The sequence below is a fragment of the Kogia breviceps genome, chromosome 17 (assembly GCF_026419965.1).
Source record: "Kogia breviceps isolate mKogBre1 chromosome 17, mKogBre1 haplotype 1, whole genome shotgun sequence".
NCBI lineage: Eukaryota > Metazoa > Chordata > Mammalia > Artiodactyla > Physeteridae > Kogia > Kogia breviceps.
In genome coordinates, this window is record NC_081326.1 from 4,404,457 (window position 1) to 4,692,814 (window position 288,358).

The 288,358-nt window shown below is 41.9% G+C and overlaps 1 protein-coding gene, 1 long non-coding RNA gene and 1 other non-coding gene across 4 annotated transcripts; 2 read left to right on the plus strand and 1 right to left on the minus strand.

Annotated features, from left to right (window-relative positions):
* Positions 1 to 16,582: 16,582 nt before the first annotated feature.
* Positions 16,583 to 188,543, plus strand: LOC136792862 (uncharacterized). Its single transcript, XR_010837397.1, has 3 exons — positions 16,583 to 16,613; positions 30,983 to 31,041; positions 188,493 to 188,543. It is a non-coding gene; the product is annotated as an uncharacterized lncRNA (long non-coding RNA).
* Positions 151,649 to 151,751, plus strand: LOC131744291 (U6 spliceosomal RNA). The gene has a single exon (XR_009332080.1). It is a non-coding gene; the product is annotated as a U6 spliceosomal RNA (small nuclear RNA).
* Positions 188,544 to 193,446: 4,903 nt separating the features above from the next.
* On the minus strand, positions 193,447 to 226,387 carry BPNT2 (3'(2'), 5'-bisphosphate nucleotidase 2). 2 transcript variants are annotated; one of them, XM_059043393.2, is made up of 5 exons: positions 225,717 to 226,387; positions 212,112 to 212,274; positions 210,932 to 211,027; positions 201,260 to 201,421; positions 193,447 to 199,742 (listed from the first exon to the last, which is right to left on the minus strand). In XM_059043393.2, exons 1-5 carry the CDS (start codon positions 226,101 to 226,103, stop codon positions 199,471 to 199,473), a joined length of 1,080 nt encoding a protein of 359 aa, XP_058899376.1. In that variant the 5' UTR covers positions 226,104 to 226,387; the 3' UTR covers positions 193,447 to 199,470. The 2 variants fall into 2 exon arrangements, with proteins under 2 accessions (XP_058899376.1, XP_066873965.1); XM_067017864.1 differs by lacking the exon at positions 201,260 to 201,421 and having other exon boundaries at positions 225,717 to 226,361.
* Positions 226,388 to 288,358: the final 61,971 nt, after the last annotated feature.

Sequence of the window (288,358 nt, forward strand, 5' to 3'; positions counted from 1 at the left end):
GCTAAGGATGCAGGAACGCTATCAGCCCCTCTCTGGGAACCTCACTTTATACGAAGCACAGCGGTCAGGGCTTCCCGCGGGCTAACTCCACCAGTTTTCACCCAACTCCTACATGAATACAGACACTTTGCAAATGAGGAAACTGTCTGGGATCAGAGAAGGTAAATAACCTTACCGGCGCGACACATCGGGAATGGAAGAGAAGCAGAGGAGACGGTACGCATTTCCTGAAAGGCTGGAGGACAGTGCAATGGCTGTGGGCTGACTTCACATCGCAGAGTTTTGTTCTTAGGAGAAGAGTGGAAGTCACTGTAGCATCTCTGTGCTGTTGCTGCAGATAAGCCGTCTGGCTTCTGCACATGAAAGAGTTCTGCCCCTGGGTTTTTTAATAAATGATAATGAAAACTGATGGATTGGCTGGACTCCCATGAAAGTCTTGTGCTTATCAACCGGGGACAAGGCCAAGCTTTCACAAATCCCTGCCCATCTCAGACCCCTGTTCTCAGAGCCCAGACACCTAGGGAGATAACTCCAAGGACTGAAGCACACCGAGTCCTTTCCTGGGCAACAGTTGCATATTGTTTTGCTGCATTTCCGTTGCTTCAGAGCTCCGGGGGCTGAGTTCTGAGTACCTCAAATCCATTTTACAGCTGAAGGTCCTCCATTGGGCCGTTCTAGTTGGGGGAGGCCGAGAGCTAAACCCCGAAGTGAACTCCGCCAAGTCCAGCTTTGTCTAAATCCTATCCAAACAAGGAGTTGAAAATTCCAGTTCAGTCGCTGCCCCCCATCTCCCCACCTTCTTCGTTTTGCTCTCAGAGGACTTTGTAACAGGTGGCACATTTGCTTTTTGGCCAGATTCCTTGTAACTCAGAACCAGTTGACTTCAGTCCGATGAATGTGTGTGATGTCCACAGCCAGGGGTGTCCGAATCCACAGGAGCAAATGACCGCACCTCAAAAGATACCCCGGAAGGGGAAGGGTTAGTGTCAGACACTCGGGTGTGAGTCGATGGCAAAAGTCACACGTCAGGTTCCACAAAAGTGACCTTGGCTGAAGGCCGTTGGCCCCAAGCTTCTGGAACCGACGGGGTTTGCCTCTCTCGCTGATTAAACCCTTCTTCCTTCCGAAAATCCTTCAGCTTTTGTTTATCTGGAGATTTCAGAGACAGATCTTTCCTTCCCAAAATCACGTCTGAGGTCCGCAGAGTCGGTACGAGAGGAAGCTTTGCGGTAACGGTTACAGTCGACCCTCACCGTGGACCACCAGGTCAGGGATGTCCATCCTCATGATCGCCCAGAGAATTCAGATGATACACACGCAGGGCACAAGGAACTGACGGTTGCCAACGATAGGTCACTGAGGAGGAGCCAGCATCCGGGGGAGTCAGACCATTTCTGGAATTGACGATTACAAGGTGGAGTGGAGCAAATTTGCCATTTTGACAGCTTAAAAATGGTCAACGGGCAGTGCCACGTGGTTGGATCCCGTTCTACAGTATCTCCCCCACCTTTCCATCCTCCGGACGAAAGAGTGACCAACCATCCCGACGTGCGTGGGACAGTCCCAGTTTTAGCCCCGAAAGCCCACTTCTAGGGAGACCCTTCTGTTTTGAGCAACCCAGGGGCGCTGGTCACCCCGCTGGGTGAGCAGAATCTGACCCGGCTCGTCATAAAGCCTTTGGGGCTCATCGACTCTCGCTTGAGGGGGAACCGCTGTAAGATGGACGTCCACTTGCTGGCTGGACTGCTTGCTGGGCGGGCGCTGGCCGAGCCCGTTGGTCACAGCCAGGTGAGCTCTCTGAAGGGGGGACCAGGCAAGAAGGTTGGCTGCTGCTGAGCCCCACAGCCGACGGTGCTGGGTGCTCACAGGCGCTGATCTTGCCTTAGGCTTCTCTCCCTGTGGGTTCTGCTCTTACGAACGGCTTTCTCTTGGGGTTACTGGTACGCAATGTTTTGCTTAAAAAGAACACTCGTCGGAACAATCAAACGATTCTTGCAAAGACAGCCGGGCACCTCCTGATTTGATCAGCTGTTATCCTCCGCCCGGGATGCGCTGTGGGCCCCAGTGGATGTGAGAAGCCAGGGCACACACGGGGGGCGGCTTTGTGGGAAGCCCATTGAGCTTCAAGATTTAGGGAATTTTTCTCCGTTACAAAAGCAGACTCACAAAGAGGTAGGGTAGAACATTTTAATGAGCGTTAAACATAAAACATGCAGAATGAGCCATTTTGAAGTTACTTCAGGCTCTACCCCTAGGCTCTCAGCATAAAGTTTGAGGGCACAGGACCAGACTCAAGTCCTAAACCACGGGAACCTGCTTTTACGTATCATTCACTTATCCCCGGAAATTGGTTTCATCCTAACATTCTGTTTTTTTTTTCATGTGGGTCACCAAGAATGTGGAATCCATTTTGTGGAGACAAGCAATTTTTTAATATAATTATCTTTTAAAAAATATTTATTTATTTAATTTATTTATGGCTGCATTGGGTCTTCGTTGCTGTGTGCGGGCTTTCTCTACTTGCGGCGAGCGGGGGCTGCTCTCCGTTGCGGTGCACGGGCTTCTCGTTGGGTGGCTTCTCTTGCTGCGGAGCACGGGCTCTAGGTGCGCGGGCTGCAGTAGTTGTGGCACACGGGCTGCGGTAGTTGTGGCTCGCGGGCTTAGTTGCTCCACGGCATGTGGGATCTTCGCGGACCAGGGCTCGAACTCGTGTCCCCTGCATTGGCAGGCGGATTCTTAACCACTGAGCCACCAGGGAAGCCGAGACAAGCACCTTTCAATCCAAAAGTATGGGGCACTGTGAGTGATCAGACAAAATGATCACAATTCTCTGAATAGATTTTGGACACCAGCTTTTGAAAGTCTAGTAGAGGCTTGAATTCAGCTCTTTTTTATACTTTTTAGTCTGGTCTGGTTTAGTGTAGTTTGGTCTCTAACTTTATGTAAGTTGTCATTGTAATAAAATTCTCCCTAAACAACTAGAACACTTGGTTGATTTCAAATGACTAATTATTGTTATTATTATGTGAAAGCATGAGGGATGTTCTGTCTTAAAAATAAGGCATGGCAAAAAAATCATTGCCATGGTTTTCAATTCACATTGGATGGCTCCCAGTGGTTAAGAAGCAGGTGAGCACAAGATAGAAATCACTTGTTAAAAAGAGGCTATTTTTGTCCTTATCTTGGCTTCATCTGGTAGAAAATATTATCTAGGGCTGCGTGTTAGCAGTTGAGTAGAAATTAGGAGTTGGGCTTCATTTCAGTTACCAGTTCGGCTGGCCAAGCCATTAGCCTGGCATTTTGAAGCTTGAGGGTCAGAGATTACAGCTATTTTGCCCATAAGGACAGTGTGGCTTCCAAGTCCGAAATGATGAAGATTCTGTGATATCGACCGGGCGTGGCAGAGGGGCAGGTACCTGCCTCCTCTCAGCTGCCTGAGTCTTTGGGAGGATGTCGTTTAAATGGATTTATGCTTTTAAACGTCTTCGATTGTTTTGATGAGGTGGCCTTGGCAAATAGGTTTTTGTTTGTTTCTTTTCTTCCCCTGGGTAAAGATTTTTATAGTCTTTGAATCCTTCAGTTTTGTGATCGCTGTCTTTGTCAGGAGAGAGAAAGTTGATAGATAATATGTACCCTTAACATTTTCTCCATTCTAAGCTGGCATTTTGCTGTACTTCTGTGTTTTGTATTGAGTTTTAAGTGACAGTGCCATTATGTAAGTTAGTAAGTGTTCAACAAAGATCAAGAAGTAAGTTAGATTCAAACTCACCAAGACAGAATTGTTATTTGAAATTCAAGTTGTGGATATTTTCCTTTGATTTTTATGGATTTTTGCCATTTGTAAACACGCAACATTTCAATACTCATCTCCTCAGTAAGAGGTGATAAAGCATATGAAACGTTTCAGCAACCCAGGGGGCTGTATTTCTCTCTTTTTTTTTTAAAAAAAGGGGGTGTTTTATTTATAGGTAATCAAAGGAGATTCCCTATTATCACAGAGAAGTATGGATAGATGATCAAATCTTTTGAGTATGAACTCGGAAGGAATCCTGAGGCAGTCCGCTGGTATAGAGTTGTATATTTGAGAAAGAAAAATGTAAAAGAGAATTACTTCTAATTAGAAAAGTTACCACTTACCCAACAAAAAAGAGATCAGAGTCGTCCAAGATCATTGCACACTTGAGTTTCTATTATTTTGCCCATAAATCCGGGGAATTAGACGAAATTGAAACAAGTGAGAAAAGCAGAGGAAGTGGATTGGAACGGGGACCATACGTGCTATCCTGTGGCTGCGGCAGGAGGGTGTGTTTCTGAAGACCTCCACCAGAAGCTGCTGGAATTCCTCACATCAGATTGAGAGAAGAGAAAACTGCTCCAGAGTCTGAGAGAATCTGGCTTTGAATCTGGCCTCTGCTATTTGCGAATTATGTGAATTTGGGCAACTTAACTTCTTTGAGACTCAGTTACCTCGTCCATAAACTGGGCACGAACAGTACGTACCTTGAAGATGTCCTGGAGAGAATCAAATTGAGTAATACCTGTAACACTCATACGCTGGTTTCTGACACACTTTGGCCTCACAGCCGTCAGGGAATGTCACTGTACAACTACACCAGCTCCTAAGGGGTAAACCCTGACACCAACCCACGGTGCCTCCGGAGGAAATAAAAGGGTCCCCTCCCTCCAAAACCAAGCATTCTCAACTTCTAAACCTTTCTTTATATTACTCGATCTAACAGTCATTTATAACTGATATTTGAGAGAGGTAATTAAAATATGTCAAAATCTTAAATGATCTTGGTGTTAAAACAAACAAACCAATAGTGACAGTAATAAAAATGTAAAAGGTGAGCACTCGCCTTTGGTTAACTCTGGTGAACTTTACGGGGTGTTAGAGGGATAGGGCTTTAGTATTAATCATTATTAATTATTCTGCGTACTAGTCTTGTTTCCTTCAGGAGAGAGAAACCAGGTAGAAATTCGAACAGGGAACGTCTAAGGTAAAGAATAGTAACTGTAACAAGGGATTGGGGTGTGAGATACGCAAGCAAGGAGGAAAGAGAACTGTAAAGGATATAGGAGCAGCCACTACCTCCCAGGCCCGCAATGCACACCCCGGAAGGGCTGAGACCCAGACCTCACCGGGGAGGGCACAGCCCTGGCTGACAGGTCACTGCGGTGCGGGCACTGGCGGAACTTGCTGGAAATCCGTCCTCTGGACCTCGCCCCAAATCTTTCCTCTAGGAAAGCGGTGCTGCAGAAAGCTGTGGAGGGGGGGGGGGCGGGGCATCTCCCCGGGGGCACTGAGCCGGGGCCACAAAACTGCTACTGGGTGCAGCTCGGACTGCGCTGCAGGAGCTGGGGGCTACGGGGGCTGCCTGCGGCGCAGGAGCCTGAGGAAGCAGGAAGCAAAAGCCTCCTGTGCTGTTTCCCCGGTGGCCTTCACTGACAAAGCTTAACAGCACACCGGTCGGCAAAGCTGGACTATTTCAGCGGCTCAGAACCATTTTCACAGAACAGGCCAGAAGGGTGAATTTGGAGCTGAGGGCCAGTGAAGGGAGAACTTCACCATCAGAGAAACAGCTTTCCAGGAAGACAGATGAGACACATGCAAAGGAGAGAAAAAGTGATACGAAGCACGGGAGAGCTTAGCCCTTCCTCCTTACAGAGAGCCTGCACCGTCTTGGTTTTTCTGGGTATTGGCTTTCCTTGTGGACCGGGGGTGTGAAGTTCGAACGGAGGGCCATCCGTTGTAAGAAACAACTTCATGACACTGGGTTATGGCTATAAAAACATTGGCGTCATTATTCGTCGTGCTCCGGCGTGCATTCAGATGAGAAGTCTGCGGGGTTTGCTCTCTGGTTTCACCCCTCTTGTGCAGCTGGTGGGATTCGGAGGAGGCTTCAAAGAAAAAAATTAATGCAGGGTGGCGACTGAAAAAGGAAACGTAAGTGAGACTAACACAAACATTGATAATATGGATATACTTCTTCTGGTAGAACATAAATTTTGCCCTAAGCTTTCTTTCCAGCGGCATTATGAATCAATCAGCGTTTGATGGACTGACTGCCAACAAGGACAATTATTAACTAAGGCGAATCAATGGGGAAACGATGCCTGGACTAGTATGTCTGCACATGGCCCATGTGTTTGAATTTAGTAAAATAAACTCCAAAGAGATGAAAGTTTCTAAAGTCACTTAGGCTTTACTGTTTCTTTTTTCCTACTTTCCTTCCTGTTTGTTTCTCTAATAATTGGTTACTTATTTTTTAAAAACAGATTTTATTAGATGTCTAAGGAATTAAATCTGACTGAACTAATTCTATCTATGATAAAAGGCAAAAATCATCATTGAAAGAGAGGGGAAATTAAAAAAAAAAAGAAACTCGGAAAGATTACCTTTGTGCTTATGTTTATTTGATTTGTTCAAGTCTGATGAGGGGACACAAACGTCTTGTAGGCAGTGTCTACATCGAGGTGCTTTGAATTTCTCCGGGTTTTTCATACAGCATTTCTTCTCTCTCCACTTAAGATCCATCTAGTTTCTCATGGGCAGAAATTATGTATTCTCTGCTCAAAACAAAAACAAAAACACCTTGCAAAATCGGCTTAAGTCGTCTACGCTTTACTATATAGATAGCAGGGAACCCTAACTGGCAGGACAGTTCAGTGTGGCAGAACTGAATCTTGTGCCTATGAAAGAATCTAATAGAGTAATTAACAAAATGTATGTTTAGTAGCTTCTTAACCCCTTTGCTGCCATGAGTTGTTTAGGGTTGCAGAGCATGTCACATGTGCCACTAACACCTGTGCTTCCTATTCTATCATGTTGATTATTTTTATTAGTTATTAAACAAATCGATTCTCTTTTTTAAAAAGAAAGGAACTTACAACGTAAGTCAATAATTTTTCTAGATGCTTCTCAATGGCCCAGCCCCGTGTCCCTTTAACTCCTGGGGTCTGGATGAAGTTTCCCTGTTCAATGAGTTTGTGCTTCATGGGAAAGACTTAAGGGAGTTGGAGCAAGAGTCTGTCAAACAAATATAAATTCCTAATTAGGCAGAATGAAAATGCCCAGAATATTTTGTCGTCACAGCCATTCCCAAAGTGTTGTTAAAGTTACATGGGGAGAGCTTACTCTGGCATTTGTGATCAAGCTCGGCGGGTGCACAAGCCCCCGGAGTCTAGGATGATGCTTTCCGAGCGTATATGCAAATACTTGTACTGAAATCAAGAGACAAATACAAAATGTCAATTAATTCTAAAAGAAATTGTCATTCAGATGGTCTGTTAGAAAAACGAAAGCAGCATTGTTCCTCTCCAAGAAGAAGGCTGAAAAGATAATTAGACATCGGTAGAATACCAAAACATTACTGGGGAAAAGAAACGGCAGAGCATGGGCTTCCCTGGTGGCGCAGTGGTTGCGAGTCCGCCTGCCGATGCAGGGGATACGTGTTTGTGCCCCGGTCCGGGAAGATCCCACATGCCGCGGAGCGGCTGGGCCCGTGAGCCGTGGCCGCTGCGCCTGCGCGTCCGGAGCCTGTGCTCCGCAACGGGAGAGGCCACAACAGTGAGAGGCCCGCGTACCGCAAAAAAAAAAAAAAAAAAAAAAAAGAAAGGGCAGAGCAGCTTATGAAATGCACAGAAATAAAAGTCGGCACAGAGACCTAGACCCTCAACAGTTCTGAGTGGTAAGATGGGTACTAATGTGGACGAACTTGGGAGTTAGGTTAAGTTTCATGCAGTTCCAGGATATTCCTTGGAATTATGCAAAGAATCAGAAAGTGTCACATTGCATATTTCCTTTTGTATTTATAATGGGCAACAAAATGCATTTTGCTAACAGTATGCCTAAATCAATTTGCATGTTTTAAAAGGCCAAATTCAAGGGCACAATTTAACATAAATTGCATGTTAGTGGTTTTGTCGCTCCCCTTAACAGCCACGAGTCAGACCCAAATAAAAGACACAGGAGCTAGAAAAGCAGATCAAAACTCCAGCTTTCTGGCTTATCAAAGCCGGATGGGAGAAAGGGGCTTGTACTCATTCCTCCTCTTTGAACAGATTCCGTGCCAATATTGCCCCTGTCCCCCGCTTCCAGGGTCGGAGACGGTGCATCCTCCGGAAGCTCGAGGCTCCTGGAGGGGATGCCCGCCCCGAGCGAGCGCTCCAGCATCTTCCAAGGGCGGGCGGAGGGGCAGGTGCTGCCCCCTAGCGGACGGCCCCCCGGGACGCGGGCGGCAACCCCGATGGACTGTCGTCTGTGGATGCTCCTGTTTAATTTTCATTCTGTTTGGCTCCGAAAAATGCTCCGTGTGATCCAGAGAAAATGGGAGTTCGTTTCTTGCACTTTAAACTGCTTTCTTTTTTTGTTTTTACAAAAACTTCCTCAAAAAGCCGTTATTTTTTTGTAATTTTAGAAGTTTATTTTTTTATACAGCAGGTTCTTATTAGTTATCCATTTTATACATATCAGTGTCTACACATCAATCCCAATCTCCCAAATCATCCCACCCCCCCATCACTTTCCCCCCTCGATGTCCATACCTTTGTTCTCTACATCTGTGTCTCTATTTCTGCCCTGCAAGCCGGTTCATCTGTACCATTTTTCTAGGTTCCACATATAAGCGTAAATATACGATATTTGTTTTTCTCTTTCTGACTTACTTCACTCTGTATGACAGTCTCTAGATGCATCCACGTCTCTACAAATGACCCAATTTCGTTCCTTTTTCATGGCTGAGTAATATTCCATTGTATATATGTACCACATCTTTATCCAGTCGTCTGTCAATGGGCATTTAGGTTGCTTCTATGTCCTGGCTACTGTAAATAGTGCTGTAAACTGCTTTCTTACTTCGGATTGAGCAAATTCCTTCTTCCCTTGAAACGAAGACTCACTGGTTGCCAGGTTAAACTCATTTTTACTTAGCCAAAATAAGTTAAAATAAGATAAAATAAAATATTAAATAAAATACGGTAAAATACAAGTTAAAAATTTTTGTTCATTCTTACCAGAGTTTTAAGATATACATATATATATATATATATATATATATATATATATATATATATATATATAAAAATACAGCAGGCCGGGCCTCTGTATTTTCTTGCACTGATTAAAATGAAATTTGAGTGACTAATTTAGATCAAAGCAAGAGTCAGAGCTAAGCTGGTTGGGAGCACAGATCCTGGGGCACAGACATGGGTGCTTCCTGTCCAAAACGCAGGCCTTAGCACCTCTCCTGCCATATTGGAGGGTCTAATGAGATCGTGAACTTACCCTGGTCGTTGAAGTGCTAACATTAATCCTTATTAAGCTGCATGTGTGCACAGTCTGTATGAAAAGTAGAGTTTGATTTTATAAGAGTTATAGCTGAAAAAGAAGGATTATGTAAACCATTTAGAAAGATATACTTCCTAACAGTACTACCGTCAGAAGTAATGCATCTGTACCTTCTTTACTTTCTTATATTCTGATTTGGTTTGTGGCTGCTCTGTATCCGTTTTTTCCTTATGTGGCTGCCTTGAAGCCTCATGAGATGTCTGGGACTTTGTTCTGGAATCTTGTCTTCACTCTACGCGACCGTGAGGGCCTGCTGTTAATTTAAGGGCATCAAGTTCTCCCTTCCATGCATAACAGAAAGTAACATCCTAACAACCCCCAAATCTGGTATTACTAACTCAGATTCTTTTGGTTCTGTAATCATTTAAAGCTATTTTTTCTTTTAGAAATGTATTTAACAAACGCTAAGGAGTACTTCCTAAGCGCCAGACACTTCCCCGAGGACTTCATAAGTACGAATTCATTATAACGTCTCTACGAGTAGATTCTATATTTTATCTAATTTTTATGTAAAACAGAAACCAAGGCAGAGAGAGACCGTATAGGCTTGCCGCATATTCCACGGTTCGTCATTCGTAGAAGCAGGATTCCAAGCCAGGGAATCTGGCCCCAGCCCTGTGGTTTTAACAACTCTCGGTGACGCTCATTAAATCATCTTTGGGTCTAATACGGCCGAGGAAGGGAGTTCTAGGCTTAATTAGATGGAGATTGAAGAATTTAAGAATTCTGAAAAAACGTTCAAGCAACGGTTGTGATGTCATCATTGTCCACGGCAATCACAGAAAAGGTGACCCAGGAAGATGGCACATTTTGGACGGTGGTTTTGGTTTGGTTTGGCTCGTAGCACAGAGGAAATGCGAGAGTTCTGAGCACAGAAAACGAGGAAGAGCCAGGAACTGGAGGAGAAAACGGCGTGTTTGCAAAATGTCAGCGCTGGAGCTGCAGAGCAGGAGTTGGTTGGGCTTAGGTTTCAGTGTGCAGTTTCTCATCTTTGCTGAGAGAGAAGTGCAGGGGAAATCGTGTGAGGTGAGAACACGAGGCTGGTGGAGGACTGAACGTTAGAAAAGGTGGGATTGGAGGACGAGGGGCTTTGCTGCCGCCTCTTCTTGTCTGGGATTCGCTACCCCATCTCTCCTGGGCTTTTGAACTTTCTAAGTCGAGAGGTGTTTGTGTCTCAGAGTTATACTTCTGGAGGCAGCGGACACACACTAGAGATGAAATGTCACCATCAGAGTTGCGAGTGACCCCGAAGGAGATGATGCTGGGATCACCGAGCCAGCCACTCTGTGAACACGGCCTTCATCGTTGAGCTCTGGGATAAAGCGGACGCATGCTAACGGCAGTAGAGAGCCACCTGGGCCAGGTGAAGTGTCACGAAGGGACACTATGCTTAGCAGTGTCGGTAGCATAAGGCCCACCCTAGCTGCGAGGTGATGTGGGTTCCTGACACCTCCCCCGCATAGCTGTGGAACTCTGAGCAAGGTAATCAAACCCTCTGCGCACCCACGCCCTCATCAGAAAAATGCAGAAAACACCCAAATGATGGCGCTTGTGAGGTGTCCAGTCCAACCCCTGGTGCGTGGTAGGTGCTTAACTATTTGGCGAATGAATAGGGGGAACTAAAAAAATATTTGTTGTGCACTGGAAAAAAGTTAAAGACTCAAAAGGACCTCCTTATACTAAGAAAAGGACCTCCTTATACTAAGAATTTGTAAAAACACAAGAGAGTAGAGAATAGTCTATCAAACTCTATTTCCACTACCCAGAAATGGTGATACTGCACGGTTGGCAAAGATGCTTCATTCTTTGAATAAGAGAAAATCAACCATTGAGGCTTTCAATGTTATGCTGGGATCCAGGGAATGTACAAGGACTGTAGAGCCTCATTCTCTGGGCAGGTAGCACAGGCAGAGAGATAAGAGGGAGAAACCTTTCTTTGTAGCCAGTGAAAAGGTATTTCAGAGTGGAGCAAACATTGGCTCCAAACCTCCTTATCCAGAGGCATTTCGTCTGAGGACAGAAACAGACTCGTTTCTGCCCTTGGGGTGTCTCTGTGCCTGCGGTATTTGAGGAACTGTGGAGAGGCTGACTCTCCAGAGAAGCAGATAGAGATGGTTCCAAAGGGAAACTGTCTGTGAACTACTGAGTAGAGAGCTTAACCAAGGCGATTGTAGGGGAGGAAACGCTGTCCTCTACCCTTCCAAGTTCTGTTGGCTGGTCTAGTAATGAGACTGACACGAGACAGATTCATAGGAGAAAAACAGGTTTAATTTTGTATGTATGAAGTCCCCATAGGTATAGGGACCTAAGTAGTGACTAAAGGGGGCTGTTCATGTATCTTTTTTAGACAAAGAATCGATTCTTTGTGAAGGTTTGACGAATTAAAGGGGTTTCTGCTTGGGATAGCAAGTTAACGAGGAAGTAATGAAGTTTGTTTACACATCTTTCTCAGCCTCAAATTCCTTGTCCCTGGGGGTAAGGATGCCGTCCGTCTTCCCAGCACAGGGAGGCTACCTTCCCATGGGAGCTTTGTTTCCTGCCTCCAGGGGAACAAAGGAGGGTCAGGGTGCTCTTCACGGACTGGCCCTTTCTTGTGTAACTTTAATTCAAAATAATCAATATGCCACCTTGGCACATTTTGGGGCCGCCTTCCCCAAGCCTCATAACAGCACTGTGGGGTAGTCCTCAAATGAATGGTTAGGGAGGACCTAGGAAAGGAAAGATCGATTGCTAGGACTCAGCAAAGTCTTCTAGGGAAAAAATCCTTCCAGAACCAGCGTTGGGATGTAATTTTGGACTGGTACTCCAGGGCAGTTCTATAGCTGTGTTTAAGTGAGGACTTGATGTGTCCCCGTTGATATCTTTGTTGACAAGGCGATAACTATAGCTATAGACAGGGTGATGATGCAGTCAGACTGGTGCCGCCAGCCGCGGCGGGTCCTCGAAGTGCAGCAACGATCGACGAGACGGGGTAGGGAACTGAACGCACCAAGGTATGGGATCAGAAGGACACAGACAACTGATGGTTGCAAGGCAAGTTTAATAACAAAGCGTAGCCGTATATATACCGCTAAAGCAGGGAATTTGCTTAGTCACGCCTTATCGGCATCAGCTGGTTGATTGGCTTCTCGGCTTAGTCACGCCTTATCGGCATCAGCTGGTTGATTGGCTGCTCGGCTTAGTCACGCCTTATCAGCATCAGCTGGTTGATTGGCTTCTCGGCTTCTCCCTCAAAAGCACCCATTTCCCCTCCAGGGTTGCTTTTCCTAGCTTTAGGGAACAACCAGGGACTCCCAGTAACTGAGCAGGTCCCTGGAGCGATTTGGCCAAAGGCCATCTCCTTTTTTACGTTCATCCCATAAAGTCCAGGATGCAGACCAAAGAGAGTACAGTCGGGCCCTGAGGCTTATGAGGGTCTTAATGGCGCCTTCCTCAGAGGGCAGTGCTCGCCACATTTTCCCCTTCTTTTATTTTTTAAAGCTTGATAATGCAATTTCAACCCATACACCTCCTGACGAAGAGCAGCGAGACGGCCAACAACAAAGCGTAATAAACAAGGTAAGGCAATTAACATCAACAATACACTTGACCCCACGGTAATCAATCCTGTGAGTCCATTTTGAAACCAATGCATTGGGTTTAACCACTGAAGCTGATCCAAGAGTCCTTGAATTAATTGTTGGGGCCCGTCTTCTTGTAGATGAGCTTCTTGAATTGCTTGTATTTCCGCATTAAGTTTTTGTATGTCCAAACTAATGTGTCCATCAGTCCATACACTTAAAAAGTGCATTTTTACTTTGTTCCAATCCCAGTCAGTTTCATTATAAGCGTGTTGAGTCACACAAATCCAAGTATATTTAGCATGGCAAATCAAACGCATTTTCAATTTTAAAGCCATAATTTGGTCTCCTAAACCTATGAGAGCATTTTTTAACTCATCAACCTCAGTTTTTAGTTGAGTATCAATATGACTTTGTAATGCTAATGCAATACTGGTATTTTTAGACAATTGATTAACATAACGTGCTTGTTGTACAGTTTTACTTAATGCTAAACTGGCGGTAGCGGCTGTGGCTGTTAAAGCGGCTAAGGCTAATATGCTACATATTAATATTCCAATGAATCGTTTAGGTCTTTTTAAAGCTTCAGATAATTCTAGACAAGCTTGCATGCTAGTACTATGATACCATGGTTCAGAAATATTTACAGGCAGCATTACATAGGAAGGTTGTTTTAACATCATAACAGAAAAAGTTCCTTTCATAGGCAGAATGCAAGTACTAAAAATACAATTCTGACAAGTTATATTATATCCTAAGGAACCAGAAGTAAACTCAATCTGTAAATCTCCTATTAGCAAGGCATATGAGGGTGTAACACAAGTAATAACCGGTTGATAAGAATAAGACAATGCAAACTTACCAAAATCCCAATGCTTATAAAAAACCAAACTATTATCAGTAACAGAAACTGAAGAAATTAGAATGGTACCATTATTATAATTTGGGGTGCACCAGATTTGAGAATTCAAAATCAGACTGGGGAAAATCAGAAGGAATAAAGGAGGGAAACTTCAAACTTGTAACAGCTTTAACTACCTTTAAACTATGGCCGGCCAGTAAAGTCCCTACCGAGATTCAGATGTCCCTCTCGTCCGGTCCCTGCTCGGGCGCCACTTGCCACCAGCCGTGGCGGGTCCTCGAAGTGTAGCAACAATCGACGAGAGGGTGTAGGGAACTGAACGCACCAAGGTGTGGGATCAGAAAGGCACAGACAACTGATGGTTGCAAGGCAAGTTTAATAACAAAGCATAGCCATATATATACCCCTAAAGCAGGGAATTTGCTTAGTCACGCCTTATCGGCATCAGCTGGTTGATTGGCTTCTCGGCTTCTCCCTCAAAAGCACCCATTTCCCCTCCAGGGTTGCTTTTCCTAGCTTTAGGGAACAACCAGAGACTCCCAGTAACTGAGCAGGTCCCTGGAGCGATTTGGCCAAAGGCCATCTCCTTTTTTAGGTTCATCCCATAAAGTCCAGGATGCAGACCAAGGAGAGTACAATCGGGCCCTGAGGCTTATGAGGGTCTTAATGGCGCCTTCCTCAGAGGGCAATGCTCGCCAGAGACTGGTAAGAAGGTGGTTGCACAACATTTGTATGAAATGCCGAATAACGGTTGCTGACAGCGTGGAGAGAAGGTGCTCCTGGGATGCCCTGGCTCAGTGGCAGTGACCAGGGTATATTTAATAATGGGATGGCTCTTCAGAGATGACATAAAGGTCATTCATGGACTTTCAACATTTAACATTTAGACACTTCTCTACAATTCCATGTTTCTTTCTGGAGGACTTGTTGATTGAGTCTAACAAATGTCACTTTGTAAATGTTAATGTTCACTCCATGAAAGGAAAATGGTAAATCTCTCATATTCACTCATGAAGTCTCTATTGTAGCTGTAACACACTTAGAATTATCTTAAAAGTAAGAATGAAACTCATCCTTTTGTTAAAGCTTCAACTATTCAGGGCTAGTAGTTCATCCATCTTTTATACCTGGATCTCCTCCTTCACTGCATGCCCCTGTTTAATAAATTAAGTTGCAAAAAATGGAATTATGGGTGGCTTTGAGGGATAAACACATCTTTTTTGATTGGTTGTGGTCCTTCATTCATTTAGCAAACTGTAAAATCTCCTTTCGTTTGGGTAGCTGAGTCTTCAGGAATTGAATCGTCATTGATCCGGGCTAATTACAGGAACCGCATATCTTTTGCCAGTGGTTGGTCTAAGGATGTGCATGGGACCCAGTTCTAGCCAATGAGCTCAAACAGGAATTTTGTCGGGAGTTCTGGGAAAGATTCCTCTCCTTGATAGAGAGAGATGGGGGCAGGGAGCTGCCCCCTTTGGCTTCTTCGCTTCCTCCCTTTGGACACTGCTGTGTGAACACGTGATGTAAGGCAGCAAACCCAAGGACACAAGCCCACATGCTGAGGCTCATGGGATGAAGGGTGAGGAGCCCCGAGTGCCTGCTGGCATCGCTGGGGAGGCTGACCACCCCTGGGGGCTGCCTGCTTCCCGATTGGTATCCAGGCAGCGACGCTGCTATCACCTGTTCTTGCCATCAGTTCTTCCTCGACAGAGCCTAACTGACGATGAGCTGGCCCACATTTTTGGAAGGCCCCAGAATAATTTCTTCCAGCTATGCGGGTACAAGGTTAGAACTCTGCAAGTTCTGAGACCGTGTATCCACTCCCCCCAGAAGTTAATGCTGCCTCTGGGGGCTCCACTGAGAGAGAAAAAAAACACCATCTGGCCATTGAGAGATTGTTTTGTTGATTTGTGCACTGTGTTTGCTTGCACGTGCTATGGGAATTAAATTAATTTGAAAGCTCCCTTTTTAGATGGATGATTTGGAGCTAATATTTAAACCATAAAAAAAGATATATGTGTACTGAAGGGGTAGACGTAAAAATAAATGAGATCTGACATTCTCTTTTAGTGCATTTTTCACTTTTATTCTCCATGCCAGTTGATTTATTATAGCTTTTCAGCCGTGAGCTTATCATACTGCAATCTTCCCTAGGAAAAAGCAATTTGAAGGTTGTGGCTGAAGGCTCTTTGTGACGGCAGGAAATCAAATAGAATCCTGACTTTTATTTAAGATTGTCAACTTGATGAATAGAATAGACTGAAGGTGACTTAAAACAGACAGGACCTGATAAAAATGATCTATTTCTAACAGGTGGAAGGCATGTGGAATGATGGTTAAAATAAAGCATATTTGGTTCCTCTGTTACAGAAATTATGCATTTAGCTTCTTTTGAACATTGAGAATGAGAACAAGCTGAGACCCAGCATCTTCCAAACCAAATTCTTTTAAAATAATGTCCGTTGTGATAAATTTTGAAATCATATACGTAATTCCTCCTTTTTTCTTTGGTAGAAATATTAATTCTTTGACAATTATTTTCCCTTTGTTATTCGAAAAGCATTTTCCTTTTTGGAATCAGTTTTCTCTTTCGGTTTGTTGTGAAATCGTAACCTTGTATGGTTAACCTTGTACTTTGTGATTTTTCTTCAATGCAGTGGTGTGCAGCTCTGAGAGTCACTTACCGAATATGGCTGATTCATCTCGTGTTTGTGGACTGCCCTCTCCGTGCCCTGCAGTGCGGGAGAAAGACCTCAGAGCATCCCACGGACATGCTGTTAGAATCTTGAGACTCTGCTGCAAGTGTTGTGATGGAGCAGTCTGGACCCCGATCTGGCTGAGGGTGAGTAAAGTCTGAACTGAAATCCGAAAGACAAACAAAATCTATGTACCAACACTATTCTCATCCAGCAGTTTTTCCCCTTGGTAATTCGTTCTTGAGTGTATGTGCTGTGTTCAGGAGACCTTCCTCTGCTAGGGAACTGGCCTGAGCCCCGACGATTGAAGAGAGAGCCAATAATATCACAGGGAGGCTTAAAGATAGTATTAAAGACAGCATCCTGAGAAAGGCCCGGAAGAGCCTGAGAAGGAGATCAAATGGCAGGTTCCGAGCAGGAATATCCATAGCTCGTTTCTGTAGCTTTTGGATCCAAGAAAACGAAAATCAAGTGATTAATCTTACATGTGAGTAATTTTATTTAATTTCCATTTTATGTCATTCAATCATTTAGCAACTTGTAGGGCCTCCAAGTGACAACAGTTTGAGAGTTTTACTTGAGGAAGAGCAGGCCCAGCCCTGTACCTGGAATAGTGTCACCATCCAGCCCTGGAAAATGTGCTTCCCAAGGGTGGGGCTGTGGTCTCTTTCATTCAGGGCTCTCGTCCTGCTGCCTGGCGCGGGCCAGGCACGTAGGGGGTCTGCAGTGAACACCCGATGAAGAAGGGAAGGAAGGAGGGGAGGGAGGGAGGAAGAGCTATCAGGTCAAAAGTGAAAGTACACGCGGAGAGCTGTGCCTGCCTTAGGAAGGGTGTGTTCAGCTCTCAGTTTTCCGTTCTTTCTCCCACTCCGTCGCAACTTCTACAGAAAAGCTCAGAGGTGCGTTCTAGAGAACCCCTAAATGTATTAGCTTCCTACCTGAAAAAGTTGTCTGTTTTAAAATAATGTAGTGCTTCATCTTGACAAAATTCCCTTACGAAATTACTCCTATTCCCCTCTACTTGCTAGTCACAGGCTCAGAATTCTCCCCCAAATGATGTACAACTTTCTAAAATATCTTTCAACAAAAAGATAATATTACACATGTAGTCGACCATCGTTAGAAAAGGAATCTTTGAATTGATTAGATAATCGGTACATAGGTTCCGTGGACATCCTTGTGTTTGTACAGAGGGAGACTTCACGCTCAGGAGAAGTTCATGGCTGATGAGATGTGTGATGTGTGGGGTGCCCGAAAGCCCCCTTTTATATTCATTTACATTGTTATGGGTAAGATTCATTACTGGGGGGAAAGACAGCATAGCTTTCAGGTTCTTGTTAAATACAAATTCCCCAGGGCTGAGAGTGGGGCCCGTGACAAGCGCTTAGCAGCCTCTAATACTTTAGTATGAATTAGGGTCCTGTCTGAGCTGAAAGCAACTTGGAGACCGTTTACCACCCGCTCTTCACGTCAGAGATGAGGAACCCACAACCCAGAGGGTGTCAGTCATGGTGCTGATGATGCTGGAGAAGGACCCAAAGGGGACAGCGAACCCCTACATTTTGTTGCTCCTGCACCTGATTCACCCATATTCATCAGGACGCCTGCTGCTTTCACCGTTCCCTGGGCAAGTTCTTATTTACGACGGACTTTCTAGGGGTCTCTACAGACCGTAAGCATGCTTCTCTCTGTTCCCAAGCTCACCAGCGAATACGGAGGAAATGCTTCAATGTGAAGAAATGAACATACCCCTAAGGATGAACCATTTTTCCCTTCTCTCTGGTGAGAACAGCCCGGTGGGGAAAGCCCGTGGGGCTGCTGTGGAAGACCAGGCACCAGGAAGCTGGTCTGTTTCTTTCTATTATTGGTTGTACTCGCTAAATTCCCGTCTCTAATGAGCTGATAGACCTTGATAAATGAACACAAAGTTCATTTATTTCCTTTGCTAGGTTTACATATTTATAGAAAAACAAACCCCTCCAAATCCTGAAAGAATAAAGTCATGCAGCTGCTTCAAATCTTTTAATTATGACAGGAACAACTTTTTAGTTTTAAATCAGTAAAGCTAAGTTAAATGGAAAACTGACAGCACATGCCCGACAAACACGTTTTCTTAAACAGATGCAACGCTTTGGGTCTCAGACACAGCTTTACTAGAGTTTTGAATTCCTAGACTTTGCAAAGACCCTGACCCAAGTAATTTTTTTCAGAAGCATCAGATTTATAGCAAGTTTTAAATGAAAACTAGAGGCTTTTAAAAAGGCAAAAATTATTATTTAGGGATTACACACAAGAGTTTGAGTTCCTTATTGGAGGACACAGGAAAATGTGTTGAATCAGAATCAATACATTTATTTCAACAATGTAATTCTAGTTGCATCCCAAGTTAGTTTACATAAACGGTCTTCAGGAGGAAATACCAAAGTTTGGTGAGATTAAATTGATATAAAATCTATCGCACTCAAACTTTGTTTTAGTTGTTGATAGATTTGAAATTAGGCAAAACGAAAATGAAAGTTTATTTTCTCATGAAAATTGTAGCTGAATGCTACCAAAATGACAAATTTTCCTCCAATGTGAATTGAGGTTAATTCTCTAATTCTTTGAATTTTTTACACGACACAGTGTGTTCTTAACTAAGATAAAGTTAAGAGTCTTTAGAGCTAATAGGGAAATTAGAGTTTAGTCCTGTCTTCTCCTCTTGAAGAACATGCATCTGAGGTTGGTGGCACATCTGGGGTATCCCAGGTAGAGCAGTAGACTCAAATCCCAGGAAGCAGGAGCAAGTTCCACACTCTTCCCTTCGCGGGTGTCCTCCGTGGATGCTGAAGAGAGTTTCTTCTGCACGTTGCCTTTATTTTCAATTTCATTGCCTGATCTGGAAGCCTGAGTCTGAAGTCAGTTTCCTTGAGCTAAAATGAAGGTGCCGGCGGGACCAGACGCCCTTGCAGGCTTTGGGGAGGGTTCGTTTCTTGCCTCTTACGACTCCCATGGGCCGCAGGGCTCCCTGGCTTGTGGCTTCACCTCTTTGTTCTGTCTTCACGTTGCCTTCTCTGGCTGTCTTCTCCTCCATGTGCATGTCTTCTAAATAGACATGTGATTGCACTTGGGACCAAGCTGGCTAGTCCAGGACAATCTCCTCTCAACACCCTTGATTTAATCACATCTTTGGCCACGTCCTTAAGGACATGAACTGTGTCTTGCTCCCGTTGGTTTCTCTTGGGTGGGCCTAGCACAGGGCCTGGCCCACGGTAAATAATAAATGCGATTTTTTATTGAATCGAGTCCATCTGTACTCTGGGAGAAACATATGATGGGATCCTTTCTTATTGCTCATATATCCTATTTTGACTGATTCTTTGGGCAATGCTAGACTTGGCCTGGGTATTTCCTCTTAATCTGAATACATTTGAAAGGTAGAAGAATATGCCATACCAAAAGTAGTTATTTAGGACTGAATAGTTTACTCATTTTAATTCTTTTATCCATTGTTGTGTACTCCTCACATGGATTGCCCCAGCTACTTGCAATATAGTGGCTTTTTCCAAAAAAGACACACAGTGTGTGTGTGTGTGTGTGTGTGTGTATACGGTGTGTGTACATGTGGTACGTGTGTTTGAGTGTGCATAAGAGGCATAGCAAATACATATAGGCTTATAAAATCTTGAATTACATTTCCATTTTTTTCCAATGTGAAGAAGCACCAGGATGAACAGGCTCTGGTAGCTGAGGTCTATTAATCACGCTTGACAGACAGGAAGGACGTGACACTTCCCATGTGAGTTCTTTGAATTGTATTAATTACAGAGTCTTTACTACACTCCAGCATGGTGCACCTGCACTCTGCTGTCTGTTACCCACAACACGTATTCAAGTGTAGCCCCATCAGATGCTTTCTGAGCACCATCTAATTAGACCCATGACATGGTAGCATGTAGGGAAGTTGATCAATGGGAAGAGGTCTAGGATAAAGTACTTTTGTCTAAAGAAGAGTAATATTGTCTACCTGGCTAGAAACATAACTGTGACGGTAGAGATAGAATAAATCAATGATAAAAGTCATCATTGCCTTAGATCTTTTATAATGAACTCAGTATGTTATTTGTTACATTTGTGAGGAGAATGGAAAAACAGGCTGAGAGGAGAAACAGAGTAAACACAGATTTGGGACTGATTTCAGTAGACTGATTTTCTTTTGTACGTGTTTTAAATGTACAGAAACATTAATAAATTATGGCCAAACATCTTGATAAGTTTTCACAAACAGAAAATACCCACCCAACTAGCAACCATATCAAGAAACTGAACATAACCGCATCCCAGAATCCCACCCTCAGCCCCTTTCTGGCCACCAGTCTCACCCACCATATACACTACTTGAATTCTAACCTCAGAAATTTATCTTGAGGCTGGCATTATTTGGGGGGTGGATAAATGCAGGTAATAAAACAAAAATATAAAATAAGTATTCAGACAGCTTAGGACTTACTATCCCCTAAAGAGCAAAAGTAATTTGTGAATTGTGAGTTGGTTTTGGTTTTGATGAAGTGGGGAGACTAGGAGTTGGCCAAGAAGAAAAGAGGTCTATGTAATGGCAGCATAAAATGATTATTTTTAGAGGACGGATTTAAACGTTTGTATTTTGGTTAGTTTGAAGGTCATTTCATAAGTACATATGTGAACTTCTTGGTAAACCATAAATATTTCCAATGTGAAGGTGGCTAGAAACTGTTCATGGTAGGCCTTCCAAAAGTTGGATGGTGTTGATATTTTCTTTGAATAACAGAGAAGTGTGTTAAAGAAGTCCAGGGAGAAAACATTCAGGGGAAGAGTGACCGAGTATATTATTTGAATGCCAATAGTAGTTGACCTACGGAGGTGGGTAGCATCTACTCTCAAAGTATCCGAGCAGTGAGGCCTGGGACCCAGGGTGGGGAGATGAGCCGGCGGGGACTTAACACAGGCGAGAAAGAAGAAGGTTCAGAGAGAGGAAAGTGAACCATGCAACTCTGCATCTTGGAATTAGAGGTTTAATTATCTTGAGAAGCAAGCAGTGATAAATAGTAAAACGTTCAGATAGGAGAGATTCAAAAACTCCTTGCCAGATAGAGTTTCTATGGAAATGGAGTGGTAGGAGTGAGGTGTATACACTCATAGCACATGTATGGGAACCACCTGAACTTGACTAATAAGCATAAAGTTATATGAAGCAACTTAAGTGGGTGCTATATTGCGTGTGTTTGTGTCCTTTTCTTATTCACATAATGATATCCCATTGTTCCTTTTCCTTTAGAGAATATATTCAGTACAACACGATGCTTTGATATACATATACACTGTGGAATAATTACCAAGATCAAGATAATTAACACATCTGTCACCTCATGTAACAATGCTTTTTTTTCATGATGAGAATAGTTAAGACCTAGTCTCAGCAACTTTCAAGTATTTATTCAATACCCTATTATTAACCACAGACACCGTGCTCTACATTAGCTTCTCAGAACTCATACATCTTATAACTGAAAAAGTTTGCATACATCACCCCATACTCACGGCTTTTAAAGAGGTAACTAGCAGCAATCTAATTATACAATTCAATAGCAACACCGAGATTATTTTTGGTAACTAACTGCTCATCTGAAGCATTCTTACATTTATCTTTATATAGTTTATTTAATATGGGTTAGATAAGAGCAGTGTCAGTCAATGCAGTTCTTAAAAGTACAATACACAACGCACTGAAACCACCCCCGTGGTACAAAAGAAATATATCTAAGACGGTTTAGCAAAAGACTCAGTGCTGTCTGATACCTCTGCTTCCTGGGCCTCAGCATCCGGGTAATAAACTTGCTCAGACCTCTCGCCTCCTTAACTGCAGCTGGTGTTTTATTCCTCATCACGGGGGAAGAAGATTAGTGGGGAGAAATACAAGTAGCCTGGTGCATGCTGCTCGCCGCAGAACGCCTGCAAAGTCCACAATCAATAATACGCCAGTCTGTCTTTAACTGATTGTGTTGAAAGCTCCATAAATGTACATGGCTTTTCTTGGCTGTTGTCTGAGCTACATGGGAAGGCGGCAGTGGTTATCAGTGGGGTATCACTGTGTCTACACACATATCCAAAAGAAGGTCATGAGGCCAGACACACTCCCACATGCAGGCTCGCATCTGTGTGTGCTGTGCTCCTTAGAATTAGCGGGAACATGAAACTCATTTAGGCACAAAGAAGAAAAGATCTGGCATAACATGGGTCCATGTCTCAGGACTTGCAATTCTACATCTAAAAATATTACCTTAGCTGTTGACATTTAGCGACCAGGGACAAGTTCAGACAATCCAATATCAAAGTGCATTGGCCTGATTGAAGGCCATGTTGAGCCCGTGAGGATGGACTGGAACCTGGGTTGGTCTCTCAACACCTCTGACTTCCATATTGTAGATTTCCTGCTGGAGAAGAGGGTGCCCTTTCTTGCAGAAATAAACCATGTCCCTGGACCAGGACTTGGAGAAGCTGAGGGAGGCCCCAGGGCAAGGTGGAGATAACGCATACCAGGAAGCTGCCGTTCCAATGAGATGAAAGCATGTGAGCAGCAAAGCACCTGGTGCGCGTGGCTGCTGCTTCCCTCCCATCTTCCAAGTCATGCACACGATGTCTCTTTTATTCCACCCTCATGGGGAAGATACTGGGACGGGAATTCTGGAAAAGAAAGTCTAGTTGAGTTGACGTATCGCAAAGCCACTACAGTCCACCCCTTGTCAACCTGGCACCCTCATACAGTCTTTAATCACACTTAAGATCCAAGTAGTAAAGTCATACTTCCACCTAACCTACTACAGCTCTCTCATGCACAATAGAGAGTATGCTGCTCGTCCCCCCAAGAGAGGATACGGTGCCCCTTTGGGTGATGCTCATTCTTTTAAGTCACCCCCTTTGATGTCCAGTAATACTGAGATATAAAGTCTAACTACTTTTAATGCAACTTATCATCGGTGGTAGGGAAATAGGAGAGGAGATGAAAATATTTTGTTAATATCTACAAGCCAATTAATATTAAAATAAGAAAATGCTCGTAACTGTTAACATTCTCATTTCTGCAACTGGCCATGTGGTCATAGCTGGTACTTACAATGGCCTTCTTCAACTACCCAATCTATACCTCCTTTGTTTTTAGCAAGCTCTGGTCTCATGCCTGTGGGGTAACTCAGAACTTCTTCCTAATGTGTCTGGACCATTAATAGTCCTTCCTGTATTGGACTGATGTAGCTCTTAGCGGGCTTAAATCATAGGATACGGGAACATTAAAGGTGCCCTGCGGGAATCTCCTATATATGTCAGAGCAATACCTGCATGCCAAGTGCCAGAGGTGGCGTTGACTTGCTTCAGCGTGGGAATCACATTTGCAAAAGCATCTGAAATTAGAGTCATTAGCTGATTAAGTTTATGGTAATCACTATCGTTTGTTCAGTTTCATCTTCCCAGGCCCAATAGGTGAACCGAATGGTAAGAATCATTACTCTTGTATTTTGAAGTCCTTGATGGTGTCACTAATCTCTGCAATCCTTTTTGGCATGTGGTATCACTTTTGGTTTATTGAGGTAGGTAGAGTCAGTTCCAGGGGCTTCTAAGTAGTCCTCTCTACCATAATCACCCACATCCACAGGCAAGGAATTCGGGAGGGGTTTAGCTAGACAGTTGTTGGCCAGAATCTTTCATGAGGTAATAAAGATGCTGGCTAGGACTTCAGCCATCCGAAGGCTTGACTGGAGTTGAGGGATCGACTGCCATCAGAATAGTGTGATAACAGTGAAAGGATCAACATAGATTAATTGAATGAAGGGAATTCAGAAAGAGACCTACACGTATATGGTCGAATGATTTTTGACAAATTTGCCAATTCAGTTCTATGGGAAAAATAAATAGTACTGGAACAGCTCTATATCCATATGAAAGAAAAATGAATATCTATCCTTACCTTATCCCACACTCCAAAATCAACTCAAAACGCCTTGTAGACCTGTGTGTACAAGCTAAATCTATAAAACTCAAAGAAATCATGATAATATTTGAAACCCGATAGGTGAGTATTTCTTAGGAATACTCAAAGCATGAGCCCCTAAAGAAAAACTGACAAACTAGATCTTATCAAAATCAAAAACACTTTTCAGAAAAGGAAAAAGCAAGACACAGGATGAGAGGAAATTCTCACATACATGTATCTAACAAAGAACTTGCCTCTAGAATATATACAAAACTGGTAAAACTCAAGAAGTTCAACAACCTTCTAAGAAGTGTAAAAATATTTGAACATAACTTTTACAGAAGATGAAAGCTCATGAAAAAATTTGAACATATTGCTTATCGGGGAAATCTAAATGAGATACCACTACAAACACATTAGAATTGATAAAAACCAAAAAAGTGACAGCTGCTACTCTTGGACACTGGTGGGAATGAAAAAGGCTGCACTTTGAAAATAGTTTGGCGCTTTCATAGAAAGTTAAACATACGCCTATGAAGTGACCCAGCCTTTTCTTGTATTTACTATGTATTTTCTCAAGAGAACTAAGAATATAGGTCCACAGAAAGACTTGCATACAAATGTTTCTCGCAGCTTTCTTAATCTAATATCCCCCAACTGGAAACAATCCGAAAGTCCGTCAGCAGGTGACTGGATTAAACAAAGGTGGTATATCCATGCAATAGAATATGACTCAGAAATAAAGAGAAAGAAATTACATGGAGAAATCTTGAAATCTTTATGCTGAGTGAAAACAGCAGATACAAAATAGAACATACTGTATGATTCCACTTATATAAAATTCTAGAAAATGAAAACTAACTTACAGTGACAAAAAGCAGAAAAGTGGTGGCCTAGTGCCAGGGACTAAGGGAGGGCCCGACTGCAAAGGGGCAGGAGATAAGGTTTGGGGAGACGGAAACGTTCTGTGTCTGATTTTGGCAGTGGTTTCGCGATGTACGCATTTCTCAAAACTCGTGTGTTTATTGTATGTAAATTACACCTCAGTAAAGTTGATATAAAAAAGGGATTAGTAAAAAGGAATCCATTTCCGCATGTTTACCCAAATCCTGTGAATTCCTAAAGATACCACGCTCATCGTCACCACTTTAGAATTCACTGTGTACCTGAAACTTGGTTCCTCATAGAGCCCAGCTGTCCTGTGCCCCAGAGGGAAAAGTATCAACGTAACGAGCATACTGTATTTTTCTTCCATATTTCTTTTTTTTTCTTTTTTTTTTTTTTTTTTTCGGTATGCGGGCCTCTCACTGCTGTGGCCCCTCCCGTTGCGGAGCACAGGCTCCGGACGCGCAGGCCTAGCGGCCATGGCTCACGGGCCCAGCCGCTCCGCGGCACGTGGGATCTTCCCGGACCAGGGCACGAACCCGTGTCCCCTGCATCGGCAGGCGGATTCTCAACCACTGCGCCACCAGGGAAGCCCTCTTCCATATTTCTTACCTATACATCTAGTAAGATCAGAATGTGTGGTGGGTGTATGTGTGTGTGTGTGTGTAATATTCCGTTTCGTTTCTTTCAGCATGCACGTGGGACAATAGTTTTTATGTAGCAGAGAAGGTCTGACAAGTTGGTCAGCTTAGTCTGTGAAAATCAGCCTTTTCTCTGATTCGGGACTGCTTCAGACTGAAGCAGGTAACCTTTGTCATTCTCTGGTCCCCTGCAACTTTTTTATTTCTCACTCCCTTATCATATTGTATGAGGATTATTTATTCTGTGTCTGCCTTTCATCCACTAGAGTTTCATCTCCCTGAGGGCAGGGATTGGGTTTTTCTTTCTTTTTTAAAAAAACCACTGTACTCATGGTCTACCTATGTGCCTGGCACATAGGAACCCTCAATACCTTTCCTGAATAAGTTTCTTGAATGAATACATATATATAAAATGAATCATATGCATATATGTATATGTATTTATATACAGATGTATGTATGCATATATACATATTATATCTAATATACATCTAATCTATATTCTGTTAGTCTGTTTTGTGTAACTGGTGCAACTGCTTTATTTTTATGCAATACAAGTTTCTCTTTTACTAAAGATGTGAATTTTACTTCTTATTAGCGAAGGTAATTACTCTTGCAGCATTATTTTTCCAGAGAAAATTAATTCACTTCCCCTCTTCTGTAATGTTTAGCTTCATGCTTACTTGAATGAGCTTGAAAATCTTTAAGGATTGTCACCGCCTCCTTCAAGTATAGCAGACACCTTTTCATCATTGTACTTTCTGATAATTTGATGTTAGCATAAAATGAAACTGTCAGGAAATCAAAGGACACCGACAATCTTAAAGTTGTCACTGAACAAAACCGATTGCATCTAATTCATCTGTCTTTGGTTCCTGACTTACCAATTAATATTTCAGAATGCATTTTTCATTGAATTATTCAAACAAAGTCCAGTCATGAAAACTTTTAATGTTTATTGTCATATTTAATTCTCCCTAAAACAAAAGTGAATACTGTGTAGATTTTTTTTTGAAGTCAAAGGATCTTCCAGAAAAGTTAACAGCTGTCAAAAATGAATGTTTCTTGCAAAACAGCTATAATTTATAACAGTACCAAAGAAAGTGGTCTCATTTCTTCCCTGAGTTATTTCAAGATATCAGGAATGATAGGTAATAGACAGAATGACAAAGAATCCAATTAAAATCCTAACCTGTTCCAGCTGGTTAAATCCAACGAAATGCACTATTTTCTTTTTCATCTCCATCTAAAAACGCCTATTACCTCACATTATGTTACTGATTCCTTCATGTGATTAAGATTAAATGAAGGATTTTGCTTCACAAAATTATTTTGAAATCTTAGATTAGACTTTGTGATGTTTTACTTTTTATTCTTTATGTAAATCACACATGACAATTTATCAGGGGACTCAAATGACTTTATTTTTTAATTTTTTATTTTTTGCGGTATGCGGGCCTCTCACTGTTGTGGCCTCTCCCGTTGCGGAGCACAGGCTCCGGACGCGCAGGCCCAGCGGCCACGGCTCACGGGCTTAGTTGCTGCGCGGCACGTGGGATCTTCCCGGACCAGGGCACGAACCCGTGTCTCCTGCATCGGCAGGCGGACTCTCAACCACTGCGCCACCAGGGAAGCCCCTCAAATGACTTTAAAAGAAAGCTAACATATCACTTACCTACAATATAAGTAATTTAAATATATATATTATATCTATATTCTATTATAGGGCTAAAACAGTTTTTCCAAATTGCATGAATGTCCTTTCCAATATACCTGCTTTAGATACTCATAGCCAATTGACTATCTGACGTTCAATGCCTTACAGGCGGATTAGACTAAATGTAACTTTTAAGTTCTCCATCACCCTATTGGCTCCCCTCAGGTTGGCTGCCGTCATGTCAGCAAACAACACCATCAATCAGGTTTTTCCAGCCCGAAATCTCCAAGTCGTCTGTGATTCCTCTTTTTGCCTCCTTGCTGTTCCTCCATCACAGCCAAACAGCAGCGAATATCTCACACTGTCTGCTTCCGTTGGCGGCACAGACACCTCCTCAGCCAGGTTGGTGGCTGTTCACCTGGATGCTACTCCTGACTCTTTTGCTGCTTTTGCCTCTCACTTCCCCAAAGCCGTCGTCACGCAGCACCACTTGAAAAAGAAGAGTGAATCGGATCATGTTGCTCTTCCTTCTAAAACCATTTGGTAGACTTCCATGACTCCTCGGAAAAATCCAAACATTTTCCTGGACTACAGCGCCCTGTGTGATTTGGCTTTTACTTACCTGTCCGTGTGCTCTCACATCCTTCACCTTTGCTTAAAGCAGCCTCCAGTCAGCTTCTCAAACGAAAGGCCTTTTTCACCCTTGATCCTTTGCATTTGTTGCTTGCATTGCCTAGAATCCCTTCCTAGGCTCTTTGTATGGCTGGGTCCCTTTCTTGCTTGTAGGTCAGATGAAACAGACGGCAAAGATGAACAGGAGCAGGGGGTGGGGGACAAAGACGATGTGCCAGCCGTCAGGCTAGGACGCAGGAGATAGATATCTCCACCTCCACCTCCACCTCCACCTCCACCTCCACCTCCACCGTCTCCATCTCTGTCTACATCTACATACGTATTTGTATCTATATCTCACCATACTGTTGCTCCATATGCTATTAATTAATGCGAGAATAAAGATCAATATATACATTGTTAAAATATTTTTAGACCACATTTGAAACACAAGTATTTTCATGTTAAATTGGATTAAAACAAAATATTCACTTAACTAGAGAAACGTGAGCCTACTAGCTAATTGAGATTTTTTTGTTTCATCAAGTACAGGACATTAGCTCCTGATGATCTGAAAGTCCAAGGTGAAGTAAAGATCATAGACGGATACTGTGTTCATTCATTCTTTGAACAGATATAGCTATTATAGCTATAATAATATATAATGCTATATATGTTTAGAATACTTGTTTATTTATGAAAAATTCTCAGTAACCTAAGTATGTTAAATTAGTTTTCATACTTAGTTCCCTGGGGATTTTAAAATAAAACATGTGTGCATAAATACTGCATCTTATTTAATTCAAAATAAATTACTGTTATTTGAAAATAAAATACTTGATATTGTGCAATTATTAAATGGAGGTTCAGCAGTGACTGATTTTGAAAGCAAAGTTTAGGGTTTAAAACAATTTGTGTAAATTATATGTCTAAGTGTAGTGAATTTTAAACATTTAATTACCACTTTTAGATAAACTTTGTATAAATTGTTCCAGGGTATTATTAAATTAATTTAATAAGCATCAGTTAGGTGTGTATAAATTGCTTCAGGAAACCTCAATTTGAAATATTACCGGAAATGTTTTCTAAATAAGATTGTAGAACACTGTGTTGATCAAATTATATTCATTAATCTTAGAAGGAAAAGATTATATTCCTGATGTGAATTTCTAAATAATAATTAGAAGAGACTTTATTATGAACTTACTCAGTGTTAAATTATGCATCATTATCAAGCCAAGTTTAGAGATAACTTCAGAAATCTTTTCTTCTCAAGGACACAGGCAGCCATGCTACTGGAGATGGAAGAATAAAGGTAGCTCTATCCCTCTTATCCATGTAGGTGAACTCAGGTTACAGAGAATGAGTGACAAGCGCACTGGAGGTTAAAGCAGGAAGAAGGCAGAGCTGGCAGAGGAGAGTCCTCGGAAGCAGGAGGCTACCTTGTAGAGGGAAACAAACCACTCCTCGTTTGTAATATGAGAATCAGTGGGTATTCTGTGGCTATTGGAGCATTCCTAATCTGGCAAAACATCTGTCTAAAAAGGTAAATGGATAGATTTGCCAGTTTTTCAAGAAGTAGGCGTTTTGTGTGATAGAAGAAAGCAAAAATGTTAATGGCAAATAATCTAGTGGCTTCAGATCTTGTCGGCCAACGGAAGGCTCTGTTTCCACTCAGAGATACATGGGTGTACACGACGGCACATTCTAGAAGTCCAGGAAAACTAGCTTAACGTAAAAATAATCGACAAGTAAGTATCACGGTGAGATCCAATCCAAAGTAATTGAAAGAGAAGCAGCAGAATAGTTCCTTACAGTCAAAATTTTCCAGAAAGTCATGCCCATGAAATCAATCAAAATGAAAGCGTACTGTTCCAAAATGAGCCAAAGATATTCAGAAATGCTCCAAGACTGTGCTCTTTCCATTTGAGGTTTAGGGGACCATCACTAACCCACATCCTATTTTGACCCAGCTAATTCCATATATTCGAGTCTGTCTCTTGAGATACCCTAACCCTATTGCTCTGGAATTTCTCAAGACATTCAGTAGCAAGTAACAGAAATGCCATCCAATGAAATTTCTTTAAGAAAAAGGGAATTTCTTGACTCAGATAACTGAAAAGAAAAACGGGGATGTGGTGGCTTCAGGCATGGTTTGAACCGGAGCTCATGACATCTTGTCAAGATGACAGTTTTTCTATCTTTTGTTCCTACATCCACAGTGTTGGGTATATTATGAGGCCAGCTTTCTACGTAGTGGCAGAGAGGGCCGTGAAGAGCTGTGGTGTTAGTATTTGCCACCTGTTAAACCCCAGATAAATGTGTGTGTCTCTTTCCTCATGACTCTAGTCAACATTCTGGTGATGCTGATAAGCCCAGCTCAGGTCACATAACTTCCCCTGATTCAGTTCCTGGAGACCCAATTGCTACATATATTATCTGATTCACTCACTGTTGGCCAAGCTTAGATCCTCAGCTGTGTGCGGACCCGGGGTGTGGTGCTGTCAGTTTCAACAGGGTTACATGGATGGAGAGTGGAGATGGTTTGGCTTTTAAAAGAGAATGAGAAATGTTATGCCCGGAAGAGGGAGAAAGGGGAAAACACAAAATTTTCCCTATAAGATACCATAATGAAAGAAACATAAGCACATTTTTCACAAAATTTTACAATTTTACAAATTTTACAAGCTCATCACTTTGTAGTTTGGAGAACCTAATGGGATTTTTGTTTCTATACAGATGGTCAACAAAAAAACTGATGAAGAGAAACATAAGACAAGGTGTCAGTCTCCATACCAGTAAGTCCTGTTTCATCAGCACTCTTTTTTTTCCCTTAAATTCAAACTGTTAACGTATTCTTTCTATGTGTGCCCAATACAACACGATTAAATCAGGCAGTCACGTGGTAAACTTGATCAGTTTAGACATGCATTGGACTGCCATATTAACAGAACACTCCTTTTTTTTTTTTTTTAGCTGGAGTTCACTTGCTTATTATTGGATGCAAATTTCTAATTAACTGCCACATTCCTACTTACCTCCCTGCTCTGTACATGTCATTGCATACCTGCATTAGCAATGAATTGTAGGCATCTCGGGAAACTAGTGGCTGAGAAATAAGGGCAAAAACAGGAACTCACCTTACAGGTTCCCATTTCTCTTCTACTTTCTTTGTAAGGCACCCAGTTTATCTTTTAGGCATTTTAATGACAATGGCCAGGTTTAACAGTCCAATAATTTAATTCCCAGGTACACTTGCCCCAACTAATCTATTTAAAAACAAACAGCAAACAAGGACAATATTTTAAGTGTTAGAAGACAATTATAATAATCTGTCTTTCTTGAAATGCATAACCCGAAGTTTAATCCATATCTGAGTTATGGTTAGATGCTAAGATTCCAAGTAATATTTTGGGTTTGGAAAATTACAAACATTTATAGACATTCTGAAATAGCTCACTCGGTTGGCTTAGAATTAGAAATATTTGGGGATGAAACTTCTGGTCATCCTCAAGATACCAAAGAAAACCATTGAGTCATTCAAAGATGGTCTGTGGAGTCACTGAAGCCTAAATGGATTATTTACATAAAATTGTTGTGGAGGTTAATGGAAGCGACCCTGGGTCAGAGTTAGGGAGCAGGGTTTCTAGGCAAAGCTTCACCATCTTACTTGCCTAGAGTTTAATGTTCCTGTGCCCTGATTTGCACATCTAATAAGCAGAGTTATTAAATACTAATTGTCTATATACCTCCTTCCCAGAGAACCCAGGAGGATAAAAGAGATAATATACACAAACACCTCAAAGAGGAGAAATCATGTAACCCAAAGTTGGCCAAGTAGCCTATGGATTCTGAGGTTTACCTTTACTCAAAGTTTTACTTAATGATAAACAAAGATTCTAGGACAGATTATTTTTAATGACATGCCTCTAAAAGTTACCTCACGCTAAATGGCGTAAGGTCCATTTATGGGACATTCACATGTCAGTATAAGCTATTGTTTACCTACTAGTGAAGAAGAAAAAGAAATTTATTCCTCTTTAGAGGAGAAGTTACTGTACACCTCGAGTTAATAGTTTCATATCTGTACCAGCAGCTATTTCTTTATCCCAAAGAAGCAGGGAACCCTTTCTTTTCATCCCTCATCCTGAACATCCTGAAGTGAAGAAACCAGCTCCTTCTCTGACTCCACATTCCCCTACCCCAGCCCTATTCCACTCCACCTTAGACTTTGGATTTATAAACATCATTTAATGATAATGATGGTGATAGACATCATTTCCCCAGATCTTGTGTTTTTAATGCTATGGAAACTGAAACAAATTGAAATTTAGGGATTACTGGGTTTTTTTGTACTAACCTCACTGCATTTTTTTGCTGCATGGGGGAATGAGTTTCATTTCTGAGACAGCTATTCCAGGAAATAACAGATCAGAATACTCTGTCATGGCTATTGATATGCTAGAGGTGTGGACTGTTTGAACAATACCATACACAATTTCTTGCACACACAGGACCATGAGCCTAACAATACGAGAATACACACCCTTCTCAGGAACACACAAACATTAAGTAAAAATGACAATACAATGAGTCTGTGAAGCAAATCACAGCAGATTTTTTAAAAAAACAGTGCCATACTTTGTGGTCTTTTACTATAGAGAAATTTAAATTATTACTCAAGAACCAAAAGGTAAGTAGAAAACTCCATACATATTAAAATTCAAAAAACATAAATCTATATAATTGTAATTGAAAGAAGAAACTGTAATTGAAGTCCAAAACTGTAAACTGAACCTTAAAGGAAATACTTCATAAAGGTGCAAAATGCAGAAAATTTACATTTAAAGGGAAATGTATAGGCTTGAATTTTATTATATTATGATTATTAGTTTGGGGCCATGCCTCGTGGCTTGCAGATCTTAGTTCCCAGACCAGGGAGTGAACGTGGGCTCCTGGGCAGTGAGAGTGCCGAGTGCTAACCACTGGACCACCAGGGAACTCCAGAGGCTTGAAGAAAAGAAAGGAAAAAAAAAAAAAAGGAAAAGAAAATAATCTAATAAACTCAAATAAAGTAGAAGGCGTCAAATAAACATTAAATAGTGAGAATCAGCAAGGCCACACGTTGGTGCAGGCATATCTCGGAGATATTGTGGCTTCCATTCCAGACCAACACAATTTGAAGCAAATATTGCAAGAAATCAAGTCACACAAATTTTTGATTTCATAGCACGTATAAAAGTTATGTTTATATTATACTGTAGCCTATCAAGTGTGCGATAGAATTATGTCTAAAAAAACAATGTACATACCTTCATTAAAAAATACTTGGGAGTTCCCTGGTGGCGCGGTGGTTAAGACTCCACGCCCCCAACGCAAGGGGGTCTGATTCAATCCCTGGTCAGGGAACTAGATCCCACATGCCTGCCGCAACTAAGGGTTCGCATGCCGCAGCTAAGACCTGGTGCAACCAAATAAATAATTAAATAAATAAATATTGTAAAAAATACTCTATTGCTAAAAAATGCTAACCATCATCTGAGCCTTTAGCGAGTCATAATCTTTTGCTGGTGGAGGGTCTTGCCTCGATGTTGGTGGCTGCTGACGGATCAGGATGGTGGGTGCTGAAGTTGGGGTGGCCCTGGCAGTTTCTTAAAATAAGACGACAGTGAAGTTTGCTGCAATGATCGACTCTTCCTTTCATGAAAGATTTTTCTGTAGCCTGCAATGCTATTTGATAGAATTTTTACCCACAGTAGACCTTCTTTCAGAATTGGAGTCAACCCCTCAAACCCTGTGCTGCTTTATCAACTACGTGTCTGTAATGTTCTAAATCCCTGGTTGTATTCCAACAATCTTCACAGCATCTTCACCAGGAGTAGATTCCACTTCAAGACACCACATTCGTTGCTCATCATTCATTATATGAACTCCTCATTTGTTAAGCTTTCATTCTGAGATTATAGTAATTCGGTCACATCTTTGGGCTCCACTTCTAATTCTAGTTCTCTTGCTATTTCCACCACACCTGCAGTTCCTTCCTCCACGGAAGTCTTGAACCCCTCAAAGTCATCCATGAGGATTGGAATCAACCTCTCCCAAACTTCTGTTAATGTTGACAGTTTGACCTTTTCCTGCAAATCATGAATGTCGTGATGGAATCTAGAATGGTGAATCCCTTCCAGAATGTTTTCAATTGACTTTGCCCAGATCCACCAGAGGAATCACTATCTATGGCAGCTATAACCTTACGAAATGTATTTCCTAAATAATAAGACTTGAACTTTGAAATTACTCTTTGATCCATGGGCTGCAGAACGGACATTTGTGTTAGCAGAAGTAAAAAGAATATCAATCTCATTGGACATATTCATCAGAGCTCTTGGTTGACCAGATACATTATCAATAAACAGTAATATATTGAAAAGAATCTTTTTTTTCCCTAAGTAGTAGGTCTTAACAGTGTGCTGAAGATATTCAGTAAAAGCCATACTGTAAACAGATATGCTGTCATCCAGGCTGTGTTGTTCCATTTGTAGAGCACAGGCAGAGTAGATTTAGCATAACTCTTAAGGGTCCTAGGATTTTCAAAATGGTAAATGAGCCTTGGCTTCAGCTTAAAGTCACCAGCTGCATGAGCCCCTAATGAGAGAGACAGCCGGTCCTTTGAAGGTTTGAAGCCAGGCATTGACTTCTCCCCTCTAGCTAAGAAAGTCCTAAATGGCATCTTCCTCCAATCTAAAGCTGTTTCATCTACAATGAAAATCTGTTGCTTAGTGTAACTACTTTCATTATCTTAGCTAGATTTTCTGGATAACTTGCTGCAGCACTTGCTGCTTCACTTTGCACTTTGATGTTACAGAGAGGGCTTCTTTCCTTAAACCTCACGAACCAGCCTCTGCTGGCTCCAGACTTTTTTTCCTGCAGCTTCCTTACCTCTCTCAGCCTTCATAGAATTGAAGAGAGTCAGGCCCTTGCTCTGGATTAGGCTTTAGCTTCAGGGAATGTTGTGGCTGGTTTGATTTTCTACCCGGACCCCTAAAACTTTCTTCATATCTGCAATAAGGCTGTTTTGCTCTCTTATCATTCCTGTGTTCCCTGGAGCAGCACTTTTAATTTCCTTCCAGAACTCTCCCTTTGCACTCATATGTTGGCTAACTGTCTGGTACAAGAGTCCTAGCTTTCAGCCTATCTCAGCCTGGACATGCCTTCTTCACCAAGTGTAATCATTTCTAGGTTTTGATTTAAAGTGAGACATGCGACCCGTCCTTTTCACTTGCAAACCCAGTACGACTCTCTTTTTCAGAGCAAACTCACAGAGGCTGATGGAATATTGTTTAAGTCATGAAAACTCCAGCCTGAAACTAATCTGGAAAGAAATGAATGATTTTTAAAGAAAGCCTTGGGATCTGATTTTACTTTTCCTTTACCAGAAAGCCAGTTCCAGTGGTCTGAGTGGTTAGCGGCCTGGTAAGGGCACCACACAAACATCAGCTTGAAGATCTGTTCAGTGATTTTTTTTTTTTTTTTTTTTTTTTTTTTTTTGTGGTATGCGGGCCTCACTGTTGTGGCCTCTCCCGTTGTGGAGCACAGGCTCCGGACGCTCAGGCTCAGCGGCCATGGCTCACGGGCCCAGCCGCTCCGCGGCATGTGGGATTTTCCCGGACCAGGGCACGAACCCGTGTCCCCTGCATCGGCAGGCGGATTCTCAACCACTGCGCCACCAGGGAAGCCCGGTGTTCAGTGATTTTTATGTGATTTACAGCCAACCCTCCCCGTAGGTCTCAGGCAGATAAATGAGCTCTTACCTGAAGAGTAAACCAATTCCACTTCTGTAGCACTCTGATTGGAAAGAAAGCGAAGTCAGCAGAGGCGTATATGACTGAGCAAATCTCCCCAGTCATTCTATAAAAATGGAACCTGGGACATTTCATTACACCCACCAGTGAAATGGAAAATGCCTCCAGCCCACTGAGATCGAAGTCCCTTACTCTGGACCATGGTAATACTGCATAACATATGCAAGAGTGGAGAAGTGTGTGTGTGTGTGTGTGTGTGAGAGAGAGAGAGAGAGAGAGAGAGAGAGAGAGAGAGAGAGAGAGAGAGAGAGACGGTGGGCGGGGGTGAATGAAGTGGAGGAATAAGGAAGGAAGAAAGTGAAAGGGCTTTTCTAGGCTTGAAATTGTGTGATCAGTAAGTGAATGGAATATTGGTCCCTGGTCCTAGGACTTCCTTCCTACGACCCCTCCTTTGTAGAAAGCTTTGTTATTTCTTATTGGATGATGGGACATATAAAATTCATTTCACGTCTGTTTGCCATTTTCTCTAACTTCATACTCCGGATAAAGAGGACGGGCTTTGGGATTTTGATTTTGTTACCCACAACTGTGTGATCTTTCAGAGATGTGTGTGCCTCACAAGTAGAAGGGTGAGGGTGGTTCCTGACATAGGAGTTTTGAGAGGATGAAGTCAGCTGTGACCAGAAGACCTGCTCGGCTCCATGCCCGCTACACACTCAATAAATGCACCTTCCCTCTTCTTCTGTCTTTTTAAAATTTCGAGCCCGGTCTAGAAAGCTGGCGATATCCTAGAGGTGCGCCAGGCGCGCGTGGGGTTCTGTGTGCTCCGCGCCCTCACTTTGAAGGCTGAGCTGAAGTTGCCCAGGCATCAGTGACGCTGCAGAAAACTCAGCCAGGCGGAGCCACACGGAACGAGAACCCGATTTGCTGTATGAAAAAAACACGTGCCGTGTCTCAGGGTCGGTCACAGGTACGTGTCTCTACTCGCCTCCTGTCCACAAGATCTGCGAATCTGCCTGAGAGGAAATTAAAACAGCTCTTAAAGGAACCCTCCCTCACCCTTGCCCTTTCACGAAGACGTTTCAGTTTGTGTCTTGGGAGACGCTTGCAGCTATCTGATAGAGAGCTGAATTCCATTTTTTCCCTTTATGAAATACTCCCATTTTAATCATTTGTCACAGTTATAATTAATTGCAGCTGTCTTCTAAAATTTGACAATGGCTCTATTTCTCCCCACTTGTTTATTCTGTATAACTCAGGCTGACTATCTTTCAAAGTGGATGAGGAAGAAATTTTTTTCTTTAAAAAGTCCAAAAAGTTGAGGTTCACTTATTCATCTGTGCCTTTGAGTGAAATTAGTTCTGGAAAAAAAAAAAAACATTAGAGAAGGGGATTGTCTCTTACCGTCTTGTTTGTTCAAAGTATTTGGGAATCAGACATTTGTCTGTATTATAGGATTCTGAATTTATACATGGAGATAGATTTTCACAGTAAGTTGAGTATTTCTCCTGGAAAAAAAATTGAAGCAATGATTTTCTAAATAAATTCACTTCCCTCTAATGTGCTCCAAATGAAGAAAATAGCTTAGAACAATAGAAATAGAATATTTGGATGGATTTAACTTAAAAAGATGATGGTCTATCCATCCTTTAACATGCAGCCCAGTATCATGATTTTGATAGTGAGTATGAAATAATCATGCAGAAATCCCATGCCCAAGCTCCCAGATAAGGCAGCCTTTTTTCAAAATTGTTAAAGACATGAACTGTTGTGGATATATTTTTCATGTCTACAGTTCTGACCCTTTGTATTGGACTTAGGACAGATTCCGGAGATAATACAGATCATTGTTTCAGAGGTTTCCTAGAGAAACCTTGTAAAACTTAGCATCGAATGAAATGTGATTTGAAAATAATTTTTTCAAGGGATGTTTTTTAACATCCTTTTCCACAGCAATTTTAAAGCATAGTAATCTGAGACAATATAGGTGCAATTATATCATAAATGATGAGGGACTATGTTTGATGGTGTTGTTATTTTCTGGTTCCATTTATCAGGACATTAGCTTTCAGATAACATCTCTGAGTACAGCTTCAAAGTGATTTACCCTTGCACGTGGCAAAGGCCCGTGACTTGCATTTCCATCTAGCACAGAAGCCCTGGTATGATTATTTTGGGGCAGAGCAAAAATAACATGTAAATCTCTTTTGAAAGTGAGTGGGGCTTAACTGCCAGTGCAGACAACTTAGTTGGAGAACTTAGTCTGTTCTACATCGTTTTCCATACCTCGTGGCTTTGTCTGCGTAGGTGATGGTGGTGTTATATCCACTTGGACACAGTTTCTGAACCACTGTATTTTCCCACCTAACTCTTCTGGATTTAATGTTCTTGTTTATTTAAAAGCCAGACAAACATACAGTCTGCTTGTAAATATCAATAAAAGTTTTTACTAAAATAAATTGATATTCAAGAAATTAAAGTACATGAACCAGAGGGCTTTGGTGAGGCTTGGTGACTGGTGGATGAGATGAACAGAAAGTTTGTTCTGTTGCGTATGGAAACTCATCAACAGAATGGGCAAAATTTACGTTTTAGCTTAGCCTTATCACTGGGGAGTATTTTAAAAGTATATCTTAAAAATAATCTTGAAAGTGTTAAACATTTCCATAAAATTTAACAATAAACAATCAAATTTTGATTCATAATGGCTAACCTGCCAGATATTGATAATTGTTAATGTATACTTCATACCTAATGATTCATCAGGATTATTGTTATTTAGAAAATTGCTACTATTAAAATCCCACCTGTGGAAAGTAGCTTTTTTTAACAGTTGGATTAAGGATATATTTATTTGTGTACTCTCAGTAAATATTTCCACTTAAATATCACTATTTATTAATATTTTGTTACCTCCCATATACCTTATTAGTTGAGTTTTATTTTACAGGTTTTATATCTCAAAAAAGTTTACTACCTTGGAAGAAAAATGACATTTCTTAATCTTGGCATATCCCATGTAGAAATTATCTGATGCCTGAGAATCAAGCCATTTTTATTTGTAAAACATGTCACTTATTGTATTCAATAAAATACAAAATAATTTTACATTTCTAAAATAAAATTTCCCATCCAAATGCACTTATCTCCATTCTTGTCAGGTACAAGCCACTTTTGGAGCATAAACGTTTCTGGTGACTTCCTGTTCTACTCCTTCTGTTTCCATGGAGCAGGTTGTTATATTCAGAAAGGACAGAGAGGACCACCTAGACCACCATCCTTGCTCTGACCCGAGGCAGCTTCACAGTCTCAGTGTCCTGATGCCCGTGTGTGCCTGGTGTCAACTCCATCCATTTGAACACAGTTCATCTTTCGCAGGGTATCATCTTTGAGTTGGCTAGAGTGTGGATGCCTCCCCTCCAATTTACTAGCTACCTTGTATATGTGTCAATTTTCTCTTTTTAACATTTTAGCCTTTGGAAAGTCATGCTGTTAAGGCAATGAAGCATGTCTGGGTGCGTGTAGCTTATCCTCACCTGGACATTTTGCTGTATCTGGTGAGAGTCCAAATGTGTCCTTGGATCACCTCACTTTTGTAACAGAAAATACAAGAATATTCTTCTATCTTCTTCTTTTGTCTTCCTCCCAAGGTCTTGTTGACCTATATACATTTCTGGAACTTATTAATTCTTTTTATTTCTACCACCTACATTAATATCTTTTCCTCCCCCTATTCAGTGGGTCCCCCTCTGAATCCCCCCTTGGGTAGCTGTGCACTCTGGAAGCCACAGGTAGAGAACCACATCGTGTGACTCAGGTGCCACACAGGGTGGGCAGGGCCATGTAGGGAAAGGGTTGGGGCAAGGTGTTGAAAGGAAGAAAGGAGTTCTGGTTGCTAAGCAACCGAGTTCTCAGGTGCCCTCCCACGGGTCATGTGACCAGAAACTGGGAGTAAAGTCGAGCATAATGACAATGATTTATTACTTAAAGCACAAAACAAAAGTGTAGCGTTTCTGGTAAGAAAGAACATGTTTTTCCCTCTGTTCCTTTTTCTGAAACCCAGAGTTATCAAGAAAACAAGAACTCTGAAAATCACATCTTCAATGAGATCGTCTTCAATTGGCTGCAACTCCAAAGTAGAGCTTTTGAAGAATAGCACCAAATACGGGAAAACTTGGACCAAATGGAGAGGAAACACAGAGCCAGTGCATACAGTTCCAGGTTTCAGCTACCATTTGGAGATGGCAGACAGGTCACAGGAAAAGCCGGGAGCATCCTTGGGGAGGCGGGGAGGCAAAGTCCCAGAGGGCAGAGAAGCAGAGGAGGCAATTTTGTAGAAGGAAGAGGAGAAGGCATCTTCTTAACTTCCTGCAGACCAGCATCCTTATAACAAGCGTGTGAAGATATGGTGGGATGGAGGAGGAAGAGCTGCTCACGCTTGCTGCATGTACGGATCTCTCTGTTTGGACTGCAGCACTGGGGCTGCTTAGACTTCCCTGAGTGACGCGCCCCCGCAAAGCGGGCAATGTGACGCTCTTCAAGAGAGACGTACCTAGCCAGAGGATGTGGCAGGCAAAGTGCATTTAGGCGCACAAAAAAATTTTTTTTCAGACCCTCTGTTCACCCACCTCTCCCCTCCGTTCAAATCCCCCATTGCAGGCGCAAATAAATAGCAGGTCCAGAAGGGACGGTCTCAGTTTAAACGTGAGAAGTTAAGTATAAAGGATCCACATGAAAGCTCTGCATGGATATAACCAGAAAAAAATAATCAGGAAGGAGCATAATAAGTGAAAAGTAGACAAAGAATTCACATTAGAAGAATTACTCCAGGAAACAGAAAAAAAAAATTCAGAAAAAAAATACTTTCTCTATATCACTGAATAATTTTAAAGAAATGATAACTGTAAAAACAATCCATTAGCAGTAAGATATGAGATGACATAAAATAAGAAAAGCCCATGTAAAGAGTTGAAAGTAAGCTGGCAGACTTTAAGGAAGAATTGAAATTTAGTAATAAAACAATCACAAAAATCAAAGCTGTGATCAAAGAGGGAAAGAAAAAAGTAGGGCATTGCTGAAAGCAGAATCAGGAACACAGAGGAGAGACTTCAAGACGGTACATAAAAGAAGATGGAAAGGAACAAAAAGATAAAAGTATTTAGAGAAAAGATGAAACACAGAAAACAAAAAACTTCCCATAACAAGAATAGTGTTCCCGAAAATGAGAAGGGAGAACATACTAAAACACATTCAGAGATATAATTGAGGAAAATGTTTCTAAAATACAGAACTAAATCTGTTCACTGAAAGCTGTTCCCAGAAAAACTGCAGATAATAAAATATATTCTCGTAATGTCAGTGAACTTCAGCATCAACACAACACAGTTTCCTGTGGACGTCATGGTAGGAAAAAACCATCTCAATGAGGTAAACCTTGGAGACCACTGACCTTTCCACAGCAGCGGTCATTCCTGGAAGAGAATAGAGCAGTAATAGAAACAGGGCCAAGAAATTGTGGAGCTTATAATCATATAACATAAGGTAGTATTTTTTGTAATTAATTAATTTTATTTTTATTTATTTTTGGCTGTGTTGGGTCTTCATTGCTGTGCGCAGACTTTCTCTAGTTGTGGTGAGCGGGGGCTGCTCTTCATTGCGGTGCGCGGGCTTCGTTGTGGTGGCTTCTCGTTGCGGAGCACGGGCTCTACACGCACAGGCTTCAGTAGTTGTGGCACGTGGGCTCAGTAGTTGTGGCTCACGGGCTCTAGAGAGCAGGCTCAGTAGTTGTGGCGCGCGGGCTTAGTTACTCCGTGGCATGTGGGATCTTCCCGGACCAGGGCTTGAATCTGTGTCCCCTGCATTGGCAGGCGGATTGTTAACCACTGCACCACCAGGGAAGTCCCAGTCTGTATACTCTTATGCAGATGCTTTCAATACTTTAGTCACTAACTGCTTGCCTTTTGATTTCTCCCCTAAACAGGAAGTTCCTTGAGGGTAGGACCCTTACCTTCTCATCTCACTTATACCTTATCCTTAACTGCTTATCCCCATGACATATACAAGTGCCTGGAAAATAAATTGAGTAACTAAAGGAATCTCTTTGCCCTTTACGATTCGCTTCGAGGCTACTTACAATGGAACCTGAAAGTACTTAACTGCCTTTTAGGGTTTTTCTTGGAAATACACAAAAACTATTCATATGGTTAAAGAAAAATAAAAGATGTGTACATAGAATCCAATACAACCCTAGGCTCTTTTGGTTCCTGTTAGCAGGTTAAGGCAGCAGAACTCAATCTGTACAAAACAGTGAACAGGAAGTACTTATGGGCCACTTCCTCCCAAGCCCCAGTAGAAACTTTGTCTACCTTTACTTTCTATTATGTGGTCTCTGTTCTCCAATACCCTGTACTCACTCTGTGACTATTTAAAGACCAAGTATCTGAGTGAAAACACACACCAAAAAATCAGTAAGTAACTGAATATCATGTAGACTTTTTAAAGCTATTTCCTAAATTGGTTTTCTTAGAAAAATTGAACTTCCCAAGGCAGTTCGACTAAAAGTTTAATTAAGAGTTACTCTAAAGCAGTGCCCCTCAAATGGTAGCACGAATAAAAATTATCTGTGACATTTGTTAAACCTCAGATGCTTGGGTTCCTCCCGCAGAGATTTGATTCAATAGATGGTGATGAGGAGAGGGTTTAGACATTTCTGCTTCTATCAACCAGCCCCTGTGCAGGCTGCAAAATCTGAAACTAGGGCTGAGTTTTCTCCATCTTCTTTCATCGAAAAGGGACTCATTTTCATTTCATGTTTCTTATTATGTGGTTCAGTAATTATGTCCAAGAAAAATCCAGCTGTTTAAATCACAACGCATTAGATAAAATTTGGAGGATTTCAAATTCTGGCCAGACCAGTGACTCTTTGCTGTGTGAAATCTCTTGTTTTTCAGCCTTCCCTGAAGTTACTACAGATCAGGGTGGCAGTGTTCCAGTAGTTTGGATTTGTAGTCGGTAGGCTTTTAAAGAAAGCTTCTCTATTTGTACTTAGCACTCTGCTTCATATGCCACCTGCAAAAGCATCTTCAATATCATCATTCTACTCTAAGGGCTTAATGAATAAATAGCACTGCAATTACTTCAAACCTGTTTATTCCCTCTGAAGTACTTTTTTTGATTTTTATCTTTCTTATTTTTCACTCAAATCTCAGAGGGGTTTGGCTGAGACTTTTATAATAAAGGCTTCTATGCTCCCATGTCAGTTCCATTTCCCTGAAAATTTGGAGTTTGCATTGCTCATTATCTCTTTTAGATTGTCACAAAAGGAGTCAAACAATTGAGGGTACATTCAAAGGAGAATCTTGTGGGTGGCTGTTATCCACAGTGACTGAGTAACAAAATTGCCTGGCTCCTGGATGAATGAAGGACCGGGAAAATGGATCGAGGGGAAAGACTTTGACCACAGATGGCCCAAGAAGCAGTTAAGGTATCATGTCCTAAAACCTAATTCATGAGAAATTATTTTCATTTCAAACGAACAGATCAATGCTCTAGAAAAGATGTTCATTCTGTTTATTACTTTCTCTAAAATTATCAGTGTAACCTGGATCTCCATTTCCATAAAGTGTGAAAAGAATAAACCTTATTCAACTAATTTACCTCCACCCATTCTCAATGCAGAATAAAACTGCAGCTTTAGGAACCATTTTGTGTTATTTGAAAACTTCCATTTCCAAGGTCTGTTCAGTTTAAATGCAAATAGCTGCTCAATGTATCAATTTCAGCCTCCGTAGCCGCACTAAATCTAACGCCCGCAGGGAGATGTCAGGAATTCAATTAAAATGTAAAAATTTACAATATCCGTTCCTCCCCTATGTAACATAAATGCAAATATAGAGTTTTCCTTCCTCTTTCACTTGGTTTCTGCCATGAATTTTGCTCTAGTTAAGTTTTTACTTAACAGAGAAAAATAACCAGGCTGCTCGTTACCATCTCTCTATCATTCACCTCTAAAGGTCACTTTTTGAAATTTGTTTTATAAAGAATGGCCAGGACTTCTCCTGTAAACTTTGACAGAGTAGCTTGTTATCTATCAACCTGTCAAACTATCCTGCAGCCCTACCATCAAGAAAAACCATAAATGCTGCATAAAATATAAATTTTTTTAAAACCCCACAGTTATTTGAAGGCATCAGGGGGCAGTCAAGGAAATCGGACCTTGTCGGGCCAAGTCAAAGAAATGCATTGAGGTGATACTTTGCTCTACTTTTCCCTTTGAGACAATTACTCCTAAACAGCATATATCGTGGTGGCTGAGCAGGAAACAGCTCAGCTTTGGGCAGTCAGGGGCTGTGGAAGAAAGTGACGGCAGCCGGGACTCGAGGGACGAGATCCTGAATAAAGTTCAATCACAGAGAAGTTGCTTTTCTCCTTGAGCCAGTCACCAGTTCCTACACCGTGTGGGACAGAAGGACAGAAATGAAGGAGAAAGCAGGCAACAAGAGGGACAGCACAAGGCAGAGCTTTCAGTAGACTCATGGGGCTAACGACAAGAAAGTCTGAGTTTATTTCTTGCCGAGAAGGGGGGGGGTCCCTAAGAATCACTCCGAGATTTCATTAGATACCCTGGAGAAGATATACTTTGGGAATACGTCTCTGAGAGTATTATACATACTCGCTGAGAGACTAGAAATGGAGAAAATGCTTTGGAACCTGTTTTATGAAACCAGTCTTACCGTGACATCAAAATTTAAGGCCATTATAAAAAAATAAAATTATAGATCAATCTTTCTCATAAACATAGGTACAATAATTGTAAACAAAATATTAGCAAATTTATATAAAAAGAAGATAATTACTCAGGAGCAACTTGAAACTATTCCAATTATGAAAAGTTGATTTAGCATTTAAAAATCAATGACTATAATCTACTACATTGCTGGGATAAAGGAGGGAAAAAAACAAACATTTCAGCTAATTTATAAAAAACATTTGATAAAATTTAACATCGTTCATAATGAACACTTTCAAAGACCTGGGACTAGAAAAGAACTGCATTAATAAAGAAGTATTTACAAAAAGATGTACAGAAAATATCATGTTTATTGCTTTTAGATTAAGAACATTTCCTTCAAGATCAGGACTTAGGTTTAAGCCAATGAAGTAAGGCAGAAAAAAAGCTAAATGTTATTAAGATTGGAAAAGAAAGAATAAAACTATTATTTTTCTCAGAAGGTATGATTATTTACGTAGAAAATACAGTCAAATCTACAGATAACTGATAGACTTAATCAGTAAATTTAGCATGGACCATAATGTCCATACACAAAAATCAACAGTATTTCTATGTATTAGCAACATATAAAATAAAATTTTCAAAATGTCTACCATTTATAATAATATCAAAATGAAAATATTTGCAGTAAGTCTGGTGAGAGAGTAAATTGGTCGAATCACTCTGGAGGACAGTTTGGTCCTGTCTGCTACAGTTCACATAGCACATATACCCTTAAACCTGGACTTCTACTCCTATGCAAATACCCCACTGAAACATGTGCAGAAGACATGCATAGTATTACCATTTATGACAGACTTGTGACCTCCAAAGGAAGATTGTTTTCCTGCGCTCTACCAGGGTTAGAAAAGAACGTATTCTCTTTCATACACAATTGACCTAAAATCTTACAGGTAATAGGGCTCAAGTTGTAAAGATGGGTGAAAAAGTAGTAGTGTTTCATGTTTTTCTGTCCTTAAAGATGAATGTTGTTTGCCTAGAAACAAAAAGAAGAATCAATCTCTCTGGAATACATAGTAATCAACATTGAGGGAAAACACCCATTCTTTAGTTTTCAGCCATTTGGTAAGTTTTGTATTTCATACTCTTAAATCTTCAAGAATTTGACCTTCCAAGTCTTCTGTTTCAGTAAAGTGCTCTTTATATTTTTTTCATTTTCTTTGTGGCTTCAAAGACCTAAGGATTCATGGTCCTGGAAACTCTTATCAGTATGGTGATAATATTGAATACCTTTATATGAATGTAGCAGAAATAAGATAAACAGTAAAGAGATATAGTGACCTGTAAAAAAATAATCAGGTAACTTTAAAGGAGACTAAAACACAATGTAAAATCATGATGCATCTATTGGTAATTTATCGCTTCTTTTGTGTTACAAATGAGTATTTGCAAAAATTGTGATGTTTCAAATTTCTAATTTTGTTTTTGTCACTTGTGATAGGTAAACATAATTTCCTATTGGTGGAAGTATAATTTTGTATAAATATTTTACTAATGGGACACGATTGGGCAGGCTTATTGTAAGGGCATTATTATTGTTGTAGCTTCTGCTGCTGCAGTTTTTATTATGATTTGTTTTTTTAAAGACAAATCGTGGTTTTCCTGGTCTTAGAGAGAAAGTTATGGCTGCACTCTGCTTGAATTCTTTCGCAGAGAGCGCGAATGATGATTAAGAAAGCACATCTAGGTCACATTATCTGAGTTACTCTATAATCCTTACCAGCTGATGGGAGCGTCATTTAGGCTGCATTCATATGGGCTGAGGAGATATGAGATGCAGTAAAGAAAGATTCATCCCATTTCATCTGCCAAAGTCTCTGCATAGAAACACAGCCCTTGTCCTGCTTAATGTGTTTCAGCTAATGAGACATTATTTGTCAACTGACTGACTAAACTTCAGAAAAAGAAAATCTTTAGATATCAGCTTATTTAACTTTAGCTATCAGCCTATCTGGATATTACAATTCAAAATAATAACATTATAATGGTTTATATGTTTTCAGCTCATAATGCATTTTTACCTACATGATCTCATTTGACCGTGAGATTCTTAAGAGAAGAGATCAGATTTGTACATTTTTGGCTCCTTGATACATAATACAGTTTCTTTTCTGCCAAAAAATAAACACTATCTTAGATTTCTAAAACTATGGTTTTGCCTGTTTCTGAACCTTAAATAATTGAAATTATATGATAGGTACTCATTTGGGTCTAGCTTTTGTCACTCAATATTATATTTATGAGATTCATCAATGTTGTTCATTTTTATGACTGTATATGAATACACATTTACATATACTTTATACTGGTGACGGGCATTTTGGTTATTAACTATTGTGAATTACGAAGCCATGAACATTTCTATACACGTCTCTTGGTGTACCTGGGAACAAATTTTTGTTGGGTGCATATGCAGGCGACAGGAATTGCTGCGTCATAGGTTGCGTTTGTGTTCAAATCTTGAAAATTGTGCCACGCATTTCCAAAGGTGGTGTACCAATTTATGCCCCCACCAGCAGAGAATCAGAGTTCCCTTTGCTCTGTATCTTTTCTAACCTTTGGCATTGTCAGACTTTTAACTTAAGGTCTTCTGGTTAGCATGTGGAAGCGTCTCACAGAGGTTTTCATTGGAATTTCCCTGATGGCTAATGAGGTTGAGTATCTTTTCATAGGTTTATTGGCATTTGGATATCCTCTTTCATAAAGTGCCTGTTCAAGTCTCCAGCTCACTTTTTCTATTAGGTTTCTGGTCTTTTTCTAATTGATTTGTCATCATAGGTATCTTTTGGATATTAGCCTTGTTGGTTATATGAATTGCAAATAACTCCTTCCATTCGGTACCCTTTTTTTCCACTCTCAGAAAGGTATTTAAAGTCTACTTTGTCTGTTATTAATGTAGCTACCTAATCTTTTTTTGGCTAGTGTTAATATTCTGTATATTTTTTCATTCTTTTATTTTTACCTGTTCCGTAGGCTTATCTTAAACGTGCTTCCTGAAAGCCACAGTACCTATGCTTTAAATATTATCCAGTTCAATGATCTCTGTCTTTCAGTTGGATTACTGAAGCCATTTTGCATAAATGTAAATAGGTCTGCAATTCATCATCCACAATTTATCAACGAAGCAAAATTTTAAAATGCGATGTAAAAAGCAGTGAGTCAAGAGAATACATTAGAAAAGTTTCTCTTGAAAAAAGGAAGTCTTGGAGGAAATGATGATTATGAATGAATGAAGAGGCAAGACAGCATTAAAGAAAGGGAGAAAAGATAAAATCAAGAAAAAGTAGTAGGAGGAAGCAACGTTCTACCGGACATTGTAGAATAAGGACTCTGCCTGTTGGGTACGGAGTGGTAAACAGATGAGGTCAGAGGTGTGGGGATAACATGATGGAGAAAGATGACTATTAGGCTAAGAACTTATATCCATTTAAAAAGACAATGTAGGGGCTTCCCTGGTGGCGCAGTGGTTGAGCGTCCGCCTGCCGATGTGGGAGACACGGGTTCGTGCCCCGGTCCGGGAAGATCCCACGTGCCGCGGAGCAACTGGGCCCGTGAGCCATGGCCGCTGAGTCTGTGCGTCCGGAGCCTGTGCTCCGCAACGGGAGAGGCCACAGCAGTGAGAGGCCCACGTGCTGCAAAATAAATAAATAAATAAATAAATAAATTTTAAAAAAATAAAAATAAAAAGGCAATGTAGAAACACTGAAAATACTTGACACTGTTGTTTGTACCTTTTTTTTTTGTTTCAAAGAGACCAAAGTTCTAGCACCTCACTGGGCCACAACTTTTTTTTAAAATGAGACTACTCAGTATAACATATAAATAGGATACTTGTTTTGATTTTATTTAAAAAAGGAGTCCTTAAAATTTACTGTTCACTCTTGGATTTACTGGCCAAGTAAAAGTTACCTGCAAATTGCTTAGACATCAGAATTTTATAACGCCATGAAAATGTAATTGTAAATGTAAAACTACTATCATACCCTTTTATTCTGCTTATACACTGGTCCTTTAAACTTTTATGTATTCATCTTTTATTACATTTCATAGCTCTCACTTTTGATATTGATTTTTTAATTCTCTTTTATTATTTAAATGCTATTCATAAAATACAAACCAGTCACATTTACTAAGCAGTTGCTGTGCACAGACAGTAGTGGAGTAAAGTCAATTTTATGGCCATCGCTATCTGTCCCAGCCTAATCACAGGCTTTACTCTCTACCCATTACTAACCATTTTGTATCTTTAGAGAGTCCACAGGCTTTCTTCAAGGAAAATGTGTTCTATTTAGGATACTTCTCTCTTGCTCTTGTCATTGCCAGCTGGGTGATATTATGGTTGGCATAGAATCTGAGACTTGGGAGAAGAGGTGGAGATACAGACAGGGATGCGGCCAGCCAGAGTCCAGGATGAGGCACAGAGATGGTAGGACACTCTCCCTGCAAGAATTCCAAACACGTTCTTTTTCGGAATCACCTTGGACCCGCAATGTGGATTCGTATGAAAAATACTAAAAACGAACACGTGGCCGGTACTGAACATTCCAGGCCCTGAAATGTGTACTTGCCGTATATTAATTCATTTACTCTTCATGATAAGCCTATGGGGTCAGGGATTATTATTATTACTGCCCTTGTTTTACAAATGAAGACACTACTACCCAAGATCATAGAGCTGGGGCGAGGCAGAGCCAGCATGGAAACCAGCGATGCAGCTTCGGGGTCTGTTCTTTTCCTGACTGTATCATACTGCCTCTTTGAAAATATTAGGGTCCCGATCACAGTAGATAACCGGGAGGGATTTGTGGGCGTGCGACCCGTGCAGTCACTGAGGACCCTGTGCTTGAGGTTTGATGCTAGGCAGTTTCCATCTTGGAATTCTTAATCATCTTATCTTTGGATTTGTGTCCTGTAAGTGAAGAGAGATGGGATAACGGGGCAGGCTCTGGGGACTAGGAACCTCTCTGTCTCCTGGGATGGGCGCTCCACTACCCGGTCCCCTGAACACTTGCAGTTCTTCCCGCCCGATGGCGGACTGGACACTCAGAGGGCGGGGCCAGACCCTCTGCTCGGAGGCATGGGGGGCGGGCCCTGCTCGCCCTGTGAGTATCTCCTGCCCAATCAGCACAGCCTTAAACAGCGAATAAAAAACATCACGACGGGGCTTCCCTGGTGGCGCAGTGGTTGAGAATCCGCCTTCTGATGCAGGGGACACAGGTTCGTGCCCCAGTCCGGGAGGATCCCACGTGCCGCGGAGCAACTGGGCCCGTTAGCCATGGCCGCTGAGCCTGTGCATCCGGAGCCTGTGCTCCGCAACGGGAGAGGCCACAACAGTGAGAGGCCCGCGTACCACAAAAAACATCACGACGAGGGAAGAGACACCACCAAAGAAGTCTCTGTCCCCCTCTTTCCTGCTTTTGGAATCAGGGGCCTCATTTTCATTTTGCACCGGGCCCGTGAGTTACGTTACGTAGCCAGACACGGTAGATGTTATTTGGTGTGTTGTTTGTTGAGATCACGCTGTCATTTTCTTTACCTTTTGTATCTGAAGCATCATTTAAATACCTTCTTCTGTTTAATATTCAAAACACACAATGCTTTCATAGCTCCTGCATACAATTTATACATTACCGTGGGTGTTGACAGTTTACTGAGCGCTGCTTTGTGTATCAGTTTCCACCTCCTGAGTCCGAGAGTGCTTTGGAGAAAATATCTTCATCCCTTCTTTGCAGAGAAATCAGTGAGTGACTCAGGGTTTCTCAGTGAATAAGTGGCTGAACTGGGACTTGCATGTAGGTGTAGAAATTACAAGAACAGTTGTCTTCCTGTTAAATCGCAGCTCACTTTTAAGAGGACATCTTTTTGGATATCATAGAGGAAGTTTTTGTGCCCAGTATGGGCTGTAGGATTTCCACATTGCTTCTTCAGGAGAGCTACTTATTAAGTACAAGCTTTGCTACCTTGTTTTGTTCACATGGCACTTTGTGCCAGTTTTACAGTGTTTTCAACCAGAATGGAAGAAACAAGTAGCTCAAGGTGGGTAATTAGGGCTGTACTGGGAATTTTGGAGGTGGGTGGAATGTCCTTAAGATGTGAACATCTGGTTGTTGAACTTAGTGAGCAATAAATGATCAAAGCATTGCAAAATACATTCCAAAGCTCCCTTTTATGTGATTTTTGTTTTTAAGAGGACCAGTGATAAGAACATAAAAATAATCTAAAACGTGATTTAGATTTAGGGAGAGGCAGATCTAGTCCACATGATATGCCCCCCCCCGTGTCAATCCATCCTTTTTAGTGTCCATGCGGTATATTGAAATGTCTGCGTAGTGATGGTGTTCGTGATCACAGCTAGGTCTGCAATCCCCTCACCGGACATCTCAACGGTCTTCCTCAGTACATCACCCGGAAGTCATTCAGACTGCGTACCTTGCTTTTCTTTTCACGACGCTGGCTCTTTACTAGTGAGACATACTTAGGAATGCAATTCACTTTCTACCTGTAGCCACCATTAACATAACAAAAAGCCAAATTATAACAAAATGATTATGTCATCGTAATAACAGTGCTGAAGGCAAGTAGTGGGGTAGCTTGATTCCAAAATTATTTCTTTCCTGAATTTGCTATTTATTGCGGACCACATAGAAAAGCTGTTGGGTGCTTTGTATGTTATTTTTCTTTCCAGAAAGCAGTGATACATACTGTCCTGTGTATGGAATAGCTGTGTAAATGGAAAGTGTAGGTCTGTCAGTGGGTGTTTGAACATTACCTTCCTGTTCAGTAGAATTTGGGGCACCGGATTAAAGAACAAAAAAGTTTCATTTTGCCCAAAAAGGAGAGTGGAAGACAGAAGTGTTAAAGAAAATTCTTTGGACTATATAACAAAATGCTCAGAATCTGAACCAACAATCCGTGGATCACAGAGGAAACTTTCAAGCTAAGATTATAAAATATTATTGGAGATCTGGAAGTGGTGACGTAAAACAATTTTTGGCTGGTCCTATAGGAGTCTAGATATTGGAGTAGAAAAGACTGCATTTAGCGAAGAAGTTCTGAGACTTGCCAGTGGGCTCAGCAAGTTTGATTTTGTTGGGTTTTCTCTCTCATTTTATTATAGTTAAGAGATGCTAAAGGCTCTTAGCAAGCAGAGTCAGTGAACGAGGAATCAAGGTAAGCCTGCTGTTCGGTCAAGTAAGCCTGGTTGGTAACAGAAGAGTACTTTGCATAATTAGTTTAATGCCGTTCTGTGGTTCAAGGATTTCCGTGGTCGTGGATTCATACCGGGACCGAGAATGGCACCCCCCCCCCATCTTCTCGCTGCCCTGCCCCACCAGCTGACCGGCTGCCCCTCCGCCAGCCTCCCTCCTCCTGCCAGGTCTCTGCAGCGCTCTCCTGCCCGCTGCTCTAGGGATCCAAGCTCAGTTCTGCGGCCAGGGCCCCGCCGTGAGGTCTGCGCTCATCTCTCTGATTGTACGAGAGGCTCCGAGCTCCTTGAGGAGAAGCAGCGTTAGAACAGAAGAAGGGAGTTTTCTTCCCGTTCCTTCCCTTTGGAAGTAAACTGTCTTGATTGTGATGGACAGCTGAATTTACTCAGAGGTCCAACAAGGCCTCTTCATCTCTCCCACGAATCTCTTCTTGCTCTCCAGGACTCCATTCCTATTATGGGAGTTGGGGTGGATTTAAACTGGCCAGTTTCTTGCAGTCGAAAGCAGTAGCTTCGATTCAAACTGAAACTCCTAGTCAGGAGTGGTTTTCCTCTGTCCAAAAGCTTCCGTCTCCCCGCCTCCTTTCCCAGGAGGGAGCTGGGGCTGTGAAGAAGGACGTGCAGCCCCCCCTGCTTATACTGGAATCTGCTATCCCGTGCGGAGTCCCACCAGGTCACTGGGTGCCCCGCACTGGTGTCCACTGAGGTGTGCCCGCGTTGCCCGGGGTTGGGGTCCAAGCTGGTCCCCGCGGCCGGAGTCTGTGGCTGCTGTGCAGGCCTCTGGTCCTGGGGCTTCCAGCCTCCTGCGGCTCTGAGCCCAGCCCTCCCGCAGGCCATCGGTTTGCCCAGCTCCTCTGCCCCTTCCGCGAGGGCGTATAGGGACTTCTGTGCTCCCTGCAGGGAGTGTCCGGGCCCCGGATTCCGGGTACCTGAATGCATCCTTCCTGCCGCCCCGCTCCCTGCAAACCAGCGAGAGACCCTGAGGCACCGTCGGGTTCCCCAGGTCACCCTGGGGAAGCAGGGCTTGGGCCGCCATTTCTGAGCCCTGCTGGTCTACTGGGGTTTGTTTTCTCAGGTTCCTCATAGAACTCTTGGTCTTGAGGGGGCCATCGGGACTTCCCTCTCCCTGCTTTGTTTCTGGCTGGGGCTGGCCCCCTCCCCCTCCCCTGTCCCTTGCTGCTCCTCCCCCTTTAGGGCAATCAAGGCAGAAGGGAGTCAAGGAAACGAAAGAGACCACCAAGACAGAGGACCTGCTACAGGACATATTTCCAAATGTCTTTTCTTACTTACCCTATTATTTTATTTTTATGCTCCGCTTTTTTGTTGAACCAAGGGCGGAGGGAGAGTGACCTTCACCCTCTGTTTAAGAAGAAACTGGGGAGACCCCTCGGTCTTTCTCTCCATCACAGACAATCTCCCTGACCCACTTACCCAACCAACCCTTTTCCCCTCTACCAACGCCCCAATTACGGTCAACCGCCTTCTCAGATAACAGACCCAAAGAATCCTGCCAAATATATCCCAGCTGAAAATTGTCAGTATTAATCTGAGTTGAGAATATATACAATTATATATAGAATTTATTCCTTAGGCTTCTAAAAAAGTTAAATATAAAAGTGGGCTTAGGGCTTCCCTGGTGGTGCAGTGGTTGAGAATCCGCCTGCCGATGCGGGGGACGCGGGTTCGTGCCCCGGTCCGGGAGGATCCCACGTGCCGCGGAGCGGCTGGGCCCGTGAGCCATGGCCGCTGCGCCTGCGCGTCCGGAGCCTGTGCTCCGCAACGGGAGAGGCCACAACAGTGAGAGGCCCGCATACCGCAAAAAAAAAAAAAGTGGGCTTATTTTTGAAACCCTCTATCAAAAGAAGAGAGCACTTCTGATCACTCGTAATTAAGTCCATACATGATTTTTCTTTTCTCCTGCCTTTCGATTCAGTAGCCTTAGGACTAGGACCTAAAGTCCTTTACAGGAAGTGCCCTGCAGCCTCATGTCCTGATTCAGCGTCCACAGATACTGAACTAGCAACGTCCTGATGGAGACTAAGCTGAAGTTCCTCTGCAAGAAGAAAAATATTCCTCAGAGAAAGTGTGAATGGATCATGTAAATTAAGTAGAGAAAACACTATTTAAAAGTCCAAGAGAACAGGTTGTTTCGTCCTCTGCCCCAGAATCATAATCAATGTACGCACAACTGATATGCCAGTTCTACTCCATCTTGCTCTGGTCTAAAACCGTCCACTAATGAGCTGTTACAGGCGTTGTTGTGGACATTCGCGGCTTCGTTCAGTCTTGGCTGCTGTAACAGTATACCATAGACTGGGTGGCTTAAAAACAATAGAAATGTTAACTTCTCGAAGTTCTGGAGGCTGAAGGACTGAGACACCCAAGTTGGAGGTGAAGGCAGATTTGGTGTCTGGGGAGGGCCTATTTTCTGGTTCATAGAGGGCAGTCTTCCTGCTGTGGCCTCGTAGCGGTGAGAGGGAAGGAGGAGCTCTCTGGGTCTCTGCTATGAGAGCACTAATTCCTGTCTAAGGACTTCACCGTCATGACCTAATCACCTCCCAAAGGCCCCGCCTCCTAATGGCACCGCATTGCAGATTAGGTTCAACATTTGAATTTGGGGGAGACACATTCAGTCTATAAGTATATAGACTGTGGTGGGACGTGCCTGGATCCTAGAGCGGCAGAATTCTCAGTTCAAATCCCTGCTCACCAGGAAGTAGCTGTGTGACCTTTGGTAAATCACTTTATTTCTCTGTGCCTCAATTTCTTTCCTTTTTGTATTTATTGTGGTAAGAATACTTAACATACCCTCTTAATAGATTTTTAAGAGTACAGTACATTTATTGTCATCTGCAGGCACATTGTGGTAATGCAGATCTCTAGAATTCATCCATCTTGCATAACTGAAATTTTATACAAGTCAATTAGCAACTCCCCATTTGCCCCTCTCCCCAGCCCCTGGCAAGCATCATTCTATTTCTTGCTTCTCTTTGACTATTTCAGATACCTCATATAAGTGAAATCACACAGTATTTGTCCTTCTGTGACTGGCCTATTTCACTTAGCATAATGTCCTCAAGGCACATCCATGTTGTAACATATTGCAGGATTTCCGTATTTTTTAAGGCTGACCGATATTCCACTGCATGTATATACTACATTTTCTTTATCCATTCATCCATCAATAGACATTTAGGTTGTTTCCACATCTTGACTATTGTGAATAGAGCTGCAGCGAACATGAGAGTGCTAATATCTCTTTAAGATCCTGATTTCAGTTCTTTTGAATAAACACTCACAAATGAGATTGCTAGATCATATGGTATTTCTATTTTCATGTTTTGAGGAACTTCCATACTGTTTTCCATAGCTGCTGTACCATTTTGCATTCCCATCAACAGTGTACAGGGATTCCAATTTCTCTACATCCTCATCAACACCTGTTTACTTCTGTTATATGTCTTTGATAATAGACATTCTAACAGTTGTGAGGTGACATCTCATTGTAGTTTTGACTTGCCTTTCTTTGATGATTAGTAATGTTGAGCAAATTTTAATATACCAGTTGGCTATTTGTATTTTTTGGAGGGGACAAATCTATTCAAGTCTTTAGCCCATTTTAAGATCCATTTATTATTATTATTATTATTTTGCTATTCAATTGTAGGTGTTTCTTATATAGTTTGGAAAAATTAACCTCTTATCAGATATATTATTTGCAAATATTTCCTCCTGTTTTGTAGATTACCTTTTCACTCTGTTGATTGTTTCATTTGCTGTGCAGAAACTTTTTAGTTTGGTGTAGTCCCACCTGTTTATTTTTGTGTCTATGCTTTTGGTGTCTTATCTATGAAATGATTGCCAAAACCAATGACACGAAACATTTCCCCTATGTTTTCCTCTAGAAGCTTTACGGTTTCAGGTCTTACATTTAAGTCTTTAATCTGTTTTGTGCTGATTTTTGTGTATAGTATAAGTTAAGGATCCAATTTCATTCTTTACATGTGGATATCCAGTTTTCCCAGCCCCATTTGTTGAAGAGACTATCCTTTTCCCATTGTGTATTCTTGGCACCCTTGTTGAAGACAATTAGCCATATATATGTGGATTCATTTCTGAGTTGTCTATTCTGCTCTATCAGTCTATATACCTGTCTTTTTGCAAGTATCATACTGTTTTAATTACTGTAGCTTTGTAATATATTTTGAAATCAGAACGTGTGATGCTTCCAGCTTTGTATTTCTTTTTCAAGATTGTTTTGGCTATTTGGGGTCCTCCACTGTTTCATACGAATTTTAGAATATTTTTTCTATTTCTGTATAAAATGCCATTTGCATTTTGTTAGGGATTGCATTAAACCTGTGATGACCTTGAGGACTATGGACATCTTAACAGTGTAAGTTTTCCAACCTATGAACATGAGATGTCTTTCCATTTATTTGCCTCTTCTTTGATTTCATACATCGGTGTTTTATAGCGTTCAATGTACAAGTCTTTCACTTCCTTAGTTAAGTTTACCCATAATTCTTTTATTCTTTGTGATGCTGTTGTAAATGGGGTTGTCTTCCTAATTTCCTTTTCAGATAGTTTGTTATTAAGGAATTGAGATTGGGCAGCTGCTATGGGTCAAAGGGTGGGGAGGGGTGGGGGAAGGAGGCCACTGGACCAAAGGCGGACTAAGTCAACCACTCAGTTTAATGTAAACCAATTCATTTGCAAACAAATAATTTGACATCATAGTGGTCTTACATCAGTTTTAGGAGCTTCGGTAATGTGATTCCACTCCTAACAGATTAAAGTTTTCTCAATGTGTTGAAAACTTCAGATTTCTGAGTCTGCATGTTGAGAACCACACTTAGACAGTGATAATTTCCACCAAGACAGTGTGTTATGTGTTACTTGAGTTGCAGAGTTTACTGTGAGAGCTTTAAAAATAGTGCAGTTGTTTATATAAAACTTCAAGCTTAAGCATAACTAAAAAAGTGAATTAAAAGAAAAGCCTGTCACACAGTATCTGGGTATTCGAACCATTATCCCCTTAAAATAAATATCAACTCTTCTGTGGTAAATAGAAAGTGAGTGGAGAATTCTAAATTGCCCTGTTGCCAGCAGACTGTTTTCCATTCTTTTGTAATATATGGTGTTTATAACCTTACTTTGTGTTGGTCAATGGGCTACTTAGAAGACTAAGATGGTAGAGTTGTACCTAAAAGGCATCCTAGGAATTGAATATCTGTGTGATGCATCTCCACTGTAACGAAGCCCCCTATATTCTTTTGGAAAATATGAGTTTTTCCAAAAATTGCTACAGCAAGCAATTGAAATAATGCATAGTTCAAAGCATTTTGTAAACTATAAAGCACTAAGCAAATGTAAAGTATTATAGTAAAGCAGGGTATTTTTGTCTTTTTATTTAACATGTTTTTTTAAATCCTGAAAATATAAAGCTATGGGTCCATCATGTCAGAAGAACTCTTGTTTATTTTTGCTCTAACTTAATTTGCACATTTCCTTTCTGTTTAAATACCCAATTCTGTGCCCTCCCCAACACACACACACACACACACACACACACACACACACACACACACACACACCTCCTGAAGGGGCTAATTATGCTACTAAAAGCTTAAAGTCCAAAATGGTTATTTTCAAAATAACTTAAGATTGTTTGGCTACCAATTCCCTTCCATATTCACTAAAGAAAGAGGATACGTTTCTATTTTTCTGAAGTAAACATGAGGATTGGCTATCAGTAACATCTGCAGCAAAATCATGGTTTAACCTAGATTCTGGAGAATTCGAAAAAAATAATTGAACATAAGGTAAGTGCTTTTCATAGAGTGAGCAGAAACACTGGGCACAGCAGTAGCAGGGGCAGTGATTTCACTGCATTCAAATTTTTGACCTTGGAGTTCCCACTTTGCTGAGGGGCAGCTATTTGCACTGTCTACTCTGCAAGCTGACTATAGGAGTAGCCAGATGTAATCATTGCTGTTGTTGAAAATTGCAAGTATTTTGAGATTTGTGATCTTTTTATTTAAACAAAAAGCTTCTTCTGTAGGTGGGAGACCAAATGTTATGTAGCAGATGAAGCTGGATAGGGCAGTTGTTAAAGACTGGCATTGTTTTATGGTGGTTTACAGTTTATTTTAGGTGCATTTACACACATGAGTCTGTGTTTTCATTTGAAGATAAAGGAAATAGGTTTAAACTGTTTATTTAAATGTGTGGTTTTTAAACCTTAACACATAAAATATAGACAGTATTAGTTTTAACTAATTGAGTTATTTCTTAAAATTGATAAACACATATACTTTCTAGCCATGTAAATCTGTATTTTAGTCAACGGGTAAGGAAACCCAGTGGAAAATAAGAACCCTGTTCTGGAAAATCATCCCTGTCTCTTGTACCATCTTTGAATCCCCAAGAAGATACAATATAGTCTAAAGACAATTTATATGTGCTTCAGGGAAGAAAGCATGCAAAGAGATGAAGGCAAAAGCAAACCAAATCAAACAACAGCACAAAGCCAAGAAACTGTAATTTCTTATAGGAAAAAAAAAGACCTTTATTCAAGTCATTATTTCATCTTGATAGTTTTGGAACAAACATTATGTAGAACTTTAATTCTGATTCTAGATAGCAAGATGGGAAGCTGAAAAGGAAAAAAAAAAAAAAATTCCAAAACTAAATATTTCTTTTCTGGAAGCAAATGGAAATCTTCAGTTTTCCAGCTAAACATTCTTGGCAAATGTTCTGAAAGACCCACGGCTACTGAGTATGGTGATAGTTCTTCTGACGCAGGAAGACAGCTCTCATTTGGATAAAATGACTTACCTTACATTTCCATGATCTGATAATCAGTTATGACCTGAATGTTTGCAGAAAGCTAAAACACATTGGACAATAAACTGTGCACTTTCATACAATGAGGTCTATCCTTTGATAAGAGGACTTTTAGGTTCTGTTGCCGGACAAAACCTGCACGTGGAGCTCTCTTCTCCCTCCCTCTGCACTCCTCCCCTTCTTCTCCTTCTTCTGTATTTTCCCCAATCCTTTGTATGTCGTCCAACATCATGTTATTTTTCTTTTTCTTTTAAAATTATTTGAATGAATGGAAACGCATTCCTTCTCTTTCTGAAGCAGATGAAGGGTGGGAAGTGAGAAGAAATTACCTTCCTTTCATTTACTCTTTTTTCTTCTCTTCTCTCTTTGGCTCTCCTGTTTTAACTTAGACCTGTAGTGACTTGGCATTGAAAGCAGAGAGGGGAAAGGGGTACTGAAGGTCCCATTTTCTCAGAGTGCCCTTGTAAATGGTTGCCGTGTGTCTCTGCGCCCAAGTGTCGTGGTAACAGGCACTGCTGATACCCCTGCCTCACGCCTGTTGTCCCCCTGAAGCTGCAGGGCTGGTGCTGCCATGTTGACCACTTTCCACTGCAAGCTGGGAGGGTATTTTCTCCCGCCAAGGGCTCCCTCCACCGGCATCTCAAACAGCCAACCTGGATGGTGGTCATAACGATAAGGGGAGGGAGTAACGCCCGCTGGGAGCCCTCCCCATCCTTGAAGGACTGATTCTGAGGGATGTTCCGTAGGTTTCTGGATGGTCCCCAGTTGACAGAGCCCTAACTGCCCATAATGGTAGCCAACTTGTTCATGCGCACTTTATTGAAATGTCTCTTTCCTTCACGCTTTCCCCACTTCCTTCCTTGTGCTACCTGGGGTCACCTCCTAACTACCTGTCCCCGAGTCCTTCCATGAGGGTCTGCCCTCGGGGGAAACCCAAGTTGAGAAGGTCACTGTACCAATTATCACTGAAGACAGAGGGGCTTGAAAACATCCCATTACAAGCAAAATCCACATTGCACTGACACATATATTTGAATGGGATTTCCTACTACTTTGTCGCATTTAGCTACTGCTTATGGTTACCGGTTTGCCTACAGACATGTTATTTACTTTGGTCCTTAGACGTTAGTAGTGCATGCAATGATGATTTATATTTTATGCATAAATAGGGTCAGAGAGGACACGTCTTGCCTAAAGTAACAGAGAAGATCTGGAAAGAAAATCCAAAATCTTTTTGCTACGTGACCTTATGTGTGAAATGCTATTGTAGAGTTAGGCCACTTGACTTTTATCGTCCAATTTATGGAAAGAGAATTTTACTAATTTTAATTTAATTGTCCCTGTTGTCATTATGTTGGCTTTCTAGTTTAGACCTCCAAAATGGTAATACGTGTCTTTCCTGCCCTTCCCAGTGGGGAGTATAAATGTGCCATTTACCTTCGTAAATTACAGCCCCGGTCCGTGCCTGTGTACATCGAGTGAGTGATGTCATCCAATGGTGGGTGATATGATCCCTGGAAATAGCTCACTAAGTGGGAAACTCTGTTCTGTGGTTGTGTGACGACTCTCTTCTCTCCTGTTCCCAAAGTAGCCTTCTAGGAGAGATGGGATGGGGGTGGATGGGGTGGGAGTTGGAGAGAAGAAGATGAATTATGTTCAGCAAAAGAGCAACTCTTGTGAGATTCATTTCAGATTGCCGTGAAGACTGTCATCTCACAAGAAAGCGTATTCTCATAAGACTTCCTGACCCCCTCTGCAGGATATTAAAGGAAAAATGCCTCCAAGATAAACATTTCATCTCTGAATACAGCATAGCAGTTATCTTACTGAAAAGACTGATTCATCAGGTCTTCAATTCTTAACGCTAAAGCCTCAAGTTAAAACTACCATGAAATTCTCAGTACTTTCCTAAACAATTAGGAGGTAAAATTCGATGTGCAGCTAGGCTGGAAGTGCATAGTTCTTGCATATTCTGTATATGTTAGTGCATATATAATGCTAGGATGTATCCCTTGCTTTACACGCGTGTAAAGCGCAACGAAATACCTTAAGTTTTTATAAAGCACTCCGTTTTAAGGGTAGCTTTAGAAACCTCTGAAAAATAAATGAAGAGAGTCAGTGTTGATAACATTTCCAAAATGGACACAAGTTTTATTCCTAAACCTCCAGCACATTTAACTTCGTCGTTTGATCTAAGTTGCCCTTTGGGTTTTGTAATGAGGAGTCACAATATAAACTGTAAGGAACATGAAAGTAAATATAAAATCTGCTCCAAAAAAGAGCAAAACTTAAATATTAATCTCTTTATTAAGCAGAACTTATCTTATACCCAGAGTCTTGTAAAGGTTTGTTGAAATCGTTCTAGGATAAATTGTTTTTATCTTCCATGGGACTTGGGGGCTACCTATAACTTTTTTTTTAACACAAAATCATTTATTTATGTATTTATTATTTTTAAAAGATTTTTTAGAATTCGGGTATAATTGACATATAACAGTATATTAGTTTTAAGTGTACAACTGAATGCTTCAATATTTGTATATTTGTATACATTGGTTGTATACAATGAATATTGTATATTGTATACAATGTATACTGTATACAATGATTCAATATTTGTATACGTTGCTAAATTATCACCACAATAATTCTAGGTAATGTCCACCACGATATAGAGTTACCAAAAATTTTTTATGTGTTGAGAACTTTTAAGATCTACTCTCTTATCAAATTTCAAATACGCAATACAGTATTATCAACTATAGTCGCCATGCTGTAGTTTACATCCCTAGGACTTAGTTATTTTATGACTAAAATACCTGTACCTTTAATCTCTTACTTTATATCTAGGATATAATCAAATCGGGAATAGCTCCTCTTTCTATTTCTTGGCATTTGATTCCTACAGGATCTTCCTTTATTTTTACATGATTGTGTTTGTGGAAATCAATGAAAAACCACAGTTGCCACTTTTTAAATCTCTGGCTGACTTTTGATATCAACCCATCCTAACAATGTGGCAAGTTGGCACAAACATATACATGATTCAAAGACTTCCACTGACATACACTGGTAAGTGGATCAAACATTTACTTTCAGTTTTACTAATCCAGATAATTGCTTTCTGGATTCAGATAATTAATTTCTAAAATTGATTTCGTGTGACTAGAAGTAATCTTCTTGAAGCAAATGCGAACATGCTGTTTCAACTCTTGTATACGCTTTGGTTGAATGATATAATTTCTTCGAGGTCCAAGTATAGGTTGTGTCAATTCCATTTCAAAGGAGGAGGATTCTAATATCTGAGCTGGGTTGAGAGTTGATTTCATTTTTATATATCCGGCATTTCATTCTGAACTTTAGATGTGGTAATTTTAGGCCTGAACTGACATAAATTTAATCATTAATTGAGAGAAAAATGCTTGGCTAATTTTTAAGGTTATTTTAAAAAAATGTTTCTTGTTTTTTGCACTTGTTTTGGGTTAGGAATATGGAGAAGGTAATATATTGGGACTGGACTTCCTTCATTTAGAAAAAAAGACTAATTTGAAAGAGGTTCTTATTTCTGGGAAACATAAAGTAGAAAGGAATGTTTTAATGGAAAATTTCCAACCTCCTCTTCTTTTAATCCAGAGTCAGGCAACACTTCTAAAAACAAGATCAGATTTGACATGTATAATTGTGCAGGAGAAAGAGAACTGAACTAAACGTGGGCTGGAGACCTAATGAAAGTCAAAGTGGAAAGTGTATCTTCTTCCAGATGAAGAAAATGGAAACTTTACCTTTGTATTGATTATTAATTTAAAAATTAATCAAACACTTTATTTTTGCTGTTTTCTACCACTCAGAAAACTTGAATAAATCTTGTAGGGCTAAGCTGCTTTTAACATATATATGAGAAGAATTATTTGAAAGTTTAAGTTTAACAGATCAGATGAAGGTAAGTTAGTCCGTACAATTTCCTTCTCTCAGTACTCTTTACTAGCTGTGAGTCTTTGGCTTAGCAATGCTTTCGTTCACTTGCAATATTTTCACAGGATCCAATTTTTACTTCTAACCCTACCTGTTTTACTTAAGCTTTGGAAAAATCCCACTTCTGTGTTTGTAACAGATTATTCTTTTAAGAAAGGAAATTTAAAATGTCATCTTCTGACAGGTAGAAAGTCTTGGAACAAAAGAATTAACATTGATTTGCCAGCATGAATGCAAAAGTCTCCAAAGACATCTTCTTTTGAGAAAATATATTTCAATCAAACTGACTGTTCTGCTAAAGTAAGGAGTGAGTCTTTTTATCTTTTATTATATTCTGAGTTTAATTTCTTGGAGCAATCACTGGAGACAAGAAGGCCATCATTTTTGTGATCTAGTATTTGCATGATAATGATGAAACAGCCTTCTTAATATGTAAGGATATGCCTTATACCTCTTAGCTAAATTTTAAAAGAGAGCAAAGCTTTGCATTGCCTGGGGTGTCTGAACCAACTGTGGATTGGGAGCTCTGATTTGAATTTCGTGCCAACGTTGGCACAGACTAACCTAGCCCTATGATGCTGAGCCATAATTTAACTGTTCTGGATCACGGTTTCTTCATCTATGATGAGATTGGGGCCAAGTCCTAATCCTCATGGTGTGTCTGATTTGCAATATCGTCACCTCCGTAATGAGTTTTTCAAAAGTAGGAAAGCCAGTACTTACACAATCCGTGGGCTTTGCTGTCGGATACTTTAGCAGTTTTCAAATGAAGACTTTGAATTCTACATTCAAATCAGATGTGAGAAATATTAGCCATGACTTATCAGACAGTGTTCTTTTTTCCTCTTACTGACTAATCCCTCAGGAAATGAAATTAACATAATAGGATCCAAGTCATCCATAATCTTGAATCCAACAATTGCTTCAGAAAAAATGTACCAGTGGGAGATGTCTGGAGGCAACCAAGATCATGGAAACGATAGAGGCAAAGTCAAAAATAAAGTTTCTTAAACTCTCTATACAGTCATAGGGAAAAGACTAATGATTAGTCCTACATTAAAAATAAAAACTACTGTATGACAAAAGACACCAGAACAAACTTAAAAGATAAAAGACAAACTGGAAGATTTTTGCAATGACCATAACCCTATGAATTAATAGTATATGTGTGTGAATGTATACATACATGCTGCATATAAATCCCTACAGAAAAATGAGTAAAATATATTTGCAAAGTAATTTGAGGGTATAAGATGTAAAAATGCTCATTAAATACATAAAAAATGTTCAACTTTTGGTAACCAAATAACTGTGAATTCATATTTCAGAAAAAATGTCTTTCACCACTTAGATTCACAGATTTTAGAAAGAATGGTAACACTCAGAGTTACTATTGATGTAGAAAAACAAACTCTTGGTGAGACTTGAAATTGGTATGATATTTCCTGAGGTCACTTAGAGAAATTTATTTCTATTTAATATGATAAATTATTTATGTACATTATCAAGTTTTTAAAAGTTATAGGTCATAATGTAGGGTATGACAGGGTATTTGGAGAAAAAGAAAAAGAAAGGAAAAATAGACTCATATTTATTTGCTATAATTGAATAGAAAAATGACTGAAGGCCTGTAAGTCAAAGTGAGGTGACCAATTATCACTAGGTTTTAAAATTATGATTATTTAAAATTTTTTGTGTGTATTTTCCAAAACCAATGTGCATTCTTTGTGAAATAGAGCAAATAAAATAAATATAATAAACTACCCTTAAAATTGAAACTAAGGTTTGTGTTTATACCATTTATCATTTTAATTCCACTTTTCAAAACTTTCATAAGAAAATAATAGGGTACATGGGAAACTTTTTTATGTAATGAAATTTATCACAATGTTATTTAAAATTTAAAAATGGGAAAAACTTAAACGTCCAATGAGGAAAGATTAATAAACTATGTTACTTCTATGCAATGGAATTATTATTCTTATTAATATAAGAAAATATTTCATGGAGTAAGTGGAAGATAGTAAAATCCCAGTTATGAACAACAAAAAGCATTTACACATACATAAAGGGTTAAAAATGAGTGGGTAAGCACACACACAGTTCACAGTGTGTGTGTGTGTGTGTGTGTGTGTGTCTCACGCACAGTCACACACATACACACCTGCCTGCTTTCCTCTAAATACGCATCTATTCCGACAGACCAAAATGTTCACAGTGTTTACATCTACTTGGTGTGGATTATGAATGGTTTTCATTTTCTTTTTTATATGTTTGTATTTTCTAAATTCTCCGCATTAAGTAGTACTTATCACTATTTTAAAACACCCCAGGCCACATTTAAATGCCCTGAATTCCTGATGTAGGCTCAACAGTGTTAAACAAACAAACAAAAAGTATACATTACATAAATTCATTGCTGTTAAATAATAGTTAGTTCCTCTCCTTCCAAGGTCCACAATAAAAACATACCTGCCCTGCTCTGGCTGTTCTTCTTTCACCTTTTCTTTCTCTCTCCCTCCTTCGTCCTCTTAATTTTAGCACAGGCTACAGTTTTTTAACAATTAGGTTTTAGATCCATTTTCATGGAGGGTTAAGCAAATATTTCTCCATAATTATCACCCCACAAAGACTATCCTCACTGAATCGCCAGGTGAAAGGGCTGCTAAGAGTTCCAGGGCTTCTGGGGGCATCTCTCAGAGGTCATAGGGTGGAAAGCTCTACGGTGGAGAGATAGAGTTAAAGCCTTTATTACCTAGTTTATATTCGATTTTTAAAATTGAACATAGATTTAACATCTTTTCAGGAATCATTTCCCACAGATGTGGTGCAAAATTTTCACGAGCGATTATTTTTTTAAGCACTCACTTGTAATAGTACTACCTCTCTTTGTCCGTGGGCTTGGAGTAATGACATTATCTTTCCAGACCCAGTGCCTAGGCCAGAACTGAATAAAAATTGCATTTCAGTGCCACCTAACCATGCAGTGTTATTTTTTTTTTCAACATGTTCTTGAAACACTAGTTATTTTACACAAAGCAAAACATCATTTTTTGAGAAAAGGTTTCATTTTCCAATATAACATTTTACTAGAGTATAACTTTATTACACTAGAACCAAAATGTCATTGTTTCTGGATTGTAATAAATGGAAGACTTTCCACCATTGCTATCTCTAAAACAAACGGCTACTAAAGATACCTTTTTATTAGATAAATCATGCACAAAATTGGAAAATGAGAAAAGAAAAAGAATTACTTAAAGTTTCGCTCCCCCCATTTAAGAACAAGTGGGCATTTGTTCGTTTCCTTCTTTTTCAGACACAATTTCTTTCTGCATTGAGTTTTTAAATCAGAGGTTAATAACACAAATGGTGATTTTTAACAAAATTGCTTCAGAAATTCTAAATATCTTTCTCATTTGTAGCATTCTACGTAAAAGTGTGAATTTAGCACACGACATAGGAAAATAAGCTCATAATTTCCTAAAACAAACAGCTCAATTTAACCAAGCAAGCCATTTTCTAAATAAGTTTAAAGAAGTAAGTTTTAGGTTGACATTTAATACTGGATATTTATACACGCCTAAGCTTGTGATGTTTTATCAGGAATAAACTCAAAAGGCCAAGCTTGGACTTGACATCACCTTTGCACTTTGCATCTGTGGATGTGATATGGATTCTATGCTCACGGAAGGGACTTGTAGGGACCTAGGTAAAGGAAGTATGTAAAGGAAACGCAACTTTTCTTTTCTTACAGTTTTAGATGGCTGTAGCAGAAAGAGGAAGCGATGTTTGTCCTATGGTTAGTATTAAATGAAAAACACACTACATAATTAAATGTGTTAAAAATATCCCACAACAAAGCATGTCTCCCTCTGCTGTCGGACACAGGAGTGATTTTTTTTTTTTTTTTTTTTTTTTTTTTTTTTTGTGGTTTTTGTGGTATGCGGGCCTCTCACTGTTGTGGCCTCTCCCTTTGCGGGGCACAGGCTCCGGATGCGCAGGCTCAGCGGCCATGGCTCACGGGCCCAGCCGCTCCGCGGCACGTGGGATCCTCCCGGACCGGGGCACGAACCCGCTTCCCCTGCATCGTCAGGCGGACTCTCAACCACTGCGCCACCAGGGAAGCCCAGGAGTGATTTTTAATTAGAACAATTAATTAAATTTAATTATTAATTTTAATTAAAAATTTAATTATTTAATTTTAATTAAATTTAATTATTTAATTTTAATTAAAAATTTTAAATTTAATTTAAAAAATTAAAAATTTTAATCTTTTAGATTTTTAATCTTTAGATTTTTAATCTTTCATTTTTAATCTTTCATTTCATATATGTCCCAAATTGTCTGTTATAAATATATTTTACTTTTATAATAGGAAAAGGACGATATTTTGTTTCTCCTATTTCAAATTTTTGTTCAGTTAGAGAAAAACTACTATTTTCCATAGATGATTTTTGTACTTTTTTTAAGTTGTCCTTAGTAATGTATCCAGCTGTTCATTCTGATTGGCTAAATAATTCTCTTTAGGTTCAAGATTGTTTATGGTATCAATTGTGTGTGTGTTTGTCACTATTCAAAAAATTTTTTTTTTTAATTTGGCCATTACTCTGGTAACTTTTAGGTAATAATCTATGTACTATTTCTATCTTTTACAATTTTTTTAAAGTTTTCCCCCTGAATCATGTTTTTTTTAATCCATTTTTTCCTCTTTGAAAGAATCTGTGACTTCATAATCCTGTTAAAATTATAGCACCATGTACATTGAAACTATCCCATAAACTTTCCGTCGGTATTGTTGTCTTACATTGTTGCCTTTAGTTTTGTAAAAACATATTTAGCTGACATGAAATCCTAATATAGACAATGTAAAATTCTCTAAAATATTTTAATATAATAATGTAAATAGTTTTATGTAAAATAATGTAATGTACTAAACTAATAATTACTTTACATAAATTCGTGATTCCTGGGTCCTGCTGACCCAGAGCTCTCTTTTCCAGAACACACTATGGATGCTGCCAGCATCCGGCACCCTTGAGGAACAGTTACTTTCTGCTATGCCTGTGCCCTTGAACTTTCATTGACCAGTTAGTTACCTGTCCAGGTGTGTCGGGCAAGCGACGTCCACTGCCGTGTCCTTGGGATTTCCTTAGAGTTGTACTTATCATGGGAGTTTTATTTTGTCTGGACTGACGGGATATTTCCGAGTATATATTTCATGATGTCTCTGAACCGCAGCAGGCTGAGACAGAGGTGTGGCCTTGACTTCCCTGGCCGCAATCAAAGTTGTCCTTCCTTACTGCCCGACCTCACCGGGGAGACACAGATGGTGAAAGCTACAGAGTCACGTAGACATTTCACGACACAGGAGCCACACCCAAACGCGATAAGCATTTCATGACAACCTGTCAAGGTGACTTTAAAATATTATTGTTATGGTTAAAAGTTTATGCTGTTTATTTAGCAATTCAGAGCTGTGGAAATCTGGCAAGGGGGAGAGAGGCCAGCCATCGGTTATTTAAGAATGGCTTGGCAAGGGGAAATTACAGAGACTGTTGATCTCTAGTGATAAGATCATGCCTTGCATTTGCAGAGTGCTCTATATTTCCCAAAGTATTTTAATATATACCAATTTCATTTTTACTTTACTAAGGGCTGATATTATTTTGATAAACTATGATTACGGGAGCAAGAGAGGTTTTATCCTAAATAAGAGTAAGGACATTGCCTCTTTTGTTTATATTGTATCCTCAGGATCCAGGACAGCTCTTGGCACATGTTACATTTCCCACAGGAATCTGTTGAATGAACGAATGACAGAAAAAGTTAGCCAAGACTGGAATCTCCCCACCTCCAACTCACCCATGGATTCAGAGTCTTGGTTCAGAGGTTTTTTTTTTTTTTTTTAAATACCAATAAACTTATTTTCTAGCATGACAGATTAAACGAACAATAAAAGATATTTAGAAAGAATATTCTGTGTTATGCAAACTTTAATTGAAAAAATGTTCACTGCTATACGTGTGGACTTGGCCATGTGTAGGAATGTGGTTATTAATACCACAAGCGCAAGGTTTCTTAAAAATCTGTTGATGTGCATAGATTCAACGATGTCAATGCAGGTTTATAGAAAACAAAGGGAAATAAAGATTTGGTGGCTGAGGGACATAAAAAGCTAGTTATGAACCCCTATCCACTCACCTACCCACCCCTGAAATAAATCAATGATGAAACAAACAAAAAGTATGTAGAATCTGGACTGACTACTTATCTAGCTTACATTTACCTGATCCTTACCAATCTATCACTGTTTACTTTAAAAAGTCATGAGCAAATATATATGACTAATAAACCCAATGATGCTCTTTAAGACTACACAAATTCAACAACCAAAGAAAGCTTTCTCTGAATATTTGACTCAGAAGAAAAGATGAATAATGTATTTGGAATCAGTAAATGGGAAATCATTTTTCAAGTTGAAGTAGCTATAACCCTGGTAGAATATTGGAGTTGAACAGACCTCGTTATCAGCATAATTCACTTGAAGCTCCTTAGGGCTAAGCCGTGCTCAGCGGTACACTAAGAATTGATTGAGCGATCACAGCCGAAGGAACAGGTGGTACATATCTGGAGACACTGACAAACTCTTCTTGAAAAATCAGCTCTAAAATATCCTATAATTGCCTGTTGCACACAAGACAAAAGGTTTGGCAAAAAACATGGGAAAATAAGAGAATAAATGTTGCAATAAAAATGAATGGATGTGGAACATTTTCCTCTATTTCAGAGCCAACTGTTGTTATAAATTATGAAAGTTCCTTGTTCCTGAAATGAAGGGGTGAGGACTTCATGAATCTCCCCCTTTAACACTTTCCCACTGGTTCTTATAGGTCTTTTTATCATCCTGACAAATAGTAAAAATGAAAGATCTTTTGTGACTTTAATAATAAATTTTTATGAAACTCAGAGAAAAAAACATTTGTTTGAAATGAAGGGAAATGATGATGACAGTCTTTTCATGTTTTTGTGGTACTAAGAAATAGTTTATACATATAAAATGTTTAAAAAAATTTTTTTGAGCATCGTTGATTTACAATGTTGTGTTGGTTTCTGCTGTACAGCAAAATGAATCAGTTATACATATACATAGATACCCTCTTTTTTAGATTCTATTCCCATATAGGTCATTACAGAGTATCAAGAAGAGTTCCCTGTGCTAGACAGTAGGTCCTTATTAGTTATCTTGTGTTTGTTTTTTTTTTTTTTTTTTTTTTTTGCGGTACGCGGGCCTCTCACCGCTGTGGCCTCTCCCGTTGCGGGGCACAGGCTCCGGACGCGCAGGCTCAGCGGCCATGGCTCACGGGCCCAGCAGCTCCGCGGCACGTGGGATCTTCCCGGACCGGGGCACGAACCCGCGTCCCCTGCATCGGCAGGCGGACCCCCAATCACTGTGCCACCAGGGAAGCCCTAGTTATCTATTTTTAAAAAAGAACAAAATGATGTCATTTGCAGCAACATGGATGGACCTAGAGATTGTTGTACTGAGTGAAGTAAGTCAGACAAAAACAAATGATATCATATGATATCACTTATATGTGAAATCTAAAAAATTGATAAAAATGGTTTGTATTTTTTTCTCTTCTTTAGGAAGAAGCTCTTTAGAGCAATAACAATAAAATTATCTTGAACAGAAACACTTCTGCTATTGTTTCTGGTTTAGTTAGACATAAATTTAAAATTAAGCTTGGGCAACTTAAATTTTAAAAAGGTGTTTATTCTCAGTAATTACTTCAATTAGTGACAGAGAGAAACTAGTTAGATTCTGGGTGTAACCCGTGGAAGACACTACCTCCTGTCTCCACAAATGTCTTTTAAAAATAACATTATTTATCAGGGAAAACACATATGATATGCTATTTGAGCCTAAATCTTTTCTCCCTTGGAGTAGTTGAATCTTTTTGTAAAATATGATGTAAATTATGATATGGTAAACTGTATAAATGAGTGTATTCATAAATGTGCATATGACTAAGACTTGAATATAGACTGCTTTTTATATGTCATTAGTTTTCAGTGCTATTATACTCATTCTTTAATTTAAAATATTTGGTAAGTTGCTGCCAATTATTCTTTCAGTATAATCAAATCTTCCTACTTCTTAACATTGCTTATTATCTGTTCCTTACTATCTATTGCTTATCTATGCCTGCCCATCAAATTACCCCCAAATTTAGTGGCTTAAAACAATAAACTTAAAAACAACAACTCACAGTTTCTTATATTCAGAAATGCCAAAGCATCTTAGCGCGGTGGTTTTGGCTCGGGGTCTCTCATGAAGCTGCAGGTAAGATGTTGGCCAGGGCCGCTGTCACCCGTCATCTGGATGCTGACACCTGAGGCGGGAGGTTCTGTTTCCGAGGAAGCTCACCGAGATGACTGTTGGCCAAAGGCCTCAGTTACTTGCTGGCCGTTGGTTGGAGACCTTAGTTTCTTGCCACCATGGTCTCCCCATAGGAGTTCACAGACCTGACCTCTAGCTTCCCCTAGAATGAGGGATCTCAGACCTTTTTTTTTTTAACGCCATCACACCTTCTAAGGATTTTTCTTTCAGTCATTTAACAACCATAATCCAGGATTTCTTTCTTACACTCAATGTCAGTATTATGCTATGCTCACTAAATAAAACTGCTGTCTTCCAGAGCATCAAAATAAAACTTAAAGTTCACTATTGGAGATTAAATAAAGGAAATCTGAGTGTACTTGTCTACCTCTTCTCTTACTCCAAACCTATTAAAAATAGAAACACTATCTCTAAAAAGGAAGAGAAACGTATGGTTCTGAAAAAGAAGCAAAGGTCTCATAGGTGGACCAGTAATTAGGAGAAAAATGTTCTCAAATTATAGGTCTTTTTATCATCCTGACAAATAGTAAAAGTGAAAGATCTTTTGTGACTTTAATAATAAATTTTTATGAAACTCAAAGAAAAAAACATTTCTGCTTGAAATGAGGTGACAAGTTAGCATGTTGTGACTTTTTAACAATTTAAGGTAAACAAAAAGATTTTTCAAATCAATTTAGATTTCTGGCTTGAAAATTATGTTTCTTATGAGGAAAAAATATAACACAAGTTTTGCTTAGATCAACCACTGGAGATTTCCATCTCTATTGTCTGTTTCCAAAGTCATCCTTAGAGCAGAGAGAACTTAGTTCTGGCCACTACTAATCATTTCCGAAAGAGAACTGAAAACCTGCGGGCAACTCACATACAGCTGGCGTTTTAATTCAAAGCCAGATGGGTTTGAAGGCACATCTAGACATGTCTGTGTGGGCCGCCCAGATGCATATTTGCCCATGGGACCGAAGAGCATCCCAAGAGAAAACTCAGAGTGTCAGGAAGGGGTCAGGCTCAATGAACCTAAGCCTATTCAAATGCTTTCAGTAATGGGAGGGGAGGGAGAACTTCTGAATTTGTCTGGTGTCTGTCAGCTGGATTTGTCTCCCAAACCTCAGAAGACTGGATCCTCTGGAAAACAAGCAAGCAAAGATGGTAGGAACAGTGTCAGTGAAATCTCTACAGCGGCCCTTTCTCCATTAAGGACACTGCTGTGAGAGGGTCCGAGCATCTCAGGCCCTGCACGTGGCAATAGCTGGGACCCAGCAGAATCATGGGACCCTCAGAAGCAGCATCAGCGCCAGAGGGGGAGCAAACACTTTGTGAACGTACGTGCAGCACCTCTGTGAATTCCAGGAAATACTGGGGGTCACTGTGCATCAATTTGAGAGCATTTTGGCTGATGGGGTAAAATCAGTTAGATTACTGCTTTTATGGGACCCACATAAAAGCAGCCTTCACATCCTCTACCCAACACACTAAAGCAACAAGAAAAGAATAATATGCCTGTCGACACCACACACACACACACACACACGACACACGCACACCCATCAGACTATGTATTACACTTTTGCGGTTTTGCATCTCTTAAGACTTGCCTTGAGAATCGTTTAATCCACTTAGGGAGAAAGTTAAAGATTGGAAAAGAGTATGGCATCTTCCCTGGAGTCTGCACCACTTCACATATACACACCCTTCGCCACAATGCTCTGCTGGAAACGAGAAAAATGTCTTCCTTTTACAAGCACCACAGAGTACAAATAATTCAACAGGAAAGCCTAAAGTACTTGTAATAGAGCTTTTATTCCATACTGAATTTCATCACTGAATTCAGTAGCAAGGGGTGAAATTTACAGCTGTACTTTCTTATAAGCACTGTCGTAGGTAAAGCCAAAGAACCACTGCTGGCAGTTGGATGGAATCAATATTCAGTGAATGGCTATTTGGAGTAGCAGAGGGCCTGAGATACAGGTGAACAACTTAGGGACCGGGGAATGGCATCTCTGGTTATGGCTGATATTATTATTGAACAAGAGTCATGTTCTCATTCTAGCTTCCAACAGTGGTTCTCTTTGGGCCTTCTGTAAAGGGCCGGTGTGTGCTAATGACTTAGCAAAGGTACAAACATTTCTGAGAATTGCATTGGGTTCTGAAGTAGGTGTCGCACCTGGTATGATAGTCAAGATCTACCATCTCATCTGTCATCAGTGTCTGTGACCCAGACAGGATTGTACCAACCAGTTATAAGTAAAAGATTACCAAGGAGAAAGAAATGTGGCCAGTAATTGAGAGCGGTGCTTGTCAAACTGCAATGTGCACAGATGTCAGCTGGAGGGATTTGTTAAAAGGCAGACGCTGACATAGTAAGTCTGGAGTTGGGCCTAAGAATTTGCTTTTCTAGCAAGTTGATGCTGATCGCTGTTCAAGACAATAGTCTAAGACAGAGTCTGGGATCTAGATAAAGTGGTACCTCGCATGCCTATGAAGGGGCTTGAAAATTTTTCTATGGCAGTAAAAAACGACAGAAAAGTTTATGTCAAAAAAATAGCACTACCAATCTAACTTTTGGGGAAGGTGACGTAAAGGTGAGCCTGCACCGTAAAGCATGGTGTTTGATACTACAGGGATAAAACAATTCTAAAATATATTCTCTGTTCTAGAAAGAGACTGCCGCCTCACAAATGACAAAAGACACTGGGCATTCATATTTTATTGTAACCCAAGTGTACCACCAATCTATGGGCTCAAATCACATCAGGGAAAGTTAGCGCTCAAATTTCCTGTCCCCTCTCCACCTCTCCGTCCCTTGTCACTCACTCCTCCACGAGGAAAGAGGTGTGGAAGGAAATGAAACACGTAGTCTGTCTTCTTTTCTCTCTCTCTCTCTCTCTCTCTCTCTCTCTCTCTCTCTCTCTCTCTCACTGTGATTCTCAAAATGTGGACTTTGAACCAGCACTTCAGCACAACTGGGAACTTGTTAGAAATGCAAATTTGGGGACTCATATCACACCTACAGAATCAGAAACTTGGGGACAGGGAATGAAGTCCAGTGACTTGTCATGGATTCTCAAGAAGAGGCTCTCAAACGTTAGAATGTATCAGAATCACTCCACAGTTTCTGCTTCTGGATAAAGAACTGTCTTCAGGAAACAGGATTCTCCAGGACTTCTCCAGGTGGGGTTTTGCTTTCCTTGGGTTTAAAGTTACATAGGGGCAATGACGGCTTATTCTTCCTACAGCAAAAGCAAACTGATGTGTTTATCAGAAAAATTGAATTTTAAGCCACAATAATGCAACTTATCAACATCCACTCAGAAGAATAACAAGACAGGGCTTCCCTGGTGGCGCAGTGGTTCAGAATCCGCCGGCCGATGCAGGGGACACGGGTTCGAGCCCTGGTCCGGGAAGATCCCACGTGCCGTGGAGCAACTGAGCCCGTGCGCCACAACTACTGAGCCTGCGCTCTAGGGCCCACGAGCCACAACTACTGAGCCCACGTGCCACGACGACTGAGCCTGTGCGTCTAGAGCCCGTGCTCCACAACCAGAGAAGCCACCGCAATGAGAAGCCTGCACACTGCAACCAAGAGTAGCGCCCGCTCGCTGCGACTAGAGAGAGCCCGCGCGCAGCAATGAAGACCCAACACAGCCAAAAATAAATAAATAAATCCATAAAAAAATGATAACAAGACATAATTTGTAAGGAAAATTATATAGCTGTTAAGGAGTAAGATCACTCTTTCTGACCTAGCAGTGATTTGTAACCAGGAAGGATAGAGCTGCTTATTTTGAAAAATAACAAAGAACTTTGCACTTCTTTAGGGGAAGGAATTTGTACAGGTAACATTAAATATAAATGCGTGGCCTTGAAGAGACTTTGTTTTCTGAATTTATTCTTCTGTTCTTCAATCAGCTGTGATTCTTTACTTATTATAGAATTAACTACAACCCAAACAGTATCTACTGGGAAGACGGTGAGAAGGAAATCCTGATAAAAATCTCTCTCTCAGGGCCACACCTGTGCAGCGTGAGTAGAGCTCAGAGAATGTGAATTTTGGCACTTTTGCAACAAATGCACCCCCAGAAAATATCTACTCATTTACGCATTCATTTATTTTTTCGTTATATAATTCCAGATACTTTTTTGAGCACCTACTATGTGCCAAGCTCTGAGGTTGTAAACCTGATAATTGATAAGAAATGTGGCTATATATGTGAAAGAACTGTGTCAATCATTTTATCAATCAATCCCACGTGTGTGGGATTGACACAGTGCTTTCACTGTGTCATTCAGTTTCCCCAAGAACCCTATGAAATGGGAGTCTGCCTGCCTTTTGTGGATGGAGAAGCTGAAGGAGGCTTGGCCACATGGGGACCCTTGCGCCATCTTTGAACTCCCTTCTCCTTCACCCCCCAATAACTTCTTATCCCACGCAATCAACTGATTTACCCTTAAGTACAGGTTCCTTTTAGGTAATAGATGATGGATGTGGTTATTCCCGGTTGGTTATTAGGCAACTGTGGTGGGTTGCACGGTGGCTCTGTCCAAAGATATGTCCACCCAGAACCTGGGAATGTGACCGTGTTTGGGAAAAGGGGCTTTGCAGATGCAGTTAAGGATTTCAAGATGAGCTTATTCTGGATTAACCCTGTGGGTCCTAAATCCAATAACAAGTGTCTTTATAAGAAGAGGAGAAGACAGAGGAGGAAAAATCCCAGACGGGAAGGCCACGTGAAGAGGGAAACTGAGATTGGAGTGATGCGGCCACAGCCAAGGAACACCTGAAGCCACCAGAACGTGGAAGAGGCCGGAAGGATTCTCCCCGAGAGCCTTCAGAGGGAGTGTGGTCCTGCGACACCTGGATTTCAGACTCTGGCCTCCAGAGTGTTCAGAAAATAAACTTCTATTATATGAAGCCACGTGTTTGTAGTAATTTATTATGGCAGCTGTAGGAAACAAAGCTAGCAATCCATTTCTGAAATTACTTTACTCCCCTTGACAACTCTATGTCATGTTCTATCATGACAAATGTGTATTTGTCATCTTTCTCTAATTCTTTTTTTCCTTCTTTCTTTAATTCTTAATCTCCTGATAGCAAGGACTTCTTTTTTCCATTGGAACATGTTCTGTTAAAGTCCTTGCCAGGGAAGCATCTTTGAAGAAGAGCTTGAAATAATGGAGAGCATCCAGGGATTCTTAATGTACATGCAATTATCCCCAGAAGAAGCAGAAAAGAGAGAGAGAGAGAGAAGCTTCTTTTTAGTTATCTGAAATTACTTTACATTTGTAATTGGTTTTATTCTACAGCTAACTTTTAAGGTGATTATATACTTTAAGTTAATCATGCCGATTTCTTATAAAAGGACATTTCTGAACGCTTCAGAATGAGTGCAGTGCTCTAATCAGCATTAGTCTTTCCCTGCACTATGGCAGCACCTCCAGAAGGCATTAAGCATCCTGTCATTACCCTGCTCCGGGCAACAGTTCCGTTCCCGCAGCTGTAATGACTGATCCTATGCCTACGCTCAATGGCTTTAATCATGGTGTGTTTCCTTTCAGGCAAGGTTAGCTCCGTGCAAAGCCTCACCAGTGGATTTTCGTAATTGTCTTTTATTCACTATACAATGAAAGAGAAGCAAAATCGAATGTTTTTATTTCCTAAATACCTTATGCACAGTGTATTACACTATATAATTACACATTTATCATCATAAGTGGATGCAGGTTGATATTTTAATTGCATTTTTAGCCAGCCCACTTTGGAAGGACGTATTCGAGGGAAAACAGAAAAGTAAATGTACAACTCGGCACAGTCCTAGCCTCACGCCACTCATATATGCAGTGACTGGACTTTTGAGATCAGTTTGCTGAGAAGGACACAAAAGGCGACAAAGATCTGATGACCCTGGCTCTCAGGAACTGAGGAAAACGGTACGAAAATGATACAGAACAGGCTTTACTATTTTTATCCTAAAACTTTTTTTAAGAAATGGAGCAAAAAGGTTAAATGGGCATGGTGTCCATTTCTAAGTAGAATGGCACGTGGTCGAACAGCCTGAGGGTGGATTCTTGACCACTCATTTAGGTAAAGTTTTATTTGAAATAAAATTAAAAATAAGACTCTCCATTTAGTGTTTACAAAGAGTGTAACTGGTGGAATTTCCTCAAGACTTTAAATGAATGTTTGCTTTTGAGGTGTTTCCCACAGTAACCTCACCAAATTTTTTCTTGCACTTTTAGGAAATTCAGAAGTTTCTTGGGTCTGGTTAAAGAAAAAGTAGGAGAAAAAGTTTTGCTCTTTCATCTCTGCCTGAAACTTCTTAATCAGAGCCACTTAGCTAGCCATAACTTCTGAGTATATTCTCTCATCAGTGTTGCCAAGGCTGTCTTATTACACCCAGATGATAATGAATCATGATTTCTTTCTGTCATCCGGAGTGGGTGAGCGTTGTCTTGGTCAGCTCTCTGTTGAGGTGCCCTCGATAAAATTGTTCAACACCATAAAAGTTACGGTAGTTATTTCTGCAGATGAGGCAGAGCCTCTTTGCCAGATGGCAAGGTGGTACTCATAAGCCAGGGACAGCAATCAATTCTAGGAGCCAAGACACGAGCTCTAAATAGAATCTCTCTTTATATGTGAACACATTATCACTAACACCGAAGCTATCTCTGAGGCAGACAGACAAAAATAAATTCTATTCGACTTTGTGTTTGAATAAGACTATCTGTTGGGTCTTAGCTGGAATTCAGTGTGATTCGGTGTAATAAGTATTAAAAATGATTGTTTTCAGGTGCAGTCTAGCGGGACAGAGAGACATTTTCAAAGCTAAATACCAAGTAGAGTGTGACCAGTGCTTTCACTGGAAAGAAGCTGGACTATAGGGGCCAGGGTGGTGGATAAGATGAATCCCAACTGGATGACTGAGGAAGAGCTTCGTGAAGGAGGTGATGTTGAGTTGAAGCACAAAGGAGTGGCTAGGATTTCAGTAGGAAAAACCAAGGAAAGACACTCCAGACTTCAAAGTTTACCGCCAACAGGCTGATAGATTACAATGAAACCAGGGAAAGAGGTAACGTTTCCCCACGTGGAGAAACACTTGTATTCCTTTGTAACTCAAGGGAGCGTAAAATGTACACAGCCCAGATCGGAGACCCCAAGAATGCCCAAGTTCTGTCCTCAAGTTCCCAAAGTCAGCAGAACTGGGCAAATCTGTAAATCTGTTCCATGAGCTATGTCTCTGATGAAAGAATTCTGCTGGCTCTTTCCTTTTCCTACTATTGCAGTTGTAGTAATCTTTCTACACTGATTCATTATGTGGCTCAACTCTCCAACGATTTGTCACAGAGGGGATGCTGACGTGAGTCAAAACGATCAACGAGCTTGGTAAGGAAAAAAGGACTTTTCCAAATTTAGAACATCATTTTCAGAAGATAGTTGGCATTGTTATTCTAAAATGTCTGCCTTACGGTCCTGTGACAAAGTTGAGGTCATTTTTCTATTTTTATTTATTTATTTTTTTTTAAAATTTTTTTTAACATCTTTATTTGAGTTTAACTGTTTTACAATAGTGTGTTAGTTTCTCTTTTACAACAAAGTGAATCAGTTATACATATACATATGTTCCCATAACTCTTCCCTCTTTTGTCACCCTCCCTCCCACCCTCCCTATCCCACCCCTCTAGGTGGTCACTAAGTACAGAGGTGAACTCCCTGTGCTATGCTGTAGCTTCCCACTAGCTATCTAATTTACATTTGGTAGTGTGTATATGTCCCTGCCACTCTCTCACATCGTCACAGCTTACCCTTCCCCCTCCCCATATCCTCAAGTCCATGCTCTAGTAGGTCTGTGTTTTATTCCCTCCTATTTTTAGAAATGAGCAAATTCTTTGAGAAGGCATCTCATTTTACTTTGTTTATCGGAATGTTATAAAGAATTTTATAATTATTATTTTTAAAATAATAATTGTTTATTATTTAGATAAATAAAAAACGTTATCTGAAGGGGAAAATACCTGTCTATTGAACTCTCTAACGAGATGCTTTGACTTCTCTGCTTGCATCCATCTGTGAAGAGGCGTTGGCTTGAAAGGCAGTTTGGTCTCATAACAGGAGCTTGGGAGCAGGAAACCAGATGTATGGTGTCGTTTCTATCATCATGTGACTTTGGGCAAGAAATAGCGCCTTCTTGTGCCTTGGTTTCTTACCATTCTTGTTCTGAAAAATGGACATTAACCAATATGTATCCCTAGTTATCTCACGTGGGGGAAATGGGACTGAAAGGAGATGAGCGGAGGAGAAAAATTTAGATAAAAATAGTTGGGTTATCGCAACAATTCTTTAGTAAATTCTTGTTAATCTCATGAAGGATTCAAAAGGTTATACAGAGAAGCCTACTAATAAATACATGATTTCACGCTGAGCCGTAGCCTTTGTGATGTGAGATTGATTTTTGATACGTCAAAGGATGAGAAATTTGAGCAAGACGGCCTACAATCACTCTGGCTAGAAATCAGGCTGCCTACAAATTTTACCAGGGGAAATTTACTCAAGGCATTAAGTAAAGGTCAGAAATCAAGTATAATACTCCAAATTTTTTTAAATAAAGGATTGAGATTTAACCAGTGATTATAAATTCTCTCGCTGGTTTATTTCCATTGTTGGTGTCTGAGAACTTTTCTGTGTGGTGATCTCTATCCGTAGGCCACGTCCCCCTGGCACATTTTATTGTGGTGTTCTCCTTTGGACATACAATGGACTCTCTCTTTATTCCTCTCTACTGTCTCGCTCTTTTTTCACTTCTTCTGGATGCTTATACCTGGACAATCTGTACCCTTTAAAAATAATCTTTGTACTGTATAACTGTCATCTTCTGAGTCACCAAGGTGCGTGCACGGGACACTTTGAGAGTGTGTGTTACCTGCTATCGGCAAAGAAAACGGAGCCCAAGAAGAAGTTATACTGCGACTCACGAGGGCGTTAGCCGAGCCCAAACTCCAGAGCACCCCTACCCACACAGAGGGGTGTCACACCGACCTCAGCACACAGCACAAAGTTCTCAAGTCAGTAAGTGATCTCAGAACTCCAGACTCCTCATAGGATTTTGTAGTAATTACAAAGGATGGTAGTTAAGTTTTATGGAAGAACTATGCTAAAACTCCATGAAATGAGAGGAAAAACATCAATAAAGCATGACATTGATGTTGATCAACCTACCATGTATATAAAAGGCATCAATTATTTAGCAGTCATGGTCAAATATTATATTTTGTTCACTGTTAAACAGTGGACTTTCCCCCTCAGTTATGAAATGAAGCCCTTAAGGTCTTAATAATTGGTTTTATTGGCCAGGTAACATAGGGTAATAATGGCTAAATGAGTGACTTCTATATGCCAGATATATAGTAGGGCTAAGATCGTTATACGCTTTATTTCATTCCGTCTGCACAATAACGCCAGAAGCCGTGTACCGCTGTGTTTCCTGTTTCACACATAAGGGCACTGTTAGCTTGTCAGGGCCGCTGGAGCAAAGTACGACAAGCCGCGGGGCTGCAACAGCAGAAATGTATTTTCTCACAGTTCTGGAAGCTGCAAGTCTAAGATCAAGGCGTGGAGGTAGCTCCCTCTGAGGTCGCTCTCCTCGGCTCTCTCTTCTCCCCGTGTACTGACGTGGTCGTCCCTCCATGCCTGTCTGTGTCCCGATCTCCTCCTCTTATAAGGACACCGGTCAAATTGGATTAGGGCCCATGTTAATGACCTCATTTTAACTCAGTTACCTCTTGTAAAGACCTGTTGACACAATTGATTACATTCTGACGTACTGGCGGTTAGGACTTCAACATCTGAACTTTTTTGAGGGGACACAATTCACCCTATAACAGGCACTGAAGGCCAGAAAGGTTTAATAGCCTCCCTAAAATCATACAGCTTGGGTGGGGTCAAAAGTTGTATCAGCCACCATGACTGGGAGTGATGCTATTTCCCTCTACGTTGTGGTCTTGTTTAACAGGCGGAAAATCTACAGGGAGATGTGTAAGAGAAGGTGAGTAGTGAACTGTATATTTTCATAGAGTTTAATAATAACCATGGAGTATCACTGGGGGGCTGGATTGAACTGGTGCCAAGTGGCCAACTTTGGAGCCTACATGCGACCATTAACTGCTGGTCAGATGGATGAGCTTTCAGTCCATCAAGAGCTGCCTGACACCCAGGCAGCATGTGGAACCTCACCCACGCTTGAATATACTTTCTTATTCGTTTATTCCTCAAACGTTCACTGTGCACCTACTTTGCTCTGTCGGACCACAGGGGCTCAAGTGCATACGAGATGGTGTCCCTGCCCTCGTAGCCCTGGGGCACATGGGCAATTCGCACCTTATACGTGATACTGAATTCCCTGAGCATAGTGTGCCAAAGAGAAAGTGAAGCAGGAAAGGGGAATAGAAAGATCTCCACAAGAAACAGGAGATCGGGGACAGTGCTCCAGGCAGAAGAGAGAGAGAGTGAAAGGCCCCCAGGCGCTATAGACCACGCTGCTCCCCTTTCTTGAACAGCAAGAAGGAGGGGCCGGCTGGAGCACAGGAAGCGAGGGGCCTGGCAAGGCGATGCCAAGGAGAAGGCTGGCGGTCAGGGCGGGAAGGGGTTGGGATTTTATTCTAAGCGTCATGTGAGAGCTTTGGGCTGCGTGTGTGCGTGTGCAGGGGGGCGGTATGTGCTCTGATTCCCACCTGGAGAGCGTTATTGTGGGAGTTCTGTGGACTTCGCTGGGGTTGGCATTGGGCAACGTGGAAGCCAGGGGTCCAGTTGGGATCATTTGCTGAATCAATCAAGCAGAATGGTCTACCGCATGAGGGCACATACGTGCAAGACGAGATTACATCCCGGGGCCCTCAGATCTTGAGTTCGAGTTTTGACATGACTATCGACTCCATTTTCTGTGATCCTGAATCAGCTGCTTCTCTACAGAGAGGCCAATGTGCATCATCCAGTAATGAAAATGTTAAAAGACTTTTTCTGCCTTTAGATGTGTGAGCTCTGGCTGTTTGATACGATGTGAGATTCTAGGGTGAGGACCCAGTAGGGGACAGTCAGAATATCATTTGCCTCGAGCTGTTGGTATCAGTGTGATCACTGTACTTGCTCCGAAATGTCACATCCACATCGAGGCAGAGAGAAGCACTTAATGCTGGAATTATGGATGCTCCAGCTAATAGGCTCCCCCCCCACCCCAAAGCAGACTTCCTGTCTGGCTAGAAGCCTGGAGACAAGGCCTGGGCTGACCTGGTCGAGCAGCAACTCCGCTACAATCAATCCCCTGGATCCTGTCTGGCTACCAGGGTGGAAATCACCCTCACTTTCCAGGCAGCCGCAGTGGCTGCCTTTCCTCTGCAACCCAATTCTTTTAAAAGTACAGGGCCAAGTCCCACAGAGCGGGAGCCAGGAAATACTGGCCACCTAAGTTTGTGAGAATCAAGGAGTCACAGATCCAAAGAATGTTGGCTTGTGGTGGCTCGTTGGCTCCGAGCCGCCTGAGAGAGATTCCTGTAAATGGCCTGAATATGTATTTTGTTTCTCACTGCAATAACACGCGAGCACATTGCCTCTGTTCAGAGCTCTCCTGAGTAGGCCGCAATTACGCGCAGTGCAAGGAATCTCTGTACATACACCTTTGTAAATCGGGCTCTCATTGGTGGAAGTTTCTAACACCCCCAAAAGGAGAGGGTATGCTTTTTTGGCATTAGTATTAACCTGAGCCTTTAAGGAACTGTCACAAAGTATGACTTTAGACAAATGAGAACAGTGTAATAGAAAAGTCCAAAGTTTCCATGCAATTCTATATACCAGTCCCTGGACATGAGATTGAAGAAAGTTTCAGATGCTAGTTACCTTTCTGATGGATTAACTCTGAATCAAAAGGAAAACAAAGATATTAGTTACTTTAGAATTAATTCTCATTTCAGAAAGAAATTTATTTGTTGGATTTAGGGCTCAGATTATGTAAAAAGGGGAAAACACCCTGTAGATAACTTATTATATTCAAGGGTGTTATTTCCTTTCCAAAATAAGAACATAATCAATTGCAAAAATTGCTTTGAGAGAGGAATATTCACCATGGGGAAACTTTCATCTGTATCGTATACTAGCAACATTAATTCTTTTTCTTCCTGTTTATTTTTCATAATAACTTTCATAAATTTGTCAGTCTTAAACCACATTTTGTTTAAGAAGGCTTTACTGATTCTGAGTCTGTCTTCTCTGATTTTTTAAAATAAATTGAAACAAATTTAGACATTCACTGTAACCAAGGACATCAATACGTGTCAAAAACGCAGAGGGCTACAGCTTTCTCGAAGGAAGTAGAGGAAATGGTTCTAAAGGGGGATCGGGGGGTGCTGTTTAAATGAACCCAGCTTTCAAGGTGTTACATGCAAATGGGGGAGAATATAAGCAAAGTATATTGAATATTGCCTGTTACGAGTTTAGCAGCGGGGACAGAGGTGAATTGATATCGCAAAGACATATGAGATCGAGTTTGCTAGGTACCTAGAGTTTCCCTCTTTCCTTATTGCACGTCAGCTGCTGTGAAAATGCATTCGTGTTCTCTGAGCACACATCCACATGCGGTGGGTGTATAATTTAGAAACAGGTTAGTGAGAACACAAAGCTAGCCCGAGTCTAAAATATTTACAGATCACTGGCAGCGTGGCCTGTGCACCTGCCAATCGTTGCACGTTCATTCTTCATGGATCTGATGCATCTTCCATTTGTTGGGGGTTTTAGTTCTGTAGAAGAGCTTAAAGGTCTTGTGATGTGTATCCCTTGGTGGGGGGGCCCGGGACCCTGACAGCGAGTCCTTGATCAGGTGATTTCGATTCCAAAACTATCCTGAGTGTGGGAATGACATGTAGCCCACGTCAGGCAACAGCTAGTCATTTCCCAGCGTTTCCCAAACGGTGAGGTCTTTGCCGTGGTGTAGAGGTGTGACTGGGTATTGGAAAGGCAGGTACACACGTATATCTCTACTCAGGTGAGACATTGCTAACCAGTCACTCCCAACATTCTTCTGAGTCCAGATACAGCTTCAGAATCATTCTCAACACAGCTCTCGAGGGACCCACTGCCAACTGTTTAAAGCAGGCATGTCAGATGGAGCCTCCTTAACCTTGGTGTATAGACATGGTCCCAAAGTTTTGAATGAAATCCTAACGGGCAAGGTGACTACGCTGATGGGGGAAGGAGGGGTAGGGGATGGAGAGAGCAGTTCAGAGGAGCCTTCGCTGATGACACAGCCATAACTAAAAGCTGTCAAATGACTAGGTTAAGTCCTTTGGCCTTGGGAGTAAGTTTTTGGATTTCAGAGTAAGTTTTGCAAAATACCAGAAGGCTCCATTCTTTTTTTTTTTTTTTTTTTTTGTACGCGGGCCTCTCACTGTTGTGGCCTCTCCCGTTGCGGAGCACAGGCTCCGGACGCGCAGGCCCAGCAGCCATGGCTCACGGGCCCAGCCGCTCCGCGGCACGTGGGATCCTCCCGGACCGGGGCTCGAACCCGTGTCCCCTGCATCGGCAGGCGGACTCTCAACCACTGCGCCACCAGGGAAGCCCTAGGGCTCCATTCTTGTCTGATATTTTAATCATACAATTTGACTCAGACAGAGAAGTCATGCTGAACAACACTGAGAAGAATGACAGTAAAAATAGTATCACTTCTTAATTACTGAGCGGCTACCTTGTAGTGGGCATAATAGACACTTTTATATATATTATCTCTGATCCACTCCTTAACCCTGCAAAGTGTGCTCAGAGGAGATGAGAAATTAAGCAAGCCTAAGCAGGTAGAAAGTAAGGGAGATGGTCTGCAAGCCCAGTTTTTGTGAGCCCCTAAATCTGTGTTCTTTCTGTTCCATCATGTTGATTTTCACATTTCCGAACAACACAACCCTGGAAGGAACAGCTGATATTTTAGATGACAACCAAGACACAAGTGATGTAGCAATTAGTGAGCTAAGGTTAAATTGAACAACGATCAATTTCAAAATCTTCTAGCACAATGCTTCTCTATGGTTTGGGGAAAGTATGTGGCTTGACCATCTTTCAATTGAAAAAGACGTAAAACTTTTATTTTACTAAGCTCAAAGTGTGCCATTTATCTTAGGTTTTATTACTAGACAGAAACTGTCTAGATTCAAGGAGGTGCTTTCCAAATGGAGTCCGGTGGGGAATCAGGAGACGATGTCCAGGAAGGATTTATCTTGGTACTGAAAGCTCATCCTCTGTGCACCAGTGCCGAGCTGAATCTCAGAGACAGAGTTTTGGGTGAAGTAGAAAAGAATAGCTTTATCGCTTTGCCAGGCAAAGGGGGCACGGTGGGCTTGTGCCTCTCAAAATTGTGTGTCCCAAGCCTGGGGGAATCGGTGACGAGTTTTATAGCAATAGGTCAAGGGTGGGATTGCTGACGAGATTAGAGTGTGTGTAGGGTGTGCGCTCCTCTAATCTAGTCTCAGGTGGTCTCCTGATCTTCTCTGAAGAATGTTTCATCAAATAGTTAGCATCTTCCATTTGTTGGGGGTTTTAGTTCTGTAGAAGAGCTTAAAGGTATTGTTATGTGTATCCCTTGAGGGGAGGGGGACCGGGACCCTGCCCCAAGGCTGCACTATTGTTTCCTGACTGCTCCTCTCTTATCTCCGCATCCCCTCCCTTCCCTGATTAGCAATTGTTTGAATCTGCCCATTGGAACCCAGGGAAGGTCATGGAAGCTGGAGTCCATTCCCTACAAACAAGGAATGGAGGACACGGAGAAGCTTCCTTACACAGAAGCCCCACAGGGTCCTGCTTGGTTTCAATGTTCCCAGGTATTGATAAATGAACCAACAGAGAGAGGTCTCTGTCAGGGCAATCAGTTTTGATAATTTTGTCCAGGTTTTTTTAATGGGAAAGGGAGAAATTGATTTTCTATTAACTAAAAAAGTTTATACTTCTTTATGTATAAAATAGGTGATTTACTCATTGAACTGAACATTATATTTATAATTGTATGTGAAATGTTCTTTCATGTCTGCTTTTCTGTCACTAGAGCTAGAAAGTATTACCCAAACACAAGGAGGATAGGGGTAGTTTACATGGATATTGTTAGAAAGCATTATTCAAAACATACATATGTATTTATCTTTTGATCTTTCATATCTGCAAAATATTTTGTATTTCTTTCTCTCTTCAGTTCTTCTGTTATTCTTCTGAACTAACAACTTCTTGGAAAGCTTATTCAAGGTGTTCGCTTTAAGGGACCATAGGTGATTTGCTAGGCACTATTTGGCTTCCGAATGCTGCCTCTGTGTCGGCCCATTTCAGGTGATTGCCAGGTGGCTGGTCTCAGAGAGGCTGGTGGGGCAATTGGGGCCTTTCTGGTGCTGTTGGAAACCTATTCACTGGAGTACTTTTTTTTTTTTTTTTCCTACTCAAGTATGGTTTCCAAGACAAACTTGCATCTTGCAGTTGTATAAGGGGAAACCTGATTAACCAAGACTATATCCATTTCATTCCCATGATATTTTATTCCCATGATAATTTCATGTTCCTTTTAGACCAGCTGGCTGCCAACCAGTCCATACTTTATCTTTTGCTCTAAATGAAAAAAGGTCAACTGCATTTGGGTACGTTGACTATTGAAATCTTTGCTTTTATGACTTTGAACACAGAAATCCTTCCCTCCTCATTATTCATAATTCAGAGCTAATTTGAAAGGGAAATAAGGGAAAGGAATGGAAATTCAAATATAAGCGCTGCACGTATGGCTTATATTATACTGACAGGTATGTAAAAATTTGGCAACATCACCAAAAGTACCTCCCTTACCCCCCAAATGAAGAGGAAAGTCTTAAATAGAAAATGGTTTTTATCGTCTTCATGGGTATTTTCCAGCTCTTGGAGAATGCTGTAAGCAGGTATCATGGTTTTAGAGACCTGTCTGGCTCACAGTTTTCCACATTCCTGAGAAGTCACACATGCAGCTTTCTGAACTTTATAGATTTTCAGATGAGGCCCGTAGAGCCTAGGTGAAGCCATTTGACTAAGCTTGATGAGCTACACTGGGGAAATAGGGAAGAACAAGTAAAGAGTGTTCTTAAAAGTAGCAACAGAATTTCCCAGGCATCACACAGATGCTCCTAATAGCTTGTTTTCTTATAATTTTTATTATTAAACTTCTGTTCCCTCTAGGCCACTAATGGTGACATTGGAGGTGTCACCAGGCCTCATCCTCTTTCTTTATGGAAACATGACAGAGGATAAATAACATTTAACTACTTTTTAAAAAGCTCCTGCAAACCTTGTCGCCGCAGGGGCTTACCTGCTCTGAAGCATAGGGGTTAATATTTCAAGATAAGCACACGTTTCTCAGCTCTGTCAAATTACATCTATGCTTGCGTTCGGAGAAGGCCATTTGCTAAAGACGCAAGTTTTGTCAAAAGGGGATCTTCTAAGTTGCTTTAGCAAATCAGAAGCCAGGCTTGCATGACATGGACTGCAGGATTCTCAGTAGGTGCGTAGGAGTTTCTGATGTGTGCAGAGAAGATATCCCTATGACAGGAGATTTGAGAACCTGCTGTTTTGTTTTTTTGTTTTTGCGGTACGCGGGCCTCTCACTGCTGTGGCCTCTCCCGTTGCGGAGCACAGGCTCCGGACGCGCAGGCGCAGCGGCCATGGCTCATGGGCCCAGCCGCTCCGCGGCACGTGGGATCTTCCCGGACCGGGGCACGAACCCGTGTCCCCCGCATCGGCAGGCGGACTCTCAACCACCGCGCCACCAGGGCAGCCCGAACCTGCTGTTTTTCATTGCCTGTACACCACGCATCTCTTTATGCATCCAGACTGGTGTAAAGAGAGGTGGGTGTAGTGGGGGGTCTCAGACAACAAATATTTTGCCTGAAGAAATTCTATTTGTTTAAGATATCAAGTCCTGGCTTAGGAGGAATATCGAGGTAGTCATAGAAAAACAAAGAAACTTTTTTTTTTTCACATCTGACTCTGGTTTAACAAACTTCAGACCCAATGCCAAGAAGAAAAGAGCTGGACAAAGGCTTGTCCTTTGTTTATTTTCAAGGTCTGATTTGAGCCTCGTGGTAAGAGGGGAGAGGGATGCAAGCCAACAGAGAGGACGGTATTTCATCAGCAGCGACTTTGTGCAGCCCATGGACTTCTGAGGGTTCATGAATAAGTCTATATATCCTATAGCTCCATATAGGAAACCTCTGAAATTTTATCATGCATGTTTGCGCATTTGGGGAAGAGAGAGAGTCCATTACTTGTGGCAAATTATCAAGTCTATAAGACAAACACAGTTAAGAACCATTTTCCCAGCACTCTCATCCCTTCACCCCAAGCTCAGCCCATCTGTTTCTGACTCTTTAAGCTCATCTCATGTGACAGCTCTGAACGAGAGCCAAGAGCAAAAGACCTGAATCGTGGGAAGAAGGGGTGATGTTTAGCTGGTCTGTAGAGGTCTCTCGAGAGCAAGATCTTTGGAATTATTCCAGATATCCCAGAAGCGTATGAGGTGGAGGTAGAATGCTTAATCTCACCCTGAGCTCACTGGCCAATAGCCCGTCCAAACTGGACATTTGGGGTTGAACTCCTGAGATACTAGAATGATCTCAGGGATCACGGAGCTGGATAACAGACTAAAACAGACACTGTGGTCATTCTGAGTTCTATGGGGAGCTGTAATTATGAATGTTATGGAGACGTAAGTAAAGGTAACAAAGGTATATAGGTTTGAGTGTTTTAACTCAAGACACTGGCTTTCTTGTTCTAGAAATTAATGACACTGAAATAAGCAGTGGAGAGCCACTTGTGTGTTGGGTTTAGAGGTGTTTACTCGCTGTCTTGAGGTTGTGGAGTTCTCTCCAATTTTCCTACCTATGTTTTCCAGGCCCCCAGGCTGAGGATAGGAGCATCATAGCCACTAACTAGTGCTTCTTTGATTGCACTCCCTACCCGCTCTGTAGGAACTCTGGCAAAGTGAGTTGGAAAGTTGCAATATTTGTCTCCCATGAATATTCATTGTAATATTCACTCCCAATGAACACCCGCTGGTTTTCACACCCCTTGTAGCTCCTACCCCACGGTGAGTCTCAGTTGATCCTGTGCATTATTTTAACCCGTAGAACGTAGAGGAAGCGATGCTGGGCCAGTTCCAAACCTGATCCTTCAGAGGCCCCAGCGACTTCTCTTCTTGCTTTTAGGGGGCCCATGAGCTGCAGCTTAAGAAGGCCCGCTGTGGTGCTGGATACCACGTGCGGAGGCCACGAAGAGGGGCTGTTTGAAGAGGGAGAGGCCCTGAGACTCGCAGGGAGAAGGTGAGAGCCTCAGCCATCCCGGCAGCCCTGCCTGAGCCCAAGACACGCGAGTGAAAGCACCCAGTACCGTCCATCCCACCCGTTTCGGACTGCGGGTGTGGGGGCCATACAAGCAGAACCACTACCCCGCTGAGCCCCAATCAATCAGAGGACTGTGACAAATGGAGAAATGGGTGCGTCTTAGGCCACTGACCGTATGTGGTTTGCTATTCATCAATCAATAACGAAACCAGAGCCATCTAGCTGAGTCCCAGGCAGCCCACAGAAACATTAAAAATAATCAGGTGTTCTCAGTTTCAGCCACTAAGTGTTAGGATGGTTTGTTATGCAACAAGAGTTAAGTTGAGCTGAAACCAAAGGTGGTTGGTTCCCTTTGCCCTCTTGTGACCCCTTCCTGGGCTTCTTGGATGTGATGTGTGCTGCCCGCCTGCATCCTCCTCTACTGCTGTGGACACAGATGCCTAAGGTCAAAGGGACTGTGGGCCCGTGGTGCCCTCTGAAGGCACCGTCGATGTCACAGGGGCCCGGAGCTACTGAGACCCAGCAGGCACCTGTGTCCGAGGCTGGGAACTCTGAGAGCCCTATCTGAGTGTCCTTTCCAATGCCGCTAACAGCGCGTGAAGCTGCCATCTTTGCTCCTACACCACTGCCTAAGGCGTGGCTGCCACCAGCACCTATGTTGCAGGACCCTGGTGGTCTCAAAGCTGGTACAAGATTCTGCAGAAACAGCTCCTTCCGCTTTTACCTGGCCTTTGTCTTAAGACTCAGGCACCGGTCCACGGAGTCAGTAGGAGTCAAATCCCCGCCACGTCCTCAGAATCACCTCTGTCCTCAGACTCTCACCTACTGGCCTTGACACTTCCTTAGAGTCAGCTGTTCCCCCAGCTGGCTGGTTGATCGCACGTCACCCGTTCTCCAGCTGTGCCCGGACACCCTTGAGTCTAGAGTGAACATCACCTAAAGGCCAGCCGAGGCCTCTATTGCAGGTAGGTTGCTATTTTAAGGAAGAATTATTTTAAAAGGAGAATTTAAAATAAAATGCCTAAGAGTCCAGATGCGGATGAGAGTTTCCAGAATGCCCTACATTCATGTAATCCATCATCTGAAGTGTTCCCCGATGGTGGCTGGCTGTTTAACGGCCTGTCAGAAGCTAGCTGCCATAGCTGCTGATTCTCCTGTTGAGTGGCTATGAAATCATAGACGCAGCCTGTTGGCCACCTTTGAGGAGGCCCTCACTGGTATTTGGGCAGGAAACACCAGCTGACCTCAGAGCTTAGAGGTGGCTTCCATTAATGGAAGTCATAGCATTAGAATGGATATTTTTTAAAAGATTACAGTAAATCGGACACACTGACCCCATTCTTCAGATAGATTTTTAGGAATTACTCCGGCTCGTGGAAATAACTCTATTACTTCTTCTACCAAACGCATGTGCATGGGAATCCTGGACCTTTAAGGAACATTTCCCATCTTCTCTCTCTCTCTTTCTCTCTCTCTCTCTCCATTTTTTTGGTTCCCAACCTGTTGGCTTCAGCAAATAGGTCTTTTAGAGAAGGTGCCATTCTGACTGAGACAAATAATAAAGTTAAATAATTGGGGTTTTATAAGAAAACTGCCACTTAGTTGAGATATGAAATTAAAGCAATTGTCTCTGTATTTTCTTTGATAGAAATACCAATATATTCTATATGAGTGAATTCACTACCTATATTTTAAATGTATCTATTATATGCCTTCAAAACTAACCATAGACATTAGAGAAATGGATTGCTTCAACACTTGTCATCAAATAAAATTCAATGGAGAAAATGAATGAAAAAGGATGTCATGCCCTCCATTTAACACTGGATTTCTTACAAGGCCGCAATGCAGACAAGCTAATCAGGATTGGTTTTGGGTTTGGGTTTGGGTGGTTTTTTATTTGCCACTGCACATCACATTCAATCAATATTTCACACACACACAGTTTGTCAGGTTATTTAACAATAACAGAATGTCTTTCAGACATCTAAAGGGAGTGGATGAACTGTATTGCTTATTCGTGTCATGCGTAGTTAAGAACATTTTGTTTCTCACGTTTGAGATCTCCCGCATGGTTCCTGTGGCTTCTGTCCCACCTCTTTGCACTGCTGGTCCTCGAGGGACAGGGCGGCCTTTGGGGAACAGGTACCAAGTAGGGAGTCACACAGTCCATCTTCGTCCTCTTTGGGTTCTAACGCTCTCTCTGACTGCATTTTCATGTAAAATGATACCTTCAGGGATCTGTCAGCGCCTCTCGCCCTGTGACTGGGAGATTTTCCTCCACTTTCCTCATGCAGACGCCCCAGCACGGTTCTTCTGAGCTTGAATAAACGGGTCTGTGAGCCCCCAGCAACTTTTTGTGGCTTCTGACCCATACATACTTGTATGAATCACAATCCCACACACATAACCTCATGAATCAGAGAACGACAAACCCCCCAAATCTTAATCTCTTACATCTCTTGCTGCTACTTTCGTAACTTACATAATTAGTCTTTACAGGATATTTTTGTTTAATTTGCTGAATTCCTTTTTTAAAATCTCATTGATCAACACTGCTGCATTCATGTTCAAAATAGACAAAATAATTTGACATTTTTACTTTAAGAAATGTGGTCATGACAAAACGTGTTCATTTTCTCCGCAGAGCCAATCTTCTTTCCGTAATCCAAACAGCAAGCAGCTTTGTCTTTCTGGTTTTATAGAAGAATCCCAACTGTTTCTGATGCGGGCTTCATATTCTAACAATGTTTTCTTTCTGTACTTTGTACTGACTGCACATTTGTTTTTCCCCTCCCTCCCTCCCTCCCTCCCTCCCACCATCCCTCCCCCTGGCCACCCTCCCTTCCTTCTTTGTCCTTTATTGCACAATAGATTTGAAATATCTAAAAATAATGATGGAAAGTACTCAAAAGTGTCACTCCCTGTTTCCTCTTTCCCACATGAAGTTGTTTTAAAAATACCCAAAGAAAAATGTATCGTCCATCCTTAGTTGAGATTTCTCCTTGGGGTGAGGTTACATAAATAATACTAACGGAGTAATAATTCTAGCTTCTAAGTGTAAATGTACACATCTTTTCTCTTCTTGTTTTTCCAGAAGCACCGTTTAACAAGTACAACTCTCCCAAGGTCTGCAGGATGCTTGTGAATTAGACTTTGGAGAATTTTTCCAGCTTCAGTGTCACATATTTTCAGGCTGAAGAAAATATAAAACAAACGGTTTTCATTGGTTTGAAACTGCATCCTGATTCCTAAATAGCTCTTTCCAAAGTTTCCTTGAAAACATTTCTTCTGACCAAACAGTGCTGGAGCCCTTTCTCTCACGTGGGAGCAGAGGATTCCTGAGCTCTGTCCTCATGGACCGGCTCTCCCTCAGGCTCCGCCCGGGCAGTTAGAGCACAAGCCCTGCGATTCTACAGAGACCTGCCTGCTCGGCAGCGTCTGCAACCTCTGGGTTTTAAACGCTTTAGCTCTTTAGCGTTATAATCAGCAATGAGAGTGTCATTGCATTTAGATCTCCTGTGCTGGTGGGATCACGATCTGGCAATTGGTTCAGTTAAGAGAAAACAAAAGCAAACAAACAACTAGTGTCTCTCAGATGTTATAGGAAAGAGGTGGCTTCAACATAATGAAAGTTTATTTTCTGTAACTCAATGACGAGGGAGCTTCCTTTGTCCAAGTTTAATTCCAGTATATGCTTTAACCTCCCCGCCCTGAGATGCCCGAGAGCGTCAGTGCATTGCGTGCAAACACACACACACACACACACACACACACACACACCCGCCAAGGCTAACTGGTGGAGAGGGGAGAGTAAGGTTGAAGGTTAATGCACACCCCAAGAATGACCACATGCGGGCACATTTTGCCAGGAGTTCTTCCGATTTTCGTTGAAGGGAACTAGAAGGAAAATCCAGCAGGCAGGTTTGAGTGTTTTTATAAAACTCAAGTTAGAGATTTTATTATTAGTTTTCTTCGACTGCTATAACAAAGCGCCACAAAGTGGGTGGCTTAAGAAATTTACTGTCTCACAGCTGTGGAGGCCAGAAGTCTGAAAACAAGGCAGGGCTGGTTCTTTCTGGAGGCTTTTCTGGGAGAACCTGTTCCATACTCTCTCCAAGCTCCTAGTGGTTTCTGGCGATCCTTGGCCTTCCCTGGCTTATAGATGGCATCCCTCCAGTCTCTGCCTCTGACTTCTCATGGCGTCCTCCTCTCTGTGTGTGTCTGTGTCCAAATTTCCCTCTTTTTATAGGGAGATCAGTCATATTTGATTTAGAGCCACATTATTCCAGTATGACCTCATCTTAGCCTGATTACACCTGTCAAGACCCTGTTTCCAAATAAGGTTGCATTCACAGGTTCTGGGTAGGTGTGGTTTTTGAGGGGATACTATTCAACTTAGTACAGAGACTGTTTTGTGTTGGGAGATATTGTCATCGTTAAAGACCCACCATCAGCAGGATGCACGGCTCAGGATTCTGTGTGCTGCACCTGGCCTGTCTCACCTGCCATGGTTAAGACAGATGGGTCTTATGCTCAGTTAGTTCCTATTTTAGAAATATACACTGTTAGGACTTCCCTGGTGGAGCAGTGGATAAAGAATCCGCCTGCCAATGCAGGGGACATGGGTTTGATCTCTGGTCCGGGAAGATCCCACATGCCGCGGAACAACTGAGCCCGTGTGCTGCAACAAGGGAGACTATGTGATGCAACTAAGGAGCCCGCCTGTCACAACTAAGACTCAGTGCAACCACATAAATAAATTAATTTTTAAAAAAAGAAATATACACTGTATGTAATTTTAAATGATTGTTTCTTTTAAATGAATATCCTTACCCTTTTTTCGACAGGATTCTATTGCCAGCTTTCAGAAAACAACTGTTATGGGGAAAAAAGCAAGTTCTCCTTTAGCAGCTTAAATTGAGGAAGAAATTCCAGATCTTTATACCTACCAACATTTTTTGCAACTAACTCTGTTAATGTCTACATTTTCCCAGTAGTTCGAACACTACTTTAAAATTTTACGTTTCTAGTGGTTGCCCTAGAGTAGTTTGCAATATACATTTACAGCTACTCCAGGTCCACTTTCAAATAACACTATACTGCTTCATGAGTAGTGTGAATACCTTATAGTAACAAAGTAATTTTAATCTCTCTCTTTTCCCTTGTATCATTGCAGTCATTCATTTCACTTATATAGAGGCATTCATAAGTATATATATATATATATATATATATATATATATATATATATATACACATATACACACATAGCATATATAATCAAATACATTGTTGGTGTTGTTATTTTGAACAAACTGTTATCAGTTAGGTCAGCTAAGAATAGGAAAAATAAAAGTTTTTGTTTACCTTGACTTATTCCTTGACTCTTCCTTTCTTCAAGTAGATCTGAATTTCTGACCTACTTCATTTTCCTTCTCTCTAAAGAATTTTTAGAACATTTCTTGCAAGGTAGATCTACTGGCTATAAATTTCTTCAATGTTTGTTTATCTGAAAAATCTTTATTTTTTTCTTCACTTTTGAAGGATAATTTCAAAAGTACAGAATTCTAGGTTGATGGGGATTTTTTCTCAACACTTTATATATTTTACTCACTCTCTTCTTGCTTGCATGGTTTCTCAGAAGTTGTTGATAATTCTTATCTTTGTTCCTCTTTATGCAAGGCGTTTTTTTCCTCTGGCTTCTTTCAAGATTTTGTTCTTTATCTTTGATTTTCTGCCGTTTGAAAGTGATATCCTTGGGTGTAGTTTTAGCTGCATTTATCCTGCTTGGTGTTCTCTTAGTTTCCTTGCTCTGTGGTTTGGTGTCTGACATTAATTTTGGAAAATTGTCAGTCATTATTGCTTCAAATATTACTTCTGGTTTTTTTTTTTCTCTTTTCTTCTTGAGGTATTCCCATTGTGAGTATGTACACTTTTTATAGTTGTCCTACAGATCTGAGTCCTACCTACTTTGCTGAGATGTCATAGGGAGTCAATGAAATGATGTAGTCAAAGAGCTTAGCACAAGGCCTAGAACATAGCGCATGCCTAAAAAAAAATTAGTGATTACCCTCTGTTCCTCACTAAGATCAAGAGAGCCATCCCCAGGTGGGGCAGGTTGGAGTACAAGGTCAGAAGGGAAGGGTCAGTGCGTGGCTTCGGTCCCCTGAGATGGCTGGACTCAATTAACCTAGAATTCGAGATGAAATTCAGTCAAAACATATTAGTTTACACTTCTATTCATTCATTCAATAAAAATTTATTGAACCAGGCATTGCTCTAGGTGCTTAGTATACATCAGTGAACAAAACAGACAAAGATTCCTGCCCTTAGAGAGTTTCTGTGTTAGCAGAGAAAGATAGACAATAAAGAATTGGCTAAATAAGTGTGGAAATTATCTCATAGGTTAGAAAGTAATAAGTGCTACAAGAATAGGGAAGTGGATCAGTGCAAGGGGACCAAGAATACAGCGGGGAGGGACTGCTTGTAATTGAATAACGTGGTCAGGGTTGGCTTCACTCCCAAGATGATATTTAAATATATGCTTGGATGGGGTGAGGGAAGACAAGGAAACAGCTTGGAAGACGAGCACAGGAAGGCAGGAGAAGCCTCCGAGAACGTAAGGCAGAAGAATGACCGACTATGTGTAGGTCATTGGGAGGAGTTTTGGCTTAAAACTCTGAATGGAATGGAGAGAAGACATTGGAGGGTTGTGAGCAGAGGAGGGACTTGATCTGATTCAAATTTTAAGGCACATACTCTGGCTGCTCTGTTGAGAAGTAAACGTAAAAGAGAAACAGTGGAAGACATTTAGGAAGTGATTACATTAATCCAAGCCTGAGATGGTAGTGGCTGGTGCTGGAGTGCTAGCTCTGGAGATCATAGGGAGTGGTTGGATTCCATATATATTTTGAAAGTAGAATCAGTAGGGTTTCACGAAAGATTCCTGAAAGATTGGATGTGGTGATGAGGGGGAAAAAGGACCCAAGAATGACTTCAAATTTTTTAACCTGAGCTACAGGATACAGTTGAACAAAACGATGAGCTAAAAATGGGAGTGGCCACCGACCGAAGTGGGATTCCACATCAATGATTATGGCCACTAGCAAAACCTCAGCATATTTGCTGAACTTCAGACTTAGCTATGGTCCAAAAAGCATAGTTTTGAATTATGGCAGGTTCAGTGCAGAAGTACTTGGAGGGAAGGAGATGTTGATGTCCTTTTTCTTATTATGAGCAGTCCCATTTTGTTGTGCCATCGTTTGTCACCCTGGTGCCTGGGGTTCAGTAGTGACTATCACAGCAGTCTTCCAGGGGTAATTCTTGGGCGTGTGGTTATCAGTTAGAGGGCAACTGAATTTGTACTGAGTTTCAGTTGAATACCTAGCACTAAAACTGTGGGACCTCTGCATGCTGTAGCTAACAGAAAAACAGAAGTATGAGCAATGATAATAGCAGTTCTTGAATTTATAGTGCTGTATTATAATTTTAAGAGGTAAAGTTATATTTAATTCTGTCTGGATAAGAAAGCAGTACTTTAGCTGTGGATATAACTATGGAAGTGTTTAAGGTAGGGACAAAGCTATTGGATTTCCATAAACTATTAAAGTGATTCCTGAGTTGTTATTCCGTAAGCCACCAAAAAAATGATAATGCATTTTACCAACAGTTTAAACTTTGGTACATTATGGTCCTCAATTTTTTTTTTCTGTTTAAAACTTACTTGTAATTATTTTTCTCCCTTAGACCATAAAAGTTCCTCCCAACAACTCATGGGGAGTTTTCCAGAATTTTCTGCATAGCTTGCCCAGTCCTTGGCCAGTTTTTTAATATCTCTAGATACCGAAGAGTCTCTTTTTGAAGATCACATATACAAAAATGTTCTGCAGGGCAACAAAGATATTCTTATGCAAAATATCAATAATCAGTAAGTTACGATTTATTTATTCACTATACACACACACACACATGCACTGACCACTTAATATAAAACAGATATTGTGCTTGACTCAAAGGATGTCCCCGATCAACTAATAAATAAAATGTCAATAAATAAAGTTTGAAAAATCCAATAATAAAAAAATGGCACAATGGTAACCCAGAATAAGGCATGATCGGGTATTTCTGGAAAACTGGGGAAAGTGATACTGAGGTGAGTCTTCCGTGCAGAATAAGGGATTTCCATACATTTCTGCTGGGAGACGGCACATGGAATAAGCACACGGAAACGGAGGGTAGCATGAGATGCATGGTTTATTTGAAGAATTGAGAAAATGGTATACAACTGAAGGAAAATAAGAGAAGTTCCTAAAAATATAGAGAGTATTATGGGTTGAATTGTATCCCCTAAAAATTCATATTTTGAAGTCCTAACTCCAGTAGCTCAGCAGGTGACCTTATTTGGAAATAGGGTCGTTGCAGATGTGATTAGTTAAGATGAAGCCATTAGGGTGGGGCCCTAACCTCATAAGACTGGCGTCCTTATAAAAAGGCGAATTTTGGACATAAAGACAGACATTCGCACAGGGAGAACGCCAGGGAGAATGTTCAGGAAACTATAGCAGAACACCGTGGACTGGGTGCTTGTAGACAACAGAAATTTATTCCTCGTGATTCTGAAATCTGGTAAGTCCAAGACAAAGGAGCCCACTACATCGTGTCAATAAATATTCTTTCCTACATACATATAAAGCGTGTGAGGGCCACGAGCACAGGGCAAGGTGGGAGAAGCCCTGCAGAGAACAGAGCTTGCTTCGAATTATGAGTCCCTTTGAAACCCGCACAGCTAAGGAAACCCAGGCTTCCTGATGTCCTTCTCTAGGCAGAGATTTGAAAGCAGTAGGGGAAGCCTAAGACTTCAACCTGGAGCTGCCCTGGGCAGGGACTGAGACTGTTTCACCTACTCTGTGTCTGAACAGTTCTGGCACGTGGCTCAGTGCCCAGCAGACACTTGCTGCAGGAGAAAGGGGATTCCATGAGCTACGTGAGGGGCCCCACCTGGTCGTGAAGAGCAGTGGAGATGGATCTCTGAGGGCTGGAAATAAGCTCAGAGAGGGTAATATAGCTGTTTTCTGAACAAGGGAGTTTGTGTTCAGTCTCTGAGAGGGTGGAAGGACTTAAAATGGGATTCAGTTATCTCTCAAGAACTTTCAGAGACTGAAGGAAGAATCTGATTATGAACATCACTTAAAATGGAAAAATAATACTGAAAGATCACTGACAACATATTCCTCTGCAATAGGACAGACAACTGAGAGCATACCCTATGTCTTAGCTCAGGAATAACTAAATCCTTAGATCCCTCTTTTGCTATGATTACAAACAAATTGAGATTCTTTTACTAGAACTGAAGACAAAAGTAATATCCAGAAAAATTCAATTGTATTTTAATTCCTTTTTTTGCAGTACCTTTGGAAAATATGCTAAGTAGTTATTAGGAAAAGGAGAAACCGCCATATTTATTTGACATACTGCTGTATATACAAAGGATACCCTCTCTGAGGCACAGACTAGGACAGTCTTCCTAATGCTTGTGCAAAGTAGGACAGCAGACTTCCCATTGAGGCATTTTATTTTGATGGACAGAGGGTAAAGGACTGGGGGATGTGTCCTCATCTGACACAGTTACACAACCCCTGGACAGTTCTTCTAGTCTTTGTGACAGCCCTGATGGAGTCTGACGCCACTGCACTCAGAGACGGTTTCCTTCATTTTTTGTTTTACATCCCAGTGTATATCGGAGTGCCCCCGTCATGTAGTGAATGCTTGCTAATGAATAATAAAATAATGCCTAAATTCACCAAAAATTCTGCTCCTTTTCTTGAGTTGCAATAATAGCAATGCTCAAAAACCAATTAGATATGTACACGTATAGATAACTGCTTCAAATATATAATATCCTATGAGTGTTGACCACAGGTCAGCCGGGTGGCCATGCCAAGTCATTTAAGTTATCAAATCCTTAGTTTCCTCAACTAATGGGAGAACTGGACAAAAAGACTGTAACTTACTTAAAGCTTCAAAAAGCTCAATGATTACATTCTCTCACTCCAGTTTGGACTTAGATTTGAAAGGATTTTAATCACCCTTCCTTTGTTCCTAATCTCCAGACTCTTTTTCAAGAGGCTCCGAGCACTGGTTTAAGGAAAATGATTTTTCTTTTTGAAGCATTTAGTGAAAAACATTGTGTTCCTTTCTAATTTATGAGAAAACACTTGAGGAGAGAGACTTGCCTTATATGAGTTATGAGACCAGGGTTCAGCCTGTACTTTCTTCCTTAGCTAAAATGAATTCCATTTTCTCCTTTTCAAGCTGAAGTATATCTTCTTTCTTGTATATCAATTTAATCTTTGTCCTTAAAATTAGGACCACCGAGAGAACACTTAGCTTGTCTTGTTCAAGTGCTGGACTAAACGTAAGCGTACATTTTCTTTGACATTCTACTCTACAGGCTTGAGGATGCTGGTTACTGGGAGCCAATAAAACAGCAAATCGTCACATCCCTTTTAGGGATCCATAATTGGGAGCGTTTGTTTTGATTCTCATTTTGCAAAGGACAGTTCCAATTAACTGGCTGACCTTACTTACGGAGGCTTGACATATATACTGAGTATGGTTTCTTATGCTTGACGTATTAGTTATAATCTATGCATGCCGAATCAAAATCTATATGGTAGAGCACAGTGAAAACCAGCTAGTAGTTTGGCTTTTGCTAAACCTTATTTAATATATTCCCACCTGAAAGCTCCGCCACTACCTACCTCCTTCTTGTTCACCAGTGCTTAAAAACTCTGCTTTGCCCATTTTCCCCTAGAAGACTCCAGAATATTGACTATGTCTTACCTGGGGAAGGGTATGATTGCTTTTCTACCTTATTTATTTTTAGTCCTGGAAGTGAATGCATCTCATTGGACAGATTCAAATAACAGATACCTATTAAAAATAGAAAAGGCAAGTCTTCCTTTGGCATCCCATTCCCTCCTCAACCTCTCCTACGGCACGACTGTCAAGTGCAAACTGACAATGGATTCTGTAATTTACATTAAATACACACACACCCCTGACTTGTGTGTCTCTGTTTGTTTTCTCTTCCTGACTATGTGGTTCACCCTACACTGACTTTCTGTAGCTTCTGTTTTTTCTTTAATATTTATACCCTGGAAATCATCCCATGTCAGAAACAGACATCTATCTCATGCTCTTTAATCACAAATATTCTCTGGTATGAATGAATGGATGTATCATAAGAAATATTTTCATTTCTTACTGATAGAAATTTACCATCCCAATATTTACTGTTAAAACATGCCACCATCTTTGGACATATATCTTATATACACACACATATTTTTCTGCTGAATATATTCATTCTTGGTTTTGGAAGTATTAGTATAGCCAAAAGGCTATACTAATTTATGCTCTTATCAATTGTATATTAGAGTATCTTTCTTTGCCCATTTCCTTGCCAACCCTGGATATTATTAACCTTTTAAATATTGTCAATCTAGTGGTGAAAAATACCATTTCACATTTTAAATTGCATTTGAGATTGATAGTGACGTTGCTGGTATTTTCACGTTTATGGGACATTTTTCTTTTCCTTTTGTAAATTACTATACACACACATATATATGAAATGTATTCTTCTAGTTCATTGGCTTTAAATTTTGTTCATGATATCTTTTGAGATATAGGCAGAACTATCAGTCATTTCCAAACTGGGGGATATTTTTTGTCTTATCTGAGAAATTTTTCCTGCTCCTAAATGGTTTTTTAAAGTCAGCTTATATTTTATATTAACTCATTAATTTATCTGGGCTTAATCTTTGAGTCTGGTATGACATAAATATCTAAATTAATTTTTCCCCTAATTTCCCCCAAATTAGTTATTACTAATTTTTTTGAGTAGTTTACCTTTTCTTTACCAATTTAAAATAGCAAATTTATAAAATATTCACATGCACATTTATATGAATGTGTTTCTTCACTTTCTACTGTCTTCCATTGATTTATGATCTATTAAGATAGTCCAAACATTTTAAATTAACATAATTTGATGTATGTTCTTATTTTTTTCAAAATATTCTTTCCAATATTCATAGATTTTTCTCTTCAGATAACTTTAAATCAAGCATATAAAATTCTATTAAGAAAATCCTTTGGGGATTTCGATGGTAGTTAAATAAGACTAATTTGAAAAATGTTTATACGTTACAAAATTGAACAAAAATTATGTAGATTTTAGATTATATATTGTTTTTACATAAATCTTTATATGGTTTTTCATAAAGATCTTATATGTTTCTTCATAAGTTTTTCCTAGGCATCTTATAGTTTTATTTTGTTTTTATTATTAGAAAATAGATTTTTACCACATTTTCATATTGACTGTTACTGACGTAAGGAAAGTTATTGGTTTATCTTAAATACAACAAACAGTAAAATTTTGTAATGGTTTTAATAGGTTTCTAGGTTATTCTTGATAATAATGAGACTCATTGTTTTTTTCTTTTTTCCCCCATTTTTTTTTTTTTTTTTTAAGGCTTGGTACGTTGGCCGTACCTAAGAACTAAGTTAAGAACTAGATGTGCAAGTAGACTATCTTGTTCTGTCCTCAAATGTAATGGTAATGCTTTTGATGTCTGTTCATTAATTATTATCCTTTATATGTTTTGTATAAATATACTTCATCAAATTATAAATTTCTATCAGATGTTGAATGGGTTAACAAAATGCAGTATATCCACGCAATGGAACTGTATTTGTCCATAAAAAGGAATGAAGTACTGATACATGGTACAACTTGGATAAACCCTGGAAAGATTATGCTAAGTGAAAGAAGCCAGTCACCAATGGCCATGTACTTTGTGATTCCATTTTTATGAAACGTTCAGTATAGGCAAATAAATAAGGACAGTTGCCTAGGGCTGGGAGGGGTAGGGGAAGAGGAGTAATGGTTAGTGGGTATGGGGTTTTCTTTGGGCTGATAAAAATGTTCCGAAACTAGATTATGGTGATAGTTGCTCAACTCTGTGAATGTAGTAGAATCCATTAAATTTTACATTGTAAGTGGGTGAATTTTTTTGGTACGTGAGTTTTATCTCTAAGAAGCTCTTCTTCGAAAAGAGGAAAGTGGAAGTGTACAGATGCATGGTGAGGTACATAGCTAAGCAGTTAAAGCAAAGAAGGCATCTTCTAGATGAGAAGACCAGAGTATGTTCTGCAGAGTGATTACGAGTTGGTCTGCTGAGGTGCAGGAAGGATGGGAATGGAGTTTCCGGCAGAGGAAACAACAGGTACAAAACCAGAGACACATGGCAGGTCTAGTGAATGGTGAGCGGGGTGTATGGAGACACGACCTATGGGGTGGTGAGAAGTGAAACTGGAGGGATAAGAAAGGACTAGATCATGAAGGGCTAACGCCATGCTTAGGAATTAGGACTTCATCCAGAAAGCCCTGACGAGATGTTAATTTAATGGTGGAACGGGACTTCCCTGGTGGAGGAGTGGTTAAGAATCCGCCTGCCAATGCAGGGGACATGGGTTCTAAACCTTGGTCCAGGAAGATCCCACAGTCCGCGGAGCAATTAAGCCCCTGTGCCACAACTACTGAGCCCGCGTGCCACAAATACTGCCCCTAGAGCCCATGCACTGCAATAAGAGAAGCCACCACAGTGCGAAGCCCACGCACCACAATGAAGAGTAGCTCCCACTCGCTGCAGCTAGAGAAAGCCCATGCACAGCAATGAAGACCCAACGCTGCCATCAAAAGAAATAAATTAAATAAACAAATTTAAAAAAATAAAGGTGGAAAATAACATGGTTAGATTTTTGTGACGTAGCATAGTCACTTTTGTAGTGGGACTGAAACTGGTATGGACAGGAACAAGGAGGCAGGTGAGAAGGCTGTGTGGTGATCCAGGAGGGGCTTGAATAAGGTCAGAGCCCAAAAGTCTTCAAATGGACAAGAGCTTCCATAGACACTCAGACCTCACTGTTGTCCATGTTAACGCCAATTCTTGACACCTGCAGTTCAACCAAATTGGAAAACTCTTGGTTACATTCAAATACAAAGGGCATAGTTTTGGAGATTCAAGACCTAAAGATTCTACTTCCATATCTGAGGTTCACTGTCCCCCAATTAAGGACATAGAGGTAGTTATCATCCACCACACAAGACAACCCAAGTTAGATGTGTCATCTGAGATAAACTCACTTCCACCAAGAGACTGACCCAGCTAATTACAAACTCATTCCATCACACATACCTAAGCTTCAAATGGAAAGTCAAGTCAAGCTTTGCTGACTCTCAACTGTTTAGTCAAATATTTCAGGTTCTACTGAGTTTTGTCATTATCAAGTGTGGATTTTTATATTCTAACTTTCAAAATATAAAGTGTTATTCTGAAAAGGTTTATTCTGAAGCTATCCAGACACCAATTATAACCTGTATTGACCGTGGCATTGAGCCTAATGAGCCCGTTCTCAAGGATACAGAGGGGACAAAAGGATGACATGCCCAGGGGCCTCGAGAGCCAGATGGATGATTTGATTCTCATTAACTGACTATTTGTGGTGTTTCAAAATAGCTGTTACGCTCATAAGGGGACAAAGTTCTATTGGCGATTGACCCGTCATCATTTTAGTGAAACTACAAGTGGAGAAAAGTGTTATGCCAGCTGAATTAATGCAGCATCTTCCCCTAATTTGTACTTTATCCAATCAGTCATTAATGTGTGTGAGTTAATAAATGCCATGATCCTCACTTTACAGACTAGGTAGTAATAAGTAATTTGTAGAAAATTAGTGATAGGACAAAGACTTCATAATTTTCAATGATAGTGAACTCACTACCATTTTCCTTGGACAGCTCAATTGCTGGCAACATTTGTTACACTCCTCTCTATTCCCTATACCTTGATTTGTTTCTTAGGGTTACTCAAAACTAAATGAAACATTCTTCAAATATTTGGACACAGTTGATGTGTTTTATCTGTTCTTCTCTTCCTTAGGCTACACAACCCCAGGGAGATCTGTCATGTTCTTTGTGACATGATTCACAGATCCCTGCCATCTGCCTTTGGGCGCATCTTTGTTTGCCAATACCCTTCATAAAATGTACGTCTGAGAACTGAACATAATGCAGTAGACAAAATAAAATAAAAATGAGTAATCTCAATTGTAGTATATTTTTCAGCTCAGCTCGAAGCACATCTCTTTTAGTCAATCCCCAGTGGGTTAAAACAGTACTACCCACGTGCTCAATGTCAGGTTAGCAGTGAGTTCTTACTAATTTGTTCAGTTAGTGCCTTACCTTGAAGGGCTGACTCTTTCTGTTTCCCGGGACAGCCGGCATCCTGAGTCATGGCCACAATCCTCATTTGAGTATAGTGCGATTTCTCAAGTAACTCTTCTCAAGCAGAGGTCTGGCCATTCTCAGAAAGCGTTAACAAACTCATAAAGGCCCTTGCAATTATATTTCTTACATGTTGAGTGCAGTCTGACCCATGAGCTCTCGTAATTATCTAAATATTACAGAACAAGGTGTCATTGAAGCATTTATATCACAATGTAAGGTGACCTGAGGACATGCATGACTGTAGGGGCTTTGGTTATAAGAATGAGAAAAAAATCAGAGATATCATATAAAAAGGGAATTAATAACTCTTACGGAGAACAAAGACTCAAAGAAAATTTCACCGACTCCACATTTCCCTAGGTGGTTCAATCTTAGATTCCTTCATGTCCTTGACAATGTCTATCCCAGTACAATAGGTAGATTGGATGGAATTGAAGGAGAGAATCAATTTTATTGATAGGACAAGGTAAATGCTCAATCAATATTTTCTGAATTTAAATTTATGACCAGATCAACCACTTACAGCTACATATATAAATTTTCTTTAGAGTAAGTTCACATAAACCGTGAGGATATGGAAGGAGTACTGGTTGAAATCATGGGCCTTGAATGTGAGGGTCTTGGCTTTATAAACTAATCTGACTATTGTGCATATATATTACCCTACGTCTCTAAGCCTTATATTATCTTTCCGTAAAATGAGGCTAATAAACCTCCCTTATTTAAGTTGCTATGGGGATTAAGTGAGTGAAATGATTTAGCAAAAGAGCCAAAAGCTTGGCAATAGAAAATGTTCAATAAATCATAGTTAATATTATGTGTGATAAATTTGCAAATAGCCAATCTGTTTGGCCATTTGTATTTAGCCTGGAATTCTACAAAAAGTCTCCTATTCTATTCATCAAAAGATGTTTCTCTATGCCCCTGTGCTGTGTTTCATGCTTCTTTGCCTTGTAATGTAGTTTCTTTTTTGTAGGAATAAGGCCTTTTTTATCACTACTGAATCTGAAAAAATGTGAAACCATCTTTTGCTTCTAAAAGCTAGGAAACAGTTCTTATACTGTGATAGAAGCATTTCCGTGCCCATAGTTTGATACACAGTAGGAATCTGTGGGCCCTGATGCACAGCCGGGAGGGACCCACACCATCACAGGTTCTAGCAAGTGCAGCCTAGCATCTGTTTCGTCAAGCCTTGTCAAGGAATAAAGAATTCCATACGGATGGGATACCAAGAAAATGGAGGACTACCTTTCTCAGAGTTCAGAATTCGTTATCTTTCCCCAGGTTCTCATAGCTGGATAATAAATACAGACAGAATCAGAACACTGATTTCTTATAGGAAAAAAAAATTAAAAGAAAAAACCTGTTTGAGTCCTATTTGAAATAAAACATAAGTGAATAATCTCTTAGGATCCTTCCAGCAATGAGCAAAGGAAGGAAGCCTCCAACATGCACGTCAGTGTGAGTTGCTATGATCACACATGGTCTCCCATTCGCTGCAAGAGCAGTTTAACAGCTCTGTTGTTTTACCCCTGCTGTTTTTCACATTAACTAGAAATCTGGTCTTTAGACATTGAACAAGTTGAGGCCACCTAATTTCTTCTATGTTAGTAGAAATTCATGGTTTGGTGAGTCAAAGTTAGCAGAAATTCATGGTTTGGTGAGTCAAGGTTAGCAGAAGAAATGCTTTACACAAATTGGACATGTGAAAACTTGGATGCATTCTTTTTCATTTTAAGGGCTCATTGGAAATATTTCCTAACCCAATGTTCTTACAATAATATTTTTAAAGAATGAATTCCATCTTTGATGAAAAGGACAGTGAATATTTTTCTTACTACTTGCTTAAATTACTTATTAATATTAGACTTTATGAATTTAAATTGTACTTCCTGGTTCTTTATTTCAAAAATAATTATTTTGTTAACAAGCATGTTAGCTTGTTAGTATTTATTTAAAATAAATACTATGTTATTTATGCTAGCATTTATTTAAAATAAATATTATTCAATATGAGTGTACAAAGGCATGCAGAGGAAATTACTATACAAAATACAGAGTATTTAATAAATATAAAAACTAATTTCTTATAAATGAATGTGATTTGTGGGCAAAGTAAAAGAAAAATCATTAAAATACATTAAAAAAATCTACCCTGGGGATTCCGAATCAGATGCAGAAGTTATTACTAATAAATATTAATGCCTATGTACAAATATAAGGATATTGCAAAATCATTGTATCATTTGACTATGCTTTGGGGTATTCTTGCCTTTGTTTTCTTTACTATTTCAAGTCCTAATCATTTCAAAAGGACTGGTTCTTCCGTAAATATAAGTGAAAGTGAAAAGCATCACTTTGTTTTGTAGTTTCAGAAATTCCATTCACTGTCAACAAAGTTAATGACTTCACATAGAATATCCTGTACTCATTCATTCTGCTTTATTAACTCTCATTAGAAAGTGACATGTGAATATGCCAGATGCCTAATACAATTCCTGAGGCTTGCTAGGCACCCAAATATTTTTATAGCAACTAAATACATGGTCATGAGTAAACTTTCTTCTTTCATAAAGACCTAAAATATTAAAGACATAAATGGACTTTTACATCTTCTTTACACAACTTTATAGTTTTGTGAAAGAATAAATTAATTTTTTAACTCATTTAAGTTTATTGCATTTTAGAAGTTTGCAAAACCTATTTGCCTGGCCAGGGAGGGGCTATTGCAATTTGCAAATCTGTTTCCAAGTCTTAGTAGCAATTAAGAATTTTGTTTTTCATGTGCATGCTGAGATGTGGAAAGACAATGATAAAACTCTTGGATTTGCAGAAAAGCAGAATCTTTGAACAGGAAAGGACACACATACATACATAAATATATATATATATATATATATATATATATATATATATATATATATATATATATATATATACACCTTTGCTAACCTGCCAGAAGATCCTGTGCTCTCCTGGCCATGTGTTACCTCCGTATTCGTTGATGCTAGACAAAAAAGGACTGGACTAAGAACAAATCTCAAAGAGGTAAAGATCTGTCAGTCATTTTTCTTCTTGCTTGTTAGACTTTCCTTGCTTGTGATATAAGCCATACAGTTTATTCTAGGGGTGGAAGGATAGTTTAATGTTAGAAAAGCTTCGTTCTTCAACACATTTATATATTAAAGTTGGAAAACATTTCAATGGATCCAGAAGAAGTTTAGGACAACATTCATAACCTATTCATGATTTAAAAATCTCTAAGCAAGAAGGAAATATAAGGAAATTTCCTTAATCTGATAAAAGTTATCTACCAGTAAACATCAGTCCCAGTGGTGACAAATTAGAAACACTCCCTTTAACATTAGGAGCAGGACGATTATGAACTATCAGCTCTAACATGGTGCATTGTACTTGAGGTGTTAGCCTGTGCGGTTCTGACTTAGGGATGAACAAATCTAACAATGGAATGGAATTGTGCCCTGCCGGTGAGTGTGTAAAATGGTGCAGCTGCTACAGAGAACAGTACAACCGTTCCTCAAAAACTTAAACCTAGAGTTAACATATAATCTAGAAGTTCCGCTTCCAGGTATATACCCAAAAGAACTGAAAGCAGGAACTCAAACAGATATTTGTATACCAACATTTACAGCAGCATTAGTCACAAGAGCCAAAAAGTGGAAACAACCCAAATATCCATTGACAGATGAACGAATAAATGAAGTGTGGCCTATACATACAATAGAATATTATACAGCCTTAAAAAGAAATGAAATTCTGACACATGACGCAGCATGGAGGAACCCTGAAGATATTATGCTAAAGTGAAATAAGCCAGCTCCCAAAAGAACAGATATTGTGCGATTCCACTTACATGAGGCACACAGAGTAGTCAAAATCATAGAGACAGAAAACAGAATGGTGGTTGCCAGGGGCCGGGAGAAAGGAATCGGGGGTGGGATCATTGCTTAATGCGTGTAGAGTTTCAATTCGGGAAGATGAAAAAGTTCTGAAGGCTGATGGTGGTGTTGGTTGCACCACGATGTGAATGCACTTAATTCTACTGAACTGTATACCTAAGGGTGGTTAAAATGGTAAATTTTATATTATGTGTATTTTTCTATAATAAAAAATCTTTCGTAGATACAAGTTCCCCAGTGATTTTAACTCACAGCAGTTTCGAGAACTACTGGATTGGAATAAATGGCCTTGACAGTTTAGAATGAATAAATTTGGCACTTTATGCCATCTGCAGCCGCATGAATGGACCTAGAGACTGTCATACTGAGCGAAGTAAGTCAGCAAGGGAAAGACAAATACCATATGATATCACTTATATGCGGAATCTAAAATAGGACACAAATGAACTTATCTGCAAAACAGAAACAGACTCACAGACATAGAGAACAGACTGGTGATTGCCAAGGTGGGAAGGAGGTGGGGTGGGGGATGAACTGGGAGTGTGGGGTGAGCAGATGCAAACTAGTATATATAGAATGGATAAACAATGAGGTCCTACCGTATAGCACAGGGAACTATATTCAATATCTTGTGATAAACCATCATGGAAAAGAATATGAAAAAGAATATATATGTATGTATAACTGAATCACTTTGCTATACAGCAGAAATTAAAACAACATTGTAAGTCAACTATACTTCAATAAAAATAAATACATAAAAATAAATTTCACAGTTTTAGTCTCCTAAAAAGTAGACTTTTATCAGAAAATTTATCTTCAAAAGTCTTTTGTTAGCTAAAAACAAAACATATTTGTATTATTGGATGGGCTCAGAGACCCTTAGGAAGACATACACGTACTAACAGAGGCAAGACAAAAAGGTCTTCAGGCCCCCACCCAGACACACACAAACACACTCTTTGTAACTGAGTACCTCTGGACTAACTACAGAGCACACGTAAGTGATCCTCTCTTGTCAATATGGAAACTGATTGTTTCAAATTAGCCAAACAGCTTCTGCAAGGGGCACCTGGCTGAATTCCCAAACATGAGCTTTAGTATCTTAGTCTTCATAATCTTGAAAATGACATTAGACCCTTCGTCATGACTCAGTGTTTTTATAAAAACCTCCTCTTAAACCTTGAAATTCAAGTTTCATATGACAGTGAAGATGTGGGTCCTGCCTTTCATAAATGTTCTGCTTCTATGGGAGAAACGAACTCAGCTTGACGTCCTGCATCAGGGGAAAGGCACGTGACTTAGCAGAACATGAACCAGATTGGGAGAAAATAGACATGGGTTCTCCTTCTGACTCTGCCATCAGCTTCTGGGTAAACCTGGGCCTGTCACTGAAGCTTCCTTGTCCTTAGTTTTCTCATCTGTCCCAAAAGAGGGTGATGCTAGAGGAGTGTTTCCCAAACTCCCATTGTCTGAGTCTCCATCACCTTTATGACTTTTGCCAGAGATACATTCTACCTGCAGTATTATTGACTTAAAAACTTTCTTTATATTGATCCACTCTGCTTTAGTCTATTTTTAATAAAATTTTAATGGTTTCTGTAAATATATAATCAGTATAATATCTTATAAATAGATAGTGACTGCAAAATACATATTTTCAAGCAGGCAGTGTGAATAAACTCCAGTCAGATTCTCTTGTCTGACAAAAGCTCTGAGCAGAAACCTTTATTTCTCTTGATGAAAAAGAGAAATGACAAATTTCAGAGCTATGTTAAGGACAGGCTAGCACAAGTACAATTTTTCTTTTATCTTATGAGGAAGATTAAAAGAGAATTGCAAAGGGAATTTTCTTTTTTTCTCCCTATGGGAGTCACGTAAGTTTAAAATAGTAGTTCATGTTTCATGCTTTGGGGAACACTATACTGGATAGTGATTAAGGGTTTGTCCAACTCTGATGTTCTATCATCACCCTGTGACTCTGGGTCAGGCGAAAGAAATAGAAGAGAATGAAATATCCTCACAGGACAGGAAGGATCTGCCCTCACCCCATCACCATTACCTATTGTTTATGATTCAAGCAGAGGCAACAAGTTTCGTAATTTAGAAAGAGAGAGATCACGTAGCTATGCAAGAGATACGTTAAGTCTCAGGGCAGAAAAAAAGATTCTGAGAAACAGAATGTATGTTGAGCAGTGGTAAATGGTATATGGAATTAGGCCATCTTCATGGTGGTCTACAGCCGATGCATTGTTCATGAGGCTGGCTGAACGAATACATGTTTTGTGGCTGTCTGAAGTCTCTCTTGTTTAGGAGAAGAGTTACTTTTTCTTTATTTCACACTCTATTGATCTCTCAAAGGTAAGACATCAAAGTCATTCACACAACTAAATGGGCAGCAGTTGCCATCTTACAATATTCTTCAGAGGTTATAAATGTAATGCGCTGGCTATTAAACCTGCCAAATTTCCACTCACCCATCTCTCAGCCCTGTGTCATGCATGGCACTGGAAAAGTCAAGCTTCCTCAGGCTGGTGCTGTTTCGTGTAAAGCCCCTATTCATGCTGTTCGATACTTACTGCCTTCTGGAAACTGCAGCCAGTTTGTAGATCTGCATGAAATAACAAGCTGATTTCTTTATCAGGCACCATCTTAAGGAAATCTCATTATTTACCTTATTTAAACCATAAAATGTATATTGGATTTCAACCTGACCTTTCTTACCTATGAGTAAAACTAAGGCGATATCTGTCATGGAAAGTAATTCTGCCTTTATTAAATGACAATAAACATTGCAACTGTTCAGTTCTCTCATCTGAGGCTCTGGTCTGGATATTGCTCAGGGGAAAAAAAAATCAATCATGTATCTTAAAAATTCTGGGGGAAGACGTGCTATTTTCCAGGTATAATATCTATGTTGTTTAGCATTTTCTGGAAATCAAAATGCTCCAAAACGAGACGGATTTTAGAATTATTTGTTTCAACTTAAAATCTGTACTACCAGAGTGATCCTTCTTTTAGACTTGAATGTCAGCCTCACCTTATTTTGACTCTCAATCGTTTGTTTTCTCAAATGCTAAGTTATGATCTGGTTATATAACATTTCAAATAAAAAAGGCACTGAGTGAAAGGGGTTATAAGGAACTGATGGAGAAATATGAGCTGGAAAAATTAATAAATGGAAGGAAAATAAAAGAGAAATATATTACCCATGGGGGGAAAATCTTAGAGAAAGATATGACTCTATGACTCTCTCTCTCTCTCTCTCTCTCTCTCTCTCTCTCTCTATATATATATATATATATATATATATATATATATATATATATATATATATATATATATACCTGTTTTCTAAAGGGATTAGTGGCTTTTGCTTGAACCACTATTTTAATTGATCACCACTCCACCACACAGCTGGGAGAATGAGTAGTAATAGTGAGAAAGGCTAGGCAGAGAGACCAAGTTATCCATGCATAAGGTCAGTGCTGCTTTCTTTTTTGAACCCAACTCATTCAACTGTTGTAACAATCAAATAGTATAATGTGCATGCAAGTATTTTGTCAACTGTAAATGTGGTATGATTTCTTCTTTTGTTATTATCCCCCAAATTATGGAATTTGGTTCATCTACTAAGCATGGAAAGGACTCCTTTGGTTGTTGAGAGGTAGGCAGCTCGAGCCCTGCAGACAGTCTTAGACCTTAGTTTCTACTTAATTAACAGACCTCCTGTTAAATATGACCCAGGCATCTGCCTTAGATTATCTAGTAAATAGAAAACCTCTGACTCTACCCGTAGCATCCAACAGATGAGACGTGAGGATTACCAGGGGACTTAGGAAATCAGGAGCTTAGAAACACTGGAGTAGGCCATGAAAAGATCTCTAGGAACACAGAAAACAATATTAAGCAGTTATAGCTTATTTTTACTAACTAGAAAATCAAGAAGCTGGAAACAAGTGAGATGCCTCCTCCTCATAACCTTCTTTAAGTGAATCCAAGACATCTATCCCTCAGTGTTTATATCATCTTGACAATGATATACTTATTCATAAGTGTGTTAAATGACATGACCAGTAAATTTCAAATTACCAGAGTAAATTAAAAATGTCCTTTCAGTTATAGTAACTTTGACTCAATTTTCTTTTGTTTTTTTAGATTTACTAATTTATTTTCAAAAATCAGTAAGCATCCCTCACATATCATTGGTGTAATTTAAAATTTTAATGAGTAATGTGTTTTCTTTGGGCACATGTAAATAGTCTGCATAATTTCCAATTAGACTTGAATTTATAATGTTTATGGATGTTTGCAGAATGTAAACTAATTAGCATAGTCACTCAAGTTTTACCAGATTAGAAATGATACCTTCAAAACTTTTTGAGCTTTCATAAAAGTACTCTTTCCTACCTAATTAAAAAAATATCCAAAGATCTATAACTTTCTATATTAGATAATGGGATATTAGACAATTGAGATCAATTCTTCCCTGTAAAACCCATTGAAAAATAGGAATAAAATACCTATTTTAAAATTTTCATAAAAACATTGAATATATGATAAAAGAAGGAATTACAAAAGAGAGGGGGAAAAAAGAAAGTGGAATAAAATAGAATGCAGAGAGATAAAGGTGCACAAAATCTTTAGTCCTGAGGGCATTTCAAATGGGGGTAGGGATTAGTAGAACATTTACCAGCTTAGAGTAGAGCAGGACAGAAAACAGAGTGGACAGGGTAAGAGAAGACTTTCCCTACAGTAATATAAGATCCTAAAATGTTATTTCCCAGGGTTAGGGTGAACCAGATGTGGACAGACCACAGGAATTACAGCCAAGGTCAAATCTATCATTCTCAAGCCTTCAGCTTGGTTGATAGGGGACCAAATCTCCAGGCAAAAAGCAGATACAAATCTTCTCTGGAGAAAAAATATCATCATTTTAAAGCCCAAGTTGTTCCCATAAATTATATTTCAAATATTCTCTTCAAGATAACAATAATAGGGCTTCCCTGGTGGCGCAGTGGTTGAGAGTCCGCCTGCCGATGCAGGCGGCACGGGTTTGTGCCCCGGTCCAGGAGGATCCCACATGCCGTGGAGCGTCTGGGCCCGTAGGCCATGGTCGCTGAGCCTGCGTGTCTGGAGCCTGTGCTCCGCAACGGGAGAGGCCACTACAGTGGGGGGCCCGCGTACCGCAAAAAAAAAAAAAAAAAAAAAGATAACAATAATAAGGCACAAGAGGAAAATCCACGAGTGAGAAAGAGCAGAAACAGAAAAGGACTTGATAATCTTGAAGAATTGAGATTACTAGATTCAGACGGCAAAATACCTATGCTGATTATGTACAAGGAAATAAAACACAAGCTGCAAGATATTTGCCGAGAAAAGAAAGTGATAAAGAGGAACACGATAGATTAGAAAAAGAATAAAGTGGAACTGTTAGAAAAAATTCAAGGGGAAACTTCAGCTTCTGCCCAAGATGTAGTAACAGAGACTGGATTTACCCTCTTACCTTAAACAACAAGAGATGAAATATATTAAAACATTCAGTGGGGGGGTATGTTTAAGAGACTCGACACAGCTGATGAGAGAGTTAGTGAGATGGAAGGTAAGTGTGAATGAACTCTCCAAAGTTCAATAAGGAGACATGAAACGATACGATACAGAAAAGAAGGTAAGACATGTATGTAAGAGAAGGATATGTTTACTCAGAATCCTGGAAGGAGAGTAGAGAGAAAATAAATTACAAGAATTCCTTTTACACTTCTGTCAAAATGAGTTGATCATACTTGTGTGGGGCTATTTCTTGTTTATTTTGTTTCCTTGATCCATGTGTCTTTCCCTCCACCTACATTGTCTTAATTACTGTAACTATATATTTGACCTTTAATCAGGGTCTTCCTACTTCACTCATCTTTTTCAAGATTAGCTTTAGCTATTCTAAGATCTGTTCCTTTCATATAAACTTTATGTTAAACTTATCTGTGACTACAACAAAATCCTTGCTGGATTTTTGAAAGGAATGACACTAAGCCTATAGATCAATTTGAGGAGAATTTACATCTTTACTATGTTGAGTCTTCTTATTCGTGAACATGATGTGTCTCTTCATTTGTTTAGATCTTCTTCGATTTCTTTCATCAGTTCTGTGGTTTTCATCACACAAAACAGTGCATCCTATACATGTTTTATCAGATTTACAACAAAGTATTTCATTTTCTTTGGCGTGATTGTAAATGGTATTAAGTATTAATTTTGGTTTCCACATGTTCATTGTTGTATACAGAAATGCAGTTGATTTTTGTGTGTTGATCTTAAATCCTGCAAACTTGTTAAACTCACTTATCAGTTCTGGAAGTGTTTCTTTAAATGTAGATTCCTTGAAATTTTCTATATAGACAATTGTGCAGTTGGTAAATAGGGTTAGTTTTATTTCTTCCATTCCAATTGGTAGGACTTTACTTTCTTTTTCTTGCCTTACTGTAGTGACTAGGATTTCTAGTATTATTCTGAATAAGAGTGGTGAAAACAGACAACCTTACTTTCTTCTGGCATTAGAGGAAAACATTCACTCTATTATCATTAAGTGTGATGTCAGCTGTAGGTTTTTTGTAGATGTTCTTTATCAAGTTGATGAAGTGCCCTCTATTCCTTTATTAATGAGTGTTTTTATCATTAATGAAAATCGGATTTTGTCAAATGCTTTTTCTATGTCAAATGATACGATCATTTGATTTTTCTTTTTTAGCTTGTTGTTATGGTGTATTACATTGATTGTGGTATGTAATTCTTTTATGCACTGCTGAATGCAATTTGCTAATATTTGTTGAGGATTTTTATATCTAAATTCATGAGAAATATGGATCTGTAGTTTTCTTTTTTGGTGTGAGCTTTGTCAAGTTTTGGTATTGGGATAATAAATACTAGCCTCTAAAATGAGCTGGGAAGTGTTTCGTCCTTTTCTATTTCCTGCCACTCTATTTGTAAGAGATTTTGTAAATTTGGTGTTAATTCTTCATGGGATTGCCAACTAGCCTTTTTTTTTTTTTTTTTTTTTTTTGGTATGTGGGCCTCACACTGTTGTGGCCTCTCCTGTTGCGGAGCACAGGCTCTGGAAGCACAGGCTCAGTGGCCATGGCTCACAGGCCCAGCCTCTCCACGGCATGTGGGATCTTCCTGGATCGGGACATGAACCCGTGTCCCCTGCATTGGCAGGCGGATTCTCAACCACTGAGCCACCAGGGAAGCCCCCAACTAGCCATTTTTGACACTGCTTTTTTCAGTTTCCTGATGATGGATGGATGGATATGGAGGTTTAACTGAACATATTCCTTGCTTACACCAGGGGTGGGGTGTAGAGGGTACCCTAACTTGCACCACCAAATTCAGGAATGTATGTACCCTCAAATGTAGTATCATACAGAATAGTTCCTCTGCCCTCAAAGTCCTCTGTCCCTGCCTGTTCTTTGCTCCCTTCCTCCTAACTCCCAGCAACCAGTGATCTTTTACTGTCTCCATAGTTTTGCCATTACTAGTCTCTAAGAAATTTAAAGACACAGTCTAAGGACTCAAGAAGCACTGCAAAACTGTCACAAAGGGAGTGGTTTAGCTCTTCTCTAAAGCCAGTAGTATCATAGAAAACAGCCCCAGACCTCCATCTTCATCTGTGAAGGACCGTCCATGGACAGGATCTCCATCCACAGAGGTTCAGGCTCTTTCTCCTGCTAAGTGATTCAAATGCCTAGTCTTTAGTTTAATCCCTCTTTTTTTTGGACATCAGAGAAATTGAGTCAGTGAACCAACTCTCTTCTGACACTTGGTGCTCCAAGTCCCCTGAAATGAGATGTTTCATGTCAAAAATGACCTCACAGCCAGCTCCCTCGGAGGCAGGAAGCTTTCAAGGGAAAAGAAAGAGATGTGAGGGAGTCTCAGTTGACTTTCTGTTGACTTTCCAGGAGGGTCAGGCTACGTGCTAGGCTTTCCCGTGGTGCAAGCTCTGTACTGTAGTTCCACACACCGAATTTCTGCTATGAGGCTGCATCCTTGCATCCCGCTGGGCTACGCGCCAGGGTGAAGCGGCCTCTGTGGTCAGGAGCTGTCATAACGCTCCCTGCAGGAACCAGATCAGGGTGTCCTTCACGGCCACCCCAAGGCTGCAGGGCAGCTCTCCTTCTCCGTCTTGGGCAAACTCCCTTTACATCAGCAGCCTTTGGAAGGGAGGCCTTCTCCCCAGGGATCCAATCTTAGACGTCTTCTAAAGCCGGGAATTCGAGACTCTGCCTTCTTCCACTTAGCTTAGCGCTTTTGAGAGCCATCCAAGTTGTGGGGTTCAGTAGTTCACTCCTTTTAATTACTGAGCACTGCTCAATTGTACGGATGTACCAGTTTGTTTATCCATTCCCCGTCGAAGGACGTTTGGGTTGTGTCTGGTTTGAGCAATTATGGATAGAACAGCGATGGACATTCACACACAGGTTTCTGTGTGAACCTGTTTGCATCTCTCTAGGGTAGATACCTACCAGTGGGATTGCTGGGTCCTACGGTGTGCAGGAAAGCGTCACTTCTCCTCCTGTGTTTTTCCTTCACTATTCACACAAAACACTTCACTTCTCAGTCTTCCGGCCACAAAATGTGGCCAGGGGGCTTCCCCCACCAAGCAATTCTGAGACACCAAGCTGAGCATCCTACAATTTAACTCAGTTCCGACATAACCTACCTGAAGATAGTGTCAGATCCCACCAGTTAAGGGCTCAGTCCCACAAGACAGCCTCTCCCCCCATTTCAGATGCCAGCTACAAATCTGGGTTGTTTCCTGTGCTTCTGATTAATGGACTACACACGGGAGGTTCCCAGGGTCCTCTCCTTGGGTTCCATCACTTGGCTAGAGAGGCTCACGGAACTCAGGAAGATTGTTTACTTACTGTTTACTGGTTTATTATGAAAGGATATGATAAAAGGTACAGATAACGACCAGATGGGAGAGAGGCAGAGGGCAAGGTATGTGGGAAGGGGTGTGGACCCTCCAAGCTCACCCTGAGCCCGCCATCCTCCCAGCACCTCCACGAGTTCAACATGGACACTTCCCAAACCCCATAGGACTGGGACTTTTATGGAGGCGTCATTGCATAGCTATGATCAATTACTAACTCCATTTCCAGCCCCTCTTCGCTCTCTGGAGGACGGGAGGTGGGGCTGAAAATTCCACCCTTCTAATCCTGGCATGGCCTTTCTGGTGATCACCTCCTATACAGAAGCCCACCCAGAGTCACCTCATTAGAACAGAAGACACTCCCTTCACCCAGGAAATTGCAAGGTTCTTAGGAGCTCCGTACCGGAAACTGGGGGCAGGGATCAAGATATATATTTCCTATTACGTCACGTAAGGTAACTGTGGGGAGATAGCACAAGGAAGTCCTCTGTGTGATGGAACTGTTCTGCATCCTGATCTAGGTGGTGGTTACACAAATACATAACTCTTTTAAAAGTCACAGAGCTAGACACAAAAGAATCAACTGAACCGTGTGTTAATCTAAAAAATAAAATAAAAGATTTCCCATACTGGCATTAAAAAAAAAATAACAAAGCCAGGAATTTGGAGTTTTTGTCTGTCCTTTCACTCATACAGAGAGCTTCTGGGTAGAAAGAGTACAAACCATTGATGTCTATGCGAATGGCCAACCCAGTGCTCCCAAAAGAAGCTCAAAAACTTTCTGCAGAGAAGGTAGGAGGGCTGCCGGACCAGTTCTGGGTGGGAGGGGAAGGATGTAACCATCTTGACTTTTATGCCTTTCCATCAGAGGTTTATGCCAGGGCTGGATTTGCGTGTGCAGTGCCTGCATCTTTTATTAAATAGGATCATCCCATGTGGGCTGGAGAGAGGTGCTTCCTTACATGTTTGCCAGGAAAGAACAGCTGGCAGCACAGGGCCCTGCTGTTTAATTTAACAAGTATTTCTGGTGTGTGCTGCATTAGTTTCCTGTGGCTATTGTAAGAAAGTAGCACAAACTTGTAAATGGAACTTTATTCTCTCACAATTCTGGAGTCCAGCCATCCAAAATCAGTGTCACTGGGCCACCATCAAGGTGCTGGCAGGACCGTCCGGCCTCCCGAGGCCCCGGGGAAGAGTCCGGCATCCCATGGCTTTTGGCCACATCACTCCAATCTCTGTTTCATGTCACGTGGCCTTTTCCTCTGCAAATCTTTCTCTGCCTCCCCTTTTTTTAAAAAAATTTTTATTGGAGTAGAGTTGCTTTACAATGTTGTGTTAGTTTCCGCTGTGCAGCAAAGTGAATCAGCTATACGTGTACATATATCCCCTCCTTTTTGGATTTCCTTCCCATTTAGGTCATCACAGAGCACTGAGTAGAGTTCCCTGTGCTATACAGTAGGTTCTCATTAGTTATCAATTGATATTTTATACATAGTACTCTATATATGTCAATACCAATCTTCCAATCCATCCCACCTCTCCTTTCTCCCCTTGGCATCTGTACATTTGTTTTCTATGTCTATGTCTCTATTTCTGCTTTGCAGATAGGTTCATCGGTACCATTTTTCTAGATTCCACATATATGTGTTAATATACGATATTTGTTTTTCTCTTCCTAACTTACTTCACTCTGTATGACACTGTCTAGTTCCATCCACGTCTCTGCAAATGGCAGAATTTCATTCTTTTTATGGCTGAGTAATATTACATCGTATATATATACCACATCTTATTCTTATAAAGATGTATCCCATTTAGGGCCTGTCTGGATAATCCAAGATAATCTCTCCATCTCAAGATCATTAATTTAATCACATCTGCAAAGTCCTTTTTTTGGCCAGTTTCTCCTCAAAATGCAAGAGTTTATTTTTCACTCTTGCTTCATTGCTATTGGTCTATTAACAACTGAAATGCAGTTTCATGCCATTTTTCAACTTCACTGAAACCGTATTTGAAGCTTCTTAATGTCTTTTCAAAAGCCCCAAGTTAATATAGCTCTTGTATCGTTTATTGCATCTGAGCAAGAAACCTCTGCACAGAAAAAGGTCAGGCTTTCTCTTTCCCCGAGACTGAACCTTGCTATTAAATCAAATACTTGTCTACATTCGGGACCTGAGCAGAGCCTGCATATACGAGTCGCTATCAGAGCTGGAGCCATGCGTCGCCGGAACACACTGGCAGGGAAATCGATCACCTCGAGAAAGTAATACTGTATGTGGTTGTTAATATATAAACACATATATGAAAGGGAGATAAGTAAAGGAGAGGCACTGTTGCCAGCGGCAGACAGTCCCCGTCTGTTTCTCCGGCCTTCTGACACCGACCGCGAGCCCCCTCCTTCCCCTGCGCCAGGCTCCTTGAGAAGCAAGCTTGTCAGAGCCTCTGCTGGCACCGTCCCGCTGCTCTCGGACAGGCAGAGAGAGGCTGGCTGTAAGTCCCGAGTCGTCATCTCCAAGGCCGTGTCTGGGAACTCTCACCCCTTTTAGTATTTGGCACCATCATTGCCAAGGTCGCTGTTGTGGCCAAACGATCGGGGCTCGCTCGCGTCAGGTACGTGCACGTGGAATGTGCAGTGTCTCTACCAACCCTGATGCCCGGAGGAGCCCTTTACGGGACAGGATGGCCAGCAGCCGGGAAGCAGAAGCTTGAGGCCTGAGAGAGCCTGGCTGCCCCCGCGTGCTCTGACCGATGAGACGGTTTCTTCCTTCAGTCACTTCTGTAAACGTCCTCTTTGAAGTCGGATTCCTTTCACTTTCCTCCAGAAATGACACAGCAGAAGGTACTGCTCACTCCTCATTCCGTTCGTAAATTGAGTGCTTCTGGGAAAATTTTCCATATAAATGTTATCCTTATAAAATAGAAACCAGAGACCCCGTAAACAAGCTACGCACTGCCGCCACCTCGCCGAGGGACCCTAGAGTCATTCACCCTCTCCGGGGAATTGGATTTCTAGGGGTACCTAATTCCGTGCTCTCTAATCACCTGCTTCCTGCTCTAACCACTGGGTTCCAAGTCATGAAGGCAAATGTCCCACCCTTCCCCATACGGTTTCAAGATGCTTAACGTTTGTTATCAGATGCCGCTGGAAATAAGAATGTAGCCTCCATCAGGAAAGTCCGAGTACGGCCGCTGCTGCGCAGGCCCGCCGGCCCTGGCTCCCCGGGGTCTCACCCAGCGCCGCCCTCAGCCTGGCAGCCTCCCGAGCCCTCGCTTCCCTGCACGCGGCTGTGTCCTTTCCGGTGCTTCAGGCCTCGCTGGGCATCCTTTCCTCTAAGTCTTCTTCGACCCCCAACCCAGCGCACGTGGTCCGACCACGAATGCCCCCTGTGCGTCCTCTTAGGGATTATGGTTGAGTGTGTAAGTCGCCTGGAAGTTCCCGAGGGCGGGGACCGGCCCCTGTCCCTCCTCGTGGCTCCGGCGGCGCCCAGCACGGCGCCGGGCTCGCCATAGACTTGTGAACGAAGGGTGGCTGCCAGCGTGTCGCCACACTCCTGCAGCGGGCCGCCGCCGCTCTCGGGCAAAGCCCCGGACCATTCGTCACCAGGAAAAGCCGCCATGAAACATTTCCTTTAAAGAATAGTTATTTGCCCAAAGCCTGGTCCTAATAGCACGAGAGTCCGTTTTCCTTCCATACGTCTCACTCCTGCCCTCTGTGTCATCCGAGATGGTGGACCTCAAGCTAGGAGAGGGGAGGAACATTTTGGAGTCTAGAGCTCTAGTGCTTAAGCTTCTGGAAGCGACTCTGACTTCAGGGATGGGAAAAGGGCCCACCTAGGAAAGCATCCCTCGCTGTTAAATCAGAGGCATGCTGTCCTCTGCAGCAACTACTCTCTCCCTTAAGGATAGTGGCCTCTGCCCTGCGTCTTGGCACCCATAGGGGGGGAGAGGAATTCCAGTCGCACAGTGAGGTGTCTGGTGCCCGGACGCGCCCTTCCTGTCTCTGAAAGCCGTTCACTCACTCCTGCGGTGCCACGGGGGTGATGGACAGCTGGCCTTCTTCTAGGGTTTCAGATCCAGCAGGGAGCCAAGCAAGACGTCTCCGTCCTCGTGGCCCTTACATATGCCAGTGAGGAAAAGACAGGCAGTAATCAAAATAAATGAGAAAGCATGTAATATACTGGGCAGATAAAATGGGTGGGGGAGATGGTCAGGGAGGCCCCAGTAAGAAGGCAACGTCTCAGCAGGAGACCAAAATTGCCGAGGGAGGGAGGGAGAGAGAGAGAGAGCGAGAGAGCCAGGAGGTTGTCTGGGAAAAGCCTTTCTGGCAGAGGCCGAAGCAGGTGCAAAGGCTCTGAGACAGAGCATGCCTAGAACAGTCAGGAATAGCAGGGGCCCCGAGTGGCTGGAAGCAATGAGAGGTGGGTGGGACAATGGCAGTGAGGGCTCGGGTCCTGAAGGCCTTTAGATCGAGGCAGGGACTTTGGCTCTTTTATAAGCGAACGGGGGAGAGCCGCTGGAAAGTTCTGAGCCATCAAGAGTTGCTTTGCGTTTTCATAGGTTAAGTTAAAGTGGGGTATTAACAACAGATTGCGGACCTTGAAGGCAAAGTGGAAAGACAGGTGAGGAGGCTTCTGGGTAATCTGCTGAGACGCACGGCTTGGAGCAGTGGAGATGCTGAGATGTTCGTAGGCTCTGGATGACTCTGGAGGTGGAAGGGACAGAATTTGTGGATAAATTAAGTATGAGATATGAAGAAAGTTGAAGGGTCAAAGATGATTCCAAACTTTTAGACCTGAGCAAGCTAAGCAGCCATTAACTGAGAGGGGCCAAGCGTTACCACAGCGTCAGGTTCTTGGGGGAGTTATGGGTAGAGGACAGGAAGAAGGAAACAAGATGTGGCCACCAGTCTACTAGGCGATCAGGTGAGCAATTGGATACACAAGTGTGGAAAATCCCATATTTCCCCGTCCCGTGGTCAGAACATTCCCGACTCAAGCCGCCGGCGGGCGTGGGCCGCGCCATCCCAATGTGGCGCGTGCATCCCAGCAGGGCAGGCAGGAGGCAAGCTGACATTTTCACAATGACCCTTCACTTCCAGTGGTGAGCCTCAGCCTTTAAAAGATTAAAGAAAGCTTTGCTAAGGTGGCATTAAAATATTCGGAAAAGAAGAATTAGGATGTTGCCGAGAAAGAGACCACTGAGAGCTTGAACGTGAACCCGCATATGCACAGGCACCATCTCAGGGAGGTTCATCACCTGAAGGGGATTCCAATGGAAGAGTCTTCACTCAGTCCCAGAAAACCAAGCAGGCCAGTTCCTGCACAGACCCGAGGCCCCACCTCCTGGTCCGTTTCCTATGCTCTGAGTTTGTGATGTCAACAAACTTTGAAACATATGTTGCCCTGTTTTGCTGTTGTTTTGCTTCCTGCTTTAGAGTCTGCACTTTGGTTTCAAGACAGCATGGATCAGGTGGCTCCGTAATTGCATTTCCCACGCATTTTCCATTAGCTGCACGGAGGCTAGCTGGTCTGCTGGAGCAGAGGAAGCTAATGTGATAATCTTGTGGAAGAGGAGGAGGAAGTCTGGGTAGCCTCAGCTCACCCGTAACCCGAGTCCTCGATATATGGCTACATCAAGGAAAGAAGAAAGTGCTGGCTTCTGTCTGCTGAGTTACTCCCTTCGGAAGTATGGACAAGGGAGAAGTGGCCTCTGGAACGTTGTGAATGGACTGACGGTGGTAGCTCATCCTTAGTAGATATTTCTGAGATTTTTTGGGGGGTGGAGACGTTTGTCATCATTACCCCATCATTTAGAATGCTGGGGTTCTTTTTTAAATTGGAAATTGCTTTTAGGAGATATATGAGTTTTTATTACTGCCAATAGCAAATTAGCACAAACCGAGTGGCTGAAAACAGCTCACATTTATGATCTTACAGCTTTGCAGGTCAGAAGTCCACAATGAGCCTCACTGGGCTAAAATCAGGGGATCAGCAGGGCTGCGTTCAGGGGGGCTCTAGGGGAGAATTCCTGTCCTATGGCTTATGGGTTGATTGTGTACCTCCTGCCCCACCCCCCGCCAAGAAAAAAGAAAATGGTGTGTTGAAGTGCCAACTACCAGTTCCTCAGAATGTGACCTTATTTGGGAACAGAATGTTAGAAGTTGAGGATCAAGTTAAGATGAGGTCACTGGATGGGCCCTAATCCAATACGACTGTGTCCTTATAAAAAGGAAATCTGGATGCAGACACACACACGGGGCGAAGCCACGTGAAGACTGGAGGGACGCTTCCCCAAGCCAGGCCACTCTCGGAAGCAGGAGAGAGGCCTGGGACAGAGCCTTCCCTAGTGCCGTTGCAGGGACATGGCCCTGCCTGCTTCTTTATCTCAGATTTCTGGCCTCCAGAACACCGAGATAATACATTTCTGTCGTTTAAGACTTCCACTGGTGGGGTGCTCTGTCACGGCAGCCCTAGCCCACGACGCATTGATCTCTGCCGGCTCCAGAGGCTGTCCACAGTCCTTGCTTTTCGTCCTTTCCTCTGCGTGCAAAGCCAGAGATGTTGCAGCTCTCTGACCTTTTGTCCATAGTCACACCTCTCTCTGCCCACAGCCAGGAAAGGCTCCCCGGTTTTGAGTCATGTGATTGATTCCCTCTCAAGGCCCTCAACTTAATGCTAGTTGCAAAGACCCCTTTGCCACGTAAGTACCATATGCAGAGGTTCTAGGGGTTAGGGCACGGGCATCTTCGTACGGGGTGGGCCATTATTGTGACTCCCATGGAAGAATATCAGCTTCTGAAGTGTCACGGTGAGATAGATTAGAGCATATTTTTCCTCTGTGGGAGCTTGCTGAAGGTAGAGGTCGAGCGTTTGAGGAACGGGCCAGTGGGGCGTGGATCACAGAGGAAGCTCCAGGAGACACGGCCAGGGCAGAAAAGCACGGCGGAAGGAGCACGTCCAGCTGCGTGGAGAGCTGCCGGGTATATGCAGAGTGAGAACGCGAGTGTTCTGCCAGGTACAGCTGTGTGACTTTGAGGCTGTCATTTATCCTATCTGCCCCTCAGGTTTCTGGTTTGTAACAAAGGATCTCGACTTTGCAGAGCTGTAGCAAGAAGCCAATGAGATCAGAAGAAATGGAGGTTTATGAGGTATGGGTCAAGTTCGGTAAACTGTGAAGTCCTCCAACAGCGATGGTACCATTGCCCCCTGATCCCTAGGGGAAATGGGAGCATCAAAGGAGAGGAGAGGTGCTCAGAGACATACTAACCTCTCCTCTTTCACAATTTTGCTTAGAGCCACTCACGGCATTGAGACCCATTCTAGGAGAAAAGGGAGACGGAGGAGGGGAATTAAACCCTGAACACCCACCATGGGCCATGCCCTATGGGAACTCGTTGCCCCTGTGTTCACATCCACTCTTGACACCAGCCCTCTGCTCTGGCGGTCTCTGCCCATTTATAAGTGAGGAGCGAAGGCTGAAGCTCTGCGTGACAGCACCAGGTTCCCACCCAGCCCACTGGACTCCTAAGCCTCTCCACCTCACCCCATGGATAATCCAGGATAATCTCCCACCTCAAGGGTGGTAGCAAAGTTAGAAGCAAAGGACCCAGAGAACTACCCTTTCCACTAAACACTGACTGTGATCTCGTCTCATAGGAGCCAGAGGTGCGTTTGTTGTGATGTTCATTATTGGGTCTTAAGTGTTTAAAACTAATGTGTAATTCCGTGTAAGTGACAAATTCTCATCGTCAATGTTTCCACAGTGTTCCTACAAGATTAGAGGGCTCAATGTTTTCAGACAGACAAATCTGCCCACAACAAAAAGAACATTCTCTAAAACATTTGCCAAAAACAAAACAAGTTTCAAGGATAATGTGGATAGTCTGATGAACACTTTTTTTTTCCTATTCCTTTCATAATTTAAAGGAAAGTTTTCAGCTCAGGCAAGGCTGTGGAAATGTACCTAATGAAAATTCTGTTGGACCAATTCCATTTTCTTGGTCTGTGGCAAAACAAAGTATTAAATTTAAGTAACAACAGTACATCTTCCTGGCCATATCGTATTTTGCCTTCCTTGAAAAGTAAGGTGATTATTTGCTTATGAAACAATTTATTTCTGCAGTCGATCAGCCATGGTCTGGAAAGCCTTGGATCCTGAACCATCTATTAACCTTTACAAAAGCTTATTTATTTTAGCTGCGACACGGTTATTCTCAATTGCATATTTTTCATGAATAATTCTGGTCTCTAAAGGTTTGGGGATGTCGCCAATGAACAATTTCTTCTTAACTTCTCGGGTTACCTCTGTCTGTGTCCTGAATACCAGCCCGAACGTTCTCTCTTTCTTCTCATTTCATTGCCTGCCTCCCCCTCGCCCCCTGATTCCCCACGTAGAGAAGCTCCTTCTACCAGTCTGCCGAGATCACTTCCAAATGCAGGATGTTTTACTCAGTCTCTCTCTTTAGAGTGTTCCCCCCCCGGGTCCTAATCCCATGGTCACTCATTTTGGAGGGACTCTTCTTTAAAAAGATAACGTTGTCTCTCACTGCTCACATCCAATCCATCAGCAGATCGTCCCGATTTACCATCGAAGTGTTTCTCTAACCCCACCCCCGCTGCATCCCTCCCTCCGCTGCCATCATTTCTCACCTGAACAATTGCAATTGCCCCTTATCTGCCTTGGTTCGTGGCATTGTGATCTTTTCAAATTCATCTCCACTCAGTTCCCAAGGCTATCGTCCAAAGCAGAAATCTGGCTACTATCATTCGGTTGTTAAGTCTCTTTGGTCTACCTGTCACTCACAGAGGAATTCTTTAAACTGTTTGAACCTTAACGGATTCTGTGCAGGAACCTCTTGGGACGGGGAAGAATCAGGGTTTGGGGGCGGCTCCTGGGGGCCGCTGATGCCCCAGCTTCCAGGAAGTCTGTCCTCCTTTACCTTAAAAAGTCCTCTTTTTCTAGTTTGTGACTTGGATCTACGATTTCCTCGAAGATAAATGGTTACACGGCTTGAAACAGCTTGAGATCCTGGCCTAAAGCACATACCCACAGTGGCCCGGAACCTGTCCCACTCTGACTCACTCACCTGCTTTGCCCACTGGTAACACTTATGAAAGTGGTAAAGATTCCCTGGGCATAACTGTGTCATTTTGTGCCTTTCGGTCTTTGTGCTGGTCCCTAGATCCCTGACCTTCCCTCCATCTCTCAGTCCTCCCAGAAGCATCAGCTCAGGTACCTCCTTTTCAGGCAGGCTTACTAAAAGTCCTAAGCCGGGTAAATACTGTTGGTGTTTGCTTCTTCATTTCTGCTTGGTAGCATGCTTTGTAATTTTTGATGGGATACTAGACGTGTCTTAAATTTTGTAAACGCTCTGAAACGTGTTTTATTCCTTCGGAAATGGTTAACTTTTGTTCTGGAAGGAAGATAAAGAGCAAGCAGACTACCTAGTTTTACGTTTGTCTGGGCTGGTCTATTTCTGTGATTTCAACTGAGAGCCTGAGGCGTTTGCTAAGGTCGTTCCATAAACAGACTTTGAACTGCACCGCTGTCTTCCAGCACCTGCAGCTGCTAAAGTATCTGCTCAGCACTTTATAGTCCCAATTGCTACTTTCTGTAGGATTTCTTGTAGTTTTAAACTTAACACTTTAGGAGCTGGCTAACACCTTAGAAGAGACTGTACACAGATTTTGCGGCTCACTTTCCTGGGGTTCCTTCTTTTCCTGGACTTGGCCCATCAAAACCCAGCTTCTCTGACAGTCCAGAATCCAACCTCTCTCTCTTCAGCCTAGTAGGATTGCAAATTCCTGCCCGCGTTTCTCCACTGCCCTGTAAATTAACAAGTACCCTCAAGGGGTGAAAAAAAACAGGATGAATGGAGCTCACTTCCTGTTTACCTTCTCTCAGGGACCATGGCATTTTGAGTCCTGGCTGCCTTGATGGCTCTTGACGCTTTTAGACAGCAATCATAATTTTATCTCTAGTCTATACAATTTTTGTAATTGTTTTCTGTAGGAGGTCTAGCCAGTACAGGCTACTTCATCATGATCAGACAAGGAAGTGTGTATGTTTAGTTTTGGCTTGCATATTATTTACTATATTAATTCACATTAGCATATGAGTTGTTATACATTGTACATATCATATTACCTCTGGTTATAGGCATAAAAGCTGCCATTTGAGTGTACAAACAAAAATGTGAGAAAAAGAGCCCAGGTACTAGAATTAGAAGTCAGTGAGTTCAAGGTTTTTAAAATTGCCCCTTACACAGAGCAGGATGGGCCTCGACACCAAGGTTAGGACTGAGCCAACAGGTGGAAGAGAAACTACCTCAAGCATCTGAATTCATACCAGACTAACACACACACACACACACACACACACACACACACACCCCACTTCTCCAAGGTGGTGAAACTTCTAATTTGTTTACCGCATTCTCATAGTTTATTCGGCCCATTTTTTCCATATTTTATTATTTTTCACAATGACGTTTTTCAGACTTTCAGTTTCCTTTTTACATTGTGGAAAATAGATTTGTATGTACTATTTTAGAAAGACTGCAAATGCTGAGGAAAATTAAGCTAAGTTGTATTTCTTTGCTGTTTGTTTACAAATCTTCACTATTCATCCCTCAGGTATATTATAGTATCTTGACAGCGTTATGTCTTTATAAAATCAAGTGAATTATCATCCAGATAATTAACCAGATAAATCAAGTAAGTTATCAATCCCTCTTATATTACATTATTAAAACTCTGTATCTAGTTTACTTCCCACGACTCCTTTAGAACCTACTGGACCTTTTGAGTTTTATCATAATTGGTGGCTAAGAAACACAGAAAGATGCCTGCCAAGAAGGTCAGTCAGTGCCCAAACCATGAAGGCCAGGACCCTAGACCCATTCCATTCTGGAAAACAAGTATTAATAAAACACACAAAGGAGAAAGTCACACAACACTGATAACTTGCATTATCCCTGTCTGAGGCACAACTGCTAAATTTCTCCATGAAGAGACAAAGCCTCCCTGTCAATGCCCAAGATAAAGGGGCATCATTTACTGTATGTCTTCCCCTTTTCGATATTTTTTCGACTGTACCTTGCAAATAAGATCATAATCTGAGCCACAGTTTTATTGTTGTTGGTTTTATTATCCAGAAGAAAAGAAGACAAGGATTTTGATGATGAAACAAAGGTTATAGAACAATAGTTTAACTATAATGGATTTTTCTGACAATTATCCAACACATCATATAAATTGCAAAACTAACAGCTTTCTTGAGGAGCTGGGAGGAGGGGAAACATGAATCTTAAAAGGTAGAACAGGAGGTTAAGAATCCGCCTGTCAATGCAGGGGACACGGGTTGGAGCCCTGGTCCGGGAAGATCCCGCATGCCACGGAGCAATTAAGCCCATGAGCCACAACTACTGAGCCCACGAGCCACAACTACTGAAGCCGCGCGCCTAGAGCCCGTGCTCCGCAACGAGGAGTAGCCCCCTCTCACTGCAACTAGAGAAAGCCCGCACACAGCAACAAAGACCCAATGCAGCCAAAAATAAATAAATCAAATAAATAAATTTATTTTTTTTTTTTAAGGTAGAAGAAAGTATGGTTTTATACGCAAATGAGAGAAACCTCCAGACCGAGAACATCACTGGAGTGATTAGGCTAGGTCCTTCATAATTTAGGATAAAAAACTGTTTAAGAAAATAATTCAAGCAACTTTATATTCTCATTCTTTGGATGCTCTGGTCTTTTACAAACCCAAGACATGTTAGAGTTGAAGTCTTTTTTCTAAAAAAAAAGAAACAAAAATTTACTCTGTCAGCAGTAGACAACGCCAGTTTAAAAGAAAAGAGAGAGAGAGAGAGAGGAGAACTGGGAAAATCGGATTATGGCAATTATTCATTGTTTGCTTTCGTACTGCTGTGCCTTTCTAAAATTATCGCTGCATCCTTGCTTTCCTTTGTGGTGTCAGATGTGCTGGGGCACCCTGGCGTCTGTTGGCTTCCTCTGAGCCCCCCGCCCCAGACGCACTTCCTGGCCTCTGAGATAATGTGTATCTTCTTCTTGCACCTGGTTTCCATGCAAAAATGAACGTATTCTCCACCCCTGCATGGTTTCTCACCCACCTTTCCTAATTGCAAAGAATAAGAAAACTCACCTAGGCCCTGGCAACTCTTTGGTTTTCCTTCTCTGTATTTTTTCACATGAAAATTAGATGGTTTGCTTTTTTCAAAAAGATTTTGTAAGAGCATGTTTTGCATAAAATGTGCCTTAACTTCCAAATACAGTAATAAATTCTTTACAAATGTGTAACTGTCCTGTTGAGGGAAATACAATATGGAACAAAGGTTTTTACTAAAAAGCTTTGGCAGGAAGGACACGTCCAGAACATCTAACACAGAGCTTCGCACGTAAGATCCCAAGTAGTTGCGAGGATTCCAGGGCACTGCAGTCTAACCAAGTTCGAGCTGTGGCGCTGTGGTCTTGTGGCCCTGCAGGCGCCCCCAGGCTCTGGGAATGGTCATAATGACACCAAAAGAATGTGCTTGTGAATCTTAATAGTAATAGCGATATCATATATTTCGTTTGAGGCTTTTCAATGTAAAAAATTGATTTTTACATATACTTGATATTTTAACTTTCAGAACCAATATACAGCTGTTATCACCATCAAGTATATGATCAAAGGAGCACCACTGGATGCTGGTGAGGCAACCGTGGTCCTGATGCTTAGTGCGGGTCAGGTCCCGTATGAAGCACTTCCATGCAGGGGTTCTGCGCCCTGGCAGCCCCGCAGGAGGGAGGCTCTGGTGTCACATCAGCCTGCAGCCAAGGAAGGAGCTCAAGGACACAGTCCAGACTCACCTGAAGTCACACAGGTGGCAAGTGCACATTTTCCTTCACTTGGTTTCAGTTCCCCAGTGGTGTAGAGGGCAAAGTTGAGGCATCCAATCAGAAAAATTCTGAAATTGAATTTGAATCTCTGTGTCACAACTGTGAACTTTATGGTCCTGAGCAAGTTATGCAAATTCTCTCAACTTCAGTTGTCTGTAAAAATGAAGATGATATAACCTCCTCCCCCTCTCTTTGTGAAGTCTGGGTAAAATTATATCATTCTTTGCATAAATAAATAGGTAAATAAATAAAGTTCTTTGCACAGTGCCTTTTACACATACTAGTAGCTAACGTTTATGGAGACTCTACTACGTACTTTAAAGTCATCTTGTCTTTTAATCTTCATAATCTCCTCAGGAGGCATTCTATCATTGCTCTGAGTTTACAAATATGACCGGCATTTCCCAGACAAGAGCACAGAGAGGAAGTAACTTGCTCACACAGCTTCCACGTGGAGGAGGTCGAGTTTGAATCCTGTTAATTTTCGATGCTACACCACCTCCATTCTGCAGGTCTGTGTGCAGGCTGGTCTGGTGGCCAAGCCCAGCTCTTGCCCTCAGGAGCTGCAAATCCACGGGCAAAGCTCCCTCGGCCAGCTGAAGCTCAGAGAACACCTCTGGAAACAGAAGAAAATGATAGAACCCATCTCAGTAGCAAACGTTCAATAAAAGGCAGGAATCGTTACGGCTGTTACTATTCGACATCTTAAAGTTAAGAGATGCTCCTCCAGGTAGCCCTGCACTGTTTGAAAAATAACTGGAATGAAATGGCACTTTTTACGAATTGGAAACAATCACACATAGTACACAGGTAAACAGTATTCAATCGATTTTTAAGTAGTGGGCGTGGTGATATAATGAAAATTTGCATTAAAAGTTGGCATACCTATCTTGAACTCTTTTATTCAAAGTGATTCTGAAGATATTTTAGGTTAATACATACAAGTAATACACAAGACATATATATAGAGAGAGAGACTCATAAAATATTCAAACAATATAAAAACGCTTGGAGTAAAAGGTAACAGTCTCCTTAAGCCCTCTTCTCTTCAGCCCTTCCCTAGAGACCAGCACTGTTCATCCGAGAGTATATGATTCAACATCATTTGGGGAGAAGTGGAACACTATTCTTTATAGCTGCAAAAGTTTTGCAAGAGAACTTGAAAAATGATTACTGAAGTGCAGCTAGTTAATTTCTCCAGACACTGTGCCGTGAGTTAAAGAAACAGCAGAAGCAGTTAGAGATTCCATCTTTCTGAAGGATGTACAAAATATTTACGTTCAAGTTTCTTATTAAAAGTAATTCCACAAGCACTCAGGAAGGCCTCGCTGCAATTCAAACTTAATCAGTGTTGTCTCCAATGAAATCCTCTTCCAAGTTCCCCAAGTTAGGCCATTTCTCTAACACTAGAGCAAAATGTCAAGGTAAAATCAGCCGAATCGAGGTTGGGGCCACACGTTCTCGTGCTTATCGCCCACACAACCCCGTGAGGATGGGCCCCACAGAGTCGGTAGGGGCTACACTCTGCGCAAAGAGCAGGGTAAGCATGCTGGGCGCCTTAGACGTGGGAAGACACAGAGGCGGCAGGAAGGAATTTTCTGCGCCCCTCGCCTCTTTTTCCTTCCCGTCTCTCGCGAGAAGGGAGTCTTTGGGATACAGAATGCGGAAGGAGTGGCTTTGTTGGCCAATTACGCATTGGAGTTCTGCTACGAGCGGTAAAGCGTCTCAGCAGAAGGACGGCTTCTCCTTGTTCATATTTGGGATCTGCCGTGCTGGAGAATGTAAAGGATGTGCTGAGAATCCATGCCTCCACCTCCACAGTCAAGGCGACCCGAGGACTTTCCAGAGCCCTCTTGGGCTGGAGCTGAGACCCTGGAGGAGAGGGCTGAGCCGTGAAGTGAGGGTAAAAGCCAGCCAAGGTGAGTGGAGGAGGAGAAAGGTGGAGAGACAGGGGACCACCCGAGTTATGCGAGGCATCCCGGGGCGAAGAGAGAAGCCCCCGCTCCATCCTCTGGACTTGGAATACTCGGGGTCAGCTCGTCTTCTCCTGGGAGCAGACCTGGCCTGTGCAAACAGACAAATCTACAGCTGTCTGGACAGATGGTAGCTCTACAAGGATGGTTTATGTTAAACAAAACCCTCGAGACTCACGGAAGATGAACCGTGGTTAAGGTACAGAACCCAATGCTCGGTAAACGGCAAATGCGTGTTCCGCACAAACGTCACTTAAATAGAAACGGCACCCTCGAGTGTGGACACAAATGCGGTCTTTCTCCTCCTGGGGATAGAGTGAGGCCGTTTGCTGAGACCCTGTGTGTGAGAACGAGTTAACCTAGCGAGCCTACCCACGATCCTTTGAAAGACCCACCGGCGAAGCTGGCCCTTGCCTGGGGCCTGGGACCTCGGGTATCAGGGGTGTTGCCGCCATAGTCCCTAAATGACAACAGGAGAGGCGCATTGAGAACCACTGAACTGTTTACCCAAAAGCATGGTTTACGCTGAGCACTCACTTTCCTTCTGGGAGTCCCGATTCGGGTGTCTTCGAAGCAGGGGAGAAGCCATGACGCCAGCCCCCGATGGAAGCCCTGGGCCTGAGTCCCTGATGAGCCTGTCTGGTTGGCAGGGCTTCGCACAAGCCGTCCCACCTCATTTGTGATTGTAGCGCACGTAGAGCAGCCTGTGTGACCCCGCTGGGAGAGGAAGCCGCACCTGGTCTCCCCCCGACTCAACCTCGGCGCATCTCCCTTTGATGCCGTGGCTTTGTATTCTCCCACTGGAATCAGCCTCAGTCGTGATACAACTGTGTGCCGAGTCCCATGGGTGCTGCCTCATCAATAGTCAAACCGGGGATGTGGTTCTGGGGCCGTCGCCCCACAATGACATCAGCGTCCTTGGGAGCCAGTATTACCTCCTGCGAGAACTGGCATTTCGTATAAGAGAAAAAACGTGTCCTGAGCCAGATAGGCCTTGCTTCCTCACCTCCTCCCTCCTAAGAGGGTGCGTCTCCAGCTGTAAGAGGCCCTATGAAGACCGTTTCCCTGGGCGCGACTGGACTAAAGGTGAGCATCTGACCCTGGCTGTGATCATCCAATTTCCTTCCTCCAAATTTGCAGGAGAGCCTCAGAGACAGACTCAGCTATTGAAGGATATCGGAGGATCCGAAGGACCCTTTTCTTTCTGTCTGCCTTCCCTCTGCCTGATCAACTCATTCAGTTTGTGTCTTTTCCTCAGGAAGGTCTTAAGTTCCCCTGCTTCGCAGACCATCTCACCCTGTATTTTCCCTTCTTTATTATTGCTCTCATATCACTGAACTTGCCTTATCAAAATCTCTCTGTCCTCTTGACTGGACGACAGAAAGAGTCCAGGTCCACGTTGTTTGCCCTGTACCTTTAGGTCACATTAGGAGCTAAGTAAATATTTGTGAAACAGATGATCGAAGAACGCCTGACCTCTGGGCCCGTCCTGGGTGAAACTCTTGCAAGGTCTTTTTTGTTACAAGTAAAAATCCCAAGATCGATTCACCTCTGTAGTGAATCTCCATCTGTGCATTTTGGTGTACAGGGATTTTTTTTTTTTTTTAAGGTCAGACTGAAAGTGTAAATCATTTTTCAGAAAAAAAGGGAGCTGCGACCTGGCTCCACGTAGCTTGTAAAATATTTTAGCTGACACTCCTCTAGGTAAACCCACCATTGCGGATTTTCAGCTTTGTGAAGTATAGCTCATAACTTCTGAGAAGTGTGGAAAATCCTATTAGAGAATGAATAGGTCTAACATTGAAAGTGAGAGAGTTAGCTTTCCGTAGGTTTAAGTTCATAAACTAGAGTCTGGAGTTCTCTTACATGCCTCTGATGATTGCAGTGTGGTGGCCATCAGCTGGGGCCAATGAGCCAGGCTCCCTCTTGAAATTCATCATAAAAATAGGTCTAAGTATCTTACTCATAAATAGGAGTGTAGTGTGGTGTCAGGGGCTGGAGACCAGGCAATGCAGGAGCGTGCTTTGACATCAGGGCCTCACCTATTCCCATTAGATGAGTCGTACTTTCAAGTCTCGTGGAAATCCAAAGCCTGGGCTTCCAACTCATCACTCAAAGGAGTGGACCAGCTATATGATCTAAGAGTTTCATTATAAACCTTTAAGCTGTACTTCTGTTTGTACCGTTGTTAGATTGATTATTTTAGCCCCCTTTCACGGCTTCATTTTTTTTCATTGGACGACATTTATTTCTGTTGTGACCAGGCGCTGCTCTGGACACTGGAAATAGAGCCATAAACAAGACGGATGCTTTCTGATCATGAAGAGGCTCGGTCTCTAGTAGAAAAGACAGGAGCAGAAACATGAAAAGAAGGATGAGTTTATGACAAAAATAAAATCGTGTGACGTGAACAAGTTAGGACTTCTAAGATCACGGTTGACAAAACACCAACTCTGTCCTATGTGTGAAGAATTGCAGCAGTCCGTCTCAGTGTCGCTGCGTCCGCCTCTTAATATATTTCTGATGTGGTTTTATGGCTTTTACAGTAACGGAGAACGGCAAATTATGCTTCAGCCGCAGGCAAAATTAAGTTAACTCATGCTGTGATTGTTCATCTTAAGCAGTTGCTTAAATATTAATCGATGGCAAAAAGGGATCAGGGAGCAGAGTCACTGCCAGACTTCAGGGAGAGCGGCCAGTAACTCAGTAGCAATTTACCATCTAATATAATTAAGTTTGATTTTCTACTCTAGAACTCTCACCCAGTAATGCCTTCCTTTGCCACACTTAGTGATTTGTGTCTGAGAAACCCTGTATATCATTTGGGGAGCTTACTGGCTTATTATTTCATTAAATTTATTGACGTAAACTTTCCCCAATAATGAATACAATCGGTTATAATTATGTAGAAGCGTTTCCTACAGAATTTCAAAATTTTAACTCGCATTAATTTACACAATCAGCATGTCAACGATTAGATCATACGATGCTTTATTTTCTCTGAAATAAAATTTTCCTAAGAAGGGAAGGAAGAGACTGACCTGTTAGTTTGTTCTTTATTACAGAATCGTTTCAAACATACCTCCCCAGATTCAAAATCCTTATTTTATTTTCCTTACTCTGTCATGGGAGTAAGAGTAAGAAACAGAGGGGGTCATTTTACCTCCCATCCTTCAGCAAAATATGCTTCACTTTATGCCGGTAAACTTCCCCTTACATGGCTGGACCTGGTCATAATCTTTATAACAGAAGAGTGCAAAAGAGGTGACCCCCCCCATTTCTAAATCACATCTGTCTCCTATAACATTTACCAACCTTGTAACTTGTATCAACACCATTTTCTTTTCTTTTTTTTTTTTTTTAACATCTTTATTGAAGTATAATTGTTTTACAATAGTGTGTTAGTTTTTCCTTTACAACATCAACACCATTTTCTGCTCAAAGCCACCCTACTGTTCCAGTGCGCTTTGGAACTTGGAAATATTTGGGGTACACTTTTCAGAAATTCTCTCCCTAGCGTAAGAACAGAATGCCCACCTTGCAGGTGGAAATATTGGAACTGTCTTTGATTCCTCCCCTCCTTTGCTCTTTAGTCACCATGTCTTATTTCGTCCAGAGCTTTTCTCAGCTGCTTCTCCCCTCCGCTCTCGGTGTTCCTCCTGTTCCCACAGGCTACCCCGCGCCGCCACTGTCTCCTTAGGTACGTGTTGCTTCCGAGCCCCTCATCCTGCCTTCAGTCTGTGTCTCTCCTCGTCACGGCAGCCTGCACGATGGGAGGGAAAGGGAGTGAGGCCGGTAGCAGAGGACGCCCTTCCTTAGAAAGAGTTGAGAACTCAGAGGCAGTTCTTTGAACCGAAATGCAACAATAGATGATCCCTTCACGTGTTCCTGAGCGTGTGGCCCATGAAGCGGCCGTCGATGTCCCATGTCATTCCTTAGTGTCATCTTCACTCTCGGATGCAGAGTTTCAGCAAAACCTAAGACACTGAAGTCTGAAGCACAGAAAGATCCTGCCAAAAGCTCATGCTGCTATCCCCGGGGACAAAACAAAGAAGGCTTGAGAGACCCTTACGGACTCAAGACGAGAGCAATGCAACGTCATTCATTCTACTTCAGGTTGAGCCTAAGTCAACATTCTCATTAAAATTCCTTCTACACCTTTACAATATATGGTGTCCCCAATAATAGAGAGAAATGTGCCTATAATTAATTCTCAAACGACCAGGGGCTGATTATGATCTTTATGGAGTTTTCAGACCAATTTTTCAACCTGTTTTTGTCCATGTCACTATTCGTGCTCGTCTCACACAAAGAGCTGAAGCAGGGAAACGGATGTACATCCCTGAAAGTGTTAATGGGGACAGATATGGAAATCTATCGCTAAATTAATATTTGGAAGACTCTGCAGCTCCAGTTACTCATGTCTCATTAGTTATTTCCATTACTACTGGTAATTAAGCATTGGTTTAAAGTAATAAGTCATAGAATGGTGCTGAAGTAATCACATCATCCTCCTTGACTAGCAGTGTGGTTCTGTGTAACTCATTTTCTACCCACTATTTTCCTGAGATTTTTTTTTTTTTTTTTTTTTTTTGCGGTACCCGGGCCTCTCACTGCCGTGGCCTCTCCCGTTGTGGAGCACAGGCTCCGGACGCGCAGGCTCAGCGGCCACGGCTCACGGGCCCAGCCGCTCCGCGGCACGTGGGATCCTCCCGGACCGGGGCACGAACCCGTGTCTCCTGCATCGGCAGGCGGACTCTCAACCACTGCACCACCGGGGAAGCCCTAGCTTATTCCACTGTTGTTGAACACTCTTCCAGCTGTCACAGAAATGAGTAATATGTAATATATATGAGTTCTATGCCTGGTAAGAAGGCCAAGTACACGGCGTGGGAGGGACTGTGTGGGGAGTTTCATCACGGTCCCTTTCCCAGGCATCCGCAGATAGGACGGAAAAGGCTCTGCCTAACAAGAGCCGCCAGAAGAGGCTGGCTGTGTGGAGTCCTCAGGGAAATTTGCAGAGGTGAAAGGATGCAGCCCAAGTAACCTTTGATAAGATTCGGGGACTGGAATGGAGGTTCACCTAGTAGGTTTCCTCTTAAAGCACGGACTTCTTCTTGGAAATGTAAGCTTCTCTTTGATTCTGCTCTGGCCTGAGATTTTAGTACAATGGGAGTCAAGTCAGAGTCTTTAAAACCAAGCAATTAAAGTTAACAGATCCATCCAAGTACTAACCAGGCCTGCCCCTGCTTAGCTTCAGAGATCGGACGAGATTGGGCTCATTCAGGCTGGACATGGAAGCAGCCTAAATGTCCATCGACGGAGGGGTGGATAGAGAAGATGTGGTCCATAAAAACAGTGGAATATTAGCCATAAAAAAGAATGAAATAATGCCATTTGCAGCAACATGGATGGACCTAGAGATTGTCATACTGAGTGAAGTAAGTCAGACAGAGAAAGAAAAATATCATATTTCTTATATGTGGAATTTTTTAAAAAATGCTGCAAATGAACCTATTTACAAAACAGAAATAGAGCCACAGCTGTAGGAAACAAACTTATGCTTACCAAGGGGAAAAGGGGGTGGGGGAGGGATAAGTTGGGAGAGTGGGGTTGGCATATACGCACTATTACATTTGAAATAGATAATTAATAAGAACCTACTGTCGAGCACAGGGAACTCTACTCAATACTCTGTAATGAACTGTATGGGAATAGAATCTAAAAAAGAGTGGATATGTGTATATGTATAACTGATTCACTTTGCTGTACAGCAGAAACTAATGCAACATTGTAAATCAACTATACTGTGACAAAAATTAATTTAAAAACAAAATATAGATTAAAAAAATAAATTTAACAGATCCAAATAAAAGCACAGGAGTTTAATTTACCCCCCAAAGTGGCATAACTGAAAGATTCCACTTATTTTCTGAGTATTTTGTACAGAGAAAAGAAAGAGAACATCTCAGTGATAAAGGCATAAAGTAAGTCTATTAAGGAAATAACAAGGACAACAAAATTATACCCGGTAGCTAATTTTACAAAAGAACATAAGAAGATCTATGTAGAACATTAATGCTTTAATAAAGTTAAAGCACAAATATAATGAATCTTGATCTATTTAATCCCAACATATTATGATAAAACCAATGCGAAACGGAACAGAGAAGCAAGTCACTTAATAGAAGAAAAAACCCTACCAGATGTTTATCAGCCTTTATTATAAACTAGGGATGAAACCCAAAGACACAATTGTTTTGAATAATAAGGGGATCATCACATCTGTTGCTTTAATATTGCAGCACTGCACAATATTTTATAAATATAATAATTTATGCATTATAAATGTATAATAATATACATTGCATTTAAAAAATTATATTAACTCAAATCAATTTGGCCTAAAATGTTTTCGTTTCTATTAAATTAAAAAGAAAATAAAATATTAATGAGAAGAAATTTATGGTGCTGCAAACCAAGGATATGAATTCCTGCGGTAAAAGATGAGAAAGCCACTTGAAATGAAATCTAAATGATGAGGTTATGGCCTTAGGTTAAAATCTAGCTCCTCCCATTATTCTGTTGTGTTCTGTGTCCCATGTGTATCATGGCCTGTCTAACAGAATTTGTTTCATTTAATATAGTAGCATCCTTTGGAGTATTACTAGAAAGACCTCAATTTCAAAAGAGCTTAAATGTGAATTAAACTGAGTAATAATGAATAGCTGTGAGACATTTCATTTTTCTAATACAAGCATTAGGAATCTTCCAAAAGGAATGGTTTAAAACTCTGAGTGGGTGATGAAGAATTTAGTTCCAGTTGCTTCAGGTGACAACAAGGGGCAGTGCCTACTTGGGCCCCGATGAAGCAATGGGGGTGTGAGAGGTGAAGCAATGGCGGTGTGAGCGGTGAAGCAATGGCGGTGTGAGCGGTGAGGCAATGGGGGTGTGAGAGGTGAAGCAATGGGGGTGTGAGAGGTGAAGCAATGGCGGTGTGAGAGGTGAAGCAATGGCGGTGTGAGAGGTGAAGCAATGGGGGTGTGAGAGGTGAAGCAATGGCGGTGTGAGCGGTGAAGCAATGGCGGTGTGAGCGGTGAGGCAATGGGGGTGTGAGAGGTGAAGCAATGGGGGTGTGAGAGGTGAAGCAATGGCGGTGTGAGCGGTGAAGCAATGGGGGTGTGAGAGGTGAAGCAATGGGGGTGTGAGCGGTGAAGCAATGGGGGTGTGAGAGGTGAAGCAATGGGGGTGTGAGAGGTGAAGCAATGGCGGTGTGAGAGGTGAAGCAATGGCGGTGTGAGAGGTGAGGCAATGGGGGTGTGAGAGGTGAAGCAATGGGGGTGTGAGAGGTGAAGCAATGGCGGTGTGAGCGGTGAGGCAATGGCGGTGTGTGAGGTGAGGCAATGGCGGTGTGAGAGGTGAAGCAATGGGGGTGTGAGAGGTGAAGCAATGGCGGTGTGAGAGGTGAAGCAATGGCGGTGTGAGAGGTGAGGCAATGGGGGTGTGAGAGGTGAGGCAATGGCGGTGTGAGAGGTGAAGCAATGGGGGTGTGAGAGGTGAAGCAATGGCGGTGTGAGAGGTGAAGCAATGGCGGTGTGAGAGGTGAAGCAATGGCGGTGTGAGAGGTGAAGCAATGGCGGTGTGAGAGGTGAGGCAATGGCGGTGTGAGCGGTGAGGCAATGGGGGTGTGAGAGGTGAAGCAATGGGGGTGTGAGAGGTGAAGCAATGGCGGTGTGTGAGGTGAGGCAATGGCGGTGTGAGAGGTGAAGCAATGGGGGTGTGAGAGGTGAAGCAATGGCGGTGTGAGAGGTGAAGCAATGGCGGTGTGAGAGGTGAGGCAATGGGGGTGTGAGAGGTGAGGCAATGGCGGTGTGAGAGGTGAGGCAATGGGGGTGTGAGAGGTGAAGCAATGGCGGTGTGAGAGGTGAGGCAATGGCGGTGTGAGAGGTGAAGCAATGGCGGTGTGAGAGGTGAGGCAATGGCGGTGTGAGAGGTGAAGCAATGGCGGTGCGAGAGGTGAAGCAATGGCGGTGTGAGAGGCTGCATGAGTTAGTTTTCCAGACGGGACTCCTTTGCTGGTTCGAGGTGTCACTGTCTATTTCAAGCCTCGTTTGAAAAGGCCCACTTCTACCAATTTTCCTATCATTACTTCAGTATTTCTGCCCAAAGAGGAAAAAGAATAGAAAAAAATAAAGCTTGAAGAGAGGTATTTTAGATGCATAAGCCTCCACTGCCTAGTGGAGATTTTTGGTAGTATCAGAAGAAATTTGTCTCTTAGCTGAAAGAAATAAATACAGTTTGATTAGCAAAAAAAAAAAAGGCTTATAAGGTTTTGTGCTACCACAGAATGTCAGGAACAGGAACAGAAGTATGGTGGAGAGAATCAAACCGTTTTCTTACTGTGATATTAGCCCTGTGATTTGGGTAAACTACTTGACCCAATGCGTGGTATTCTCTCTCTCTCTCTCTCTTCCTCACCTCTCTCTCTTGCCCTAAAAGACAAGAAAGTGTGGAGAGCTGCAGAACTGTCCACTGAGAGATGGAGTCCTTTCAGAGATGCAGGCAAATTTTCCTTCAATTTTATTATCCCTGGAATTTCTGTATTTATCCTTTTAAAACAGGGGTCTTCAAGCTTTGTGCTCTAAGAAACACATGGGGAGTCTGTTACAGTGCAGATCCCCGGACCAGACTCTCTCGGGGCTTCTGCACTAAAGAGGACCTAGGGTTTGTCGTAGAATCTAGAACTCTGGGTGGTCACACATACGTACATACATTCCTGGGCCTGAAACTCTGCTCACATTTCAGTGCTCACTATACTTCCTCAGGCTCGCCCTGAGCCCTAATACCAGGCTGCAAAGTGGAAAAGTAGAGGGAAATACTCGGATGATCTGAGAAGATAATGAGAGGATTGTTTGGATTTCCAATTTCCAGGCTCAAATAAGTTATGTTGAGGCTATTGTACGAGGTGGCAGCTGTGACCTCAGAGTCACCCTGGGGAATTATTTGAAAAGCATGAATCCTTGGGGAGATCCCAGGACTGGAAGAAAGCACATGTCTACAGTTTTAAGGGGAAAAGCATAGAAATGGAAAGTACAGGTTGATGACTTTAGCATACGTTTAAAATGATAAACAAAACTGTTGTGAGCAGTTAAAGAGAATGTGGAATCAACAGGAATTCATTAAGAAAATTATGCCAAATAATCTTAATTCCTTTTTCTTTTCTAAGTAAAACAAAGGAGGGCTACCCTGGTGGCGCAGTGGTTGGGAGTCCGCCTGCCGATGCAGGGGACGCGGGTTCGTGCCCCGGTCTGGGAAGATCCCACGTGCCGCAAAAAAAAAAAAAAGGGAGGTGGGGAGTAACTTCTATTTATGGCAGAGTAGATGGACAAAAAAACTCTTCCTAGGATACAATGCCTAACAATGCTTAATTTAACTAAAATTTTAAAAATATCCTTTTAAAACTTGGTAGAGCTGAGGGTAAAGGAGGACAAACGATATAAGCCAGAGGCAGGATGGCATATGGTTGGGTAGGGCGGGAACGGTGCTCGTCCGAGGACATCTGCCTGAGTTTGGTGGCCCAACCTGGTCTGTAAGAAGCATCCGTGGGCGGGTACCCAGGCAAAGCCCAGGACATCTGATCAGATCTGCCACGTGCTGCCCTGGGGCTCCGGGGAGAGGTGAAGTCTTTTAATCTCAAGCCAGCAGGTGCGCAATTTGCAACCAGAATCCCAACTACCCGTGTAACCTGAAAGTCCCCAAACTGAAAATCTAATGTAAAGTGGCCCCAGGTTGGTAGCGGCCCCACGTGCTGGCAGAACACATTTCTCATTGGGAGCAATTCTAAACATAAAAGCACAGGAATGCCCAAAGATGGCGATCTAAGAACTCTTAGAAAATGCAACATTGAAAAAGATACATTTAAACCAGGGGTCCCCAACCACCGGCAGTGGAGCGGGCTGCACAGCACGAGGTGAGCAGCGGGTGGGCAAGCAAAGCTTCATCCGCGGCTCCCATCACCCGCATAACCACCTGAACCAGCCCCCACCCCACCCCCATCCGCTGAAAAATTGTCTTCCACAAAACCGGTCCCTGTTGCCAAAAAGTTGGGGACCGCTGGCTTAAAGATCATCGAAAGATTCATATCTGAGAATAAATCCAGCAAAAGATGTTCAAGTCCTTTATGAAAATAAAGTATATACCTTTCTTGAAAGACATTTGAAGACATTTCATTGTCACCGATGGGAAGACTGAATATTGTAAAGATGTTAATTCTCCCCACAATGATAAACTGAATCAAGGAACTTTCCAAGCATAATCTCAGTAGGATTTTGCATGAAACTTGATAAGCTGATTCTATTTTATGGAAAAGCAGGGACCCCCAAATAGCCAACCTATTCTTTCATGGGAAATATAAGGTGGTAGCAGGGGTAGAAATATTTGGCCTTCCAGAAATCAATAACTAGTCATCAAGATAGTGCGATGCTGGTGCATTGATATATAAAGCCAACAGAAGAGAATAGAAAGCCCAGAAATAGATGTGCACATATGTTGAACTTTGATATCTGCAGAGCTGCTGTCACAGTTCACTTAAGAAAGGAAATAGGGCTTCCCTGGTGGCGCAGTGGTGGAGAATCTGCCTGCCAGTGCAGGGGACGCGGGTTCGTGCCCCGGTCCAGGAAGATCCCACATGCTCTTGCGGAGCAACCAAGCCCGTGAGCCACAACTACTGAGCCTGCGTGTCCGGAGCCTGTGCTCCGCAACAAGAGAGGCCGCGATAGTGAGAGGCCCGCGCACCGCGATGAAGAGTGGCCCCCGCTCGCCGCAACTGGAGAAAGCCCTCGCGCAGAAATGAAGACCCAACACAGCCAAACATAAATAAATAAATAAATAATTTTTTTTTTTTAAAGAAAAGAAATAATATTCATTAAATGGTACTGAGGCACTCGGTTATTTATTAAGAGAAAAATTTAAGAGAATCTCTTTATAACCTAGATCTTAGAGGTTTTTAAGAGCCTCTTAAAGGAATTAAGATGTGAATTAATTAAATCTTAATTAATTAAATGAATTTTTATTAAGATTTAAATGTGATTTAAGAATTCTTAAGATTTAAGAATTAAATATGATCTTAATTAAATGTGAATTAAGATCTCTGTTTATTAAAAAAGACACTGCAACAAGAACAGCACACTACAACGCACAAACGGAAAAAAAATGGTATTTTTAAGACATATGATTGTCAAAAGATCAATATCCAGAATGTATGAGGGAGAGAGGGGAGAGGGGCTGGAGATTGAGCTCAATCCCCATTGGCCAATGACTTAATCAATCGTGTCTATGTGATGGAACCTCCATAAAAACTCTCATGGAAGGGCTTCAGAGAGCTTCCAGGTTGGCAAACAAGAATGCATGTCTGTGCCGGGAGGGTGGTGAAGCTGCATAGAGCCTCTGACCCTGACACCAAATTACATCTCAGAGACAGAGTTTTGGGTGAAGTAGAAAAGAATAGCTTTATTGCTTTGCCAGGCTAAGGGGGCCACAGCAGCCTAGCGCCCTCAAAACTGTATGTCCCGAGGAGTTTTACAGTCAAGGAGCAGGGGTGCCGATAAGGATCTGGGTGCAGGGCCTGCCTTCTTTCAATTCAGGGATCATTTGGCCCCAGGTGATGATGGGTGAACTGTGACCTTCTCTGGAGTGAAGAATGCTTCATCAAGTAGTTAACATTCTTCAGTTTGTTGGGGGTTTTAGTTCTGTAGAAGAGCTCAAAGATACTGTGATATGTATCCCTGAGTGGGGGGCGGGGAACGGGGGCCCTGCCCCCAGGCTGCACTATTGTTTCCTGACCGCTCCTCCCTTGTCTCCGCATCCCCTCCCTTCCTGAATTAGCAACTGTTTGAACCTGACTTTTGGAACTCGGGGAAGGGGACACAGAAAGGCTTTTGTGCCAAGGAGCCCCACAGGGCCCTGCTCCGTTTCCGTGGTGCACCCCAAACCTCCACCGGAACAGAGGCTTCTGTGTTCAGGACCTTTGCAGACCTCGCCTGATGTATCTCCTCATCTGGCTTTAAGAAATCCTTTGTAATAAATCAGTAATAGTAAGTAAACTCTTTCCCTGGGTTCTGTGAGCCATTTCAGCCTATTATCAAACCTGATGAGGGGTCACGGGAACCACTGATTTAAGGTCTGGCAGTCAGAAGTCCAGGTGACAGACGGGGCCTTGGGATTAGCATCTGAAGCTGAGGGAGGTCTTGTGGGACTGAGCCCTTACCGTGTGCCATAGGGTCTGTACTAAGTCCAGGTGTTAACGCAAGTTCATGGCCTGATTGATGCACAGTGAGGCCCGACAGACGGAACCATTGGTGTTTGGAGCAGAGAAAGGTTTATCGCAGGACCAGGCAAGGAGACAAGGTGGCTCGTGCCCTAAAAAGCCTCCAGCTCCCCAAAGTGTTTTGGCAAAGCATTTTTTTTTTTTTTTTTTTTGCGGTATGCGGGCCTCTCACTGCCATGGCCTCTCCCGTTGCGGAGCACAGGCTCCGGACGCGCAGGCTCAGCGGCCATGGCTCACGGGCCCAGCCGCTCCGCGGCACGTGGGATCTTCCCGGACCGGGGCACGAACCCGTGTCTCCTGCATCGGCAGGCGGATTCTCAACCACTGCGCCACCAGGGAAGCCCCGGCAAAGCATTTTTAAAAACCAGGTGTGTCAGGGGCGGGGAGAGTCGCAGGGTACCTGATCAGATCCGTGCAAACTTCTCTGATTGGGTGAGGATGCGGGAACAGGGTGATGTCCCAGGGGTTATTACATTTATTTATCCTCAGGCTCCACGAAGCCTGGGGGCTGTGTGCTCAGGGCCGTCAAGTAGTTAACATCCTCCATTTGCTGGGGTGGGGGGGGTTCACATCTGTAAAACAACTCAGGAAATACTATTATTCAGGTACTTCAGAGAGGAGCTAAAGCAGAGGGGAGGGGGGGGGGGCTGTCCCATCCCGGGAAGGCCCCATGGCGTCCTGCTCGGTTACACAGATAGTTAGTGTCATAATCGAACTGTAGGGCACCCAGTTGGTGTCCGCATAGATTTGGAGGATCATTTGGTGTAGAAAACCCTCACACACGGCGCGGGAAGTCGTGAGTGTAGAGAAATAGTGATTTCTGTTAGTGAGCTTTTTATTTATGACATTTCCTAGGAAATGTCAAGTGCTGTTAGCATGGCGACATGTTGGTGGCCATAGACATAGTGCAGATTGATATAATTATACAAAAAGCCTTGATGATCGGGTTTATTTACGGCTGACGGAGCTACAGACCTGAGAGTATTTTTTGCAAGGGCCTGAGTGTTCCCCGGGACTGTGCCCAGGGCCGGAGCTCCGTCTTGTTCACGGCCTGTGCTGGTGTTTCCTTGAGGACTCTCATCACGAGGTGAGAGGTTCCTGGGTTAGGACTGCTTCAGTTTTCTCTCTCAGTGTGTCTTAGAATGTCAGACCCGGCTGATGGAAAGAAAAGTGGAAGAAACTTCAGGAAACGGAGGCCTGAACTCCCAGGAGGTGGGCAGGTTGTTATCATGTATATGCCAGTGACCTGCAAACACTTGAAGTCAGTTACGCAAAGGAGCAAGGAGATTTCTTCTGAATTGCTCCTGAGAAGGTCTCTGCCCATTTCAGGGAGGCAGAGTTTTGCTCATCACGAGAAATAACTGTGCAAAAGTTTGAATTATTCAACTAAAACTGAAGTTGAGGTGACAAGCTCTCTAACAGGTATGTTTCATTCCTGCTGACAGCCCCACTGCCCTTAGTTTTAAACCCGACTTTTATACTCTCTCTTACTTCACAGACTGGGAATTTTCTTGAGTAGAAAAGCAGGGTCCTGTTTATTTGTCATTGTGTTTCTGTAAGTTATCCTAGGTACTCTGAATTAAGTAGGGCTGATGGAAGTGAGTTCAGTTGACCTAAGATGCTGAACTGCTTTGCTCCAGGAGACAATTATCAGTTCTTCCCCTTTTTGTGACAGCACTTATCTTTGGCTTATATCAGTTTTATTCTCATTTCCATTATATCTCGATATTTTCTGATTACAGTGTGGAATTGATATTGAAGATTGATTCAGAACCATGTCTGCTCCATCAACAGAGGTGGAGAAAGTAGATTAGGATTGACAGAAAGACAGTTGCTGCAGAGGTTGGACAAAAGCAAACGCAGTTGCTAGGAAAGAAGGATGGTAGTTTCCAAAAGTCATGCTTTTTATATATTTTTAAAGTCTTTATTGAATTTGTTACAATATTGCTTCTGTTTTACGTTTGGGTTTTGTGGGATCTTAGCTCCCAGATCGGGGATCAAACCCGCACCCCCTGAATTGGAAGGCGAAGTCTTAAACACTGGACCACCAGGGAAGTCCCCATTTCAAATATTAATGTGACCTGTAACTCATATAAATGACTTTGCCAGCTCAGGGTACTAGGATGCCATCACCTCGTACTTCCTCAGATTATCCTTCAAATCCCCTAAATTGTTAGTAGAAAATGGAGAAGCCTTTTTGAGGCCTTTTCTACCCTCAGATGGCACCCAGATTGTAAGAAAGAAACAAGCAAGCAGAAAAACAACCCCGGGGGTTCACAGCTTGCCGGCTGGAGGTCAGCAGGGACAGATGCAATCCTGTCTCTGACACAGGTGTCTGATTCTCTGCAGCTTCTTGCTTCCACGGGGTGTTGCCGTTATCAACTCTTCCTCTGCAGCCTTGCAAAAGCTCGCCCCTGCCCCGATGCCCTGTGGGGTCGAGAATAGTGACCCTCACTTGGATCTTTGTCCACACTCAGGGGCTCAGCATTGTTTCCCCAAACGACCGTACCACACCAGGGTAGCTAGACCCTCGGAACATGGGACTCGGTGGCACCCTATCTGCAGCCAGCCCTCACCCTCAAAGCCTTAAGCCCTGGTCCTGAGCCAGCGTCTTCACCTTAGTTGTCTTCTGCCCTCTTGGTGTCTATCACTAGAGGGCCTTCCTGGTGACCCCAGGACGGTTCCCTGACCTCAGATCTCAGGGAACAGCAGTTAGGGTACAGGTCCCTTCCTTTTCAGAAAGCACCTCCTTCCCTTTGCGTCGCATGGAATATTATCACCCGGGCCACCTTCTTCCAAAGATCCAAAGGCTTCCATTTTGTCTTTCCCCGGGGCCAGGAGGCCCCTTCACCCTACGGTTCCATATCCTAGGGGTCCCAAGAAGCAGTTCTTCAGCCTCCACACGACGTTCGGACCCTGCCTGGTCTGGAACATAACTCCTGGTCCAGGTGCCCCAGTTCGCATCCACCTTGCTTGTGGTAGACAGCTCAGTGTGGCCATAACCCAAATGAACTGGAGCCTTTTAAAATTACGCTGCTCTTGCTTTAACACCAGTGGCTGCTCTAAAAGGACACTCCATATACTCAACTGCAAAAGCATTGAAGAGTTAAGCAGGTGCTAACTGCAGCTCTCTTGAGCAGTGTTCTTACCTCTCACAGCATTCCACACAACTCTGAACATTTCTTTTTTTTTCTAGTCCAAATCCTCTCATTTTATTTTCTTCAAGCTTGAATTTTGAAAATTCAATCCTACAGAAATTTCAGCATGATGTAAACTAAGATACCCGTCATCTAGGTTCACTAATATCTCTTTGTCTCGCTGATCATTTGCTCCAGACATTGCAATAGTTCACATCTAAACACCTCACCATGTATCCTAAGAACAAGGATATCTTCCTAAGAACAAGGATATCTTCCTACGCAACAGCAGAAAACTTGTCTCCCTCAGGAAATTAACATTGATACATGCGAAGTCAGGGAACCATACTGGGGTCACCAGGAAGGCCCTGTAGTAATAGACACATTAATACATTTGACAGCTGTGTTGGTATATATGCTAATATAATCAGTCTGTGTTTATTAGTGTGTATTACAGTAATTACTTTTCTGTTTATTTTTTTCTTCTGATTTAAAGGAAATTAGAATTACAGCATTCGGTAAGCCCGTAAGTGTACACAGGCCTGAAGCTCTCTTTCTCCCTCTCCCCAGGCGTGCTCTTCCCCTCTGATCGCATCTCCAGGCCTACCAGCTCTCCGCTTGAATCCCCCTCCCCTCCCTGCACAGCTCTCCGTGCATCTCCCCGGCCTCTAATATCTTCTTGCAATAGAGACCCTCCTTCCCAGAAAGGGGCCATGGGATGGAGCCTGGAGTTTTCTCTGCCATGACTTTATCATCTGAAATGTGACCCCACAGTCTCTGACAGAGTTTTCTTGCTATTGTCCTTTTCTGTAAATTTCATTTCCTTCAACATTGAAGATTTCATAAGAAGTCAGCTTACTCACAGCAGAAAAGACTCGGTTTTGCTGCGTAGAATACTTCAGTTGAGGCTGCGAATCTGCAAACTATGCTGATTGAGTAGTGAGTTTGTTGACTGACCCTGTGAGTGTTCTTTCTCTACAATGTATAAATGCCCAAGAATATTCTTTTTTTTTTTTTTTGCCACACGGCTTGCGGGATCTTAGTTCCCCAACCAGGGATTGAACCCGGCCCAAGGCAGTGAAAGTGCAGAGTCCTAGCCACTGGACCGCCAGGGAATTCCCCCAAGATGATTCTTTCATTTGTTTGTTTGCTTATTGATTTATTTATGGCTGCGTTGGGTCTTCGTTGCTGCACGCAGGCTTTTTCTAGTTGCGGCGAGCAGGGGCTACTCTTCGTTGCGGGGCGCGGGCTTCTCATTGCGGTGGCTTCTCTTATCGTGGAGCACGGGCTCTAGGCGTGCAGGCTTCAGTAGCTGTGGCTCGTGAGCTCAGTAGTTGTGGCTCGTGGGCCCTAGAGCGCAGGCTCAGTAGTTGTGGTGCATGCACGGGCTTAGTTGCTCCGTGGCACGTGGGATCTTCCTGGACTAGAACTCGAACCCATGTCCCTTGCATTGGCAGGCAGATTCTTAACCACTGCGCCACCAGGGAAGTCCCCCAAGATGATTCTTTACTGACATCCAGGCTCAGCCTGTTTCTTCCAAACTCATCTGAGCTGTCATTTGTTTAGCCCATCTTATGTCCCGGGCCCCCTGCAAAGCACTGTACATCATTTCTTTTCATCTCCACAAAAGCTCCTATCAGAGGGTTACTATTAGCCCCACTGTACAGATAGAGCGGCTGAGCCTCTCAGATGTTTAAGTGACTTGCCCAAGCTCTGCTGTCATAGGAGGTGGGCAGGATTCAGACCAAATCCCTCCGACTCCCATGTTCCAGGGGGGTCTTCAGTCTCGCCTGTGGGTTTGGAGATGAGACAGTAGCTGAGACAAGAGGACAGGGAACCCGGAGGCTCTAATGGGGGCTCCCTCCCCTCCTGCAGAGGGAAGCACAGTGGAGCCTGTATTTTAATCCATTTCTTCATTTCCGGTGCTTTATATACATAAGCAAAAGCAAAAATGCTTTTGCTCAGCCTAATTCTACCTAAACACAATCATTCTGCACTTTATCTCACGCTCTCTGCCGGGGAAGCAGTGTGTTCTGACTCACCTAACATTTACAGAGCAAGTTTTGAGGGCCTAATGAGTGTCTCTGATTGTCAGCTGTAAATATAATCTTTTAGAATGTGGCAACGTTCTAAATTTCTAAAGTTCAAGTTATAAAATGAAAACCTCTTAGATAGGGGGGAAAAAAAGAAAAAGAAAAAACCCTGAAATACAAACAAACCTATGTCCTTTCAATTATTACAAAGCAGCAAAAACAACAACAAGTCATTTCAAATTTTTCCCATGTGTAGCTGAACCCTCAGCCATTCTTTGAGAAACCAGTGTTGTTTTGGAGAACAGATATATTTCTGGATTTGCGGGACTATGTTTGTCAAATTCCCTGTTACCTCTGGAATAAAAGCTAAGGCTACGATGCTTCATTTCTCAAGAAAAAGGAGGACAGCGAGGGGGCTGATTCTTTATTAGGCAGGTGTCCAGGAGCCCTTAGGAAACAGAAGTAAGAAGAGAGAGCATTTCCCTGAGGAACACAGCTCCGGACAGCCACAGGGCTGCAAGTACTAGAAGCACCGGCTATATGGGCACGCGGCACGCGGTGACCGGGGAGAGGCTGTGACCGAGTCCCCTCTCACCGATGGATCACTGGGCCCACTTGGGACCCCTGTGTGTGCGCTGCGGCTCCCACGCTCACTTCAGGGCACTGTGTGCTCTGTCCAGTGGACGGGGTTGAGTCTTAGGCCTCTTAACCTAAGTTCGCGTGTGACCCGAAGTCTGAAACGAATATACATGATCCAAACTGATATAAAGAAATGAATAAATAAATGGGAGAGAGGAGACAGCTCTTCCTTATAGAAAAATTACAAATACCACTCCCCGCTCCAGGAGATGGAGCTACATTCTCTCCCTCCCTACTCCTGCGGGACCGCTAGACATCATGCCCTGTTTCCAAATAATAGAGTATCGAAGGGAAAAAGAGTAACTTTGCAGTAGGAGAACTGCAGACACTCAGCCAAGAGAGGAAGGGTGCCATCACCAGAGATGCCACCTGGATGTCGTGTGCCTCCTGGTGAAAGTGAGAAGAATGGGGCTTCACCTCTACGGTATTTGTTCCCAAACCCATAATCCCAGTCTCACCATGAAGAAAACATCAGATGAACCAGATTGGATCCACAGCCACCCCCTCACAGCGGTTGAGGTCCTGAAAGACTGAGAAAATGTCACAGCCCAGCGAAAACTCAGCAGATGTGTGAACAAAATGTGGTGTCGCCCCCAAGTGGGATCCTGGAAAATCGGGTGAAATCCTGCCGTTTACTTAATCCCGGAGTTCCAATATCAGGTTCTTAGTTTTGCGAAAGTACCATGGCAGCGTCAGATGTTAACAGAGGGAGGAAAACCAGGGGAGGGAGACACAGAAAGTCTGGACTATCTTTGCAACCTGTCTGCAAATCCCAAAGTATTCCAAAATAAAGTTGTTTAAAAAAATTGCTTGGTGTTCACTTCAGCAGCACATATACTGAGATTGGAACGATACATAGAAGATTATCATGGCCCCTGCACAAGGATGACAGATTCATAAAGCAATCCATATTTTTACCCCCCGCCCAAAAAAGAAAGAAAAAAATTTTGCTCCCTAGGAAAAGCGTAGATAATTAGGGCTATATTTTTTGGTATATTCGGTAATCTACTTCAAAATTAGATTCCCCTTCCCCATACTTGACTCATTTTGCAACATGGCATTTTGATGTCTAGAGTTTTCGTTCTTTGTATGCCTTTTAAAGTCAAAATGCTGGGCTTTCCTGGTGGTGCAGTGGTTGGGAGTCCGCCTGCCGATGCAGGGGACGCGGGTTCGTGCCCCGGTCCGGGAGGATCCCACGTGCCACGGAGCGGCTGGGCCCGTGAGCCGTGGCCGCTGCGCCTGCGCGTCCGGAGCCTGTGCTCCGCGACGGGAGAGGCCACGACAGTGAGAGGCCCGCGTACCGCAAAAAAATAAAGTCAAAATGCTTGTTCAGGCAAATAGCTGTTGATAATCTTCAAGCAGCTAAGGTATGTCCAGGCATGAGACTGGAGGGCAAACTTAAAGAGCTGATGGAACTCTTGATTTTAAATCATTTTCATGCATTCTAGTTATGAATAGCTCTCTCCCCAGGGCGACAGCACTGCTGATAAAGGCTAGTGGTCAGAAGACAAGAGCAGAACCCGTTCTGGTCAGAGGACTCCCGCCATCCTTCCAGAGACCCTCACGGGACAAAAGTAGGCTGGAATGACAGGAAGGAGAAGGAAGGAGGGCTGGCAAACCGGGATATGCTCCGGCAAGGATCTCAGTCCTGTCCTGATATGCCTCCCAGCTCACCGTCACCAGCGTCTTGACTCTGATTCCCTGGAGGTCCGTGTCCACCGTGCAGATGGCACAGCCTCTTCCCTTGAGAGCCGCTACTGATGTCCTAGAGGTAGACAGAGCCAGGGCTTCAGCTTCTGCTCCCACAGAGGCTACTGGGCGGGATGGGATTCTGCAGCTGGAGCTAGAGAAACTCTTTCTCCAGAAACAACTGCAAATTTAGCTTCTTGGGCACCGTAACATAGCATTACACATTCTCACACATTCACAAAGTCGTCTGTGTAGGTTTAGGAAAATAAGCACCCTTTGATTGCACTATTTCTCTCGGCAAGTGCATCGCAAATTCTGAACCATCAATTTATAACAGGTGATTTGGAACATTTAGAAGTTGGGAATTGCTTGATCAAATGAAATTATGGGCCTGAGACATTGAAAGGTGAAAGATATAGGCCTTGATAGGAAAATTTAAAATAACTCGGTTTCATAGAGGGAAGATTTAAGATGAAAAGAGAAAAGGAAAATTGGATCAAAATTGGGTGATCCTCGCGAGATTAGCTCTTTGTAATGGTAAATTCTGCAGCGATGCCAGGCAGTGGGTGAGTCTCATGACATTTCAAGGTAAAGAAGTCATTGGGCAGAGCATGTGTTTTTCATAACACAGGACTAAGACATGAAATAATTTGGCACTTGCTTATCATGGTGCCCTCTTTCAAAATGGAAATGTCTATCTTCATTTTCCCTCACGCTTTGCAAAAATGCATTTACACTTTTCATGAAAATTGAATACGTATAACATAAATATCTTCCCAGGGTGAAAGCAGAAGAATTTGAATTACATTGAGTTTTTTCTATAGGCGACTACTGTAAAATAGAGAGTCACATTCACAATCCGATGGCATTCATATATATTTGGGAGTGTTAACAATCTTTACTTCACTTTGCCACGAGAAAGCAACTCACAACTTAGGAAACTTTCTTCATCCGCCAGGTAACTCCTTTTAAATACATATTGAGTTTTATGCTTCTGAACTCTTCTTAATGTCATCAACTGATTAGTACTCTCTGATAAGCTAGAGGATAAAAATATATCACTGTATTACCCAGAGGGGAAATTAAAGGGCAACTTTGATTTCCTGCAAAGAAAATAGGTAACAGCTATTATCTAGGGACTAGGACATACGTCAGAAAGCCTCCCTTGTCACCACTTCTGTTTCAGAGCTGCTTTGGAGTTGGGCGATGATTAAAAAATGGAGAGTCGTGAGGAAGCTGATTTTCTGATCTGCCGTTTCCCCCGAGGTGCAATCGCTGCCTTCTGTACTGGAAAATCATTGTGTTTGCTTTGCTGCCCACAGGCTGTCAGAAGGTCTGTAATGCAGTTATCCCACCAGTGCACCACGGTTGGACCAACATACATAAGAGAGAAAACCTTGCACCTTCTTTTCGCATATGGGAAGGAACGAAATTCTCAAAAGTCCTAAATAAATCTCAGGCGCGCACTTCCGTGTGAGTTTCTTATAGCATCATCTCCAATAGGATTAGGAAATCAGGTGAAAAAAGTCCCTTGTATGTGTCTCTGCCCAGAATCTTGTGATCCACCAGGTAAGCTGCTGACCAATGGATTCTCCTGATATAGGAGTTCCTTTAGCAACTGCTCAGCAAAGTCTTTCAGATCTAGGGTGAAGGAATAAAGTCGGAAGCCTGTTTGGATAGAAGAATCTAATCAGAATGTTCTGACATCATGATGTCTGCTGACATGCATTTGAGGATTGAAATGCCTCAAAATCAGCTCACAATCAGGCTTTTTCAAAATGCTGTATACTCCAAGCTCTCTCCACAATCAACAGATATCCAATTCCCTCTCCTATTTCTTACGAGACCGCAAACAATCCGCTTCCTGCAATCACAACACAGACTACTGACAGGAAAATAAACGGAGAGGACATTTTTGACCTTTACCTTGGTGTTTAGTCTGGGGATTGTGTCTTCCTCCGGGGACACTGAATATATGATCATACGCATATGCATATAATTATTAGTTCACGTCTCAGCGTCAAGGATCCTGGGAATCTTCTGTCAAATTGTGTGTAAATAAAAGTCTTTCTACACACAAGTTCCAATCATTCACCAGATTTTCAAAGAGTCCTTTTATCAAAGAGCAAGGATTATTATTATTATAAGGCACACCTCTCATAGTAATCTGTTTTGTGTTTATGTAAGATTTGGGACACACATGTACACACGCACGTACATATCGTCGTAGGACACGTTAGCACACATACGCCTTAAGTTTAACTGTCAAAGAGAACTGCACAAGTTCAGTGCTCCGGTACTGGTTTCATTCCCGGTAATTCTCTTATTTTCCCCTCTGAAACTTTAGATTTCAAGATTCATTTCAGGTCTGATTAGGGAGCCATAATCCATGGCCATCCCTCAGGAGACACATACAGGGTAGATCAGACAAGAGCCCTCAGGTGTTTGCAATCAGCTAGTTCCCTCTGGAATCTGGGGCGCAGTGCCTGCACTGGGAAGTTGTGGGGATCAGAAGGTAATAATACCCCAGGCCAGGCTGAGACCGTCTAATCAGGAAGAGCAGGAGGGGAGGAGACAGGAAGTTACTGACATGGGAGCGGTGCCTTTGGTCAGGAAGTGCAGCCTGGCCTCCCTCTGTGGCCGTCACGTCTGGTCGCCAGCCAGACCATTCATACCCAGACTGCTGGCAGCCACATAGCAGCCCTGCGGTCTTAACTCTTAACTCTGAGCCCAGTGAAGCCATTTTCTAAAGATACAATGAGAATAGTGATAATCGCTAGGTATGGAATGCCGGCCACAATGATTGTTAATTATTAAGCCCTAGTTATATATCAGGAGTTAGGTTAAATGCTCTAAAAGCACTGTCTTACCTCATGGTTAGACACTGTGCTAGGAATTTATCAAGTGTTATTTCTAAAACTTAGAACAACCCTGTGAGATTATTATCATTGGCCCTATTTTCTAGCTGGGAAAACATAAACGAGGTTTAATAACTTGTTCAAGCTTGTCCATGGCAAATCCAGGATTCACCCTTGGGCTTACAAATCCTAAATTAGTATGTAATCCCCTCATTAGGCTGCACAGTATGTCAAATCTTTCTGTTTCAGGTATGATGGCATCAGGACCTGCAGTTATAAAGCCACAGCTGCAGGCAGACATCTCTGACTAACAGTAATGTTAATGGCAAAAACAACAATAATAGCAACTCTCTCATTTGCTGGACGTCTACTAGGTACCAGTCAGAGGTGATGGTAAACGTTCACATAACCAGCATCTATTCCCCTTTTGTTTCTGATAACAAAACCTCAGAACCCCTTACCTGTCTTCATTCTATTTATTTCAGGGGGGATACATCTGCCCACTGGACTCCTCTCCCAAACTCTGGCCCTGAGCTCCTGACCCGGGCCTAGTCACACAATGTGACGATTGTTCTTCAGGTGGGGCTGTCATGTGAGCAAGTTCAGGCCAATTGAGAGTCGTCCCCAGTATTTTTGCTGGTGCCACCTACAAAAATACCCATGCTGGACAGATAAATTATCCAACCTGGAATTGTATTTCACCGACTTAAAAAATAAAAGGACTTTAAATGTATACTGCCCGCAGATATTTTCTGAGAAAACTGCTAACAGTTGTACCTCTGTGAGAAGAAAAAGTAAACCAGAAAGGCAATGTGGAATAGAAGAAGAGCAATAAAACAGCAGGTACAGCTTTTAAAACATTGAAAAGAAAGAAGGGAAAAGGGACAGGCCAGATTCGGAATCAGGAGGTTGGCTGTGTCTCTGAACCTGAGTTCTTTCATCTAGAAAATGACAGGATTAACATCACAACCTTTCTGACAAACAATTGTAGACAGTTTTCTGTTATTGATTTTTCATTCACTTCATGTTGCTATTTAGATTTCGGATCCTGTTTCTGCTACTTTACTTGAATATTCTCTGCGTAAGATTCTTCTTGTTCCCCCAGCCTGGCTTAGCAAGCATTCACCATTCGATCGTGGCTTGATGGTGATGACAAAGATATTTGTACACACTCACAACCATGCATACGTGCACACTGACGTGTAGCCGTCCATCTCCTTGGCAGGGGCATCCACCCTTCTGGAGTCTATCAATCACGATTGGTTAGGTTTTGCTGGGGTAGCAACCAAATTTCACCAGCGTAAAACCAACGATGTTTATTTCTCACTTGTGCTTTATGTCCACGCAGTGCCCTCCCTGTAGGACCTAAGTTGCTTCCTTAGCCACTACCTTGAAAGGTATTGGTCAGAATCAGAGGAAGAGAGCCATGCAATCCCACATCCTCTCACACGTCATTGGTCAGACAAGTCATATGACCACACCTAACTGCAGGGCAGGAAGGGAACCCTTCCACATGCCTCCAAGGAGAATCAGAAGTGTCTGGGGAAAGCTAATAACTACCACACAGGGCTGAGGTCATTTCTCTTGTCAAATTTTGAACCACATTCTGGACGATCTTGCTTAATTTCCTCCTGGACCTATGTTTTCTACAACAAAGGCTCTTATTTTCCACTTTCCACCTAGTCCACTCTGCCTAGAAACCTTTCGCTTTCATCCTAAAACAATACCAGAGGATGTCAACTCTCTCGGGCAGTCAGGAAACAGACCGTCTCTACCGGAAGTTGGGGCTGTCGCCAGCGAGAAAGATCCTTTTCATTCTTTCACGACTAACCTGTAAATTAGAAAGCAAATGTAAATAATGTTATAATGGAATATTCTGCCCTACTAGATTCTCAATAACCTTTTAGACATTGCAATAAAAAATCCATAAAATGTCATATGAAGGTTACCAGTTATCAATATCAGAACATATGAGCAGGCTTTAATTAAAAAATATTTCTCGGGGCTTCCCTGGTGGCGCAATGGTTGAGAGTCCGCCTGTCGATGCAGGGGACGCGGGTTCGTGCCCCGGTCCGGGAAGATCCCACGTGCCGCGGAGCGGCTGGGCCCGTGAGCCGTGGCCGCCGGGCCTGCGCGTCCGGAGCCTGTGCTCCCCAACGGGAGAGGCCACAGCGGTGAGAGGCCCGGGTACCGCAAAAAAATATATGTATATATTTCTCATCTTACCAGTGAAATGCAAAAATGAAATTTATATTTTAGACCTCCTTAACTCATCCTGCTTTATTTCTAAGTATTAGCTAAGATATGCATAAATATGTATGGTTTATTTGTTTGTGGTTTGTTGCTTGTTAGAGTGTCTGTACTACGGATTTAGAGCCACGTATAAATCTGATTATAAACCCTGGTTCTGCTCGTTTATAACAAAGTTACCTTTGTAACTTACAAGGCCGCACCGACCCTCATTTTCTTCACTTAGACAGCTGGGGTAATTATACTCTCCTAGGGGGGGTTGAGAGGATTAAATGAAGCAATGTTTGTGTATAAAATGCCTGGCAAAGTGTCTGGCTCAAGACACAGTAAATACTAGGACTTCCTCTCAAACCTTCCATTGTGCTTAAGTAAGTCTGTGCTGCCCTGTTCAGATTTCATCCTGAAATAGGATAGCTAAAATGTGCCTTTCTTCTTCCCACTAATCATAGAGAATAATGAGTAATTAGGGAATGTAAGAGCAGAATAAATAAAATTCCTGAAGAGACTTGGTTTGCAGAATGGCAGTAATTCAGTCCAGAGATTAATTCTTGTGCATTCCCTATGATGATTATCTCTAGAATCCTTTAACTGCATCTCCCCAGAAATCCACACAAATGGCAACCCACAGGAAGGTCCAGCTCACGAGTCAGGGATGGGTATCACCTACTCAGATTTCCCCGTCCTTTCTGTATAAGACGTGACCAAGCACCCAGAACTCACAGGAAGAAACACCTGGTGTTCATCTCCCCATAGCCACTGACTTTTCCTAGGCCTCGTTCTTTTCTCTTTCTCACACAAAGTTCATATTCGTTCAGTCTTCCCCTCTCTACTTCATCTCTTTCTCTATCTCTCTGTCTCTTCTGATGACCTCCCCCTTTTCCCTTGTCTCTCTCTTATTGGATCTATTTCCCGAGTTTTCTCTCCTGCCATTTATCATTTGGTAACGTGTCGCTCACTTACACGACTTCGTCACCTAATTGCCACTCTTCCTTCAATATCCCATTCGTTATCTACTGGGAGTAGCAGGACTTGCCTGAACATTTAAATTCCTACGATCCCAGAATCAGCAGCCACCCTTTGTTCTCTGTGTGACCTCCTATACAACAGCCTTAGATGCTCATCTTTGCCGGAACCCACGAATGGGGAGAAATTTCTTTCTTGAGGATGCTCTTCATGGCATCGTCAGGGAGCTCTGATATTTGGAAAGATCTTCCTTCTATTTGCACTAAGTTTACGTCCCTGTTATTTCTTTTGACTGGCCTCGGCGTGTTATAGTAGAGGTTTCTCCCTCACGATACTCTTCTAAATATGTGAAAATACCAGTTATATCTCAAGTCTCCTTCTGCTGTAGAAAGACATTCTCAACTTTTTATGTCTCACTTTGACCCATGATTATAACCTGTAGGTATAGATGGGATGCTCTTCCTGGGCCCTGGATCTTGGTCTAAACTTCATGCTCTGCTTCCCCAAGTCATGGGCAGAAAGGATGTTTTTACGTGCATCTGTCTTCCAGGGAACGTAAAATGGTTTCAGAATAAGATAACTCAAGCCCACTTCTCTCCGTCTGGTTCCCCAAAGATGCAGCAGCATCCTATGAAACAAGGAATATACAAATGAACAATGGCCAGGCCATATATAGAAATAGAACTGTATCCCCAAATCTTTAGCAACCCGTTTAGGAAACCAACCCAATAGCTATAACAACAAGGCCATGGAGTCAGCCTCCTATCTGCAATTCAGACTCGTAGGAAGTCAGACCACCATATCTAGGAACAACCCAGGAAGCCAAACAATCACCCCTATAAAACTGGCCCCAAATGGCCAAGACTTGATTAATAATTGATACCTTTCATAATTGTTGTTCCTACTTCTAACTTGGGACCAAGAGGAAAAAGCCAAATATGCACCCTAAACCAATCATATAGGATGCCTCACTTCTAAGTTAGTTCCCTACAACTTCCAACTGGGGCAGACCTGAAGCCTTCCTTTCTTTCCACTATAGAGCTTTCCCTCTCCTCTGCCTGCCTTTGAGAAGAAAGAGAGAGGGTGGTTGACTCCCTTGTGAAGGCAAGCTCTGAATAAATAAGCTTTGCTTGTTCTCAGTTGGTTGGTTTTTGTTTATTTCCGCAGGTAGGAGTTTAATGGAAAAAAGTACTGATTTTTCCATGGGAGAAATATAGTTTTTACATGGGGAAACACAGCAGAGATAAAAATAATCTTCTAATTAACGCTGATGAGCATATGAGGGTTTATCTGGAAAGGACACTAGGTTCTTTAGCTGCAAGTCTGACTTTCTCTGCTTTGATACGAATCCCCACTTCAAGTCTTTGTATTCGGTTTCAGGCATCCTTGCCTGTTTCTTGAATCTCCATCTAAACTTAGGCCATGGTGAAGAGACATTACAGAGCAAAGCAAACAAGGGAAAATATTCTTCTCTGCTTTATTTTATAAAATGATTCCCTCACCCCATTTTATCCCCAAATATTACTGTTATTAATGTGCCAAGAAAAATCTACATCAGTTCAATTTCCAGCTAAATGAGAAAGGACATTGTGAACTAGTTATTTAATCAACTCTCTCCAACTTTTGGAAGGTCAGTAAAAGCTCTTTTTCTTCCTGGTAATTCCTTCTGTATAAATTTATCTTCACCAATGATGACCTGACATTACAAGTGAAAGTCGGTTTTATGTTCCTCATCTTGACTCCCAGCGAGTCGCTGCGAGTCGAGAAAAACAGGGCAGGGTGGCTGGGACAGGGCATTAAAGGCGTGGAGAAGAGAACAATTTTTAATCATTTTCAGACAGAAACCTGGATGCTGTGCATGTGGGAAATAGGAGGGAATGATGGCGGGAAGTTGTGGAGAGGCTTTTTCAAGGGTTGCAGAGGTGGGCAAGGTGGAGGTGGAGACGCTTGCCTTCACTCGCTGGGAAATTTATAGGACACAGAGCATCAGTGTAGGTGGATTCTAGGGACTCATGTCGTAAGGTTCCCCAACATCCGTCTGAAAACAAATAAACAATAAAGTTGAACCTCATTTTTAACGGCATTTAAAAAACCATTGGCATTTAGATCATCGTTTTAAAGACACGACTTGCAGAAAATGTGTTGACATCAAGAATATCATCAGCCGCTGAGTCGTTCTCTGCCTTTTGATGGTTGCCTCCCCGACTGAGCAAAGAGCATCTGGGAGCCGTGGCAGTGACAGATAAAGAGCATGCATTGTTTGTTGACAACAGTGATCCAACTTATTTTTCAGATGCGTAGGCAGAAAGCGATTAAGTGACTTACCAAGTTTTCATAAAATCAGCCAGAGACAGAATAAGCAAGAGAGAGAGCTCAGATGTGATATGGTCGGAGCCGGCTTCATATTTCCTAGGCTACACCATCTATGTGACAGCAGATAACAGCATCAGTCAGAAGAGGACTATTAAATATTTTTAAATTTAAAAGGAAACTATCACAAATGGATCTTTGCAGCAGAAATGAATTAAAATTATTAAAATAGGATGGCTTTTAGCCTTCCACAGACTAAAACTGTAGCTGACAGCTGTGTGTTGATAGACTTCTCTATTTGATTTTTGGTGACTTAATGGAATAAAGTCATGATTTCAGTCCCAACGCTATCCAGAAAAGATAATTCGAGAAGATGAATATTCAGATAATTGCAAGGCTGAAGTGTGGCATGATTAAATCCCCGTAAGACTAAACAAAGAGTTATAAATACAGCTGGGCAACATTTTGTTAATACCAGTTGCAAGTACCCATCAGATGCCTCATTGGAACAAGGGACCTACATACAGTGTCTGGGTTCCAGCTTCAGAGAATGCACACAAGGAAGTCTCCCAGCATACTCCCGGATCAGCTGCGCGGCCACTCACCTTGCCAGGTAACAAGCAATTGACAGATATAAGGAAATGCATCACCGACAGAAAGGTAACCAAAATTCGGTGAAAAAAAAAAAAAGGGACACGTGGCGGCTAGAGAGCTCCTGTTCCGTTTTCCTCTCAGTGTCTGTATGCACGAGAAGCCTTAAGAACCTTGGACGTCAGTCACCCTTTGAACTTTAGACTGTAAATCTCCACATAAGACAGATGTCCTTAATGCCTTGTGTTCACAAGTGCATCTCTAGCAAGCGTGGGAACATCTCGAACCTCAATGTATCCTGGATTTAACTTCTGGGAGACAAAACTGAGATGTGATTATTGAGAAGGAATTTAATTAATCACATCCCGTCCTTTTCGAAGAAAGACTATACACATGCCAAGAAACTAGCTGGTTCGAGACAGTAGCCCACAGATTCCGTCCAGGCACAGGACAGGGGAGAAGATGCCCTCCCATGTCAACGTGGGGATCCTAAACTGCCCCCCTGCAAGGGCTCAGCAGGCACGTTCGAGCCAGGCCAGCACCAAGCAGAGGACTGAAGTATGTTTTCTCCTGTACGAGGCAGGTCGGGGCAACCATCCACTTCCCTTGATAACAGTAATTCTCATTGGAAATCAATACGTTACAGGCTGGTGAGCTTTATTAGTATGAACTAGCACCTCTTAATCAGTTCATTGGTGGAACGATGACAAATATATTCTTCCGGCTATGATGTTAAGGGCAAACTTTGGGCAGAGTTGAACTCACTAAGTTAAGAGCCCCCTCTTGGGGGGATATGGAAACCCCCCAGGGGACCCCACTCCACTGCAAGTGCCACTAGGCTCTGTGTCAGATGCCAGCAGCAGCTGTTCTTAAAGTTCGATGGAGAATTGAGTGTAAAGAAATAAAGAGGAAAGATTTGCACTGGTTAGGGAGCATTAGAGGAAACTCATAAATGAGACACAAGACTATCAGAAAAATTCAGATTTTCAAAGTTCTCAAGTTCTTTCACGCAGGTAGTCATTTCGACTCCAGGGCATACTTGACCTCAGCCCTTCCGAATCTAGATGATAAAGAAAGGTCACTTTGCAAACAATCATTTGCTATACAAATATTAGTTATCCTCATGGATTTTGTAAAAAAAGAGTTTCTTTACTGGCTTCTGCGTGTTATTCTGAAGCTTCAGGTAGTTGTTAGAACGTGGTTTTGTACTAGAATATTCTACATTAATAATTTGTGGTTTTAAAATTTTGATTCTATACTTTTCATTATTATAACCTACAAATTATTATAGATTAACTTATTTTCCCCTTATCGAATAAGTTTTTTAATTACCTTTTTACATAATTGGGTGAAAAACATCAGAGTACAGATCTTAGAACAACAGGCTGCCTACCCACAAAAATGTCCTCATCTGTGTGGTGAATTCAGCCTCATTAACTTGTATTTTGTTTTAGTCTCAGCTTCAACCTTGTCATTTCTAGTTTCTCGGAGTTTAATCAGACCCCCCTGGATACTGATACCCTTAAAGGACAGATCAGAGGTTCCGATGCCTTCGAATATGTCCTAAATAAATAGATAAGCAAGGTCTCTTGCGAATGCTGTGCTCAGAGCTTTACTGAACAGGCTGCGAAGATAAAAACCCAGGTAATTAAGGAGCAAGATTCGAAGCCACGTTCTGCAGATCCCAGAGATGGTGAATAATGCAAGCGAGGCCAAAGTGGAGGCAGATCTACAAAGAGTCCGAAGAAGATGGAAATACCTGAGTGCTTCTCCTCTGTCGAGCTCTCTTTTGGACCAACGCCGGCCACTTTTCTCTTCCTTAACAGTACTTTGAACTTGAACCTGGAGGAAGTGGGCGGTGAATGTGGCTTCCACCTTAGAAGACACAGCAGTTCCCAGCTCTTCCCTGTGCTCCAGCCGCCTCTTCCTGTGGCCAAGGCTCCTGGAGAGGAGGTACCACCCACTGTGCCACTGGGTCTGTGGAAAAGGTATAAGGCAGGCCCTTTGTGAAAAGGCCCGAGCTAGCCAGAATGGGCTCGTAAACAGGGAATGTATCAGTCAGTCTGTTGGTCTTTTGCTTAGTAAGTTAAAAAGTTCTTTGGAAGGTACCACATCATAGCACAGGGACAAGTATTGGATTTGATTCTAATACCTCGTAAGAGCCACTGGTTGGTTGGTTGGTTTAATATTTACTTATTTATTTGTCTGTGCCAGGCCTTTTTATTTTTCTTAATAAATTTATTTGTTTATTTATTTTTGGCTGCATTAAGTCTTCGTTGCTGCGCGTGGGCTTGCTCTAGTTGCGGCGAGCGGGGGCTACTCTTCGTGGCGGTGCGCGGGCTTCTCATTGCGGTGGCTTCTCTTGTTGCGGAGCACGGGCTCTAGGTGCGCAGGCTTCCGTAGTTGTGGCATGCGGCCTCAGTAGTTGTGGCTCGCGGGCTCTAGAGAGCGGGCTCAGTAGTCGTGGCGCACGGGCTCAGTTGCTGCGTGGCATGTGGGATCTTCCCGGACCAGGGCTGGAACCCGTGTCCCTGCATTGGCAGGTAGATTCTTAACCACTGCGCCACCAGGCAAGTCCCTGCACCAGGTCTTTATTTCAGCATGCTGGATCTTCGTTGCAGCATGAGGGATCCTTAGTTGTGGCATGCAAACTCTTAGTTGAGTCATGTGGGATCTAGTTCCCTGACCGGGGATCGAACCCAGGCCTCCTGCATTGGGAGGGTGGAGTCGAAGCCACTGGACCACCAAGGAAGTCCTGAGCCAGTGGTCTTACGTAAATGCCTTTACTTCCCTGATCTCTAATTTACTTACCAACAACCTAGCTTTAATATCTAGCTCACAATTGATTTGAGAAGTCAGTCAAATTTTATATGTAAATCATTAACATAATACCTGACTTCTGTTAGTCCTTCAATCAATGTTACCTTTTATCATCACCCGCGGGATGCAAAAATTTATTATATTAAATTTACTAAACTTACTATAATTAATTCCATCCATCATCCCTGCCACCCTCAGTTTCAATAACAAAGTGTGTCCTCTGTGATTCAGAATCCTTCTGTCCCTGGACTGTTTTTTGTTATTAGCGCTGAGACTTACTTGCTTGATCTCTATTCTGAGCGAGACCTTACTTCGCATGGGCCTCCACAAGAGGCATCGTTTTTCATCCAATGAATTCATTATTATGAATTCATTACTCAGTACATACCTACTACATGCCAGGCCCTGTGCTGGGCTCTATGGCCGTTTCACGGTTCAACCAAGGGCAGCCTGCCCTTCAGATTGCCATCCGCAAGTTATTGTCACCACTGTCACCGTCATCATAGCGTAAGTGAAATGGTATAATTCCTAGGTGGTACCCTTTGTCTTAAACCTGTTGGCATTTAGGTAGAGTTTTCTTCCGTAATATTTTTTATGATTACATTTATATCTGTGGTGAATAACATTTTATCAATGAGTCTAGGATCACAGAAAACCATAATGGGAAAGCAAGTGCTATTTTATACTCTGAGGCTGCAGCAAATATTGGTTAAAATGTGCTTCTTCAGACTATCACCAAAATAGATTTTTTTATGGCTAAGTTGAGATAAAACATCAGAAAATGCTAGTACTAGAGGCAGAAAGTCGCAAGTAGGAGCAAATTCAGAATTTGAATTTCACTAATTCAGAAATTGGTTATTATTATTATTTTTTTTTAATTATTATTATTTTTTTTTTTGCGGTACGTGGGCCTCTCACTGTTGTGGCCTCTCCCATTGCGGAGCACAGGCTCCGGACACGCAGGCTCAGCGGCCATGGCTCACGGGCCCAGCTGCTCCGCGGCACGTGGGATCTTCCCGGACCAGGGCACGAACCCGTGTCTCCTGCATCGGCAGGCGGATTCTCAACCACTGCGCCACCAGGGAAGCCCCAGAAATTGGTTATTATTGTAGGAACCACAGACAGGTATCTCAGGATTCAGTGAACAATTTGGTGGGTGGGAATACAGAGAAGTAATATGCAAATAGTGTATATGCTCTGTCATTGTTGGGTTCATTCTTGCTCTGGACGCCCCTCAGAATTCTCCCTTCCTTTCTCAGTAAAGATAAAAAGTTCCCCACTATTCATGATAGTCAAGGGCTCAGCTCTGAATGTAACAGAATAGAGCGACGTGTAGAAAACATCACTATCCCTGGCCCCTGACTCTAGTTCAGAACTCTGCCCCTGGGTCTGCAACATGGCCAAGTGTGGGATGCCGAGTCATTAAAATAAGTAAAATTATGTATTCGGAGTGTTCAGTTGCTTCAAAACATGTAGTAATCCAAAGGTAGGACTCAATAGCACTGCTACTTAGGGGCAGAGTGCCAAAGAAGAGAACCTGAGAGATGATGGTGGAATTCTACTTTTATGATTTTATGAGCCCTTCCTGTTCTCCTCCTATGCACTATCATTTACTAGTGACATCTTAAAATACAGTGGCCGGAACTGAACAGAACTGAACACCAGTGTGGTGATGTGGTCTCTCTCACGTGTGGAACAGCACAGGCTTTGGAGTCAGATAGAATCCGGGTTTGAATCCAGGCTCCCCTGTTTAAAGCTGAGTGACTTTGGTCAAGTTTGATGTCTGAGCTTCAGTTTCTTTATCTGTTTAAAAAAAGGTAATAAATACTGTGAAATACTACTGTAAAAATAACGAATGTATAGATACATTAAGTGTATACCCCAGGTTTTTTAAAACTATAGATTTTTTTTATTATGTTCTTGGTGTTTTTATTTAAATTACTTATCTACTGAATGACGAAGGACCAAATACAACGCCGTTTGGCACTCTCACGTTAACAATGAATATTCAGGCAACATTTTAAGTATGTTGTTTAATTACTACTATTCCAACCTGACTTTATTATCATGCACCTTACCCATGTAGATAATACGGTAAATTTTTAAAAAGAATGTTTGAGAGTTTAAGCCCTTGAGTCAGATACGTCAGGTTCAAATTCCAGCTCTATCACCAGCTGTGAGATGTTGGGGAATGTGTTGAAATGGTTCAGGGCTCAGGCGTCTCATGGATAAGATGGCCATACCAACAGTAGCAGCCTGGGACCCACTGGATACTCAATATGTATTAGGTATTCTTCATAAATACCTTTCGACATTAAAATATTCTTGGTTTATACCACACTGCATGTCGATAGTTAATTTGGCATGAATGCTGGCTCCTAGAGCTCGTATTCTTTTCAAAATGGTCCTGAGCTATTTACATTTTGAGTACATTCATTACTTCAGCCTAGCGACCCTTAACTAATGCATCCATAAAGTTGTTTAATAATCACTTCCCATTGCTATTTATAATCCTATCCATATTGAAGCCTAGCTCACAAACTTTCATGATGACACATTACCCGATTTTATTTATTCTGTGCTTCCAGAATGGGATCTACACATTCTCCAACACCCACCCCTGCCGTGCATTATACTTATTTGGGTGGGAGTCTCTTCACAGCCTCCGAATTCGAACACAAGCTCATGGAAATAGACGTTATGCCATTCATTTTAATACCTCAATCTTGCCCTGCTTATCATAGTGTCCTGAATAAATTTATTGAACAACTGAAGAAGTGAATGATGTTCTAGAATTTTGTTGAGTTATCTAAAGTATGAGAACTGATCTAGAATTTTTGATTTCTTGTCCTTCTCAGCATTTTTCCAAAGTTTCGACTCATTCTGGATTGCCTACTTGAGTCTATTTTTAAGAATATTTTATGCCATATTTAGTATTTCATTTTTCTTTTCACTTTTGGTTAGGTAATGTTTCCTCCTACTTTTGTATTTTAAATCTAAGATCAGCTGAGAGCTTCCTGTGCAGCTAAATGTGAATTTCTTTGGCTGCCTATACCTTTTCTTCCCAATGGGGAACATTTGTGATTGTATAGTTTCATTTTTTAAACTTTACATTCCTCGTAGATGATATTTTCTGCTGAGTCTATGCCTGGGAAATGTGAGCTGAGCTATGTTTTGTGCTCTTTGGGAGACACCAGTTAGGGGTCACACCACTACATTATACACCCCTAGAAAGAGAAGTCTTCCTAGGGAAAGCAGCCTCTGGGCTTAAGGCAAGCCTGAGAGGGTGAGAATCGAGGGTCACCTGTGAGTGTGGGTGTCACTTGCTCTCGGCTCCCCTGACCTTCTGACTGTGAGAGGATTCCACACCACAGGAAGCTGGAACCACCCTCCCAGAACCTTGGGATGGACCTAAGTTTGCTGTCTGCTTCCCCAGCCTATCCCTCTCCCTCCCCGGCTCTGTCTCTCCGCATCATTGTCCATGTCAGTCTCCTCCGTCGACTCTCTTCTCTCTCTGTTTCTGTCCCTGTTTCTGTTCTTTTCTTTCTTGACTGTTTAATATCCATACTTTTATTTCTATAGTCCTTTAAATAATATTTTTTTCTGACTCTTTTTACTTTTGTATTTCCTTTCGGACTCTCTAGCCATGGAACTACGCCAGCCTTTTTATGAACTTCTGAAAAATCTGTTTTCCTAAAGTCTAGAGCGCAGGTCTGATGGAGCCCACGGCTTCCTTTTTTCATCCTGTTATGAATTCCAGGATGGCTTGATTTCTCCCAAGGTTCATATAACTTTTGCTCCAACAGTAAGCTCTTTCTTGTTGGTTAGAGTTAAGTACAGAATAGCAATTTTCCTTGCTACTTCCTCTCCCGCTACCAGACGGAATTGTCAATAAAGAGTCGGATGTTCTGCTTTCCGCAGAATGTTTTTTTTTTTTAAAACATCTTTATTGGAGTATAACTGTTTTACGATAGTGTGTTACTTTCTCCTTTACAACAAAGTGAATCAGTTATACATATACATATGTCCCCATATCTCTTCCCTCTTGAGTCACCCTCCGTCCCACCCTCCCTATCCCATCCCTCTAGGTGGACACAAAGCACAGAGCTGATCTCCCCGTGCTATGCGGCTGCTTCCCGCTAGCTATCTATTTACATTTGGTAGTGTATATATGTCCCTGCCACTCTCTCACTTCGTCCCAGCTTACCCTTCCCCCTCCCCATATCCTCAGGTCCATGCTCTAGTAGGGCTGTGTTTTATTCCCGTCCTACCACTAATCTCTTCATGACATTTTTTTTTTCTTAGATTCCATATATGTGTTAGCATACGGTATTTGTTTTTCTCCTTCTGACTTGCTTCACTCTGTATGACAGACTCCAGGTCTATCCACCTCACTACAAATAACTCAGTTTCGTTTCTTTTTATGGCTGAGTAATATTCCCCGCAGAATGTTTTGAGAGTTGAAACCCTCCGCACAGTTACATGTTCCCTCTCAGCCAGTTTACGTTCTCCAGTAAGAGCCATCCTCCATCCTCGATACCTCCTACCTGGCCAGGAAATCTGTTTTATACAATCATAATAGTATCGCTTGTTTCTCTTCCTTTTGTCCTCACCTGAATGTCTTCTACCATTCCTTACCTCCATGACATTTTATATGTTATACGTATTTTTGGAGAAACATGATTAGCCCATTCCATTGGAGCTGTTTCTTTGGAATGAAATTTACCCTCTAGTTGTCCTATTTCAGTCATGAATTTCATGCCGTCCATCCAGTTTCTGGTTGTAAATTACTTGCCAGAAGCCATGTGATATTCATCTTTGTAAAATACAGAGCCTAGAAGAGTCCTGAAATATACCCAACATGAATTCATTAAGCTGAATTGATACTTGTTTTAAAGTTACAGGTTTATTTGACTTTCGCCCAGGCACTGTGCATAGATATATAAACACTTGAAGCCTTAAATTAATTCCACATCTCCTGATTTCTCCTGAAAATGACCTCATATTTTTTTCACAAGTTCTCCCTATGTGTTATTTTTCATGATACATGACATTAGAATTTTGTTGGTGTTTTTCTTCCTGGCTTCTTGTTTTAATTTGAAGAACTTTTGATTGGCCATTGATAGATTATTATTGAGAAGCATCAGTGAGCCTGGAACTACATTAAGTAGTTTACATATATTATTTTACATTTTTACAACAACCTTACCAAACAGGTATTAGGAAATTAATTTTATACCTTAGAGTATATGCATGAGAATATTGGGACTCAAGTTAAACGACATTCCAACCAACATAGCTACTAAATAAAAGAACGGTTAGAATTAAGTCTGACTGGTTCCAAAGCTTGTGTATTTCTTCTTCTAGAACTGTCCACTCTACCCAGCTAGTTAGTCAGACAGATACTTGGCATTATTTTAGGATACACTGAGGTGACATAACTTTCTCAGCTTGACTACACAGATGAACAAAACCAGCATGAAGGTCAGCTCTTGGTTCTGCAATGGGATATTCAAATAATGACTAAAAGTACGGTTTTAGTTTTGAAATACTATTTTGGGAAAAACCATGGCTGCCAGCAGGAACACCACAGTGGCTTTAAGAACAACACGCCTAGCTACACACTTTGTCTTTGCAGTGGAAGACAGAGGGACCAGATACAAAAGCAGAAGGCAGCTCACCTCATCCTCTTCCCTGTCCCAGGAAGAGGGTAAGAGAGAACGATTCATTCCTCTCTTGACTATGTTGACCTTGCCTGGACCGTAGTTGCAGGGCCATTGACACCAGGAATAGTCTCAGTCTACTACTCAAGCATGCAAGAAAGATATTTTTTGTTATTTTTATATAATTCAACCTACATATTATTTTGACCTCCTCCTAATCTGCAGGAGTGACAAAAACAGTATCGTAGTTATTTTCAGAATTCTGATCGCGTTTTCACCCTTCTCTTAGGCGTGGGTCTGAGTTTCTGGGATATAAATAGTGCTGACATTGGGAATGGGCAGCCTTATGGTCTATCTCCTCCTCCCTGTCTTTCAGCCACATCAGCCCCTGTGACATGTCCGTCTCCCATCTGGTCCTCTGTCGGCAGTGACAGCACAGAAAGCCCCACGGAATCCTTTGGGGTAGAGATCTCCGGGATAACTTTTGCTACTCTTGGCTACTTGTGATTTACTCTGTTGCTCACATACCATGCTTCAGGAAACTGCCAGGCTTCCTAGAAACATTATGCAACCGCTTCTCCTCTGGGATCTTGTTATTTCCCCAGGACCATACCTGGGGAAATAACAGGGGATCATACTACTTATTCAAGTTAGTAGCTTACAATCTAGGAAGGACATATATTAAAAAGTTGCTAACATGTGTTGACTCTTAATAAGTTCTAAGAGCTTTCCATGTATTAACTCATTTGATTCTTAAAATAATCCTCAAAGGATGATGCTAGGAAAAGACACTGTACCATTTTTTAAGTGAGGAAACTGAGACAAAAGGAAGTGAAGTAACCCAGGCAAATCTCAGAATTCAGAGTCAGAATTCAGACTCTTCAGCCGTTATGATGCATGGTCAGAATGGGGTGGTATAAAATAGGAAAGAGTTAATTCCAAGTAGAGCAAGAGGCTGAGGGACAGTGAGGAAAATCCTTCATAGGATAAGAAGCCCTCGAGTGCATTCTTGAAAGACAAGTGTGTGAGTATTCCACAGGCTAGCACCATAACATCTGAGAAAGAAATCACTGTTTTAGTTCTCAGAACTTTGGTCTAAGCAATATTTTTGAGCAGTACAGCTGGAAAAAAGGAAAGGCCAAGCAGTAGGAGACAGATCCCAATTCAATTGACCGCTGACTGCTCTGTGTGTCTGCATGAGTCACAGACTCTTTGGTAAATGAAAACGTTCTAGAAGATTAATGCGTCTGGCTGCAGTGAGAGTGAGTCAGGAGCTAGATGTCTAATAATCTCCTTCACTAGAGTTTAAATAATATCAGGGGAAGGATGAGAAGGGGGAAGTTACTCAGGCAAATGTGACATGAGATGGGGACAGTCACATTAACTCATCCTAAGGACTGGAAAAGTCCAAAGAGAGAACAGTTTGCAAAGTCATTTCATTAGACTTTATTAGTTCACTAGCCTTCTCTCCAACATCAGCAGGCGTGGGCTTTGGCTCTATAGAGCACAATGAAGACTGAAGTACCATTTGGACAGGATTCAATTATTCATTCAGTTCCACAAATTTTTCCCCTGACAATGTTACCAGCACCTAGATATGTGGAAATTGTGGCGCACAAAAGAAGTTAATGTGAAGGAACACCAACACAGGAGATATTCAACCCGTTTCCTCCTCCATCGATCATCCCATCAATCTTTCCCCAACATTGTAGTTTTAAGGAAGTCTCCTAGTCTTTCCTTCCATCTCCTCCAAAACAGCTGCCGTCTCATTCTTAATACCCTGCTGTTGGCTATTACTGAAGGGTACCAGGGACCTTCAAACCACCGGCTGGGACGGCCGCTCTCAGTCAGGGCTCACTGGACTCTATCTCTTCAACTTCTATCCTTGTTCTATTCCATTCTTCTGTCCTCTAGCTTTCTGTCTCCTCAAATTCAAGGTATCCCCTCAGGAGATGGTCCCTGATCTTCACTCTAAAGCAGCCCTCAAGCTCTGTCCCAAGGCTGCATCGTGGCTTTTATGAGCTCCGGGCACTTTTGCCTCTGTGGTCCCTTCCCCCATACAAGTATACTTAAACATTATACTTTACAACTTCATTGGTATAAAGACAAATATAAACCGTTGTCTTTGACCTAAAAGTTGTTTTCCTTCTGATTTTAAAATAAATGGGGAATTCCCTGGCGGTCCAGTGGTTAGGACTCCGCGCTTTCACTGCCAAGGGCGTGGGTTCAATCCCTAGTCGGGGAGCTAAGATCTCACAAGCCAAAAAAATAAAATAAAATAAGATAAATGAAAGTACTAGGTGGTCAGTCTCAGGACGTCAGGGAGCCCATTACCTCATTCACTGCTGTATTCCCAGCATGAGGAAGAATGCCTGGTGCATCAGTCATATACTTGAGCCAAGGGAATGTTTTAGAAAGAAATGTAGCTATCAGAGTAGGGAAAGGAAAGACAAGAGACAGCAGAGACTGATTGGGAGGCTAGTGCGTTTGTACCAGCAAGACTTACGGAAGGTCTAGGCCAGGGTAGTGGCCAAGTGGGGGTGAAGCAGATGATCCTGGAGAGGCAGGAGCAGGGCCCAAGTTGGATCTGCTGTAACGCAGAAGGAGAATCTGAAGATGATGTCTGTCGCCTAAAATAATATATTCACAACCTAGAAGCTGTGATTTCTTCGGTGGGAATTTTTAGGACTTCAAGCCCAGGAGGTAGCAACTCAAGTAACCCTGGGAAAACTGCTCTGAGGAGGTGAGGGGTGGGGGGGAGCTAAGATATGTAAGAGTTTTGCGACAAAGCGCAGGTAGTAGGAACAAAAGGCAACTGTTAATAAAAGAAAACCAGGTATCTCAAGTTAAGGAATTGAGCGCTCTTCTCTGTATGGGAAGATGCAAGCGTCTGGGCTCACTGAAATGGTTCCTTTGACATGCATCTCAGCTGTCTGGGGCCAGTATCCTGTGTTTTCACATCCTGAGTTTCCGTAGGGCTCACCTAGGGAGAGGCTGCAGTCTGATGGCTGCTAGCTGGCAGGTGTTCTTTGTGAGTTCCCTGAGGCTCAACAGCTCACCAAGGAGGTGACTGCGATGGCTGATGGCCGTGACATCCTTTGTTTCCTGATGTGGCAGAGGCAACGTTCCATTTCTCACCTGCATTCTTTTTCACACTACTCTTTCTCCCGAGAAGGCCACCCCCGTCTCCCAATACACATGCATCTGAATGCATCACCTGAGCACAAAGCACTAGCAGGTAGCCGGTCCACCTTGACTCTGTGCCCCCTCTGGTACTCCTTGGGCAGTATATGAAGGAGAACATGAGTAGATGTTTCTTCAGTTGAACTGAAAATGAACTAAAGGAAAGTGTACATAAAGGGTATCATATTTTACGTCAAAAGATGACAATTTTAACTTCAGAACAGTAAAAGCAATAACCAAACAGCAGCAGTCAATTCAGGTACATCTACTTAGCTCAGTATAATTCTAAGCTTTACAACCTTTTAGCATGACAAACTCGCAAAGCTCATTTCAAGCTGGCTGAATGTTTCCATTTCAGAGTTTTAGTCTAATCAAGCAGAGTAAATTAATCAGAAACATCTGCCTTGTCTCAAGAAATGCCTTGATCACTAAACCAGCCTTAATGAGACAAGCAACTAATTATATTATCCCTCTAATACAAGACAAGGAAAGGTTAGGGTAAAGGAGGAATAATGTGCTTTCATGTAAGAAAACACAGATAACGTGCAATGATAATTCAACAATCTAAGGATTTAGAGATGACCTTTGTAATAAAAGGTGTTCCTCTTTTTGTTCAACTTGAGTTTTTCTTATTTTATAAAAAAAAAAAAGCCCTTATGTTTAGCAAGCAGTAAAGGGGGGGAGGGATAAATTGGGAGATTGGAATTGACATATACACACTACTACATATAAGATAGAAAGAACCTACCGTATAGCACAGGGAACTCTACTCGATACCCTGTAATGACCTAAATAGAATAGAATCTAAAAGAGAGTGGATATATTTATATGTATAACCGATTCACTTTGCTGTTCAGCAGAAACACAGCATTGTAAATCAACTGTACTCCAATAAAAATGAATTAAAACAAAAATAAAGCCAGCTTTTTCAGTAGAAATTTTGTATAGATCAAGCAACTTAAACTATGAAAATGGAACTAACAGTAATCACACCTCCCAGAGAAAATCACTGTTTACATTTTGTTTTAGAGATTTCCAGTCCTGGTTTTTCTTTGTCCTGTGTGTGTGTGTGTGTGTGTGTGTGTGTGTGTGTGTGTGTAAGGTCATATATTTTTCTGTGTATAATAAAATTTCGATCGTAATGCACATAATATTTTTAACTTCTTTATTTTTTGACAATATGCCGCACACATGTTCCCATGTCATTAAGTATTCTTGTGTAACATTTTTAATAGCTTAGTTATCCACTTCATTATTGTGCTAGACTCAGAACGTTTTGTCCTTCACAGTTGTAAATAGTGCTTTGAAAGGAGCCTTACACTTACTTTTATATGGACACTATTCTTTTATTCCATTAATGTACATTCCCCTGTGTGGAATTTCAAGACCAGAGACATACAAGATATTAAGTCTTTTAATAAGTACGGTTAAACTCTTCTCAAGATCTTTTTATAAAAGTACATTGATCTTGACATTCCGTGGGTAGGTCTGCATTCTCACAATCTTATGCATAATGAACAACAACATACTTTACAGGTAAGGCTGAGTTATTTAATATGCTACTCATCATTTGCTTTTTTCTTTTGTGAACTTGTTTGCATATCATTTGAACACTTTTCAACTGGGAATATTTTTCTTTTCCTCTTTGATGTGAAGAGCTTTTCATATTCTTCTTATCATGAAATGCTTCAAATGTTAAGGCAAGTTCGTGCGGACCGTGCACAGCGAGCCAGCCAAACGGAAACGTCGGAGTTTGGATCAGAGAAAGGTCTATTGCAGGGCAATAGTCTTGCATAAGACTCAGGCCTTTACAGTGGCGCATGCCCTGAAAGCCTAGAGCTCCCTGAAGGGTTTCCGCAAAGCATTCTTGAAAGCCAGGTGAGGGGAGTCACAGGGTAAGTGATCAACTTGTGCACGATTCTGATTGGCTGATGGTGAGGCCACAGGGTGGTGTCACGGAGGTTAACTGATAAGTCCTTAGGCTCCAGGAGCCCTGGGGCTATGTGCTGAGGGTCCTCAAGCAGTTAACATCTTGGTGGGGGGTTTTCAGGTCTGCAAAACAACTCAGGAAATGTGCATCAAATACTATTATTCAGGTACTTCAGAGAGGAGCTACAGCAGAGGGCATGGGGTAGGCCTTCCCTGGGAAGGCCCAGGGGTCCTGCCGGGTTACACAAATAAAGCATAAAGACTAATATATAACACCTTTAAATCTACCATCTAGCTCTATTAAATCTCGAGAATTCAGAATACTTACTCCAGTCTTCTTGTTTTGCAAGCTATACAATACGTTACCCGGTAACGTCAAGCCCTTGTTTACCTCCAGTCTGAGATACAAATGTCTTCCCGCCTGAAGGGAGTCATGTTCTTGGACCCAAGTGCTTTTGGTACTAATACCACAGTTGTAGGTATTTATATACTTATAAATTATAAGGTTTAGACGGATGACATATAAATGTACAATCGTTAAAGGATTGAGTCATTAGTGTGTATGTAAGATCTTGCATCTATATTTGTAAGTGGAATTGTCTTATACAAATCTTTTCGTATGCTTTCATCTTCTGGTTTGGGTATGAGGCTAATACTAACCTCATAATTAACTCGGCTGTGGTTCCTCCCCTTTTCTCTATAAAGTATTTTATTTAAGAAATGGATTATCTGTTCTTTGAAGCTCTGACAAAAATGGACCTATAGCACTGTCTTTGTTTTATCTGTAGCTCTATCTGTCCACCATTCCAAATATTATTTATCCTTTTTCTCTCTTTTACCTGATAATAGAAGTTCTTCCAGTTTATCTGGTATATTATCTTTTTATCTGTCCTGTGTGTTACAAATATCTTTTTCTAATTTGTCACTCATGCATCAATTTTGTTTATGGTGCTTTGTCATATAGAAGAATTTTTTAATTTATATCTTTCTTTGTATTTGTTTATTTTTAAACTTTTATATAGTCTCTAGCACTGTTTATTTAAACATTTAGTATTCATAAATATTTTTTTAAAGTTAGTTCATATTGGAAACTACAGATCTCCAAAAAAAAAAAATAACTTTTTCCCAGGGTGTTACCAGTATTCCAACATTATTTACTGAATTTTTACTCCACTAATTTGAAAAGCCATTTTATTATTTCCTAAATTCTATTTATGTTTGACTCAACATCTATCTGAATTCATAGATCTGTCCTACTGCTTTATTATTTTATATTTTATAATGTTTTCATATGAGTGAAAGGAAAATGACCCCCTGCCCTATTTTCTTCTTTTTTTAAAATCGCGTGGTCTTTTTTTCAGACTCACCTCATAATCATTTTTATATTCCAAACAACTTTTTAGAACTTAATCTAATTTGCATCAAATATATTGACTAAAAAGGTATTCAAAGTAATGTTTTTACAATATTAAGTTTTCACGTTCAGGAAAGTAATGTCTTTTTCATTCTTTCGGATTTTCTCTTTTACGTTTGTTAATAAGGTTTCGTTGCTTTTTTCATAAATATCTTTTAAGTTTTCTGTTAAATGTATCCATATATAGTTATTTGATATTTTCCCAACTATTGGAAATGTAATTGTTTCTTTTGTTTACTGGTTTGTTTGTTTTCACTCATTTTCATACATGGTCCAAGTACTTGTTTTCTTTAAGGAAAATTTTAAGCAATTGCAAGTAATTATGGACATATATTCTCACCTGATTCAATTACTTGAAATTGATCTTTTATCTCACATTGCCAAAATTCAGCCATGGCAATTTTTTATTTTCAGGTGATTTTGTGACTTTACTAAGTGGGTCTTGGGGTGCCTGCTGAGCTTGGCCCTTGGCTGGGGGGATGTCCCATCCTTTTTCAGCCACCCAGTTCAAATCTAGCTTCTTATTCACTTCTGCTGTGTGCCCAGGACTATGCCTAATGGTTCCATGTCTGTAGTCATCTTATCCTAACAATAGTCCTGTGAGGCTGGAAACATTTTTATCACTCTTAGGAGCGCAATCTCCGGTTCAGGAGGGGTAACAGTGTCAGACCGATCTTCTTGTCACATGAAATAATTTGGCAACTTCATCCATTGCTTTAAAGAACCAACAGAAAACATAAAGCGTATCTTGAGTTCTTACATGGGGGTAAGCCTAGCTTAATGCAGCAGATTTAGTACCATGAGAAACTCGGGAATTTGAAGTTAGTGAATTTAGAGAATTAAATTTAGAGAATTTAAAGTTAGAGTGGGTGCTCAGAAAATATGCAGCACAAATATTGCCACTGAACGTCAATTAAAAAATTTTAAAATGTAGCTCCAGCCCATTAAGAAGAGGTCTTTTAGTAATTTCTGAACAACCGGCATTCTGTTCCCAATTATACTACCAGCTTATTGAATAAATAAGCATTAAAGTCTGTTTGTCTTCAATAAGCACTAGTCTTATGTTCATACATGGCAAATTACACTTGTGTATTCTCTTTTTTCTCCAACTCTAATTGCTGGGTGAATGTGATTTGAATCTATTTTTTTAAGAACACTGCTTCATGTGTATCATATTTTAATGAGAGTCACTAGAGCCTGACCTTTAAGGGCTTGAAGAACTGATCATTCTTTTAGAGAGAGTAAAGGTAAAATGACAAATCCATGAACATGGAAGAAATTGAGTTAGGGAGGGTTATTTAATTTTTTAATCAATTCCATATCTAAAAATATTATTAATGAAATTTTGAAACAGTAAAAAAAAAACTGGAGCACATAGAAGAATAGGGTCAGCCTACATAATTTATTTTGGGGGGCAGGGGTGGAGGGTGGAGGCAGCTCTCCAGCTTTGAAAAAGAAAGTTTTATTGTTCTTTCCTTGTCAGGTTCTCTTTTTATTCTTAATTTTTATTGGAGTGTAGTTGCTTTACAATGTTGTATTAGTTTCTGCTGTGCAGCAAAGTGAATCACTTATACGTATACATACATACATCCCCTCTTTTTTAGATTTCCTTCCCATTGAGGTCACCACAGAGCATTGAGTAGATTTCCCTGTGCTCTACAGTAGGTTCTCCTTAGTTACCTATTTTATACATAGCAGTGTATATATGTCAATCCCAATCTCACAATTCACGCCACGCCCCCTTTCCCCTTGGTAACCATAAGTTTGTTCTCTACATCTGTGACTCTATTTGAAAAAGAAAGTTTTGTCTACTCAGCTGTTTATACCCGCCATGTCTGTCACTATGAAGAAGGAAATGAACATCACTGAGCACCTCTGTGTACCAGAGCCTTTCAACACGTCTTTCCTCACTAGGTCTTTAGGATCTGACACTCGCATACCCTGCTCTTGGTGGGGGAGAAGAAGAGGGAAATGGGATACCTTTATGGTCCTGACAGCCAATCAGTCTAAAACAGAGGATGGGGCAGTGGATATAGATAACCTCTACTCTGTGTCCAGCAGTCATGGCCCCTTTTCAGACCCTATAGAACCGTATAGGGTCTTTGTTCAAACACAGCTATGCTGGACACGACAGAGAGAAGCCAAGCCCTGAGAGGTGAGCCCTGCATTGAAGCCAGGGGCAGGCTGAGCTCACGTGGGGAGCCTGCGGACCACCCCACGCAAAGCCCCGAGCTGTGGGGACTCATAACATCACCCAAGAGCAGACACTGCCAAGGTCTGGGCCACACACAGTAGCCTTTCCATGTTCACCTTCCACAGCTGGTAACCACTCTGAAGGCGTCTTTTGGGAGGGAGCCAAGGAGAGGGGGGAGGTCTGGGAGGGGAGGTAGAGCCCCAGAGAGCTGCCCACACTTCCTGGGTTTCCCTGGGCTCCCAGGGATGCAGGATGAGGCATGAGGCGTTGTTCTAAATGCTTCCCACCAGCCTGAGGCAGTGGGGAAGGTGGCTGGAATCTGACAGTTAGAAACTCATCCGAGAGATATTTGTATACAAGCCAAGTCCCCGAAGCAGAAGCCACCGATCTGGGAGTCCCAGGCAGGGTCCAGGTACGGGGCACAGCAGAGCCAGGGAAAGTCAGCACACAGTGTGAGCCAGGCATGTGGCAGAGCTCAGAGAGAGACCAGCGACCTTCCCCGAGGGGGCTGGACAGGCCAGAGGCCAGGGGTCCTCCCTTAACCCTGGGTCCCCCACTAAAGGGTGGGGAAGAGGCGAGGGAGACTTTGGACTTAACTGGGTATTCATCCAAGAGACGCCCAGTTTAAACCAGAAGTGACTGAGTTATGTCGAAGTGGCAAGATTTGTCGTCCAAGAAATGGAAGCTTCTGGGTTAGATTAAGTTCAGCCACAAAAAAACAACAAAAGTTTTATGTTTGCCCCGATAGGTTTTAGTCTATGAAATCATACTTCACTGTATCAGATAAGAAAGCTCTTTCCTTAGTAAAGCAGGTTTTGGTGGCCTTTCTATCTCATCAAAACCATACAGCAAGCCTCAACTATTTCCTTTATTTCCTCATTCAAGATATTTCTTGAGCAGGGACTTCCCTGGTGGTCCAGTGGTTAAGAATCCTCACTCCCAATGCAGGGGGCCCGGGTTCAATCCCTGGTTGGGGAAAATATATCCCACATGCTGCAACTAAGAGTTCACATGCCACAACTAAGAAGCCCGAGTGCCGGAACAAAGACCCAGTGCAGCCAAAATAAATAAATATTTTTTAAAAAAATGTCTTGAGCAGCTAATAAGTGTCATAGTTGGTGTCCTCAAGGGGCTCAGTGAAGTGAGATTAGCAGAAGATTAAATAGAGGACAGTGATAGCTCCCACAGAAGAGGGTACGATTTGAGCACAAAGGAAAGGGTAGTTAAACCCTTACTAGCTAAAAGAATAAAGCAGTAGGACAGATCTATGAGTTCAGATAGATAGAGTCAAGCAAAAATAGAATTTAGGGATTAATAAACCAGCTTTTCAAATTAGTGGAGTAAAAATGCAATAATTAATGTTGGAACACTGGTAACACATTTCGGAAAAGTTATTGGAGATCCCTAGTTTCCAATATAAACTAGAAATTTAAAAATCTTTGTGTATATTAAACGTTTAAACAATACAAGTATGTATTGTACAGTACGGGGAATATAGCCAATATTTTGTAATAACTGTAAATGGAGGGTAACCTTCAAAAATTGTATAAAAAATTAAAACAATTAAAAAATTAAAAAGAAAAAAATACATTTGTAGTATCAAAATAAGTCAAAGAAAATATATAAACAAATAGTACTAGAGAATATATGAACACTTAAAAATGAACAAATATAAACAAAGATATAAATTTTAAAATTCTTCTTGTATAAGAAAGAGTAGCATAAACAAAATTGATACTTGAGTGACAAATTCGAAAATAATCTTTGTAACATACAGGACAGACAAAAGGATAATATCCCAAATAAACTGGAAGAACTTCTATTATCAAGGAAAAGAGAGAAAAACGATAAATACTATTTCAAATGATGGACAGATACAGCTGTAGGTAAGACGGAGACAATGTTACAGGTCCATTGTCGTCAAACCTTCGCAGAACAGAGAACCCATTTCTTAATCAAAAATTTTTATAGAGAAAACGGGAGGAAGGGGAAGAGAAAGAAGGCAGCTGGCCGTTAGCCAGCCAATGGAAGAGCAGTGGGGTCCCATTTCCAAAGGAAGAACGAGCGTTTGCAGTACTGAGAGGCGGCAAAGGAGCCCCCGAGGCTGGGGTGGAGAGTGCGGAGACGGATGACAGAGGCAGGTCGGGGTCCAGGAAGCAAAGACGGAGTGTGCAGTCTTAGGAGATGCAGACTCCAGGTAGACGGGTGAGAAAACCAAACACTGGGCAGTGCCGAGAAGGAAGTGAGTGGTAGCCTTCCTTACACCCCGCTCCGTCGGGTCCCCGCTGCTGGGCAGGAAGCGTCCCCTTTGCAGCAAGCAGCGCCGCCTCCAACGTGCACTCGCCGCCCTGCCCTTCACCTCTCTGGGCATAAGTTCTTTGCAGATAGATCTTGCTCTCCTGTTTTCTCCCCCGCAAGCCCTGGAAATGGCCTTTTTAAGGAACATTTAGTTGATTACAATTTATATTGAAAAAATTATGCAGGGGTGTGTGTGTGTGTGTGTGTGTGTTTTATTTGGTGGTATTTTTGTTTTCTGTTTTTTGTTTTGTCTAGTGTTCAGCGTTAAAAGATTTCAACCTACTTCTTAGCCTTGGAGGGGGTTTGAGACTCTAAAGTTTTGCCTTGCTCATTCTTTATAGAGTAGGGAAAAGACCCCACATATTGGGAACACAGTGGATAGAAATGTCTGGTTTCTAAAATAGAGATGAGTTGGAAAATTGTCAAAAGTGCTGGTGGAAAGTTTGAACTGTTCTCGCATCTCGTAAACAAACACTTACGAACCGTGGCGTGTGTGCTTCAAGGTGCTTGGAGACTCGTAGCATGTTTGGAGTTTTCCCTTCGCATCTCTTTCCCTTGAGAAATACACAGTATTAGCCAAAGGGAAAGCAGACTGGACCAGATGAGGGTTAAAGAGAAGAGCAAACATTCTCAATGCACTCAGAGTAGGGAAGAGGTAGTTGACGGAGAGACGGAAGGTAGCCCGCCTGGTTTGGCCCAAAATCCAAATAAAAATGCAACCTAGCTTCTCGTAAGTATGGCAGAAGCCACATTTATTTCTGAGAATCCTCTAAATCAGAATTTGAAATAACTCTAGCTCACAGGGCTGTACCTTTGTACTTTCCGTGAAATAAGAACTTACAGAGCAATCTAAAAATGTAAACAAGGGTAATGCTTAAAGCTTGAAACAATTTTAGGGAATTTAGAAAACCGCTTTATGTGCATATTTTGCTCCTGAACACCAAATATCCTCATAAATTACCCACATATTAACGTATTCACTTACACAGAGGTCCCCCTATCCACCCACACGCCAGCATCTCCACAGGGTGCACGTCATGGATTTCAAAGGACTAAAATTTCTTAAGTTTCCAAAATCAATTTTTTCCCCTCATCACACTGAGGGCGGCCAAACTTCACTCTGCAAAGAATTTGCAGTTGGGGCCACAGAGAGAAAATGGGTATCAGGTGAGTAGGTGAAAAAGTGCACAGCTCCCCAGAGACTCACCTGTGTGCGGGCGTCAGAGACACGCCAACCACAGGACGGCACGTGAGAGGTTTTTAAAAAATGAACGCAACCCAGAGGTAAGCTGTTCTGGTCGTTGCAAATAGTACTTGTTTACTCTGTCAACTCTTTTGAACTTGTGCTAAATAATAGTACTTTCCCAAGCTGTCAGTCTTTTGGCGATTCATTAAATGTCACCACCGGAAGGGATTGTGGGATTATCTGGTCTGAGTGTCCTCCAGTCCATTGGTAGTGGGTAGAAGGTTGCACCTCCAAAGCTCCGTCCATGCCCATGTCCCCAGAAACTGTGAGCATTTCCTGGATATGGTAAAAGAGTGACTATTACCCTCTGTGGTCCAAAATATGTGATTAAGGATTTTGAGAGGGGTCTATCCCGGGTCACCAGAGGGGCCCCTAAATTTCGTGACAAGGTCCTTACAAGAGGGAGGCAGAGGACGTCTTCCTGGACGCAGGAGGAGGCGGTCATGTGAGAGCACAAAGCAGAGGCTGCAGTGGTTCAGACACAAAAGCCAAGGAAAGCCAGCCGCCGCCGGAAGGTGGAAGAGGAGCGTCCGAGGGGCCGTGGCCCTGACGACACCTTCCTTTTGGACTTCTGGCTTCCAGAACCGTGGGAGAACACGTGTGTTGTTCTGAGTCACACAGCTCGTGGTCCTTCGTTGCAGCAGCCCTGCGAAACTAACACAATGTCCCCGCTCACGGGGGAGAAGACGAAGACCCAGGGAGGACGGCCGCCTCAAGCCAACAAGCACCAGAGACAGAGGCAGAGTTGAAAGCAGCCTCCCTCCTCACCTGGAGCTCCAGGTGGGCACGGACGCCACCCCAGTGCCCTCTCGGCCGCTGTCCTACCCGATCTGTCTACCACGTTGGACACCGTTGCTCTTCTCCTCCTCCGTTCTTGGATCTCATGGCACCGATACCTCCGATTTCTCTCCTTCCTCCGACCTCGTTGCGTGTCTGTTGTTACTGTTTTGCATTTGCCTGTTTTGTTTCCCTGTCCACCTTATACGGCTCACCCCAAAGGTCGGGCTCTCAGCCGCCTCCCCCACCCCGAGCGCTTCCCTGGGGGCCGCCCCCGGTCCCACGGTTGCAAGGACCTGCTGTAACTCTTCGCTGTGTTGTCGCAGCCTTGACTTCCGGGTTCAGATGTGAACCCCCCAGCTAATGGAAGAGGTTAACTCTTGCGGACCGTGACCACACAGCCCCCAGGCCGCCTGGAGCCTAAGGACTGATCATCTGAACCCCTGAGACCTCACCATCAGCCCATCAGAGAACTGTGCACGAACGGATCACATACCCTGTGACCCCTCCTCCCTCACCCGGCATTTGAAAGGGCTTTAAGGAAACCTTTCAGGGAGCTCGGGGTTTCCTGGGCATGAGCTACCCTCGCGTGGCCCTGCAATGCACATTCCCCGGCTCCAAACCCTGGCGCCCCTCTCCGTGTGGCCTCACGGTGCGTCAGGCGCACGGCCTTGCGTTCACAGCTGCAGCATTAACCTGGAAGCAGCGTCTTCGTGGCGTCCCAGCTCGGCAGCGGCGTTTATGGGTCCGGAGCTCAGAAGCTGAGTCAGGGCTGGACTAATGACCCCGGGAAGGAAATTTACCTGCTGACAACCGCACACGCCCCGTAGGGCCCTCGGGCGGCATAGCACCTCCTGACTTTGTCTCTGCGATTGCTCTTGTGGGCTGCGTCTGTGCTTTCACCCTTGCTGCAGGGCTGAGGGTGCCTTGCCCCCAGCCCCATATCCTGAGGCCAGTTCAGGCGGTGTGGTGAGTCCCACCTGGGTTAACACACCCCTCACCCCACAGGGCATCATCACGGCAACTCGGGGACTAGCATCTGCTGGAAAAGCCCTCCTCGTGTCCAACCTTCCAGCCTTAAAGAAGGAGAGGAATGAGATGCAGGACGAACTCAAGTCGTCCTTTAACATTTAGCCATTTCCGTGTGCCGTGAGGCCACCCAGCTGAAGGACGGAATACTGACCCTGCACGCGTGTGTGTCTTACAGAATTTCAAATCATCACACTTTTGCCTCATTTTCCACACGAGAACACAGACGAATAAGATTTTGTCAGTTTGCACAGAGACAAATTAGAAGAATGTCCCAAACTGCATGCCTTCAAAGGCTAACCTCACAACACCAAGTAAAAAATAAAAATAAGTCCTGTCACCTTCTGGAACAGCTGGTGTTCTAGGTACAGGCTCAAATGATCTGAATGGTCTCCAAAATGGTTCTTCAAGATAATGTTTTTCTTTGTAAAGTGATTCAGACAGTCTTCTGCTTTAGCTCTTTGGATACAGCATTCATCCAAATCAGTTTTCTTCCCTCAAAGGCTTCTTGTCTTTTCTCTTCCCCTGCCTACTCTATATTCTGCTAGAAGCCGTGGTCATCGTGACATCCTGGACTGGAGTTAAGTTAATCAGCGCCCCCCCGGGAATGCATCACCTCCACCCGCTTAACTACCCACTCCTGCAAGGCTTGTAGGGCCAGATGAAAAGAGATGAGCAGTTTCCTTTAACAACAGAGCTTACTCAAAACAGGATTCTTCAAATGAACTTTTAAGTTAGGAGGTTATACCTGCGGAATTTCAACCAGCAGCAGAGGTTTATTACATTCTGTTATTTTCAATTCTAACTCCAGGGTTTTGAAATTCACCCCTAAACTCAAAGCAGCGCTTTTCTGGTTGAGCACAGACAGCGGTGCTCTGCTGCCCCCGTGTGGCGAAGTTCGGTATTTCACCCCCAAAGAAACCAGATTTATAGCCAAAACAAAAGGAGGAAGCACTGCCAAGAGGCTTTTTTTTTTTTTTAAATTACCCATATCTTGATTTTCTTTTACGAACAAAAGGCTAGAGGCAAAAAGCCAACAGCTATTTTATAATATGCTTATAGAATTTTTTTTTTTAGTTCTAAATTTTCAAAAGCCTTCTAAATTTCAAAAGACTTCTACAACTGTAGAAATAGAGAAGATTATTTAAGGTTGCTTTTTAGTTCATGCAACACTGACGTGGGAAGCAACAAGAGATATAATTAAAATAATAATATCTGTGTGATTAAAGTGAAGTTCCTATTCATGAGAAAAAGATGTACGCAGCCTGCAGAAAATTGAAGTTTAGATAAGATCCTGGGTGGAGGGACAGCGTCACCTCCCTGGGAAGTCTTTGTCTGGAGCCCCTGAGGCCGAGGGTGGATGCTCTAACCTGAGGCTCAGGCGTTGTGGCTGGAACAGCACTTATGGCGGGGACCCAGGGAGAACCACGCAGAGATAGACCCTCTTCTGGAACCTCGCTCCTCTGAGCGTGTTTCCTGCACCAGGAGTCCCCCGGGAGCTTCTGGGAAGCGCTGTGTCTCAGCCGCACCCCGGCCCCTGAAGAGCCAGGGCCTGCGTTTTAACAGCATCCCGGGGGAGTTCATGCACGTTAATGTTTGAGACCCGCGGGGCCAGAACAACTGAAATGACCAAGACCCGCCAACGGGGAGGGAGGTGTGGTAGTCAGAGGGGCGACCTAGGGGACGACGTGAGCCCCAGACTAGAGGCAGGGGCCCGAAGGCAGGTGGCAGCTTGCGTCGGTTTCTTAGGGACAATGTGGTGACTTCGTGCCTTGTTTAACGGGATACTCAACAACGGTAGAGGTAGAGAAATGTGTTCCAGGACGTAGGTTAAGCTACCGAAGCAACGCTTAAACTTTATATGCGAAATATCCTTAGAGTGTGTGAACATGCAGATTCATGTGCCCCAAGGCTTACTTCTGAATCGGGGGGTCTACTGTAGGTCCCCGAATCTACCTCTTAAACTGTGATTTCTGGGTGGTTCTGAGGCAAGGGGTACAGGGATATCATTCAAGGGAAAACTTGCCAATGAAGGATTGGGAAGGATGTTGGCTTTAATCTGTTTTATACATTGAGTTTACATATGGTAAGATACTATTTGCACAAAAGGTCCTGCAGGTCAGAGATGTTGAAAACAGACTCAGCTCCTGCCGGGCTCAGCCCAGGACCCGGAATTCCACAGGGCAGCGCTTGTCTTTCCCAACAAGTTGGGGGAAGGGGCAGGAACACTTGACAGTTGAAGGACACTGCAGATCTGAGCGTTTGCTGCGGCCTCCTGTCCACAGACGCGCTCACGTCGGGCTTTCGCAAAGAGGAACACTCACTACTATTTTTCTAACATTCAATCTCTCATTTTAAATTAACTGATATTCATCTAAATATGCTAGTATGACTTACCCACAAAAAAATACAGCAAAGTCCATTCATTTAATAAATAGGCGATCTCAGAGCATTTAATAAACACTAATTGAAAACATAACCTTTCCAAAAGTCAAACGCGTCAGACGCTCTTAAATAATTGTAATTCCTTAAAAAGCAAACAAAACACTCATTAAGTATTACAAAAGTTTTAAAAAATGCTTTAGTTGCACTGAAAATGCTACTATCATGGATTTAAAGTACTTCCTCATGATGTCTATTCCATTTCATCTCTTTAGTCTATCTCTTCCCAGGTGTATTATTGAGTCACACTGTCTACCCCCCAAATTTCTATGTCCTAACCCGCAGTCTCTCATCGTGTAACCTTGTCTGGAAATAAGGTCTTTGTCGGTATAATTCGTTATGCTGAGGTCAGAGTGGTGAAGGGTGGACCCCTAACCCAATATGACTGATGTCCTTATAAAGGGGGAAATTTGGACACACAGAGAGAGAACACCATTTGGAGATGAAGGCAGAGATCAGTGATGTACTACAAACCAAGGAAGGCCGAAGTTTGCCAGAAAACACCAGGAACTAGGGAGAACCATAGAATAGAGCCCTTTTCACAGCCGTTGGGAGAAAGCAACCCCGATGACACATTGGTTTTGGAACTCTGCTCCAGAACTGGGAGACAGTACATTTCTGTTATGAAGACACCCAGTCTGTGGTACTTTGTTACAGCAGCCAAAGCCAACTAATGTAGGTGTAATTTTACTCACTTTAACCAGAGAAGTCAGGGCAAAGACTCAGACCAGCCAGGGCTGTGGGTACAGGTTGGCCTGTGATGCCTGAGGCCAGGAAACTGAACAAGATACTTATTTCTAAGCAACAGAGGATAAGGGGAACCTCCCTGGAATTTTTGGTCCTAGATGTGAAACAACTTTATGATCCTAAAAATTGCTGATGCAGAAGTCAAGGATGTTAAATAAACAAATTCATCACCAGGTTTTTAAAAATGCTTTTTTTACTTGCTCACTATAATAGAGAATTCTTAGGATTAGACCATTTTTTAAAAAATATCATTTCTAAATGTTAGTACTCTGAAAGCACAGAAGCTTTTTATTTTATTTTTATTTTTAAAATTTAGTTATTTATTTATTTTTATTTTTGGCTGTTTGGGGGTCTTCGTTGCTGCGTGCGGGCTTCCTCTAGTTGCAGCGAGCAGGGGCTACTCTTCGTTGCGGTGCGCGGGCTTCTCATTGCGGTGGCTTCTCTGGTGCAGCACGGGCTCTAGGGGCGCAGGCTTCAGTAGTTGTGGCACGTGGGCTCCGTAGTTGTGGCTCACGGGCTCTACAGCGCCGGTGCAGTAGTCGCGGCGCACGGGCTTAGTTGCTCCGCGGCGTGTGGGATCTTCCCGGACCAGGGCTCGAACCCGTGTCCCCTGCACTGGCAGGCGGATTCTTCCCAGGCCGCCAGGGAAGCCCCCAGAAGCTTTTTAAATACCAAGGGCTCCCAGTAGGGGGCAGGCCATCTGCTCCTCACACTACCAGAGTAGTGATGGCTTTAGCCCGGACTCTGGAAATCTACCGAAGACGAAGGATCAGGGAGCTGGATAGGGATATGAGTTTTAAGCATCAAAACAGGGTGCAGTCCAATCTGTGGCCCACCTGCCCCTCCCCGACCCAACACCCCCCAGAAAAGCAAGGTGCCGGGAAGAGTGGCCAGCTGGGCTTCCGGCAATGGAGGAGGTGCCTGTGGCTGCCGACCTCCATCTTGCTGAGACCCGGGCCTCCGATCAGGACACAACAGTGAGAAACCCGAGGACACGACAGTTGTCAGCGCCCTTGACAGCCAGGCACTGACCTGGGAAGGGTCCCCTCACCCCATTCTCGCAGATAAATCTTGTTGATTGGAATTTTTTTTTTTTTTTTTGGTCGATCTTATTTCCCGGACCAGGGGTCGAACCCATGCCCCCTGCAGTGGAAGTGCAGTCTTAACCCCTGGACCTCCAGGGAAGTCCTTATTGACTGGATTTTAGTAGCTATGGTTTCCTCTGCCCAACCCCCTTCCTTCTTTTCTTCACAGATCCTGTCTTGCGCCTTGGAGAGGAGAGTTTGGGACACGTGAGGACATATGACCCAACCAAATCAATCACATTTCTTTCCAGGACTTTCTGTACGGTGAGTGTGGAAGATTGTTCCATGCATGTGGGCACTGTTGGAAGATGTGGGTCAGGGCTCCCCATTTTGTGGAGAAAGAAGGTCTATCAAAGGAGAGAAGGAAATAGCACACCAGCAGAGAGGAAGAGGAGGGGAAGGAGAGAGGGAGGGAGAAAGAGAGAGAGAGAGAGAGAGATGACCACATCATTTCAACAACTGACCTTCTCAGCCCTAACCTTCTTTCTTGGGCCCTTGAACCGATGAATTGTTTCCTGTTCAGGTGAATGGGAGTTAATTTCTGTCTCTAGAAAGCAAGAGAGTCCTGTCTAATAAATACAGCATGGAGTAAAAGCCTTCGGATCAGACAGCCATAAACAGGGGCTCAGAGAGGAGATGCGCCTCCTTAGGGGCCGTGTGACTGTTCTAAGATCCTCCCATATTTTATCTCATTTCATCCTCACGACAGCCCCTTGGTTGGTACTTTGCCCCAAATCACGCAGCTAATAAGCAAAGGGGTATTCAAATGCAGGCACTGCTGCACCCGAGTTCTGGGGGCGAACTTTCATACTCATCACCCTTCCCTCTGGAGATTCCTAACTCCTGTCTCTGACTTGCCTCGATGGTCAACTATTCTTGAACATTTGCATTAAACACAGACCACTGGTTTAGTACATCCACCCTGTCACTCTCCAGGAGTCCAGGGCTGTCACTACTGGAAATTCACCTCTTGCTGTTAGTGTAGTATCCTTTTGTTGTCTGACAGACCTTCCCATTTTCAATGTTTCCTCTTGTTGATGTATTTAATCCTCTGAGGTTTCCAAGACTATTTGGCTTGCGGTCCAAAACAACTGTTTGAAGAATGTCTTATCTCTTCCCCAGAGAATAAAGAGTGTATTGGAGAAAGGTCCTTTGTCCTCCTGTCCCATGGCACGCCACTGCTTACCTACCGAGAGCAGCTTTGGGAAAAACTCTATCCACTATTGAAAACATTTTCCATGACAATGTTCTCTTTGAAAAATTAGGTCTGGTCCTCTGCCAGTTGGAGATTGGATGTAACCAAAGATCTTAATCCAGCTCGAGAACTAAATTCACTGAAAACAGAAAAACTTTCAAATGTGAGCTGTTTGCATTCCTGCTGTGAAATAAGAGGTGACCCAGGACATATCTGGGAAGATCTCCCGTCAGAGCTGTGGAAATCTTGTTTCACAATCGGAAATCTGGTTTGGGAAAGAAACCACTCTGCTCTCTGTTCAACAAGATGTGATCCATTGTTTCCTGATGTTCTCATGTTAATCCCCAAGGCATGATTGGCGGGCAAACAGCACTGGCTGGGAGGAGGGCCCAGAAGTTCTAGAGAGTAGATGGGGGGGACCACGTGAGGTACTGGCCTCCACCAGTGAATTCACTGTGAATCATGTTTCCTCTTCATTTGCTCCAAGCTTCAAACTCTTCCAGCAAGACAAATTCATATTTGTGCAAGTGGCAAAAAATAAAAAATCAGATGTGACCTCTGAAATGTCATGTGGTCACAGGATCACCCCTCTTTCAGGAAAACTTGAATCCATGTTGAAGCACTCTGGAAACTCTGAAATGATGTTCTTGATAAGAGCCACCCAAAAGACTTAAAAGGGAGGAAGAAAATAGTCCTTGCCGTTTTAAAAATGGTTCTGTGCTTTCACAATACTCAAATCCTAGAAGTCTTTTTAAAAATAATGGTCTACATCCCAATTTTTAAATTAGGATGTAGAGTTCTCTATTATTTACTTATATGAACAAATACAAAGCCTTTAAAAAAAATCCAATTATGAAGGGTGGTGGTGGTGTGATGAATTGGAGATTGGGATTGACATATATACACTCATATGTATAAAATGGATAACTAATAAGAACCTGCTGTATAAAAAAATAAAATAAAATAAAATTCAGGGCTTCCCTGGTGGCGCAGTGGTTGAGAATCCGCCTGACGATGCAGGGGATACGGGTTCGTGCCCCAATCCGGGAAGATCCCACATGCCGCGGAGCGGCTGGGCCCGTGAGCCATGGCCGCTGAGCCTGCGCATCTGGAGCCTGTGCCCCGCAACGGGAGAGGCCACAACAGTGAGAGGCCCGCATACCACAAAAAAAAAAAATAAATAAAATAAAATAAAATTCAAAAATTCAAAAAAAAAAAGAAGGTAAGAGGACTTCCCTGGTGGCGCAGTGGTTAAGAATACACCTACCAATGCAGGCGACACGGGTTCGAGCCCTGGTCTGGGAAGATTCCACATGCCGCGGAGCAACTAAGCCCGTGCGCCAGAGCTACTAATCCCACGTGCCACAGCTACTGAAGCCCATGTGCCTAGAGCCCGTGCTCCGCAATTAGAGAAAGCCCTTGTGCAGCAACGAAGGCCCGACACGGCCTAAAATAAATCAATAAATTTATTTTTAAAAAAATCCAATTAGGAATTTGCTTATCTAATGTCTTTGACTTCTGTATCAGCTGTTTCTACGAACATAAATCTCCAAAGTGCAAAAACATATTACATTGAGTTTCATGTCCATGACCAATAAATTCCTGGAGGCGTCCTTTATTATCTGTTGCTTAGGAATTAATGTGTTTTCAGTTGGAGAGATAACTTTGTGGCTTTTTTTGTGGATAATGTCCACCTGTGGAGAGACTAGTCACCTGGCTTCGTTTCAGTTTCATATGGCAGCCATGCGTTGCGGAGAGAGGAAAGTCCTCTGAATATTTTCTCCCTGACATCTGGCATCCCCTACAGGTGTATATGTCTTAACTCAGAATTCCCTGTCCACCTGTAAGGCACGTACTTCTCCTGCCCACAGTCTCCAGATCCCCTTGTCGACACGCTACCGAACAGGGGAGTCGGGCATGATCGTACGGCACTATTCGAGTCAAACGTTTGGGGCCACAATGTCTCAAGAACTTCAAGTGCGTCGTGGAAGATCAGGAATCCCAAGGCCTGGAAAGGTGACATGCAAGCCCTCCATATGTGAGCACTGGCCCAGGACCTAGGGCTGAGTTGCTGATGGCTACAGTGGAAACCTCGGAAGACAAGCATCGGATTCAATCCCACACATTCAATTCATTTCTATTTTGGCGGCAGTGATAGTAGCGCTAAGAATAGCCTCACAAACTCTAAGTCCGTCAGGGGAGAAAGCTGTGCAATTAGAACCTTCATAAATACTCGTGGCCCACTGAGTACTGAAATATTAATTCAGAATACGAATGTGCGTACATACACAACTGTCACAAGTAGATGTTTTTCCATGAGGAGAGGAAGGGCTTGCACTACAGAGTTTTAATGTAAAACCAAATTAAAACCCAAATATGCATCAGCTGAGGAATGGATAACAAAAGTGTGGCATAGCCATACAATGGCATATTATTCAGTCATAAGAAGGAATGAATTACTGATACATCCACCGCATGGATAGAGCTTGAAAACATTATGCTAAGTGAAAAAAAGCTAATCGCAACAGACTGCGAATTGTATGATCTCATTTATATGAAATGTTCAGAATAGGCAAATCGACAGAGATTAACAAATCGGTGCCATTGCCTCGAGCTGAGAGAGCTGGGGGTTGAAGGGACAATGGGGGAAGAACCACTAGAGGGTTTCTTTGGGGGGCGATGGTAATGTCTTACAGGCCATTGTATTGATGGTTGTACGACTCTGTGCATATACTGAAATCCACTGCCTTATGTACTCGAAATGGGCGGCCTGTATGGCATGCAAATAGTAGCTCAATGAAGCTGTTGTATTAAAGAGAAAAAAAGATGACCTAGGGGTTTATATTTAACCTGGACTCCAAACCGGTGCTTCTCAGATGTGAGCAGGCATATCCGCAGGAAACACAGATTGCTGGACCGCTCCACCACCACTGCTTCTGACGCGTACCTGCGTTCCCAGCGGGTCCTGACGCCCCGCTCGGCCACCAGTGCCCTAAAACAGCAAACTTGTGAGGCCAGAGAAGCGCCTGCCACAGACACGTCCCCACCTCCTGTTTCTACACGGCCCTGAATGAGGAGAGGCTCACATCTGAGGGGATAAGAGAACTTGCAGAGCATCAGCAAAATCACATAATACTGCAGGTGCACTAAAACCCATCCAGTCACATAGATACGATGGAATACTACCCAGCCATAAAAAGAAACGAAATTGAGTTATTTGTAGTGAGGGGGATGGACCTAGAGTCTGTCATACAGAGGGAAGTAAGTCAGAAAGAGAAAAACACATACCATATGCTGACACATATATATGGAATCTAAAAAAAAAAAATCGTTCTGAAGAACCTAGGGGCAGGACAGGAATAAAGACGCAGACGTAGAGAATGGACTTGAGGACACGGGGAGGGGGAAAGGTAAGCTGGGACGAAGTGAGAGAGTGGCATGGACATATACACACTACCAAATGTAAAATAGATAGCTAGTGGGAAGCAGCAGCATAGCACAGGGAGATCAGCTCGGTGCTCTGTGACCACCTAGAGGGGTGGGAGGGAGATGCAAGAAGGAGATATGGGGACATATGTATATGTATAGCTGATCCACTTTGTTATACAGCAGAAACTAACACACCATTGTAAAGCAATTATACTCCAATAAAGATGTTAAAATAAAAGCAGAAGCATTCAGAGACAGAAAGCAGTATAGTTGTTACCAGGAGCGGGAATGGGGAGTGACTGTCCAAAGGGCACAGGGTTTCTGTTTGGGCTGAACAGGTTCTTCAACTGGATAGTGGTGACATCTGCACAACACTGTGAATGTAAATGCCACCCAACTGTACACTTAAAACTGGTTGAAATGGTAAACGTGTTACGTATATTTCATCATAGCAAAATTTTTATTTTTAAGGGAAAAAAAGTAGATGCAGCACACCATCTTTCAGACATGACCAATTTATTCAGAAAATTCAAATTTCAGTTTGGCAAAGTATATCCAGGGGCAGAGTTTGGGATGGTCATTTCGTCGGAGGCAACCACATTTTCTAGAGCTATTTGGCCATGGGGTAGTATCTGAAGGAAAGAAAACAAAACTTTAAAAAATAATTTAGGGTGTGTGGGTGATAAAACAAATATTTTTAGAGGAGACCAGCTTACACAACTGAGGCATGAGAAATGCTGATGCTAGTAGAAACCCTTTATTCCATTTACTTCAACAGACATTAAGCACCTCATTTGTTCCAGACGCTGGGGTAGCTGCCGAGGCTGAGGTGGAAGTACAAAGATCACCAAGAAATCACCCTTGTCCTTAAGAAGTTTACAACAGCACAAGTAGAAGTGAGGGCTACAGGTGAGGTGCCAAAAAGCCTGCTCGAAAACCTGGAGGGAGGAGAGTTTACCTTTACTTCTCAGTAGAGGCTGAAGTGGGGACCCTCTTAAATTAGGTGGTGTGGGTGAGGCAGGGGATAGCATGCCGAGCAAAGAAAGCTGGTGTCTAAGCATGTCTTGGCAACAGGAAATGGTCTAGTTCCTCCACAGCCTTCAGTGTGTGAGAGGCGAAGGGGTATTCAAAGGTATTTAGTTTTATTTTAATCCCTCTCATCGTTAGCCCATTATAAGAGATTGACTAGGAAGTGAAAAATGATTAAAAAAACAAAAACACCACATCCAAGTTTGAAGAGGCAGGGACATAGACGGGAAATACCATTTCATAGTGTTAGTGTAAACTCAACTGCTTGTGTGTATCCATTTAGTAGCTTAAGTAAAACCATCAAAAAAGGAAAAAAACCCACTGGTAGCACCACAGTTCATCATGGCAGGACAGTGTCTCCTGTTAGACTATCAAGCTAGTTCCGGCTACTGCCCAGGGTGGATGCAACGGCACAGTGGAAATTGAAGTCCATATTTTACACACAAATTAAAGTCTATAAACATTTCCAACTTAACTGAACATAGATGACGGAGAGGGCTTAGAAGAGATAATTTGGGGAGACTGATGAACTCTTTGCAGGCTGATCTAAAGATGATTTGGGGTGCTGTATATCTCCTAGTTTAAAAAAATACAGGATGAACAAGTCTGAATAATAGTTTACTATATGTATAACATACACCTCAAAAAGAATTCTAATGCAACATACTACTAATCAAACATCACAGTTTCTGCTTTTGCAATTTACACAAATTACCTGAACTTTAATACTTTAGGAAACTCTTACAAACACAGCACACAAGTTGTAATATAATTCATCATCCTTAACTTCTGAAAGTTTGGGTTATATTATTTTATCTTAAAGGAAAACTAATATTTATAAATCTCATTTTCCCACAGAAGTAATTCATCACTCATTTTAAAAAATAATTTTTAAAAAAGAAGCTTCCCTGTAAGCCTTTATCAATGGTAAATTGGAATGCAAACACCTGCCAGGCTTTGAGGAAATAAAAATAAACAACTTATTATGACCAGCACCTCATAAAACCAAAACCTTTTGAAGTACAAAGTTCAGTTCTTCTTGCCCTCTTAGTAAATGCTAATCCGAACCCTCCCCGATCTAGGAACCATTCTGGTTTATGTCACATACATTTTTTTTTTTTTGTGGTACCGCAGGCCTCTCACCGCTATGGTCTCTCCCGCCACGGAGCACAGGCTCCGGACGCGCAGGCTCAGCGGCCATGGCTCACGGGCCCAGCCGCTCCGTGGCATGTGGGATCTTCCCGGACCGGGGCACGAACCCGTGTCCCCTGCATCGGCAGGCGGACTCTCAACCACTGCGCCACCAGGGAAGCCCCATACAGTATTTTTTAACATTAAGAAATTCTTGACATGATACCATAAATAGCTGTTAGAACCAAAGTGACTCAGAGTACTAGAATAGATATAATAGTACACTGAAATAGTTTAAAATTAAAAAAAAAAATCTATCATGGTCTTATTAGTTCAAATTAAACACCAAAGGATGAAGTATCATTTCAGACCTATATACATCAAGATGCCAGTTCTTATAAAAATGCACTTTAGTTGTATATGCAAAAATAATTTTATATTAATTTTATTTAACTTTAATGAATTTTCCCCAACTCTAACATTAAAAACATTAAAAGAACTTAAATTTTAATGGCAAAAGTTCCTGTTTTCCCCATCTATTAAAAAAAGTTTTGTTTTCCCTTATTAACATACAATGCCCTGTTGTTAAAGGCACAACTTTTTTTAGGATAAAAATGAAACCATAGGTTTATTTTACACAACAGTTACAAGGCAGACTTTTGTAGGCATATGCTGAAAATAATTAAATAAGTCTTAAATTCAACCAAGATCTAAACTGAAAAATCACTGCTTCTATCCACAGTCAACACATAGCCAAGGTAAGTAGTTGCAACCAGATTCCAAACAGTTCCTGTTTTAAACCTGCCAGAGCTTGTCTCCAGAAGGCCATTTGCAAGCTGTTATCAAGGAGAGGCAAGCGGGTATTTTCTTTTCTGAGGCATAGGGGGTGGCACTCCAGCTTTCTTTACTTACGTTGAAGCTATGAGAGACAGCTGTCACCTTCAAAGCCCGAGTAAAATCCAACTTTTGAATTAAACACCTGAGACAGGGCAGATGCTCGCTTGGCGTCCTGCCTTGGCTACCCTTCCCCTGGGCTTTCTTCTTCCCTGGTCTTTTCTTAGCCACTGACCCTTCCACTGCCTCGGACTCAATATGCACAATATTCAAAGGAAGCGCCCAGAAACCAGGAAGAATTTGCACAATTACTACTTAAAATACACAGACCAAGACACTTGTTACTTCATTATATAGCCATAAACAATTCAATATTTAGAATCAAAGAAAAACTCTAAAATTGGGAAAAGGGGACAATTGAATAACAAAGACAAACATGACCCATCTTGTAGGCTCTGATACTCTCAACTGAAATAGGGATACAATATGAAAACTAATAGAGAAAGCAAGTTTTCTCCAGCAGGCATAGCCAGCCAACTCTTGTATTTTCTGCATTTTCGTTCTTTGAAGGATGGGTCAGAAGAAACGCTCTGTAAAGACAGAGGACTTGGGTTATACTTGACAGTTACTTTGTGGTTCTGAAGGTGATTTTCCTTTACTTTTTGAGGAGTCTTTGAAAAGTAACAGTCAGCTAGGACTCTGCCAGGACTACTCTGTTGGAACTTTACTAGAGTCTCCGTTCTGTCCTAAGATTTCAGCAACCAATCGTGGAGATGTAGGTCTACGAGAGAATTTGGGGATTAAGTGCTGGGGAAGAGTGAGAAACAGAAATAAAGGAACATTAATCAACAGGCTAGGGTGATAGGGAACAATGCAGAGACACAGAGGGGCTGAGGAAGGGGACAGTTGATGGATCCTGAGGTTATCAATGTCAAGATGAGGGAAAGGGAGACAAGGAATTGGGGAGGTGAGGATCACTAAAAGTAAACATTTTAGAAATAATTGTATTTATGTCATTCATTTTTTTTTTTTTTTTTTTTGCGGTACACGGGCCTCTCACTGTTGTGGCCTCTCCCGTTGCGGATGGAGCACAGGCTCCGGACGCGCAGGCTCAGCGGCCACGGCTCACGGGCCCAGCCGCTCCGCGGCACATGGGATCTTCCCGGACCGGGGCACGAACCCATGTCCCATGCACTGGCAGGTGGACTTTCAACCACTGCGCCACCAGGGAAGCCCCATTCTTGGGAGATATTATCTGTCTCACTTAATCATGAAGGTGTTTTCCTGGTATGTCCTGGCACAATAACGTCTTACGTAAATAGATATAAATACTGTTCTTTGTACTTACATTAGTTCTATAATGTATACTGACTTTTAGAAACAAAATGTTTTAAAATGAAATTTTTATAAAAGCACTTAAAAATCATTAGTACTATACTATACCCAACAAATCACAAAAATAATGCCTTTAACTGTCGGCCAATATCTTCATTTTTGCACACAACAAAGCCCTTCACAAAGTCATTATCTACATGTGGTTTAATAAAATGAAAAATAAAACCAAAGCACCATGCTTGCTAATATGAACTAGTCCCACTTCCTAATATGCTAGTCCCTCTTCCCTAAGTTTGACACATTACAGTGAAAACAAATGCTTGTACCACAGGTCTCTGGAAACATCCCTCCTGAGAAAAAGGATTTCCTCATCTCGTCGCAAAAAAGGATGCAGTCTCTAATATTCTGCTCAGAACTCCTAAGTCCTGTTTAAAAATCAAGTGTTCGAACTACCAAAACTTTGAATGAATTTTCAGGAACAAAACCCTACCTCTCAAGGCCCTTTACCCTACCAGATTGGTGACCAGTTGCCAGAGACCAGGTGGTAATGTGTGTATCACACTAGGTCCAGTTCCCCAATGAGGAATGAGGACCCTGGACGTGTAATTTGCAAACCTAAAGCTGTAAGCACATTCCGTCAGGTGAGGATGCCCATCTTTTGGTCAACTTTACCTCCAAGATAGGAAAATAGATGGAAAGTTGATTTAGGGTTAAAAAATTTAAAGAGAAGAAGAAAGCGAGAGAGAAAGAGAGAGAGAGAGAAAGGAAGAAAGTTATAAAGAAAAGAAACCATGAAACCATAAGAAATCCCTATCCTTGTCAGTGCGTTACGGAATAAAACCATAGCAAAGTCACGTGAAATAATGCTACTGTTTACCTGAAATTTCCAGCTATCACACTGAGAGAAATCAGACATCCCAATGAAAGACATCCTACAAAGCAAGGTTCAAATTACAGTGACACAGTGAATATGTCACAACCTTTCTTCCAACCGATTCTGCACACTTGAATAGGAAAAAAATTCAACAAAAAGTAACTTCAATCTTCATTTTTTTAATCTGAAGGGAAGATAAAAGTATCTCAAAAGTTAATACTTTGTTTGGTTAGGTTAGATCCATTTATTAATGGTAAAACTAACCACGGCAAAAGCAACCTTAACTTATTCTTGATAATGAGAGAATCTCTATATACAAACCTGGCAAATTTTTCAAAAAGTACTATAACAAGGCTTTTGAAAATAATAAAAGCTAGCTCCATTCACGTACTGTCAAATAACTTTCAGTTAATAAGAGGATCATTTATATTTTTATAATGCCTTATACAGCATATTTTATCCCTAATGAGAAAATATACCAAATCCTAATGCTAACCCTGAAATCTTAATCCAAACCTTACAAGTTAAAGACTAAATGCTGGTCAAGAGGGAAAGGATGGAACCATGCACTGTCCATAGGGCAACTGAAAATTACCAGCAAGATGGCAGGAATGTAGGTACAAACACACTTCTCTTTATAAAAACAACACACACACACACACACACACACACACACAGAAATTACAGTTACAACGCAACCATCATATACCTATATTCGCTACTAGCTGGTGAACCTGTTATTAAAATTTCAAAGAAAAAAAACAGTTTAAGCTTTTTCTATTTTAATCCATAAGAAATATTCGGTAAGCGATAGAGAATTTGTTGCATATTAATGAATTTGTAGCTTCTTGTGCTTTCCATCTGAACTAGGGGTAAAAACCCCCAATTATTTTATTTTCAATGAGATAAAATTGTAAAGTAATATTAAACACCTACACAAATCAATCCTTTCTTCAGCCCAATTCTATATGAAAGTACTAACAAACAGTGAAGATTCATGATATTGTGTGAAAATGGTGACTCATAACAATGTAGACTCGACTATAGATTTTAATTCACAAATATATATATATGCGCCTCGTGTATGACAACTGTACGAAAATAGTCTCAAAAATAAAGACAATACTTGAGACAGGAAGCAACCCGTTCTCCCTGATCTTGCATCCTATTACAGGGAAAATAAGTCTCTGATGCTTCATAAATACTTTAAGAAGTTCGGGATGGCCTTAAGCACGCAGTCTCCACCGACGCTGTGAAGCCTCCAGCGTTTCAGGCCGACCGTTTAGCTCTGGAGGAGCTGTGACCTGTAACCAGCATGGCTTATTTATGTCCTGTCTTCTCTAGACTGGGGAGTCTTCTGACCAGAGCTTGGTGGTTCATTCTGACGCTGGCGAGGAGCCCTCCTTCAACGCCGTCGGAACCCGTGTAGCTGATTTCCTCCCCACTCAGCGTGGTCATGTGCCCCCCAAGGGCTTTTAAGATGGCGTTGCCAGCACATATGTCCCACTTTTTGATATACGTCACATGGATATATAGATCAGCTTTTTCTTGACTCTTATCAGGCACATCCAAGAGTGCTAAAACTTTATAACCTACAAGATAAACGCAGAGTTAGGTTACCGTCTGAAAGCGTTGAGGAACGGAGCTTACTGTTTTGAGTACATTGTTAAAATAACAGCACAGGGTGTGCAGGAGCTCTCTGTACTATCTTTGCAACTGCTAAGTCTAAACTTATTTTTACAAATAGTTTTTTTTAAAGTAATAGTGCAGACATTAAACCCAAATGAGCAAAAAAAAAAAAAAAATACTGCAAAGTAATTTATTAAGCTGTTCTCAAGTATAAACAAATATATGCCTATAATTTTAAAAATTTAAATCTACTCTGTGCTTGTCTTCTATGGGGTGATACCTTCAACATGAATCGTTTCCTATGGACTATTACACTAAAGCTAAACACCCACAGGTTTCCCTCGAGTCTCCAGGAAGGCTGGATTTGAAAGAAGAAAGCACAAAATAATGCTACTATCTTAAGTCATTTTTGTAATGAGGCAGAATTTTCAAAATAAAATAATAAAATAAAACAAACCCAGAAGAAACTGGGTCTAAAATCTAGTTTATCCCATTCCTACTGGGCATTTTGGATATCACGTTTCCTAACCAAACTGAGAGCCTGTAAGAAAACAATAAAGCCATGTTAAGAAAGACACGTACAGGTCATCAGTAAACTAAAACTATTAGGCTTAAAGGTTAAATGCACTACTTTTCCCTTTATTACTTTGCTGAAAAGGTTTTCAAACACAAATGTTTCTGACTATAATTTGCTATTTGTTTGAATTAAAACACTTCTGTCATATTAAACAACACTCAAAACAAGGGTGGGCAAATGACCCATGAGCTAAATCTGGGCCTTGGCCTGCTTTTGTACAGCCCTCAAGCTATAGATTTTTTTTTTTTTTTTGTATTTTTAAAGCGTGGTTAAAAAAAAAATCAAATAATAGTATGCAAAAGAGATCATATGTGACTCACAAAGCCTAAAATATTTACTATCGGGCCTTTCAGAAAAAGTCAGCCGACCCTGAGCTAGAGCTCATAGGGAGTGCAAGAATACAGACTCCACATTAAGCTGGATGGGCACTAGACTCTGTGGCTCCTCCCCGACACGAAAGCTGAGGAGCTCAGGGGCGTTAACAGTGACCACGGGTTTAGCCATATGCTAATAACACTTCCGATGATTCCTGGCATCCTGCTGCTAAATAGCGCGTTGTGATGTGCTGTACCTTTCTTTCTCTCCTTGCTATTCTTACAGTTAAACTAGTAGCACAATTATTTCACAATCAGATCATATATATAACCACCATCAACGTCAGAAATATGCTTTTGTAGTATTCGAGGAACAGAAATCACCATTGTGAGACTGTCTCTACCAAGGAGGCACTTGTGACTGAAATCCCACTCCCGAGATTACCAAGTAGGAGACCACGCCTGTCTTGAAAGCCCACTGTTCATTCTCACTTTCTTCCCAAGCATGGGACTGCCAAATCTGCCTCCTGACATGGCCTTGGCTACCCAGGGAACACTGCACAGGCACCGCAGGGGAGTAGGCACATACCAGCACCACCCGCCGGGATGATTGTAGTCTGGTTTCCGAAAGTCTGAAGAGCAACCTGCTTGACCATTCCTGAATGTGAGCGAGACACAACGATCCTCGGGGCCTTCTCATTGTAAGAAGTGCGGGCTTTCACATTTGACCCACGGTCTACCATCGCCCAAGCTGGAAAGAAAATTTAATAGCCAGTAATGGCACTGAAGCTGTTTAAAACCAGAACTCAAAGTACCAAGAGTGACTGAAAAAAATCTTCTTCCAAAGAATTACTCATACTTTTTTTCCAAAACAGGAAGCTTTTGTTTTCTGAGTACAAGAGTAATATGTTTATTTTTTTACAATAGTCACATATTAAGACAAAACTAAAAGAGGCTATGCAATCCTGCCCAACCAGAAACAGTGACTATTAACTCCTTGGTTCAAGGAAGTCCAGGCTCCAGAGCTCCCTGTAGGGTAGCTGCCAAGTCTTCACTGGGACCATGCTGCAACTCAACTTCTCCTACTTCCTTCCCTCCCTTCCATACATCTGATCCCAAGAGCACTCTCTAGTAAATACCCTGCACTCTAACCTCCACCTCGAAGTCTGATTCCTGGGCAACACAAGCTGTGGCAGCCTATGGCATAATTCAAACTGTAGAAGCGGCTTTCCTACTATACTACCTTTTTGTCTGATACAGTCACGGATTCAATTATTTGTATATTGGCTCAATTTCCTAATGAGCTTTATAAATATAAAACAGTCGAAGAGGTGAGTGAGTTAGGTTTACATATCTGCCACATCAGAAAGTATAAAAAGAAAAAGCACTAGATTTCAAAGTAGACCAGAAATTTTTAAGAAGGTGAAGAGATTACAGAGATGGCTTGAAATGTTTTTCTTGGTTTGGAAGTTTTCTTTACTGACTACTAAACTATACAAGAAAACGAACTTACTCAGAAATATCCCAATGAGATTACTGTTCTAGCAGTCACTCACTGTGAGATAAAATATAGTCCACCCCAGCTAGCAAGGTAGGCAGCTACATTACCACTTACTCCTGGCTACAGAAAAAAATTCAAAAAATGAACGGAGTCTAGGTTTCTGAGTTCCCCAAGCTGATGGCAGTCTCTCAGATTCTTCTCACACATCTTTCCAAAACCACACACAGCAACAAAGAGAACAAAAACAGAGTTAAGTAATACCTAAAGAATAAGTAGGAGACAGAGGAGAGCTATAAACACAAATTTATCAGAAAAAAGGGCAGTAAATACCAAAGATCAGCAGGGTAAGTACCGTAGCTGACCCTGTATAGGGAATATGGCAGGAGCTTCACGGAAGTGCCAAGCCGTCAGCGGTGGCAAACTCAGACAGCAATAGTCAGAATCTCTCCCCAGAAGGAAAGGTCCCATCTAAAATGAGAACTACGGAAAGGAGGCCTGAGACTTGGTAATAAAGCAGTGAGTAAAGGAGGCTTGGAGAAGACACGAAAACAAAAGTGGAGTCTCAAGAGCAAACTGGATGAAGTACAATATCTTTTAGGACGTTTCTCTAAGACAGACAATTTGGATGACGGCAAAGAGGACTAAAAAGAAGGAAGGGGTTGAAGGTAAGGGCCCTATTGAAACAAGAAAGGGTCAAACAAGAAAGAAAAAATGTGAAAACAAACAAACAAAAAGATGGCTACTAATAAAGACCATGCCTTCCTCACACTAACACTACAGAAAGCTCGTGAACTGAGAATTACCCAAACCTCTGTCCCGCTACCACCCTTCCCCCAATTCCACAGAAACTGGATCAAACAGAAATAAGAAATACAGAACTGCTATGTCTATTGAAAAAGAAGAAGACATAAGGAATGACGATTAAAACATTTCAGGCTACTTGAAAATTTCTACAAAGCAGAGTTAAGACTATAATGCAACACTGCAACACAGTTAAAAATAAACAAGCAACAAAAAAAATAAAAAGAATGCTATGGAACAAATAAAAAAGAACAAATCAGAAGAGATAAATAAACAATAGGAAGATACGAAATGGGAACTCATATAACACAGGAAAGAAACTGAAGAAAAAAAAAAAAGGACAAAATCATTAAAGGCTTAGTACTAAATCACAGGATACACAAGGGACCACAGAATTGCCCAAAAGCATAGAAAGCAGTAAGAAAAACAAAAAAATAAATGAAACAAGTAAACACATAAAAGGGACCAGAGTAAGTGATCCACATGGAAGCCAATGAAAGAAGAGTCAGCATACATACATTAGGAGTCCATGAAACAGAAAAACAAAATGATGAAACAGAACTAATCTTTAAAATTATGATTCAAGGGCTTCCCTGGTGGCGCAGTGGTTGGGGGTCCGCCTGCCGATGCAGAGGACACGGGTTCGTGCCCCGGTCTGGGGGGATCCCACGTGCCGCGGAGCGGCTGGGCCCGTGAGCCATGGCCGCTGAGCCTGCACGTCCGGAGCCTGTGCTGCGCAACGGGAGAGGCCACGGCAGTGAGAGGCCCGAGTACCGCAAAAAAAAAAAAAAAAAAATTATGATTCAAGAAAATGTCCTTGAAATAAAGAGAACCTAAATGTCCACATTGAGACATAATATGGAGATGACTGCCCAGAATGCCAACTCTGAATCTGAGATAAGTCATAGTTCTTTCATGAGACTCTAAAGATAACATTCTTTGGCATTCCAGGCAAAAAGACCAAGCTACTTACAAAGAACAGAAAATCAGGTTATAAGCCTTTTTGTCAAGATTCAACACATGCCTACACAGATGTCACACCAGTTCAAGAGTTTATACCATTGAACCAAGAAAAAATGGTGTATCGTGGGTTGAATAATGTCCTACCAAAGTTCAGGTCTACCCTGAGCCGTCAGAATGTGACCTCATTTGGAAATAGGGTCTTTGCAGATGTAAAGCTGAGGTCATAGTGGATTGGAGTGGACCCTAAATTTAATGACTGGTATCCTTATAAGAAGAGGAAATGCAGAAATACAAAGAGAATGTGAAGAAGGAGACATGAATTGGAGGGAAGTGTCTACAAACCAAGGCACGCCAAGGCACGCCCGGAGCCACCAGAAGCTGGAAGAGGCAAGGAAGGGCTCTTTGCTACTCTATTTGCTCTTGAGCGTGACACTGGCAACCACGTGATACCAGACTTCTGGCCTCCAGAAATATGAGAATACAGTTCTATTGTTTTAAGCCACCCAGTCTGTGGAAATTTGTTGTAACTGCCCTAGGAAACAAATACAGTTTTAAAATACATATATTTTATAACTGGCCAAGTGGTCTTTCCAAGTACCAACACTAGAGAAGAAGCCTTCCCCATCTAAGAACTCAGGTAATTTGGCACTTGTGAGCTAGCTCTTCTAAAGTAATCTATTAGAGGACAGGCTTTATCCAACCAAAGGATGACTGAGGAACTCTCAGCAGAAGTACTGCTGGTAAGCACTGAATAAGTGTAACTGTGGATTTAAGAGAAAGACAAAGATAGGAAAAAGGTGTAGAAATGTTACCTCATAGTTGATTACTGAGAGTTGAAGGACACCATTTAAATCTGAAGATTTGAAGAGTGGAGTAGAAAGATAAACATCAAAAAAATATGACTGACTAAAATGGGATAGTTGGTCAAGAAGGCTAAACTAAGCTAATTTAATTGCTGCTGCTAGGAGAGAACCAATAAGTAATACCTGAAGAAGGTGACTATATAGTGGTATTTCAAGAGAAAAGTATACATTAAAGTGTTAGTAAAAAATGCAACAACAGAAGAACAAATTAAACTTAAAAAATAATAACTGTAGTCTGAATCACACGGAATATATAAAAATCCAGGAGATAAGGATATTAAAGAGAGAGAGAGAGAATGCCTACTCTTGCCCCAGAATAACATCTGTTTGCACTGGAGGTGGTTTTCACCCTAACCCTAACTTGAAAATTGGTAAAGGAAAAGAGTACGGTGTCTTTGAGTAGAAACCATGTTTCACGGTAAATAAATAACCCCAAGTTGATGGAGAACTTTCTCTACAGAACTTCAGCTAACATATGTAGAAAAAAACAACAGAATTGAAAATCCCATTTTACATCTTAAATAGATCTTGAAACGATTATATGGAAGGTTTAGTGGAATCCTGATTTCAAATGTTGCCAAAATCTCTCTCTAGATTACCTGCTGATAGCCAGAGAATCACCATAATTTTATACCTGAGAAGCCTGGTCACGAACACCTTAACCATCTTATTAACATCATGAATAGCGAGATGAGACATATGTAACGTAATGTGATGCAGTAGGAAGTACATGAAGAGTACCTAAAATGTGTTCTTGAGAAAAATCTTTAACCTTAATCCAATCAAGCCTCCAGATCTGTTACATTTTATAAGAAAAAGAAGATGAAAAATAAACAACAGCTTGGGAAAATAATCAGAATAATCCAAAAGGCAGGACATTCTATGACAAGGGACCTGATCTCCTCAACAAGTCAATGTCTGGAGATAAAGGGGACTGGGGGCTGTCCTAGGATCTAGATCAGAAGAATTTAACATAGCAACTTACCAACCAAAAGAAATGCTTGTCCTTGACTGGAGTTTGGTCTGAGTTAACAGGTTGTAAAATCCAATTTAGGAACAATTGGGGGAAATGTGACTATCGGATCAATTATGGAATAATTCTTAATTTTATTATTATATTAATAGTACTGTTCTTGTTTAGAAACATGTTTTTAGACATGCATATTGAAATATACAGCAGTAAAATGTCATGATCCTTGTAATTTTCTCTAAAGTACATAGGCAAATAAATAAATAAATGAATAAATAAATAAAAGCAAATATATAAAAATGTTATCAACTGTTAAATCTGGATGGAGTACATGAAAATTCATTATAATTGGTTTTTTGAATTATTCATAATAAAAGTAAAATAAGAAATGAGAAGCAAAAAAATCCTCTAAATTCTTTTTAGAGATGATCAAAAAAGTTTTATTAAGAAGTGAATTTACAATGCAGTATCTCTAGAGGTCAGTATTGTGTAAGAGAATAAAGACTATACCTCAGTAGATAGTACCAGAGTAATTTTAGATAAGAATTACAAATTTAATATTAAAAATATATATTTCAGATCACATAAACTCAAGACATTCAGTCATAACATTTAAATGGACAAAATTATTTCAAGCCCCTTAAAAAAATACAGTAGGTGCTTAAATAAATATAAATGATTGACGTCGATGTTAAGGTAGTAGTGATAAGCTAAAATAGCAGCCAACAGAATATGTTTAGTCTGTCTATAAGACATGCTAACAAAAAGTCCAGTAGGAAATAAAAAGTGGTTGGTACTTTTCTACACATACTTCAGACATTATAACTTATTTTGAATAGCTACAAATTTCCACTGAGTGGATATACTACACCTACTTATATATTACTTCATTAAAATATGTACTATTCAAGTATCCCTTGCTTTTAAGTATTTCACTCAGTGAATTAATTCTAATTAAGTCTGATAAGAATTTTGATCAGCTTTGTTCTAACTGTTGCCAGCAACAATAATATCTAGCTCCCATTATAGTCAAGTGTAGCTAAATTCTGGTAAATACACAATACTTGACATTTTGTACTCTGCTAACATCAATATACAATCTGGATGTGAAAACAATAGTCCCAAAGAGGGCACAAGCCAAACAAACCTCCCATCCAGGAATGGAAGGTCAACCCACACCTAATTAAGGGCATACTGATTCTTTTGGAATGTTTGCTGACTAGCAAGCACCTTATGTCCCTAAGGACATAAGGGGGGATATTATATATTCTGATGGAATAAAGGTTTTTAAAAATGGAGGTTTTATTATGGCCATTCTCCCTCCTAACATGAACAGATGTGGAGACCAGGACCTATCGGCCTCTGACATCAACCTTCTCTGCATTTTCTCTATCCCAGTTCTAATTCTCTTTGGGCAGCAGGCTCTGTTGGCAGCTAAGAGTGCCACGTGACATTTGGCCAATGAGATGAAGCGGAGGGCTTCAAGTCAGTCTTTCCAGATAGAAAGAATATCTAAGATAGATCTTTTGTCCCTCTTGTTTGCCCTTTCTTCCTGCCTAGAATAGAGCCATGGTAACCGGAATCACCCATTTTTGTGAGCATGCAAACAAAATGCCACCTTCTAAGAAAAGAAAGCAAAAAGAGAGGAGTCAGGCATTTAAGAGAATCAGAAAGCCACTGAATCACTCCTACCCTGTGGCTGTCTTAATTAGGTGAGAAAAATAAAGCCCTTACTTGTTTAACCACTGCAACCACGATTTATTTTATACGCAGCTAAAGGCAGTTCTAACAGAAACAGGCATGAGGGACGTTGTCAGAAGAATGAGAGAGGATCTCAAAGACTTAAAGCCCTGTACATAACCTTTATGTGCCTGTTTTCTCTTTTTTATTAAAAGCAAGTCACCTATTTCCTATTTTATATTCTTTCCAGAGTTACTTTGAGACTGAAATGAATTTATGTCAATACACTTAACTAACTGTGAAAATACTAAACAAATGTAAGATACTAAAATAAGGAGTGGTTAGCTCTTACAGTAACATTTTAAACTGTATGGTTCTCTCGATGAGAGCTGCTAAGGCCCTTTTCTCATCTACAAAAACGACAACATTTTTCTTTGTCACCCAGAGTTATCGAAAAGTTCAAATGAGATAACATAAATGTGTAAACACTATACACATGTTAGGAATCATGGAGTTATAATTACAAAAGTGGTGTGATATACCATTTGCATGAAATTCCTGGGGCTGACTCCTCTACTTTAGCTGGATGATCTTGAGGAACACATCAAATTTCTGAGTCTCATTTTCTCACCTGTAAGTGCGATGCTAGTAGTAACCGTGTCCCTCCCTCAAGAGCCGGACGACGTGTAGCAGTACTGCCACATCACACACTCCAGCACCCACTCTCCCTGTGCTCCCTGAGGAACAGAGCCCCTGAATTTCAGCTTGGATGGCCACTGAAAATAAAGACTACATTTCTTCGCCTCCCTTGTGGCTGGATTCCAGCTATGCTTTGATCAATGGATGTGAGCGGAAGCGATGTGTACAACTTACAGGCCAAACCCTTAGTGGGAAACATCTTCCGCGTCTGCCTTCTAGCCCTCTCCGCTGCTGGAAAGTGGATGAAGCAGTGAGCCATCCTCAGTCATGCAGATGAGGGCAACTAACTTTAGTACAGCAAAACAGCAAGAGAATTTGTGTGAGAATTTGGTACCAGGGAGCTGCCATGGTCTGCTTACATACAGGCTGCTGGAGAAGAGAGAAATAAACTGTTTTGTTCCATCTCCTGTATTTTGGTGCAGATTATTACACAGCTTCAACTAGAAGTCTACCCTGTATAATAACTAATTTGGTAAGGATTAAATGAAATATGTGAAAGCCATCCGTAAACCGTCAAGCAATTATATAATTAAAGGCACAGCACCACAGTAACGGCATGGAGCTTTTGTAGCTCATCAAGCTGTCAACTGAAAAGAACGACCTGAATTATGAAAAGGAGTTAAAAGGTCAGATAACACAAAGCAGATTTCGTTTTGAAATGCAGAGCCAATCCTCGTATATATGTTTAGCCTATCTCTGAGCGGCTAGAATTCGGGTACAAGGTTATACTGCAAAGCAAATAATCTAGAGTAATAAAAAATTAACTTTGTCTCTGTTTCTCTCCACTTGGCAGACAGCATTTTTATGCAGTGTCAGCCACACCGATGAGACACGACGGATGAGGCTGGAGTAAACGATAGAACTATACGGATGCCCGATGCGTTAAGTTTCCTAGGGCTGCCAGAACACATGACCACAACCTGGTGGCTGACAGTGAGAGAAATTTATTTCCTCACAGTCTGGAGGCCAGCAAGTCCAAAATCACGATGGTGGCAGGGTTTTGTTCCTTCTGGAAGCTCGAAGGGAGGGTCCGCTCTGTGCCTCTCTCCCAGCTTCTGGCGGTTGCCAGCAGTCTTTGGTGTCCCTCGGCTTACACGCGTCACTCCAGGCCCTGCCTCCTATCACGTCATCTTAACCCGGTATGTCTGCGTGCTCTCGTTGGTTTAAGGGCCCACCCTAATGCAGGATGAGCTCATGTTGATATTTACCTTAATTACACCTGCCAGGACCTTATTTCCAAAAAAGCTCACCTTCTGAAGTTCTGGGTTGTTATGAGTTGAACTGTTTTCCCCCAAAAGATATGCTGAAATCCTGACCCCCAGTACATCAGAATCTGCCTCTATTTGAAAACAGGATCATAAGTTACTAGCAGATGTACTTAGTTAAGATGAAGTCATGCTGGAGTAGGGTAGGCTCTTAATCTACCATGACTGGTGTCTTCATAAGACACGGCACAGACACACAGGGAGACACAACACACACCGATGACAGAGGCAGAGACTGTATTTACACCAAGAAACGCTGGGGATTGCTAGCAAACTACCAGAAGCTAAGAGAAAGATATGGAAGGATTTTTCCCTGTAGGTTTCAGAGAGTATGGCTCTGCCCACACCTTGATTTTGGACTTCTAGCCTCCAAAACTGTGACAGACTATATATCTGCTGTTTAAATACACACTGTTTATGGGATTTTTAATGGCAGCTCTAGAATACTAATACAGGGATGGATGTGAATTTGAGGGAGACATTATTCAGCCTACTATAACTGGCCATCAGGGCTGCTGTCAGTACTGGCAAAGGAGATACTGTCCCCATCAAGAACTTCATCATCTTAGAGAACACTGGAGTCAAAAGGGCCACAATCCTAGCCTCAAGGTTTTGATGGGAGTCACCAACTAAAAGTATGAGGATTCCCTTCAGACTGTTAGCAATACTGCTTATACCACGGATTGTTTCCCTCCACTTCACCACCCTGAAAATTCACGGTGTCATCGTGGACTTGTAACCCAGAGTGCGCGCTGGTGCACTGATACCTGGAAGGCCATGACCAGCGTCTCTGGCAAACGGCAGATCCATTAGCTCGACAAGGCTTTGGGCAAGGTCGTTCCTGAGCTGAACGGCCAGCTCTCTGGCACGGCCTTCCATATTCCCCCTCCCAACACGACTGTCATGGATCTGACCTGCCCCCTGCAGGAAGCTAACAAACATCACTGCATCAAGAAGGTGGGGAAGCAAGGGTCTAAAGGAGCTCAGAAGGGTGTCCAGGCCTACAGAGGGACTGGCCTGATTATTAAGACCTTCACGGTGACACCACCCAAGTGTAATGCTGAGACGGGCACTGCCCCTAACCACCACAATGTCAAGCTCATTTCCTGATACGACAACAGGCTGGGCTAAGTCCGCTTCACGGTGGATCTCAGAATGTACACAGAATCCAACGTGTCAGAGCCCTGGGCCCTTATCCCCAGCAACAGCGTGACAGAGCAGAGAGGCGCTCAGCCGCTGGGGAGTCCACGCCCACTTGTAGACCCTGACACACTCAGAACCGTTTCTCTTCGTTTAACACAGTTTCTGTTCTCTAGACAAGGTTTAGAAAGCTCTGCTTTGTCATGTATTATTAGTACCAACAATAAAATCCTCACTGTATCCAGGGAGGGGGTGAGGTAGGGTAGGGGACTGACTTTAACAATTACTGAGCTACAGCTGAGATTCCAACAGGACAGTAAATACTACAGACAAATGGTTTAATAACATTAACTCTTGGAAGCTCTAGCATATTTCTTACCTGTATATTCAGAAAATGGCTTATGTATTACTCCTAGCACAGGTTTACCATTTACAGCCACACACACCATAGTAGTAACATACTTTCGAAGATCCTCTACAAGAAAAAAAAAATCCAATAATAAAAATTATTATTAAAATAATTTTAGGATTGAATTTAAAAATTCAATTTTTAAAGCATTTAGAATTTTAAAAAGCATTTAGAATAGTCCCTGTACAAGGGATGTGCTCATTAAATATCATCACTATTATATCATCAAATCAATTGCAGTCTAGGAAAAACTTTTTACAAACAAACCCCTCAATATTCCGTATTTCTACGAATGCTGCAAAATATTGTTTTATAATTTCAGTTACTATCAGATATACACACCTAGTGTCTTCTCCCTGTTCTCCAAATAGTTGTCTACTGAGTGTCTGTTTTGGGCCAAGTTCCGTGCTTAAGCGCTAGAGTGCAAAGGTGAAAAAGCAGAAGCCTCCACATTCAGAGAACGTACCGTTTAGAAAAAGAGATATATAAGCAATCAACTTTTATGTACCAAGAAAACAAAGCACACAAAGAAAATTATGTATCTCTGTGTAAGAAGTCAGGACTGGGAGAAGATGCACAGAAATGAAGTAGGAGCCAGGCCCAGGCGAAAAGAACAGCAATAGGAGGCAGGAGAAGTAACTCTGTTTTGCTGTTTACTTGCTCCCTGGGTGCCTAGGATTTACTGTCTTGAATTCCAAGAACAGATGCATATGGAATAAAACCTAAATTCCAAAAATCACAAGTGAATATTGTATTCTGGCTATACAAATAAATACCTCAATAACGAGCACCTCAATAAATAAATCCATATGTAAATCAACACTTCAATAAATTGGGGTCCGACAGGAACTATTTTGTTGTTGTGACTGCTAGAAACTTCCCTTCACTAAAGAATCAGTGACACAGTGAGAGGAGGATGCCATAATACAGTGGTCTGAGGGGAAAAAAAAAAGGTTGAGAATAACTGATCCACTCCAGAAGCTGCATACCACAGTGCTTTAATCCAGCTCTCCATCTTAAAATCTAATTGGAAAAGTTGTGTCAGATTGGTAAAGTACTTACCACCAGGAATACACCACCTGCCCTTGTTCTGGTTCTCCGATACATAATGGCAACATAAAGCCTAAGATCAACTTTAATTTAAAATTACCCGTATATTCCTGTGTAGCATCAAGTGGGTCAATCCAGACAGTGACACTCTCTGCTGGTACTTCCTGAGGAGTGGCTATTTCCTTGAGGATGTCCTCAGGAATCTTACGATCCCATAAGATAACCTCCTGATCAGTTGCATCCACATGTTCCTCAGTATTTATCTGTATTAAAAATAGTTGACAGTTAAAAAAGTTTTAAAGTTAGAAAAAAATCACTACCTGGAAAAAACAGAATAGAGAAAAACAATTCAGACAAAATCCCATAAATTGAAAGTAGAAAAATATTTTTATTTCAAGGAATGCCACTGCAAAATGAAAATATGTAAGAAATTCCAGTGACATTGTCTTTCAGTGCTTTCCAATGTAATATTCGAAATTAGCTTGTTGTGTAAGCAGCACAGAGAATCTAAACATAGAGAAATATAAAAAGAAACTAAACACCAAGGAAACAAGCTATTTAAAACTTAATAATATTTAGGAAAAATAACAGATCTAAAAGTGTGAAAATGGGGCTTCCCTGGTGGCGCAGTGGTTGAGAATCTGCCCGCCGATGCGGGGGACGCGGGTTCGTGCCCCGTCCGGTAAGATCCCATATGCCACGGAGCGGCTGGGCCTGTGAGCCATGGCCGCTGAGCCTGCGCGTCCGGAGCCTGTGCTCCGCCAACGGGAGATGCCACAGCAGTGAGAGGCCCGCATATCGTAAAAAAAAAAAAAAAGGTGTGAAAATGGACTGACAATATTATGGAACACTGAACACAAGTAACTATAAGAGTCAGAAAGAGGGGCTTCCCTGGTGGCGCAGTGGTTGAGAGTCCGCCTGCCGATGCAGGGGACGCAGGTTCGTGCCCCAGTCCGGGAAGATCCCACATGCCACGGAGCGAAAGAGTCAGAAAGAGAAAAGTGACAATGGACTTAAAATTATGCCTTAAAAACAATGATAAAGATGTCAATTCTCCCATCTGTAAGCTGTAGATTTAAAGCAACTTCAATCAAAATCCCTACACTTTTTTTAACCCTTTCTTGGAAACAGAACAATCCATTTTGGGGAAAGGGAAAAAAATATATATATATATATGATATATCATGATATGTATGTGAGATATATATAGATATAGATATATAGATATATATATATAAATAAATATCACGGTGGGATGACTTTCCTTGACATATTTTGGCTTTTCCCCCCAGCTTTACTGAGGTATAATTGACAAAGCTGAATGTATTTAAAGTGTACAACATGATGAGATGATATACACATACACTGTGGAGTTAGTACCACAATTAAGTAAATTGACCTATCTACCACATCACGTATTTATTTTTTTCTTTTGTGGTGAAAACATTTAAGATCTACTCTTGAAGCAAATTTCTTGTATGTAATTCAGTAACATAAACCACAGCCACCTTGCTGCACCATTAGATCCTCAGAACTTATCTTAGTTATAATTGAAAGTTGCTTTTATTAAAAAATACATTTATTTATTTATTTAAGTTTGGCTGCATTGGGTCTTCATAGCTGTGCGCGGGCTGTCTCTAGTTGTGGCGAGTGGGGGCTACTCTTCGTTGCGGTGCGCGGGGTTCTCATTGCGGTAGCTTCTCTTGTTTCCGAGCAGGGGCTCTAGGTACACGGGCTTCAGTAGTTGTGGCACGTGGGCTCCGTAGTTGTGGATCCTGGGCTCTACAGTGCCGGCTCAGTAGTTGTGGCACATAGGCTTAGTTGCTCCACGGCATGTGGGATCTTCCCGGACCAGGGCTCGAACCCTTGTCCCCTGCATTGGCAGGCAGATTCTTAACCACTGTGCCACCAGGGAAGTCCCTAATTGAAAGTTTATACACTTGACCAACATCTCCCCATTTTACCCCATCCCCTAGACTCTGGCAACCACCATTCTGCTCACTGTTTCTACAATTTTGACTTGTTTTTTTTCTTTTTTAAGATTCCACATGTAAATGTGATACCATACAATATTTTACTTTCTCTGTCTGGTTTATTTCACTTAGCAGAGTTCCCTCCAGGTTCATCTGTGTTGTCCCAAATGGCAAGACGTCCTTCTTTCTAAAGGTTGAATAGCATTCCACTTTATGTGTATGTGTGTGTGTGCATCACATTTTCTTTATTCATTCATGCATAGATGGACACATATCTACCCATTGTTTCCATATCTTAACTATGACAAATATTGTTACAATGCACTTGCGAGTACAGATATTTCCTCCAGATACTGATTTCATTTCATTCAGATATATATCCAGAAGTGAGACTGCTGGATCATATAGCAGTTCTATTTTAAATTTTTTTTGAAGAACCTCCACACTGTTTTCCATTAATGGCTGTACCAATTTACATTCCCACCAACAGTATAAAAGGTAAGAGGCTCCCTTTTCTCCACATCCTTGCTAACACTTATCTCTTGTCTATTTGATAAAAGCAATCCTAACAGGTGTGAATTCATATCTCATTGTGGTTTTGATTTGTATTTTCCTCATGATTAGTGATGTTGAGCACCTGTTCATACATCAGATGGCTAATTAGATGTCTTCTTTGGAAAAATGTCTATTTGGGTCCCTTGCCCATTTTTTAATTGAATTATTTATTCTTTTGCTACTGAGCTGACTTCCTTACATGTTTTAGACATTAACCCCTTATCATATACATGGTTTGCAAATACTTTCTGCCATTCCATAGGTTGCCTTTTCATTTAGTTGACTGTCTCCTTTCCCGTGCAAAAAGCTTTTTAGTTTGATGTTGTCCCACTTGTTTATCTTTGCTTTTGTTTTCCATGCTTTTTGGCGCCTTTTCCAAAAAAAAAAACTCATTCCTAAGACCATGCTAAGGAATTTTAGGTTTTAGATGTCATGCGTAAATCCTTAGTGTATTTTGAGTTAATTTTTGTTGTGTGGTGTAAGATAAAGGTTCAGTTTCATTCTTTTGCATATGGATAACCAGCATTCCCAGCACCATTTACTGAAGAGACTATCTTTTCCCCATGGTGTGTTCTTGGCACCTTGTCAAAGATTAGCTGGACATATATGCACTGGATTTTTTCTGAACTCTATATTAAATTCTACTGGTCTATGTGTATGTTTTATGCCACTATCATATTGTTTTGGTTACTACAGCTTCGTAATATAATTTGAAATCAGAAAGTGTGATGCCTCTAGTTTTGTTCTTGCCTGGCTACTAAGGTCTTTTGTGGTCCATATGAATTTTAGGATTGTTTGTTCTAGTTCTCTGAAAAATGCCATTGGAATTTTGATAAGGATTGCACTGAATCTGAAGACTGCTTTGGGGAGTACAGATATTTTAACAATATTAATTTTCCCAATCCAAGAACAAGCAATCTCTTTCCATTTATTTGTATATTCTTCAATTTCTTTCATCAATGTCTTTCAGTTTTCAGTATACGGGTCTTTCACTGCCTTGGTTAAATTTATTCATATTTTATTGTTTTTGATGTTATTGTAAATGGGATTGTTTTCTTAATTTCTCTTTCAGATAGTTCACTGTTGTTAGAGTACAGAAATATAACTGACTTTTGCATATTGATCTTGTATTCTGCAACTTTACTGAATTTGTTTATTACTTCAAAAGTATTTTGGTAGTCTTAAGGGTTTTCTATATGTTAGATTGGCTCATCTGCAGAGACAATTTTACTTCTTCCTTTCTGATTTGGATGCATTTTATTTGTTTTACTTACCTAATTGCTCTGGCTAGGACTTCCAGTACTATGTTGAATGGATGTCGTAAAAGTGAGCATCTTTGTCTTGTTTCTGATCTTAGAGGGAAAACTAAAAGCTTTTCACCATTGAGTACATTAGCTGTGGTCCTGTCATATATGGCCTTTATTATGTTGAGGTATAGTCCTCCTATACTTAATTTGTTGAGAGTTTTTATCATGGAAGTATGTTGAATCATACAATTTTTATATTTCATTCTGTTCAAGTGGTATATCACCTTGACTGATTTACATATGTTAAACTGTCCTTACAACCCAGGGGTAAATTCTACCTGAACATGGTGTTTAATCCTTTAAGTGTGCTGTTGAATTCAGTTTGCTAGTATTGTGTTGAGAATTTTTACATGTATATTCATCAGGGATGTTGGCCTATAATGCTCTTTTCTTGTAGTGTCTTTGTATGACTTTGGGATCAGGGTAATGCTGGTTTCATAAAGAGAGTCTGGGAGTGTTGTTACTTCTTCAATTTTTTTTGGAAGAATTTGGGAAGGACTGGAATTAATTCTTCATTAAATGTTTGGTTGAATTCACTGAAGAAGTCATATGGTCCTTGGATTTTCTTTGTTGGGAGACTTTTGACTAATGATTTAATCTTACTAATTACAGATCTGTTCAGATATTCTATTTTTTCCTAGTTCAGTCTTGGTAGGTTTTTGGTTTAAGGTATTTATCCATTTCTTCTAGGTTATCCAATTTGTTGGCATATAACTGTTCATAGTAGTCTGTTATGATCCTTTGTATTTTGCAGTATCAGGTATAATGTCTATGCTTTCATTACTGATGTTATGTATTTGAGTATTCTCTTATCTTAGTCTCGCTAAAGGTTTGTCAATTTTACCTTTTCAAAAAACCAGATCTCAGTTCATATTTTCTATTGCTTTTCTAGTCCCTTATTTCTGCTCCGATCTTTATTATTTCCTTCCTGCTGCTAATTTTGGGCTTAGTTTGTTCTTCTTTTCCTAGTTCCTTGAGGTGTGAGTTAGGTTGAGATTTTTCTTTTTTCTTAATGTAGGCTTTTTTCTTTTTCTTTGTATAAATTTCCCCCTTGGAACTGCTTTTGCTGCATCCCATAAGCTTTGGTATATTGTGCTTCCATTTTTGTTTACTTCAAGATATTTTTTTCATTCCCCTTTTGACTTTTTCTCAGTGTTGTTTAGTTTTCACATATTCGTAAATTTTCCAGCTTTCCTTCTGTTACTGACTTCTAGTTTTACATCACTGTGGTCAGAAAAGATGCTTGATATGATTTCAATATTCTTCAATTTGTTAAGACTTGTTTTCTGGCCTAATACGTGATCTATCCTGGAGAATATCCTATGTGAGTTTGAGAAGAATGTGTATTATTCTGCTGCTGATAAAATGTTCTGTATATGTATGATAGGTCCATTCAATCTATGGTGCAAGTCTATTATTTCTCTCTTGATGATCTGTCTGGATGATCTGTACTGAAAGTGGGGTACTGAAGTCCCTACTATTGTTGCATTTCTCTCTTTCTAGCTGTAGATCTATATTTGCTTAATATATTCAGATGCTCCGATGTTGTGTGCACAGGTATTTACAACTGTTATATCCTCCTAATGAAATGACCCTTTTATCATTACAGATTGACCTTCTTCATCCCTTGTTACAGTTTGCTTTATCTCAATCCCCTAAAGCCAGGCCAAGTGCCGAGAGCCTCTCATTTGTTTTCTCTAGGGTGGTGGCCCTGAAATGCTCAAGTCTGTGAGCCTTTTCCCCATCCTAGAGTCATGGTGACTTTTTGCATTTGTTCACTAGCCATCTGCAAAGGCTTAATCTCATGGTCTGTGGGAGCATGTGCCAAAATCAGGCCAAAGTGGGTGGATGGTGTGGGTGAGGTGTGTAGTGTTGGGGGTGCTCACAGGCCAGTTGGGGGGGTTTGCAGGTAAGGAGTCCCCAGTGGCTTATGGGCAGGCTTCCTGACGGCATTTGCAAGGAGGTTAGTAGCATCTGTTTGACGATTTCTGAGTCCTGACTTAGGTGCTCCCACAGTTTCTCCCAATCCCTCAGACTTGCAGATCACCTCAGTAATCTCGGTGAGGTGAAAAAAAAGTAGGCCTTTTGGCCAGTGTCTTGCATGGCTAGAAAAGCCAGGCACTCACTCACACACTCCTGTGGGTGAAATCACAGGCTGAAGGGGTCTCTCTCTCCTGGCACTGAGCTGTGCTACCTTGACAGAGGAGCAATGTAAGAAAAGTGAAAATGTTCCTTTTACCCTCTTCAATGCATCTATTTTTGGATTTTTTTGTCTCAGTAATGTGCTGAAACTTCTCCGCTGGACTCCCAGACTCCCACAAAGAAACTCTTGTCCGTGGGTGACTGCCAAAATCAATGTTCTATAAGGGAATGACAGTAGAGAATTCCTATACTACCATCTTGCAAATATCACTCTAAAGTATTTTGATTAATAGAGCCCATGCTCTTAATGACAATGCTAGGCCACCTCAATGAATGAATGCAGCAGTAAGAACATGCAAAAACCAGAATAAACTTAAAACAAATAATGGATGTGACACCAGGAAAACAGAAGCAGTTCCTGGGTCTTGATCACTCTAGTTTTACAAAAACGGCAGGGCCAAGTCTGAGTGGCAACGACTGTGCCTTTTTTTTTTTTAATTTATTTATTTATTTTTGGCTGTGTCGGGTCTTAGTCGTGGCACACAGAATCTTTCACTGCGGCACATGGGCTCTTTGTTGCTATGCATGGGTTTCTCTCTAGCTGTGGCACGTGGGCTCCAGAGCATGCAGGCTCTGTAGCTGCAGCACATGGACTTCTCTAGTTGTGGCACGCAGGCTCAGTAGTTGCAGCATGTGGGCTTAGTTTCCCTGTGGCATGTGGGATCTTAGTCCCAGACCAGGGATCGAACCCAAGTCCCGTGCCTTGGAAGGTGGATTCTTAACCACTGGACTACCAGGGAAGCCCTATCACTGTGTCTTAATGATTAAGATTTTTGCTTGGAGCTCATCAGTTTCTTCATATTCTTTCAACTGAGTATGTGCTAACAAGTTACAGAACTTTATTTGAAAAGATTTTCACTGAGAGTCAGGTAAGGGAGAAACAAACAGAGTAAGAGAATAAGAACATCAGCACAATTACCTGATCTGTTTTTGCACAACAGCTATTTGTTACCTGCTACTACCACTTCACACCTACAAATTTAATAAACACTCCCACCTCTGTAAACAGCCTTACCAACAGTTGTTAAAGTCAAAACCAGTAAGTCTTCCTCAATTATTTTCCACATTCCATCAGCCAGTAAGCCCTGGAAATTCCAGCTCTCGATTCTAAATATCTGTCACTATGTATACCAAGAAATATATCCTAGTTTGAACCACCCTCTATCTCTCACTTGGATTCCAAAAATAGCCTTTGATTGCTCTTGCCTCCCGTCGTGCATTCACTGATTCATTCATTCATTCAACAACCATTTTTTTTTTTTTTTTTTTTTTTTTTTTTGCGGTATGCGGGCCTCTCACTGTTGTGGCCTCTCCCATTGCGGAGCACAGGCTCCGGACGCGCAGGCCCAGCGGCCATGGCTCACGGGCTTAGCTGCTCCGCGGCATGTGGGATCTTCCCGGACCAGGGCACGAACCCGTGTCTCCTGCATCGGCAGGCGGACTCTCAACCACTGCGCCACCAGGGAAGCCCTCAACAACCATTTTAATGACTACATATTCTAACCTGCTTTGGGCAAGGGAATATAATAGTGAACAAAACAGATCAGTTACTGCCTTTCTGAAGCTTCACTTCTCAACCCAGCAACCTGACATCTTCCTAAATCACATCATGTCACTCCCTGCTTAAAACCTTTCTCATTACACTGAGGTAAAATCCAGACTCCTTACCATCACCCACAAGGTTAAGTCTGGGATGATCTGGCTCCAGTAACCTTTCTCGATTTGTGCCCTTATTTCCTACACTCCAGACTCACTTGCCCTCGTCTGATCCTCTGGCCTCAGGGCCTTTGCACCTGTACTCTTCTGTTCATCTACACTCTCCCCAAACCTCTGCATGATGGTCTGCCTGCTTCTCGTCATTCAGTTCTCAGCCCCTATGACAGGGCCCCAGAGTGGCCTTTCCTGACCACCATGGCCAGAGCAGGGCCCCACCCCACCCCCACCCCTCTCCCCACACAATCTTATTCTCTTCAAAGCCCTCATTAGTATCTGACATATGTGTTTATATGTTTACTATCCATCTTGACTCACTAGAACATAAGTTCTGTGAGTTCAAGGACACAGTTTCCTTCATTACTATAGCTCTATCCCCAGTGCCCAAACCAGGGCCTGGCACAGTAGGTGCTACATAAATACTTTTTGATTGACAACATTATTCTTCATCAATGCAGATTCATTTCTTCCCTGTAAGACCTTCCACTCAATCTACTCTCATCACTACTGCCTATCTGTCTCAGTCCTCACCAAGGAATTGAGGAATAAGAAATCAAGACCCTAAAATACAATTAGTGCCACATTCATATGACAGTTCAGTTACTCTGGGGTCAAAGAAACTTTGGGTTAATGCCTTAAGAAGGTAGCATTTACTGCATTTCTCCCTAAATCATTATATCCTAATAAGTTTTTCGATACAATGCTTCACACTGAGCTTTCAGTCGGCATTCAATAACTATTTTCTAAATGGATATATACGGCTCTCTAGCAGTCGTCTTCTCCTTTTACCTACAGAAGCCTTTTACTGCCAACGATTACCTCTCAAATACACCCCTATAAATAAACATGCTCTGGTGTCTCACACTTTAAAAACAAACATATGAAACAAAACATCCACAGAACCTTCTCTTAGTCCCACATAATACCCTAGCCAAGTTCCTTAGAGCCCAATTTCTCGAAAGACTTGTCTTTACTTAATGTCTCTATTTCCTTACTTCCCATCTTTTAAAATTTTGCTTCCTTCTCATCAAGACACCAAGAGAACTCTCACAAAATTTACCAATGACCTGCACACAGAACCACTATGAAGAGTATGTGTTCTACATCAGATTGCCTGAGTTAAATTCCAGCTCCTCATTTTACTGGGCCTGTGACTTACCTAGGCTAGTCACTTCATCTTTCTGAGCTGCAGTTACCTTATTGCTAAAAGTGGGTGATAAATATACCTTCCTATAGGGTTCTTTGGGTGAATCAATGAAATACACTAGGCAAAACAAACAAACAGTATAGTGCTTAACACAGAGTAAGTACTTAATAAAAGCTGGCTGCTAGTATTCTTACTAAATGATTATTTTCAGTTTTGTTATCTTTGGTCCTAGGCCCTGATCTTCCCTTCACACTACATTCTCTCCTGAAGCACCTCTGTCCAAAACAGGTTTCAATTAATATTACAACACTGATGACTCACAAATTTATATTTCTAATTCAAACGTCTCTTCAGAGCTTAAGACCCATATATTCAACTACCACTTTAACAAGCCCCCTTGGACCTTTCAAAGGCAACTCTAGCTTAACAAGTCTAAGACGGCATTCGTAACGCGCCCTCTTGTCCTGTCATCCTCCGCTGCCCATTACCACCAGCAAAACACCAACTGTGAAAGCCAGACACAGAAGTCATTTTTGACACACATCCCTAGAAGTTCTCTCATATCCTTCCACATACATCCTCTCTACAACCATGACCCCCAATTCAAAATGCGTCATCTCTCACTTGAGAAAGCCTCCTAACTGGTCTACCCCCTCCAAACCATTCTCTAAGCATCTATTCCATGAGCTCTTCCAACCTTTAAAAAACTGTAGTTAAGAGTACACTTTATTTGCTACTCCTATGCTGCCTTATATACAGAATTATACAGACCTGAGATAATTCCCAGACCATTAAGCGAATCTCTGTGAGCCTAAGATGATTTTCTACCTGTGTAACCTTTGGCAAATTATTTAGCCTCTCCAAGCCTCAATTTATTTACCTGAAAAATGGAGGTAATAGCACTTAATCTCCTACATTGCTGTCAAGAGTAAATTAATAATGGTAAGAAAAAGCTAAATTCAGGGCTTGCCATTTACCGAGGACTAAGTAAGTGCTGGCTAGTAAAACAAGCTGAGTATAGCTTTCCCATTGCCTGAGTTTGGGTCCTCATCTCTCACAAAGTCTATCTAAACAGCCTCCTAACTGGTCTCACTCACCTCTCAATGCCCAAAGCCCAAACAAAGTACGGCATCATGTAGGCTTCAAGAAAAGTCAGGTAAATCTGGCCTTCTTTTAGTACTCTAGGATTAAACTGAAGATCAGGTTCAAACTTCTTTGAGATTAGCATAGGATCTAGCCTCTGCCTACTTCCCTAATTTCTTCCACAGTAAGTCTGCCATGTGCATCTGTTTCAAGCTCATCAGGCTACTTGAATTTACTACACTACCACCTCTATACCGCCTGCTCCTTTGAACTTGGTTGTTCTCTGTCTGTGATGCTTATGTCTGTAATAATTTTCAAATTACTAGTTACCTCAATTTTATAGAAGAGAAAACTGTAGCCCAAAGAAGTTAAATGACTGGCCAGGATCACCTAGCCTGGTGACAGGACAAGACGTTAAGGCAAGTGTTCTCTGCACTATATGAGCACTTCTCAAACTTTTCCAGTGAGAGTACTCCTCTTGAGAGAGAAGAGGCTCTCATCCCAGAGGTCAAGGAAGGCACAGACCCAAGACTCGAACCAGCTTGAAGTATCATGTTTTATCTTCAAATAAATCATTGTCAAAAACTTTTAACAAATTGAGACAGGAGTCCCTTAAAAAGAGAGTTCCCTGTACATTAAATCAAAACTATAAATCTAAATGTGCTCCACAGTGTAAATCCACTCCAAAAAGCTATCTTCAGCCTTCACTTTCATCATTATCCACAAGCATACAATGAGAGACAGTGTCACACAAATGGCTGCAGTTACTATTATTTTCACACAATGAAATCAAGCGCTGCCAATGTGTTTAGGAAAAGGAGAAAGGCCGCCCTGAGAACTCTCCCAAGATCCCAAACGTGAGAAAGACTGAAGACAAAAGGGAATCCGGAGATCCTCGGCCAAACTTGAGTTTTCTTAGGACAGCAGGCACCTTTTTTTTGGCCACACCGGGCAGCATGTGGGATATTAGTTCCCCACCTGGGGTCGAACCTGGGTTCCCTGCAGTAGAAGCGCCGGAAGAGGCGAGTCTTAACCACTGGACCGCCAGAGAAGTCCAACATGCACTGCTTTAGAGTAGGGCTTCTCAACCTCGGCACCAACTGAAAAATTAGGCCAGATAATTCTTCATTAAGGGGGACGGTCCTGTGCATTATGGGATGTTTATCCTCTACCTACTAGATGCCAATATCATTCTGCCCCCAGCTGTGACAACCAAAAATCTCCAGACATTGCCAAATGTCCCCTGGGGGCAAAATTGTCCAGTTGAGAGTGAGTGACAACTGCAATATCCTCTTACTAAGGAGTGAACAATTAAGATAGGTGAACTCAAGCCTCTGATTCCAGACAGGGAAGTCATGGGAGAAAGGGACCTCTCTCTATTTGCACAGGGCACCAGGTTAAAAGAAAAGAGGATCTGTGGTTTCTCAATGCTAATTTTCCATGGGGACATAAACTGAGTGGGACTCGACTTAAGATCCTCACCACAAAATTTCAGGTGCAGCTTCAAAAACAACTAGACATTTAAGACTGTACTTCTGGGTGTTGGAGGAAGGTAAAGAGACAGGAAAGAATGTAGGGCTGAGTCACTACCTAGATGGCAGTAACATCTGGCCTCTAGTCTAACAACTTACTGACAAAAGGAGACAGCTCTCATCATGACACCATCTTAACGTGACTGTGTAAATGAACATAACCACCTCTATTCACTCATCACCATCCAACGCGAACACAAAAGACACGCAAAAGACGTACATGCAAACATTCAGTCACAAGAAAACAAAAAGTTATTTTACATAAAAGCAGACTTCAACATCTGTAAAAAGCTAAGTTTTTTTGTTTTAACAAAACGCAGCTCATCACCCTTGGCAGCTATTCCCCCAGCGTTTGTTAAGAAGGGAGAAAACAAATGCAGAATCCTGTGGAAGTTACCCAAGGCAAAAGTTTTGATAGATGTGCGGTGGGGTGGAGTTCACATTTGAACACACGTACATATGGATATACATATTCAATATTTGAGAATATTTCTGTACTGGCCTTTTGGAAAAAGTCAACTCTGCTGCTATATTTCACTATTATTGCCTTTAAGCTTCTACAATTTTACATTTTCCCCAGAAAATCACACTACAAGTTTTAAGTAGCCCCCTAAAGGTAGTTCATATAAACTGTGGAGTGGCGTGTCATGAGTCTCAGGTCTCCCACGTGGAAAGTGGGAAAATAAAATTTACTTCTTAAGGTTGCTGTGAGTATCAAGTCAAGTCCTATGTAGCCAGGATCTGGACACCTAAAATACACTCAATAAATGGTTACTATTACTATTGTTATAACTAGCATATATCAACTTCTCTGACATTCCCGTTTTTTTCCACAAACTCTTAGGCAACACCATGTGCTTCGGAGAAGTGAAAAAGAAATTTTACAAGCACATCTTACATCCAGAAGCAAACACAAGGTAAGTATTATTTGTGATAATATTAGTGATGATAGAGCACAGTAGGGCAAAAGAGAAACCTGAAATGTTCTATGTTTTGTTTGAGAACTATCATGTCAGTTACATCAGGTATCCAGCAGCTCGTGATATGAGAGCCAAAGTTTCTTCCCACTGCAAAAAAACTTTTAAAAAGACAACAACAACGAAAAAACAAGTAAGAAAAGAAAAGACCAAAAAAAGAAAAAGCAGTAATACGACAGACTGGAGAGGGGATTAAACAAGATAAGTAATTCTACAATGACAATACTCCTAAGTCTTACAAGAACAACAGTAAAAGGTCAGATACCTTCCAAAGAAGCTGGGGTTTACATTTCACTGTTTATCTAATCAATAAAATTCCACTGGAAACAATTTTTCTTCCCCATCGCCAAAATCTACTGTTAGCTGAGTTAAAACATAGAAAGTACCGCCACACTATGGTAGCTCTTCCTCTGGATTGTAATACATTTTAAAAAGCTTTATTCATTCAACAGCAGCTGCGCTAAAATGATGAAGTTTAAAGTATTAGTAACAAATCCAAAATGTCTGGACTTCCTAAGAAAATGTCAATTCCTTCCCCAGAAACGTTCTTCAATCCTTACTCTTTGGAGTAAATAACGGACAGAAGGCTGAAGTTGCTGGTAAATACACTTCGAAACACTTCCTTGAAGGGCCCCCCAAATATATGCCAGTAAGAGGGTCCTGATGAGACCACCGCTAAAGTAAATCGTGGGCACACCAGCCACAAATGTCCTGTACACCCAGAGCTCTGCAGCAAGACGTCTACCGTGGCCTTCAGCTGGTTCCTGGCAGGTCCGCCAGAAAACATGTATTCTACAGTCACGACCCTTCCAGCAGTTAAATGAAAGGAGGCTAGAGGGCCTTGGGGGTGCTAGTCCAACCCTTTCATTCGACAGAAGAGCCTGCGGCAGGGAGCGAAGTTAACTTTCTCTGCCTTTGGAGAGCAAGGCCCACCCAGAAGCCAAAGCTCCAGATCCCAGGTGCCAAGCGGGCGCGCACACCTGGGGAGGGGCCAGAAGGGCACGCGCCCCGAGTCGGACGCCCCCCGACCTCACCCAGCTCTTCCACGAACTCTGTTATGACCTTGAGCACCTAAACCTGTGCGTCTCCATCTCCGGATCTGCAAAATCGGAGGCAGAGCCGGAACGCCTGGGGCTGCTGCAGGAGTCGACGATCCGGGACCCGCGCCCAGGCCCCCGCTCCGCCCCCCGCCCCAGCGCCGGCTCGCGACGCCCACCTGCACGTTGGGGAAGGCGGTCTTGAGCAGGTAGAACATCTTGCGGTTGGACAGCACGTCCCCGCTGGTCATCTTGTCGTCGGCCCCCTCGCGCGTCTTCCCCTTGGACTTCTCGTGGAGGACGTTGCTCTCGCGGACGCGCCGCACTTCGTCGCCGCCGCGCACGGCCGCCAGCACCGACACGGCCAGCATCTCGCGCAGGTCCACCATGCCCCCGTCGGCCGAGGCCGCGGGCCCCGCCGCCCCGCCGCTCGGCTCGCCGCCCAGGCCGAAGAGGCTGAAGCGGCCGGCCAGGAAGCCCGAGTAGAGGTGGTAGAGCACGCCGAGCCCCAGCAGGCAGAACACGGCCACTCCCAGCGGGGACAGGCGGATGCCCATGGGGGCCATGGCGGGAGGCCGGGCGCTCGGGGCGGCTGCCCTCACAGGCCTGCCCACGCTCCCGGGTCGGGCAGCGCGCGGACTATACCGGCGCCCGCTCCCCGAAGCCCGCGCGCCCCATTGCTCGCTCCCGGGAAAGGCCGAGCTGCGCCGAGAAGCCCCTCGCCGCCTTTCCGCACGTCCGACTCCCCCGGGCGGCGCGCTCCCAGTTACTCAGCCGGCCGGCGCGCCTGGCTTACACGTTAGCCAACGGCCGTGAGGTGAAAGGGGAGCGTGGGTGTGTATCCGGGTTACGCAAGGGGGCGGGGCGCGGGTGAGGGGCGAGGTGATCCAGGCCCCTCCCCCTGGGCAGGGCGATCGGGGGCGGGGCGGCCGGAGGCGGGGCGGGGCGACCGGAGGCGGGGCGGCAGGCCAGTAACTCGGGGCCGTGCTGGACGGCGGCGTTTGGGTTTTCGATCACTCCGGGGTATGGCGTTGATACTTCCCAGCCACGGAAGGATGCTGAGTGCCGTGTGGAAATTTAAATTAAATCTCTCTTTGAACGACAGCGTATGGCTGAAATTGAGCCATAGGGACAGTCTAGACGTCCCATCACTCTGATTATTGAGGAACGGAGGACGTTGCAATCCATTTTAAGAGAAACCTGTGCTTTTTTCCCGTCGGCGCTGGTGTAGGCAGAGCCTGCAGCTTTAAATCGCCTCTCGGCGCTCTTCCAGGCGGAGCGGGAGTTGGGCGGGGATGGGAGGAATTTTACTTGGCACTTTATTCTTTCGGCACCCCAGTCTAAACGTTTATGCATTTATATCTGTCTGTGTGCATAGATTTTTCCCTTTACCTTCACCCGCCAGAATAAACCATCCTCTAGGCAGGTGAAGAACTTACCTTGATTCTGGGCTTTCACGATGAGAAAACACTCCGGGCTTGCCTCACTGCCACGTCCACCTTACCCATACAGTACCTTCCAGAGGCTGAGGGGGCAGAGGAATGGCCTGCGGTATAAAGGTTGTCTCAGGGTAGCCCGTCAATCTAGAGTATGTAATCTCTGGGTCAACATAGGCCCTTCAAATGTACTTGCAGAAGCATTTAACAGAAGTAACTGCCTTCTACTATGCCACTGATTTTAGCAATAATATGAGTGCTTACTAAATTTTAATAAGTATTATAATAAGCGTTAGTACGTTTATCCTCCATCTTGAAAGTGAATATTAAGATGAGCAGTCTCATTTTAAATGTTAGAATATTTACACAAAATCAACTTAAAATGCAGCCGGTTTTACTGTTCACAGCCAAAAGTCATTGGTTTTAAATGAGCTTTAATATTAACGACCTTAAAAACTTTAGGTATACAGAATGGATTATGAACATCCATTGCTGAGCAAGTTGTTAGAGACAGCTGACTCTTACCACTTCATTTGAGTTCAGAGCACCTGTAGAATTTGCTTGTGGTTATACAGATATAATAAACAAAGACTATTGATTGCTTGGTTTCCTCTCTATTATAATCACAGCACAAAGTCACGTACGAATACAAATCAATGTGGGAACAGTTCCTGGAGTGTTGACGGCACCAAATCTTAAGGAACTGGCCCTGTCTTTGTCAGCTTTGGGGAGCAGCTTCGCAATTAAGCAATGCTGCTTTCCAAAGAAATCTGAAAGTGAAGGTCACACAGGGTAATCATGGTTACCAAATCCAGGGATAAGTATAAAAACCAGGGTTGAAGTGAAGGCTTCATTCAGCTCAACCGAATCACCTCAAACTGCACCATGAGATCAGCAAAAGAAGTGAGTTGTGCAGTAGTTATGAAAATATTAAAAGCATTATTGGAAGGCCTGGCTGAGGTTTGTAAAAATAATCAATAGTATATTCCAAGGATAGTGGCAAGGAATACTGGGCTATGCTCACTGCGGCACTAGAGAAAGCCTTCGTGAGACACAGAGAGAGATATTAAAAGCTCTGAGGCATTTATACTGCAGGAAAGGGATTAAGACTTGAGAGAGAAGATGACAAGGCACATATGCAAAGAATGAAAGTGAGTTTAAGATCGTAGTTCCAAGTGCTTTAGTATTCAGGTAACAACTGAGAATAGCTAATAGATATTGATAAAAGACAGCATGTAATCCTTAAGAGAAACTTTACGACAAGAAGAACAATTTACATGCGGGACAGCGATATTATCTTAGAACCTTCATAGGAATTTTAAAAAACATTTTTATTGGAGTACAGTTGACCTACAACGTTGTGTTACTTTCTGCTGTACAGCGAAGTGAATCAGTTTTACATGTACATATATCCACTCTTTTTTAGACTCTTTTCCCATATAGGTCATTACAGAGTATTGAGTAGAGTTCCCTGTGCTATGCAGTAGGTCCTTATTAGTTATCTAGTTTATATATAGTAGTGTGTATATGCCAATCCCAATCTCCCAATTTATCCCCCCACCCCCCTTACCTCCTGGTAACCATAAGTTTATTTTCTACATCTGTAACTCTGTTTTGGTTTTGTAGATAAGTTCATTTGTACCCTTTTTTTTGTACATGCCGCATGTAAGCGATATATGATATTTGTCTTTCTCTGTCTGACTTACTTAGTATGACAATCTCTAGGTCCATCCATGTTGCTGCAAATGGCATTATTTCATTCTTTTTTATGGCTGAGTAATATCCCATTATGTATATGTACCACATCTTCTTTATCCATTCCTCTGTTGAAACTTCATAGGAATTTGATTGAAAGAAACTTACGTTCTCAGTAATACGTTTTCAGTAACAAGTTGCTAGAAGCTTGAAAAACTTTATACATACTAATGAAAATTATATGAAAGTAAATGTAAGATAATAGGTTTGTGAACTGAGGCAAACTGATCTTTCAAAAATAACCTTTTCTGTAGGAGTTGAAAAATATGAGGGCTAACTAAGATTTCTTCTGTATAAGTGCTGATGGCAACGAGCATTGACATAGAGCAGAAACTTCTTTAACCACCTTCCACTTAACTGGCTTCACACATACTCCTCTCTATGTGCTCACACCTAGTAAGGGTATGTGCTCTTGGGGCACGTGCCCCCTTTCACTCTCACTAGTAAAACTTTATATACACCATAAGAGTTAGTTTTGTTTCTTGTAACCCCATATCGCCATTGTGGTTATTATTATAATTACACGTAAATTAAATATCATGTAAGAGAATCAAACATGAGTATAAATATAAAGAGGAAAACATTAAATATCTTGATTAAGGCGAGTCACCAAAAACAAAAATTTCCATCAGATTAGGTGTTGGAGCAAAAACTGATTGTGAAGAAAAAGAATTGTGAAAGTTCAAACTGATGCTGAAATCAGATTGCTGGACTTCAAGAAACCAATCTGGTTATGCTGTGGATGACGCCATCACCCATATAGTTGACACTGCAACGAGTGCCAGCAAAGAGAGCCCTGCCTTATGCTACAAGACAGACCCATGATGATAGATTTACATCTTCTAAGTGCCTAAGGTGGCTAATGTGTCCTATAATTCCCCACTTCAGGTTTTCTCAGTTAACCGACTTGCTACAGTCCTGAGGCCGTCAGACAAGGAGCTCTCCTGAACGCCTGGGTGTTGCTGCTACCTTCTTCCCACAAGTACCACCTCTCCTTCTACTCTGCGTTGTGTGGGAGGTAAGTCAGACCCATTTATGAAACGTTATTAACGTCTTAAATGATGAGCATATTTTGGTTTGTCTAAATGACTCCTGACCCCCACGTTTACCTTGGAGAAACTTAGCGTATTTGTGGTAAGTCTCTGCCAGTTAGTTTCCTTGTACTTTTCTTTGTTTGTATAAAAGTGCATTTTATGGGGACAATTAAACTAATTAAAAGTTCAGGCCAGGTGAACCCTAGGTAAAAGTGGTTTTACTACTTTTCTGAGAAAGCAAAACAAAACAACAGACTGATGGCATTTCTTCATGTTTGAGTATTAAACTTCCCCAAAGAGTACTATTTGTATATCCTTCCCTTAAATGATTCACTCCTATAAAATCAATAATTCTGTTTTTTAGTAGATCCGGTGATATGGTGTTTGCTTCTGCCACTAAAGCTCTCTCTCTGGTAACTCATACTCTTCTTGGGACAGTGTCTTGCGTATGTTAAGATTGGGGACGGTCAGTTTCTAAAACATGATCTATGTCCATTCTTAAAACTGATTTCCCCCAACATTTAGAAATACTAAACGAAATGAGTAAGTTTTTCACTTCATATACAGTAATATGTGAGTATTATAACCCTTACTGCGGCCCTGATCTTAGCAATAATAATAGTTAAAACTTATTTAAAATAGAGGCAGTGTTGTAGGTATGTACAATAGAAAACTGAATATAATTTCTACCCTTTGAAATTATAATCATTCTAATCCATATGATCAACATGAAGCCAGGTAGGTATCTTACATATCTTTATATCTGTTGACCTAACTCAGATCTTTTGCATGTATGAACTCAGTAAATATTTATGAAACTGGATTTTTAACAAGATTTTTGTCTATTGTGTAAAGTGGTTTTTTTCAAATATTGAATTTAACAGATACATTAAAGACCCAACATTCATTTTGTCTGTTCAAAACATTTGTTTCACAGGATACAAGTAAGCTGAAATAAATATTAGCTTTGGAGCTGTTGAGAAGTCAAATATTTGTTAATTTTTGTGTGATTTAATCTTTATTAAATCCAGTCCTTGGCAAAGTATCAGTTCAGTTCATAACGTAAAATTTCCAACATTATATTTTCTTCTGTAGGTAGTCTGAACTCATATTACACATTTTACCCATTATCAATCCAAAACCTAAATAAGGTAAAATTATTGTCTTAAAACTCCATTTAGTTGGGACTCCCCTGTCAGTCCAGTGCTTAAGACTTCACCTTCCAGTGCAGGGGTTGTGGGTTCGATCCCTAGTCAGGAAGCTAAGATCCCACATGCCTCGTGGCCAAAAAACCAAAACATAAAAGGAAGCAATATTGTAACAAATTCAATAAAGACTTTAAAAATGGTGCACATCAAAAAAATCTAAAAAAAAAAAAACCCAACCCATTTAAAAAAGTATTTAATATCTGGAATGTTCTGATTTGCAGAAAATAACATTTGAATGTGCTTATCAAATATGATTAGAATATATAGTCTATGGAACTGTGTTCAAAATTTATATTACAGAAGAACCCCAACGTAACACACGTTACTATTGCACAGATTAGTATAATTCAAGCCAAGTCATGTCACCCAGAATGTAAGAACTCTTTAATGTAATATCTTAGCCTATGCATCTCAAACATTTTGCCAATGAAAAAAAGGTAAAAAAAATTTTTTTCACCTATAATAAAAGAAAGCTTCACTAAACAGTGCTTACCCTATGACCTGAAATATCCTTCTGTGGTTTTAAACCCTCTAAATTGATTTCATGATTCTATTCATGGGTCACTGTTGGGAGACAGTTCTCTGTGAGTCTCTGTGTTTTCTGTTTGTCTTTCCAGCAGAGCCACTGACTCCCTTTTCAAGGATTTATCTTTGCAAGGATGATTGTACAGCAAAGAGCTTGGAAAGACAGAGATGGAATCTCCCTCCAGGGAGAAGGACACATTTGTTTCCTGTACATTATTAGTTGTTTCCTCTACAAAAATAATGGTAGGCACGCTAACTACCAATTATAAAAGATTCAGGGTCCCTAAGTTCAAAGTTCCTCTCCTGTTAAGCCAGCCACTGTGCATGCGTGCAGGAGTCTTGACCCTGTGAGTGTCACCCCGTGGGAACTGGAGCTTGAGAAACGAGTGGGAATGCTAACACTCTGAATGCTGCAATTGCTTTGTCTCTGAGCCAGGAGTCTCGTGGTCTCCGCCAGCTTCCATGAAACTGGCAGGCCAACTTACTAGCTGCCAGTAGGGCGAAATCTCAGACCCTTCACCGCTTTTGACAGTCAATATCCCCACATCGTCAATTAAGTCATAAAGCCAATTTTCACAGGTTGATTTCTTCATCGAAGTCCCAAAGCAAATAGAAAATACATTTTTCTGCAGCGCGAACTTACTAATGATACTATATTCTGCTACAAAGTGTCTTCCAGAAGCACCTATCGAATTAGCAGAACTAAGTCTCTTGCTCATCTGTCTTTCCCCTAGAGCCCCATTCACCCAGCCTGTCCTCAAGGCTTTTGTAGTTAGAAAAGGTGAGACACACCCAGATTGCTCTCAGTGATAAGGGTTTATGTAAGAATATCTGCAGTCATGAGGAACCCCAGGACCCTCTCAGCAACTTAGAGTCATTCTGTGTCTCAGTACTTCTAGAACTGGAATATTCGGCAGATCACAGAGTACTTCAAGGATGACTCACAGTCATGTAGAGTACAAAGGCAGCTCCAGTGATCCACTGTTTCTTGCCTCCGCCTCGTGTACATACCAGCCTGAAGGGGTTACTCACACTAGCACTGTTTCATGCCAAGTTATTTCTCATGGTGTAGTTCTGTAATGCATCTACGTGGGTGTCCTTGGCACTAGTTGAGTTATTTTAGCCAAGGTAGCAAGGTGACTTTCATTTGACATCCCCACGCTCGGTAAAAGCCATAGTTACTTGAAAAACAATGGCCCGCTGCTTCCCTTTGCGGAGGGCCATGGACAGCTGTAGCCATCGTTATGCATCTACTACAGTCCCTCAAGTAACATTTTAACATCCTCATACGTCGTTACGAAGTTACAAGTTCTTCCCTCCTTGGGAAGGCAGCAAAAGCATCGGCCCCTCAAATGCAGAGCCTGGATTCTCAGCCCCTGACACAGCGCCTGCTCCATGACAGGGCACCATCTCCCTTTGGCCCAGCCGCCATGTCTTTTAGAATTTCATGAAATCACTTTAGATTTGCATATAATCTGATTCAGACTGCACTTAAAATTTTTTCTCACTTCTTGAGCGCTTCGGAGTGATACCACTTAATTGTAAATTTTTTCCAGTTTCTACACTATCAGTCGCTTACTACCGTGAACAGCCCTGAAAAACAAATTCTCGGGTTTTATACTCTGCATGTTCTTCAAGCCTGGTCTTAGCAACCACGGTGCCCAGGAGGTGTCCCTGGACTTCATGCTCCGTGCGCTCGCTCCCATAGCAAACAAGCCGCCTCGGTCATTCCGTGCATTTCATCATATCACTGCCTGGTGATCTGGCTGCCTCCCCTCCTAGACTGTGAGTTCCTTGCGGGCGAGACCCACAGCCTGTTCTGGGTTGGTGTCCCAGAACCCAGCACTGCGCTTAACGCATACGCAACAAAGTATTTATTATGAGTTTTGTTCACCTCCCCACGCCAACGTTTACATGGCCATTGCCTGTCCCCCGATTCTTCACCGGACCTTGTTCTCAACTCTTACCTGTTCCTCTTCCCGTATGTTAGTAGAATAAGGGTAACCGTCTCTCAGATAGAAAACCTTATCCAAAGCAGGCCAAAGGGTAATAGGAAGCAAGGGAGGAGGGAGAGTTTACTTGATTTAGTTTCAGATGTGCATCTCTTTCTCTAAGTTCAGACTGCTCTCTTTCAGCCTCTGGAGAGCTGTCAGTTAGAGCGACACACCTTTAGAAACATGGAGCAAACTTATCTTTGATACACATGGGGCAGGTCAATGAAAGCGGTGAGTTCAGCAGGTGCCTCTGAAGAAGTGGGCGAAAGGTAGACAGATTTTCAGGATTCCTGATTCTCCGGGGTACCAATTAGGAAATCACCGGCAAAATGCAACGACTGTAGGTAAAGACTAGGAAGCCCTAGGGGACCTTACGCCGCCATGTTCTTTCTAGACTGCTCACATCCAGGGGTGGGCTAGCAGGAGGAAGTTGACTGCAAGAGCCCCCTAGGTGACAGAAGTGTTCTGTAATTGTGGGAGTGGTTACCTGATTCCATACATTTGTTAAAATTCAACAAATCAAACTCTTACAATTAATGAATTTTATGGTATATAAATTATACATTATAAAACTGATGTTTTGCAAGAAAGGAAGTAGGACAGGGGTAGAGCTGACATCGGCATTTCTGCCATGGTCATGGGCATATGCCACACGGCATGTCCCAACAAGATTGCTCTGGTGGAATGTTTTAAGAGGGCAAGAAATATCTTCAATTCCTGTCTTGCACAATCTGCAAGCTCATTCTCCCCGCTGACTTATGAAGGTCGAAATAAACACAGAGTAATCGAGAGAGAAAAGACAACCCTTCCTTTTAGTCAAACTAGAATGTAGATGACTGGGGAATGGGTCACCCTGTATTCCTTTCGAAGGGGCACACGGCAAATGAGTATAATCATGCTGGTGATAAAGTCCCCCCATCCGGTGGATTTGTGACCTGGATAAGAAAAACTAGGGCATCATTTAAAAGTGAAGCCAATTGTCTACATTAATCACAGCAAGGCTCTGGCCACATGGAAGGAGGGGACAAATGCTCACCCCAGAATTGGGAAAGGTGCTCCTCTGCCAGCTTAACTGAGTGCTTAACGTGACTTCAACCAAAGCTGCGATGTCCGGGAAAGGGCTTCTGGGGCTGAGACCAGAGAGAACAAAGATGCAAAAGAAAAGCACGGTGTTGTGCTTCCGTGGACTAACAGGATGATATTGTTACAGGGGGTGTTTCTTTCAGTTGCTGAAGCTATTTTCCCTTCCGCTGCGCCCCAAGTCCCAGCAGCCCCCCTGGCCCCATACGGGTGACCCTCATCGCCCTCCAGCCTCCTCCCCTCCTCCGTCAGCCCATTCTCTGAATTTCTATGGTGTGCCTCACCTTTACTGCTCACTTTAGAACTCTGTTGTCTTCCTAATTATGCATAATATTCATAACTCTCCACCAACACGATCCAGTCTCATGCAGTCAAAGAAACACACTCTGGCCACCAAGAATTCTCATTCTTGACCTGCATTTCTCAACACTGTGAAGACCACGTTTCACTGTTCTTCCGTCCACTTGCTACAGGCGCTTGGCAGACATCGACTTCCTGGGCTGTTTCTGGCTAAGGAAGTTCCTTCCCTGTGGACTGGGAACCCTGGGTGGGGCAGCTGGGCCCCCCCGGCCCCTGAACTGGCTGACACAGGGAGGTCCCCGTGTTTGCACTCTCCAGGCTCCCCTGTGGGACAGGGCCAGCTCCCGTGCCCTCTCCCTTTCCAAGACTCTGGCCTTAGGCCACTGTCCTGTGGCTGCTGAGGAAGACTCGAGGAGGGGTTGACATCAGCTTCCACCAAATCCCCTCCAGGGGCTCTGGCCTCAGAGGCAACTCCTCGACCCTGCCTTCCTGTGCCCGGTCTGACCAGCCCAATCAGGCTGTGCCATCTGGCATAGGTCTGCTGTTGACTACATGTGTTTAAAATTACGGCCATTTGTTTTATTTACTGGGATGATTATGTGAATGAAAAATGTAGCCTGCCATATCCGTAAACAAAGGACGTTGCAGCCATCAAGCCATCACATTACAGCCGCCCCGATGGTGAGCCCTGAGGGAACGCAGGAAGGAAAGAACACCTGCCATTGAGCAGCCATCAGACTGCAGCCTCTCCCTAGGTGAGCCCTGCGGAAACTCAGGTTGAGAAAGCACAGGATACCGGCCCCAGAGAGCTGAGGTGCATGTCAAAGGAACGATTTCAGTGAGCTCAGACTTTGCATCCTCTCGTACACAGAAAAGCACTCAATTCCTGAAGTTGAGAGATCTGGTTTTCCTTAATTAACAGTCATCTTTAGATGTTCCAACGACCTGGTCTTTGTTGCAAAAACTCCTATATCTCTTGGCTTCACCGTCCCCCCGCCACCTTGCCTCTTCTGAGGAGTCTTTCAGAGTCATCTGAGATGCTGTGTCAGGGACATGAAGTCCTCAAAATGTCCCGTAAATAAAACGTAGCTCTTTTAGGTTGTGCTTTTTTTTTTTTTTTTTTCAGTCGACAGTGAGTTCTCAAAGGCTTGTAACCTCATCTTCCTTTCTAACTTCCTCAAGACCTGGCCCAGACCTGGCCAGATCAACAGTGATTGTCAGTTGATGACATGATGCCTGGTGCCTGCAAAAAAAGAGGGGGCAGGGTCCCACCGCATCGACCACATGCAACGGGAGGTGAGACATAAGTTTTCTCACTGTCTTGGAGTTTTGACGGATTCCAAAGCTGAGAAAAATGGGAATGAAGAGCCCATATGGTCTCAAGAAAGAGGCTGCTCAGCTCATCCTCACCCAGACCTACTGTCAGGGTCCCCAGGGAACCAGACGGAGCTTGCCTTTTACACGGACCAGGAGCGCAACTGGAGGAGGGGATGGGGAAGATCCCTTTAAGCTCTCCGCTGGATGCTGTCCTTCTACCACCTTCTCTGCCTTACACAGAATGGTAGGGCTTTGGATGGAGCCTTGCAGAGAGAAAAACCATCTGTGCCCTAGGGTGTGAGGGCCCAGGGAGGAGAAACGCCTAAAGATGAGAGGTTGGTGGTGAGAGCTGGGAGACCAGGGCTGAGAGGGAGGCCCGCGCAGAGCGGCCTGAGCTCATGGAGTCAGGCAGGCAAGGGGCCGGTTTTCTGCCCTAGACCACGTGGTCGCCCAGAAAGCGGCCAGGCCAGGGCTGACTGGAGGTGGGACTGTCCGTGAGGCCTGCCGGCTTGTCAGCCCACAGTGGCCATGACAGAGGGCCTCTGGGAGATGACGCTTCCCAGGCAGGGGCTGGAGAGCATGTCACGCTCAGCAGGGACCACATGGATGGAAGGTCCCCTGCTGGGGGTGGGGTGGGGGATGGGAAGCTTCAGAGAACCCACAAAAGTGCCCCAGGAGAGACGGAGCCAGAATCTGGGCTTCCGTCAGGCAGAGGCAGCAGTGCCAGATAAGGACACCATCATATAAACGCTGCCCTTTCCTCTGTGCCTTGATAAACAGGAGAGACTCTGTTTGAATCTGCTTAATGCACTGACAGATGATTTTGTTGACAATGACGCTATTTGTCTCTGACACTATTTCTACATGTTCTAACCATGCAGCCACAGTGTTTGCTATGACATCAAAACGAAAGACTCTCATTGGTCCAGTGAGATATTCCAGTGACAATAACAATCCTTAGTCATAGACAACGAAAGACATAGAAAATATGGACCATTCTCTGGGTGCCAGGCACTGGGCTAAGCACCTTCCATGCGATGTTCCATTGTTTCGCACAATAATCTCTGAAGTCATTTTACGGGTAAGGAAACTGAGACCGAGTCTCGGGTAGTTTACTTAAAGTCACACAATGTAAGTACCAAAGGGGCATTTGGATCCTGGGCAGTCTTAGTTTTAAGCCAGTGCTCTTATCAAAGACACATTTTTTAAAAAGCAGAATCAGATGTAGAGAAAAAAAAAAAATATAGCCAGTTGTTAAGAAGGCATGAGATGTGGTAATTTTCCCAAGGTGTTAGGAGAAAAGATGCACTTGCTTTTCCTTGGATATCAAAATAATCCAAGTGCCATTTGTTCATTTCTGTAAATTGTGATGCTAATGCTTCATCTCGGCAGGTTATTTTAAAAGATGAAGTGTTTCACAACATGGACAATATGGGAACTTTTTAAAAAGAAAACTTTGTGTTTCGCTGACACTCTTTTGAACTTGGCTGCCCGCGGGGGAACAAATAAAAAGCTGAAGATTTCAGCTTACAGATGACAGTTAAAAACGTGTACACTTTATGCCTGAGGAAAATTTTTTCATGCTTAAGATTTTCAGTCATCTGATGGGACTGTGCTACAGTTATGTAAGATTTTAGGGTTCTCCAAAGCTGGACGTGTTGCATCTCTTTTTCCAGACCGAAGACTCAAGGGTCAACGCTGATGGATTTCATGGATGACACCTTATCCCTTCAGGCTCAGCGATAGGATTGTTAATTCTTGGATGGTTGCTATTGTCACAAGTAGATGGGGCAGGTCTGTTAAAAGTGGATTTTTAAAAAATGACAATGCTACTTTTCCAATGTGAAAAAGTCATTAAAGAAAGTTGGCTTGAAAAGGGGCACAGTTTTTCATGAACTTAATATTTTCAAAACCATTGAAAAACTATTAGGTCCAGCTGGTTTCTACTTGGGGTTGGCAAACTGGGGCCAGAGAGTAAATATTTTAGGCTTTGTAGGTCTTGGACCATCTTCGCTGTAACTCTTGAACTCTTTCACTGTAGTGTGAGGTCAGCCAGGCAAGACATAAACAAATGAGGAAGTTGTGTTGTGAGAAAACTTTATTTACAAACAATGCAATTGGATTTTATATAATTTCCAGTGTCACAAAATAGTATACTACCCTTTGATTTTTTTCCCCAATCAGTTAAACATACAAGACTCATCCTTAGCACACAGGCCATACAAAAGCAGGCAGAGGCCCGGGCGTGATCCGTGGGCGGTGCCCCACTGATCCTGGCTTTTCCTGACTTCAGCTCGGCCGTGGCATGTTTAACAAGCACAGCCCTTGAGAGCCAGCAGGCGAGGTTGGCGAGGCTGCTCTTGTCATACCTGCTTCTCTTCTTTCTGCATCCTCTCCCCACTCTTGTAATTCCCCAAGATTACTTGCTTCCAGGCAGGAGAGTTTAATATATGCAGTGTGTACCTGTTACGGGCCAGGGTTCTTGGCCTCCTTAATCAGTAGAAATTGATCAGAGGCCCCAGAAGAAATTCAGGCAAGGCTTCACTGGGGCGCCTGGGGGAGGGCAAACAAACAACAGGTTCCCTTGCTTGCTCACTTGCTGAGGGGCGGCAAGCTGGCTTCTTATAGGGGGTGAGGGCAGGGGCGTGTCCAGGGGTCGGGCTGGAGGGGTGCCTTGCCCACCCCTTAGGTAGCGCTGTGTGCAGGGGACATGCTATTTCCTCCAGACCCCCTGCTTTTGCTCCGGGCTCTTCAGAAGTGGCAGTTAGGCTTTTTGGTCTCTTTGTATCTTGTTCAGAGTTTGCTCCTGCCCATGCATGCAGTTATTTTTAGTCTCTTATAGTTTCTTTGTATTTTGTTGCTGGAGGAGAGATGTGTCCAGGTGCAGGCACTGCAGCAAAGGGTCCCAGGTCCCATCCTGTCTCACATCAACTGCTTTGATGTTTATAACTACCAGTTTAAGCGTTCACTGGTGCAAGTGTCAATGCCTTTTCTTTAACTCTGTCGGTTGCCTTCACAGGAAGTGATTCAGCGATTGCTGCTGAGCTTTCCTCAAGCCGGACTTAGTTCAACATGCAATGCTTTGATAGCAGAAAGGAAGTGTTCTATCTTTCCATCTTTTCACAGACACCTCTCACTATTCATAGATGCTCCATCACCTCTTCTTTTTTTAAAAAAATTTAATTAATTAGTTTATTTATTTTTGGCTGCATTGGGTCTTCGTTGCTGCGCAGGCTTTCTCTAGTTGTGGCGAGCAGGTGCTACTCTTCGTTGCAGTGCACGGGCTTCTCATTGCGGTGGCTTCTCTTGTTGCAGAGCACGGGCTCTAGGGGCATGGGCTTCAGTAGTGTGGCACGTGGGCTCAGAAGTTGTGGCATGTGGGCTTCAGTAGTTGTGGCTTACGGGCTCTAGAGCGCAGGCTCAGTAGTTGTGGCGCATGGGCTTAGTTGCTCCACGGCATGTGGGATCTTCCTGGACCAGGGCTCGAACCTGTGTCCCCTGCATTGTTAGGTGGATTCTTAACCACTGCACCACCAGGGAAGTCCCATCACCTGTTCTTGGAAGACTGCATTTACTAAGCTCCCTTGCAGGTAGGTAGAGACTATGTAACCAGTTTTGGTCAATGCAGTGCAAAAGCAATGGAGTCTCATGCAGGCCTGATGCCTCCAATATCCAGTTATCTTTCATATTCTCTCCTTCCCTCTCCCATCTACCCAGCTAAAAGCAAAGATGGCAGAGATGCTGTAGCCCTACAATAGGCGTCAAGGAATAGAGAGCGCGCCACCTAGAAGAACAGCTTGACACACATGGGATATTGACCAAGCAAGAAATAAACTGGTATTGTTTTGAGCTACTGAGATTGCAGGTTGGTTGTTAGAGAGACTGTCATTAGTTATCCTAATATAATTTGGCAGTCCTACCCAAGGATTTTATTCAGCTTCCTCTCCCTGTCTTCCACGGGGTTTATTGATAATCTCTTGCATTGCAACAATTACAAATTTGTGACTCAAAATCATAACAGAATGGAGAAATTGTTATAAAAGTTCACAAAACCCAGCAATCACATCCCTGGGCATTTATCTCAGAAAAATGAAAACTTTTTATCCAGACAAAACCCTGCTTGGGATTGTCCATAAGTAGCTTTATTTGTAATAGCCCCAAACTGGAGACAACCAAAATGTCCCCCAAAAGATGAACGGTTAAACGAACGGTTATCTCCATACTGTGGACTTCTGCTCGGGGATAAAAAGAAGGAAACTATGGATGAATGAAACGACTTGGGTAGACCTCAGAGCATTATGCTGAGCGAGAAAAGGCAGTCTCAGGAGGTCACACGCTGTATTATCCCATTTATAGAAAATATTCTTGTAGTGACAAGATTATAGAGAAAGAAAATAGACTAGGAGTGGTTTTCGGGGGTTAGAGCTGGTGAGGGCTGGGGGTGGCATGAGGGAGACCTTCGGGCCATGGGGCAGTTCTGTGTCTTGATCGTCGTGGTGGGGTCACATGAATGCACACATGTGATAAAGTGACACAGAACTCTACACTCGCACTTGACCCATGTCAATTCCCTATCAGGCTATGTAAGATGGAGCCACTGAGGGAAACTGGGGGAAGGCCCAGGGACCTCTCCACGCCCTTTTTGCACCTTCCTGTGAATCTACACAATGACTACTCTTGGTGAAGTCCTTACTCCGTGTTAGGTTCCAATGCTTTTCCCATCTTATCTCACTTAGTCCTCACAACAAAACACTATGACGTGGATAGCTTCTATCCCTGTTTTTCAGCTGAGTAAACTAAGGATTTGGAATGTAAAATGACAACAAAGACCACAAAAGAAGAGAGTTCAAGCTAGTTTATCTGCTTCCACAAATCCTGTTCTTCACACCTATTTCTAGTCTACCCTTGATTCTCTAGAGAACTGTGCCCAATCCCTTGAGCACCACTCGGTAAATAGTCATTATTCTGATAAGAAAGCAAAAGAATACTAGAATTTGAAATACTTCTGTTCCAGGTAGAAGTTCGAGACAGCAGCTGAGTGTATAAAAACGGTGGCCAAATAGTGTCAGGTCCAGAATGTCTCCACAGCCAGACATCCCAAAGCAAAACCAGAACACAACTGCTACTCAAATCTAACAATATTCGTTTATTAATTACGACCCAACTTTCCTCGTAGGATGTGTCAATTCTGAATTACCTTTCCTGGCAGGTAATTGGTTTTGCTTTTGCTTTACTTTTCTGGTTATATTTTATATCCAGCAGGAGAACATATATATCGGTTTTTTTGTCCCCGTAGATTTAAACAGAAAGATTCTGGGATATCAAAACAATTTCACTTTTTTCTTTTTCTTTTTAAATTCAGAGGAATGCACTTGAGAATACAAAACGGGCTGGGGGAATCGTGTGAGGGATGCTCCCCTCGGGCCCACTTGATTATCTAGACTGGATCTGTGTTTTGTAGCTGCATCTGGAACGTAGCATTAGCTGCTTCACGCTGGGCTCCGATGCTGTCACTTGGGAACCCCTGTGGGGTGCGGAGAGAGCTAAATGGACTTGTTGCCAAGAGCCCCACAGGGTGAGGGATGCTGATTTTGATCATTTGTGTGGCGCAGCTATGCTGCCTGTGACAACAATGAAAAGTTACAAGGCTGAGAGTGAAAATCTGTGGCAAACAAGAAACGGTGGCCTTTAATTTTAAGAGAGAGTGGATGAGAAAAACAACTCAATAGTAAAATCCAAACTCCTAACCAGGGCCTGGAAGGCCCTCCAAACTCTGAACACTGCCTCTCTTTCCAAATTCATCACTCACCAGTCTTTGTGCTCAATCTGTTTCGGGCACAGTGACCTGCTAGCTGTTTCCCAAACGTGTCAAACTCAGATCTGCCACAGGACCTTTGCACTTTCTGTTCTCCCTGGAACACTCCTCCATGGGACCGTCACAGAGCAAGTTCCCTGACTTTACTCAGGCCGCTCCTCAGCTTACTTCCTTCTGGAGAGGCTGTCCCTCTAATATGGTCAGTGTATTCAAAGTGGCTTCCTTTCCATTCCCTCTATCCTCTGATTCTTATTCAGTTTTCTTTTTAGCACTTATCACTCGTTGAAGGTATGCTTTGCATTATATTTGTCACTTGCTTATTATCTATCTCAATAAAAATGTAGGTTCCTCATGGGAAATGTCCGTTTTGTTCTGCAGTATCCTCAGCACCTAGAATATCTTGTGGCACGTAATAAGTGCTGTGTTTTGCTTGTTGAATGAAAAAAGGAACGAATAAGTGCTGTGCCCACGCTAACTCACCTTTTTATCCCAGCCAGGTGTTTGCACTCACTTATCTCTACCTGTCAGCCCCGGGCTCCTTGGGTTCAGAGTTTGGTTTTGGTCTTCGTAGAAAGTGCGTGTGGGCTTCTGAGCTAGGGATGGTTTCTTGTCAAGGTCACCGTCTTGTTAGTGCCCTGTATGTGTTTTCTGAACCATCTCTGTGCAGTCTTGGCCTCTTGTTTCATTCTGGTCCTTTGTGCCTGTCCTGTTTCTCCAGGTCCCTTGCTGCTATTTCTGATCCTTTGAGGCCGGCTGATGGCTGGTCTTTGGACCCCTGGCTGGTGTGACCTTTAGGACCAGAAGAGTACTCCCCCCTCGACACATACCTGCTGGCAGTCTGTACCCCCTTGTCTCCCTGCTCATGTTTACTAGTCTTCCTGAGCCCTTAGCTTTCACTCAGATGCTGGTCCAGCTTCTCCCTCCAAATCTGCCCTCACAGTGTCCTACCCTCCCGTCTGGACCCAGCCCCTTCCCAGGAAAAAAACTCACAGAGAGGCTTCACTGAAAGTTAATTTGGACCCTAAGCCAGGAAACCTAGTATCAGAACAGAAGAAAGACTGCACATGAAAATATGACTTTATCACCCATCATAGTCTATCAAATCTCCTTTTGCTATTTAAAAGTGAGTCTGTTGCTCTAGGCCTAAGAGAGACGTAGCCTATGTAGATTGGCAATGTCATTGTGAAAATACCTGAGGGATATATAGATGGCAATATCCAGATCTGAACACCAGCCCCACCCATCAAGTTTACTCTGCTTACCAGCCTTCTAGGTTCACTGCCTTGAAATCAAGAATCCTGTGCTTTCCACGCCCAGGTTTCTTACATCGGAATTTTCCATGGAAGGTTTGCAGCAAGCCAGGCTTCCTTCTCAGGGTTCACTTTGATCATAAAGTGCTATGATGGATTTTTGGGGCAAATGTGGTATTATCTATGTACCTCAGACACCCTTAGAGAATTAGAGTGATGGGAAATATAAATAAAATGATGAAAGTAAAAAATATATATATAATGATGGCACCGTGGGCTACCCTCTCTGCACGACACCAGGAGAGAAGGTGTGGGCCAAGGGGCCGGAGCCGCACTTTTACTTCTCTCTAGTGCTCCTTCCAGAGCTTTACAGGCCTCACCGACAAACTTGTGTTTGATAAAACAGTTCAGATCTTGATAACGAAGGAAAACCACCAGGTTGTTGTGCTGTAGGAGAATTCTGCCAGTGACCTGCCTTGACTGCAGAAAAGTTGACGCTGTTACGAGACGAAGTACACAGCAAATGACTTCATACACTGAGGTGCCATGGATTTCAGCCGGTATGAGAGTTGGGCTTCTAAAATTTGAAATGGCAATAGCTTAACACGCTTAAGACTATAATTAGGTAATTGAAAGGTGTATAATATTGCCTGTTTATGAATCTTACATCATAAAATTTCTGTGATGGGAGAATTTTTAGAAGTCATTGAGTCTAAGCTCTTATTTCTTTATTTAGGCAGGGTTAAATCTATGGTATCTTGGCAAATAAGTATCTACTTGTTTAAAAAAATGAGGAAAAGACCTTTGCCATTTTTGCCATCTTTCTTTAGAGCTGCAAAACATTCTGACATTCTAGCTCCTTCTGTGATCAATAGAAAATCACAGGAAAATTACCATTGGCTTTGTGATTTACATTTTTAAAGGTGCTTTTCATTTCGCAATGTGTATATATATATATATAGTAGAGAATGTATTTAAATGGTTACTTTAATCTGTTCTCTGAATACCGAGAAATGAGTAGGTGAAAGCAGTAAGAAGTAGAAGTCTATATGAATAAATTAGGTGTTTATTAGGCATAATAGATAAAACAAAATACAAGTTTTTATTAGGTAGTGTTGAATGGACAAAAGAACAAAATGTGAAGAAGAAAAAATAGTGCAACGCCACTTCCAGGAAAATGGAGTAGATGTGTTTTTTCCTATTCTTCCTCTGGCACAATTAAAACCCCTGGACCTCATATATGGCTCTCTCCTACCAATATCCGGCAGGAATAGGACACAGCGCAACGTGGGAAAGCCATACCCTTGTCAAACACAGAGGCGCTCTTCCTGAAGGACAGATGGTGGCTGGTATATTTCACACTGTGTTGAAGGAACATAGCTTTTGAAACTCTAGCCCTTCATTGGTTGGACAGTGTTTCAAGATATAGAAATTTAGTTGAAAAGCCACAGTCCTTAAAGTCTGAATTCGAGACACAAAAAGTCTCCCTGAAGTTAGTAACAGAAATAGATCATGGTTAGAACTAACATTTTTTAAGCACTCCACAAAAAACATTATGAAGCAGGTACTATTCCTCTTGCTGTTTTACAGATAAAACTAAACTAGTTGCCCTAGGTGAGAGGACTGGGGAGAGGAACAGCCGGATCTGGACTTAGGTCTGCCTTGTCCCAAACCACTGATGGATACTGCAGGAGACAATCTTAGCCCATCAGCACCACGTGGGAAGTGAACAGTAAAAGACCCACAAGCATTTGGAACCATAGTTCTCAGCTTTTGTGTTGCATAAATCAACATTATTTTATTTTTTTTAAAAAAAGAAAAAGAATAGGAAACCAATACAATATAGAGTGGCCAGTACTTATTTTGCCATGTAAAGGTATTTTAAAAAACTACCATCTGGGACTTCCCTGGTGGCGCAGTGGTTAAGAATCCACCTGCCAACTCACGGGACACGGGTTCGAGCCCTGGTCTGTGAGGATCCCACATGCCGCAGAGTACCTAAGCCCGTGTGCCACAACTACTGAGCCTGTGCTCTAGAGCCCGCGAGCCACAACTAGTGAAGCCCACGTGCTGCAACTACTGAAGCCTGCGTGCCTAGAGCCCGTGCTCGGCAACAAGAGAAGCCACCGCAATGAGAAGCCCGCGCACCGCAACGGAGAGCGGCCCCCGCTCGCCGCAACTAGAGAAAGCCCGCGCGCAGCAACGAAGACCCAACGCAGCCAATAAATAAATAAATAAAAATTAAAAACACAGACAAACTACCATCCATTTCCACCATTATTTCGTTGAAGAAAGGATATTTTAACATCACAATGTGTAAAAAGGATACAGTTTTAGAATAAAAGCCCTTTGACTTGAATAGATTGAGTTTTATGAAAACCTTACTACAGTAATCTTAATTTTTTTCCTCTCTATTTTTTTTTTTTTTTTTTTTCGGTACGCGGGCCTCTCACTGCTGTGGCCTCTCCCATTGCGGAGTGCAGGCTCCGGACGCGCAGGCGCAGCGGCCACGGCTCACGGGCCCAGCCGCTCCGCGGCACGTGGGATCCTCCCGGACCGGGGCACGAACCCGCGTCCCCTGCATCAGCAGGCGGACTCTCAACCACTGCGCCACCAGGGAAGCCCTGATTTCTCCTTTTTAAGGAAACTGCTTCAGAACGGAATATACAAATACGTAGAAGGGATAACTAATATAAGCTCATAGAGCAAAGATCTGGAAAATACCTTGAGATGTCAGCTCATCCATACTTCTGACCTCAAGTTGGATTACACGTAAACCATTCACCTCAGATGAAAATGATTCTTTCCAAAGATGTTCACAGAGGGGTCATGATTTGACTCAAAGAAAGCTCCCCTGGCCGACACCCCCCCCCCCCCCGCATCATTTATTTAGAGTCATTCCTGGTTATTTTGTTAATGGAGAAGAGAGACAGTGAGAGAGATAATTTGCACAGAAAGTTCATTGATAATGAAGATTCAGCTCTTCACCTAGTGAAGTTGCTTCACTCCCCTGAAATAATGCAGGAGTTTCATGTCAGAAACATTAAATGCAGACCTCCCTGGTGGCGTAGTGGTTAAGAATCCACCTGCCAATGCAGGGGACACGGGTTCGAGCCCTGGTCTGGGAAGATCCCACATGCCGCGGAGCAACGAAGCCCGCGAGCCACAACTACTGAGCCTGTGCTCTAGAGCCCGTGAGCCACAACTACTGAGCCCACGTGCAGCAGCTGCCTAGAGCCCGTGCTCCACAACAAGAGAAGCCACCGCAGTGAGAAGCCCGCGCACCGCAACGAAGAGTAGCCCCCGCTCGCCGCAACTAAAGAAATCCCACACGCAGCAATGAAAACCCAACACAGCCAAAAATAAATAAATAAATAAATTTTTAAAAATCAATGTCTTTGAGCACAGTGAAAAGTGTTGAGATACTTACTTAAAGGTTTGCGTGAAGCATTGGTATGAGCATCAGGGCCCCATGATTTCACTGTTGGATCTTAGTTGACATCTTTATTAATGATCTAATTTCACTGTTGGATCTTAGTTGACATCTTTATTAATGATCTAAAGATAGATAATCAGTTTGTCAAGTTTCTAGATGCTATTCAATTAGGAGCAATTCCAAAAAACCATGGAGGATGGTGAAATGGTACTAGGGGATTAGAGGAGTCAAATAATCTGTCTAGAAATATATATATTAAGAAAAGAATACATTTACAGTCTAAGGAGTCATTCTCTTTCTTATCAAGAAAAACAAAGAATTCCAAAGCATTTAAAATATCTTACCTAAAACAAAAGGTAGAATATAAGGGTATTTTTCTTTGTCATTATCGTGTCATGGTTCACTCAAAACAGCCTCATCAACTATCGCATACGGGATCAAGAAGTCTTCACAAAGACGTGAAGACTTATAAATAAATGAGGATGCAGTTATGCACATGAGCCTGTTTCTTTTGTCCACAAACACTAACAGATTTGTCCAGTGTGTTTTCTCCAATTCAAAAGAAACTATTTTAACAGAGCACTGAACTTTTCTGGCTAGTAGCAATGATTTACTCTCCTTTAATTAATACAATCTCATCTATAGTTTTCTTTTTTTATTCGTAATCTCATTTACTTTGAAGTCTGATCATTTGAAAGCTCCACACAATAGACCCTAACAAGTGAGTCTTAGGCTGATGGATGATTGCAGTCACTTATCCAGAATCTCTTAACAGGAAGATAGTATCTGTGGATCAACATTCCTAACTCTACTCCCCTGCTCTCTTTGCTGAGCTACAATGCTTTTTCTTGAGTTTTTTTTTTTTTTTTTCTTTAATTTGGCTGTGCTGCGCGGCTTGTGGGCTCTTAGTTCCCTGACCAGGGACTGAACCCATGCCCTCGGCAATGAAAGTGCAGAGTCCTAACCACTAGACCTCCAGGGAAGTCCCTCTTGGAATTTTTTTTAATAAGAGTTTCTGCTCTTAGATCTACATGCCCTTGTGAAATCCGTCCAGTTAAATGAGGATGGAGTTGTAGATTTTGCAGCGTCCAAGCGGGGCCTCAAGACTAGAGGATGATACCATGAAGATGATGATTCTCCACTCTGGTTGAACATTAAAATCATCCAAGGGAAGTTAAAAATATCTCAATGTTTGAATTTTCAATTAATTGACATCAAACATCTTGCAGAGAACATGGAACCACTCTTTCTAGAAGACCCCCTGGAAGATTCTCTTGCACAATGAAGGTTAAGAACCACTGTCACAGACAGTTTCTGTGTTTGGTAAAGGGTATATTCTATGTACACTCAGCTGTTGCTACCAGCAGAGGGCCTGCTATGTCTTACACAAAAGCTTCAAGAATGTGACTGATGTAGAGCTCAGCTCTCCATCAAAGCCCTGTTCTGACATCATGGGAAAAAGGCCTAAACTTCCTTCTAACCAGAAACCTGCAGGAACCACTCCACAGAGCATGATCCCAAACTGCTGGCTATTAGAGTAATTTCACTGGGAAGCTGGAGATTTTCACTTTGAAAGCCATCTTCTCTGACAACGTAGACAAGTTTTAGGGGGAGGCCCTCGAAATAAAACTAATGGCTAATTAAGAGCTTTCTGAAGGCCAAAAGCAAAGCAAATCTGGCAGGCTTTAATTTTTTTTCTTAAAAAAATCTATGCATACATTTATCCTTTTCTAATCAATTTTAATGCATCCCTTGTCTCCCAAAAATATGCGAAAACAAGAGCCCAGAAGTATAATATGTTTGCCTATGCACCACTTCTGATACTTTTCTCATTTGTACCTGTGGGATTTTAATTCATAGAGGTGACTGAGTTATTACACAGAGAGGTCAATGCCATTGAAAGAAGAATTTATGACTTATATTTCCTAAGAGAAGGGGACGTCTCATGCCCATCGGGCCACAAGGGAAACAGCAGGTTCTGGTAAAGCAGCAGGAGCGGGAGTGAGGGGGAAAGCCAGGCCAGAGTCCTCACTGGGGTTTCTGTGGGAAAGGCAAGGCAGGGCAGAGCTAACAGGTTCAGACTGGCTCGTTTCAATATTTATGGCAGGCTTTGGGCTTATAGGCGTGTTTGCCTGGTGCTTAGCCCTGGGATGATTTAGGGCAGGGAATATACTGGTTTGGTGTATGAGTGTCTTATGGAGGAAGCAGTTGGGAGTATGGACTCCAGATTGGTTAGTTTGCATCTAAAAGGGGAACTCTTGGCCAAGCCCTTTGCTACCTCTCAGAACTGGCCGGACCTGCGAAGGCAGTCTCTCCCCAGTATTTCTGAGATGTCGAACATCACAAGATAGAGAAAATTTAAAAATGTGAATAACACAATACTTCCATCTGGACAAAGAAGTTGCACGAGCAGGGAGTTGTGTGAGCTGAAAGATCAAGTGGCCGCCGTGTGGGTAAAGGCTCCTTCAGCTCCAGTGCAGCTGGTCAGTGACAAGGGTCAGTGCGTGGCCATTGGTCAGCAGAAATACAGTGGGAGGGTTCTCTTTCAGCCTTCAGGTGAGTGAGAAGGTGAAGTGATGAGAGAGTCTCAAAATCTGACTCTATGTGCTCTGAAAAACAGGAGGGGGGTTTTTACGTGTCAATCCCTATTTATGCAGTTTCTCCTAGATATTTCTAAAATTTCATTGATTTATTGGTCTGAAATTAGCAACAGACAAAAAATAGGAAAATTTGTCTTTCTTCTTCCTAAAACAGAAAAGCCTGAAACAGCTGAAATCTTTAACCTACTAGATCTTTTGAACTAAAAACATGTTCTTTTCCAGATTCTATGTTCAGCTATTTCCAGAAAAATCTCTAGATGCAAAATTGGGGGGCAATATTTTCATTGGATATTTTATAGAATATTTTTATTTTTTACTTGTCTTTGGGCCTGGTAAACGAAAGCACATCATAAGGAAAGTCAGTCATGATCAAATACTACAAATCTGAGGAAACATGAGAAAAGTGATAAAAGAAAAGAGTGTAGTTCTCTTCTTTTTATGTCTGTGTTTTTGGGATCAAAATAACAAAGCAGCTATAAAGTTACTTTGAGTAAAAATATATAAAAATAAAGGCTGCTTTGCAAAGGAGACTTGCACCCCTGGTGAGTCCAACTTTAATATTTCAAGCTAAAGAGATCCGAGGAATAAGGCAGTTTTCTTATGTTGTTTTATTTATGGGATTCAGATACTTCCGCTTTAGCCACTGGTATTTGTACTTAGCCTGAAGGACTGAGAAGTCCACCAGTAGGGGGCGGTGTAGATAAGACCTGTTCGTAGTTAAGGCAGAGCCAGATAACAGCATTTGCCCCACCTGCCGCTGGGTCCTGTGCTTGCATGACCTGTCACAACACGTAGATGCTTCTACTCTCTCAGTGTTTGGAAATGATCACTTCAGGCTCAAACTTTCCTTTTATGGCCTCACCTTAATGAAGATGCTATTGGAAACTCACTGAAGTAGTTTTCCACTTATATTTAAGCAGTACTTACCTCTATAAAAGTCGGAGAGGAGATTTGCTCTCTTTCTCTGATTCCTAAGTGTTTAACATTTTAAAAGGTGGCACTTCGCCTCAACTCTCTTCCACCAGAGGATTAGAGGAAGAGTCTTATTGATTTAAGGACAGTGAGTTTCGGTTTTAATTAACTTAAGTAATTTGCCTAATCAATTTCATGAATCACTGATTTTGTATTTTATATATTGTCTAGATTCCACATATATGCATCACCTATATTCCCTGAAACAGGGTTTTTCAGGGTCTGTGAATGCGTTATTTTTGTTACATTTATTTTATTTTACTTTATTTAATTTCATTTTTATTATTTGGGGGGTGAGGCACAAGGTTGGAATGTGAGTGGGGCAGGTGAAATCAAAAGAAATTTTTGTTTTAGTTTTAGGGGTTTTTTCCTCCCCGTTTTGCCGAGTTCAGTCTTTGCTTTAGGCTCATCGCTGAATAAAACACTTCCAAACCACACAGCGCCGTTCCTTGGCGTGGCTTTGCCGTGGTCTGTGCGATTCTTCGGGAGTCCTGCGAAGGCTGTGGCGTGCCTCGTTACTGCGGTGGGAGTGCTGTGTGTAGGCGGTTGTCGTTTTCTGCTAGTTAGTATTGGGAACCACGGGAACAAGAATACAGTATGTGCTGCAGGCGTTTTTTCATGGATGACTCACATTCTAAATGATTGCTCTTTGTGCTACGGCTCAAATAATACCAACATGCCGTAGGAACATACCAACCAACCCAAATCGAGCTTACAGTTAGATCATACGTGCTTATTTTGGGGGCCTCATCAGCAGAAGACTGTATATAGCACTGTAGGGTGCAGTTGGGGAAGTGGGCTATAAACTGTGTTCAGTAAGCATTTATGGAGATTTACTCCATGTCAGAAATTTTACTGAGCACGGGTGACTTAGTTATGAGAAATCACGATCCTTGCTTTCAATAAATATGTAGTCTGTGTAGATATCATATAAAAAATAAATGCCATGTAGAATAGTATATAATAATCAGAAATAAAATGCAGAGTATATTCAAATGTCAAAAAAGAATGGCTGGGCTTCCCTGGTGGCGCAGCTGTTGAGAGTCCGCCTGTCGATGCAGGGGACGCGGGTTCGTGCCCCGGTCCGGGAGGATCCCACGTGCCGCGGAGCAGCTGGGCCCGTGAGCCGTGGCCGCTGCGCCTGCGCGTCCGGAGCCTGTGCTCCGCAACGGGAGGGGCCACAGCAGTGAGAGGCCCGCGTACCGCAAAAAAAAAAAAAGAATGTCTGAAGCAGTTTTTGAGCTTAAACATCTTGTCAAGAATTAATTTAAAATACATACCAGTAATCTAGAATGCAACAAGTCAGTAAGCGTGAGTATCATCCAACAAATCAGAGCCAAAGATGATCGTGCGAGGCGCCGTGCTGAGTCATTTCCACGCACTATCTAATTCCATTCACACAAAACCAGAGGAGGGAGGCAATGTAACTAGTCCCCATTTATATACGAGGAGACTGAGGCTTATTAAGGTGAAATGTCTTGTTCCAGGTCAGCGCCACTCAGAGTGGCCCACAAAATGGTGCTGGTCCATGAACTGTTTATCATTGATCCCTCACGAGTAAGTGTTGGAAACTTGACAATAATTTTCCAGAGTAATTCTAGGACTGTTGAACTGAATGACGGAAGACATAGGTTTGAGTTTTGTGTGTTTTGTTTTTAAACTGTGGAAACATATAAATAGATTTTACCACTTTAACCATTTTTAAATGTACAATTCAGTGACATTAAGAACATTTACAATGTTATGTGACTATCATCACTATCTATTTACAGAACGTTTTCATCACCGCAAGCAAAACTCTGTACCCGTTCATTACCCATTCTCCACTTCCCCCAGACCCTGGTAACCTCTGATCTACTTTCTTTCTCATGAATTTGCCTATTCTCGATATTTCAAATAAGGGGAATCATACAATAGTTGTCCTTTTGTGTCTGGCTTATTTCATGCAGCGTAATGTTTTCAAGGTTCACCCATGTTGTTTCATATGTCAGAACTTCATTTTTTAATAGCTGAATAATATTTTATTATATATATATATACATATATTTTATTTTTTATACATTTATCTGTTCATGGATGCTAGTGTTATTTCCACCTTTCGGCTATTGTGAATAATGCTGCTGTGAACATTAGCATATAAACATCTGAGTCCTTGTTTGCAGTTCCTTGGTGTCTATATCTAAGAGCAGGTTTCTGGGTCATATACTAATTCTATGTCTAACTGTTTTAGGAACCACCAAACTGCTTTCCTCAGCAGCAAGAGACGAGTTTTTCCTTATATTCTCTTATGGCTTTGAGCTCCTGCTAATGTCCTTGCATTTCAGCCTGAAGAACTCCTTTTAGCATTTCCTGTGGGGAAAATACACTGGCTTCCTTGGCTTCTGTGACAGAGCGGGATGCACTGTTCACCAGACCACTTCCTTTTCCTCCAGGCCACTCAGCTAGACTCCAGTTACCAGCATCTTTTCCTTTGCAGGGGTTAAGTGTGACATACAACTAGTTCTAGTTAAGATAATAAAATGTGGAGGTGATACAAGCCTAGTCCATAAGACTCCCCACATGGGCTGCTTCTCTTGATCTTCCTTCGTCTGCTGGATAGAGGCAGAGGGTGATCTGGGTAGATGCACAGTGAAGATAGTAGGTCCTCTGCAGGCTGCGTCCCTGAGGGACTGCTTGAGACAGGGAAATCCCTTGGCATCCCTTCCCCCAGAACCATCACTGGACTTCATTTTTTAACATTCACTGATGCTTAAGCTGTTATTATTACACCTTTGAAGTTGGAACGTTTCAGTTATACCAGTTGGTGTTACCTTCACTCATTCATACAACAATCTTGAGTCATTTATTCAATGCGCCACATTTTCCCTGATTTCCATAATCCTCATCTAGATTTTCACCAGATGTCATTGACCTCTCCTTATGGAGTTGTTCCTTTCCAATGGGCATCATTCGAGTCTATCTCTCTTCACTTCAGTTATTCCATTTCCATGTTGGCCCAGGTCCTGTGCTGAGATGATAAAGAGAAGTAAAAAAGGCATTGTTTCAATCTAGAGTCTGGTGAGCACACGGCAGTGTCCTCCTAACTAAACTTCCTTTTCTGGACCATCTAGGCCACCATACACACCTTCTCCAAATAAATCTTCCCCGTATACTTTATTTTGCATATTCCTATGACTCATTAGATAAAGGGCGTGTCTTGATCTAATGGGAAGCCCCTGCTCGTATCTGTTAGTCACCCATCTTCTCCCACTCTCCATCACAATGCTTTGATTTCTTCATGGCACCCTTCTTTCTATTTCCAACACATCACTGATTCCCAAATGCAGGTCTCTGGGTTGTATCTCACCTGTTTCTCCTTTTCTCCATTCGGGTTTCCAGCGTTCTTACCTCTCCTACTTATGAAGACCTGCTCTCAGAAAACACCAGGAAACTCATTTACATTCAGATTTCCTCCTGATCACAGTAAAAGGTTCTTCCACAGAGGATTTCCTTTTCTTTTTTAAAAAAATCTATTTATTTATTTATTATTTATTTTTGGCTGCGTTGGGTCTTCGTTGCTGCCCGCGGGCTCTCTCTAGTTGCGGCGAGCGGGGGCTACTCTTTGTTGCGTTGCGCGGGCTTCTCATTGCGGTGGCTTCTCTTGTTGCGGAGCACGGGCTCTAGGCACACGGGCTTCAGTAGTTGTGGCACGCGGGCTCAGCAGTTGTCGCTCGCGGGCTCTAGAGCGCAGGCTCAGTAGTTGTGGTGCACGGGCTTTGTTGCTCCGCGGCATGTGGGATCTTCCTGGACTACACCTCAAACCTGTGTCCCCTTGTATTGGCAGGTAGATTCTTAACCACTGCGCCACCAGGGAAGTCCCTCTTTTTTTTTTTTTTTAAACTGAACAAAAGTCTAAATGAAATAAAAATGATTTAATATATGATAGTTATGCCCACAGATTTTAGGAACTAAAAGTAGATTTTCCACATCCTTGGCACCAGACCATCGGGTTCTTCTCTGATGGGGGGTCAAGTACTGTTTTGGACTTTGGACATTTGGGTGAGGAGGTGAAGCCAGACTCTAGAAAACTTCTGGTTGATTCAATGTTATTTCTAGAACGAAAGGAAATAAAAGACACAACTGAGATGATCAAATCTTTCAACTAAATTTTACTTCAGGCAAAAATAGATACGAACAAGCATAAGACAACCAAAAGAAACCACAAGACACAAAAATTACTCTGACTTTAATTTCTTTTTTCCTTTTTTTGTTGCCACACCATGTGGCTTGCAGGATCTTAGTTCCCCAACCAGGGATTGAACCCACACCCTCGGCAATGTAAGCTCAGAGTTCTAGCCACTGGACCGCCAGGGGATTCCCTAATTTCTTTTAACCAAAACTTCTTGTGATTTCTCCTATGCTTAAGGCAAATGGACCACAATAGGCTGTAAACGATGATAGGAGGAGATAATGGACCAGGTTTTCAGTCTTGAAAATAATATGAACAAATTTCACAATTACAGTACAATGCTGCCATTTAACATGCGCAGTTCATTCACAGATCTACTGGCTCATTATTTAAATTATTTTAATGAGATGGTGCCTCTTGAAATCCTAAAGGTTAAAAGGAGACATGTCTTATGCTTCCTAAAGTTATTCAGAATCAACTACAAATCGCAAGGAAGGAACAAGAGGGTCAGCATTCTTGGGCATGAGCACATTCTTTAAAGTATATTTTTCCTTCTTGTCCCTTGATTGATGAGTTTAATACATTCTAATGTACATTGCCCGTTGCATAAGGCCAGAGGCTGCTAGTTGGGGGATAATGAGAATAATGCCATAATGTGAATCTCAAGGCCGTTTTAAAATTGGATTTGTACTGCTGTATTGCCCTGAAAGTGTTCCTATGTGAAATCCATATTTTTATGTGACATTTGGGGAAATAAAAAGAAAAACAAAATGTACCACAGGAGTCAACATGCCATTGCATACTTTGACTGTTCTGTTAAAAAACAATCCACCTGTTTTGGCTTTTGGAAAATATGCCAAGGAAGAAAGATGTTCGTAATTAATATGCCAACAGGAAATATCTCCAAGCTGATGCCTCATCCTGTCATGTCCTGATGCAATATGGTCCCGGCATTAGCCAGGAGGCATTCAAGGAAGGAGGTGAGCTTTGATGGCCCCCTAACTGGATATGTAATGCCAGTTCTGGGACTCTACACACTTCTTTCAGCTCAGACTGAGAGTCCTTTAAGAACCTTTCTTTGGCAGCTACATTTTTATAGTGCACCACTAATAAAATAAACCAGATAAAGTCGAATATTCTGCCCAAGGCATCCGTGTAATTGAACACTGGCTCTATTCCCTATGAGTTGTATGACTAGGTAAGTTATTTAGACTTTCTGAGGTTTAATAACCTCATCTGAGCAATGGGGACAGTAAAAGCCACCTTAGGGGGTTTGTGAAGATTAAGCTATTCACATACATAAAGGAAAGGACTTATTAGGTCTCCTTAGGAAATATTAGTTTCCTCTTCCTTTATAAGACTATTTACGCTTATTTCACCATGGCACTGAGTCGACACTCGCTGCAACCAAATAGTAATGTTTTGACAGTATGGAGTTACGAGGGAGGAGGGCGCCCTCACTCCTGCGTGGCCCAGTGGCTCTGTGGCGTGGAAATGCAGAGCAGATGCTGTGTGAGCCTTTGCTACCACTGACCTCACAGACAAGGCACTGCAGTACTCTTCTATTGTGAATAACAACTTGCCACATGTTTAGCAGCCTAAAACCCCCATCTCTAATCTCCCGGTTTGTCTGGGTCAGGAGTGCAGGCACAGCTTGACTGGGTCCACAGCTGCAGCCAAGGGACTGGGGTTCTCACCAGGACCTCAGGGCGCCCCTCCAAGATCATTCAGGGGCGGGCAGAATTCAGTCCCTTGTGGCTGTCCAGTTGAGGCTCTCAGCCTAGAGGCAGCCCCTCTCCAGAGCTGTTCACAGCAAGGCCCTTTGCCTTCTTGCCTGAGGCCAGCAGGAGAGCATCTCTCTGATGTTTCACCTGGTAAAGGCTCCTCTCGTGGTGTTAGGACCACCCAGGATGGTATCACTTTTGATGAACGAGGTCAACTGATGAGTAACGAAATCACGATGCTGATACCCGGTGACAGTCACAGGCTTTGCCCACACTCAAGGGGAGGGGACCCTACAGGGCAGGTACAACAGAGAGTGCACGTCCTAGAATTCTGCATACCACAGTCATGTGGCCCAGATGCAGAGAAGCATCTTCAGAAGAAGGCAATCTTCAAACGGATACCTGGCTCTGATTTTCCATGCTTATTGCTGATGAGCAACATTTAATTTGAAATGGCAGCAGCCTTCTCAGCATTAGTTGACTGGTGGTTAGAGATGCTGGGAATATACCAGACTGACCAGTGGGACGTGCGGTCCTCAAAAGCCAAATACTCATTTGGAACAAAGTGCAAGGAGCTGAGCTAGAGGTGGAAAATCTGCATGCCAGGTACACTCAAGCACTTGGCAGCCAGTTTTAAGCTTCTTAATAATTCTGAGGCTCTGGTTTTATGTAAGATGAAGAAATTGCATCTCAGAGAGAATAAGTGACTCACCCGACGCCACGCAGCTGATTAATCTGTGGGAGACTTGGGTCTTAAATATATGTCCACCTGCCGTTGTCCAGGTGTTTTCCAACATAGCATTCCACTTTTCCTGTTAGAAGTGGGGTCCATCACACGTAGAACTTTCTTCCATGCGTGTCTTGTAGTATGGTTATTGACTATCCCTTGAGGTATGCTAGGTGCACACAAGAATACGAACATGGCCAGACAGAACCTCCGCATCTTGAGAGAACAGAGGCCTGATCTCTTCAGATTGATAAAACATAATCAGGATAAAGATTTGCTCATGGAGGGTGAGATTAGATTGCCTTATTCAGAATTAACGTTTATAGAAGATTGAAGGGGGTGGAGAGATAAGTCCCTCTTCTTTAGAATGTGAAACTGTTGGCTTGCTCTTCCAGGAGTTTGAGAATTGAATTTACTGCCTATGATTCAGCAATGCTCAACCCAGTAAACTAACATAAAAATTGACCCTAGGCTAGTGACATGCCCAGACTTGTAAGCAAAGCTACTTTGGGGATTGTCATGGGTTGATTTATGTCCCCCCTCCAAACCCTATGTTGAATGTGACCCTATTTGGAGATAAGGTTTTTTAAAAAGGGCTTCAGTGTAAAATGAGGTCATTAGGGTGGGCCCTGACCCACTATGACCGGTGTCCTTATAAGAAGAGGAAAGTTGGGTGCAGATGTGTACAGAGGGAAGACATATGAAGAAAAAGGAAGAAGACAGCCATCTACTACCCAAGGAGAGAAGCCGCAGAAGAAACCAAGCCTGCCAACACCTTGATCTTGGACTTCCAACCTGTAAGAAAACAGATTTCTGTTGTTTAATTAACACTGTGCCCCCAACCCCAGCCAATCTGTTGCACTTTATTCTGCCTGTAAACGAATGCGGGGGGTGCTTCCACAACCACAGTGGATTCTCAAAGAAAAACACAGTCTTGGTAACTTTCATCTCTCCGTTTATAAGAGAATAGCAAATCAGACAACAATCTACCATGAATGAGAAGATTATTAGAACTTCAAGAGGTTAAAAAATTAAAATTGCAATCTGAAGTAGAGCATAATGTAAGCACATTTAAAGTGATGTTGTCACCATTAAGAAGAGGTTAAATTCTTTGAACGACAAATATGCAGAAATTGGAAAACGAATGTACAGAAATTCAAAATATAATTTTTAAGGTTAAAAAACAAATAGGCCTATTAAATAACATATTAGAGACAGGTAAAAAATTAATAACCTTAGAGATAAATATGAGGAAATTACACAGCATTCAGTAAAAAGGGAAAAATAAGTGAAAATTATAAGATGTTGAGAGACATGGAAGATAGAATGAGGAAACCAATATACATCAGAATGTATACGTCAAGAAAGTAAAATAGGATGAAGAAGAAGTAATAAAGGTCAGAAGATGATGGAATAATACTACTACATTTCTGTGGGAAAATTGCAGTTAAACAAAAGTTTTAATGAGATTAAACTAAAATAATTTATCAGGAATTTGGACTTTCTTATTGACTTCATAAAATGAGACATATGTATCTCATTCCCTGACATACATATCTATTTTTTTTTCACTTAAAAAAACAACCAGCTTTGGGCTTCCCTGGTGGTGCAGTGGTTGAGAGTCCGCCTGCCGATGCAGGGGACGCGGGTTCGTGCCCCGGTCCGGGAGGATCCCACGTGCCGCGGAGTGGCTGGGCCCGTGAGCCGTGGCCGCTGAGCCTGCGCGTCCGGAGCCTGTGCTCCGCAACGGGAGAGGCTGCGGCAGTGAGAGGCCCGCGTACCGCAACAAAACAAAACAAAACAAAAAAAACAACCAGCTTTGCAATCGACTCTACGTGGCTTACCTATGTCACCAAAGGCAGTGGTCACCTCTGCCTGGTGTCAGTTTTGGGGGGATGGCAATGTGGTAGGGAAACAAGTGCTAAACCAAGGAGCTCTGTTCCTTTGGATGATTCATGTAGCCTCTCCGATGTTACTTCCTCATTTGTAACAGAAGGAATTGAAGGTTTTCTAGAAGACGGTAGCAAGCTTTGGCATCAGACAGACCCAAGTAGAAAGGCTGGTTCACCCACTGACTTGCTACTGGGTGCTGTGTGCTCAATAAATATTTGTTGAGAGAGTTGCTTGTCTCAGTTACCTGCTCTGAAACTTGAGGGCGGCGCCCCCGGATCAGATGACTCTGCGAGGAGGACGGCTGAGACTCTGTGAGACTTGGTTGGCCTTGTGTTCGGCTCAGAGCAAGCAGACAGAGCAGGCTGTGCTTTTCATATTTCTAAGGTCCCTTGTAGTTCTGTCGTTCTCAGAATCCATGACTTGGTTTCAGTAGGTGTAAAACAATTTGCAGGGAATGTGGGAGCTAAGTATTTTATACTGCGGTTTCATGGATCTTGATTTGACAGATAAGTTGCATTAAACTCGTTATGTTAAACATGAAATGGACGGTTTGGGCTTTTTCTTGGAAGCTTTTACTTTATTACAGTGGATGCAAAGGCTGCCCCCTTGTGACAAAGGGTGAGGACCACAGGCTGTAACCCATTCCTCGGGCTGTAGCCTCAAACGTTTGCTGCAGATCTGAGCCTTCCTGACAGCGTGATGGAAGCTGTGCACAGGATACGTTTCCGTAGGTTGACGCATGAGAACATCTCATTCCAGGGAGTCGCTGCTATTTCTCAGTGGAGGCAGTTTCAGCCCAACTGTATTTTAAAAATAGTCTATGAATAATGTAAGAATATCACTGTTTCACGGTAGCTTTCAATCAACGCTAGCTCTCTCCCACCTTCTCTTTCTGACGCTTTAGGGAAGATGGTTTGATAGATGAAGTTTCACGCCCTATTTTTCTAGTTAAAATAGCCCTGTGAAAATGCAATATGTCTGCCTAGTAGTTTAATTTGTTTTAGTTTTATCTCATGATGAAGTAAGTCATGCTACAAATATTCCCCTTGCATTGCAAAAATGTATAGCACATATCAAAAAGAAAAAAGAAAGTATTTAATTTATGGTCCCAATGGTACAACAGAAATTTCCTTATCACTCCCTTACTGTGCTTTGTATTTTGCATGGAAGGTTCTCACGGGAGACTGGGGGTAGTGGAGGTGACCAGATGCTGAGGGTCAGCTTCTCCAGATGCGGGTGCTGAGACTGAATTTGGAGTGTAGGCTATTTATGAGGAGTCAATGTCTGTGAAGAAAGGGAGAGGAAGCCGAATTGGGTAGTGGGAGAATGCTGACAGCAGATGCCGAGGACCAAGGACCAAGAACCAGGGCCTGCCAGGAAAGCCTCAGCTAACCCAGCGAGCTCCGGACAGAGCACGTACCCCATGTTGGACCAAAATAGTTGGACCTTTGTCTTCCTGCTTGGCTCAGCACCAGGCACGGGCAGCTCTGGCCAGAGCATGACCCAAGGCTCAGGGACTCCCTGCACCTGCACTCACTGTGCAGGATCTACAGCAAATCTTGATAGGAAATCTGGGAGCAGGGCTCCACCTCTACCATGTGTCACCGACAAAGGAGAGGGGACAGAGAACGTCAATCCATTTGCATCTTTAATAGACAGTCTTCTTGCTGAGGCTCATATGCAGCTTAGTTGCAGGTCTATTCATTTCTGCTGAAGTCTCTTCCTGCTCTCTCCTGCCTTGGTCTCCTCCAAAGCCACCCAGAACAGGGCTCTCCTTCCCTACACGATTTCTTCTCCTGCTCTGCCTTTGGCTAAGCTTGCCCTTCTCCCAGCAGCCATGCTAGTCTGCATCACCAAATTGAACATAAAATGATAATGCCTTGCATTTTTTAAGTATGTATGTTCTGTCTTAACTAAACTATAAGCCAGGAATTGCAAAAAAAAAGTTTCATCTTGCACTACAATGCTGTCCATTTGTTAACGGCTGCCTGGAGAGAGCTGTGTTGAGAAGGATTCTGAGTCTGAATCCAAGCTCAGTGAAAAGTAGAACCATAACCACCAATGACCTTCATGGTCACACCAGGGAGAGAGGGGACATCCTTTCAATATTTGCTTTCCAACCCTGTTCTCAACTTTCCACTGGTAGTTAACATGGCAATGTATAAAAAACAATACTTCACACTTCTTGCTGAATATAGAAATGAATTGCGCTAAGCCTCTCAAGGGATCTTTAATTGTGGAGAAAAGTCCCTTATAGAGAAGTGCCTGTGATACTTACTCAGAAATGAAGTTGCTGGATTGTGAGGTATTTGATGCTGTTTTGTTAAATACTTCCGTATTGTTCTCTAGCTTTACATGAGGGGTTCTGTAATTAATTGACCTGATTTGTAAGTAAGTGAGTCCAAGTCCAAAGGCCTGAGACTCAGTGGGGGCGGGGTTGGGGGGCGACGGCGTCAGTTCCTATCCAAGGCCCAAGGCCCAAGAACCAGGAGCGCCAAGCCCAAGGGCAAGAGAAGATGGGTGTCCCAGCTCAAGCAAAGGCAGCAAACTGGCCCTTCCTCTGCCTTTTTCTCTTCAGGCTCTCCCTGAACGGCTGATATTCTTTACTCAGTCTATTGATTTAATTACTAATCTCTTCCAGAAACACCCCCACAGATACAACAAGAAATAATATTTTACCAGCTATCTGGGCATCCCCTTGCCAAGTCAAGCTGATGCATACAATTAAATGTCACAAATCTATTCATAGTTAGGCATTTTTTAGATTGTAGATAAACCCAAAGAAGAAAATAAAAATAATCCATAACCACTTTTCAGTATGTTGGTGTATTTTCTTTCAGTACCTTTTCTACTACCGATCTATATGCATTTATTCAACCTATATTAGAAATGATTGCAATCATACTTATCACACAATTTTGCCTTCTTTATTCATTCACTTCTGTCTTGTGAGTTTCTGTCACTAGCAATTCTTCAAAAACATTATGTTAATGTTATTGCTTAATATTCCACTGTGAAATCCCTATCATCACAACTGATTTCTCCTTTTTCCTATTTAATATTTAGATTATTTTAATGTTGCTTTCTGTTATTATAAGTAATGCTCTCTGAGTCATCTTGGCTTTGTTACATCTTTGATTTCCCAATATGTTTCTGGAAATGGAACACTGGCTCAGAGATTAGAAACATTTTAAGATTCTTCACCTGCTTGATAAGCCAGAAAGTTTACCAATTTATACTTGTACTTGTATTAAACGAATTTTTCTTTACACCATCTCTAACACTATTTTTGTTGTAAAAATATTTTCTATTTTGCTATCTAACTGGGAACAATCATATTAGGTGGGATCTTGTCTAACATTCTGCTTAGAGAAAATATAAAAAGCCCTTGTTTTCTAGCACTGTAGTACCCAAGAGAATATAGTGTTTGTTCACGTTTGTTTTTTAAATCAAAAATAACATGGATTGGTGATACCGAGGAGAAGTTTAATATTAAAGTAAATGTATTTTTTATAATTAAAAAAACTTGATTTAGTCTGCTTAGGTAAATTTTACCTAGCACATCACTGAGTTGCAACTGTCATTTCTATAAAATGATAAATGTTTATGAAGCGCAATGTCACTGGAAAAAATTTTTTATTGGAGTATAGTTGATTTACAATGTTGTGTTAGTTTCAGCTGTACAGCAAAGTGATTCACATTTATATATATATATCTATATATATATATCTTCTTTTTCAGATTCTTTTCCCTTATAGATTATTACAAGATACTGAATATGGTTCCCTGTGAGCTACAGTAGGATCTTGTCATTGAAAATTTGAGACTTAAAAATATATTTCTGGGGCTTCCCTGGTGGCGCAGTGGTTGAGAGTCCGCCTGCCGATGCAGGGGACACAGGCTCGTGCCCCGGTCCGGGAGGATCCCACGTGCCGCGGAGCGGCTGGGCCCGTGAGCCGTGGCCGCTGCGCCTGCGCGTCCGGAGCCTGTGCCCCGCGACGGGAGAGGCCACAGCGGTGAGAGGCCCGCATACTGCCAATATATATATATATATATATATATATATATATATATATATATATATATATATATATTTCTGTTGTTTACTTGATTAAACTAACTCATCAAGTTGAAATGAAGTATTTCTGATGGTTACACAACTTTCTATTTATGTCAAGCTTCCAGTGTACATTATTTCTGCATTAAAGGCATCCAACGACCCTTTCCAGCAGCATCCATCCACCTCATACCCCAGACCAAACTTCTAAAACATACAGCTAGAAGAGGATGTCTGCAAACATTTAGACAGTGAGACACATGATTTTTTCAAGTTTGTAAAAATTCTCCTTTGTAATTCCAGTATGCGGAACCACTAAAATACTATAACCCAGCCCCCCAAAATTTTTCTTCTAATTTGTTAGGTTCAAAAAAGCATCTTCGGATATGATATTCAAAGTGGACTGCTCTGCAGGGAGAACAGCAGAGAGGGTACCAGCGGTTTCCCAGGCCACCAGCAACCAGCACCAACATCTTTCCTCGTCGTCAGCTCCAGGCTTTACAGTGAAGACACTTCTCCCCATTCAACTCCATTCCACGCTAGAAATAAGGGCGAAAACCAGCACACAAGCCCAGATTTATGATGGAGCTGTGTGCCTGCCCAGGAAGTCTTGGAGTTTTGCTCTCATTCTCAGCTTCATAATAAAATGTAAAAGAGCTGGGGGCAGTCAATTCAGCTCATTGGATATTCTCAGCAAGTAGTAACTAATGGATTTTAACATAGAAAATTATATCATTTTCAGTCAGTTAATAATAGCAAGGTTCTAATTTACCTTAAAAGAATCCATAACCCATAATAGAGCAAAGACCTGAAATAATTGCCCTAAAAGAGATTAGACGTTCTTTGTGTTTACTTCCACTGAACACGCATATTTTGAAATACCAGAAAATAGCAAAAAATTTTAATCAATATTTCCAAATCCTCCACACCCTGTCTTCTAGATTCTGCCTTCTTCCCCTTGCAAAACATATCAACAACAGAAAGCAAACAAGGAATTAAACGAAGAAAATATACACTAGGATTGTGAACAAGTAGCAAACTAAGCTCATTTTTATTTTATATATTTTTATTTATTTAGTTTTGGCCACACCGCATGGCTTGTGGGATCTTAGTTCCCTGACCAGGGACTGAACCTGGGCCCTTGGCAGTGAAAACGTGTAGTCCTAACCACTGGACCACCAGGGAAGTCCCTAAATTCATTTTTTTTTTTTTTTTTTTTTTTTTTGTGGTACGCGGGCCTCTCACTGTTGTGGCCTCTCCCGTTGCAGAGCACAGGCTCCGGACGCGCAGGCCCAGCGGCCATGGCTCACGGGCTTAGTTGGTCCGCGGCATGTGGGATCTTCCCGGACCAGGGCACGAACCCGTGCCTCCTGTATCGGCAGGCGGACTCTCAACCACTGCGCCACCAGGGAAGCCCTTGCAGAATGTACTTTAACAGAGTGGGGACACCTCTATGGAGCCACAAATTAACTAGAACTGGAGAAAAGCAGTCAATGGGGTCAGAGAGAAACCTGGTTCGATCTTCCATGTAACTGCTGAGATGTCTCTACCATTAATATAAATCTAAATGGAAGTGCCCTTTTATTTTATTTTAATTTTCTATGGGGGTATAATTGACATATAGCGTTATATTCATTTCAAGGGTACCACATAATGATTCGATATTTGTATGTATTGTGATAGGAAGTGTCTGTTTAAACAAGAACGGACAGAGGAGGGTCCACATAGAATCAGAAATAGAACACACAATTGGCAAAAGGTTCTCCCCACCCCTTCAGTGAGGAGATATTGGAAGTTAACACTGAAACCTCACTGAATACTATTTGTGACTTGTTATATTATTACATACAAAAGTATATGTAAATATATATGTGTGTGTATATATATATATATATATATATATATATATATATATATATAGTTAATGTAAGCTTTCCATGCTTTCCATTCTGTACTTCTCAGAATATACCTCAGAAAGACTTTTTTGTCGTCTGAGTGTGTCACCTGTGACACTTACCCTTCGTGCTAATTAGCGACTTATATTTCGCACTCATGTCTCCCGTCCACCTCATTCATTCATTCATTTAATAAACATTTACGAAGCTCTCACTATGTTCTAGGTACTGCGCTTGGCAAATGAAAATTAGTAAGTAAAGCAGAACCTTGCTTTCAAGAAATTCAGCATCTTTGTAGGGAGAATGAAATTAAAACAGACAGGTCTCTGAGCAATCGTCACCCCTCTCTTGCCCAACTGACTCTAGAAAAAATTTCACCCAACTCATTCACTAGTTCAGACCCCGTGAAGATACATGAATCTTCATCAATCCATCTATTATTTGTTGAATGTAGAACGCTGGGCTGGCTGGAATAAGTCTAACTACTCAGTATTTACCCCCAAGTGGAATGTCTCATAGTTAATTAAGTGTAAAATGAGAGTGACTGAGTCAGTTCTTTCTTCAAAGATCCGCTGGCTAGCTGGAATGTGATAGGTCTACTTAGAGGACAAAAACAACAACAACAAAATTAGCCTATGGCTATCCAAGATGGTTAATTTGATTTAGTGAGGGAAACTGTGACTAAATATTAACAGCCAGAAGAAGCATACTGGTTTTTGTATCATTAGTCATTATGTGCCAGCCATAGCTTTTAATTGCATTACTTGGACTGTAATAAGACAATAAATTCAGGACAGCTTGGATTTTGGCTTCAGAAACCTGGCGAATTGAGTGCAATTTGTAAATACCCACAATAATATTTTCTTCAATTTTGTTGAAGGCTGAATTCCCCTTCAACAAATCAATCAGCCTCTCACATTTGCACATAATGAGCTAAAGCAGAGGAGACAGGAAAAGCTAGCGGCCAGCAGCCCCTCCCTTCGGAACCTTTGAGCGCTCACTTCCGGTCATATGAAGGCCAGCCTTTCCGGAGAAGGACCGTCCCTGTCACCGTCCCATCTGCTCTGAACGGAGGGGAGAGAGGACAGTCATATTCCGCACCAGGCTTCTAATCCTGCCAGATCGCTGTGGTCTTTGACAGTATGCAACACATTTTATTAGAGGACAGATCTTTCTATTTGCACGACAAGCTGTGGATTCGGGCAGCCCCGGGGCCGCCCGCGGGTAGAGCACCGAGTGTCCGCTGCATGTTTCCCCAACACTGAGAAAGAGTGCGCGCTTCGGCTCTGTCGACACCAGCCTCAGACGCGGTGCCTCCACGGACCGAAGCCTCCACGGTGGGATTGAGCAGGTTACCCCTTCTAGGCTTCGGTCCTGTCCTCTGAAGCTCGAGGAGGCTGTAGAGGCAGGTGCAGCATCACGGAGGAGCGTGCGGGCTGCGCGCCAGCCTGGGGTCAAAGCCTGCCCCTCAGTTTGCTGATCAGAGGACCACAGGCAATTACTCTCCTCTTCACTTCCCTCATCCTTAAAGTGAAAATACTTACACCGCTTCCACTGAGGGTTCTTGTGGCAATTAAATGGGTTAATGAAGAACTTTTTTCATACCTCTTTTTGTAAAGATTGAGGTGGATTAATTTTAAACATTAGTGCAGTGACTGGCACATAGAAAACACTTAAAGATGGTGGCAGTTATTATTTTATTGTGGTAACTTTAAAAGATGTTTTAGGGCTTCCCTGGTGGCGCAGTGGTTGAGAGTCCGCCTGCCGATGCGGGGGACGCGGGTTCGAGCCCCGGTCCGGGAAGATCCCACGTGCCACGGAGCGGCTGGGCCCGTGAGCCATGGCCGCTGCGCCTGCGCGTCCGGAGCCTGTGCTCCGCAACGGGAGAGGCCACGACGGTGAGAGGCCCGCGTACCGAAAAAAAGATGGTTTACAGGAACTATTTATTCTCACCTAGCAGAGATTTTCTGTCCCTTGATGATTGGGTAAATGTATAGCGGCATAACTATCACAGCCTTAATGTAAGTATGAACAATTATTTAAACCAAGCACAAAGGTACACAGCGTTGGGTTTTTTTCCCCTTCCTTTGGTCCAGATTTTAACACAGCAGACAATAACATTCTCAGATGTTTCTGTGACTCCTACATGTGACTGCCGTCTTTTGGGAACACGAGATGTATTGTCAAGGCAACAAAGCACCTGCGATGCAGGGTCAGCTCTTCCTTGGGTTGAAAGGTGAAGCCGACTGTTAAGGTGCTGCTTTATTTATTTATTTTTTTGCTTTTGCATGTTTTGTTTTGTTTTAATGAATTACCATAGATATGCTGGCCTCTGAACTTTCTGCTCAGGTTGGAAAGGAAACATAAATGGTTACCCAGTAAGGATTTTGGTTATATAAACATCCCTCTGAAGGTTTCATGCTGGGGAAAGCAGCAAAGAAATTGAAGATTTGGAGAGAAAGAAAATATATATGGTTCTCTTATATGATTTTCTGGTTTTGAAAGATACACCAGATTACAAGGCTAATGGGATATGCAGGAGTAAGTTTCTAGTTTACTCCCTTTGTTACTATAGAAGACTTTCAATAGAGACATTCAATACTTTAAATAACCCAAAATGGAATTCTACATTGTTACTATATAAGGGCTCTCCAAGTTTAACAAGATATATTTTGGCCAGGCCAACAAAGAAACATTTCTCCAAATTTATTGGGCAATATATTCTTACTTGTCCTCTGTATTTTACAGATAATAGAGGCAAAAGCAGATTTTGGAGGGGAAAGAAGGATTCATTGAGGGGCAAAATTGTTATTTTGCTGTAAGAACGTAAAAAAATCATCTTTAAATATAATTTCCTTACATTTTCCTACAATATCTTTGACTGTAGAGATATAAATTCCATTTCCTTTTGTTCTGTTCTCAGAAAAAATTCCCAGCAAATTGTCAGTGATTTTTGCATAATAACCATTGATTTTTCTGATATTAGTGATTCGCTATGGTTGTTTCTCTTCCAGATCCTTTACTTAACAAGAGATATTTTCTGAGAGTCAAGAGTCTTTCCATTTTGTTCCATTAATTAGCCTTTGGACATTTGTGCTGATTACAGCATGTAAGGAGCTGTGCGGCCAAGGCTGTTTTTCAGTGCTGGGACCTGCCCTCATCATGTTATTCCACAGGAATGTCAGGCTCACCACCCACACATCTCTGCAAGGAACCGGTCTTTGTCACTGACCAAATGAGTAACTGATTAGCTGAGCCTCTGAAATGTCTCTTCATCACAAAAATCAACTTGCGTACAAGAAATGTAATATTGATACAATACAAACAAAACACTGATCAAAATGAACATCGATTAATGGGATAGCGGGAAAAGCACAGATATTAGAATTAAATAGAAAAAGTACATATCATGCTTTCTTTGCAGGTTATTTGATTTCCTAATCTTGCTTTCTTATTTGTAAAATAAGACACTGAAACATTTTGAAAATTAAGCGACTCAAGGTATGTAAAGTGCCTCAGTTCCCTGCACATTAACATAAGAACTCAAAGAAAATACCGGTATGCTTGTTACCCGGATGATGGGTTCATCTGTCCCCAACAGGCCCCTTCACAGAAGCCATCCTGCGACTAGCTCGCCCTAGATTGAGTCTGAGATCCACCAACAGTAGCACCAGAGCAGAGTTGCATTCACCATGATTCAAAAACCAAGAAGTGACCTATAACAAAGGACAGATGACAAGTACATCCGGAACTATATATATATATATATATATATATATATTTTTTTTTTTTTTTTTTTTTTTTTTCCTCCCGTTGCGGAGCACAGGCTCCGGACGCACAGGCTCACGGGCCATGGCTCACGGGCCCAGCCGCTCCGCGGCATGTGGGATCTTCCCGGACCGGGACACGAACCCGTTCCCCCTGTATCGGTAGGCGGATTCTCAACCACTGCACCACAGGGGAAGCCAAGCCCCTGAACTATATTTAAAGTAAGCATAGGCACCAGAGAAAAGGGTTTGGCAATCCAACTGATCACTCTGATTGAGCTTAAGTTTATGTTTCAAACATTACTTACGTTTAGGTCATTCTAAATTGGTAGCATGTAAACCAGAGATCTCCAAACTGGCCAAGGAGAAGGAGAGCTTGAGTCTATGTTATGTGGCCACTGACTATGATGGGGTAACGCTTTACCATCTGCATATTTATCATATTTCAAACCACGGTCAAAACAAACTGAGAACTGAGAGATTTCCACAACTGCACATAAAAAGGCATAACATTACACAAGCAATAACGAATTAGCAAATATAATAAAAATAAATTATCATATTCCTAATGGCAACAAAACATATGGTATCTAAGAATAAATCCAATAAAAGGATTGTAAGAACTATATGGAGAAAACTTTAAAGCATTATTAGAAGATGTAAAAGAAGATTTGAATAAATAGTGAAGTAGAACATGTTCAAAGTTAAAAAGACTCTATCAAAAGGATGTCAGTTTCCTCCAAATTAACCTGTAAGTTCAATGCAAATCCATTCTAAAAATCCCAATGGAATTTTTGTGGAAATTGACAAGCTGATCCTAAAACCCTAAAAGTAAAGAGTCAAGAGCAGTTAGGATATTTTCAAGAAAAAGAAGCTGAGAGATTTCCATACCAGATAAGGCAAAAGTTAAGGCTATAGCAATCAGGACAGGATGGCATGTGACAGACATATAGAACAGTGAGAGTCCAGACTCATGTGTATGTGAAAACAGGTGGAATTATGAATTAGTGGGGAAATGAGGGGACATTTGATAAATGGTTCTGGAATCACTGCTTATCCATACAGAAAAAAATTCCTTTAACATTCCAAACACAAAAATAAATTTAAGATGTTTTAGAGATCTAAATATTCTAGAAGAAAATATTAAAGAAAAATATAATATCATAGAAGGGAAGAATTTCTTAAATAACACATATTTTAAAAACTACTTAAATTTAACATTTCTGTTCAACAAATTATATCATAAACAATGTTAAACCAAACTACAGACTGAGAGAATATGTTTAAAAATCATATAACTGGCAGAGATGACTTTTCAGAATCTATAAGGAAACTTCCGTGGCAATTGTGCACAGACAAATCATCCAATAGAAAATGGACAAAGGAGATAAATAGGTAATTTACAGAAGAGAAACCTGAATATATTGTAAATATGTGACAATATCACCACCCCCCCAAGTAAATACAAATTAATCAGGTGCAATTAGACACCCATTAGGTGGACAACAATTTAAAAGCAAATGATACCAACTTTTGGCAAGTATGTGGAAAAGAGAAGACTTATACCATGCACTTCTTTTTGTAAATAGGTGCAACCACATTGGAAGCAAAATTTGATGATACAAATTTCATTAAAATGCCTAAATCCTAAAACCAGAAATTCTGCTCATAGAAATATATAATAGGGAAAATCTCTCACATGTGCTCAAGGAGATGTACACAGAAATATTTATGAAAGCACTATTTTTAATACTGAGCAACTGGAAACAATCTGTGTATATCAAAAGAAGAATAGGTGATTTAATTGTGATACATTCAAGAAATGAAATACTCTAACTATAAATATGAATGTGGGTAAATCTAAAAACATGATATTTAGTAAAAAATAAAATTTTAGAACACATTTTTCAAAACAACATGCAAAAATACTACATAATCGTTTTAGATACATACATTTGCCGAATAATGTACATCACCTATGATAAGCATAAGTTCCAAATTCAGAAAGATAATCAGCTCTGGAGGGGGCACAAGGGAAATGGCATCAGAGAAAAATACAAAAGAGGATTGAAATGTATCCTTAAAGTCATATCTTTTTTTCAAAGCTTAAGTAAATACGGCAAAACATTTGTCAGAATATATTAATATATGATCAAGCTGGTGGTTCACACCTCTTTTAGATTTTAGGTATTATATGTTTCAGTTTTAGGATTTCTTCCCCCCGCCTTTTTTTTTTATCAGTTTTCATGTCTCCCTGGAAATTCTCTCTCTCTTTACCCTTTTCTGTAGATTCTCTCACATATTTATCCTAGTTATTTTAAAAATCTTTGCCAAGTAATTTCAATGTTTGGGTTGTGTGTCAGACTGTTTCTATTGACTGCTAATGAGCCACGTTGTCCTACTTGTTCATAAGTCTAGACATTTTTGAATGTATACTGCACATAATAATGATACATTGTAGAAACTCTGGATTTTATTATTTCCTCTGAAGAGTGTTGAGTTTTGTCCTAGTGGCGACTAAGTTACTGGCATATATCATTCAATAAAAGGAACCGTAGTTCCTTGGAGTATGAAAATAAAAATATGCTTAATAAAGAAGGGGGAGGGATGAGGAGCTTACGGAAAGGACACAGGAGCCAAGAGGAAGGAGTTTCCAGTTGCCAAAACTGGAACAATTTGAGTAACAAAATAATGATCACATTGGATTCTAACTCATAAAATAAAACAAATATTTGTGAATCCATGCTCATATAAATAAATAATTGAATAAACAGAATACAGAGAAGAAAAAAGAAAGCTCTTCCTTACAGAAGAATTCTAATTAATATACATAGAAAGTATGAAGGAAATATAAAATAACATTAAGCAAATGCCACGATAATAATTGCTGCAGGTAAAATCCACCAACTGTCACGAAAATTAGCATTTTAGGAGAAGCGGTATGCATAGTCTTAAAGTCTTACTCACAAAATATTCGTTACGTATAAGAAGAAAAATATTAACTTTACAGTGGAGAAACCCTGCACACACCACTTTCTATCTAGTTAATAGCACCAGAAATAAGACATATTGATATCACATATCACCTGATAGGATGCAATAAAAATGGCACAACATGACTTCTGTGCTATTCTTGCATAAAATGCAAAATCAATCTAATCGTGAGACAAACCTAAACTGAGGAACATTCTACAAAATCATAGACCAGCACTTATCAATAGTGTCAAGGTCACAAAAAACAAGGAGAGACTGAAAATTGGAGATTGTCACCCTTGGAGGAGATTTTAAAAAATGTATCAAGGGATCTTGGATGGAACAGTAAAGGACATTAGTGGAAAAATGGATGAAATTTGAATAACGCCTGGTTTGGGGTTTAGTTAATAGTGTTGCACCAATGTTAATTATCTGGTTTTGATCATTGTACTATGATTATGTAAACTACTAGCATTAGGGGAGGGCGGGCGAAGGGCATATGGGAACTCTTTGCACTGTGTCTGCAAGTTTTCTGTGAATCCAAAATTATTCCAAGATAAAATGTTTTTAAAAATTACCAGCACATCACTGATGACGGAGCGTCTTGATTTAAGCTTTGTTAGGGTGGATTTATTCCTGTTTTGCCCTTAGTTTTAAGAATGTGGTTTTTAGTTTGGGGATTAGTTAGCAGGAGTGTTTCCCAACATGTGTTTGAACTATAACTATGAAATAGTGAACTTTCCTTTGCTCCTAACACGTGGCATTTTGGGAGTCTCAGTGAAGGTCTAGTGTTACCAAGTCCATCTAACTCTTGAGGCTTCAACTCCCAGCTCTTGTCTCTGCAGCATCAGGGCAGGCGCTGCTCCCAGCTGGGTTTCTCTCTCTCCTCATCTGTGCGGTTCCAAAACAGAAAAGGATTTGAGAGGAGCTTATGTGCACATATTGGGTCTCTCCCCTCCATGGCTTCCTTTCTTCTGGGATTTCCTGCTTCGGTTTCTCACTGTTCTGACAACCCTGAATTCTGACCCAAATTTTCTACGATCTGTTTGAAGCCTGCTTTCTTCTTGAGTTTTTCCCTGTGTGATACATGAACTGGCTCAGAGGAAAGCTGGGTGTACGTGTATCTCCTCCAGTTTCTCCCAAGATTTGGTTATCCTCTAATTTCTTAAAACTGTTGTAAATTTATATTTTCTCCAGAGTTTAATTTGTCATTGAAAGGAAATGGAGTTTGATATAAGTTGTTCTGTTAGTACCAAGACACCAGTATGTAATAACTTTTTAATGCTTAAGTAATTTTATATTTTAAAATATTAAAAATTTCAATAAAATGATTATTGGTACGTGACGAAGTCTTAAAATTTTTTCACAACCCTCGTGGCCTTCCCAGGGCAAAATGTAAGATAGTCTTAAGGTTTTCTCACCTTCCTAATGGCACCTTTCCTTCAGCCTCAGAGATTCTTGGCTCTTACTTTTAGTTACTTCTCCAGGACTCAATTTGGCTTCAGTTGAATATCAGTTTACTGAGTGCTTTTTTCAGTCCCCAACACAAGTATTTTTCCTTCCAGTTTTATTGAGATGTCATTGGCACCCAGCACTGTATAAGTTTAAGGTGTACAACAGAATGATTTGACTTACATACATGATGAAATTATGACCACAATAAGTTTAGTGAGCATCCATCCTCTCATACAGATACAAAGTTGAAGAAAGAGAAAAATATTTTTCTTTGTAATGAGCACTCCTAGGAGTTCCTCTTTTAACACCTTTCACATATAAAGAACAGCAGCGTTAATTATACTTGTGTTATACATTACATCTGTGGTACTTATTTATTGTATAATTGGAAGTTGCACTTTGGACCACCTTCATCCAATTCTCCCTCCCCTCTCCCCCTGCTTCTGGTAATCACAAATCTGATCTCTTTTTTAGTTTTTTTTTCAAGTTTTCTTTGTTTGTTTTTGAAGAATAATTGGCCTACAACACTCTGCTAGTTCCTGGGACACAACACAGTGATTTGATATTTTTATTCATCTCAAAATGATCACCTTGATAAGTCTAGTTACCATCTGTCACCATACAACAATATTACAGTCATTGACTATATTCCCCACACTGTACATTTCATAACCATGACTTATTTATCTTACAACTGAAAGTTTTTACCTCTTGGTCTCACTTACCTATATTTTTCCTGTCCCAACACCTCTCCCCTCTGGCAAACATCTACTTGTCCTCTGTATCTATAACTCTATTTCTGTTTATTATGTTTGGGTTTTTTGTTTTGTTTTTTAGATTCCAAATATAAGTGAAATTATACAGTATTTGTCTTTCTCTATCTGACTTATTTCACTTAGCATAATTAATACCCTCTAGGTCCATCCATGCTATCACAAACGGCAAAATTTCATTCTTTTTTATGACTGAGTAATATTAGATTGTATATATGCATCATATTTACTTTATCCATTTATCTGTTGATGGGCACTTCGATTGCTTCCATATTTTGGCTATCATAAAAATAATGTTGCAATGAGCATAGGGGTGCATGCATCTTTTCTAATTAATGTTTGATAAATACCCAGGAGTGGAATTCCTGAATCGTAAGGTACTTCTATTTTTAATTTTTTGAGGAACCTCCATACTGTTTCCCATAGTGGCTGCACCAATTTACATTCCCACCTACAATGTATGAGGGTTCCCTTTTTTCCACATTCTTGCTGACACTTGTTATTTGTTGTCTTTTTGATAATAGCCATTCTGACAGGTGTGAGGTGATAGCTCATTGTGGCTTTGATTTGCATTTCCCTGATGATTAGTGATATTGAGCATCTTTTCATGTGTCTGTTGGCCATCTACATTTTCTCTTTGGAAAAATGTCTATTCAGGTCCTCTGTCCATTTCTTAACTGGTTTTTTTTTGCTTTTCTGTGGGGGTTTTTGATGTTGAGTTGTATGAGTTCTTTGTATATTTTAGATATTAACCCCTTATAGAGTATATCATTTGCAAATATCTTCTCCCGTTCAGTAGGTGGCCTTTTCATTTTGTATGTAGTTTCTTTCCCTGTGCAAAAGCTTTCTATTTTGATGCAGTCCCATTTGTTTATTTTTGATTTTCTTTTCCTTGCCTGATGAGACAGATCCAAAAAAAAGTATTACTAAGACGAATTGCAAGAGTGTACTGTCTATGTTTTTTCTAGAACTTTTATGGTTTCAGGTATTACATTTTGCTCTTTAATCAATGTTGAATTTATTTCTGTGCATGGTGTGAGAAAGTAGTCCAGTTTGATTCTTTTTCATGTAACTGTTCCGTATTCCCAACACTATTTATTGAAGAGACTGTCTTTCCCCATTGTATATTCTTGCCTCCTTTGTCATAGATTAATTGACCATATACATGTAGGTTCATTTCTGGGCTTTCTATTCTGTTCCATTGATCTATAGTCTGTTTTTGTGCCAGTATCATACTGCTTTGATTATTGTAGCTTTGTAGTATAGTTTGAAATCAGGGAGTGTGATACCTCCAGCTTTGTTCTTCTTTCTCAAGATTGTTTGACTATGTGGGATCTTTTGTGTTTCCATACAAATTTTAGAATTATTTGTTCTAGTTCTTTGAAAAATGCAACTGATATTTTAATATTGCACTGAATCTGTAGATTGCCTTGGGTAGTGTGGTGATTTTAACAATATTAATTCTTTCATTCCATGATTATGGTATATCTTTCCATCTGTTTGTGTTGTCTTCAAATTCTTTCAGCAGTGTTTTATAGTTTTCTGAGTACAGGTCTTTTACCTCCTTAGTTAGATTTATTTCTAGGTATTTTATTCCTTTTGATGCAATTGTAAATGGATTGTTTTCTTAATTTTTTTTCTTCATATTAGTTATCTCTGCATTGCATTACATTTAGTATATTGCAACAATATATTAAGTTAATGTTATGTTATATTACTATGGTCTCTCCCATAGAATATAAGCTATATAAGCATGGAAACATCAAATTTTTTCCACCGCTGTCTTTCCAGCACTTAGAACAGTGCCTGGCACTCAGTAAGAGCTCAATAGATACTTGTTGAATGAATAAATGCATTTCACCACAACCCTGCAGGATTATTGTTTTTATCCTCATTGAATAGAGAGCAAAACTGAAGATGAGGAAAATAAAATAAAATGGTCAGTCATAAAACAAGTGGCAGATCTGAATTAAAACTCAGATGTTCTGACTTTATGCCCATTGCTTCTTGCAGAATAGTAGAAGGTAGAGAGAAGGGTAGGAAGCTCAGACTGGGGTGAGGAGGAGGATGGAAGATGGCACTGTGGGCAGGCGGCTCTGTCCAGTGCTTCTTCTGCATGCACTGAGTCACCTCTTCTTGAGATCAGCCTGGCTCTTTGCTTCGGGTTATGTCTTAGGCTAGCAGCGTCCATATGGTAACCTGTATTAGAAAAGGGAGCTACATTAAATGACTTGTTTGGAATCATCTTCTCCACCAGCTCCCCCTTTCAATTTTTTTTTTTTTTCTGATCTTCTAGATTTTGAGAGTGAAATAGTTAAGGAAAGTGCCTATGAGGCTAGAAATGAAATGAGATCAGCCTATCTGTGCTCATTTTTACTGTACAGAATTCCACAAATAAGAATGACTCATCTAGGGCAGGCTATTCTCTAAATACCTACTTTCTCTGTTACTGACTGCTGGGAGGCCCCAAACTGGGGAGACATTTGAGAAGCAGTTCTAAATAATCTCATTGGAAAGACCAATGTAACTAAAATGCAATGCATTTCATATTTTAACCAAGTAAACTGGGGACAGAAGAGATTCCCTTCCGAGGGCATTTGAAGAAACTGCTCCAGGGAATACTCTATGAAGATATTTTTCTAAAATCTGTTTATGGACATATCACCAAAATCTATATATTAGCTTTAAATTTGGGCATTTTAAATTCTGTAGTTAGTGAGGACATGTGCAATTCAATTTTATTTTGATTTGTTGCTATATACAGTCAAACGTACTGAGAAAGATGTTGGGTAAGATGGAATGGGTCTCCTTCAGGTTGTATAACTTAACTTGCTGATCTCTTGCCTCAACCAGAAAAGCAATATGTAGGAGAAAAATACTCTGGACTAGTTGTTTTCTCCCCGTATTTATAAATAGGGACATTTGTGATATGAGTGATGACACTCTAAGATATGCACCTCAAAGCCCTTGGACTCTGATGCTGTCTCAGTGTGTCAGAAATTGCTTTCCCAACTTCTCACTGCTTTTGCTAATTTTGCAACTCAAAGTTGCATTTGTTTACATCGTGAAAAATATCGAGGTTTTTTTTGAGGGTGTTTGAAATCTATGGTCTTAGCCACAAGCTAGATGTCATTTCCATTTAGTTATTTTGCAAAGTTCCTTCCTTTAAATCACATACGTGAATAAGCAAAATGTAAAAATAAAATGGTTTTCATAGTGCTTCTTTAAGTGACAGGTGCAATGTAACCCTTCCCCACTTGCCCTGGACTTGGGGAGCATACACACAGGAGGGGCCAGGCCCACTCTGAGTGTGAGGGGAGCTGCCTGGTGGGGCTGCAGAGCCCTGATCCCCCCATAAAGGCAGTGGTGGCTACTCACTGTCGGCTGGGTGTTGTCATTCTAGGATGGGAGCTTGCTATTGCTAGATTAAAAAGCTAGATATGTGAATTTTCATTGAAACCTCCCATTTTTCAAATGTCAGCAGTTAATTACAATTTTTAAGTACACAAATGGGTCACGAAACAGAGCGGCCCAGCCATTAACTAAGATCCAGTTGGAGTTCAAGATTTGTTATGCTGGCCTGGGTGCTGGACTGACGTTCCCTCCCAGGAAGGAGCCTGAGAAGCAGCAAACTCCCTCCCTCTTGAAAGGTCACCTGCTTCCAGTATATTCTGGAAAGAAAGATTATGTCATACTTGCTTTCAAGATGTCTCCTGGCTACTTCTTTTCTCAGCCCCTCCTCACCTGTCCACCAGAAGCACTGCCACCCAGCCACCCGCCAGGGCCCCTGGTTATCAGCCACCTCGAGAGGATCCTCGCTGCGTCCCCAGGGACAGCGCACAGGGCTGAACGTGAGACGCCCACACTGTGCTCTCGCTGCCCTTGTCCTCCACACTGTTACCACCCAAGGCTACGGGGCACCCAACTGTCCTGGACGGGGGAACTAACTAATTAAGTAAGGGCTTTAGGATTTAGAAAGATTTTACTCTTTCTATAAACTATCTATTTATTTAAGTGCCTTCACAGTTCGTAAGAATAGACACCATAAAAAAGTTAAAACACTCCATGGAATGGCCTTGCTGTCCCATCTGTTCTGTTCTCAGCAAATCCCCTTATCAGGACCGCGCGACATCGTGACTCCCATTCAGGGAAACCCATCCTTTTTTTCCATAGGCTCCATCTCCGCTTCTCCTCTCACCCCTCAGCAAGCTGAGGGGGTCATGACCCACGTGCAGATCTCCTGCTGTCTGGGTGGTGCCGACAGATAGCACGCGGTGGTCAGCGTGGATCTGAATGGGCGGTGGCTAGGCGCTCACTCAGCGGAACGCTTCTGCCTGGGCTTCCGCAGCACAATTCCAAGTCAGCACAAAGCAGCAATTAAGCTTTTGCACGCAGTTCAGGCTCCTTTGAAGAAGATGTCTTTTCATCCTTCAGGGTCATTCAGGAGTTAAGTATCAAATCAAACGACACACGCACATACATGCACGCATCTAAGGAGAAGCAGTACTTCTCAGGGGCAGCGTGGGCTAATCCACATTAAGGAAGAAAAACATTTTCCTCATCGGGGTAAATCTGCCCAGCTGGTTTCCCACCGCGGAGGGAGGGAGGGCTCTGAAACTCAGAGCTGTGCGGCCTCACTTTTGTTCTTCTGACAGCTCTGTTCCCTCCAGGTTTACTGGGGAATAAAAATGGGATTCACTAAAGGCCTCCTACTCGTTAACTCCTTAATGTCCATTATTTTGTTGGGAAACACCCAGAAGAGCCTTTGAAATTATTTTATTTTCTTCTCCAACTGGATCCAATTTTAGAGAAGGGCTTTCTGTAATCTTTGTACATAGAGCAAGGCCATTTCTAAGTAACCCCCAAGGGTTGAAAATGGGGTTGGGTGGGTGATTTCTGGGTTGAGTGACTCTCAAAAGCTGAATATGAATTCTTCATTAATAGGGAAAGAATCAAGATTGTGAGTGGGAAATGCTGACATTTTCATCTGCTTTCCTGCTTTTCTCCCACTGGTTTTAGGGTCAGAATTTTTCAGCTTTAATAAGACAGTAATTTATGGGAAAGTACCAGTATACATGTTATTTGGAATTGAGGTTAAAATGTATTATCCCACACGTAAATGTATTTTGCAGCAATAATGAAGATATAGAACATCATTCCTTTTCACAAATGAATTATTTTCTTTGCAGTCAAGGGGAAGTTTTACTGAATCGGACTTCCACTTTTAAATTTTGTACTTGATACTCTTAGAGGTATTTCTAGTAAGGAAAGAACAGTTTTATTTTTTACAAATTTCAGAGTTTTATCTCTGGGATAATTGAGGAAAATTCTGTGTTTCTATTGACAAAGCAAGCATTGTGAACTAAATAGTTGTGATTTAGCGGTATCTTAATAATTTTTTGTACTGATGTATTATATATACTGTGGCTAGTACAGAGGAGAAATGTATGTACTTGGGGTCAAAAAGACCCCAATATAAATTCTAGCTCTGCCCTTGCAAGCTGAAGGAACTTGGACAATCCAATCACTAGAGGTCGGATTTCCCAGGGAGTAGCCTCTGAGCCAGACAATTGTGTTCAGGTGTTTATTGTGGGGGACATTGGGATGAATGGCTGCGGAAGGGAGGAGAAGGATGCAGGAGGGGCAGCCGAGGAATTGAGCAGCGAGGTCTACCAGATAGCTGAAGACTGCCTGCCGACAGCACTTCCAACAGCTGGGACAAGTCCTCACTTAAAGATGGACTTGGGTGGGGAATCTCTGTCCATGTCACTTGACTGTTCTGGGCTCCAGTTTCTTTTAAGCATCTAAGCACTGTGTGAAGATTGAATGCAGTGATGACTATAATCTATGTGGTTGAGAACTTCTTACCTCACAGGAAACATTAACTCTCATTATTATTATTACTCACAGGGTTGTGGTTGAGACATATTTCAAAGTGCTTGTTAGTACAGAAATGGAAGCATTCTTTTTTTTTTTTGCGGTCCACGGGCCTCTCACTGTTGTGGCCTCTCCCGTTGCGGAGCACAGGCTCCGGGCAAGCAGGCTCAGTGGCCATGGCTCACAGGCCCAGCTGCTCTGCGGCATGTAGGATCTTCCCGGACCGGGGCACGAACCTGTGTCCCCTGCATCGGCAGGCGGGCTCTCAACCACTGCGCCACCAGGGAAGCCCTAAAACTTCTTTTTATCTTACAAAACTGAAACTCTACGCCGATCGGACAGCAACACCCATTTCTGTCTTCCGCTAGCCCCTGTAGACCACTGTTCTACTTCTGTTTTTATAACACTTCATAAAGTGAAAGTGGAATAATGTAGTTTGTCTTTTAGGACTGGATTATTTCAGTATAATGTCCTTAAATTTCATCCATGCTGTACTGCATGCCAGAATTTCCCTCCTTTTTAGGGCTGAATAATGTCCCATTGTACGTACGGACCACATTTTCTTTATTCATTCATCCACTGGTGGACAGTGGGTTGCCTCCACCTCTTGGCTATTGTGAATAGTGCTGCAATGAGCATCTGTGTGAAAATATCTCTTTGAGATCCTGCTTTTATTTCTCTTGCATAAATATCCAGAAGCGGGATGGCTGGGTTATAGGGAAATTCTGTTTTTAATTTTTTGAGGAACCTCCATACTGTTCTCCATAGCAGCTGAGCTATTTTACATTCCCACCAGCAGGGCACAAGGGTTCCAAGAGCTAATGCATTTCTTAAGATCTGTGACTTGTGCCTCATGGCACACACTTGACCACTTCCAGGCTAAACCCCAAGCTTGCCTTTGTCATTGTCTCTGGCACACTGGAGTGCACTCTGCTATCCCCCAAGCCTGGCAGGCATCCGAGCCTGCTCTCAGAGGTTAAGAGAAATGGATTATGTACTGGTGTCTAGTAGGTCCGTTGTAGCTGAGTCATGCTTCTCTGCTTCTCACGTGCAGGTCCAGACAGATACAGCAAAGTCAGCTCAAGCAAAGAGAGAGGCTTCTGGCTGTGTGTTCTGTCCCAGTGGGGTGGCATGGCCGTCACGTTTTCTGTGGCTAAAGTGTAATCATATTAGTTGTCTCCATATGTGCCCAGCTGGGTCACCTTTCACTCTGCCGTAATCAGACAAATGTACTAACAAACTGAGGCCAAGGCGTACATCATTGCAATATGATTATTTATAATTTTAGGTCTATAAGATTTCATTACTTTTTCCCCTCTAACTAGCGTTTCATTATATGGTGCATTGATCTAGGGAAATGCAGGTCCAAGAAGGATATTCCTAGATTTTCTTCCACTTCTTCCAGATTCTCTCTTTTGTGAGTTGGAGACATTAATACCTACTTGTCATAGGCAGGATTTTGTTCCTCGTGACTTTTACTCCCTGGTGTTAGGCCTGCAACTATGTTACGCAACATGGAAAAAGGGAATTGAGGCTGTGGATGGAATTAAGTTCGCCAATCAAGTGATCTTTTTTTTTTTTTTTTTGAAGTATAGTTGATTTACAATGTTGTGTTAACTTCTGCTGCACAGCAAATGATTCAGATGAAATAGAAATTTTATCCTGGATTATCTGGATGGTTCGAATGTAATCACATGGACCTTTAAACTTGGAAAGGGAAGGCAGAAGAGTCAGTCTAAGAGATGTGAGGGTGGACAAAGAGACGGGAGAGATTTGAATCACGAGAAGGACTCAACCCACTGTGGCTGGCTTTGAAGAAGGAGGGAGGGCACCACTAGGCAAGGATTGCAGGTTACCTGGGGAAGTTGGGAACATGGCCCTCTGCTGACACGCAGCCGGGATATGGGACCTTGGTCCTCCCACAGCAAAGGAGCTGAACTTCTGCCAACGACTTAAATGGACAAGGAAACAGATTCTCCCCAAGAGCTCCCGGAAGGGAATGCAGGCCCATAGACACCTTGATTTTAGCTCAATGAGAGCCATCCGGGACTTCTGACTTACAGACCTGCAGGACTAATAATACATATTGTTTTAAGCCAATACAATTTTGGTAATTTATTATGGAAGCAACTGATAACTAATATACTACTTCCTAATGTGGCTTTTAGGAGTTAAATGAGGCCGTATTGGCAAGACCCAGAGCTTGGTCCATGATAAGTGCTCAGTCATTTCTATGATTATCCCCAATAAAACCCAACCCAACCCAATGTGCCCTAAAGAATCCATGCCCAGAACACAGGAGTCAGGGGCCCTCTGTCTGCACCCTGTACCCTGCCACGTGGGCTATGGTAAATAATACTGCAATAAACATGGAAGTGCCGATATCATTTTGAGATAGTGATATCATTTCTTTTGGATATATGCCCAGAAGTAGAATTGCTGGATTTTATGTTAATTCTATCAATTTTCTGTGGGAAAAAAAATACTGCTTTCCATAGTGGCTACATCAATTTACATTCCCATAAACAGTTAACAAGGGTTTCCTTTACTCCACATCGTTACCAGCTCTTATCTCTTGTCTTTTTGATAATAGCCACTCTTACATGTTTGAGGCTGGATTTTATTATTATATTTATTGTGCTTATTAAGGTCCAACAGACCTCATTAGTGTCACTAAAGTTAATATATACAATTCTCTAAGTGCCTTGACATTTCAGTTGCTCTGAATAAATAAACTGAAATACTTCTCTATATTTGGTCAGGGTTTGTCCATCTCAACTGGATAGACGTATTTCTTAGAATTTGAAATATTTTGATGTGGACACTTTCTTGTTATTACCAGAAATTATCAACAGAACATTTTCACAAAAGTGTATTACCTTTTGCTGTTTAGTTAATAGCAACCATGCAATGGATTATAAGACGCACCTCAACTTTATGAAAGCTAAACTACAAAGTAGTTCAATCCTAGGAGATGAACAAAAGATCTTCTTAATAAAAGAGTGTGAGCTAATAAATGTAGGACTTTTAGAATTCATAAAGAAGGAAATGCATATACTATTATCATTTTGCAACCCCCAATAAGTTAACCAGTTCAGACAAGAATCGATAAGAGATGTTAAGACCATTAGTGACGGTTATGGAGGAGAGGATATCGGCAAGGTGCCCAGCACATTACACCATAGACTTTTTGATAATTGCAAAGGAGAAACTTATCTTTACCTTGGATCTCTCTGGTGGTCACCACTTCAGTACAGTGATATAATTTAGCCTTAATAATAGTGGGTCTGCATAAAGGTATATATCTAAAGATGATTCAGTATGGATTATCCAACATCATTTATGACACATTCTTACCAAGATTGTTTTATCAAGTGTAAATAGCCTTTGGACTTGACTTCAGATTATAGGAAATAAAGAGGCTAGAAACTATAGGATGGAGTTCAAGCTTCCTGGTCCAGAAAATACACACTGTGCAGTCGACCTTGGTCCAGAAGGCAGCAAAATTACTACATCTAGTCTTGGCCACTTAAATCAAGAGGGGAAGCCCGCCTAAACTTGCAGGAATCTTTCTCCCAAGAGATCATAGGGGATGATCACCAATTACCAATTAAATCTTTTCATTTTTGACCCTACGTTAAACACACGCTTTTTTCTTTAATACTAAAAAGACATTTGTTTCCATTAAAACAGGCATATGTGTTAGGAATAACATTGAAAGGGCTATAAATTACTGATGTGGCTACAACAGTCATTTTGCAGAAGAAGTACAGTACCATCTACGTTTTCTTAGATGAGGAACAGGGACAGGGAAAGGATAAATATCAGCTTTATAGGCGTTCAGCGGAGGTGGGAAAGGGTGTGATAGGCAGTGGAACAGGATTGTCCATGAAAGCAGAGTTTGGTTTTTCAGGAGTGTGGAGTATATGAGGAGGTGAGATATGGACAAATGAGTCAGGCTTGGCCCAGATCATTCAAGGCCCTGCATGCATAGTAAAGCATGAGTTCTTAAACCTGGCTCTTTGAGTTTTCAGTGAAAGTTCTACAACTTGATGTGTTAATGTTTATGATAATTTAAACAAACTAATGTAAATATATTTGGGAGTTTTTGGATGATTATCTCTATTAGTTACTGTAGGCTATTGCTGTACCAAATAAGCCCTAAAATCTATAATTTTTGGACATCATTGTCCATTCATGTAGCACAGATTGTAAATTCTACTGACTTGTGTTGATGCATAGTTAATTTTCTTTTTCATGCCTTTCTCTTGCCCTGATCAAAGTTGATTTCAGCATTATTACTGATGTCTCAGATTTCTCGAATCTCATTTTCCCAATCTGATATATTTCTATCCTTATTGATACTTATCTTTCACCTGAAGTATCTTACTTGGCTATCAAAATTGCTGAAGTCTTTGAATAACTGCCAAATCAGAGTGATCCATCTCTGAATATTAAACAGTTTTGGAAATTGCATGGAACTATCCAGGATCTATGAACTGCATTTTCTCTGCTTCATATGACCATGACTCTTTTTACACCCCATCCAGGGGTATCATGTATGAATTTCGTCCCCTGTTCCATTTATATCAACACATATCTGATGTGCAATTCATACTGTTTTTTGTAACTTGGTTTCAATTTGTTTCCCATTTGTGTGTCCTGAATGTATGCATCTACCTCACTGTGTCTCTATTTAGACGCACGTGTCTATGGAACCAGGTCTGAGAGTGTCTGTAATATCTCACTCCAATATTTGACCAACTGAGCCTGGGTGAGTCTCAAGTTTCTCCTCCAAACCGCATCTCTCATTACTTTTGTTGTCTCTTCTTTTTCTTTTCTTTCAAAAATGATCACAAGAAAATAATTGAAATTTACTTAGATGAAGGTGAAACTACTGGTAACCCTTAATAATATCCCTTCCAATCCAATTGCACGGAAACCAAAGCTTTATATTAAAGGAATGAAGTTCTAAAGCAGGACTTGCAGGTGTTGGAGAACCAGGAAGGTTGGAGGGTGTCTGGGTGAGTTAAAAGGACTCACAGGGAGCCCTGGGATTCTGCCCATGTCACACTGACTGTGATGTAGTCTTGAGCACGTTTCCTAACAGTTCTCAGCCGCAGTTTACCCATGTGTATATTGTAAGTAATAATCTCTCTCCCATCTCTCACAGGTTGATATGAGAGCAAGTGTACGAGGTAGAATCTTGGCATTTTCTAAGAGGAATCACATACCTGTCTTTGCCAACTCAGAACCAGCATCATGACTACACGGGGATGGCAGGAAGGGAGGCCCCTCAAAGCCCATTTGCCAGGAATGATCTCTTCTCGCTCGGGGTGGGACCTGTAAATGGATCTGGAGTGTGTTCACCAGCTTGGCTTTGAATGTAAATACTAACAATACTGCCTTGAAGTTTTGATCGATCACTTCACACCAAACATGACATGAATTATAAAATTGTGTGTAATCTACTATCTCAACAATTGTAATTACCCTACATTTGTTGTGGCATGTTATAATTTACAAAATATTGTAAAAGCAACTATTGTCTGATTTGAATTTCAAAACAGCCTTATAGGATTGCAATTTTTACTCCATTTGAGAATGAGGAAAATTGAGTTTGTTGATACATTTGGTCCATCATTCTTTCAAAAAACATTGAAATAACTTTTTATTACATTGCACAAGCAATAGGTGCTTCAGTGTCTTTATAAGAGTACTGTATTATTTTGAAGAGACAAAAATGTCTTCCTAGTGCCTCTGTGATTAGACCTTTACCCAGCTATTCACACCTATCATGTTCTAGCAGCTGTATGTAATTTCTGGCTTGATTCTTTGTACAACACCGTACATAATTAAGCATTTGGAAATGCTTCAATGACAATTTGAAGGTGATGTTTAAAAAGTCAGGAATTATCTCCTTTGGTCCTTTGGCCCCCTGCACTTGCTAGATATACACAATTTCTCTTCCAGTGTCCACCCTCACTTGACAGTTACAAACAATTCATCTAGTGCTTTTGCTTTAAAATATTATTAGGAATTTATTTTTATAGTTTTAACTATGCTTGCAGATTTTTTGATGCACTGCTATCAGCCATATTTGTTGCAAAGGAACTTTATGAAACAGATTTGTCTTTTCTACTTGCAAATAAATCAGATGAATTTATGTCTGTGTCAATGCGAGGTGATTGTGGACACTAAAGATAAGTGACTGAAAATTGTGTTACATGGGAAAAAAAAGTGGAGCTACAGAAAAGTATGAAAAGACATTTACAAGCTTTTAGAGACAGCTGTATTTTGATCATTTATTCACATCTTAGCAAAGGCAATTATATTTCAAAATGGGAAATGTGATTTTTCTTTTTGAAATATAATTATAGTTCATGGAGGAATCTGGAAGGATGTTTATTTTAAGGCTCATCTCTCTAGGTATTAGATGATAATGGCGGTTATTAGATGTGAAAGAGAAATGGAAGCCGCAGCCCCTCCCCTGGAGCTCTGATCCGGTGGTGCTCATTTTGCATGATGGACAATTGTGCCAAAGAGGCGAGAATGTTCAGTAACAGCCACTGAAAGCTGACAACGTCAATAACAGAACTTATTTAAGATTAATTTAAAACACAAACCTTCCAAAATAACATGAGTGTATTGTTTCCAGGCAATTTACTTACCTTTTTTGCCCTCATATTGTAAAGTAAATGAGTCACTCATCAGCGAAAGTCAAAGCTGGCTCAAGTCTTTAGAAATTTTACATTTCTCTGTCCGTGAAACCAGTAAACCATTCTGAGTTCAGTTTAAGTAAGTGGTTTTCACCTTGAGAAAGAAGATCTTCAAGAATAATCTCAGGGACACTTGCCCCATACCTATTACTTGTTGTACTGAACTATTATTCATAGTGTAGATTCACAGTTCTGTGAAGACAAGCGAAAAGTGGACCAAACATACAATCTAGTGCAATTCTATTGTTTTAGAGAAAAGGAGAGAAGAAGGAGAAGTAGAGGGGGAGGAGGAGGAGTAGAGAATAAAGAGGAAGAGAAGAAGAGAGAGGAGGAGGAGAGAAGGGAGTTGGGCAAGAAAGGCACAAAGAGAAAAATCAAACGATTGTACTGAAAGCAAAGAGTGCATGGCAACACCTAGACTAGGATTTTCCATCTCCAGGCAGAAGATCACAGTGGTAAAGAGCTGCACTTCTAAGCTTGTGTCACACGCAGTTCGCTATTTACTAAGTGTGTGACCTTGGGTAAATTCCTAACCCTAACTCTACCTCAATTACCCCATCTGTAAAATGGGAGTACTATATTACCTATCTCATGGGATTGTTGAGAGAATTAAGTGAAATGGCATGTGTACAGCATTTAACAGAGGGCATGTGTGTGTGTCTGCATGAGTGCAAATGTCAGTGTTGGCATAGGTCTTGTGGTTAATTTCATCGCTACCATTTTACCTGGTATACTGGCTCTCTTAACTTCACAGATCACATCATAATTCTGTACTGAGGGCTCATGTCTCTTTTTCCAGTCTCATCTTTGGTCAAAGATGATGCCTCAAGTGGGTTTCCAAGTCAGAATTCTCAGAGCAACCGCGGAGAATTTAAACTTAAAAAGAAATTAATGATCATATATGGCATCACTGGGTGGGTTGATCTGAATGTTTGCAGTCTGTTTGAACTCTGACAAAGAAGGGAAATCAGAGTGATTACTTTTGAATGTGAACTTGCTTTTGAATAACAGACACAGTTGGAATTCTTGTAAAATGTATCATCAGAGCCATCCCAGGAGGTTGCAAGGCTGACCCCACTTCTATCTTGATATGAAGTTCATTATTTCTTCTATTCGTCACACAGGGAGGCCTATTTCAGCTGATTACATGACGGAACTTTTGGAGCTATTAGGTATAGATCTACACCTAATAGAGCTATTCGAAAAAGGAATGGTCTGCCTCAGGGGCATGAGCCTCTGCCAGGGTCTAAGCAGGGCCGGAGGGAGCCAAGTGGAAGATTCAGCAGCAGGGATTGGAGCGTCAGGTGGGTGGGCTGGTAAACAGATGTTGCAATTCTTTCCAGAACTGAGATTTTAGGTCTGGAATTCTTGGATTAAAACTAGTAGTAAAGTTAGGGAAGCTTTCCTTCTGCATTTCTTTAGCCCATATGGGGTTATGCTGCTTTGTTACAATAAGAAACACAAGCATAATTCCTTGTTTTTTAAAAATGAGGTGAAATTCACATAAAACTGACCATTTTAAAAGTGAGCAATTCAACAGTGTTTAGTATATTCACAATGCTGTGCAACCGGTACTTCTATCTAAATCCAAAACATTTTAATTACCCCAAAAGGAAAACCCATACCTATTAACTCCCCGCTACCCCTCTCCCCGGTGCCCAAAAAACCACTAATGTGCTTCCTGTCTCAATGGATTTGCTGATTTGGGGTGTTTCATATAAATGGAGTCATGTCATTTGTGTGCTTTGTGACTGGCTTCTTTCACTAAGCATAATGGTTTTTGTGTGTGTGTGTGTGTGTGTGGTACGCGGGCCTCTCACTGTTGTGGCCTCTCCCGTTGCGGAGCACAGGCTCCGGACGCGCAGGCCCAGTGGCCACGGCTCACGGGCCCAGCCGCTCCGCGGCATGTGGGATCTTCCCGGACCGGGGCACGAACCCGTGTCCCCTGCATTGGCAGGCGGATTCTCAACCACTGTGCCACCAGGGAAGCCCAAGCATAATGTTTTTGAGGTTCATTCATGTTGTAGCATATATCAGTAATTAATTCCTTTTTATGGCTGAATACTATTCC

Excerpts from the sequence above, each read along its gene's own strand:
- BPNT2 (XM_059043393.2), bottom strand. The coding sequence starts at position 226,103 with ATGGCCCCCATGGGCATCCGCCTGTCCCCGCTGGGAGTGGCCGTGTTC. Across the intron at positions 212,275-225,716 it reads CCGCCTTCCCCAACGTGCAG|ATAAATACTGAGGAACATGT; the intron begins GTGGGCGTCGCG and ends TTTTTAATACAG. Across the intron at positions 201,422-210,931 it reads GCCATTTTCTGAATATACAG|CTTGGGCGATGGTAGACCGT; the intron begins GTAAGAAATATG and ends TTTTCTTTCCAG.